General features: G+C 36.6%; 5 protein-coding genes across 5 annotated transcripts; 3 read left to right on the forward strand and 2 right to left on the reverse strand.

The window, feature by feature from the left end:
- Positions 1-33,862: 33,862 nt before the first annotated feature.
- Positions 33,863-35,242, reverse strand: LOC128984540 (uncharacterized). The gene has a single exon (XM_054403873.1). The coding sequence runs from the start codon at positions 35,240-35,242 to the stop codon at positions 33,863-33,865; it is 1,380 nt and encodes a 459-aa protein (XP_054259848.1).
- Positions 35,243-46,348: 11,106 nt separating this feature from the next.
- On the forward strand, positions 46,349-48,945 carry LOC128984541 (piggyBac transposable element-derived protein 3-like). The gene is made up of 2 exons (XM_054403874.1): positions 46,349-46,391; positions 46,709-48,945. The coding sequence occupies exons 1-2, from the start codon at positions 46,349-46,351 to the stop codon at positions 48,745-48,747; spliced, it is 2,082 nt and encodes a 693-aa protein (XP_054259849.1). The 3' UTR covers positions 48,748-48,945.
- A 38,572-nt stretch (positions 48,946-87,517) lies between these two features.
- On the forward strand, positions 87,518-94,077 carry LOC128984542 (uncharacterized). The gene is made up of 3 exons (XM_054403875.1): positions 87,518-87,547; positions 88,826-90,806; positions 93,893-94,077. The coding sequence occupies exons 1-3, from the start codon at positions 87,518-87,520 to the stop codon at positions 94,075-94,077; spliced, it is 2,196 nt and encodes a 731-aa protein (XP_054259850.1).
- Positions 94,078-103,933: 9,856 nt separating this feature from the next.
- On the reverse strand, positions 103,934-150,882 carry LOC128986166 (signal peptidase complex subunit 3-like). The gene is made up of 5 exons (XM_054406349.1): positions 150,525-150,882; positions 113,251-113,326; positions 112,301-112,387; positions 105,869-105,972; positions 103,934-104,450 (listed from the first exon to the last, which is right to left on the reverse strand). Exons 1-5 carry the CDS (start codon positions 150,665-150,667, stop codon positions 104,321-104,323), a joined length of 540 nt encoding a protein of 179 aa, XP_054262324.1. The 5' UTR covers positions 150,668-150,882; the 3' UTR covers positions 103,934-104,320.
- A 5,186-nt stretch (positions 150,883-156,068) lies between these two features.
- Positions 156,069-242,697, forward strand: LOC128984543 (Bardet-Biedl syndrome 7 protein homolog). Its single transcript, XM_054403876.1, has 16 exons — positions 156,069-156,164; positions 157,973-158,096; positions 162,225-162,339; positions 164,469-164,598; positions 164,978-165,174; positions 165,774-165,969; positions 189,889-189,973; positions 190,476-190,593; positions 199,631-199,748; positions 200,681-200,833; positions 201,334-201,536; positions 220,079-220,243; positions 221,142-221,251; positions 237,928-238,007; positions 241,106-241,250; positions 242,432-242,697. Exons 1-16 carry the CDS (start codon positions 156,069-156,071, stop codon positions 242,695-242,697), a joined length of 2,301 nt encoding a protein of 766 aa, XP_054259851.1.
- The last annotated feature ends 16,491 nt before the right edge of the window (positions 242,698-259,188 follow it).

Here is a 259,188-nt window from a genome sequence, read left to right on the forward strand (position 1 = left end):
GGACGCAATAATGCTTGATCAAACTTGTGAAGAGTACAAGCCAAGTGAATGAAAATACAAACTTTTTTCCAACGCTCTGTTCCAGGCCTCGGCCCATTGCAAGTTTATGAAATCACAAAACAAAAATACAATTTATGTTGATATTTTGCATCCTAATGACCAAATTAGTTACATGCATCATATGTGACCTTCTTACTTTTTTCAGATTAATGGAGACTTGGTTCCATTTACTAAAAAGATGGAAATGTTTTTGGAAAATTTTCAAAGTAAAGATGAATGGGGTGGACAAGAAACAATCGTTTCTGTCTGTTCAATCAACGATGTTTCCATACATGTTTACTTCGAAAGAAGTAATGACAACTACAAAATGCAAGCATTTGGAACACCAGGGAAAAAAACGCTTCAAATAGTGCATCGATTATCAAAAGATGAACAAAGTGGATTAAGTGGAAGTCAAAAGAGAAATCATTATGACAGCGTCATAAAAGTTTTCCCTCATTGCTAAAGTTGTGTGGCCCCAATGTACTATTTTATATACTACTTTATACTATGTTATACTATTTTATAAATTATACCATATTATACTACTTTTATATACTACACAAATCATTTGAATAATTTAAAGAATTATTTAGCAATTAATTTTGTTTTTCTTATTTATAGTGCTTGAAAATTTATTTTATGTTTGTCATTAGTTTAATTGTTATTAGAACATTCTTTATCATTCCACGTATCATTTTTTGATTTAGCAATGTACACATTGTGCATATATGTCCATATGCAAGTAAAGGAAGTGAGTTAATATCTATTTCAATCAATTATCAAATATTAAGGGAACGCCACTATGTGCATATTTAAACCCAAATATGAGTGAAGGATGAGTAACGCGATCTTCTTGTTTAGACTAGGGCCGACATATTCCTTAGACACAGCTGTTAATTAATAGCCCAAACTACTAATGGCAACTAAGGGACCTACGGTTTATAATGGAATCCAAACCACATAACCTTGGTATTAACAAATTGATCTAATGAGGATAGAACTGAGGATAATCGTAGTACTCGCTAGTGCGGACATTAATCCACAACAGGGAATATCCCTTACACACTGCATCTCTATAATAATCCACAACTTGTTTTACTACTGCAAAGAAATACCTATTGGCTTGAATCAAAGCACTAAAATATGAGTCATGTAACTTTGAACTAAGTTAAACAGTTTTGCAAATCAGAAATATATAATGGTCATTATACAATGGATTAATAAAAAATAGAAATATATAGCATTGACATACAACTGGCATTTACATATAGCATTGACATTTAAACAGAGAAAAAGTTATTTAAGACCATCTATCTACAAATATTGCAGCTAAGAAATGCCTCTATTCAATGAAATACGTCGAGATTGAGCATGACATCTGACAAGAGTTTTGAACTTTTTGAGGTAACATACCGGTACTCAATTATGTGTAAAGATACCTAAGCCACAAAATAATTGTTATGTAGAAAATCGAACGGTCAATTTAGCCAAAGATAAATCATACTCCTTTAGGTTTTAGCTTGCTATCCAGAGTTAAACCCAACAACTTGACTGATCGACAGCAAAAAGTATAAGTTAGTTTTGTTACTTAAGGTGAAAACTGTTTTAAATGACTTGTTGGAAATAAGAGATTTCCGTCAAACCAGAAGTTTGCACATTTTATCGGTATATTTAGTTTAGTCATGAATGATTTTCGACATCAGAGTCTACAATACATGGTTCATTTACGTAGAAATCATTTACAAAACAACAGGAATTATAAGAAACCTAATACATAACGAACAACAATAAATACAGATTTAGGAAATGCATTTTTTAACTTCACCAATTGTATCCTATTAGATAACTGTAGGCACTATATAAGATTCAATTTTTTGTACTTAGTAGTGTCATAGTAACAGTTCACCGCCAACAGCTGTCAGGGCAGATGTTGTGAATTAATTGAGTTTAAAGGGCATCAGGCGGAAATGGTGGCTTCCGGTGCTACGTCACTTTGTGACGTCATAGGTGATGGAATACGTCATGAGAGGGTGACGTATGTGGTATGACGTAGGATTGGGATTATAAGTCAAAACTGCAGACTTTGAATGTATGCTCAGTCCAGTGCAGAATATGCAAGACCTGTAACATTGGGTTCCCACCTGTTAGCCAGCTGTGCTGTGAAGCTGAACAACGTAAGTGGGGTAGAATTTACATCTAATGCGATGTATGGAAAGACAATGGAACAAGTCAGAAATAGAGACTCGATATAAAACTGTTTTCCAAGTTTTAAAAGAATGGGAAACTACTTTACACTTATAGTGTAGGATAGCTTCTTTCTTTTGTTTATTCTTTATTTATAGAAAACAGAAGAAGGTGAAATATCGGACTATGTATATATTAAGAACTTTAACAAACTCGTTACTAATGGAATAAGTCAGAAATAGAGACTTGAGTGTAAGATTGGAAATAGCTGAAAAATTGATTGCCAAACCAAACTTTATAGATCGGACAGTGTACAATGAGGTCTTGGGAAGGTCATCTTTTCTTTTCTTTACAGAACAACTGGCAGCTGTACATATGAGTAAGACCAAACTTCTATTCAACAAAGCAATCTACATCGAGTTTATTTGATTCACCCACCGTTGGTGTTTATTGTTGTTTATATCTAAAATTTGGTACTTTTAAACAATTTCCAAATTCAAACTATCCCCCTTAACTGACATGTTTACGTACCGTACAGAGAAGTACTTGACCATCTGTCTGTATGATGTACAAACGGTTCTATTCAGTCTGTGTGATAATCAGAAAGAAAACCTGAGCTCACTCACTGTGCAACAAGTCGGTAGAGCAGTACTTGGAAACCATCCAAGTCGGCAATAAAGTACACTACTGTTGAATGCAAAAACTGGAACCCGCATTAATCGTTCTGTTGGTGGACACACACACACCTGCGGGCGGTGTCGAGAAATATTTGCAATCCATAACAAGTCGGGAAAGCAGTACTTAGAATTTGAACTATCCAAGTCGGTAATGTAGTATATGCTAATAATATTGTGCCGGCATCTGTGTGGAGAAATATTTCCAACTCTAAACATCCATGATCACAGTTTAGTATTACTTTTAATTCTGTAGGTTAATTCTGCTCTGTAAGCGGTAGTTGTTTAATACCCGAGATCTGGAAATACAATGACGGAGACAATATTCACTAAAAGAAGCCCCTCGTTGCCCCCCCCCCTCCCTCCCTCCTTGTATCGTAGTGGGAGTAGCGTGAGTCGTTGATCTAAGAGGTTTGCGGGTTCGATCCTTACCAATCACAAAAAATTAAATTTTTTTTATTTTATTTTATACATATCTACTTGCTGTAGTACATAACAAATGCAAAACAAATGATAATTCATGTATCCAATGTTAAAAACAACTGAAAGAAGGCTTAAGTGTAACTTTACCGTTGAGTAAAAAAAAAAATGGCCTTTGTAAAGGCCACCAAAATGTTGGATGTTAAATTTACATTTCATAGATGTTATGTACTCTTGGGATGATGGGTGGTCTGAATTTATGTTTCTTCCTAGTAGTTGGCTGTGTATGAGACTGTGTATGAGCCAGAAGTTCACGGGTTCGATCCTTACCAATCACCAAAACGTTTAATTTACAGTTGGAGTAATATGTTGATTTTTTGTATGATATTGTATCGTAATGGGAGTAGCGTGAGTCGTTGATCTAAGAGGTTTGCGGGTTCGATCCTTACCAATCACAAAAAAAATTATATTTTTTTTCTTTTATTTTATACATATCTACTTGCTGTAGTCCATAACAAATGCAAACAAATGATAATTCGTGTATCCAATGTTAAAAACACATTCGATCGCCAACCTTCGAAGGAGCAACACCTCGGAGCGCAGCACAGATTGGACATCTCTAACTCGTGATGGAAGAAGAGGATACAGGCGGAACTTCAGGGACCCCTCCGGTGACGTTTCTCACTGTGAGCTGCGACCTGCCGCTGCTTTGCCTTCTGGCTCTGCAGCCCTGCCTCGCGCGTCGGGCCCGACTACGACCCTGCAATCGCCCACTGACTCGACTTCGGACACGGACCGACCCCCAGCTTCTGTGTGGAGCTTCGCTTCACAACCACCCACGGACCAGGAAAACGGCCTTAGTCAAGGCCACCAGATGTCTCCAGCCCCCGGCGGAGCCCACCCCGGCCTGGCCGCCGCCCGGCCCTCTAACTCTGTCGCTGCCCGGCCCAGCAACTCCACCCCCCCGGGACTTCCCCTCACGGGGACGGAGACCAGTGCCTGGGGGAAGACCGCTGCTGCGGTGACCCGAGCGGGTGTCGACCAACGGTGCGCCACTGCCACGCCTGGCGGAGGCCCGTTCGTCTTCACTGGCGGCGAGGGGAACAGTTGCCAGGCGAACCCCTGCCCGTCGTCTGGAGAAAACGGCGTTTATCAAGGCCACCAGACTACCAACAAGAGGCGAGCGTCCCCGACTCCTCCTGCCGAGCGGAAGGCCCGCAAAACCGGCCGAGACACCTTCCAGACCGCCGCTGACTCCGACATGGAGGATGATCCGGCCCCGTCGCGGAACGAGCCACGGCCTCCGCCTATCCTCCTGGACATGCCGCGGAGCTGGCCTGCCCACGCCGTCGCCATCGGACAACTCGTTGGTGGCCAATTCGATGCCTCATGCACGGGGAAAAATCTGCGGATCAGGGTGGACACTGTACCCCACTTCCGCGCAGTCCAGCGGTATCTGCAGCAAGAGCGAGTACCGTTCCACACCTTCGCCCTACGCACCGAGCGGCTGCTCAAGGTGGTGGTTAAGGGCCTGCCGCCGACGCTAGCACCAGATGAGATTATGGCGGAATTTCACGATTTCGACATATCCGAAGTGAAAATGATGAAGACTCGCCGAGGAATGCCGACTGGCCTCTGGCTCCTCACGATCCGCAGGACGGAAGGATACTCCCTGCCGTCCACTGTGTATGAAATAAGGCGAGCCTTTTACTGCAAGGTGGAGGTGCGGCAGTACAAGCGGCCCAACGGACCCATTCAATGCCACCGCTGCCAGGGCTTCGGCCACGGATCGGGCCAGTGCCACCGCCAGGTCCGCTGTGTCCGCTGCGGGGACACCCATCCGGCGACCGAGTGCCCCAAGGAGCCAGCAGCCCAGGCGAAGTGCTGCAACTGTGGTGAGGCCCACACTGCCAACTACAGGGGCTGCACTTGCTACAAGACTCTGCAACGGGCTTCGTACGCGGCTGCGGCGAAATCGTCCACGGCACCGTCGGGCCGTCAACCGCGCCGGGTCGACCCGCCTGCTCCGAGACCTGACCCAGTGGACGACGAGGCGCCTGGGGCTCCCGAGGTTGATGACGAGGGTTTCCGGACTCAGCGGAGAAGGCGTCGTCGAGCTCCTCGGAACCCGGACAACCGCGGCAGAGCTTCCGGCCCGAGACCCCGAACACCCACCCCTCCTGTGGAGCGGTCCGCCGCCCCGGCTGAGACCCCGAACCCTCGAGTGAGGCGAACTCCCCGCCCTCGCCTGGAAGTCCCTCCTCGCCAGCCCAGCGGCCCTGCCCGGCAGCCCAGCAGCCCAGCCCCGCAGCCCAGCAGCCCTGCCCCGCAGCCCAGCAGCCCTGCCCCGCAGCCCAGCCGCCCTGCCCAGCCTATCGAGCCGGCCTCAACCCCGGCCCAGTCGTCCAAGAGCCCGTCGCAGCAGTCTGAGCTGGCTCAACTCATCTCCACGCTGAGGAGCATGTTGGTCGTCGTCGAGCGACTTGTTGACCAGTTGACCCAACATCATGCGTAGACTTCGCATCCTCACGTGGAACGCCGACGGGCTTGCCGACAGACGCCATGAGCTGACACAACTCCTCACTGACATGGACGTTGACGTTGCCCTCATCCAGGAGACGCATCTGCGCGGTGGGGACAGGTTCAACGTCCGAAACTACTACACTCACCGGACAGACAGGCCTCTGCAACAACGTGCCAGTGGTGGCTCGGCGATACTGGTTCATCGTCGGGTCACCCACAGACCGATCGTCAGGAACCTCCCGCCTGGCATCGAGGTGACGACCATCGCCCTCCAGCACGACGGTGCAGAGCTGGAAATCTCCTCTGCCTACAACCCCCCAGGGAGACGCATTGATCCCGGACTCCTGGACCAACTGCTGCCCCCCGACACCCCGGCGCTTCTGGCAGGCGACCTCAATGCCAAACACCTGGACTGGGGTTGCAGGAGAGGGAACTTCACTGGAGCTGCTCTCAGGCGCTACCTCACCGCCCACCCTCACATCAACGTGGTTGCCCCGGCCGACCCCACACACTACTCCCGTGCTGGACACCCGCCCGACATCCTGGACATCGGACTGGCTGGCTCGTTCGATGGCCCGATTGAAGTCTTCGTCGTCTCCGACCTCTCTTCTGACCACGTCCCGGTGATCTTCGATCTGCCACAGGGAGGAGTCCCCGACCGCCCTCCGGTCCGCAGGAAGAGGGTGAACTGGGCGAAGTTCGCCAACCTCCTGGCCAACGCCCCTCGACCGCCTCCCCCGCCACCTGAGACGGCAGAGGAGCTCGACCAGCAAGTCCTGGACCTGTCGACGCTGCTGCAGGACACTGTGGTTGCCGCCAGCTCTGACGTTGACCCGAGGGCCCCCCCGCCACTTCCCCAGGGACTGCGGGAGGAGATCACACTGCGACGTCGCCTGAGGAGGGCGTATCAGCAGTCCCGCTGCCCTCGAGCGAAGGCGGACTTCAACCGGCAGGCTAGGAGGTGCTCCCGACTGCTGGCTGAGCATCGGTCTCAGGAATGGGAGGACTTCGTCGAGGGCCAGGCAGACACCAATGACGGCATCTGGAAGATCGCCAAGGCTCTGCGCGGCACGAAGACCCACAACAGGCCGCTGCATGGGGGACGCGGGCTCGTCTACTCGCCCGAAGACCGTGCAGAGACCTTCGCCGACTCGCTGGAAGACCAGTTTTCCCCACACCCGGACGTCTACGACGAAGACTTCTGCGAGGTTGTTGACGACTTCGTAGAGACCTACGAGCCGGACTCCGACGAAGAGGACATCCCCCACGTGACCGTCAGCGAGGTGAAGGGCCACATCGCTCGACTCCGTCCGAAGAAGGCCCCTGGACCGGACTCCCTCGGGACTCCAGCACTGAAGAACCTGCCGGCTTGGGTGGTTGTTGTCATCACCTGCCTCTTCAACTCCTGCGTGAGGCTGGCCCACTTCCCCAACACCTGGAAGCTGGCAAATGTCATACTCATCCCCAAGCCCGGCAAGGACCACATCTTCCCCGAGAACCACAGGCCGATCTCCCTCCTGCCTGTGCTCTCCAAGATGCTGGAGCGAATCGTCCTGGCGAGATTCCCCGAGGAGTTCTTCACTTCGATCAGGACCGAGCAGTACGGCTTCAGGCGGGGCCACTCCACCACCCTCCAGCTGCGGCGGGTCCTCAACACCATCGCTGGAGCGATGGAGCGGAAGCACCACTCGACCTCAGTCCTGATCGACGTGAGCAAAGCCTTCGACCGGGTCTGGCACGAGGGGCTTCTCTACAAGCTGGCGTCCTCCCCTCTACCCGGCTCGATCTACAGGCTCGTCAAGAGCTACCTGACCGCTCGCCGCTTCAAGGTCTCCGTTGGACGGGCGACTTCCACACCACGGCCAGTCTCTTCGGGTGTGCCACAGGGGTCGGTTCTCGGGCCGATACTGTACCTGTGGTACACCAACGACATACCCCTGGCGCCGAGAGTGCAGCTCTCGCTCTATGCAGATGACGCGCTCTTCACTGCCACCTCCGCCAACCTGAGGATGTCCAGGGTGTATGTCCAGCGACAGCTGGACCTGTTGCTGCCGTGGCTGACGAAGTGGCGAGTCAAAGTCAACGCTGACAAGAGTGAGGCCATCTCCTTCACGAGGTCGAGGAGGCAGGACGATGGTCAACACCTCCACCTAGACGGGGCCGACATCCCATGGAAGCGCCGGGTGAAGTACCTCGGCGTCCTGCTGGATCAGCGACTCACCCTGACTCCCCACGTCGAGAGGGTCTGCGACCTCGCCAGGAAAGGTCTTGGCGCCATCCGCCCGCTGCTCAAGTCACGGAAGTTGTCGACGGCTGCAAGAGTCCGACTCTACACGGCCCTGCTTCGACCTGTCCTCACGTACGCAGCCCCTGCATGGTACCACCTCACCTGCAGAACCGCTAGACGGAGGCTGCTCGTCGTCCAGAGCAAGGCTCTCCGGCAGGCGACAGATTCACCCTGGTACGTGAGGAATTCCGTCATCAGGGACTCCACAGCAGTGACAACACTCCGAGACTTCGTCGACGGCCTTCGAGCGAGACTTGAAGAGACGGCGGATGACTCTCCGTGGGAACATATCAGGGACCTGGTCGCTGAAGATGTTCCGCAGCTTCGCCCCCGGATCGACGACTAACTCCCAGAACGACGTTGACGTCTACAGGTAGCTGAGCTACCAGGGCTTGGACCCACAGCAGACCGGAAGTATATGCTCCCAGCGAGCAGGCACTTCCCCCAGACGTGGCGCTAGTCGCCACAGCCATATACACTTGGACTTGGACTTGTTAAAAACAACTGAAAGAAGGCTTAAGTGGAACTTTACAGTTGGATATAAAAAATGGCCTTTGTAAAGGCCACCAATGTTCGATGTTAAATTTACATTTCGTAGGTGTTATGTACTCTTGGGATGATGGGTGGTCTGAATTTATGTTTCTTCCTAGTAGTTGGCTGTGTATGAGACTGTGTATGAGCCAGAAGTTCACGGGTTCGATCCTTACTAATCACCAATCGTTTAATTTACAGTTGGAGTAATATGTTGATTTTTGGTATGATATTGTTATCGTAGTGGGAGTAGCGTGAGTCGTTGATCTAAGAGGTTTGCGGGTTCGATCCTTACCAATCACAAAAAAAATTATATTTTTTTATACATATCTACTTGCTGTAGTCCATAACAAATGCAAAACAAATGATAATTCATGTATCCAATGTTAAAAACAACTGAAAGAAGGCTTAAGTGGAACTTTACCGTCGAGCATAAAAAATGGCCTTTGTAAAGGCCACCAAATGTTGGATGTTAAATTTACATTTCGTAGATGTTATGTACTCTTGGGATGATGACTGGTCTGAATTTATGTTTCTTCCTAGTAGTTGGCTGTGGATGAGACTGTGTATGAGCCAGAAGTTCACGGGTTCGATCCTTACCAATCACCAAAACGTTTAATTTACAGTTGGAGTAATATGTTGATTTTTGGTATGATATTGTTATCGTAGTGGGAGTAGCGTGAGTCTATGATCTAAGAGGTTTGCGGGTTTGATCCTTACCAATCACAAAAAAAAAATTATATTTTTTATTTTATTTTATACATATCTACTTGCTGTAGTCCATAACAAATAATAATTCTTGTATCCAATGTTAAAAACAACCGACGAGAATTATTTAAAGGCATGGCAAATTTTTTTACTAATTTTACTGGTCTAAGTGGTCAGCAAACTGGTTTTTAGTGGACGGTAAACACTAAAACAAATGCATTTCGCTAATGCAAGTGTTTCATACTAGCACAAGATGCTAACCTTGAGTTAATGAGCTTTCATCTCATCCCACCATTCCTAACTGTCCAAATAGTATTAAAAAAAACAGCAGGGCTAATAACTGGTCACTGCTTTTAAAGATGTAGATGGTGTTATGATGCTTAATCGTTAGTATGATTTCAAAACTCCAAGATGGTTTAACTATAGTGAGTATCCAATATGTTGTAAGATTACCTTAAAAATACACTATTGAAACTGTACTATTATAATATTACTAGTACTGATGCCCACCTAGCGGTGTAAGCAAAGAGAAATGTATTGTTTAAGGGCAATGTTGGACCATTGTGGAATATTTAAAATTAAGGTAAGCTGAAATCAGAAACAAAAGTAGATACAGTTGTCAAGTTAATATGCTGCTCCTGTTTGAATCAAAAGTATTTCAACATCATTCCAGCTCATCAATTTCCGGTTCTAGTCTGAAAAACAGAAAGGTTTGTTTGTATTGTGAAAATTTGACACCCATATGAGACAATGCATCTTTGAGCTACCAGATGTTTACGTCGAGGTTCACACAAAGCCACACTCAAATTTCTTCCCTGGAGTGCTCAGAGGGAGCCGAGAAAAAAATCCAGAGGACGATACGAAGTTGCCATGGCTTTGACTGATCAATTTATTAAAATTTAAGCGAAGATTCAGAGCTCTAGAAGCGCTCAGGAAATCCTGCAGACGCTCACCTTCTTCAAAGTGTTTTGGATCATTTTGCCTAACTTTTGAATGGCTCTGTAGGGTCGACTAGTATTCAATCTTAAGTCAATGTGATATGGATACCCGTATTAAACCTTAAAATAATTAACTAAAAGCTCTAGTAGAATTAATAAAAATTCCACGATCGAATGAACAAAATCTAGAATAAAATTCCTACAGAGTTGTCGGGGTCTAATTAATATAATCGAACGGAGAATTTATCGCGATATGGTTTAAAACCAATTTTATATTAATATTCGTAGCTGATTGTTCGAATCAACCTACTCTTAAGACTTGGTTCTTTCACCCGCAAAAAAAAAAAACAAAAAAACAACGGGGTTTAGAACTCAGATGACGAGTCTCGGGGTATTAAAACAACGAATTAACTCAAATAAACGTACGTAACAATTATTCGTTAAGCGAACGGAACAAATGTACTTTCGTAGCTAATTGATCCAAACAAACCGAAATATATCCACCGCTATTTCACTGGCAGGTAGGAACTGGTGGGGATTTATACGAGTCGGCGAAACTAAGTTACTAAAATCTAGATATTGAAAATCTAATTTGGAGCGGGTAACATAAGTGGCAGATGAGTATGCGTAAGTTATAACGGAAAATAAACGTAGCTAACCTTCGTAATAAAATCGTAGCGTTATGTTGCGCGTCGTCGTATACTTCGTGTGAGAGGCTTGTTCGGAGCTAGTCGGCGGTCTGGATGAAAGTATGTGTCAGATTGCTGTTTATTTGAATTTTGTTAACAATATTATTTTTGAGACGGTTAAGGAAGTGGTATTTAACATGTCGCGTGACTAATTGATTATGTTGATTACTTGATTACTTGACTACGCTATTAAAGTTGGGAAAAGCCCTGTGGCCAGATTTTTACTATTACTGATTTATACCTTTCCAATATCTGCGCTTAATTTCGTGCAGATTGCTCCAACCGTTCAAGAGGAGTATTGTAAAACTTTGGATGAAAGTATGTGTCAGATTGCTGTTTATTTGAATTTTGTTAACAATATTATTTTTGAGACGGTTAAGGAAGTGGCATTTAACATGTCGCGTGACTAATTGATTATGTTGATTACTTGATTACTATGATACTTACTTACCGTTACTTTGATTACTATTAAAGTTGGGAAAAGCCCTGTGGCCCGATTTTTACTATTACTGATTTATACCTTTCCAATATCTGCGCTTAATTTCGTGCAAATTGCTCCAACCGTTCAAGAGGAGTATTGTAAAACTAAACCAGAAGTGTAGTATAAGAGCTTTGTTCCGCTCAAAAATAATAAATATACAGGACCACACACCTGGACCTTACAAATATAAACGCCGGCAGCAACAGTGGTTGACCGGGCTATAGTGCTGGAGTTGTGAGGGCCCGTGGGACGGATTCCTGAGAGATTTTTTTATAACACCATATTGACGTTAAATAAAAACACGGGATGCCAACATGGCGTTTTTTAACGCTATGTTGGAACTCACCGATATGGTCTTTACCACCATGCAAAATTTGTAAACGATTGCTTCAGCCGTTTAGGAGGAGTTTGCGTATTACGAAATGCATAAGAGTATAAGAGCTTCGCTTGCTCTGCTCAATAATTTGCTATTGCAACTGAGCTCTAGTTTCAGTTTTGAGGTTGTACCATGTTTTGAGTTTGTTTCATGTGTTTACCTTTGCAGAAATAGGTGGGCAGAGTACACGGCGTTGTAGAGTAGACTTTGGTTTTTACGTACATATTTAACCTGGACTGGACGACATCATGTGCTCGATCAGAACGTTTAAACTAAGCGCCAGTTAAACGAAAAGTGATTTCCGTCAACTGATATTACATGTTGATATTACATGTTCTTACACCATAGAACTCTTAAATTTAGGATATACACCGTGACGTTTCCTCCTAATCTTTGCAAGATTAACAAATTAAGGAGATATCTTTTAAAATAAAGAAAATTGTTATAGAAATCACATTATAAATATAAAAAGTCAAATAATTAAATGTAAATACAGTATTGCATTAATTTTGTGTTTCTTCTTTTCAATAGTACAGGTATAAACAGTAATAATCAGTACAGTATGAATACAAAATAAACATGTGGATTGTTCTTCAAAATCTATATATATAATACGCTAAGCCGATTTTTGTAAACAGAACTCCTCCCTCATTTTTGGACCGATTTTAATTATTAAAGTGTCAAAAAAATTGCCCTGATCTGTAGTTTTGCAAAGTGTTTTTAGTTTGTTGATATCTTTATTAGTTTGAGCAGGATCTTCCATCAAAGTTGGGGTTTCTCCCATAAGATTGACATGGGAAAATCTAAATGTTTAATTGGAAACTTTGTCTCCACTAATTTGAGAGAACGGTTGGGTAGAAACTTGGTAGAGGTGTCCAAAGAAAGGTCTTGGTCTGTAGATGAGCTATCAAAAGAAAAACGAAGTAAATTCGCGTAGGGCTCTGCCCCAGAAGCCTTTAAAGATCCCTTTACAGATTTGTTTACATTTGGCCATGTTGATAATACTTTTTAATGAAACAGCTGTTGATTTTAAAATTGTATTTTAAACAACACACATTTATAGAGATCGATGATTGGGAGTTACTAATATTGTCCAAAAGAAGTATTTGCAATGTTATTTTCTGATTTTAAAATTGGTTTTCTTCTGTATCATGTCATGTTTTGCAATATAACGTGTCTTCTCAACAAACAGATATTTTTTCTCAAATAAGATCATAGATTAATCTTTATTACACTGATGAAATCGTGGAAGTCTTTAACTACAAAAGATCCACCATACGATTTTAATACTATTTAAAGGTTCTTCCAAAAGAAGAGATACCAGTTAACATACTAATAATGACTCCGATGAGGAAATATTTTATTCGTATGGGAAATATTTTATTCATTGTATGACTAAACATATTTGGTAACTAACGCAATTAATATCATTATTGTTTTTAAACTTATTACTCTTTAAACAATGCTAATGCTAAAAAAATGTATAATTTCACTCAATTTATCGCATTTATATGAATTAGCCTAAGCTTTGAAAGTAACCGTCGATTTCGACGGGTTTCACCTAGTATGACAATAAAACATTATCTGACAGTTCTGTAACTTTCTTACCTACGCGCCAAGAGGAAGAAAGTTCGTATGTTCGTTCATACTTCTTTCTTGATTTTTATAGGTAACAGATTTAATGAAACATGTTTTCAGTTTCTACTATTTATGGTCTACCATTATATTCACAATTACTTTCACTGAGTTCATTATTTTTTTAAACATGTTAGGCCCACTTATAATACATCTTTCAGGTTGTGTTCAAACCAAGCGTTGAACGAAAATTAACATAAACTATAAACACGAAATGACAGGTTAAATCGTAGGTATGATAGTCAATCAGCTGATCATAGTATTATTATCTTTAAGTGTTGCCAACCTATTTCAACAGGAATGGTTGTATGAGACTGAATGTGATATTTTCTTTAAGTTTAGGAATTATATTTCTATACTTATATATTTATTAAGTGATACTGGAGTCTGAGTATGATTTACCTATATCAGGCAAGCAGAAGTAGCCAGCAAACTGGTTTTACTGGGCGGCAAACACTAAGCCAAGTTCATTTCGCTAATGCGAGTGTCTCGTCCAGTAGTTTTTGTTGTCAGCACAAGATGCCATCCTTGAGCTAATGAGCTTTCATCTCAACCTACAATTCCTAAGTGTTTAAATAGTGTTAAAACAATAGGGCTAATAACTGGTTAACGCTTATACAGAGGTAGATGGTGTTATGATGTTTAATTGTTAGTGTGATTTCAAAACTCCAAATGAGTTACCTAGGTACAATATCACGATCAATCCAATATGTTGTAAATCAGTATTAACTTAAAAGCTTTATTGAAACTCTATTATTACCATAGTATTACTAGTTCTGATGGAGGCTAGGGCTGTATTTAAAAATTAAAGTGAGTTGCATTACTGCTCCTTTTTAATCACAAGTATTTCAACATTATTATAGTTCATCACAACGCTTAAAACAGTTAATACGGAATAACTGGTGTTATATTGGAAAATGTACCAAAGAATAGCATGATGTATTCCGGTTTGTGAACTACTTTGTCAAAGTATGTAGTATTTCTAACGCTAATGACTCATATCCTAACAGTCCTTAGGTTTTAGGGAAATCCAAGGTTTTTTTGCAAACTGAGTTTTCAAAATTTTAATTTGATATTTGCTGTTGTAGCTGAACATCTTGAGTTTTTTAGAATAAATTATTTTTGGTTGTGATAATTTCATGATAGGAATATGCTCGAAATCACAATGTGTCTGGTTTGCCCGTATCAGGGGAACAGAGGTGGGAAGCAAACTGGTTCCCAAACATTGGCTTGACATTACATCTTACTTGAATACCATTTTTAATGCTAGAACGATTAGGTGTTAACATATAAAATTCTTATACTACTTAGACGATTCAATATTTAGCATGGTGTTCATAATGGTCAATAAGTACAAAGATTATTTAGCTCTACTTTTAAGATGACCAGCTGCACCTTGAATTGAATGATAGTGTTAGTAGTTTAAAAATTATAATGTCATATTTACCATAACATATTAAATCTTTATGAGTGATATATTAAAATTAGTTTTTACTTCAAAACACTGGTAAAAATTTATAGAACTGCCATATGAGACTGGTATTTTTCATGATGTTTATGACTTCTAGAGGTGGTTCACTGTACATAATAAGGTTCCTTTCATCAGATGTCATCCAGCCTACCACAAGACATTTTACACTACTCGAGGTGGAACAGTTGATAAATAACAGGAGGAAATCGTTCTAATTAGCAATAAAAACTGCGTCATTGCAATAAAAACGTCTAGACTTTGACGTTTCAGTGACCGATGATGACGTTCTACTCAGAAGTATGGAGATATAAAAGAAGTTAGCCAACTTTGTGTGAGTTTCCAACATTAAATCGAAAACGTCGTGAATGATGAGTATATTACATCTTTGGGTCATATTTCTCTACATAGCATTTTGTAAAGTCTAAGGCAAAGAGAGTACAAATAGTGGTTGATAGCAACATATATAGGTACTTATTATTTACTTGATCTCACATCTTGTGAATTTTGGACAAAAAATATTCAGTAATAGAAGTAAATAACACACGACTAGAATGAACCAAAATTACAACAAATGATACTATAACTAGGTGGCGTTCGCAGAGGCATCCACAAAATTGAGCGGAGTCATCAGGGTTCCATAAATATATATATTGTTACTGATCTTCATAATTATTTTTACCTACAATAATTGTAGGTAAAAAATAATTATTATTGTTACAAAAGTTATTTTCACATTTGCGTTGATTCAACCGTTTAAACCATAACCTATGTAACCAATATTACACGTTAATAATTTGTATAATCAATCAGAAGGTGATCGAAGACGAAGAAGCCGCCGAGTTTTGGCCAAAAATTGCTTTGCTTCTTAGTCGTCCTTGTTGATCTTGACAAAATCGAACTATGTGCTACGTAGCAGCATTTCGTACACATCATGAAATCCACAATTATTCAAGGAATCTATTGATATGTAAATTTTGTTAATGTGTATGGTTTACATTCAAACTTATGCATCATTTTTTTATAAAAGCTAATATTAAAAATTCTGTTTTTCTCAAGTAAGCTAATCACATAAACAATATCAACAAAGACACTATTATTTTACAAAGCTGTATGTTTTACCATGTAAATAAATAAACTTTGTTCGCATTAAAACACGTGGTTTTGTTATTATAAACCTCACAAAATTCATATATTAACTAAAGAACCCACGCTGCTCTGCAGCGTTAAAATGAATACCATATCTGAGAAATAATTAATTTTATGATTTTTTGATTGAGAAATACAGAATCTTGAACATAGCTAAATCAAACGATCATGAGCTCAAATTAAAGTATTGTTGATTCTTTACCTTGCGTTTGCTTAAAACTTGTGCAAATTGATTAACTAATAGCTTAAATAAAAGCCGTTTTTTCACTGAAGGTTCTTACACAAAAATATATAGGATTGTATAATTTATAATTGGCGAAATACATCTTAATTAAAGTAAGAATTCGAAAATAAATTAAATTTATGTGTTTTGCTCGAGTAATACAGTAGATAAACATCTACCGATACTTGATGTGAAATCTGTGAGTGCATACTTTCAATTTGAGACCTCATTCTAACCATGAAAATCGGTCGGGTAGAAGAGTCAAACAAACTCGGAAAAGAATATCCAAATTGTTTAAATCATAAACTAATTCACAAACCAATTCATCCCTAATATAGGGGTTACTCAAAATATTACATAAGGTTTCTCAAGTAAGCCTAGAACAAGCCTCCAAATACAACTGGTAATTTAGTTCGATGGACTCAAAGCAAAACATGTTTGTTTTATTATTCAAAATGGAACTGTCAATAACGTCCAAACAAGATGTTAAGGCGTTTAGTATACAATTCAGGCTAGTGTCGCAATTTGATTATATTATTTATCATCTTTACCGTTCCTGTTCTAATATCCGTGGAAAAAATTCTATCAGCTATTAAAATTGCTTGATCTACTTTATTCAAAAATCACCAGCTGATCTTATACCTTTGTTTATGTGTCAATAACAATTATAAATAAATAAAAAACATTATTTCTATTTCTTCTCCTTCGTGATGTTCTATGACTTTCCTATGTTTCCATAGTTTGCAAATCGGTTCTTTTCAATGATAACTAAGAAATGCAGCACAGTGATAATTCAGTTTTCTGTTTAGTACATATTACAAATTATAGAGGCTCTTTCTCGCGTTTATTCATTGTAGTATTTACGTCAACCCAAATTCAAAAAGTAAATATTTCATTTCAACCAAGTCGGTAAATGTTTGTAGAAAACTGTTAAAATTAGCATATTTATTGTCTGTTAACAATTAACATATGTTCTTCTTCTCACTTTTAATTTTTGACAACAACTGCAGTTTTATAACAATTTGTGTTTCCCATGTTAATCTTGTGGAAAAGTTTGAAACTTTAAAAGGCTTCCCAGGCCCTCGCTCTCTAGTTATTTTCCTAAAAAGAAGGTTCATGCACAACTTCACGTTAAGACGGTGACACACTATCGATCTTTTCCCCGAACAAGACCTCGAACCGAGCAGTGAGAAGGGAGGTCAAAGGGAGCATGTTCGATAGTGTGTCACCGTCTTAACGTGAAGTTGTGCATGAACCTTCTTTTTAGGAAAATAACTAGAGAGCGAGGGCCTGGGAAGCCTTTTAAAGTTTCAAACTTTTCCACAAGATTAACATGGGAAACACAAATTGTTATAAAACTGCAGTTGTTGTCAAAAATTAAAAGTGAGAAGAAGAACATATGTTAATTGTTAACAGACAATAAATATGCTAATTTTAACAGTTTTCTACAAACATTTACCGACTTGGTTGAAATGAAATATTTACTTTTTGAATTTGGGTTGACGTAAATACTACAATGAATAAACGCGAGAAAGAGCCTCTATAATTTGTAATATGTACTAAACAGAAAACTGAATTATCACTGTGCTGCATTTCTTAGTTATCATTGAAAAGAACCGATTTGCAAACTATGGAAACATAGGAAAGTCATAGAACATCACGAAGGAGAAGAAATAGAAATAATGTTTTTTATTTATTTATAATTGTTATTGACACATAAACAAAGGTATAAGATCAGCTGGTGATTTTTGAATAAAGTAGATCAAGCAATTTTAATAGCTGATAGAATTTTTTCCACGGATATTAGAACAGGAACGGTAAAGATGATAAATAATATAATCAAATTGCGACACTAGCCTGAATTGTATACTAAACGCCTTAACATCTTGTTTGGACGTTATTGACAGTTCCATTTTGAATAATAAAACAAACATGTTTTGCTTTGAGTCCATCGAACTAAATTACCAGTTGTATTTGGAGGCTTGTTCTAGGCTTACTTGAGAAACCTTATGTAATATTTTGAGTAACCCCTATATTAGGGATGAATTGGTTTGTGAATTAGTTTATGATTTAAACAATTTGGATATTCTTTTCCGAGTTTGTTTGACTCTTCTACCCGACCGATTTTCATGGTTAGAATGAGGTCTCAAATTGAAAGTATGCACTCACAGATTTCACATCAAGTATCGGTAGATGTTTATCTACTGTATTACTCGAGCAAAACACATAAATTTAATTTATTTTCGAATTCTTACTTTAATTAAGATGTATTTCGCCAATTATAAATTATACAATCCTATATATTTTTGTGTAAGAACCTTCAGTGAAAAAACGGCTTTTATTTAAGCTATTAGTTAATCAATTTGCACAAGTTTTAAGCAAACGCAAGGTAAAGAATCAACAATACTTTAATTTGAGCTCATGATCGTTTGATTTAGCTATGTTCAAGATTCTGTATTTCTCAATCAAAAAATCATAAAATTAATTATTTCTCAGATATGGTATTCATTTTAACGCTGCAGAGCAGCGTGGGTTCTTTAGTTAATATATGAATTTTGTGAGGTTTATAATAACAAAACCACGTGTTTTAATGCGAACAAAGTTTATTTATTTACATGGTAAAACATACAGCTTTGTAAAATAATAGTGTCTTTGTTGATATTGTTTATGTGATTAGCTTACTTGAGAAAAACAGAATTTTTAATATTAGCTTTTATAAAAAAATGATGCATAAGTTTGAATGTAAACCATACACATTAACAAAATTTACATATCAATAGATTCCTTGAATAATTGTGGATTTCATGATGTGTACGAAATGCTGCTACGTAGCACATAGTTCGATTTTGTCAAGATCAACAAGGACGACTAAGAAGCAAAGCAATTTTTGGCCAAAACTCGGCGGCTTCTTCGTCTTCGATCACCTTCTGATTGATTATACAAATTATTAACGTGTAATATTGGTTACATAGGTTATGGTTTAAACGGTTGAATCAACGCAAATGTGAAAATAACTTTTGTAACAATAATAATTATTTTTTACCTACAATTATTGTAGGTAAAAATAATTATGAAGATCAGTAACAATATATATATTTATGGAACCCTGATGACTCCGCTCAATTTTGTGGATGCCTCTGCGAACGCCACCTAGTTATAGTATCATTTGTTGTAATTTTGGTTCATTCTAGTCGTGTGTTATTTACTTCTATTACTGAATATTTTTTGTCCAAAATTCACAAGATGTGAGATCAAGTAAATAATAAGTACCTATATATGTTGCTATCAACCACTATTTGTACTCTCTTTGCCTTAGACTTTACAAAATGCTATGTAGAGAAATATGACCCAAAGATGTAATATACTCATCATTCACGACGTTTTCGATTTAATGTTGGAAACTCACACAAAGTTGGCTAACTTCTTTTATATCTCCATACTTCTGAGTAGAACGTCATCATCGGTCACTGAAACGTCAAAGTCTAGACGTTTTTATTGCAATGACGCAGTTTTTATTGCTAATTAGAACGATTTCCTCCTGTTATTTATCAACTGTTCCACCTCGAGTAGTGTAAAATGTCTTGTGGTAGGCTGGATGACATCTGATGAAAGGAACCTTATTATGTACAGTGAACCACCTCTAGAAGTCATAAACATCATGAAAAATACCAGTCTCATATGGCAGTTCTATAAATTTTTACCAGTGTTTTGAAGTAAAAACTAATTTTAATATATCACTCATAAAGATTTAATATGTTATGGTAAATATGACATTATAATTTTTAAACTACTAACACTATCATTCAATTCAAGGTGCAGCTGGTCATCTTAAAAGTAGAGCTAAATAATCTTTGTACTTATTGACCATTATGAACACCATGCTAAATATTGAATCGTCTAAGTAGTATAAGAATTTTATATGTTAACACCTAATCGTTCTAGCATTAAAAATGGTATTCAAGTAAGATGTAATGTCAAGCCAATGTTTGGGAACCAGTTTGCTTCCCACCTCTGTTCCCCTGATACGGGCAAACCAGACACATTGTGATTTCGAGCATATTCCTATCATGAAATTATCACAACCAAAAATAATTTATTCTAAAAAACTCAAGATGTTCAGCTACAACAGCAAATATCAAATTAAAATTTTGAAAACTCAGTTTGCAAAAAAACCTTGGATTTCCCTAAAACCTAAGGACTGTTAGGATATGAGTCATTAGCGTTAGAAATACTACATACTTTGACAAAGTAGTTCACAAACCGGAATACATCATGCTATTCTTTGGTACATTTTCCAATATAACACCAGTTATTCCGTATTAACTGTTTTAAGCGTTGTGATGAACTATAATAATGTTGAAATACTTGTGATTAAAAAGGAGCAGTAATGCAACTCACTTTAATTTTTAAATACAGCCCTAGCCTCCATCAGAACTAGTAATACTATGGTAATAATAGAGTTTCAATAAAGCTTTTAAGTTAATACTGATTTACAACATATTGGATTGATCGTGATATTGTACCTAGGTAACTCATTTGGAGTTTTGAAATCACACTAACAATTAAACATCATAACACCATCTACCTCTGTATAAGCGTTAACCAGTTATTAGCCCTATTGTTTTAACACTATTTAAACACTTAGGAATTGTAGGTTGAGATGAAAGCTCATTAGCTCAAGGATGGCATCTTGTGCTGACAACAAAAACTACTGGACGAGACACTCGCATTAGCGAAATGAACTTGGCTTAGTGTTTGCCGCCCAGTAAAACCAGTTTGCTGGCTACTTCTGCTTGCCTGATATAGGTAAATCATACTCAGACTCCAGTATCACTTAATAAATATATAAGTATAGAAATATAATTCCTAAACTTAAAGAAAATATCACATTCAGTCTCATACAACCATTCCTGTTGAAATAGGTTGGCAACACTTAAAGATAATAATACTATGATCAGCTGATTGACTATCATACCTACGATTTAACCTGTCATTTCGTGTTTATAGTTTATGTTAATTTTCGTTCAACGCTTGGTTTGAACACAACCTGAAAGATGTATTATAAGTGGGCCTAACATGTTTAAAAAAATAATGAACTCAGTGAAAGTAATTGTGAATATAATGGTAGACCATAAATAGTAGAAACTGAAAACATGTTTCATTAAATCTGTTACCTATAAAAATCAAGAAAGAAGTATGAACGAACATACGAACTTTCTTCCTCTTGGCGCGTAGGTAAGAAAGTTACAGAACTGTCAGATAATGTTTTATTGTCATACTAGGTGAAACCCGTCGAAATCGACGGTTACTTTCAAAGCTTAGGCTAATTCATATAAATGCGATAAATTGAGTGAAATTATACATTTTTTTAGCATTAGCATTGTTTAAAGAGTAATAAGTTTAAAAACAATAATGATATTAATTGCGTTAGTTACCAAATATGTTTAGTCATACAATGAATAAAATATTTCCCATACGAATAAAATATTTCCTCATCGGAGTCATTATTAGTATGTTAACTGGTATCTCTTCTTTTGGAAGAACCTTTAAATAGTATTAAAATCGTATGGTGGATCTTTTGTAGTTAAAGACTTCCACGATTTCATCAGTGTAATAAAGATTAATCTATGATCTTATTTGAGAAAAAATATCTGTTTGTTGAGAAGACACGTTATATTGCAAAACATGACATGATACAGAAGAAAACCAATTTTAAAATCAGAAAATAACATTGCAAATACTTCTTTTGGACAATATTAGTAACTCCCAATCATCGATCTCTATAAATGTGTGTTGTTTAAAATACAATTTTAAAATCAACAGCTGTTTCATTAAAAAGTATTATCAACATGGCCAAATGTAAACAAATCTGTAAAGGGATCTTTAAAGGCTTCTGGGGCAGAGCCCTACGCGAATTTACTTCGTTTTTCTTTTGATAGCTCATCTACAGACCAAGACCTTTCTTTGGACACCTCTACCAAGTTTCTACCCAACCGTTCTCTCAAATTAGTGGAGACAAAGTTTCCAATTAAACATTTAGATTTTCCCATGTCAATCTTATGTTTATCTTATGTATCTTATGTTAATCTTATGTATCTTATGTTTGGGTTGTTCTTTGCTTGGTTTGTTCATGCATTATTATTGTTCTGTTTTTGCACTCAAATGTTATATCACATAATTTTCTCAAATTAGTAAATCATTATTGTGAATTTCGCCTGTTTGTCAACTTGTATTTATTGTTGCTATTTATTGTTGTTTTTGTTTTTATTGTTGTATTTATTGTTATCTCGTAGCTTGTTACTGTTCTGAATTGTTAACATTTGCTTCTTGTTAGTTCCCAAATTGTATCTCAATCTAATCATCTATGTATTGGCGTCAGCCGTTGAAACGATAAATAAATAAATAAATAAATAAATAAATCTTATGGGAGAAACCCCAACTTTGATGGAAGATCCTGCTCAAACTAATAAAGATATCAACAAACTAAAAACACTTTGCAAAACTACAGATCAGGGCAATTTTTTTGACACTTTAATAATTAAAATCGGTCCAAAAATGAGGGAGGAGTTCTGTTTACAAAAATCGGCTTAGCGTATTATATATATAGATTTTGAAGAACAATCCACATGTTTATTTTGTATTCATACTGTACTGATTATTACTGTTTATACCTGTACTATTGAAAAGAAGAAACACAAAATTAATGCAATACTGTATTTACATTTAATTATTTGACTTTTTATATTTATAATGTGATTTCTATAACAATTTTCTTTATTTTAAAAGATATCTCCTTAATTTGTTAATCTTGCAAAGATTAGGAGGAAACGTCACGGTGTATATCCTAAATTTAAGAGTTCTATGGTGTAAGAACATGTAATATCAACATGTAATATCAGTTGACGGAAATCACTTTTCGTTTAACTGGCGCTTAGTTTAAACGTTCTGATCGAGCACATGATGTCGTCCAGTCCAGGTTAAATATGTACGTAAAAACCAAAGTCTACTCTACAACGCCGTGTACTCTGCCCACCTATTTCTGCAAAGGTAAACACATGAAACAAACTCAAAACATGGTACAACCTCAAAACTGAAACTAGAGCTCAGTTGCAATAGCAAATTATTGAGCAGAGCAAGCGAAGCTCTTATACTCTTATGCATTTCGTAATACGCAAACTCCTCCTAAACGGCTGAAGCAATCGTTTACAAATTTTGCATGGTGGTAAAGACCATATCGGTGAGTTCCAACATAGCGTTAAAAAACGCCATGTTGGCATCCCGTGTTTTTATTTAACGTCAATATGGTGTTATAAAAAAATCTCTCAGGAATCCGTCCCACGGGCCCTCACAACTCCAGCACTATAGCCCGGTCAACCACTGTTGCTGCCGGCGTTTATATTTGTAAGGTCCAGGTGTGTGGTCCTGTATATTTATTATTTTTGAGCGGAACAAAGCTCTTATACTACACTTCTGGTTTAGTTTTACAATACTCCTCTTGAACGGTTGGAGCAATTTGCACGAAATTAAGCGCAGATATTGGAAAGGTATAAATCAGTAATAGTAAAAATCGGGCCACAGGGCTTTTCCCAACTTTAATAGTAATCAAAGTAACGGTAAGTAAGTATCATAGTAATCAAGTAATCAACATAATCAATTAGTCACGCGACATGTTAAATGCCACTTCCTTAACCGTCTCAAAAATAATATTGTTAACAAAATTCAAATAAACAGCAATCTGACACATACTTTCATCCAAAGTTTTACAATACTCCTCTTGAACGGTTGGAGCAATCTGCACGAAATTAAGCGCAGATATTGGAAAGGTATAAATCAGTAATAGTAAAAATCTGGCCACAGGGCTTTTCCCAACTTTAATAGCGTAGTCAAGTAATCAAGTAATCAACATAATCAATTAGTCACGCGACATGTTAAATACCACTTCCTTAACCGTCTCAAAAATAATATTGTTAACAAAATTCAAATAAACAGCAATCTGACACATACTTTCATCCAGACCGCCGACTAGCTCCGAACAAGCCTCTCACACGAAGTATACGACGACGCGCAACATAACGCTACGATTTTATTACGAAGGTTAGCTACGTTTATTTTCCGTTATAACTTACGCATACTCATCTGCCACTTATGTTACCCGCTCCAAATTAGATTTTCAATATCTAGATTTTAGTAACTTAGTTTCGCCGACTCGTATAAATCCCCACCAGTTCCTACCTGCCAGTGAAATAGCGGTGGATATATTTCGGTTTGTTTGGATCAATTAGCTACGAAAGTACATTTGTTCCGTTCGCTTAACGAATAATTGTTACGTACGTTTATTTGAGTTAATTCGTTGTTTTAATACCCCGAGACTCGTCATCTGAGTTCTAAACCCCGTTGTTTTTTTGTTTTTTTTTTTGCGGGTGAAAGAACCAAGTCTTAAGAGTAGGTTGATTCGAACAATCAGCTACGAATATTAATATAAAATTGGTTTTAAACCATATAGCGATAAATTCTCCGTTCGATTATATTAATTAGACCCCGACAACTCTGTAGGAATTTTATTCTAGATTTTGTTCATTCGATCGTGGAATTTTTATTAATTCTACTAGAGCTTTTAGTTAATTATTTTAAGGTTTAATACGGGTATCCATATCACATTGACTTAAGATTGAATACTAGTCGACCCTACAGAGCCATTCAAAAGTTAGGCAAAATGATCCAAAACACTTTGAAGAAGGTGAGCGTCTGCAGGATTTCCTGAGCGCTTCTAGAGCTCTGAATCTTCGCTTAAATTTTAATAAATTGATCAGTCAAAGCCATGGCAACTTCGTATCGTCCTCTGGATTTTTTTCTCGGCTCCCTCTGAGCACTCCAGGGAAGAAATTTGAGTGTGGCCTTGTGTGAACCTCGACGTAAACATCTGGTAGCTCAAAGATGCATTGTCTCATATGGGTGTCAAATTTTCACAATACAAACAAACCTTTCTGTTTTTCAGACTAGAACCGGAAATTGATGAGCTGGAATGATGTTGAAATACTTTTGATTCAAACAGGAGCAGCATATTAACTTGACAACTGTATCTACTTTTGTTTCTGATTTCAGCTTACCTTAATTTTAAATATTCCACAATGGTCCAACATTGCCCTTAAACAATACATTTCTCTTTGCTTACACCGCTAGGTGGGCATCAGTACTAGTAATATTATAATAGTACAGTTTCAATAGTGTATTTTTAAGGTAATCTTACAACATATTGGATACTCACTATAGTTAAACCATCTTGGAGTTTTGAAATCATACTAACGATTAAGCATCATAACACCATCTACATCTTTAAAAGCAGTGACCAGTTATTAGCCCTGCTGTTTTTTTTAATACTATTTGGACAGTTAGGAATGGTGGGATGAGATGAAAGCTCATTAACTCAAGGTTAGCATCTTGTGCTAGTATGAAACACTTGCATTAGCGAAATGCATTTGTTTTAGTGTTTACCGTCCACTAAAAACCAGTTTGCTGACCACTTAGACCAGTAAAATTAGTAAAAAAATTTGCCATGCCTTTAAATAATTCTCGTCGGTTGTTTTTAACATTGGATACAAGAATTATTATTTGTTATGGACTACAGCAAGTAGATATGTATAAAATAAAATAAAAAATATAATTTTTTTTTTGTGATTGGTAAGGATCAAACCCGCAAACCTCTTAGATCATAGACTCACGCTACTCCCACTACGATAACAATATCATACCAAAAATCAACATATTACTCCAACTGTAAATTAAACGTTTTGGTGATTGGTAAGGATCGAACCCGTGAACTTCTGGCTCATACACAGTCTCATCCACAGCCAACTACTAGGAAGAAACATAAATTCAGACCAGTCATCATCCCAAGAGTACATAACATCTACGAAATGTAAATTTAACATCCAACATTTGGTGGCCTTTACAAAGGCCATTTTTTATGCTCGACGGTAAAGTTCCACTTAAGCCTTCTTTCAGTTGTTTTTAACATTGGATACATGAATTATCATTTGTTTTGCATTTGTTATGGACTACAGCAAGTAGATATGTATAAAAAAATATAATTTTTTTTGTGATTGGTAAGGATCGAACCCGCAAACCTCTTAGATCAACGACTCACGCTACTCCCACTACGATAACAATATCATACCAAAAATCAACATATTACTCCAACTGTAAATTAAACGATTGGTGATTAGTAAGGATCGAACCCGTGAACTTCTGGCTCATACACAGTCTCATACACAGTCTCATACACAGCCAACTACTAGGAAGAAACATAAATTCAGACCACCCATCATCCCAAGAGTACATAACACCTACGAAATGTAAATTTAACATCGAACATTGGTGGCCTTTACAAAGGCCATTTTTTATATCCAACTGTAAAGTTCCACTTAAGCCTTCTTTCAGTTGTTTTTAACAAGTCCAAGTCCAAGTGTATATGGCTGTGGCGACTAGCGCCACGTCTGGGGGAAGTGCCTGCTCGCTGGGAGCATATACTTCCGGTCTGCTGTGGGTCCAAGCCCTGGTAGCTCAGCTACCTGTAGACGTCAACGTCGTTCTGGGAGTTAGTCGTCGATCCGGGGGCGAAGCTGCGGAACATCTTCAGCGACCAGGTCCCTGATATGTTCCCACGGAGAGTCATCCGCCGTCTCTTCAAGTCTCGCTCGAAGGCCGTCGACGAAGTCTCGGAGTGTTGTCACTGCTGTGGAGTCCCTGATGACGGAATTCCTCACGTACCAGGGTGAATCTGTCGCCTGCCGGAGAGCCTTGCTCTGGACGACGAGCAGCCTCCGTCTAGCGGTTCTGCAGGTGAGGTGGTACCATGCAGGGGCTGCGTACGTGAGGACAGGTCGAAGCAGGGCCGTGTAGAGTCGGACTCTTGCAGCCGTCGACAACTTCCGTGACTTGAGCAGCGGGCGGATGGCGCCAAGACCTTTCCTGGCGAGGTCGCAGACCCTCTCGACGTGGGGAGTCAGGGTGAGTCGCTGATCCAGCAGGACGCCGAGGTACTTCACCCGGCGCTTCCATGGGATGTCGGCCCCGTCTAGGTGGAGGTGTTGACCATCGTCCTGCCTCCTCGACCTCGTGAAGGAGATGGCCTCACTCTTGTCAGCGTTGACTTTGACTCGCCACTTCGTCAGCCACGGCAGCAACAGGTCCAGCTGTCGCTGGACATACACCCTGGACATCCTCAGGTTGGCGGAGGTGGCAGTGAAGAGCGCGTCATCTGCATAGAGCGAGAGCTGCACTCTCGGCGCCAGGGGTATGTCGTTGGTGTACCACAGGTACAGTATCGGCCCGAGAACCGACCCCTGTGGCACACCCGAAGAGACTGGCCGTGGTGTGGAAGTCGTCCGTCCAACGGAGACCTTGAAGCGGCGAGCGGTCAGGTAGCTCTTGACGAGCCTGTAGATCGAGCCGGGTAGAGGGGAGGACGCCAGCTTGTAGAGAAGCCCCTCGTGCCAGACCCGGTCGAAGGCTTTGCTCACGTCGATCAGGACTGAGGTCGAGTGGTGCTTCCGCTCCATCGCTCCAGCGATGGTGTTGAGGACCCGCCGCAGCTGGAGGGTGGTGGAGTGGCCCCGCCTGAAGCCGTACTGCTCGGTCCTGATCGAAGTGAAGAACTCCTCGGGGAATCTCGCCAGGACGATTCGCTCCAGCATCTTGGAGAGCACAGGCAGGAGGGAGATCGGCCTGTGGTTCTCGGGGAAGATGTGGTCCTTGCCGGGCTTGGGGATGAGTATGACATTTGCCAGCTTCCAGGTGTTGGGGAAGTGGGCCAGCCTCACGCAGGAGTTGAAGAGGCAGGTGATGACAACAACCACCCAAGCCGGCAGGTTCTTCAGTGCTGGAGTCCCGAGGGAGTCCGGTCCAGGGGCCTTCTTCGGTACACATCTACGTTTTGGTGGCCTTTACAAAGGCCATTTTTTATACTCAACGGTAAAGTTACACTTAAGCCTTCTTTCAGTTGTTTTTAACATTGGATACATGAATTATCATTTGTTTTGCATTTGTTATGTACTACAGCAAGTAGATATGTATAAAATAAAATAAAAAAAAATTTAATTTTTTGTGATTGGTAAGGATCGAACCCGCAAACCTCTTAGATCAACGACTCACGCTACTCCCACTACGATACAAGGAGGGAGGGAGGGGGGGGGCAACGAGGGGCTTCTTTTAGTGAATATTGTCTCCGTCATTGTATTTCCAGATCTCGGGTATTAAACAACTACCGCTTACAGAGCAGAATTAACCTACAGAATTAAAAGTAATACTAAACTGTGATCATGGATGTTTAGAGTTGGAAATATTTCTCCACACAGATGCCGGCACAATATTATTAGCATATACTACATTACCGACTTGGATAGTTCAAATTCTAAGTACTGCTTTCCCGACTTGTTATGGATTGCAAATATTTCTCGACACCGCCCGCAGGTGTGTGTGTGTCCACCAACAGAACGATTAATGCGGGTTCCAGTTTTTGCATTCAACAGTAGTGTACTTTATTGCCGACTTGGATGGTTTCCAAGTACTGCTCTACCGACTTGTTGCACAGTGAGTGAGCTCAGGTTTTCTTTCTGATTATCACACAGACTGAATAGAACCGTTTGTACATCATACAGACAGATGGTCAAGTACTTCTCTGTACGGTACGTAAACATGTCAGTTAAGGGGGATAGTTTGAATTTGGAAATTGTTTAAAAGTACCAAATTTTAGATATAAACAACAATAAACACCAACGGTGGGTGAATCAAATAAACTCGATGTAGATTGCTTTGTTGAATAGAAGTTTGGTCTTACTCATATGTACAGCTGCCAGTTGTTCTGTAAAGAAAAGAAAAGATGACCTTCCCAAGACCTCATTGTACACTGTTCGATCTATAAAGTTTGGTTTGGCAATCAATTTTTCAGCTATTTCCAATCTTACACTCAAGTCTCTATTTCTGACTTATTCCATTAGTAACGAGTTTGTTAAAGTTCTTAATATATACATAGTCCGATATTTCACCTTCTTCTGTTTTCTATAAATAAAGAATAAACAAAAGAAAGAAGCTATCCTACACTATAAGTGTAAAGTAGTTTCCCATTCTTTTAAAACTTGGAAAACAGTTTTATATCGAGTCTCTATTTCTGACTTGTTCCATTGTCTTTCCATACATCGCATTAGATGTAAATTCTACCCCACTTACGTTGTTCAGCTTCACAGCACAGCTGGCTAACAGGTGGGAACCCAATGTTACAGGTCTTGCATATTCTGCACTGGACTGAGCATACATTCAAAGTCTGCAGTTTTGACTTATAATCCCAATCCTACGTCATACCACATACGTCACCCTCTCATGACGTATTCCATCACCTATGACGTCACAAAGTGACGTAGCACCGGAAGCCACCATTTCCGCCTGATGCCCTTTAAACTCAATTAATTCACAACATCTGCCCTGACAGCTGTTGGCGGTGAACTGTTACTATGACACTACTGTACTTATACTTATAACATTCCAAATTCTTCCAGAAACGCTAATATTGAATGTGACACTATGTCAAAAGCGTTCTTAAATTTGATTCAATACAAAATATAACTATATTATTATTATTTTTTTTTCTATTTGTTTATTTGTTTTAACTCAACGACGTCCATTGGACTGAAGACTCAAAACTGGCCCGCCTGATGATGGTACAACTTCGTGCCGAAACCTAGGTCGCAATAGCCGACTAATTTGAACTGGTGACTGAAGGTATTTAAACCATTATATTAGTTATATTATTATTTTCAAAAGTTATTTCTACAATAACATCTACAGCGCTCAGTTAGTTCTATTTCTATACAACCCCACTTATATCCTGTTATACTATACCTTTGATTATATACTCAATATTCCTTTGCCAATTTAATCATTTATTATATTTTAAACAAAATTAATACGAACATGCATATTTGATTAATACTCTTATTATAGGTGTCTTTCCCCAATAGCCATTGTCAGTCCTCCTTTGACAACTTGTATTAATTTGAATTAACATAGTGCTTACATGAAATCGTAACTAGGCCTACCTTGAAAGTTAGTCTGTTAGGAAAAATACAATTACAATGCATTTGTCTTCGTTCATTCTCATACGGGACTTTGGAGCGTACTCCTAGTATAAATATAAACGTAGCAGAAACTGAATATATTAGTCCTGAGGATTTAGTAATAGAAGGTGGATCTCAAGAAATTAATAATACTGGCATAGTGAATGAAAATACCCTGAAACGTAAAAGAAAGAAAAGACATCAAGTGACAGAAAACTAATGGGAATGTACAAAAGCAAAACTTTTGCGTGAACAAGGATTGCGATGAATTCTGTAAATTAAGTTGTAGAGTAAGGAAGATGTTTGTAAAAACTATGACTGATATCAGCTTAACTCAAAGATCACAAGATAAAAAAAAAACAGAATTATACTCGTGTAACACCAACCTGGTTGATGAGTCCTGGAAAAGTGTTGATGAGACGTCCTATCAAAAACTCCAAGTTGCTGGAAGGAAACTCTGATTACGCTCATGTACGATTGCCAGATGGGCGAGAAGCAACAGTGTCTAAATGTAACTTAGCTCCCCTTGTGTGAGTCTCTGGGTTCCCTTCATCCACGCATTCAACAAGTTGCCATGGTATCACCCCATTAGAGACTTCTACGCATTACTCATAATCAATAATTGAGCTGTTATCATCAGTTATTGATAACAGAATTTTATTTCTTATTGTAGCTATTAGAGAGTTATAAACAACAAATGTTAGTTGAGAAACAGGTTTTGATGATAATTCAACACCAGAGAACCACACAATAGAACCGAGTAACGGTGGAAACTTAGTAGCCGAAAACCAACATGTATTTCATCCCGATGCAGAAGTGTTAGAAAAATCTACAAATTTAAGAGCCTCTACAAACTGTGTTTCTAAAACCTGTGAAGTAATGCACCATGACATAATCTATAGTATTAAAACGAAACAGTGTTTTTTTATTTCACGATTCTGAATCAACCAATCGACGGATATTTCATGATTTTTGTGTTGAAAGAAAGATAATTTTGAGAACTAGGGAATGTCGAAGCCATAATTTTAGTTTATGGTTCCAGTTTTTTAGAAATTAAGTTTTAATTTTTAAAAAGTCTAGCAGCCGACGCTAAGATTCTAAACTAGCTTTTTGCATAAAATAATTTGCTTAACATAATAACAGCTGTAAACATTCAGCTTTTGTGTCACAAATTCAGCATTTGGATAAAAATGTAAAGACATACTAAGGGTTGACTTATTTATACTATGTGTAATGCTAATCATTGATACGTTCAATTCTTCTGTAAGAGGATGACAGATTAATTAAATATACATAGTAAAATACTAGGATGTTCAAATTATTTTTTAAAGCAATCTTTGTAATCTTCGGTTTGTTTTAGAGCAATGTAATTTGTTTTAACTCACAGCTGGTTAAATATAAACTATGGAACTATGAGGTTATTATGAGGTTATTATAGGAAATAAGTAAGATTAGTAGACCACCGAGAAAAGTAACGCCATCGATGTATACAAGTCAAGGCTCTGTACACGAGTCTTAAAAAAGAATATGCAAATTATTATACTGCTCAACTTTTTTAGGAAAGGGTAGGAAAATCCATTTTTCACGTTTTAATTCATCTTGGTTTGTTTACAAACAATGTTTTTGAATGATTCAACTTTGTCAGGATTAGGCTCGGAAATATTGATGACATAAAGAAAATCAAGAACCCTCAGGAATACAATTTTAAATTACCACCACAACCCAGACGGGTTTTATCCAAAGATATACAGATATGAATGACATAGATTGAGCACAACGTCATCATTGACCTAGGATACTGCAATTAGACTAACCATCCTTTTATGAAATCTAAAAAGTTGTTTGGCGTGTGTTTAGTTGTGGTTACGTTTGGAGGCGCTGAATATTTTATAGTTTAAATTAATGAATATGGGGAATTACGGTGTACATTGATTCAATGAGGGTGATTTAATTATTAAGGATATTAGAACTGATAACGGAATGGATAATAAACATAGACAATTAGTTACGTCACTAGCTTTACTAGCGTGTTTTACGTTTTAAATTCCTTCAACATGTGACCAGTTCTTTTGTTCAAATGAATATTATTTTATTTTTGACTCAGCTGTTTACCAAAACAAACTATATGTTGTTGTTTTTACTTTTCTTTGTTTACACTTATTTATTTAGCAATTGATATGATGGTACCATTAGTTTGTGCTCGTGGTTGTAACAGCTGTCGTGTGGATGCGGGGAGGTGAGGGGGCTCTTTTCTAAAAACATTAGTCAGTTTTGCTGTCACATAAAATCGCTGTCAGTGTTTATTTGTTTGTTATTGTTTACCTTTTTACTTGTAAACAGTTCAATGTTTTGTTTGTGATATTCTTAACCTTTTTTCACGTTTCGTTTTTTCTTTCTTAATTTAATATAGGCTACACACACATTTTTCTAATTTTGTACCTTTCACTATCATTATTAGGTGTACAATTTGAGAATCCTTCTAATTATGTTACAAGATGAACATAATAACATAGCATAACAACAACATAATTTAAACAAAAAATCGAAACCTCAAGTCGCAATTGGAAGGCCAAGTTAATCAAGGTGACTATCTTTCTTAGGGATTAGAAGAATGTCACTGCTCCCACCGAGGGAAAACGTGTGAAAACAAACAAAATACCCATAAAATTGTTGAAAAAGACAAAGATTTCACGTCAGTTCTAAACTACACCACAAAAAGGTATGACTAAAGGGCCTAAATTAGTATTTGACGTTAAAATACTGAAATATGAGAAATGTGAAAGAATGAGAATATGTGAGTTGGATCACTTCATGCTGATCGCTCATTTGCTGAAGTAAAGTGATAAGAAGATCGGGATCTTGGATTAGAGGAGAAAATAAGAACACGAGAACGATTTCTTTATTAACCACGACCATTCATAGGCCTACTGTCTCGTTGATATGTGGAGTTCTATAGCTTATGGGTTACTCGTTGACGAGGACGGTTGTAAAATGAGTGGACTTTCCTAATTTACTAATCCTAAATTTATAACCTTTGTTGTTTGGTTATTTTCACAAGGTCTTAGTATAAATATGTTTGTATACTTAATTAAAGTCTATAATCATCTTATTAACTGGATGCTTTATTAATTAATTTACCCATATTGAAATGTAACTGAAGGATTATTTTTTATTCAGATTTCAAAAATATAAACCACTTTGACAAATTTTGTAAAATTGACGACTACTAAAAGACTTCTTTAAGCTTATGACTGATTTTTATCTAACCGTGGCTGTACCTATTATCATAAGTATACAATATCAAACTGAAAATAAATATAAAACACCAGTAAAAGCAAATGTAGGCCTAAATAGTTGAATGATAAAAGTTGATTAACAATTTTAATTTATTAACTATTTACAAGGTAAGGCCTGTAGGTATATATTTTAAACGAGGTCTTCAATGTCACTCATATCATCGTCTTCTTCGTCACTGCTGTCGCTGTTTCCTACTGATATGACCATTGATTCCACGAGGTCGTCGATCCGCGGCTCAGCTGAAGCGTAATTATTTTCAATAGTTTTTACATGGTCGCACTTGTTTTTCCACTCTGTTGCACCAATGATATCAAATTTTTCCTGTGCCAATGAACGGATGCTCTCGAAGCTACAATTTACGTTTCTGCTAGCTACGTAACCTTTTACTTCAGCCCAAATAAGTTCTATTGGGTTTAGATCTGGGTGGTAGGGGGGGAGACGAAGAATAACATGGTCAGTACCCGTGAGTAGTTCATCAATTTCATATCGAATGAATCTTGGTTTGTTCAGCAGTACAAGCTTATACAACTCGGGAACCAGCATTTCGTTTGAATATTGTATTCCATGTTTGGTTAGCCAGTCCTTCATTTCTTGTTTCCTACTATTTGATGTGGGTGCTTTGTCTAATTGCGCATTGTGATAAGGTGCGTTATCTACAACTATCACGGACTTCGGTGGTATGTTTGGCAGAAGTTTCTCTTTCATCCACTTGATCATGGTTTCCTTCCTGACATTGTCGTGATAATCACCCGTGGTGCTCGAAGCCTTCCACATCGTCAATGCGTTAGGGACAAAACCAGCTTCACTTCCTGCATGAATCATTATTAGGCGTTGTCCTTTAGAAATGGGTACACGCATTCCCTTGGTTGAGTTGTCAGACCACGATAGACTTGAAACATGGCTTGTTAAAATATATGATTCGTCCATGAAAATAATAGTACGACCCTCATTTCTAAAACGTTTGACTGCTCTCAAATAAGAAATTCTCTTTTCCCGGATTTCGTTTGTCTCAATCAACATTTTGCGGTTGTTCTGCGTTTTCCTCCATCTGAATCCAAGCTCCTTCAGAATTCTCCTAAGGCTTGATTTTGATCCTTTGAAATCTATCTGTTTTTTTAGTTCCTCGTGTAGTAAAGAAACTGTTGGTAGTATTTTATGTTGAATGTGGAACTCATACACCAAACGTCTTATCAAAGCCTTATCGAAATCATCCACTCCAGTGACGGGCCTTTTTCTGCTTTCTTTCAACTTACTAGGTGTACAAAAACTTTTGTCGCTATCATTGTCATCATGTATTAGTAGTGCTTTAAGTTCGCTATTAATCTTCGTTATGACTCGCTCCGAGACCCCTGTTGCCACTGCTGTTCGGGCGCGAGCTTTTGCCAAGGGAATGCTTACAGCTTTATCGTCAGCCTCTTTTTTCATAAACTGGTAAACATTGCTTACTATTTCCCGACTCTGTCCGTTCAGCGTCCTACCCTTCAACTTACTTTTCACTCTGTCACACATAATTCTATGTATGCCGAATACGTTAAAACACAGTATTAAACAAAAAACACAGTTAAACTAAACTAATCTTTCCGTTAAACACACTCTGCTATAATAATATTTAGAAAAGAATATAAATATTTACTTTTTTCAATCAGGTGATTCAATTAGAAATTCGATTATTCCAGCTAGAAATTTTATAGACGACTTTTGGTGTGAGTGAGACCATAATGGAGTGAGTGAGCCCAAGTTTTATAGAATGGCTAGTAGTGTCAGATCCGCGCGCACAGACTAATGACACTGTCTTTTTTTTGTACAGTGAAATTGATATTATAAAGGATATGTGTGGACGATTCGTTTAATGATGTCATGACACCAACGTTATAATTATGTGTACTGTGAATTTTATTGGATGTTTTAGTTTTATTTTAGGGAGTTTCTATTCAGACATACTGGAAATTGAGTATAGTATGAGTAATTGTATTGTGTTGAATGGAAGAGGCAGGTATGCGATGGAATTGGAAGGTGATATCGTTGACTAGGCCCATACACATTCTCAATTGATAATTACTCTTTCTACTGTAGGCTGCAATACAATTTGTCTTTATACGTGTAAGCTAGCTGTTCTGATTTATACACAGTTTTAACTGACTACTCCCGTACGTAGGACGGGCTAACACCTCGTCTATATATTAATTTGAAACTGTTTTTCTTTGTCACAGCTAATTTGAGAGAACGGCTGGGCGTAGAAACTCGGTAGAGGTGTCTAAAGAATCTATATATTAATTTGAAACGGGTTTTCTTTGTCACAGCTATTTTGAGAGAACGGCTGGGCGTAGAAACTAGGTAGAGGTCTCTAAAGAAAGGTCTTGGTCTGTAGATGAGCCATCAAAAGAGAAACATGGTGAATTCCCTTGGGGCTCTGCCCCCGTGGCCTTTAAATTCCCATCCCATGTTATTCTTATGGAGGAAAACGGGGTTTTTGTTACAGCTAATTTGAGAGAACGGCTGGGCGTAGAAACTTGGTAGGGGTCTCTAAAGAAAGGTCTTGGTCTGTAGATGAGCCATCAAAAGAGGAAAGAGGTAAATTCCCTTGGGGCTCTGCCCCAGAAGCCTTTAAAGTTGCCTCTTCAGATTTGTTTACATTACGACCATATGCATAATTCTACACTACTTTTAATGCAACAGCTGTTAATATTTAAATTGTGATTTATTGAATTTGTCAAAATAAAGTACAGTATTTGCAATGGATTTTTCTGATTTTAAAATTGATTTTCTTCTGCATCGTGTCATGTTTTGCAATATAATGTTCTATTACCAAATCAGTGGAAAATCCTAATATCACAGTAACTTTTAAAATTATTTCTTATGGAGTTAACTTATATTTATTGTATGGGCTGGTTTCTGCCTTTTTTACCACTTCTTGGATATTGTACGTAGGTGATATTCTTTGGCATGTTGCATCTGTAGATGAAACTTGGGTTGGTGTAATTATTACAATGGAAAAGAGCGAGAAATCCTGGGCAATTTGATATAGGCTAAAAATAAAACTGAATTAACACTGTGCTACATTTCTTGAGCAATCATTGAATTTGCAAACAATGGAAACATAGAAAAAGTCATAGAACACAACCAAGTAAAATAAATAGAAATAATGTTTTTTTTTCACTAAAAACACTAAAACAGCAAGATCAGCTTTTTGAAAAATCGTGAGTATTTCCAAAATCTTTGAGTCGCCTGTAATGCTTCGCAATTGCTCGAATTCGAGCAACAGGTACACTAGTCTATATATTAATTTGAAACTGTTTTTCTTTGTCACAGCTAATTTGAGAGAACGGCTGGGCGTAGAAACTCGGTAGAGGTGTCTAAAGAAAGGTCTTGGTCTGTAGATGAGCCATCAAAAGAGAAACATGGTGAATTCCCTTGGGGCTCTGCCCCAGTGGCCTTTAAATTCCCATCCCATGTTATTCTTATGGAGGAAAACGGGGTTTTTGTCACAGCTAATTTGAGAGAACGGCTGGGCGTAGAAACTTGGTAGGGGTCTCTAAAGAAAGGTCTTGGTCTGTAGATGAGCCATCAGAAGAGGAACGAGGTAAATTACCTTGGGGTTCTGCCCCAGAAGCCTTTAAAGTTGCCCCTTCAGATTTGTTTACATTACGACCATATGCATAGTTCTACACTACTTTTTAATGAAACAGCTGTTATATTTAAATTGTGATTTATTGAATTTGTCAAAATGAAGTACAGTATTTGCAATTGATTTTTCTGATTTTAAAATTGATTCTCTTCTGCATCGTGTCATGCTTTGCAATATATGTTCTATTACCAAATCAGTGGAAAATACTAATATCACAGTAACTCTTAAAATTATTTCTAATAGAATTAACTTATATCTATTGTATGGGTTGGTTTCTGCCTTTTTTACCACTTCTTGGAGATTAATGTCTGTAGGCCTATCCAATAGGTGATATTCTCTGGCATATTGCATCTGTAGACGAAACTTGGGTTGGTGTAATTATTACAATGGAAAAGAGCGAGAAATCCTGGACAATTTGATATAGGCTAAAAATAAAACTGAATTAACACTGTGCTACATTTCTTGAGCAATAATTGAAATAACCGATTTGCAAACAACGGAAACACAGAAAAAGTCATAGAACACAACTAGAAGAAATAGAAATAATGTTTTTTTTTTTCATTTATAATCGTTATTATATACAACCTAATGCGGCTATGAGAGGGAAAAATTTGTAGAAAACACTAAAAAAACAAGATCAGCTTTTTGAAAAAAAGATAAGATATTTACAAAAGATTTTGATTACGGTATATCTAACTGTTGTATAGATCGTGAGTATTTCCATAATCGTTGAGTCGCCTGTAATGCTTCGCAATTGCTCGAATTCGAGCAACAGATACACTAGTGGTGGTTGAATTTATGACTTTTATTGGACTACTTTTACATACCAGTACTATACGATTGAATAGGTTGAATGACTACTGGAAAGACGTCATTTGCTCAATGTGAAAGCTTTCAGTCAGTTCATGTCCCGAGACAGATTCCTTCTCATCATGAGATGCTTGCAGTTTTTTAAACCCCCAACAGCTGAACACTCCGAACTTGCTAACGGTAGAACATATAAAATTAGACTTATGGTTGATTATTTGAATAACAAGATGAGAGACATTTACTACCCTGATCGTGAATTGACAACTGACGAGGAAATGGTACTGTGGCGGGGCCGCTTAGTCTTTAACCAATATATCAAGGGGAAACGCCACAAGTATAGCATACAAATATTTTCTCCCTGAAGGTCTTATGCTACGCTTTCACGTATACGCCACGAAAGACGATCCTTGCGGAGGAAAAGGCCATACTATCAAAGTTGTCATGAAACTCGTGTCCGATTATCTAGGTAAAGGCCACAATACCACAGATTGAACTGGAATATTTTCAGTTATTTTTTACAGACAACCTAATAACTGAAATTATGAATGAAACCAACCGATATGCAAGGGAAAAACACGCCCTTGATGAAAAGGTCGATATGGTGGTCTTGGAAACCTATGAATATTCCAGAAATGAAGGCGTTTTTTGAATGATTAATATGGGAATGAACCCAAAACCAGAAATAAACGATTATTTTTCTAACAACTCTGTACATTCAACCTTTTTTCAAGAGTATTTTGTCGAAACATAGGTTTCTCCAAATCTTTTGGTCCCATCATGTAAATACACCTCACAATGGACGGGCAGGAGGAGTGTTGTCAAGATCTGGTAAAGTACGTAGAGTTGTACTATATTTGGACAGAAAGTTTAGGCAGTACTACGTACCTTTAGATAAAGTAAGTGTAGATGAGAGCACTGTGGGATTTAAGGGGAATTTGTTTAAAGGTTTAAGGATCAAATGGGGTGTAAAGATTTTTGTACCCTATGAATCCACAACTAAGTATATTTGTGGCTTGGAGCCCTCCTTTGGGAAACAAACTACTGATGTTATGGGCCGTCAGGACTTAGGGGTGACGAGCAGGGTAGTTTTACACCTAGTAAAGAAACTACAAGATAACAGATTGAATACTACAAGATAACAGATTGAATACTACAAGATAACTTTCAAAATTTAAAAAACGATTAAAATCTCTTTTGATAAATTTTACCTCTTACAGCGTCTAGGAATTCATAACTCATATCAGCTCTAGGAATGCTATTGTAAATATTGTGTATTATTCCAGCTTCAAGAACGAATTATTAATAAACTAGTTTACCTTGTGGTTGCCAGATTCTTGAAATGTGTAGATATCTTGCTTAAAATGCTTGCTTAAAATCCACAATGACACGTGAAGAATACTCAAAAACAACTGAATACATTAAAACAAGAGTCGTACAGGAGAGAAATAAAAAAGAAAAATCCCAAAAAAAACTTGATAAACTTACTCCCAACAGCGAAAAACAAATCCTACCAAACTCAAACCATGTATTTTACCCGAAATTGATCAACCTAACTGAAATCACCCTAGAAGAGAACGAAACCAAAATATTATAACTTAATCCAAAATTTAATCCTAATACATCTACCCACAATCACAAAAACATAACCAAAGCATTAATTGATACAGAAGTAGCACTACAAATGGTAAAACTTGAAGACAGAGATCAAATAAGATATGGTGTATCTGATATAATTTGTAAAGAAATTAAACACAACCACCTAATCAATAAACCTTTTACCGAAAATAAAACCATCCAGACAATAAAACAAAAACTCATCGCAAACAACGCACAAATCCTACCAGCAGACAAATCCAATTCCACAGTCATTATTAATGAAGATGAACTAAACATCAAAATAAATCAATACTTCCAGAAAAACAAAATCGAAGAAATAAATAACACAACAAAAGTATACAACAAGGAAATAAAAGATTCCCTAAACAAAAACTGTACTATCAATCCAGAACAGAACAGATTTTTATACAACAACAACGCATCACCACCAATCTTTAAGCCCCTAATAAAAACACACAAAGAAGGTAACCCTATCAGACCAGTAATAAACGCCATACCTTTACCATCATACAAACTCGCAAAATACATCAACAACCTCATAAAGAATAATATTCCCAATACTTCGACCGTATCATGTAAAAATACAAAAGATTTCATACAAAGAATACAAAAAGAAACAATTCTCGACAGACACCTCTTAACAACAATAGATGTCGATAACATGTATGGCAACATACCTCGGACAGAAGCTTTAAAAGTACTAGAAGACAGACTCACAAAGTCCGAAAATTTTATACCAGACGAGATCGAAGATATAATCAAAATAGTAAAAATCATTACAGAACAGAGCTGCTTCACATAAAACAACAAAATTTACTATGACCCCCAAGGCCTACCAATGGGCGGCCCTCTATCAGCCACACTCGCAGAACTATATATGCAACACTTCGAAGAAAAACATATCCTATCAGAAAACAATCCATACCATATTAAAATCATATTCTACACCAGATATGTCGACGATGCTTTCCTCGTCCTAAATGGCAATAGCAGACAAGCTCAAATATTCCTTAATCACATCAACAAGACACACAACAATATTAAATTCAAAATGGACCACGAAAACAACAAATCTATAAATTTCCTCGACGTAACAGTAATAAAAAAAAAATAATAAAACAGTAGAAATAGCAATATACAGAAAACCAACCCAAACCGATCTTGTAATCCCTGCCAACTCAAACCACCCTTACAACCAAAAAATGGCAGCCTTCAGATCTCTAGTATATAGGTTACTGAACTACAACCTCAACCAAGCCGAGTACACCAAAGAAAAACAAATAATAGAAAATATAGCAATTAACAATGGATACGACCCTCATATTATCGATAAAATGATTAAAAAAATACTAAAGAAACTAAAACCTAACCCTCCAACAGACATCATAGATGACGAAAAGACAATAGAACGAACTAAATATATACCAATCAACTATACTGATCGAATAACAGAGAAAATTGGAAAAGTCTTCAACAATGCAGGATATAAACCAGCATACAGAGTAAAAACAAATCCCGTCCCAAACTACAGAATAGCTGAGAAAACTGACATCCCAATAGAACAAGAAAGAGGCGTATATAAAATAACATATGCACCACCATGTCAAAAAGAATACATTGGTTATACTAACAGATCTTTTAAACAGCGATTCAAAGAACATAGTGCCAGCCACCACGCCAATCCAGAATCATTAGTCGCCAAACACCTGAAAAGTAATCAGAATCATCACATCTCATTTCCAGAATCATTAACAATCCTCAAACGCACAAATTCTAAGTCAATAGCGAAAGTCCAAGAAAGCTACCACATATACAGGGTTAGTAAAAAGTGTGGAGACCCCCTGTTATTTTTTTAACGGCCCATACTAGAAAAACTAAACTCGGCACACCATTATGGCATGTTATGAAGTACTTTTTGGGCATAACCGCCACTTGGTGTTCATCCCCAAAATGGGGGATTTTGGGGGAAACTAAAAAAATTCAAATACAAAGACCCATCGAGTGACCCCTCATTTTGAAGGTCCTGGTAAAATAAAACCAACAACGCAAACTAGAGGTATTTATCTCAGTTCAGTACAAAATGGCAGCCGATTGAAATTCTCATAAGTTCCCAAACCCAAAATGGGGGATTTTGGGGGAAACTCAAAATTTTTTAATGATAAGCCCCATCGAGTGACCCCTCATTTTGAAGGTCATAATAAAAGAAAAGTAACAACGCAAACTATAGGTCTCTATCTTAACCTAACCTAACCTAACCAGGTTACAGCTTGATATTATTGTTTAGATTTGAATTGTGAATCGTTACTGTTCATTAAAAAAAGAGAAAAAAACAGGATAGCCACAGACTCTAGTGTCATAAATCATAAATTATAGGATATTTTTTTTATTCCTATAAAAGTTTTGCCCGCATATCTAAAAAATGCACACTTCATATGCAAACCAACTGCTGTTCTAAATATAATATTTTTGCAACTCATTATAATATATCATAACTTGTAAAAATAATCAGATCTCATGAAATTTAGCACAAACGCGTAAACCCCAATCAGACTATGGGAATGAAGGTTTCAGGGGGGAGGTTGTATCCCAAAAATGGGTTATTCGTTTTTACCTTGATTTGTTTGATAAAAATTATTTTTTGACTACCTATTGAACTAAGCTTTAAAAGACAAACAATTTAGAACCCGACACTGTTATTCTACCCCTAACCGTTGCCGAGAAATGAAGTGCGGTAAACATAGTACATCGTTTTCGTTGTTATTTTTAAGGAGAATAAGTTTTAATTGCCTTTAATGTGCTTATTTCTAGTAAAGCGTATTCTCAATTTATATTTACACATACTCAAGTGGAAACCTAGCTTCCCACTATAAATCAGTTCAGTTGTTATCTTGTGTTCTTCTGTTACATGTTAACTGTTTGAAAATTGTTGAATATTGTGAATATTGTTTGAAATAAAATATTAGAGGTATTAACTTGAATTAAGCGTAATTTGTCATCTCTACTTATGGTATATAGACATTCCATGCTTAATACTTTGTGCTACCCTACAGCCAGAAAAAGAAACACCACTTCTTCATAGTAATTCAAAGTTGCCAATATGTATATTTGATGACAACCAAAACTACGAATTTCTATTAGGCCTACATATTTAATTTTTTCAGACATTGTAACAAATTGTGGTGACGACCTTTAGGACCAGTAATCATTTCACCGGTTGTATGGACATCAGAGATTCATTTACCAATTATCGACCAACAAGCAATCACCACTTCACCAGTTATATCAACATCAGAGATGCAACTATCGATTATCGACCCAAAAGCAATCACCACTTCACCGGTTATATTGACATCAGAGATGCAACTACCAATTATCGACACAAGCAATCACCACCTCACCGGTTATATCAACATCAGAGATGCAACTACCGATTATCGACCCAAAAGCAATCACCACCTCACCAGTTATATCAACATCAGAGATGCAACTACCGATTATCGACCCAAAAGCAATCACCACCTCACCAGTTATATCAACATCAGAGATGCAACTACCAATTATCGACACAAGCAATCACCACCTCACCAGTTATATCAACATCAGAGATGCAACTACCGATTATCGACCCAAAAGCAATCACCACCTCACCAGTTATATCAACATCAGAGATGCAACTACCGATTATCGACCCAAAAGCAATCACCACCTCACCGGTTATATCAACATCAGAGATGCAACTACCGATTATCGACCCAAAAGCAATCACCACTTGACCGGTTATATCAACATCAGAGATGCAACTACCGATTATCGACCCAAAAGCAATCACCACCTCACCAGTTATATCAACATCAGAGATGCAACTACCAATTATCGACACAAGCAATCACCACCTCACCAGTTATATCAACATCAGAGATGCAACTACCGATTATCGACCCAAAAGCAATCACCACCTCACCAGTTATATCAACATCAGAGATGCAACTACCGATTATCGACCCAAAAGCAATCACCACCTCACCGGTTATATCAACATCAGAGATGCAACTACCGATTATCGACCCAAAAGCAATCACCACTTGACCGGTTATATCAACATCAGAGATGCAACTACCGATTATCGACCCAAAAGCAATCACCACCTCACCAGTTATATCAACATCAGAGATGCAACTACCAATTATCGACACAAGCAATCACCACCTCACCGGTTATATCAACATCAGAGATGCAACTACCGATTATCGACCCAAAAGCAATCACCACCTCACCAGTTATATCAACATCAGAGATGCAACTACCGATTATTGACCAACAAGCAATCACCTCACCCAAGATATCTTCTAGCTTGATGTCAACTTCTTTTTGTGGTGAGGTTACTGTACCCATCTCAATAATTGATAATTGATTGACCACCAGTTGCTCTTGTACAACTTATTACATATCGAGGTAGGCCATTCTCAGTTACTAAATCCTATGTTCAAAAAGATGAAGATGCTTTACATGATTACTCAACCTGGACGGATGATAACTACCATCCAGACGATTTATCAGTATTATCAGATACAGATGATGATTCTAATAGGCCTACAGAAAATTCATCATCAGCAATTGAAGATATATCTGACAAAACAAATTTTTGGTGGGCATTTTAATTTTAAACCAAACCCCCTTCCCTTCTGATTGACTCTTCTATACCGTTTTACAAAACATTGATATTTCTGGGTTTACAGATAACCTCCAAAAAACCAGGGGGAAGGCTAACATTGCGCTCACTTGAGCCGATGTCGACAAAGACTTGGGAAAAAACAGTTATTAAAAAAATTAGAAAATATGTTTTTGAATCAGACTCACAACCCAGCTCAAGTTCAAACGTAGCAAGTGGGGTGGAAACAGTAAGGAAGACACTTTGGCCAAAGACAATGTATTCAGTGGCAAAAAGGACCGAAAGATTCTCCTTTAAAAAACTTCCGAATCTTCCACGGAGATCAACGAGGAAAATTATTGAGATGCCGGTGGTCATTAAACCATCATCGGCCATGGACGATGATAGACCGACAACTACCAGTACCCCTAGAGCAGGGCCATCAACAACTGAAAGTGAGACATCTATATTAAGTTCTTAGAGCAATTTTAAGGTCTAGGATAACATTGTTGTATCAGAGTAAACCATTACATTGAAATTATATAACTGAACGTTTGGTAACTATTCATTGTATAATTTATAATTAAACTTGTTGACTTTCCAATAATTGCCAAATTAAGGTGAGCCAGTAGCAGCTATTTTGTACAGGTGCTATTTGTCCTTGCAAAGAAACTTAAAATCAAACTACAAAAATAGGCAATATTTATTTAATGGTAGTTTTGCATTGGGTTCTTAGGTACAGTCCCAACATAAAGCAAACTGTACACATTGGCTTTGGACCAAATTATACTAGAACTGACACTAAGAACCACCAACTTTTTCAAGGTATATCATTCGGTCCACACTTTAGGTAAATGTAAAGGGGCAATGGAGTTGGCTAGCTCCGGAACTGGTTTACTCTTAATTAAATAACTTACGTCATCAATCCATGAGTTGTTGTGGAGTACGCGTTTCAACCATCAGGTCATCCTCAGCTCCACTGTCTCTAGGTTGAATCTGTTTTTATGTTGCTTCGATTTTGTAGCAACAACGTCGATATGTCGAATAAATAGGCCAAACACATTTTGCATCCATTACACATACACGACACGTACGAAACATTTATATAACCATAAAACTATGATTATACTACCGTGCGCACGGCTGGACGGGCTCAGGTTTGCGGCTACACTCACAAGTGACGAGAGGCTACCGCAGAGTTGGATTAGTCGTGCTGCTGACGACAATTTGAATCTTTTACGTTAGCCTCTACGAAGCCCGGACTTGGCTCCTTGTGACTTTTTTTGTGGGGTTATGTGAACGACAAATTTTTTGTTCCTCCTTTGCCATTGAACCTTATAGAGCTCCGAAATCGCATTACTACTGCAGTATAAAGTGTCAATGAGGCCATTCATGAAAAAGTTTGGGCAGAATTTAGTTTTAGAATAGATGTGTGTAAAATAAGCCGATGATCCCATATTGAGCACTTGTAATATATGGGAAAAACTTGAGAATCTTAGCTTTCTAATGGTTATCTTTTATTAAAGTTGTTCACTTCTTTTTGTGTTCACCCTGTGTTTTTGTTACTTTCAGCATGGATTCACACGCTAATGATGGTGATGTTAAATAATCTGCAGGATCTAACTGATAATTCTTTAAACAAACTGATCCAAAACTTTAAAATATATCACCTAATAGCATCACATCTAGAATATTATACAAATCAGAAAAATTTTCTGATGTTTTATCCTTTAATATATCCTCCTCAGTTCCCACGTAACCTATAGGTTACAATATTTAGCGAAATCTGTACAATGTTCTGTTAGAGTTAGATGACTGCAAGTAGTTCCCGCTGTCTCCGCTAGGTTGCAGCACATACTGGGAATTTTTATATTTCATTATTTCATCATCTTCAGTTCATTTTACAGAATGAAAGATGGCGGATCGCGAGTTTCAGGCTTATCCCAGTTCTACTCAAAGTAAGTAAATTATTATTATTGTTTTTAGTATGTGTAAATCTTTCAACAAAAATTACAATAATCTTAAACATATGGTTGTGAAATAGGAACTGTCAAACAAAGAATAAATATTTATTTAGTCAGCAGTAATGGCCCTGAAAGTTTGTTGTAACCGATTGGTTACGTTGGAACTCTATGTTTCGGGCATCTTTACATGTAATATTATTATTATGGATTTTTGTCATGTGTTATGTCTGATTTTTGTGTGTGTGAGTGTGTGTGTGTGTTTGTTTATGTGTATGCTTTTATCCTATTAGTAATATATTTTTATTTTACAGGGGTTTTAGAGGAGTTTTGCGACAACTACGACTTTAGCGAGCTAACAGACGTCGAAGACCTATCAGACGACGATGATGGAAGATCAATTGAAGTTTCTGCACCTCCGAGAATCGATATCTTACTTGGAATTGAAGAGGACCAAGACCTTCTTGAAGAAGCTGTTGACGAACCTGATGAAGTCATCGTGGAACAACCTCATGTTGACGAAGCTGATGGTTTGACACCAACCGAGGTAACACCAACCAATGAAGGTAACACACCTCTGTGTTTTCAACCGACTCAATCTGTAGGGCCAGTCCCTGGGCCTTCTGGTGAAAATTTGAATAAATCTAAAAGATGCCCAGCACCATCTAGAGTTTCCAGTCGGAAACGGGCTAAGGTAGGCCTACCCACTAAGACAAAAAAACCAAGAGCAGAGCGTCGTAAGTCAATTCGACCAAACCCACGTGAACAAACGTTGAGGGCAATGGAACCGTTGCCAACTAATGGTAAATGGGAGGTAAGCAACAACTTTTACCCTTTGCCACCTGCACCTTATTTTGGAGGCCATAATCCTGAATATAACATGTCGTCGCCATTAGATCTTTTTCAAAAGTACATACCTGATGATATACTATGTCAAATTGCTACAGCAACTAATGAAAATATAATTTCTTCCACTGGTAAAGAAATACAAATCACAACTACAGACATGAAGAAGTTCTTTGGTATCACAATAATGATGTCGTACTTGAAATATCCCAGGATAAAGATGTACTGGGCCTCTCGAACAAGGATTCCGCAAATTAGTGATGCCATGCCGAGAAATAAGTACTTTCTTATAAGAAATCACATAAGGTGTCGTGATTACACTAACGTAAGCGATGAAGAAAAGGCAAGAAACAAGTATTGGAAAGTGTCTCCAGTAATTGACAGTGTCAGAGCTAGCTGTTTGTTGAACCCTCGACCCAACGAGGTATCGATGGATGAGCAAATGGTGCCTTTCTGGGGTCACACACAAATGAGGCAGCACATAAAAGGAAAACCTAACCCCTGTGGCCTAAAAAACTTGGTTGTATGTGCTCCAGACGGGCTGCCACTGGATTTTTTCCTATACGAGGGCAAAGGAGATAGTATTTTGCACGAAACTGAACTGAACTATCCTGGTTTAGATATAGGGGGTAAAATTATTGTAAGGCTGTCAAAGAATCTTCCGCAAGGTACTTCAATTTTTATGGACAGGTATTTTACCTCTATACAACTACTTGATGAACTTCACATCAGGGGTTTTCAAGGTACTGGCACACTTATAAATGACAGAATGCCAGAAAACAGAGAAATGTACTCTGACGCTGAGGTGAGGGGAGGTGGTCGAGGCTATATGTGCCAAATAGTTCGAGATGATGGACAAATAGCCATCGTCAAATGGTTCGACAACAAACCGGTGCTATTGACATCGAGCATACATGGCTGCGAGCCAAAAGATGTTTGTCGACGGTGGTGCAAGAAGGAAAAAAGGTATGTACAAGTCGAAAGACCTTACATAATAAAGAAATACAATGAATGCATGGGTGGCGTCGACCTTCTAGATAGGATGATATCCTATTATAGAATTGCTGCTAGGACGAAAAAATGGACCACTAGGCTAATTAGCCATCTGATTGATTTCTCTCTGGCAGCTGGGTGGATTGAGAGAAGAAGAGCCGATCAACAAGCTGGAACTCCTCGAAGAGACAGGTTTGATTTTTTCGACTTTCGTTTTGATGTGGCTCAACACCTGCTGGCGTCAGAAACTGAAGAACCAGTGGACGATGAGGAGATTGAGGATGATCCACAGCCTCTAACCTCTTCCTCGGGAAGGAAAACTCCTTTGCCAACAGATGCTGTCCGGAAGAGCAAGGTTCAGCATCTACCGGAAATTCCTCCAGATGTGAAGCCTTCTAGATGTCGGTTCCCAGGATGTGACAGTCCTAAATGTCGCATTAAATGCAGCACCTGCAATGTTTTCTTATGTCTAAATTCTAATAGGAACTGTTTTAAACTGTTTCATGAGTTATAATGACCAGGTTCCTAAGTTAAAGATTTACGTGTGTAAAAAAATGAGTTTGGTCGAGTTCCGATGTAACCAATAGGTTACATGCTGTTTTGTACATTTCTAATAAAAAAAAAATTCCAAAAAAATTTTTTCTTGTTTACTTTATTTATTTCCTTTAAATATACACAAAAATTACAAAAATAAAATTCTCAGTTTTCCTATGGGTCTGAGGAGGTTATTCCAAACTTTTAAACAGTGATTAAAATCATCATAACTTATATTTTCATTTAATAAACAGCTATAAAATTGTAATTTATCGAAGATTTTATTTTATTTTAATTTTATAATATCATCTATTAATTCATATGGAAATATGCCTTCGGAAGATAATATTTCAAGTGTTTCATTATCTTTTTCAAGTATATCAATATTCTTTATATATTCATTTAAGGGTTTAAATTCTTTAAGATATTTAGCTTAATTGTCAATCGATGAAGCTATAAATGTAAATGTATCAATAAATATGAATTTTACAAATTGCATAGGTTTGTTATCTTCAAATTCATATCCGTACCTAGAATTAACTAAATAGTTTATATATTTGTCATCGGTGTTTGCTATTAAGTCAATTTTACCATATTTTTTAGCTAATTCTCTAATTAACAAATGTGTATCATAGTTTGAACTATTAAGACAGAATATAGGAATATTTTGTGGAAACTTAAGATTTAAATTACAACATAAATGTACTGCACCTCTATATTTTCCTGTTAAATGACAGTGATCTCTTACTTTTCGTCTTTTGTCATTATCAAAATCTATATTTTAACAAATATGACAATCACTTGCTTTATGATATTCAATTTCTTCATTGTCAAACTCATAGGCTTTTTGTTTTTTTAATTATACTTCTTAGCTATTTACTTTGAAATCTCATCTAAATATTCAAAAAGTTTATTTGGTACATTTTCCAACTCTTCTTTTTTTGCTCTATAACTAATAGGTTTAAACATTATATTAGTCACTCTAGAAACCAAATAAATTGTAAATCCATAAGGTATGTATTTTGTAATTTTATTTGTATATGCGTTGTATGGATTATTTTCACAAGTATCAATCTTTTTCAAAATGCTTCAAAAAGTTTATACAGCACTTTTTTATTAAATTCATTCGGTAACTCAATATATGAACCAGCATTTAGTGAATTATTTTTACTTAATTTTATATTTAATTCTTAACATCTACTTAATGACCAACCACTAAATTCAGATGGTCCATTTAAATTTCCTCATAATATTAACTTTTTTAACTGATCATCAATAAATTCATTAATATTCAATATATCTGAGCTTCTAAGAGCATAATACATTGTACTTGTTTCAATGTCACCACTATCAAATTTTCGTTGATATTAACAAGCTGAAGCAAGTTGTCCTTTTATATTTTTAAATTCTCGTTTTTTACTCAATTTTTTAATTTCACTTCTTTGTGATTCTAAATAATCAGATATATCTAAATCATCTTTTGAATTTGTTAAAATATATTCTTCAAAATAGCCTTTTAATGACGATGCTTCTTGAATATTTATTATATTTTCTTTGGAATTGGTTTATTTTTTAAGATAATCAGTCAATAATTCAATCAATTCTATTTTAGTTTTATTAAAATATTCAATATTATTTTTAACAGCTAAATCTTGAATAAATTCAGATGATTTGTACCTTAAACTGTTTGGATTTTGTTTAATGTGTAGCCTTATGGTGGGAACGGGGGCAGAAACTAGGTTATGAATTCTGTGGTGATGTGATGTACTGATTGTAATTGAGTGAAATATGTAGGTAATTGGCTGTTTTTGGTGCTAGGGACTGGAGGGCCCCAGCATGTTGCAATTAAGAATGTGCTATCATCTACTACCATCTTAAAATGATAATTTAATAGGAAACGTTGTTGGGGAATCAGAGGGCGGAAATCTTTACCCAGACCAGAAGCAGGCCAAGCCAGAATTTGATTACTTATAATTTAACTAGAAACAGAACTATAGCTAACCTCCCAAACTAAACTGCTAAATAGTGTAAAATTAAGATGATGATAAAGTAGGTCAAATCCGTTCCCTAACTCCTTATTGAAAAAATTTGGACTCATAATTTGTACATTGAAGTCGGTTGTATTGTTTACAAAAATAAATTCATTTCAAGATTTTTAGTGACTTTATAATTTGTTATATATTAATTACTTTAGGTTTTTTGATAAGAAAAACTGTTTGAAACAATCAAAAGTGCCACAGAACAATCATTATTTTAAAACTGCTTGAGTCATTTGTTCAGGTTACATAATCAATGGGTATAAAAATAAACATTTTTAGATATTTCTTAAAAAAGAAAGAGTTGTCCATTACATTAGGCCTAATGAAAAACTAAATGTCTTTTCTAGAGACATTGAAATGTCAGTCATCATCGTTTTCTGCAATCGGTGTACTTCTACATTATAAAAAGAAATACAGTAACGTCTCAAGCCTTTTGGAAAAATATGAAAGTTATTCCTCAGCACACAGGAACATCAAGTTTACACTTGAGGTTGAAAACAACAAGTCATGAAATTTTCTCGACTTTAACATTTCAAAATGCTCTGACGAAAACAAACTGAAATTCCAAATTTACCGAAAACCTACGACCACAAACCAGACGATACACAATTCCTCACACCATCCTCAAAATCAGAAATTAGCCGCTTATCATAGTTTCGTTGATAGATTATTGTCAATTCCATTGTCTAAAGAAGATTACAAGGAGGATGTCAACACACTAAAATACATCGCAGTGTCCAATGGGTACAATAGTAATATTATTGACAAACTGATTAAGAAACAAAAAGATAAAAACGTTCACATTGTCAAAAGATCCAACAATCCAATATATATATCCACCGAGTTCGGCACTTACTTAAATAGCACATTGAAGAAAGAAATGTCAAATAACAATGTTATACTATCTTTCAGTACTAACAATAAACTTTCAGGTGTTCTGAGAAATAAAGGGAAAACCCTATTAGGCCCTACCGAAAAAACAGAAGGATCTGGTGTTTATAAACTAAATTGTGACAGCTGCCCTAGTTTTTATATTGGACAAACCGCCCGCTCATTTAAAACGAGATATAAGGAACACTTGCCGAAACCATCCATCCACAAACCCAATTCTGCATTTGCCGATCATCTGATTAATTATAACCACGATGTCTCAAATATTGACAAAAGCATCGATGTGCTACATTTTCACAAAAAAAGAGGCCGCTTTCTCGATACTATAGAAGAATATGAGATTTTCAAGGCCGGCAAAAAATCCCCCCAACACAAAATAAAATTAACGAAAAAAACGTCGTTTGAATCTGACATAATTTATGAAGCAGCCGCAATGATAGAAGGATTATCAGAAGAAAAGACGCTGATAACAATGTGAGGGGAAGGGGGGAGGGAAGGGAAACGGCGACGGTCAGTCTAGACCTACACCCTGAACCCTCGGCCGCGCCGTGAGAATTAGTGTTCTTGTGGCCATACTATATTATTTATTTGTAAATATGTTTGTGCGTGTCTCGTGTATATATTTTCAAGACTTTATGACGACCTCCTATACTCCGCGCGCGATAACTTTTCACTTGGGACTTGCACAACTTGGCAACGCTGCAGGGCTCGCTACCCCATCCTATACCTGTCACATGTGACCGGTAGGACGATGGCTCACAACTAGGCTCCTAGTTAAAATGACACTTTTTCTTAAAAACTGAATGAAATGTTAATTAAGACTATGCATCTTAAAGAGAATTTTCTAGCGATAAATAATATCTAAAAATCTTTGTAATGGGACAATTATTAATGGTCTTGCTTAAGGTGGTAAACTAAATATATTGTGACCGTGATATAAAAATGTTATTATTTAAATGTAAAACAAATAGACTAATTTAATATAAAAGAGCATAACTCAAAATAATTAACTTTCGAAGAATCGTTCATAATATGATGGATTTCAATATATTATTGCAAAAGGTAAAGAGTTGTGTTGTTTCAGATTAGTTGCATGTGGAGAGAGTCGTAATAGATTGTTTTTCTTGGAAGAACGGTGGTTGTATATTTTTGGAAATTCCTGGGAATAGCCTCTCCTCCCTCCACTAAAACTTTTCCGCCCAGCAACCAGTTCACCACCGCGCTCTTGTGTTTGTAGATGTTTACCTGTTTCAGTTCGCGTTGTTGTGTGTGACTTGTGCGATGATGTGCTTGTGACTTGTGATTGTAGCCGACGTTTTTCGTAATGCCGGGCAGTCAAGGGAAGGCACTAAATAGTCAGGCTAGGACGATCGTGCTCAGTGTCGTGCGGTATTTCCAACAGGAGAAAATAAATAATGGGCCGTTAAGGAACGTTAATCAAGTTTTAAAACGGGTTGCGGAAGCTTGTAATATAAGTCAACGAACAGTGGTAAATATTAGGAACCAGGAGAAGCTGAGAAAAACGATGACGGGAGTCCTGTAATGGCAACACCAGGTAAAAAAAGAAATAAGCAAAAACCAGTTACGGATGTAGATAATTTTGACATTGATGCCATAAGGCGACATGTATACTCATACTACAATAGGAAAGAAGTTCCAACTGTTCCCAAACTATTAAAAAGTCTGAATGAATGTGGAATATTTAAGGGTAAACACACCTCCCTTCGTAACATTTTAAAGAAAATTGGATTTAAGTATAAGAAAATTAACAAACGTAAGGAACTAACGGCCCCACCAACGTCTATCATGAGCAACGCACTGGGCAGCGTCACTGTCCCCAGTACCCAGGGCGTTGCTCATCATGAACGTCGGTGGGGCCTTCTTTAGATGCCCTTACCCACTTGTATCCAATTCCATCACTTATAAATGTTCTCGCCATACATCTCACCAATCTGTTGATAAATTTCAATGGCTTTCACACTTTTAGCACTTGAAAATATAATTACAGCGCGCACTTCACAGTCGGCGGCAGTCTCAATTGGTGGCGCCATTTTGAATGCTCGATACCGGATGTAAACATGACCGATTTTTGTCGAATTTCCGGCTAGGGCTTGCCAATAGATGCACATATACAGCGCAAATGTCCAAAATGTGAATCGCAGCGCTGGAACGTAGAAGTTTAAAAGTTTCCTCCGGGTGTGTTTGACGACTTAGGTGTTTCGCCGTTGGATTAATAATTCGTCGTTAAGATTGGCAGATCCAGGTAAATGTTTTAATTATTACATTATACAACTGTAAACGTGGCTTATATTTGTCCAGTTTAAATTATTTTTTGATATTAATTTATCATTAAAGTTTAACCTAACATGTTATGATAAAAAATATTTAAAAAAATTCTCAGATAAAAAAAGTATTTGCAATTTCGAAAGAGCCTTTCTCATGAAGGGCACCTCGAGCCAAAGCGACAAGAAGCGGGCACTCGCCTCGGCGGTGCGACGTTGCCGATACAAAATTCACACGGAACACCAAAAATCCCAAGTGAAAAGTTATCGCGCGCGGACTATAGGAGTGACAACACGTCTTTAAGGCTTGGCAATGACACCATGAGTGTCGAAACCGGTCGCCATCCAGACGAAAGGGGATTACAGTGGCAACAATAAGGTATTTAACCTCTAGAATAATAACATAGTCTGCTGGCGGTGCAATAAAACTGGCCATATACAGCGTTTTTTTTTCGCGTGCGGCCAAACTACCCTGGAAGGACGTCGGGAAACGGGGAAGGGCCCAGTGGTGTCGCCGCAATAAGAACAATAAGTGCCGCAATAAGTGGACCCCGGCAATAAGAACACCCATAAAACCTAGGGTATCACCGGTGACCAGTACACAGTACAGTATGGTAGAAAAGAACGTCAGCCCGAGGTCAGGAACTTGTCGCCATTGGACTATTGAAACTGCTGAGGGCAAGGTATTGGTATCAACATTTTTCAATAGTAACCCTTAAAATAACAAAAAAATCAAATCAGATTGGTCAGTGGGTGAGCCAATACCCGTTTTTGATGTAGTTAACAGTTGGCACTGGGGAAAAGTGTTTAAATTTGTAACAAATCAAATCAAAATAAAATATTTATAAACTTAAAAATATAGTAAAACAAAATTAAAAATAACAATTTTGAAGTTTTAGTACGGTTTTAAGTATCTGCACTAAATATACTAAATTAAATTAACTAACCAGCACCTTAAAAAAATCCTCAAAGTAGTAAATAGCTCTTACAATCAAGAAACTTTTTAATTTATGTTTAACGAAATTTTAAATGTTGTTATTTTCTTTAAATACATTTAAATCGATGCTGATCAGTCTGGATTTTATTCCCACTTCTTGTATTGTAAGAGTGTGTTTGATTATTAAAAGATATTTCTTTAAGGATTAGATTTTACGTAGATGATTTAATAAAAAAAATAGTCCATAAACTGTTAATAATTTTTCTTTAACAGATTTATCTTTTTTTTTCAATTTAAAAATCTTTCTGTTAACTTTTATTGTCATACCCTTACAGTTTCAGTATTACAAGGGCCTGACATTTTTCAACGAGCATGTATCCCTGAATTAATTTAGGAAAGTACTCCTTCTACGTGTTGATCCCAAGTCAGGGTTTCATCGAACTTCAATCCAAGAATATTTGTAGTATTTTTTTCTATCAATAATTTGCCCTAACAGACTAACCGTGGGTAATGCTTGACATTTTTTTATTGATATGGGGTAAAATGGGTGTATAATGCTTTAAAAACTGAAAGATCAATTTTTGATTTCAGGTCATGCCACACACATATTTCTGACAGAAACCCCTACGACGAAAATGCTATCAAGGAGGCAAATCAAGAAATTGTAAAAGGAAGCTCAGTTTATGCTGTAGCTAAAAAGTATAATATTCCGTACAAAACCCTGAGATGATGGTGTGAAATTCTCCCAAATGTGTCTGGTTTCGGGAAGACAACAGTGCTGTCAAAAGAAGAGGAAAAATCTATTGTAGAAGCTCTAGTGTTTTCTGCAAAATGTGGATATCCACTTGACAGAAAAGACATGCAATACATTGTGTGTAGCTATATAAAATCAGTGGATAGAAAGACGACTTTCAGAGAACACAAGCCATGCTACGACTTCATGGTAGGTTTTGAAAAAGGTGGGTAGCAGAACTATAAAGAGAAAATCTGAAATATTGACTAAAGCAAGGGCTGAAGGACTATCTAATTTCGTAGTGGATGATTTTTTTTATTGTATGAGAACGCTCTTAAGGATAATGGTTTTGAAAAGCACCCAGAAAGGATTTTCAACTTGAACGAAACTGGCCTAGGCACAGATCCTACCAAGGGTAGGGGGTTTGTTCCTAAAAGAGCAAAGGTTTCCTATTCTACAGCGGGAGGTGCTGGTAGACTGAAATACAGTGTTAGTAGTGGGGGTAGAGGGTTATCTTCACATCAGCTGATTTGGAGATTTAAAGGTTTAACGGATGTTTGGTGATTTAATGGGGGAAAACATGTGATTGGTGACTTTTGTAAATAATTAGCGTATGTCGTCACACGTGCAGCAGGTGGTACCAGGATGCAGGTGGTAGCAGCAGATGGTAATGGATAGGGGATGAAACAGCTGTCTGTACAGTAGTGTGTGTAAATAGCTAACACTTGTTCGTTTGCAATTGTCTCATACGTCCCAAATACTTCATCTACCACGTCATCAGCACCTGAATATCACCTGCCGTTACTGCTGGTGCCCCCCAAATTTCAGCTCGTTTAAATCGTACAATTAGAAGACGTTTATGCAAGACTTGTAACGTAAACTTTGGTGGGATTGGAATTATTAGCCAAAACTGCAGACTTTGAATGTATGCTTACTCCAGTGCAGTCTAACAACAGTGAATAGGATCAAGTGAAGAAGTCATACACCAAAAAGTATAAAAAAACACGAAGCTATTAGTTTTTCATATTACATTGTACAGCCGAAAAAAGATTATGCAAGACCTGTAACATATACTTTGGTGACGATGTACCCCTGTTTGAAGTTCCGTCCTAATCTAGCCATATCAGTATAGTTTTCCCCTTAAGATTGCCTCCCACCTGTGTGACGGGTAATTTGGTAATTTGATAATATTTAATATAGAAATAAATCGATTAATTTACTTGGCCTACGTAACAAAATGCAGTTTAAGAGTACATGCAATATTCCTGTTGGGACTTGCTTATGGAGATGGCGTCAATGCGATGACGCAAAAATGTCTCGTATATCTTCGGGGAAGTTCAGGAGCCGAGGGTGAGTTCGGCAGCCAATGGGAGAGCTCGACACACACGGGTTAGGTGTGTGAGGTGAGCGGTGAGCAGAGACTAGAACTAGGCTAGGCAAGGCAGTCGAGGTATAGCAGCCTAGATGACTACACGTTTTTGTTTCGGCTCCGCATATAGTAGTGATTAGTACAGTCAGAGTGCAGTTTGAAGGACGACCATTCGTATTGATTCCGTTGGTGTAGTGTTTTGAGGAAGATTGGTGAGAGGCAGCGTGTGGGGGGGGCGATAAAATCACTAATAAGGGACAGACTACGTTTTGATATACCATCGGTAGTCTACATGGTAGCTTGGGCGGAATGCAGTTAGAAGAACGACCATTCGTATCGACTCCGTTGGTGTAGTGTTTTGAAGAAGATTGGTGAGAGGCAACGTGTCTGGGCCCGATAAAATCAATTATAAGTAACAAACACGGTTACTAGAAACTAGTAATCGTGGTAACAAACATAGGGCCTAATCACGAACCGACAACGTGTTGATATACCACCGGTACAACTACAGAGTCGAGACCATCGTCTGGATACAGGCCAACTGCGTGACCGACACGTCAACGAGGGAACTTCAGATCACCACATAATCAGGCCAGATAGAATTCAATTTAATTTACTTACATAGCCATACATATCAATAACTTACATTCATATAGGTAGCCAAAGTTGATTACAATTTTGTAACCGGTCACTAAACTTAAAACAATACGTTCGATTTTGAATTGTGTATTTTATAAATCATTATGTTTAAATAAATGTCCATTTTTGTTCTTAACTTCATGTTTTTATTTTACCTGTTTACCGTACAGCAATAGATCCTGAGTATGAAATAAAAAATGAGGCAGCTTAACTTATTGGAACCCGAATAATTAGAACTAAATTTTAATTTTATTCAAAGATAAATCAAAAGACCATAGCAGAATGGCGCACATCGTAGTGGCTAGTTATTAAAGTTAAACTTTTAATAACTAAAAAGAACACAATATGCTATACAGGTATCAGGAATAATAAACAATCAATTTCATTCAGGAATCATGGACTTATATGATAGTGATATACCTCTGTCACAAATGCTGAACAATACAGAGATTGAACCACTCGGTAAAGTAAACCTAGATAGAGAGATATCAAATTGTGATGAAATGTTAATAGATGCTAACGACATTGATGTTGAAAATCAGAACCAAATAGGTCTAGATGATAGTATAGATAGTGACATGATTAGTAATAATGTGAATACGGGGAAGGGAAATTCCGATAATAAGGCAATAGGTCTAAATGAGTTGTTTGCTTTGATAAATAACATGAATAGCTGCATTAATGCTAAGTTTAATGTTATAGATAGTAAGTTTGATGCTAAGGATGCTAAGATAAACGAAGCAAAACATGAAATGATAAAATGTGTGTCTGACAAAATAAATATTTTGGAAAAGAGTACTGACCAAAAATTAGAGGTACTGTATAGTAAGAACAGAATTTAGGGAATTGAAAGAAGTTGTGTTTGGTAAGGTAGAATGGCTTGAGAAACAGGTTATTAAACGAAATAGAAAAGTAGACAAAGTTAAGCAAGGTATGAAAACTGTAGACGTAAGGTGTGGGAACGTTGGTAAGAAAGTACATAAGATTAGGGATGAGTTAGTACAGTTAATAGGGGAGAATAGGGAACAAATGAATGACTTGTCAGTTGGTCATCGTCAAATTGAGAGAGAATTTAAGTCTTTGTCTTGAAAAAAATAATAACAAGTAAAATTTACACTCATAATATTTTTTTAATAAGTTAAATCAACAGATTTATAAGATAGTGTATTTATTTTGTTTAAATATTCAGTACAAAATAAAAAAATATATATATTAGATATGTTTTATCAAAATAACTGAAATCGACGTGTCACCAGATGTCAAATTCATCTGCAAGCAGTTCAACAAATTGCCGCCAGAAAGTCAGACGACAACAACAAACTCCCATCCAACCCCTACTTTGTGTGATAAACGGCAGAAGTTTAATACTGTGCAAGTTTTAAAATGAATTTTCGCAATATAATTCTGTGAATTAGATAAAATCAAGTAAAATTAGGTGAGTACCTTAATTAAGCATCACTTTAGTTACTTTATTATTTCAGATAATCATCACATTTGTGAATCTAACAAAGCCATAGTTGAAGACACCGATGAAAGTGGACATAACCTCAAAGGTTTTTTGCCGTATTCAATTTAGGTTAGAGCATGTGGAAGCTAAATGCAAAGAACGTCAGTTTCGCCACGATCAGTTTCGTTACGTGATGAAACTGATTTCCCGTTAGTCAGGTTACGTAACGTGACGAAACTGATTAATGTCACGTGACCAAACTGATTAAAACGTAATGAACTGAGGGTTTTGGTTAAATAATAAGTACATTAACAAAACTTGCTTTCAGTAAGTCTGAATTAGTTTAAAATACATCATATAATGTAATATTACAGAAATTAGCTAATTTATCGCAAAATTTCCACAAGAAAAATAGCTATTCAGATGACCAACGTGACATTTTCACAGGATTTTTGGAAGAGGGGGGTTTAGACCATGATGTAAGGATAAAGACAAGGTGTGTGCATAGTTAGCTGATGTTACGTCAGCGAGCTTGTCGCTAGGGCTTCAAACTAAGTAGATGTGTGTTTTTAGGGTTTGGAGTATTAACAATGGGGAAAGCCACTAAAAGAAACGTTAAAACCCAATCTGAAAAGTATGCTAGGCAAAGTAAACTTACTGCTGCACGCCAAAAAAAGTACTGAGATAGAATGACTGATGAAAAAAGAAGAGTATAGAAGAAAAGCAAAAGAAAGATACCACAGTCGAAAGGCAAATAATTAAGTGAGATTGATTAAAGACTTAAGTGTCAAGGAACAAAAAGGAAAGAGGAAACAATGGAAAATGGACTCAAGAAAGTACTGAGAAAAGAAAAAGATGGAGCAACAAGCTGTCGCCAACCCCCACCCCCCAAAATCAGAAGTAGATGAAGTCGAAGAACATTTGACCAGACAGGCTATCCTTGGAAGAAAAAAAGTGGGACGTGACAAGGCAAAGGCCTACAGGGAGTTTAAGGAAAAAAAATGAAAAAATCAAAGAACTTGAAAGAAAATTATCAACAAAAAAAACGTCTTCAAAGAGAAAAAGACAAAAAAAAAAGTATCCCCGGCAGTTAAAAAACGCCTCTTTGTCGGGTTCGCTCTAGAAAAGCAAATAAAAACTCAATTAAAAAGTGTAATCCCGAAGTCTAAAGAAAGCAATATCTTAAGGAAGTCTATTGGAACAAAAATAATAAAAAAATATAGAATCCAAAATCACTTGAAGGCCTTTTTACCGTACACAATTAATAAACATGAAAATAATGCAAGCGACACGGTAAATGTTTCCTACAAAAAATATAAGTACTTAACAGTTAAGTAGTCCAGTCAAGTAAAACATCCGTGTGTGCAAAAGGTCATGTAGTTCTGATTTTTAGTATGTTGTTATGGCCTATACCACAAGTAAGATACCAGGTTTGCAGCTTCGAAAGACCTGTGCTCCCGGCGTAGTAGCCAAAAAACCGTAAATTTGTACACTTTTTCACTTTTTGCTTAATATCTCTTAAAGTATGCCGCTGACAGAAAGTGTTGCCTTATTTTTTTCTTAGACTGGATAAAATTTGCTACATTTTGAGACTATAACGACTCCAGTACCTCTATTATTAGTGAATATACAATATTTTAAAAACTATAGAAATTTTTCCAAAAATTAAAAAGTGTCATCATGGTCAATTATTTTGAGCCACATTGTTAAAAATACACATCTACGAGAAAATAAATACAGGAGTAAATTAAAGATAATTTAATTAGCTCTAATTTGAGCCCCAGCTAGCACTTATAGACCTAACGGTTCTTTAAAAAATGGCAGATAATATAGAACGTGATCAATGGATGTTAAAACCAGTGTGGAAATAATTATCAAAATTATTTACAGTTTATGCTCGTGTTGCTGTTGTTGTTGGCGTTGACCAAAAACACCCTATCAGCTGATCAGAAAAGTTTTGGTCTGGTTATGGTAATATCAGAGGAAGGGTCGACCGAGAGACATGCAATTTTCAACAGTATTTTGGCAAGGTGGTCAATGGGAATACGTTTAATAATAAACATATGTGAGGTATTAGAAAACTTCTGTCGTATCCTTTGTCCCACTGGGGAACAGCATATGGATATGAGGCCTGCTCGTATCATTCGAGATAGCAATGATGTGATAAACTTAGAACCTGGTTAAAACTTCACCGGCCGTTTAAAGTTACTAACAAAAGTTACTGACTGATGTCAGATGATGTCTTTCAGTAGTGGTTTAGTGTGAGCTCCTGAGATAAAATGTCACATGGCCCAACAACTTGGAACAGAAGGAGTGAAGCTAATCGTTGGGAAACCCTTTGACAAAGTAGCTTTCAAACGGAGACACCATGTGGCAACATTGGCTTTACACACAAGATCTATTAAACTGTCCAACAATAATGAAGCTATTGATCCAGTTACAATATTTCAGCAAGTTTTCATAACTTAACAGTCAGAAAATTATTTACAGGAATACTTGAAGTACAAAATGGCCCGTTCCCTTTTTCTTTGTTTACAGAGCATGGGATGCAAAAAGCCTCTCTCTATTCTGCTTTCTCTCCTCTCCCCTACAAACTAATAGATGCAAAACTAAAATATGTCTTTTTAGACGGTGGTTATTGTCTGCACAAAGTGGTCTGGCAGCGGAAAAGTTCAGTAGCATCAGTCGTCTCGGGTTACACCATAGATAAAAGTAGTACACCACCTACGTGAATTATTACTTTGGTAAGAACGTCTCAATTGCTCCTTACGGTTCTCCAAGAAGCACAAAAACAGTGGAGAGACTTCGGCACTATGCTGCTCATTTAACTTATGAGTTAAGATTTGACGTATCCACCACTATAAACTTCCTCAAGCTAAAATGAAAACATAACCTCTCTTGGAGTTTATGTCTAAAGATTGTAAGTCCTTTAGTTGGTAAGGATTTGTACGGATTTAGTAGTATGACTTAAAATATCGTACGCCAATCGTTCAGAATGTGTTTACTGGACTCGTATGTAATCTCGTTCTCGATTTGGTCCCACGGGGACGGGAACGACCACACTCATCCGGTAAACACCTATTTTCAGGACTAATAACGTAATATACTATTACAAATTTCGCAGCATTAGTTCCAAGTGTTAGAATTACAGACGTAAGTAAAATTTTTGATACTGGTAAAAGAAAAAGCTATATTTTGAACCTCGGAAGTAGTAGGGAACTGGGCGTTTAAAAACAGCACGTGCAAATAAAGTATTTTGCAAGCAGTATGATCAGTATGAGGAGTCAAGGAGTCGAGATGTGTAGGTGAGTGTAGAGGTGCATGGCGCGGCGGTCCGGAACGGTAGGTGTGGGTTGGGCGAGGTGTGATAGGTGTGTTGTGTTGTAATGGTAGGTGCATGTGTGGTTATGTAATGGTGTGTTATAGTGTTATGGTGTTTTATTAAAGGTCATTAAAAGTGATAATTAATTTGTTCGGGTAATTATCCTATTAAATATTTTAAAAGAATATTATCAAAAAGCAATTTTACAGTTTTTGTGGATATCCTCAAACTCTCGGCGATGTGGTGTAGTGGTCATCTCTTCAGGCCCCCAAACTGGTGGCCCGGGTTCGATTCCGCAATACATAAAGGTGAGTAAATTAATATAGTTTATTTTTTATCAATATACAATATATTGATCATGATAAAACAATATATGGGTAATAGTAAAAAAAATGTTTAAAAGTATAAAGTATTATTTATTTACTAGTCAAAACCCGTCAAAATCGTCGGTTACTTTTAAGGCTTACGCTAATTCATGTCACTGTTTTGAGCATTCAGCATTGTTTTTTGTTTAAAGAGTAATAAGTGTAAAAACAACAATGATAATTGCATTAGTTACCAAATAAGGTTGATCATTCAATATATATATATATATTTCCCATACCGCACGTCATCGGAGTTATTATTCGTATGTTATCTGGTATCTCTTCCTTTGGAAGAACCTTTAAATAGTATTAAAATTGTATTGGTGGATTTTTTGTAGTGAATATCTGTTTGTTGGGATGACACGTTCTAACTTCAAAGGGAGGTATATCCGTTACAGTGTAAGTTTGATTTATCCTTCGACACGTCGCGTCAGTTCATATTGCACTACCGTACCAATGAATAACCCTTTAGCACAGTTTTGAGAAATTGGTTGTGAAGTTACTATTAAAGCTAGAATTCATTGACATGGAGGATGTCAGTTAGTTGTCTCAGCCTTATCAATGACATAAAGTTGTCAATATAATCTACCTACGGAATGTTAGGTGTAGTGGAATATACTTGAAGTGAAGTTGGCTTTTATTGTTGAACTGTGGCCTCCTCATTTATATAGTCGTGTGGCTTCATTGGCAACAAATAAAGTAAATGACATAGCAATGTGGCATTTCCATAAAGCAAAAACTACTGTAAATTGGCTGTTACGTAAATATTGACGTTTACATGCATTTTTAATCAACGTATCTTATAAAGGATGATGTAATCCAGTTTAAAAGAAGTATGACCTTTCTAACAATGAGAGTAGCTGCTTAAATAGTATTTACTCATTGTGATATTGTTTACAGCCTAAAATGTCGTGTTATTTTCAATAATGTTACCAACTCAGTGGGCCACGGTCCGTAATATAGGCCACTGCAACTAAATTGTCAAGATAGTTACTGTTTTTGGCAAGGTTTCTGTATTTTGATGTTATTAGACACGGTAAGAGCACAATAAGCTTCTTCTGCAGATGAATTATCTTATGGAGAAATATAAGAAGAATTATAAATGTCAAATTGCGGTTTTGAGCATTTTGGAACTATAAGGGTAGAGCACAGAGATTTTTTAGGCTGCTGCTCTGCTCAGTGCACTTTAAGAATATATATTTTTAGAGATAAATTAAATGGTTTTTATTGCTGAGTAGCGCGAGTGAACCTGCACAGCCCTTTTCGTTAGTCTTATAACATTCAAAGGCTCGTTAAAGTTCTTATTTGTATACATATCTATATTATGTTTTAACTAAGCTGAATGAATACATCGAAGTAACCTCTCTGAAAAGTCTGCAGTATATTTAAGTTTTCCAGCTTAATGACTTTCTAAATCGTACACATATTTCTACACAAATATTGTAAAATGTTTGTAACATGTATGACAATAATACTATGAAGACAGAACCACAACCACATGGCACTGCTTTAAAGACACCTTTAACTGAAGACAATGTAAAGAAAATGATGCCGCTTTACGATAGGTTGTCATTAGACAGTTTGTTGTAAAGATGCCTTGCTGGTAAGACGAACAACGCAAATGAAGCTTTGCATAAAATATATGAAGCTTTGCATAAAATATATGAACCAAGTGCCCCAAGACTAATTTTACCTCAAAAGGAAAGATTGACATTAGTGTTTGTGAAGCTATCAGCATCTACAACACAGGCAACTTGAAAACAGCTGTTTGCTTTCAAAATGCTACTGGTATAAGCCCTGGTAGGCACGCGGCCAAAATAGCAAAACAATAGTTCTAGCTTTCTAGCTAGAATTCTAGCTTTAATAGTAACTTCACAACCAATTTCTCAAAACTGTGCTAAAGGGTTATTCATTGGCACGGTAGTGCAATATGAACTGACTACTAATATATTACTATATTATTCTAGAAGTAGTTAGATATTTCTAGTCTAACTTCAACTTCAATACGAATACGTTCGTTCTTTTCTGTTCTGTTTCTGATTCTGTCTCTGTCAGTAAGCCTTTACCATCTTAGCGCCAGCGGAAACGGGAAGAGAAAAACAATAAATAAATAGATTAGTAATACAGTAATAACTTAGGTAAGTACAATATGTTTGTTAGCTGTTGTTTATTATTACTATTATTATTATTATTATTATTAAGTTTGCTCAACATTTTGGTGAAAAGAAATTCGAAAAATACCAAACCGTTCACAAATGGCAACTGGCAGCCTTTCACATTAACATAAGGTAAAAGGTGAGAAGCTCCGGTAAAGATTTAACTTGGCGTATTGTTAACATATAGGTCTACATATAAATGTGTTGTTGGTAGGTTCCCTTTATTCGCCACGACTTTCAAGAAAAGGAATGGGAGGATATTGCTAAGATTTTAAAGAAAGGCTGGGAGGAGGAGAAATACTACCCCATTTTACTGTGCCCATCTTTTATGGAGAATGTAATTTTTGATACAATTTCAAAAAACACCATTCAAGATTTTTTTAATGTCATTAGTGAAGAGAACTCCAAACATTTTGAGAGAATTTCCTACCGTTCAAGAAGAGTATAATAACCTGCTCAATTCCTTTTTTTTTCATTCACTTCGAATTTATTCTCAAAGTACTTAAATTTTTTCTCAAAGTACTTTGAATTTATTCTCGAAGTAGTTCGACTTTATTCTAGAAGTAGTTCGATATTTGTGGACCCTAAAAGCCAAGGGGTCAAAGTGACATTTTGGTCCAAATTGAGTTAAGTGCAATAATGGGTTCTAAAAAATCATATCTTTTGAGTGCAGAAGAGATCCAAGTTCAAATCTCGACAGGTGCTGCTACCTAGCGGAGTTTCCCTTAACCACCTAGACAAAGTAGTTAATCTGTTTCAGCACTAGGGGTCCAAGTAGGCACTTGGATCCCTCTTCCACCAAAAATTCTATTCACATGCTTTACAGCTCCGTGTGGTTGTGTGCTTTTGTTCTGAGTTTTGAAAGAAAACTAATATGTTTTACTGAGTAAAAAATTACTATTGTGATTCAAGAAGGTAATTACAGTGCTCAGAAGTCATTGATAGTATCTGGTGTGGTAATAGTAATTTGTTGATTAAGTTCTAAATCAGTGAAAGTTGAAACCTATTGACCTTAACCTCAAACCTTAGGTAAGTAACATAGGCCTAGTATACTAGTATATCATACTTATTTTAATACACAGTATTAGACTCACTATAGAATCTGAGAAAATACCATTTTGAGTAAATAACACAGGTAAGATGATAAATTTAATTAATGTTTGCAAAGATTAACGGGTTCATACCGTTACGTTGTTTTGGGTCGATAACAAATTTTGACATGATTTGAGTTTTATTGTAGCTTTTTATGGCTACTTAAACTAATTAGTTATTAATAATGATTATTTTTTACAGGTAATAAACTGGAAAATCTATTGGTGTTCCATAAACAACGCAAGGTTTTGAATAATTATGGCAAATAATGAGAGGGATTACGGCTCGACATCAGAATCAGGTAGGCCTATTGTCAAAATGTTTAACATTAGTTCTTTATCTTTGATTTCTATTGTAAAATGCTATTTCCTTTAACTATACAATTGTATTTATACATTGAACTTGGTGGTAAATTTATGTTTTTATTACCTCAACAATTTCCTGATATTAATTGGGTGTTTACTATTGCCACATAAAAATTATCATTATATTATGTAACGGAATCTGATTATTTGTTTGACCAGATAACCCTCTCTTTGGAGATGACACTGATGCTGATTCAAACTACTCTCCTGATGAAAACTATGAAAGCAGTACTTCTTCATCAGGTATTTTCATGATCTCCATTTTAATTTAAGACAGGCTTAAAACCAGTTTACTATGAGTTATTATTTTGCAAATAAAATTGGTTTATTTAAAGATTATTTTAGAATAAGAAACTCTTGTATTATAAACCTCCTTGGTTGTATAGCTATTTCTCAATCTTCTATACTGATACTGCTTTTTATTATCGTCCAGTAATTTGTGTGTGTCTGTGTGTGTGTGGTTTTTTAATTAAGGAATTTCAAATACAGCTTTTGACATTAGCCATTTGTTTTAGATTATGATGAAGATTTGGAAGGACCCGTCCACGATTTACCTGAAAACGCAATTCCACCTCCAAAACAGCTCGGAAAGAAACGTGTAAGGAGGACAGACCTGTGGAAGCGTGAAAAGACCAAAAGATCAGGAACTCAGGCAAGGGTTATCGAGATAGGAAAATGAAAGACCACCCACCTAAGGAGCTTCGTGAGTATAATCACAACTGTCGTTTCAACTGTAACATCAATATTCCGCAAGTGCAGAGGCAAGTTATATTTAACTCATTTTGGAACCTTGCTGATTGGGAACTGCAAACAGCATACATAAATGGGGCTTTAGAGCTGATGCCTGTTAAAAGGAGAAAACCTAATGCTGTTAATAGGAAAGATGTTTCTGTTGCCTACAACCTTGCTGGATATAGAGTTTGTAGGGAATTCTTTTTGAAAACACTTGACGTTTTCCAATAAAAGAGTGAGAAATGTTACATTAAAAAAACAACAGACCCCATCAGGCGTGGCAATGAGAGATAAAAGGGGTAAGAAAGAACCCAAAAACAAAATACCTGAAGAGATAATAGCTATCGTTGAGGAACACATCAGAAGTTTCCCTAAATATACGAGTCACTACAGTAGAGTAAAAACCCCTAACAAAAGGTTTCTAGATCCAACCTTAAACTTGACAATGATGTATAATCTCTATAAAGAGATGTGTCAAGATAAAGGAATCATGCCGGTAAAAGATAGTTTTTACCGCAAAATATTTAATACGAGGTTCAATCTAAGATTTCACAGACCTCAGACAGATACCTGTGTTACATGCGACAGGCTTGATATAAAAATCATGCATGGAACAGAAGAAGAGAAAAACTTGGCAAAGACACAAAAAGAAGTTCATTTGCGGAAGGCTGACACTATGAAAGAATTAAAAAATAAAAGCAGCCAGAATAAGTCAAAGGATACTGTGTCTATATGCTTTGATCTTCAAAAGATGATGCCCTAACGTCAGGAATTCGAACGCGTACTACATGAGGCAACTCTGGACCTACAACCTCAACATCCACACAATCTTCAGGACGGAACAGCAAACATGTACATGTGGCATGAGGGTCAGGCGAACAGAGGTTGCCAGGAAATTACTTCGTGTCTTCTTAAATACATCCAGACTCTACCAAACTGTGTTAAACACATAGAAGCATTCTCAGACAATTGTGTGGGGCAGAATAAAAGCCACCTTACGACAAAATTTTGGTTGTACATTATAAGAAACACCAACATCGAATCAGTCACCCAGCACTATTTCGTACCTGGACACTCATACAACGAGTGTGACCAGGACTTTGGTCTCATTGAAATAAAGAAGAAACATGTTTAAAGAGACTTTTATGTTCCAGAAGATTGGATAGGCACCCCGGGGTGACTTGAACACAAAATCGGGAAAAAGTTTTAAAGTGGTTTTCTGAAGCTAACGTAAGAGATAGAGAGACAGTTCTTGGTTTAAATTATAGGTTATTTATCTATGTATTTAGGGATAAGGTTGAAACTATTTACATCCTTAAAAAAAAAAATAAAAAAAAAACGCAAGTTCCGGTTTTTGAGAAAATTTCTTACCCCAAAACTTTTATCTGGCCTGACCAATTGACATGTTAAAAAATGAATTTTGTGATATCAGACAAATATTTAGTCCTTCCTGATAACAAACTTTCAAATTACACTCTCTTATCATTGCAGATAAGACCACAAAAAATTTTCAAAGTAAAGTCGACATATTTTCATGTTTTTGGGGTGACTTGAACACACACGTTTTTCCCCTGTTTTTGCCTTCTTTTATGCGTTTTTTTTTACATTTTTGCCTTATTTTTACAGTATTCATAATCTTTACCTATTACTTATGTCAACTTTTTGTTCTTTAGGTTTAATAGCTGCACTTAGTCAGTGAAATACTTCATAAAAAATGCCCCGTACATATAAAAGAGTCCTGGGAAGCCGTAAGTATGCTGACTACACGCCAGCAACACTTGCTGTGGCCTTAGAAAGATAAGAAAAAAAGAAATAAGTTACAGAGAGGCTTCCAAATGATATAACATTTCTCTTAGTACTCTCAGAAGAAAGTTAAAGTCCTTAAATACCAAAAGTGTTGGTGGACAGCCTGTGCTTACTTCAAAAGAAGAAGAAGAGTTTAGTGAATATATTGTTAAGTGTTCCGAATATGGATTTCCGTTGGACTCAATAGACCTACGTGTGGTTGTCAAAAACTACCTTGATCGAAAAGGCGTTGAAGTTAAGTCCTTTAAGAATAACTTTCCTGGCCAAGAGTGGTTTAAAGGGTTACTTAAAAGAAACCCATGCTTGACAGAGAGGTTGTCAAATAACATTAAAAAGCAAAGAGCTGGTGTTTCTGTTGAGGTTGTTAATGAATTCTTTTTTAATCTAGAAAAAGAAATTGTGAAAGAGTATGTTACAGAAACCAAAGATGACGGAGAAGAAGTGGTGGAAGCGATCCTCAGTATTTCCCCTGACAATATTTATAACTTCGATGAGACCAATCTCACCGATGACCCGGCCAAAAGAAGATCTTAACCAAACGTGGTATCAAATACCCTGAACGAGTCCTGAACTCTAGTAAGGCAGCCATTTCAATAATGTTGTGTGGCAATGCTGCAGGAAGAGTACTTCCTCCTTACACCGTCTATAAAGCAACAAATATATGGAGAACTTGGGTTGAAGGAGGGCCGCCAGGTAGCCGTTATAACAGGACTTTATCAGGGTGGTTTGATGGTGTCACTTTTGATGATTGGTTTAACACAGTTTTGGTACCTGCAGTTAAAAATCAACAAGGAACAAAAGTTGTCATAGGTGATAACTTATCAAGTCACCTCAACCTCAATGTTATCAAGACATGTGAAAGGCATAACATCAAGTTTATTTGTTTGCCACCCAATTCAACACACTTAACTCAACCCCTTGATATTGCATTTTTTAGACCGATGAAGGTAGCCTGGCGAAAAATTCTGCTTGACTATAAAAGAAAGACTAACAATGCCACACTAGCTAAGTCAGACTTTCCTGGTTTACTGTCCAAACTGATGAATGAATGTCTAAAAGGAACTGGAAAAAGTGAAAGTCTGATTGCAGGGTTTAAAAAAGCAGGAATAGTTCCTTTTAACCCACAACAGGTAATTGCAAGACTCCCAAAACCTATACAGCCTGAACCGATACCGGTAGATGAACCGACTGACATTGCGGACAACAGTAGTACCGGTACTGCTACTAGTCTGATAAGTGACGCTGTTTTGCAGTTTTTAAGTGAAAAGAGATTCCCCTCAACACCAAATCAAAAAAAAAGAAGAAAGAAAGTCGAAGTCACACCCGGAAAAAGTGTCAGCGCTGATGATTTTCCTAATGAAGATGTACTAGCAGTACCAGGGACTTCCAGGGACACCTCCACAACCAGTAACCAGAAACAAAAAAAGAAAACTAAAAAGAAAACCAAAAATGAGTCTGCAAGTAGTAGTTCAGTAGAAGAGGATAGTGATGACTATTCAGTATATAGAATTTGAGTACGAAGACTTTGACAATTTATTTGAAGAGGAAGAAGAAAATGATAAAAGACAGGAAAAAGAGGAAGAGGATCAAGAAGTGAGAAAACAACCTGCTGAGGGAAAATTTAAGAAACATATTGGTAAGACATTAAAAAAAGGGAAGATAGAACAGCAAGAAGGTCATAAACCGAAGCTAAATGATTATGTAGTAGTAGAATATGAAGGAGAATTCTTCCCTGGGACAGTGGAGGAGCTCAGAAGTGACACTGCTACTGGTAATGAGTTTAAAGTAAGCACAATGTGCATGAGAGGTAGTGGGTGGAGATGGCCAGAAAAAAAAGACACCTGCTGGTATTCCGAAAAAGACATAAAAGAAGTGATGGCAAAAGAAGAAAGTTTTATGACACCTTTAAATGCCAGGGGAGTTTACAATGTGCCACTTATAAATAAGTGGCGCAATGTCAAGAAATGAAAAATAGGGTAAAACACCCATCTTAACAGTGTAAATATTGTAAATATATAGTGATAAGTGATTATTATTTAAACTAACGCTAATTTAACAACGGTGAAAAAAGCAACTTTTTGCGTTAAATTTAAAAATAGTTTGTATAATAAAAAAAATATAAGTGATATTAGTATTTGAAGAGGAGTTCATCTACTACATTTTAAGGTAAACAGTTTCTTTATATCATTATTTTTAAATTTTTTATAGATTTATATATAATTACCGGTAAATTTCATGTTGTTCGATCATATTTTTTGCAATAACTCCGATAAAAATTAAGATAAAAATTGTTAAAAAATACTTTTTGAGAGCTGTTTTATGCTGTGTTCATGTCACCCCTATCAGCTGTTGATATCTTGTTACACATTAAAGTCCCATGCTAAAATATATGCTGTATTCAAGTCACCCCAACCCCGGGGTGACTTGGTACACCATATTTTTTTCCCCCAAAATTTTAAAACAAAAATTAAAAATTTAATTGTTCCATTTTTGTGTAGTCTAAGTTAAGACCCTTCAAAAACAATTTTTTTATCCAAATTATCTTAACTACTTTTCTAAATATATATATAAGAGAAGGTCAAGAGTGTGTTCAAGTCACCCCGGTTTACTATACAATTGGTTGCCTCAACCAATAAAAAGTTTATTGTGACGCAGATGAGAGATGAGGACTTCATTCACATCGAACATCTCAACAAAATTTACCCCAAAAAGGTCAAAGGAATCAGAAAAATGCAAATTTTGCGTTTTAAGAAAGGAACACCAAGCATCTTGCACTACAAAAACTTTGCTGGAGACCATGAAGGTTACAGTCAACTGAAGATGAGGAATGAAAATGCTGGAAAACTTCCTACGAAACTTCAATTATCAATCAATTATCAATTATTTAAGATGGGGACGCCACTATGTGCGTATTTTAACCCAAATATGAGTGAAGGATGAGTGTAGGATGAGTGGCGCGATCTTGTAGTCTTGTTAGTGACTAAGGCCGACATGTTCCTTAGACACAGCTGTTAATTAATAGCCCATACAGCTAATGGCAACTAAGGGACCTACAGTTTATAGTGGAATCCGAACCACATTTTTCCTTGTAATTTACGAATTGGTCTAATTATCAAGATAGTACTGCGGATAGTCGTAGTACTCACTAGTGCGGACGTTAATCCACACCAGAGAGCATCGCATCCACAGTGCATCCCTATAAATATCCACAATTCGTGACCTCCTAGTAGCTGGATTACAGGACGACGCCACCCGTCCCAGTCTCCCAGCATTAATACCAACATCTTGCAAACCAAAACTGAAGGAAGATAAAATAAAGGACCTCATGTCACTCTTGCAGTTTGTGCCTCCTGTTTATCACGATTTCTACAGAGGTTTGGAGAATGTACCTGTTAGGCCGGCAGTCCACGAAGAAGCTGATGCAGATGAAGATGATGAGGAACAAGATAACATTTACGATACCGATGCAGATGAGTGATGTTATAAATCGTGTGAAGTAACTTTGAAGTTTAGCTTACATTTTTGTGCACTTTTATAAGTAAAATAAATCATTCTACTACTGAAATTTGTGATTTATTACCTACATTAACAAGTCAAGGGGTCCAAGTGCAGTGGTTCAAGGGATCCAAGTACAGCCTATAAAACCTTGATGTAACTATGGTAATAAAAATACCTTTGAACAAAAAAATAACTTTTTTTGTTAACTTAAAATGCATAGTTAAATACTTCTAAGATGGAAACTAATCTATATAATTAATACACTACATGAAACTTTGTCGGTTGAACTCCTCCGCTATTTCTTAACCGATTTTATCCGTTGATGTCTCATTAAAAAGAGCGTGTCGCGTAGATTTGCAAACTGGCCTTACTTTTTTGAAAAAGTCCCTTGGGCTTTGCCCCAGTGGCTGTTAAAGTTCCCATGTTATCCTTATGAAGAACATAATTGTTTACATTTTGATCAGCTGTATAATTTAATTGCTGTTATTTATTTTTCAATCCTATGAAACGCATTGAGTACATTATTTACTATTTGAGTTTGTGTAAACATAACCCCCAAGACGGATCATGTTAGTATGGTTGTATCTTAAATTTGTGTATTTATCGTTGTTTTGTGTCGCTATGACGGATCGTGTTAGCATGATTGTTACTTGAATTTTTGCATTTATCGTTGTTTTGTGTAGCTATAATTTGTTTATTTGTTGTTTTTTTTTCTTTTATGCCTCCAACGTGACGACAACGAAACATAGACAGGAGGCGCAATCGTGATAACGACCGCAGCTTCAAGAAATATTGTGTGAAATATTGTGGCGCGTAATAGGCTTAAAAGTCAGCACCTGACCCTGGACAATCTCAACTATTAGGTTAAAAATGCGCCGGCCCTAATACTACCCCAAAACGACTTTTCGTTCTCAATTGGCCCTCTATCAATGACCTGTGTTGCCTGTACAGTGAGGCATTTTGAGAAGGAGAAAACCGGCCGGAATGCTTTAGGTTTATCAATAACGAAGATAATTGATAAAGATATTTGAGTTACACCAGGGACATATTTCCGAATAGGCGGACTAGGCGCCCGCCTAGGGCGGCAAATTTTAGGGGCGGCAAAAATTTGAGGGTAAACAAATAAAAAAACGAAGTTTTAATCTAAAAAAAAAATTAGCAAATAATTTTGGGAACGGCAAAATAGCCATTTCAAATATTTTGATTAAGTATACAACTATTTCAGAACGCATCCAAGTCAAACAAACGTCAATAGTTTATTACACAGCTGTGTAGTTGTTGTCCGTGCTGCCCTATTGGTCTGGCAGACACGCTCGCCGCGGGAGCGGGTCGCCGTGCCGGCCGCTATGTCTAGTGACAAACGTAGAAAACACTCCCTTCTGTTTACTTCATACACCACTACGCAGTGGCAGCACTATAGCTGAAAGATTCTTTTGCTAGGTTAAAATCAAGAAGGAAAGTGTGAACTAAATACTTACCACTGTACCAAACTTAACTAATTTAAAATTGTATATTATTCTTTCAGTAAAAGTACGTAATTTTTCTTTGCGATTCATGTGTTTTTTGTAAGAAAAAAATAGTTTAAGAAAACATATTTCTTTCATTTCAAATCAAAGCCAATAGCACGTCTCTCAAGTGGATCTGACTAATAGTGTTTAATGAAAAGCGTTATAAGAACCATTGTATACAGACGATTTTGTGTGCCGTTTAAAGCCGCAAAATGGGATTGTAAAAATACTGATTAGATAAAAAAAATGGTGCATTCCGTGTAGGCCTATCCAAGTCAGAATGTTTAGCAAAAAAACCGCACAAAAAACGTCCGTTAAAAGGGGTCGAAATAGTATATTTCGTACCTAGGGCCGAAAATGAGGTTTCGCCGGCTTGAGATAGTTTTTAGGTTCGAGACGAAGTCAACCTAAAACGATCGAGAGCTGCAAAACCATTTCGGTCCGTGGTACGAACGCCATTTTCCACCACACTATACCTTAATAGCACTATTCACCACAATAATGATGCACACTGATAGTCAACACAACTAGAACTTTAAGGTTATGTGAAGAAATAATTTGAGGAATCAGCAAAAATTAAAATAAATAGTTGCTAGGCAGCGGTGAAAATAAAACAATTCTATTGCAATGCTATGGATACTGATTGTGTATTTAATATGCATTCATGTTTAAAAAATTAAGCGATCAGCTGATTTTGCGGCCCTAGGGATGTAAGAACCTGCTCGGTCCCCAAATGACGATGACAGCTGGCATGGCCAGCAAAACGTAACTTTCAGCCACCAATTAACGCATGTAAAACAGTTAAAAACATCATAGTGTGGTGAAAAGTTATTAAATTTGTTGATGCAGCATGCAATATTACCGATTATTTTTCCACAAAACCAGCTGACAGGGCATGTATTGGCCATTGGGGTGATATTAGTGACGTCGTGAAGTGCGTTGAAAAGTGGGAGCGGGAGGGGCGGCGGCAAACTTTGTTGCCTAGAGGCGGCAGATACTTAAATACGTCCCTGAGTTACACACCGGTGATCTTTGAGTTGACTCTTTTAAACTCATTGTAAATAATTATGACTGTTATTATTTTTGAAATAACTCCTGTAATGCTTTGGAATTGCTCGAATTGCTCGAATTCGAGCAACATGTACACTAGTACTCAAAATTAACAAATATTTTGACCCTACCTAAATATATTTTTTTGAACTTTGACTTCAATTATCTCGAAAAGTGGTTTTTGGTACTTTGATCCCTTGGCTTTTAGGGTCCTCATTTCTAGTCTAACTTCAATACGAATACATTCGTTCTTTTCTGTTCTGTTTCTGATTCTGTCTCTGTCAGTAAGCCTTTACCATCTTAGCGCCAGCGGAAACGAGAAGAGAAAAACATTAAATAAATAGATTAGTAATACAGTAATAACTTAGGTAAGTACAATATGTTTTTAGCTGTTGTTTGTTATTATTATTAAGTTTCCTCAAAACTTTGGTGAAAAGAAATTATAAAAATACCAAACCGTTCACAAATGGCAACTGGCAGCCTTTCACATTCACATAAGGTAAAAGGTGAGAAGCTCCGGTAAAGATTTAACTTGGCGTATTGTTAACATATAGGTCTACATATATATGTGTTGTTGGCAGGTTCCCTGTATTTGCCACGACTTTCAAGAAAAGGAATGGGAGGATATTGCTAAGATTTTAAAGAAAGGTTGGGAGGAGGAGAAATACTACCCCATTTTACTGTGCCCATCTTTTATGGAGAATGTAATTTTTGATACAATTTCAAAAAACGCCATTCAAGGTTTTTAAATGTCATTAGTGAAGAGAACTCCAAACATTTTGGCAGAATTTCCTACCGTTCAAGAAGAGTATAATAACCTGCTCAATATACTTAGACAAGTACTCAACAAAACACGACTCGCACAAGAAGCAATGCTTTCTACAAGGAAGCAATGGTGTTGGATGATGCATCTGACTGGAAGGCTGCTATGGACGATGAAACAAAATCTATTCATGAAAATAAAACTTGGATTTTGGTGGATAAACCAGAAGGAGCTCGTGTCCTTGGATGTCGTTGGGTACTTAGAACAAAACCTAATTCTGATGGTTCTCATGAAAAATACAAAGCTCGATTAGTAGCCAAGGGATATGCACAACGTGAAGGAATTGACTATAATGAACTGTTTAGTCCTGTGGCACGTTATGACACCATTAGATCTGTGCTAAGTATGGCTTCCGTTGAAAATCTGGAATTGCGTCAGTTTGACGTGAAGACTGCCTTTTTATATGGTGATCTTTCAGAGGAAGTTTACATGGAGCAACCTGAAGGTTATTCTGATTGAACTGGACGTGTGTGTAAACTACAAAAGTCATTATATGGTCTGAAACAATCTCCTCGTTGTTGGAGCTTGAAACTTACAAAGTTTCTTGAATCTCAAGGTCTTAAGAGAAGTAAATCGGATCCCTGTCTCTTTTATAAAAATGACCAAGAGAAGAAGCTACTTGTACTTATTTATGTAGATGTTGGGTTAGTAGCTGGGACCGACAATGGCATCATTGATGACTTCATGAAAAGTTTATCCAAAGTTTTTAAAATCAAATCTAATGAACTTGACAGTTCCTTACTAAACCTCTCAATCGAGTAAGGTTTACACATCTATCTATATATAATACGTGAAGCCTTATTTTGTTAACGCAACACCTCCCTTATTTGTGGACCAATTTCAACGTTTAAGGTGTCAAAAGATTCGTCTCAATATGTAGTTTTGCAATAAGGTTTTAACATTTTAAAATTCCCACTCTTAAGGGCGTGAGTCCCTAAAGTAAACATTGGACTTTGTGACATTTAGCTTCAAAATTGTGAAGGGAGTATTGGAACATTGACAATTTTGCTTATGTACTGTTTAAATGTACATTGTCTCAAGATCACATGTTCTACTTTTTATATTAAGCTGTGTTCATGTTTATGTTTGTGTGATATAAATAAAAGTGTAGATTCCTTTCTTTAAGATATTTGTTTCTCATTAATTTAAAAGTTTATTCTTATAAGAAATCAAGAGAAAGATTGCCTTGGACAAATACGTATCAATAAAAACATTCCTACGATCTTAATGAACAAGAAATTACCTTTTAAAGCATTTTTTTAGGCGCGAAAACCACTTTAAATTACAAAAACATACGGAACTATTCTCAAGTCGCGGAGCACATTTCTTGCCGAGGAAAAAATATCGGAGTGATACGGATCGGGTACTACTTTCTCTAGGGCTCCTATTTGTGTTGCCAGTTGAACCTAAAAACGTGTTGTATAGTGTTTGAAAGACTAATTATTTATATGCTTTATAGTGACTGTAGGAAAAATATAATGTGTAACACGAGTGCAAAAGGCCCTTGCTGCACTCGAGATCATTCGTAAACATTGCTCTCGTGTGCAGCAAAGTGCCATTTGCCCACTAGTTACAAAAATAACTATTTTCTAGAAGCCTATAAAGAAGAAAAGTGATAACAGTCTTAGGTAAAATTTGGGTTTTGCCTAGGAGCGGAAGCGGAGAGATGAAAGGGGAGAGCGGACTCCTCTTGTCTTAGGTAATTTAATGTTACTGTTTTCCTAGAAGCGAAGCAGAACGCCATGTTAATCGCTTTTCCGCTCACCGCGCCTAGGAAAACCCAGCTTTAAAGAGAAATTTGGCCAAGATTAGTGAACCAATGATTTGGTTATGATGAAAGAAAGTTATTATTTCTACATAGCCTTTATAAGGGCAGTAATAAATTGAAAATGAACATAACAGATTGAAATGGCAGTATTGGAAAACCATAACTGATTCCAAGCTGCTCAATAATGCCTGTTATATTGCTGTAATAATGCTAATAATGTAATGCTGTGTGAAAATAGCAGCAATAAATGCAAAGCAGCCTGGAATAGCATTAAATATGTACAAATACTGGTAACTCAAACATTGATCCTGATGTTTTTATTGAATACTTTACTAAATGCATTGGTGGCATCAAAGGCAAGCTTAAACATTAATCTTTAACTTCAAGCTCTGTCCCCGTAGATTACATGACAAAATATGTTGGAAAAGTTAATGTCAATTTTACTGAATAATAAATCACACAAACATAGAACTAAGGACATACTCAAGTGAAATAATCAAACCCAGAGGTGTCGTCTTTGTAGAATGCAGGATATTGTGTTTCAAATAAATAGAGGCTGAAATGATAGATATTGTGTTTTTTGATAAACTTTACATAGTGAATTAAAATTTCAATGCAATTTTCCAAAGAGAATGGATTAGAGAGGTAAAACTGGATTGGGCAGATCTTAAAACAGTTCGTAGCAATTATACATCTACTGCACTCAAAGATTTTTTGGATGCATTCAAAGAATTTTTTGAACCAGGAGTAGGACTAATACCTCACAAAAAAACACACTTGCAGCTTGTGGAAGGGACAAGACCTATTTTTGTGCAAGCTCGCCCAGTCCCATATGCACTAACTGAAAAAGTAGAACTCGAGTTGGATCGTCTGGAAGAAGCTGGAATCATTTCCAAAACCGACAAGTCTAATTGAGGTACTTCAATTGTACCTGTAGTAAAGCCTAATGGTAACATATGAATATGCGATGATTACAAGGTTACAGTAAACAAACAAATCAAAGAAGAACATCATCCAAAACCTCGATTCGAAGACATTTTTGCTCAAATGAATAGAGGGCAGTTGTTTTGTACTTTGGATTTAAGTAATGCTTATCTGCACTTGAAAATGTATGCTGAGAGTGCAGAAATTACAACTTTCAGCACTCATTTGGTGTAAAAGTTGCTCCAGGGGTTTGGCAAAAGGTGATGGACGGAATCTTTCCAGACCTTCAAGGTGTTCAGTGCTTCTTCGACAATATAATAATTCAAGGAACATCATAAAAAGAACTACTAGAAAGACTAAAGTGACAAAAGACAAGTGTTTGAGCTTTTAAGAAGTCAAAATTTGAAGTTTAACCGTGATAAGTGCACATTTTTTTCAAAAGAAAATTGAATACCTAGGACATATTATTGACGCCACTGGAATCCACAAAACTAAGGATAAAATCACAGCAATTACAAATGCACGAAGGCCTTATAACATACAAGACATACTATCTTTCCTAAGGCTTGTTAATTACTACAACCGGTTTGTCAAGAATTTGTCCACTGTTTTAAATCCTTTACATAGACTTCTAATAAAAGGACGGTCACTCATATGGGAAAGTAGGTGTGAAGAAGGTTTCCAAAACATCAAGAAAAGAACAACAAGTGACACAGTTCTTTGTCACTTTAACCCAGACCTGCCATTGATCCTTTCCATGTATAGAAATTAGATTTTAGTTATATAGATGTATGACAATCTGTTTTAATTAACTGTATTAATCATATGACAATGCCCATTTCATGTACATGATCAACGGCAAATAAATCATTTCATTTCATTTTCATTTCATTTCATTTTCAGAAAAATGCCTCGAAGTTACAAACCACAACCCGGCACAAGGCAGTATGGGACCAAGTCGGCATACTCTACCCAGCTGTTGCAAACCGTAGTCGAAGAAATAAGAAGCGGAAAAATAGGCCAAAGAGAAGCGTCGAGGAAGTATAAAATCCCTCGCCAAACGTTGGTAAATAAGTTAAATAATAAACATTAGGTTGAAAGTAGGAAAACCCGTAATATTTAGTGAGGAGGAGGAGGACTGCTTTGTTGCCCACACAATTTATGTCAGTAAAATGGGCATTCCAATTGGCATGTATGATTTACGACTAATAATAAAGGGATACCTTGATTTATCCTAAAGGAAGATACCCTGTTTTAAAAACAATATGCCAGGATAAGAGTGGGGGAAATGTTTTCTCAAATGACATAAAATTTCTCTAAAAGAATGTTTTGCAAAAAATATTTCCCAGAAGCGTGCTGCAGTCAATGAAGATATGATTAATAGTTTCTTTGACAACTTTGAGAAAGAAATTGAAAATGTTAACGATTGCAACATTTTTAACATGGACGAAACTGGTTTTCATGACAATCCATCATCAAAGAAATTACTTTTCCCAAGAACGTTGCGACACCCTGAAAAGGTCCTGAACCAAACAAAAAATGCTATACCGGTGTGTTTTGTGGAAGTGCTGATGGGAAACTTCTCCCTCCTTACTTCATAATGAAAGGCAAAAATAAATGGGGTGATTGGCTCCTAAATGCTTCGCCAGGAGCAAGAGTAAACATTACAGACAGCAGGTGGATGGAGCAAGATTTAATGGAAGATTGGATCGGAAACATGTTTACCTACGACCGTTTTTTAAAGTAGCCATTTCAGTCCAGTTCTTAGAATTGAAAAGTTTCACTTAACAGCTGTTTACTTTCATATCAGCATAGTTTCATTTCATATCAGCATAGTTTTTCTCATATCAACACAGGTAACGGACCAATGAGGTTCAAGTATTGAGAGAAAAGAAATAAAATTGTAATGCTTCGAACGTCAACTAATCAGCTGATCAGCTGACCAGTTGACCAATTTAATTGTTGATCTGACTTGTTCCTGTTGATACTCGCGTATTCTTAACTTAAGTTTGTGGAAGTTAAAGGAAGGTAGATTAAACTGATTTAATAATGTCAGTTAGTGAAAGTGAAGTTGACGAGATGGAAATGAGAGAACAAACTGTTTATAATATTCTATAATATTCGATGCTGAGATCTAACTGTGAATTAACTGTTTCACTATAATCATTCAGTTGTCAAAAACAAAATTCAAAATTTTCTTAATTGTACCTGATGCAGTACTTATGGTAAGAATGCTGCTAGCAGAACACATTCCCTGAAAAAGGTAACGTATTTTTTAACGAAGTTTTACAAACACGTAATTACAGGAAATCAGCTGATTATACGATAAGTCGTTGCATCACTTTTCTTTCAGTGGCACTGACAATAAACTAAAACACAACCTCTCTAAGAAGTAATGAGTAGTGATTTTTAGTAATTAAAAACCAGATTGTTAGTAATTAAAAAACTGTCGTAGGTAAAGTAGTGTACGCAACTCGCGTTAATAGTCTTTACGACACTCGTAGAAGTTTTTAAGGCACTCGCCTTAAATTTTCTACTCGTGTCGTAAAGACTAACTTAACGCAATCGTTGCGTAAACTACTATTACCTACGACCGTTTTTTAAAGTAGCCATTTCAGTCCAGTTCTTAGAATTGAAAAGTTTCACTTTACAGCTGTTTACTTTCATATCCGCATAGTTTCATTTCATATCCGCATAGTTTTCTCATATCCACACAGGTAACGGACCAATAAGGTTCAAGTATTGAGAGAAAAGAATTAAAATTGTAATGCTTCGAACGTCAACTAATCAGCTGATCAGCTGATCAGTTGACCAATTTAATTGTTGATCCGACTTGTTCATGTTGATACTCGCGTATTCTTAATTAAGTTGGTGGAAGTCCAAAAATAAATGAAATATTTGCCAAATTGTACCTGATACAATATTATTTATGGTAAGAATGCTGCTAGCAATGTAATATTTAATGAAGTTTAACAAACACGTAATTACAGGAAATCAGCTGATTATACAACAAGTCGTTGCATCACTTTCAGTGGCAATGACAATACACGAAAACATAACCTCTCTAAAAAGTTATCAGTAGTTATTGTTAGTAATTAAATCCAGATTGATAGTAATTAAAAATCGGTCGTAGGTAAAGTAGTGTACGCAACTCGCGTTAATAGTCTTTACGACACTCGTAGAAGTTTTTAAGGCACTCGCCAATTTTCTACTCGTGTCGTAAAGACTCACTTAACGCAATCATTGCGTAAACTACTATTTTACCTTGGCTACACAAGAATGACATAGTGGGAAAAAAGATACTTATTTGTGACAACTTATCTGCGCATATAAGTATTAGGGCTCTAAAGATGTGCACAGAGAATGATATCTCATTTCTGACGTTTCCTGCAAATGCGACACATTTGTTAAAACCATTGGATTTAACTTTTTTTGGGTCTCTTAAATCACAATGGAGATCTGTGTTGACCGAGTGGAGAATTACTCCAGATGGCAAGAAAAAAGTGGCTTTGCCTAAGAGCACTTTTGTTGCCTTAGTTAAGGAAACTCTTGATTTAGGCAGCCACAATGTTCACGAAATCGTGAAAAAAGGGTTTGAGAAGAGCGGGCTTTGCCCACTAAACCGGGATAAAGTAATTGACAGTCTACCTCTATATGCCAGAAATGAAACGAACACTGTAGCAAACGTCAGTGGCGAGTTCCAAAAATACCTGGAACGGAAGTGATAAGAGAGAAGGACTTGGGCTTCAAAACGGTAGACAAATGGAAAATTCCATCTGAATTAGAAAAAATTCCATCTAGAAAAAACAAAGAGAAGAAAGAATGAAGAAAGCTGAGGAAAAAAGAATCAGCGGATTGATAGAGCAAGGTTCGGCCCAAGAACAAGAGGAGGACTTAGATCACGAGGAATAATGAGAAGTTTGATTCAAAATCCAGAAGATTTGACCCTGACTGATGGACCTTCAACTCAAGATGCATCTTTAACTGAAGATGTATCTTCATCTTCATCAGAAGTAGGCCTATTAAATTCTTTAAATGATGTTGACAGCTCAGTAGGCCTACCTATTTCTGGACTTGAAACGGACATCCTTGTCGACAATTTTGTTTTCATGAAATATAACAACAATCTTTTTCCGGGCAAAGTGGGGGGGTTGAAATATGTGTGGATACTCCAGATCTATACAAGGTGAAATGTATGGCAAAAAAAAGGTGTTTATTGGGTGTGGCCTGATAGGGATGACGAACTTTTGTACGAAAGAGAAGATGTGATTATAAAGATTGACTTAAATTGTATCAAATTAATCAATAAGAGGGGAATGTATAAAATTAAAGAAACATTATTATATTCTGAAGAAGAATTTGAACATTACTAAGTTAACAGGCACATAGGGAAAATATAAAAATGTGAATTATTGTCATAGGTGAGGAATTAAGTTTTTCTGCTAAATAGATTGAAACAAAATGGCATACAATAAAAAGCCAGTACAGCAGGGAGCTGGCAAAGGTTATGAGCAGTCGGAAGTCTGGAGTAGGAACAGAAGACATTTACAGTCCTTCCTGGTATGCCTTCAAGAGTTTAATGTTTTTGTCAGGCATCCACCGCCCCCACATAAACCAAAGTACAGATCAAACATCAACTGAGGTAAGTGAAGCTATGATAATTATGATAACTTCAAGGTTATGTTAGAAAAAACTAACATTTTGAGATATAGGGTCAGTGCACCAGTGGTCGTTCATCGGGACAGCTTAACCGATCATTCACCGGTAGACTCACCGTACCTCTTGATTTATAATGAAAGTTTGTATAGTTAAAATATACCTTTTGAGGAGTCAATGCTAAAGCCACAGCTGTACAAAATCATTGTCGTAAACAAGGATAGATTTGTAAGATATCGGTTGGATGAATTATTAAGGGGAAGAGGACAGACCGTTTTACGTCTACCACCGTATTATCCAGATCTTAATCCTATCAAAATGATTTGGGCAGACATTAAAAACTATGTTGCTACACACAACACAACATTCAAACTCCCAGACATACAAAAGCTCTGCGAAGAAAAGTTTTCTACGATTGGCCCAGACCAATGAAAGTGAAAATGCGACCATATTAAGAATGCAGAAAATGAATACTCCCCCAGGGAACCAGCGATAGATGACATAACTGAATCCTTTATCATCCACGTCGGGAGCGACTCTGAGAGCAGCGAAGACGCAGGACCAGACGACTCGGATGTGGAGATATCCGGAATTGAAGAGCTGCACTAGATTTACATAACACCGGAATTTACCGTTAGGAAGGATCACGTGAAACGCCAGCCAAACTTTGGTGAGTTGTAAATTCTTTTTGCAATCATATTTCATGAGTATTGTTTGGTAAACAAATTTTCTATCCGAACACAAGCGTGATTGATTTGTTCAATTATGCAGAAATATATGTAAATCAAACTGGTTTACACTTCACGATTATGTAAAACGTGATAATACTCAAATATTGTTACGATAAAACTACCTACTCTATATAATAATCTATCTCGTGATACATATATTTATTTTGGATATCGAAAACATTTGTATACGCTGAGTTTTAATGCTTCTTTATTGGAAATAAAAATTTTCAAGAAATTCTAACATTATAAAACCAGTTAAAATAATCCGATTTTAATGGGACAAAAACGGAAATTATTGTTCAATAATTTTATAACATAAGCGCAATATAAAATTCCAAATTATTGCATCATTTGTATTATTGTTTTTTTAACTAGGGCCAGGGACGTAACTAGGGGGGGTCACGCGGGGCATGAGCCCCGGGCGCCAGTTGTTGGGGGCGCCAACACAGGCACAGATTTTTTTCAAATAAAAATTGCTCAAAATATTTTTAATCCGTCTTGTATTGCAAAAGAAAATCATTATATTTTTTAATTGTTATACAAGTCTAAGAAAGTACAAAGTGAAATGATGAATGCTATCTGACTGTTATTATACTGTTAACGAATCATGTTAACCGTCCGTATGAACTTGTACAGAGCGAGTATGAGGATGAGCATACTGCGTTGTCTGTCTGTCGTCGATGAGTCACTAGGACGGCGCCGGCGCGGAGTCAGAACACTTCCAGTTGACAACTAACAGTTCATACGGAACTTCATTCTACTAGTAATCAGTGATTCAGGACACGAAATGTGGTTGCGGTGCTGTTTCTTTGCGTGTTACTAGCAATATTATTTTCGTGTTTTGAATAATAGTCATGTCAAAAAAACTGTCAGGTGTGAAAAATCGCAAAAGAGCTAAAGAGAGAAAAAAACACATCAATCCTCGTCTCTTCTATCATCATGGCTAAATGAAACGAAGAGTAAAGTTCAGATAATATACAGTACTTTGTTACTTTGTATTTATTTATTCATACAGATTCATATTAATATCCAGTCTTTCAAACACTTTGTGTTGAGTACCTAACTTTTTGTTGCTGTATATATTTATATGTTTTCAAATTGTTTTTAATTGATTTACATGTTTTTTTTATTAATTTAAGAATTTATTAACAAGAAAAGCCCGAAAAGTGAAACTCTATAAGAACAATTAAATGTTTAAAATAAGTATTTTCAGTTAAATTTTTTATAATTTTATCTAATACATGACCCACTTGTACATAGTTTATTACCTTAAGTGTTTGTTGTAAACCTGAATGATTTTGTTTTCAAATAAACTATTTGTCTTTGAAAATACGTACTGTATTCAATTATTTACCACTTATATCTAGGCCTTAGTACTTTGAACTTGAGTTTAAGCATTTTAAGATCTGAATAGTATTAATGTATTGCACCGATGGACACACCACACATTTTTTAAGAAGATTTGTAAGGAATTAGTTTCAGTCCAATTGAGGGGGGGGGGGGGGGCGCCAAAAGGCGTTTGCCCCGGGTGCTGAACGTCCCTGACTAGGGCGTGCACAGAAGCGTGCTAATAGGATTGTTTGAAGGGTCGGGATGGGCCTATATATATTTAGGGGTCATAAATATACATATAAATACACATTTTGTACCTAGGAGCCAAGTGCCAACTTACAGTATTTTACATGTACAAGGAAAGTGAACAAGAATTGAAATACTATTATTGTTGGCCCTACTGACGATACCTTATGTTGTGATGCAATACATATTGAGAAGGCAACAAATGTAGTTAACGTTAAGTAATGAATGGTTGTTTAGAAACACTTTAATCATGATTTATATTGCTTTTAAGAAGCTAGCTGTTTCACAGTGGGGCAAATACTTGAGAACCCAGTTTTTTGTATCGGAACCTGCCATTCCTCGTACAACAATAGGTGTTTAGACAAAGCGATTTAAGCTGCCTGGCCACATATTTACAACCTCCCTACGGATTCAGGGTATTCCGCCGAATTCCTAGGGACTATCCCTTGTTCGCGGGGTTAATATCCGCATGGGGTGAAGTTGTCTAAACTTTTAAACAATTTATACAATTTTTTTTTTAAAATTTATATAACCTAACCTAGCGGTGGTGTTGAACACGCTGAATCCGTCTAGAGGGTAAGATACGCACCCTGGCCTACCTGAACCTTATCTCTTTTAGTCTGGCATATACTGTTTTTTATTAGCCGCCCAAAACGTGATATTAGTTTTATCAAATATTAATACCGCTTTCCAGTTTTCTTACATATTTCTATTTATTTCAGATCTCCAAAAGTTTTACTTGGCTTCATTTAAGAAATCATGGGACGTACGGCGAAGACATCAGCCAAGACAACCCTTGAGCAACAGAGGGCGAGGAAAAGAGAACAGCAAAGACAAAGACGAAGCAAGTTTACTGAAGAGCAACTAGAACAAGATTTGGAAAGGTATTATAGACTAAATGAAGCAAAGCCAATCAAAGGAATTGCCGACAAGAAACCAAGAGAGAAGAGGAAACTGCGAAAATATTGGAGGAAGAGTTCAAAAAAATACAGAGAAAAGAAGAAGGCTACATAGCATGCTATAAGAAACACGCCCACTGCATCTGATATGGAAGATGAACCAAATGAACAAAAAGAATAGAAAAAAAGAGGATGAAAGCAACTTAGAAGGGACAGAGCGAAGGCCTATAAAAAAATTAAAAACAAGACAACCAATGTTCAGTAAAAGGCCAGCTGACCATATGAGCCTATTAAAATAATCCCCACATGTCAACAACAATACAATAATACAATTTTGAAAATGTAAACATTCCAAGGTAAACATTCTGGTTCAAAAAGTGCAATTTTTCTCTCTCGTAATATCGTTTCTTTGTGTAACATCATTCATTTCTCTCTCCTTTTATTTTGACTTGTTTCATTTACCTTTTCCTTTTGTGTGCATTAAATAAACCCTTTTTAATTTGACTCTAAATTCTGTGTACTGTGAGAACATTTGGACATTCATGAAACATATCTTCTCGACTAGAGACAACATTCGACCAGATCTTCTTTCAAGACTTTAATAACGTCAAAGTGGTAACATAACTATAGTTCAGTGTTAAAAATTAAACCAAAAGTCCATTATTTTCTGTTGTCAAAATTAAATTAATAACCCATGTACAGTCCACTTTATTATTTCTAAAATAACCTTTTGATTACGCTACATCTTTGGTCCTTCGAGCCGGATTGTTGATTAACCAATTGATTGGATTAATTATTTGGACTTTTGGTGAAGATTAAAGACGAACATAACCTCATAAACTCTCAATATTGTCGTTCACGCATATTTTGTACTCCCCCTCTACCTCTATCTCTCTCTCTCTCTCTCTCTCTCGATCACATTAGCCTAATAGGCCTACTCCAATGACTGAAACACTTTGTGACATTATAGTCATTTTGTAAACATTATACCAATCCTTCAGTGTTTATATTTTTTGTTGATTGGTTCCGAGTTAAGGCCCACAAACTGTTTAATTGAACTAGCCTAATTCATTTTGTTTTATGTAACGAAGTGAAATAACTTTTGTGCCTTGTGTATTTTAACTGTATTTGTGTTCAATGATGGCTCCTGTGAACCTAGCCCCGATTAAGGTTTGTACTTATAAAAGACTAACCAAACAATTCAAAGTTAGGCTTGGAAAAATTCAAGAAAATATAGATTATATTAATGAAAGTGCTAAAGCAAACAACCTATCCTCTGTGCAAATAAAATCACTTCATAACTATTTAGATAAAATCAGGAAAAAGCGAGACGACTTTGAACTAAATTTCAGGCGCGTTTTAGAACATTGTTCTGACGAAGAACTCGATGGCATTATTCTAAATGATGATGAAAACACTATTGGTGAATTATGTATACATCTTTGTAGTACTATAGAGTCACTAATCCCTATTGACGAACCTCAATCTCCTCCTCAAGAAATGGTGAATAATTCCAACTGTACTGATTTCATGCAACCTGTTCGCCTACCGCAACTTGACTTGAAAACCTTCTCGGGAAACTCAGCCGAGTGGATTAATTTCATCAATCTTTTTGATAGCGCTGTACACCTCAACACATCTCTGTCTCCAGTATCAAAATTTCAATACCTACTAAGCTGTCTAACTGAAGAACCTCTAAATTTAATTAAAAACTTAAACATCAGTGCATCTAACTACGAAATCGCATACAATTTGTTGCGCGATCGATACCACAATCACAGACGCTTAACTTCTTTACATTTAAATGCTATATTGGATCTTCCCATTGCCACATCTGAAAATACAAAATCAATACGTGAATTTCTAAATCATTTTCTGGAACATACACAATCACTTATTGCTTTAGAAAGTGACATCACTACAAATGACAATCCTTTGCTGTCAGCTCATTTGCTCCGTAGACTTGATAGAAATTTACGGCAAAAACTTGAACATTACCGCTCATTCAAATCATGTGAAACTCATTCGTTACCATCTGTGGACGAAATCATTAAATTTCTCAATGAAGAATGCTCAAACAGTGAAGATGCCAACCTACACTCTTCAACTTTTTGTCACAAGGCTAATTCAAAGCCTGCCCTCACATCTAGTAAAAATTACTCCAAACCAAGCACCCGCTATACTGCACTTGTAAGCTCAGATGATCACTCCACTTCTGTAAAGACATTTCCATCATGCTTTGCCTGTCAACAAACCGATCACAAAATCTACATGTGTAAGGTTTTTGCTAAGAAATCTCCAAACGAGCGTTACAAACTTGTAAAGGAGCAAAATAAATGTATTTCATGTCTTGGCAATCACACACTCAAAGATTGTCGCTCAACAGGCACATGTCTTAAATGTAAACAAAAACACCACACCTTGTTACACTTCGAAAATGTTGTAAAGTCTCCTCCTGTAGCCAAACCCTCAAAACCTTCAACTGCTACACCTTCTGTAGTCGCTTCTGCTCAACCAGAAATGTCGCTCTCGATTTCTCAGCCTGCAACTACGGTACTGCTAGGCACCGCTCTCATTAAAATTACCGCTAATAGTAATAATGGAATCTCTCATGTCTTTCGATGTCTGCTCGACAGTGGAAGTCAACTCAACTTCATGACGGAGAAGGCAGCACAGCTATTAAACGTCTCTCGTCACCGCTCTACTCACACAATCGTGGGAATCTCTGCATCGCAATCCTCGACAAAGGGACATGCACTCCTAGAACTATCCACACTAGGCAGTGAAGTAATTGCTTCAAATCAACCTTTCCATATTCTAGATAGAATTTCCGCTCCTTTGCCTCGTACTCAACTCTCTTTTGAGGTTTACGAACTGGTAAAACCTTTTCTCCTCGCAGATCCGACCTTTCATATTCCTCAGAATATTGACATTCTCATAGGAGGTGCTTTGTTTCCAGAACTTCTTACTCATCAATCCTACCCATTGGGCTCAAACCTTCCATTCGTTATTGGAACACGATTGGGATTTGTGTTAATGGGCAATGCACCAACTTTGTCTAACTCTTCTCCCACCTCATGCCATTCATCTCTACTCTCCACTACGGACGAGCTACATAATACTCTACTTCGCTTTTGGCAACAAGAAGAGGTACCGCAGTGCAATCTTATCTCTGAAGACGATCGCATCGCTGAAGATCACTTCAAATCAACTCACTCCCGCTCTCCAGATGGAACATATGTGGTTCGACTCCCTTTCAAGGACCAACATCAACCACTGGGCACTTCAAAATCTGCTGCTGAACATAGACTTCACTCAATTGAACGAAAGTTTGAATCCAACTCTAATTTCAAGGAATTGTATACACAGTTTATGGCTGAATATGAACATCTCGGACACATGGTCAAAGCATCCCCTTCCGATCTTTCGCAGCCACACTACTATTTGCCTCATCACGGTGTACTGAAGGAAACCAGTAGTACAACCAAACTTCGCACAGTTTTTGATGGTAGTTGCAAAACCAGTACCGGTGTCTCACTAAATGATATTCTTTTAACCGGTCGCAAACTTCAAATTGACATTTGTGACATTTTGTTGAATTTTCGTTCACATAATTATGTGTTCAGTTGCGATATAAGGAAAATGTATCGTTGCATTCAAGTTCATCCTGACGACCAGAAGTATCAGTTAATTCTATGGCGTGATCCAAAGACTCAAGAAATCTCCACATACAAATTAACGACAGTTACATACGGTCTTAGCAGTTCACCTTTCCATGCCATCAGAACGTTACATCAACTTGCTGACGACGAAGGAGGGTCCTTCCCAGCAGCAGCCAAAGTTCTACGGGATAATACGTATGTGGATGACGTCATCTGTGGAGCTCATACACTCAACGAAGCTAAACAACTACGAGATCAGTTGATCGAACTTCTTGCACGTGGTGGTTTCGAGCTAAGAAAATGGACATCCAATTGCCCAGAACTACTCCAAGATTTGCCTCAAGATCATCTAGAAACACCAGTCTTTTTGGAAACCATTAATCACCCTAATTTCGCCATTCTTGGACTACATTGGTCACCCATTTCAGATTGTTTCACTTACAACTTAAGTCTCCCTGATGGTCCTCCTACAAAACGATCAGTGCTGAGCATTATAGCACGCATTTTCGACCCTACCGGATTTTTGTCACCCGAGACCATGTGGGCAAAAACCCTCATGCAAATACTCTGGTCACAGGGTATCCAATGGGATGACACTCTTCCAAATGAACTCGCCGAAAAATGGCACATTTTCGTTGATGAAACCTCTCTCCTTTCAAGTATTAAGATCCCTTGCTCGTTCCATTTCACTACCACATGTTCCTTACAACTCCATGGATTTTCAGATGCCTCCGAAGTAGGATACTCAGCAGTTTTATACTTCCGCTGTGAGTTTTCAACTGGAGAAATCATCACTCGTCAGATTCTCGCAAAAACACGTGTAGCTCCTTTGAAACGTGTTACTCTACCCCGCTTGGAACTATGTGGTGCACACTTACTTGCAAAACTCGCAACCTACTGTTGTACAGTTTTCAAAGAAAAGATTGACCTTTCTCAAACTACATTGTGGTGTGATTCATCAGTAACCCTCACTTGGTTACACACCCCATCATATCGACTAAAAACGTATGTTGCCAACAGAGTTGCTCAAGTCCAAGAATTGATCCCCTCTCACTCCTGGCGCTACGTTCCCTCAACGGACAACCCCGCTGATTGTGCGTCACGTGGTTTGCTTCCCGCTCAACTCATTGATCATCCTCTATGGTGGAATGGCCCTCCATGGTTAACTCTTTCAGATGATCATTGGCCATCTAATCGCTTCGTTCCCATAAACTTGCAAGACACTCAAGAATGTAAAACTACTCCTCTAAATGTCCTAGTTTCAACCCAACCTCCAGAATTGGATCTTTTCTCCAAGTACTCATCGTGGTCTAAACTACTTAGAGTAACAAGCTATAGCTTGCGGTTTATCCACAATACACGTAGCTCTGACCGAAGACATGGGCATCTCACCGTCTCTGAACTTAAGAACTCAGAGCGTACGATCATCAAGTGTGTACAAGCTACATGTTTTACGAATGAATTGACTCTACTACTCAAAAACACACCCAGTACCTCTAATCTTCAACCCTTAGACCCTTTTCTGGATGCTTCCGGCATAATTCGTGTGGGAGCCCGGTTAAGAAGCTAACACGTAAATTCAAAGACAAACCTCCTGTAAATAGTTGTAAATAACATTCAGAATATTCTTCAGTGCTCCGTTTTTTGTACAATTTTGTGTTCATTGTTATAAAACTATCGTTTTATGGAGGCCGGTATGTTCAGTAAAAGGCCAGCTGACCATATGAGCCTATTAAAATAATCCCCACATGTCAACAACAATACAATAATACAATTTTGAAAATGTAAACATTCCAAGGTAAACATTCTGGTTCAAAAAGTGCAATTTTTCTCTCTCGTAATATCGTTTCTTTGTGTAACATCATTCATTTCTCTCTCCTTTTATTTTGACTTGTTTCATTTACCTTTTCCTTTTGTGTGCATTAAATAAACCCTTTTTAATTTGACTCTAAATTCTGTGTACTGTGAGAACATTTGGACATTCATGAAACATATCTTCTCGACTAGAGACAACATTCGACCAGATCTTCTTTCAAGACCTTAATAACGTCAAAGTGGTAACATAACTATAGTTCAGTGTTAAAAATTAAACCAAAAGTCCATTATTTTCTGTTGTCAAAATTAAATTAATAACCTATATACAGTCCACTTTATTATTTCTAAGATAACCTTTTGATTATGCTACAACGAAATAAAAAAATATATAATTAAAAGTAGAAAAGTATAAAAAGCGATACCAGAGAAAAAAAAAAACTAAAACCAAATGTTTCACCATTTCCAGGAAAAAAGGAACTGTTAGGGAAAGAGAAAGTTTTGCCAAATGTAAGGAAACAATTGTTTTTAGCCTTTCAAAACAAGTTGAGAGCCAGATCGAAGAAGCAAAAGGTGGAAGGAAGAAAAAATAAGTTGCCCGAAAAGTACTTTGAAACAAGGTGTTAAACAAATATAGAGTCCAAAAGTATTTCAAACATTTGGTGCCTTACAGGGTGAACGCAAAACTTAACACATTCACTGCGGGCGTATCCGATCGGATACGGGCCGAGCGCTGTTCAGACGCTGCCGTAACCGATCGGATACGCTCGGCAATGCCTTTCGTATATCATCGTTTTTGCTCAAGCGTCGGTCGAAGGCAGACCTATTCCACGTTAGCGTGTAGTGGGTGACTTGCTTTTTGTTGTGTTGTAGGTTGGTAGTAAAATTTCCCCATAAAATCCCCGTCTGGCAAACTTAAAAATCAACTTGTTGTCCCGTCTTTCTCCCTCCAATTGGCAATACGATGGGACCGGCTACGTTCCAAGCAGTGCTGCTATATGTGAGTGTTTAGCGAACTACGTCGACTCTTGTTATAAAACAGGACATCACTGCACGTTATTTGCTATTCGTCATACCGAAATATGAGAGCCAATCACCCGGCAATCGGGTTTGTTCGACGCTGCGGGCTGCGCCGCGCTGAGGCTACGCCTGCTGTTTGATGGCCCGCAGCGAACGTGTTAAAGAACAAAATTTTGAATACATCAGAAAAACAAGACAATGCGTTCAACAAAAAGAAAAATGAAAGTTGATTGACTTTTTTGAAGATGACACGACAAGTAGAATGTGCCCAGAGAAAAATATTTTGTGGTAAGAGCCAAGGTAAAAAAACGTCGCAGAATCTTGTTGGACTCCATTACAAACTTTTACAAACGTTTTGTCGGTAAAACCAACACAAAAATATCTTTTTCAATGTTTTGCAGATCACGTCCATTCTGGGTTACGTTTCCTAAGAGGTCTGACAGAGATACCTGTGTTTGTATTAAACACTGCAGAAGAACATGGGACTCATGCTGGAAGCCTTAAAGAAAGATAATGTCACTCCAGAACACTATCACAGAGATGATACAAAAAGTGGTTTGTTCAACTAAATCTGAACAATGCATGAAAGGAAAATGTGCTCTTTGTAAATATTCTTATATATGTTCTTATATATATTCTTATATATATATTCTTATATATTTTCTTAAATCAAATTCACTTATGAAGAAGATTTTAGAAATAAGTACTTTGCATGGAAGACAATCAAAGAAGAGAGGACCATAAGGGGGAAGAAGAAAGTTATAACAAAAACAGTAAAATCTAAAGAAATCGTCACAGCCTCTAAAATAGAAGAGGTTTTTAATGCCAAACTGACTGACTTCAAGGAAAATTTTTATGTCTACTACCAAGCAAAACAGCTGAGAGACAAGATTAAAAATTTGGGTCATGAAGAACTTTTATCCCAAACAGATTTTTCAGAAAAAAATATTGCTAAACATAATAAGGAAGATCAATCCGCCCACTTTAGGGCATCAAAAAACAGAGTTGCCAAATACTGCAGTCAGAACTCGACAAAGTAGTGGTAGAGGGCAAGGTAGAGGGGTAGAGGGCAAGGTAGGGGTAGAGGGCAAGGAAGGGGTAGAGGAGGAAGACAAGAAACAAATGAGCAAGCTGGAGGAAAGAAAAAAAGGAAAAGAAAGAAATGGGCTGACGCTTGGATATGGGCGGATGAAGACAACGTTGTAAAAGAATTTCCATATGTTGATGAGTCCGGTTTGAACCCTTTCTCAGCTAGAAAGCTAGGAGATAACCCCTCGGCTTTTCAGTGCTTTTGGGAGATGAGTTTTTTCAGATGGTTTGTCGTGAAACGAATGATTATGCTGCAAGGCAATTAGTAAATCCAAATAGGCGCAGACTAAAAGATGATGACAAGTGGCAGGACCTGACGGTACCTGAGCTGAAGGCATACTTTGCTCTTTACATACTAATGGGCCAAGTGAGGAAACCAACAATTAAAATGTATTGGACGGCTAGAAAAATCTTAGAAACTCCAATATATGCACAGGTTATGTCTTACTGTCGGTTCAAGCTAATTTCTAGATTTATGCATTTTGCTGATGAGGAATTCACTGATCGAAATGATAAGCTTAAAAAACTAAGGCCCGTGATTTCTTACTTGCAAACAAAGTATATGCACGTCTATACAATGAAAAGGGATTTAGCCATTGATGAAAGCCTTGTCAAACTTCGAGCTAGGCTGTCTTACGTCCAATTTAATCCTAAAAAAAGGGCGCGATTTGGAATAAAAATCTATAAGCTGTGTGAAAGCTCCAGTGGGTATTGTGGAGACTTTAAGATTTATACCGGCGATGACAAGACCCCAAACGTCCCTGCTAGCGAAGCCGTAGTCATGCAATTGGCCGAATCGGTCTTAGATTTAGGCCATGTGTTGTTTATAGACAACTGGTATAACTCCCCTGGTCTATGTCAACGTTTACTTCAACGCAGCACACATTGTGTAGGAACAGTAAATCTTGAATGAATCAATATGCCTGAAGATTTTGACAATGCCTGCCTGGAAGTTGGAGAGGCCATGAGGCGGAGTAAGGATGGTATCCTTGCGGTAAAATGGAAAGACCGTAAGGATGTTCATGTTCTGTCAACTACTCATGCTAGCATAGAAATGACTGTAGACAAGGAGATAGAGAGGAGGGGAGAAGTCAGGCAAGTATTGAAACCCAAAAGCGTTATTGATTACAATAAAGGTATGCTGGGCGTAGACGTTCAAGACCAGATGTTAGCCAGCCACCCAATTATGCGAAGAACTGTCAAGTCATATAAGAAATTGTTTTTTTACCTAATGGACATGACAATTTTTAATTCATTTTGTATATGGAAGATGATCCATGGGAAAAAATTCACTATAGAGACTATAGGATTGCCCTGGTGGAACAAATCCTCGAAAACATCAGCTTACCAAATTGTCTGAGTCCAGGTCGACCAGCCAAAGACAACCCGATGAGACTGCAAAGTAAAGCATGGGGCATTTCCCAATGCAAATCCCCCCCACCGAAAAAAAAACAAAAACCTACTAGGAATTGTAGAGTATGTTATAAAAACAAAATTCGATCTGAAGTAAGATGGCTTTGCAACAAGTGCTTGGTGCCTCTCCACCTCGAAAAATGTTTTGAAGAATATCACACAAAGATTAATTATTAGAAAGACAGCTATCAACAAACTTGTAAATTTTGTGTAAATATTATTTAGGTCATATTTTAGTTTTTATTATGAAGCTTAAGAACATTGTATCATGGACATTTTCATAAGTGTGTCGGTGAACAATTGTAGCCTGTAGATTTTGTGTGCTTCTTCAAACGAGTCTCGGTCGCAAAGAAAATCCACTTATGGTGAGTTTTTTTTATTTTTTTAATGTTTTGCTAATAATATGTATAATTTTTACCAAAATAATTATTAAAATGGATTACAACAAGAAAACTTAGAGTCCTGTTTTAAAAATTATATTGTTTTATTGAGAAATCGCAATATTTTGAAATTTGTAATGATTTACAAAAATAAATATATAAAAAAAGTATAAATCCTACAGAGATAATCTTGACATTTCCACGTAAGGAATTAAATTTTGCACACATATATATATCAATTGTAAGACTCATGGGCTCAAAAAATGCATTTTATTTATGTTTGCTTTTGAAAAAATAAAAATATTTTTTTTATTTATTTCTTAAAAAAAAAAAATTTTAAGTAAAAACCACATTACATAAAAGAAAATTTTTTTAGATAAAGAAAAACATAATTTTTATGTATTTAGGTAAAAGAATAAATTTTTACAGATTTTTTAGTAAACCTTTGCAAATTGGCCCATTTTAATAGGGTTTTTAGCTATCGTCAGTGAATAAAATACTCGGTCTCCAATGGGTTAAAACTAACTTTATTTTCTTTACAAGCGTTTCAAATGATTTCCAATAACATGATTTCAAAGTCCTCATGTCATATATTCATGGTATTGTTTGTTAAATAAATGTCCTATCAAATCACAGATTGTTTTATTTTACTAGATACCATATTTATTTCTTACGATAAAACCCTTCAAAGTTTATTTTGATCACGGTTGCGTAATTTACTTCGCTACCACGTCATTTTGGTCGGCGATAATTTAGTGGAAATATACCCTTCAATATTAAAATATCCAGTTTAATAATTGAATAAGTATTTTAATATTTTGTGTAAAATGTTCTTTTTAAGTTGTTTTTTTTTAACAGACTTTTTCAGTCTTTGGTTGTTGTAAGACTTCAATTTTTAATGTTTGGCCCAAATTGATGAAATTAAAGTCAATTAAAGTGGTTTAAATACCTGTAATGTCGATAATCCAATCGGTTGTGAAACAACTAGTTTCGGCTCACAAAGGAGCCTTCTTCAGGTTTTCCCAAGGACATTTGTTCAAGACTTTTCCCCCTTGATCTGCATTTAACATGTGTATATTTATTTATCATATGTTATTATTTCTTTCTGTTTACTTTTTCATTACATTGTTTTTATTGCTCAAGTCAACATGGTTTCTTTTTTATAATCTTAATTTTACCATTTTCCAATCCAACAACATTGTCACTTCTTCTGAAGGTCATCAAAGATCACAATATTTACAAAACACAAAAAACAAAATTTATAAGGCAGTCAAATTGGACAAACAAAACGTGCTAAACGACAAGCTTTCATTCGCATCTAATTTCATTTACAACACTACAATAGAAATAATGGAAAGGGAGAGGGAGAAGAATGATACCCACAAACAACCTGTTACTGATAAGACGCACCGACCATAGTGCCCGGCAGTCTAGACGTAAACTCCCGCCGGTCACATCGTTAAAGCTAGGCCTAGGCATGCATGTAATGTGTTTTAAATGTTTTTTGTGTTTTGTAAATATTGTGATCTTTGACGACCTTCAGAAGAAGTGACAATGTCCTTGGGAAAACCTGAAGAATGCTCCTTTGTGAGCCGAAACTAGTTGTTTCACAACCGATTGGATTATGAAATGAAATGAAATGAAAAATCCTTTATTTTTTCAGGCAAAGTTAGGGCCACATGGCCCTTTCTTACACTTAACCTGACATTAAAAATATAACAAAAATAAAGTGACATAGGGATAACTTAATCTAATTAAACATAAAATATTTAACAATTCAAGTACAGTACCTACATATCTAAAAAAAAACATAAAAATTTAACAAATAGAAAAACACATTCACACACTCTCGCATACACGCATCAGCAAACGCGCAAGGCAACAGCAGCCCTAGGGCACGCCAGCCGAGACCATCTTCTCAAAATAGAGCTTTTTCAGTGCCGCCACAAACTGGGAACGTTTTTCAAGGGTCTTAATGTGTAGGGGTAGGCCGTTCCACAGACGACAAGCGGTAACAACAAAAGCCCTGCCATAAGCTGTGGTCACATGATGAGGTATACGCAATGTGATCGAAGAATAACGAGACATTCATGAACTACCCTGAGACACAAATTTAAAATCGGATTTGAAATATTTTGGGGAGCCTGTTTTCAAAATTGAAAAAACCAATGACAAAATTTTAATGAATCTTTGATCATTTAATTTCAGGATGTGTGCCTCAAGGTAGTATGGCGTGATATGCTCCATACGTCGCAGACCATAGACAAATCTCAAACAATAATTCTGTGACCGCTGGAGCATACCCGCCTGAGTCGCAGTCAAGTCATTGATCAATGAGTTGCAGTAACTGAAGTGGGGTAGTACAAGTGATTTGATCAAATGTAGTTTAGTGTGTTGTGGTAAAAAAATCTGTAATCTTTTCAATGAATGTATGGAGGCAAAAACCTTTTTTCGTGTGTCCATAACAGCTATGTCCCAAGTAAGTGAAGAGTTGAAAGATATACCAAGATTCTTGACATTGTCGTAGTATGGAAGTGCTTTGCCATTAACTGTGATTGGGTTTATGGAGTCTAAGTCAATTGAAGGTCGAAGTCGAGAATGGCTAATGACAATCGGTTTCGTCTTTTCGTGATTTAGTCTCAGTCCATGATTCTCAGTCCAAGTAACAATTCGGTTGACATCTTCATTGATCCTTCTGACACAGTCGTTTTCGTTGTTTGCAGTAAAATGGTCATAGATTTGTAAGTCGTCAGCGTACATATGGTGTTTACAGTTGACCAAGGTCAAGTTTATGTCATTGACGTACAGTACGAAGAGCAGAGGCCCAAGGATTGACCCTTGAGGCACACCACATGTAACTGTCGCCCATCTCGTGTCACCAATCTCCACACATTGCTGCCTATCTGACAGATAAGATCTCAGCCATTTAAGAGAATTATCGACATTACAGGTATTTAAACAACTTTAATTGTATCTTGATAATCCGGAGGCTACCCATTCGAAAAAATGAAATTAAAGTCATTTTACTATTTTAATTCAATAATCCATTATATTAAATAAGGCCCTCAATAGATTCCAAATACGTTTTTATGGTTAACACGTTCGCTACTGAGCGTCGCATATATGCGACGCCGGGGTCATTGCCACAGACCGAGGTATACAATTGAATCTTACACATAGACCAGCTGTCACTTGGTTAACAGTACACACAGACCATGAGCGAAAACCTGTAAAACAGTGATCATTTACATTGTAATACGCTGCAATCGTGTTTCTTTCTTTTTGAAGTTCTTTTTTTTTAGTTGGAAGGGGTGGCCAGAAAAGTGTTTTAAATTCCAAGGGGGAATGAAATTGTATTCACAAAACAGGCTAGATCTACTCCTAGAACCAGCCACATTCAAATTTCTTCCCCAGAGTGCTCAGAAGGAGCTAATAAAATCCAGGGGTCGATACGAAAGCTGTTCTACGGTTTTAACTGATTACTTTAATTTAATTGAAGGTTCAGAGCTCTAGAAGCGCTCAGGAAAATCTGCAAACGCTCAGGTGGAGCTATATTATCATCACCTTCATTAAAGTGGCTTAAAAAATGTTGCCTACCTTTTAGAATGGCTCTGTAGGTCTGACTTGTCAATTCAAAACTACTTGTCTTACTAAATGATTTAACAAATGGCTATGATAAAAGAATGTAGAGAGATAGTTTACTAGAAAAAAATATAATACAATAATTCCTACAAGTCTTCGGGGACCTAATTTGGAAATCTACATGAAGAATTTACTGTGATATGGTTGAAATAAACTTTGTATTGTTTACAAGAAATTCAAGAATATTTTACACGTCAGTCACATTAACTATATTTTATACCTTTTTTTGTAGTAATTGGAGAAGGCTGACTAACAGGAGTACTTGCTAATAAATAGATTAAAATAACATTAAAGATATGTTTTGTGTGTCGGTATTACCTTTAAAACTCTTATTTTTTTATAACTTAAATGAAATGATCATTCTCTAAATACATTTTTAAAAATCTACAAAAGTCATTTATCATTCCTAATTAAGGATTTACACAAATGAATCAACTTATCACTCTGAAACAGATCTACATGGAAAACATAACCTCAAATTTGATGTTTGAGTTTGACATCTAAGTTCGATTTTTGTTTCCTGCACCCAAAACTGCAACCAAAATGGTTTGTTAAGTTTATTGGATTGAAACAATACTCATTCAAGTTTTGTAAATTTATAAATAATATATTTCGTACCTAGGGCCGATGAGGTTTTGCCGGATCAAAAAAATTTTGGTCCGTGGTACGAACGTTTTTTTTTTGCCACACTATACCCTATTACCACAATAATAATGCACACTGATAGTTAACACAACTACAACTTTAAGGTTATGTGAAGAAATAATTTTAGGAATCAGCAAAAATAATCTTACTAATATTATAAATCTGAAAGTTTGTGAGTTTGTGTGTTGCTCAATCACGCATAAACTACTGGACGGATTGGGCTGAAATTTGGCATGATGATAGCTCACATTCCCGATTAACATTTAGGCACATTATTATCTCAAAAATCCTTTCGGGCTTCGCCCCAGTGGCTCTGTAGTTCCCCATGTTAACCTTATCTATAATATTAAAACGAAACAGTGTTTTTTTATTTCACGATTCTGAATCAACCACTCGACGGATTTTCATGATTTTTGTGTTGAAAGAAAGATAATTTTGAGAACTAGGGAATGTCGAAGCCATAATTTTAGTTTAGGGTCCCAGTTTTTTAGAAATTAAGTTTTAATTTTTAAAAAGTCTAGCAGCCGACGCTAAGATTCTAAACTAGCTTTTGGAATAAAATAATTTTCTTAACATAACAGCTGTAAACATTCAGCTTTTGTGTCACAAATTCAGTATTTGGATATAAATGTAATGACATACTTAGGGTTGACTTATTTATACTATGTGTAATGCTAATCATTGATACGTTCAATTCTTCTGTAAGAGGATGACAGATTAATTAAATACCACCTCATGGTAAAATACTAGAATGTTCAAATTATTTTTTAAAGCAATCTTTGTAATCTTCGATTTGTTTTAGAGCAATATAATTTGTTTTAACTAACAGCTGGTTAGTTATAAAAATGCCCTATAGAACTATGAGGTTATTTACTCTGATGTTGTCATTGATTATAGGAAATAAGTAAGATTAGTAGACCACCGAGATAAGTAACACCATCGATGTGTACAAGTCGAGGCTCTGTACACGAGTTAAATAAAAAAGATATGCAAATTATTATACTGCTCAACTTTTTTGGAAAGTGTAGGAAAATCACAATTTTTACATGTTTTAATTCATCTTGGCAGCTTTTTGTTTACAATCAATGTTTTTGAATGCTTGAACTTTGTTTGGATCAGGCCCGGAAATATTGATGTCATAAAAATGGAGATCAAGAATCCTCAGGAATACGATTTTAAATTACCACCACAACCTCAGACGGGTGTTATCCAAAGATATACAGATGAATGACATAGATTGGACACAACGTCATCATTGACCCTAGGATACTGCAATTAGACTAACCACCCTTTTATGAAACCTAAAAAAGTTGTTTGGCGTGTGTTTAGTTGTGGTTACGTTTGGAGGCCCTGAATATTTTATAGTTTTAATAAATGAAATGGGGAATTACGATGTACATTGATTCATTGAGGGTGGTTTAATTATCAAGGATATTGGAACTGATAACGGAATGGATGATAAACATAGACAATTAATTACGTTACTAGCTTTACTAGCGTTTTTACTTTTTAAATTCCTTCAACATGTGACCAGTTCTTTTGTTCAAATGAATATTATTTTTGACTCAGCTGTTTACAAAACAAACTAATATGTTGTTGTGTTTACTTTTCTTTGTTTACACTTATTTATTTAGCAATTGATGCAGTGAAATTGACATAAAGGATGTGTGTGGACGATTCGTTTGGTGATGTCAGGACACCAACGTTATAATTATGTGTACTGTGAATTTTATTGGATGTTTTCGTTTTATTTTAGGGAGTTTAAATTCAGACCTACTGGAAATTGTGTATAGTATGAGTAATTGTATTGTGGTGATATTGATTATGGAAGAGGTAGGTATGTGATGGAAGGTGATATCATTGACTAGGCCTATACACTTTTCAATTGATAATTACTCTTTCTACTGTAGGCTGCAATAAAATTTGTCTTTATACGTGTAAACTAGCTGTTCTGAATTAGGCCTACACCGTTTTAATTGACTACTCCCGTACGTAGGACGGGCTAACAACTCGTAAGTACTTATATTTAAATGGAATTAAAGAATCTTAACAGCTGGTTCAACTAAACAATTTGATTCTGTGATGTTCATAGCATTAAAAAGTTAATAGGTTTACTAACAGGGTGCAACACTATTATTTATTTTAAATTTATAAAAACAGCTATTTGCAACCAAAAGGTGAGTGAGCATAGCAAACGAACTTCAACCTGGAGGCGAGTTAGCGTAGCGAACGAGCTAAACCTGAAGGCAGGTGAGCGCACCGAAGAAGCTACAACCTAAGGTGAGTAAGTGTAGTAAACAAACTTCAACCAGGACGTGTTGAGCGATGCGAACGAGCTCATCTTGAAAATAAACGAGCATTTGACTAGTGATGTTGGCCGGGCAAATGCCCAGTGGGCAGGTCGTTTATAAATGGGCATTTGTCCGGGCATTTGCCCAAAGCGATTTTAAGCGCCCAAAAACTGGGCGTTTATAAAAAGTTCAGTTTAAGGCGTAATACAATAAAACCTGTAATATTTTCAGTGTGGTATTTTAAATAAATAATTTTCTAAATTGTTAAATAAAATCTTATATACTGATTAAGCAGGTTTCTACTCTGTAATTCATAAATATGTGCATAAGATAAATATATGATGTCTAATTAATTAAATTTAAAGTTAAGTATTAAGGTTTTGTTAGTAAAACAAGTTCTAAATTAATTCTATTACATTAGCCAGATATTGTTATTTTTATTATTATTTTTTATTATTATTTTTTATTATTATTTTAATTTGAAATAAAAATAAACCTATGAAGTTATTTTTGGTCTAAATTATTTCCTCTTGTCGACAAAAGAAAAGTGTTGACTCTCTAGTACTGACTTCCTACCAATATAATTAAAATTATACAAGTAGGCCTAATTATTTTTTTTTTATATAGGCTATTATGTAAATATCTAATGTTAGAGGTTTAAAAAGTTGACTAGAAGAGTAGTGTTCAATTTAATTTCCATTAATTAGGTTTATTAGCCTTTAACTGGATAAACGCCCGGCGCTTATGGATTTTGGGCTGTTATATGGGCAAATACCCTGGGCATTTGCCCCGAGATTTAAACGCCAGGGCGTTTTACATCACTACATTTGACACAAAACCACATTAGGACGTCTTTTGGGCCAAAAAGTTGTGGTACACAATGAGAACTTTACTTTTTTCTATGGTTTAGGTGCAGTGGTAGAACATTATGGCAATGGTAGATGTGTGCTACACTATAGGATACCTTCTAAATTAAAAGGGCAAATTTTCTTAAACTGTGTCCCCTCCCATAACTGTAATATGCATTTTATACTTATATGCTAACCCCGTACAAAGGACGGGTACTATGCTAGTATTAATTAATTAGTTGCTAGGCAGCGGTGACAATAAAAAAATTCTATTTAAATGCTATGGATACTGATTGGTCATTTAATATGCATTCATGTTTTAAGAAAGTAAGCGGGCAGCTGATTTTGCAGCCCGCCAAGGGATGTAAAAACCTGCTTGGTTCTCAATGACGATGACAGCTGGCATGGCCAGCCAAACGTAACTTTCAGCCACCAATTAATGTATGTTAAAAAAGCTAAAAACATCATAGTGTTGTGAAAATTGTATTATTTGAGTGTGACTGCAGTATAGAATAATAATTCATACACTTTTTAAATAGTACAAAATTGATTTCTTAAAATAACAAATAGATGGGAAATCTATGTTAAGCAGTTGGGAAAATTTAGGCTTCTCCCCCCCTGGAATTTTACCAAGCAACACCACTGTGTTTTTTTTTTCATTTCCAGTTTTTTATCAAACAGAAAATTATTCTACCATATATTATAATCAACATCTCTTTGGGAAAGAATGGATTTTAGATAAATCTCTGACAACTTTAGTGAAAATGTCTTTATTTAACCCTAACAAATATACAATAATTTAAACATGGGAAGATCTTTCACATGACCCAACAAAACGCTAACAGATGAGAAATTCATTCTTAGCTTAGACTAAGAAATCCAAACATTTTTGTTATTATGAGATGATTGCTATGTTTCCAAAGCTTAGTAAGTATTTAACACTATTTTTTTACAATTTTAAAACATTTTTATAACCTTTTCACATTTTGAAGTGTCATGACAAAAAAGACCACATTAAACCAACTAAGTGAAAGTACTTCAATAAACACAACCATTCTAAGTGTAAAAAAAACTTGACCGACACAGGTGCAGATAACACAAGTCCTCAGGAATACTGTTACAGCTGTTACTGTTGGTGAGCTCACAGCCTCGAAGTGGTGTATTCGTTGGGGAACTTGAACGAGTGGTGGCCGAGCGCGAAGATGCTGGGCAGCAGTCCGGCGTTGGGGATGATGTTCCAGGTCAGAGTCAATGTGACATTTGGGTTACTTCTGTAACAACAAATCAAAGATAATATAATGAGTACCAACCCTTATTTGACACACACTCCCTTATCGATTTGCCATCCTAATGGATCAGCTCAAGATCGCACTACTGACTCACCGCATTGCTGCTAGACAATGCACTCTTACTCCTGGACTCTGAGGATCTTGCAGGTAAGGACATTAGAGTGATCTTCTTACCCCCTCGTGTGACTTTCCCAATTCAGCCAATTAACCAAGGGGCTCTAATGAAAAGTTTAAAAGAAACTAGAAAAAAATGTTGACTTTATACATTAAACAGTTAAATTAAGGGAATACTGTGCCGGCAACTCAGAGGGAAATACAGTAGACACTTAACTGACCCTATCGGGACTGGACCTAGGTCAAATAACTCTAAAGGTCAGTTAACCCAAGCAATCCCTAAAAAATTAAAATATCCTTTTTCAGCTAATTTCCCTATAGGGAAGTAGCTATGTCCGTAAACACGATAACTTGAGTAATTATTGTGCGATTTTGAGTAATTTAGCTTGAAAGCGGGATAAACTTGAAGGAGTTAATAATAAGGATAAACCAGCATATCAAACCAAGGAAACGGGGATTTACGGGGTAAAAAAGAGGTTCTCTAATTTTTGAAATACAAAATTTTCCAATTTCTCTCTAGACCATTTTGAAGAGCTTAAAATAGCTTATTCCCTATATGGGAAATTCGTTAAAAACAAATATGCCTAATTTAGTTTATTAAAGTGTTTTTGTAAAATTATTAGTTACGGAAAAAATAAAAAAAAACAATGTAAATTTAAAATTTCCATGTTATTTTTATGGAGAATATTGTGATCTGATGTAATTTGCTTGTTTATAAGTATATTTTTATCAAACTTTGCAATCTTTTTTAGTTTATACTAAGCCATTGATATTTTACAAAAAACACACTTTATTAGCCTCCCTGAAGCAGTAGTAAACCTAGATACTCGTTAAACCTAATATTATTTAAATAAATAGATTTAATAATTGAAAATCATATCAGGCAAATTAAAATTCGATTGGTCTGCAGGTTTGCTTCGGCGGGGGTATTTTTCTTTAGAAAAGTCACAAATAAACCCAAAACACAGGTTAAAAACTTTCAGTGGAATAAATTATTTTTGTAGGCAAGAGTCAATAAAAATTCTTATTTTTTTAATACATTTTGATGTAGGCCTATACAAGTTCATTTTGGTTCCATTTAGCCTACCGTTAAATGAGTGGAACTCTACTGTATTTTTTGAAAGACTTTGTTGCATTTTCAACATGGTTTAACAAAAAATGTACTACCTAACTTAATTAAGAAATAGGCTTTTTATTTTCTTTAGATAAGCCTAGAAAACCTAAGAAAATCCTAAACACAGATACATATTTGATCAAAAAGTAAAAATTGCTTGGTTGTAACTTACTTTAAACCGTTTCCATCATCCCAGAAGTAATATTTAGTGTTCATATTTTTAAAATCCAGCACTGCATTTTCACCTCTTAATATGATTTTGTCCCATAAGACAACCTGAAATAGACATCATAACATTAGTGATGTGATCTGTACTTAAGGTTCCAATACCTGGTAATGGTAAAACTCCAAGTGATTGTTTTGATTTTACTTTTGATGTGGTATTCATTTGAAAATTCTCTAATATGCTATGGCACTTTCAAGTGTTGACACCGTTGTTGAGCTGACACACTTCTTATGCTTACAGCTCCACACAGGAAGCGCAAGACTAAATCGTTTGTATAACATTGCACAACTCACCGCCTTTATCAGTAATTATTTGTGTCGCAACAGAGGAACACCCAGAACCAAGGATAGGTTCTACAAAATAGCACTAATTGTAGATTACTAAAATCTTAAGATAGAAGAAGAGAAAATTTTGTCATCACCCAGTAGGTACGACGAAGAAAAGCGCCACAATTCACAAATAAGGTGTCAGGATATAGTCAATGAAGGAACTGGAGGGGCTGCATTTTGGTTTTCATGTTAATTAGGGGAAAATTGAATCCATGTTCTAGCAAAGGGTAGGCCTCTACAATAAAAAGGTCGTTTGGGGGAAGGCATTAGCTACTTATGGACAACTTTTACAACAGCTACACCTTGTCATAAAACTAGGGTTCTGCAGGTCCCCAACTTTTTGGGTCAGGTCGGGCCAGCAGAAGGCCTGAGAGATTGGGTTGAGTCAGTGATTTGTTGCCTACAACTCAATGATACTTTCGATAACTAAGTGTACCATTAAATAAATCAGACTGATACAGAGGTAGCAATAATCAAACATATCGCTAGGGCTAATGGTTATGTTGACAATTTAGTGAACAGACTCATCACCAAACAGAAGAACAAATGTAAAACTAAAATTGAAACTAGTCAACTGAACAATGAAAATATATTCAATATATTCATTAATATTCCAAGGACCCCTCGAGGGAGGGGAAAACCTATTTGAGTTACCTCGTTTGACACCTAGAAGCATCGGTCCACCCAAATCGGTACCAGGGTGTAATAAGGCCAAATATGTATGTATTACATACAGTCACACTATCCAACAAACTTTGAAAAGTCTATGAAGCATAATAGCTTCAATCTAGTATTCAAAACAAAAATAAAACAATAAAAAACCTACTTTAGGAGAAAAAACCATGGAAAGACAACAACATTCGTGTATGCAGAAAAACCTTATGTGCAATTTTTAATGTCACGCCACGCCGTGTCCAGATACTTGTGGTTAAATCAAATTTGACAGAACTTTGTCTGATGGGCGAGGTTTACATCGGAACCACCCTCATTAAGTAACGGAATAGACTAAAGACCTAATTAGGCAACACATTTAGTCTTTTCCATTGCAGGAAAACCATTACTCTCGCTCCCAGAGTAAAGAAATTGCTTAAACCCTAACCTTAAAATAAGAAGAATGTGGAAGCTCTTTGTTATCAATCATCCTGAGACGCAAGTAACTCTTCAAATGTATAGAGATGTTTTTAATTCAGATTTTAATTTAAGGTTTGGCATGCCAAGGTCTGATACTTGCATCTATTGCGACCGGCTCTATATCAAATTAATAGCAGCTAACGATGAGAACAAAAGAATAACAGTCGAAAGAGAAAGTCAATTTCACCACTCAAAGGTAGATCTTGCCTATTAGTCATTGGCAGAAGACACAACTTTTGCTAATGCTAACCCAAACACAGTTGTGCTATGTGTTGATATTCAACAGGTTCTTTTTTGTCTAAACCTTACGAACAACAATGTATTTTATCAAAGACAGCTTTCATGTTAAAATTTAGCCTTACACAATGCAGGTATGAATTAGGCCATGATGTGTTTTTGGGATAAAACTGTTGGGAAAAGAGGTTCAGCCAAAGTTGCTTCATGTGTTTTGAAATAGATAACTCTACATTTTTCTTAACTCGCGGAAGGTGAAATACGCAACTTGTTTATCTGGTCCGATAGATTCGTTGGCCAGAATAATAACTTGCGCATTATTGCTTTGCTACAACATCTCCTTGTAAAAGAATATTTTTGTCTGTGGACTGTGGAACAACATTTTTTGACCACAGGCCACAGTTTCCTTCCTTGTGACCGAGACTTTACGATGATCGATAAAGCAAAAAAGGGGGAAAAGTGTACATCCCCTTTTATTTTGTCAAAATCATCGTAAACACCAAGGATTATTCCCGACCATTTGTAGTAAATGTGATGGATGGCGAGGACTTCAAAAAAATTGATATAGTCTTAAATTCATTGTGTACAACTAAGTTCAACATAACAGACCACGGATGGTACCAAATCACCAGACGACCCAATTACACTACGTGCAAGACCATCACGTAATGTCTTGCAACCATGGAGGTCACACTGTTTGGCAAAGAAAATCAAAAACACCAAAAGGTTCTACCCCCCTATAAAAGTAGCAGCGTTCCCTAACTTTATACCAGTTCCTTAAGAATAAAGCCTGCAAAGAATTTAGATTATTTGTCCCGATATATGCCAGAAGAGTTTAAAGCTTTCTATGACAGTATAATATAAAAAGAAGAAAAAAAAAACTGCACTGGCCTTAGCCTTGAACAACACGCCACCAGATTCGCCAGGCATAGATGAACCAGCTGAGATTCAGGTAAATGAATCCAGCCAAAAGAAAAGGGGAAGGAAGGCTGTTTAAGAAAAGACAGAAGTGCTGCTTATAGAGAAAAAACAAACAGCAGAAGCAAATAGAAGATCTTGAGCAAAGACTGAAAAAGTATAAAAAACTACTAGAAAGACAAAAAAAGAAGTCAGTAACACAAACTTCATCTCCATCACCAAGAAAAAAGGTTGCAAACCTTGTTGGAAAGACATTTGTCTCGCCTGAGATTAAAAAAGCAGCTATTTGTAGGATATGCATTACAAAAGCAAATAGAGGGAAAATTTAAAGAGATAAAGGGGCATAAGAAGAAGGTCCAGCACTTAAGAAAAGAAGTGGGATGCGATGTAATAAAAAAGTATAGAGTACAAACGCATCTAAAAAAAAATAATACCTTACAAATGTGCTAAGGGAAAGAAGAAATGCTTAGTGAGGAGTTCTTTGGCCAAAGAATTGATAACTTTCTTCGAAAATGATTCTGTCAGCAGAATTTGCCCTGGGAGATGAAGAGGGATGTCATAAAACGTAACAAAATCACAAAACAGAGGTGTGTTTTGCTGGATACACTAAAAAATCTCCATGTAAGATTTCAGGAAGAAAAAAAGAAAAATATTTCATTAACATCCTTCACTAGATCTAGACCATTTTGGGTCACATTTCCAAAAAGATGCGATAGAGAGACCTGTGGATGTATCAAACACAAAAACTTTGGTCTGATAATTCAATCATTGAGAGCAGTGAAAGTTATAGAAAAAAAAACACCACAGAAGTAATTAGTTCACTTGTTTGCTCGGTAAAAAACAAAACATGTATGCTTGGTGAATGCCAAAAATGCAGAAACAAAGAGTTGGCATTTTTTTATAATAGTAACTTCAGCATAAAGTATTACCAATGGACAAATGTCAAGGAAGAAAGGATGATAAAAAACAAAAAGAAGGTTGTGAAAAGAACTGCGAAAGTGAATAAGGTCACACAAGTAACGCAATTGATCAAACTTTTCAAAAAAGAAGTGGCCGGATTTAAAAAACACCTATATTATTCCTTTCACCAAAACAGCAAATTGAATGAAAAGTTAAAAAACCTAAAACATAAAGAGCTTCTTTTCAGGATTGATTTTGCTGAAAATTATGTTGCAAAATATGCTAAAGAGGTACAGTCGGTTCACTTTAGAGCCTCCAAAAGGCAATTGTCCCTACACACTGGTGTTAGATATTCTAACTATGAAGGCCAGCCGCAAACAGCATGTTTCACTACAGTAAGTAATACTCTTGATCATCAGTCACATGCTATTTGGGCCCATCTTGAACCCATTCTAAAACGATCTGCAATCCAATACCCTAATGTTGAAGCAATTCATTTTTTTCCGACTCTCCGTCCACTCAATATAGAAACCGCAATAACATATATCTATTTAAAACCATCATTCCAACTATTTTCCCTAAGTTGAAGGCTATGACATGGAATTTTACGGAGTCCGGCCATGGTAAAGGAGCAATGGATGGCGTGGGCGGGACCCTAAAAAGAGAAGCTGACCGTGCTGTGTTACATGGCAAGGACATTACTGATGCAGGTTGCTTCATAAAGGCCCTGTCAGGTGTGGACATCCATTTGATTGAGATAGGTTCAAAGAACATCACAGATCAGAAAAAACAATTAAGTTGGAACGTTATTCCACCAATTGAGGGTATAACTCAAATAACTTTTGTTAAAGGAGGGAAAATGTATGGAAACATGCTGTCATGTTTCACATGTCCCATGGCCAGCCCGTGCAAGCACTACAGACTTTTTGAGGTCTTTCCTGAACTACCCGTGTTAAAACGCAAGCTGAAGGTTGAAAACGTCTGGTCTTCTGACAGTGACGACTGCTACATGCCTGAAGTTGAAGAAACGTCCTTCTACGTTCTTATATGAAGAACATGGACGTGCCTGAATATGGGGTTGACGTTTTTGATAATGGCGTTGACTTTCTTGAAGATGACAATGGCGTTCTTAAAGATGACGTTGACGTTTTTGAACCAGTGAATCCAGGTAATTAAATAACTCATTTATTAAACCAAAGTAAAAATACATATACACATTTTGGTTTACAGTAATAATAAAAAAGCTAAAATCATAAGTTCTTTACAATTTATTTCATTGTTCACAGAGAAGATTAATACTAGCCATCAGTCAGGAAGTCATGGACGCTGAATTCATGTAATAGAAATTATTTTTAATTCCTTTTAAATTTTAGATGGTTTACTATGTTTTTCAGTCAGATGGTTTTACTTTCAGGTGAAGAAAACGTCGACTTACCACATGCAATGGGGATCACAATAGGAACTTTTCTCTTAATCAGGATCAGCCATGCGGGACCAAGCACTTAGAGAGGCCAGGACTTTGTGGCAATTGACCAAACTGAAGTTATAAATGAAGAATTTGAAGTCATGTTTATGAAGTCATGTGAGAAATACGCCGCGGTTGATTTTTTCCCTGATGAAAGTGATGTTTCTTTTGTGAGCTCTAGCCAAGTTGTGAAAGTGCTGCCAATGCCAACAATGATATTACGAGGGAATCGTATTATTTATAAGTTTTCTGAGGCTCCTTTGGACAATGCGTAAAAATGTAAAAATGGACAATGTATTAAAGTGTTGTTATGCCTTTCAACTAAAATTGCTAACTTTTTTGTAATAAATAAATGTTTTGTACTGTAATTGACAGGCCTACAAACATTGAACTTAGTACAAATGTTTTGTGTATTTTGAGGACGACTATGTGTTCAACAAAGTTTAAGAAGACAGCTTGAAAATGTAGCTATGACATTCCCAAACTAATCGCTTGATGCCATTTTAGGATTGATGACCAATGAAGTAACCTATTTTCAAATTTTCAAAAAAATAATCGTGGAAGCAGTAATAAACACATAAAAACTTTCATTGTTTCATGTATTCTTTCTCAGTCATTATCCCCAATTATACAATATTGATTGTCTTAAAAAAAAATGGAGAATTGAATGTGAAAATAAATCAACGCTGCTGGCCACTTCAATCCGGTCACGGCCATTTCAGTCCGGTCACAGCTGCTCCATTCCGGTCACAGTAATGAAATATATTTTATTTCACTCTTATATTTCCAAAGTGTATACCATTTTGATTTTAGATTATCAACTTAAGTTGTTGCTTGGTGTTTGTGAATTTTGATTACAATTATTTATTTTTACTAACCTTATCACAACTTGTTGTGGTATTGATTACACAAATTTCAAAATACAACATTTCTTTTTAAGGTTATTAACGTCAATTGTACAGTTTAAGGATAAATAATACATTTATTTATACATTGACAATATGTCTATTCAATACAACCATGGCTTTAATTTTACAATTGCTCATCTAAATTCTTTATTTTTTGTATGTTTAAAAGGTGTGACCGGATGGTAAAATTTCGGTTGCATCACTCATTAAAAACACCCGTAAAATGAAAAATAAAAAAAATAGCTCTGCTGCTAACTTGGATGCATATATTATGAAACAATTTATTGTATTTTACTATAAATATAATTTTTTTAATTAGTAAAAAATAAAAAATAAATGTTTCTTAAAATTATTATATTTCGTGATTTTGACCCCTGATCATAACAAAAGCCTAAACTTGCACCACTTTAATAACATAATAGGTTATAGATGTGAAATATTTTAAAGTCTGTAATTAATGTATAAGTAAGCACATGTGAACGTACAAACTTACCTGATTGAGAACATTGTTGGAAGTTGTATATTCTGCTGTCAGATACAAGAACAGCTGCTTCACATTCCAGTTGAAAAGATGAGTGAGATGTACACAGATGTTAAGGAAACTATAGGCGTAATGGAATCATCTTGCAATAAAATACCTATATATATTTTTTCAAAAACTCATTCTAAATTTGATTAATTTTATACAAAAACAATTAACATTACTTAGTAAATAAATACTTAAATACCCCACCATTGGTGAAGTTCGCTCTACGATCAGATCTGTGTTGGAGAGAAATTGCAAGCCAATTAAAATTTATCACCAGATTTGTGATTTTTACTTCAAAGGAAAAGGAGTGATGGGAATTCCTTGATCAATGCTCGTTACATAAATGTATCAATGTTTCAACGGTTCCCTTTACAAAAAATGTAAGAATATGATAATGGCAGGACTCTTAATAAAAATTAAAAATAAATGCACTAACAATAGCTATCTAAATTTATATGTTTTGAACTACTCTTAATGCAAAAAAGGCCTGAGGCTGTGCTTGAAAAGTGTTGTGAGCAGGTGACCAAGAACGAGGGTGTTAGGTTTAGTACTGGAACTGTTCAAACGGTTGACCATTGGCCATAAAGAGTTCAGACATATTGAACAGTTCATAATTTTTATATGTTTGTCAGTTCTGTGCTTTTTTCATTAAATTCACACACAAAATAATTGTTGGCTTATAATTTTCTGTGACATGGAATTTGGAACAAGTCTTTTTAAAAGAAACTAGACCTACTTGGCTTGGATGGAATGTGATGAGATGGGTGGGCTCTTTGCAAGTCAAATCAATATTCAGCTATTTCCAACTGTTTACCAATTATTATATATGTCTTTGAACAATGTGGCAAATTTTGAAAAAATATTTATAAACTACTAAAACCAATATTTTTAGTCAAGAAGTCTCAGAAAAGGATATCAGTCTTCAAGTTGAATGTCAGGTAGCCTAGGTCGTTCTTCTCTCTTGACGCACTGTAATCAGGTACATTTTTCCTAAAACATAATACAAACCATACTAAACAAAAAAGGATGCATGTAAAGCATGATGTATTTATGTAATTAATTAACCTATATAGGCCTACTACAAACTAAGGAGAAGTAGGAAGGTGAGAAAAAGATTTAGAAGCTCTTGCAAGCCCATCTCACATTTCTAGAACAAAGATGAGACAAGTATATGTTTGCCCCAAAACAGGAAAAGTGATTGTGGCTAAAGGCTTTTAAACCATATAAAGTTAACCAAAGTCTATAACAGATAATGTTGACTACTAAACGTGTGTCACCTTAGCCACAAATGTGTAGACTAGACTCTCTCAAGAAAATATGATTAAAATATAAAGTGATGGCCATGTACCTGGGATTGGATGTTAACCTTTTTAAGGCCGGCGGCCGTAATAGACCCCCGCAGTAAAACATGCTCGTGGCCGGTGGAAAATACATAATAGGTACATACAAAATACATAACAGCCGGCCATCTCGTTTTTGTCAATTTACTGGCTTCTCACAAATCCAAATGCCTTAATTCTTTGTTTAGGAGTAGTTTAGACACTATAAGGCTTCATGGTAACACTCATTGATGGCCTTTCTGACAGTTGTCAGCTGGCTTTTTTATCTTCTTCAGTCCTACCAGTGTTTTTGTTTACATTGGCTATGTAGTATAACGTGTGTTATTCTCTGTTGGTTAGATTTGAGATTCATACTAAGCGATTGTTTTGTAGTGAATGATGTTTTTAATGGTTATTTTAATTATATCTTGACATAAATATGAGAAGAAAAAAAAACTTTAAACGTCCCCTACAAGTGAAAGTACCTTTATACAAAATGTAGTTTCAAGTGGTGTTAGATTTTGTGATGATGCCGGACTTTCTGAAAGTGTGCTAGAAGAAATTATTGAAAATGAATCTGAGGACGATTTAGAAGACATATTAGTGACTTGTTTAAAAGGACACTGATGACGATCCCGATTTTGACCCTGCCCAATGCTAACCTGAAGATTTATCAGATGAAGAGCAACCCTTAACATAAACAGGCAGGACTAGAGGCAGACCACCCAGATCTAGGACCAATGATTCAAATAGTAGGCCTAACATAGATGAAAATGCACATCAGGTTAGAACAGTACAAAACAAAACCATGACCAGAATGAAGTTTTTGATGTTCAATGGGCAGTTGGTGAAGCGGATGCAAATGATGACTGGAGCATTATTTCTCATAAACCATAGAACATGAACTTTTTGAGGTTCGAGGGCCAAAACATTGCCCTCCAAATGACTCAAAGTCTATGACCTACTTTTTATTGTTCTTCACAATTTTTTTACTTGAGACATTCGTACGTATCCAGACTAATCTTTACACTGCTCAATACTTTGAAAAATTTCCTAGATCCAATCTGAAATGCAGCCTATTACTTTAGTTGAAATGAAGGCTTTCCTGGCTGTCATTCTTAATATGTGTTTAAATATAAGACCCACAATCGATAGCTATTGGCGTACCTACTAATAATGAGAGTCAGAATTTACCATGGTTCAATAATATGTTTAGCCAAAACCGGTTTGAATCGATATTGTGATTTTTTTATATTACTGACAGTCGCACCCTTGCTAAGCCAGGTGAACCGCAGTATGACCCATGTGGATGATTTTCAATGTTAGTCAACCATGCGAATAGAGTATTTCGGCAATGTTAAACCCCCCGTAGAGAGCAAAGATGAGAGTTTGGTAGGGATGAAGAGTCACAAAGCGACGACGCTGTATCTCCTCAATAAACACCACCAAAGATGGGGTATTAAATTGTGGATGATGGTTGACTCCGTTTCTAATTATTGTCTCGTTCCCTTATTGTTTTTGTTATTGTCTTGTTTCCCTTTTGCTATAAGGGGAAAAATATCACTGGCAACCTTTAAATAAAGACAAAGACCATGGGAGCCTAGCATGTAGTGTGGTTGTAAAGTTACTTCAAATGGGTCAGTATCTAAATAAAGGGTACCACGTATTTTTGGTAACTTTTTGTATGTCTGTTCCTCTATCTCAGCATTTATTTGCTAAAGAAACTTACTTAACAGGAACAATGAGGAAAAATATAAGAGAAATCCCATTTAAAATTAAGGGGAAATTAGGGGTTGGCCATCAGCGCTATAAGGTAATCCACCAAATGTTGTCCACTAAAAAAAACCGGGCATTTAATCGGCGACTCCGGCCGAGCCCGACCAAATGTGTGCATGCGCCGCGACGGTTGATCGAATAAATGTTACGTGTATTCAGTGTTTTGTATTTTAAGTTTATGACAAACCTGAGAAGAGGATAACCTGATGATGTGGCAGTTGCCACGAAACATGTAGTTTGTTTACCAACACCAAAGAACAAGGATATTGTAAGGTAACAATATAATTTTATTAATACAAAGCAATATCCGAAGAAAGTAGAACGATGAATTCTGTAATAAATAGATGATTTTGGTTCCTAAAGTAACGTGTTCTACCCTTGGCTAATAGCGAACAATGTGCCACTGCCAATTATACTGTTCATTGATGGGCACGTTAGCCACATTACAAAACATCTGAGTGACTTGTCTAAGAAAAAGTCCATCGAGCTTATCGCGCTGTACCCAAATGCCACCCACGTCCTCCAGCCGATGGACGTGGCCGTATTCCATCCTCTTAAGACGGCATGGAAAAATTAATTGGATGAGTGGAGAACTGAAAACGGGGGAAGAAAAATTAAGAAGGAGGAGTTTGCCACGATCCTTGAAGAAGTCCTCGACAAAAGCTTCAAACCTGAAACAATAAGTAGTTGGCTAAACAATAAGTAGTATGGTTTCAAGGCAACCGGGGTCCTAAACTTGGATCCAAAAGATGTTTCATTTTTTAAGGGAGCGAAAAAGGTTCCACTGAACCAAACAAAGAATCATCTGATTGAGCTATAATCTCACCTCAGCTTCCTTGAAAACAGGATAGAGCTGGGGAAAGTTGTAATATTTGAAAAGAAAGAAATCCCCAGACGTGACGAGTCACTCTATGACAGTGTTTCCCAACCGGTGTGCCGCGAAATTTTAAGTAGTTAAAATTTTTTTGATCTCATAATACACGTGTTTTAAGTGCGGTTGCGCATTCATGACAGCACGTTCTTTTGCGTACAATTACTTGTCAGTGTTGAATCTATGAAGTCACGCCCCAACTTCCACTCCTTACCATTCACTACGTTCCGCTTCTAACATTAACTAATAGTTTGAATCTTTCCCGGTAGAATTCGGTAGCGCACGGCATATCTGCCTTCCAATAGTTCACTAATCATCCACTAGTAAGCGCTAGGCGTAGAGAAGCGATAGCATAGCAACAGAACAGAATACTCATTGACAGTTGTTAACCTGTCAGTGCTAGTGTTGTTTTGTACTTTGTTAGTATTGATTTTGTGTGACATGGATCGTTATTTAACAAAGAAAAATGATGTTAGTACCTGTTCTAACTCAAGTGAACAGACTAGTAGTGCTGACGTTAGTGGAAACAAAACAGTTATGGCAAGTAGGCCTACAAAACGAAAACATAACGAACGTAACGATGGTGGATCGGTTAAGTTTCGTCAGTACCATGACAGCTACTTGTCATTCGGGTTTACGTCGTCTGGTGGAGAAGAGCCAAAACCCCGTTGTCTAATTTGTAGTGACCAGCTGTCAAATGAAGCTATGGTACCAAGTAAGTTGAAGAGACATTTAGTTACGAAGCATGCTTTTGCTGCTGAAAAACCGGTTGAATATTTTAAAAGACTTTTGTTAAATCAATCCGCACAGGCTTCAACATTTACAAAACTCTCTCCTGTATCAGAAAAAGCACAGGAGGCCAGTTACGTTGTAGCTGAATTAGTTGCTAAAAAAATGAAATCACACACAACAGCTGAATCAATAATTTTACCAGCTTGCTGTGAAATTGTTAAAATTATGTTTGGTGAGGAATGTGAAAAAGAAATTAGGAAAATCCCATTGTCTGACAATGCAATAAGTAGGCGCATTGAAGACATGTCCAAAGACGTTGAAGCTCAAGTTATTAAAAACTCTTAAAACAGTAGATTTTTTTGCTCTACAGTTGGACGAGTCCACAGATATAACCGAGAAACCTCAGGTTCTAACATTTGTTAGATTTATTTGTGAAAGTGAGTTAATTGAACAGTTTTTATTTTGCAAAGACCTTCCTGGAAATACAACTGGACTAGATATTTTTCTGCTAGTGAACAATTATTTTTCCGCTAATAGTTTGTCATGGCAGAATTGTTTGAGCGTTTGCACAGACGGTTGTCCTGCAATGGTTGGCCATATAACAGGTTTTCTGGCCTTGGTTAGGAAAGAAAATCCTGATATTATTTTTACACATTGTTTTCTTCACAGGGAAGCTCTAGTTGCCAAGTCTTGGTACCTGAGCTGAATGATGTTTTGCAAATTGTTATAAAAATGGTTAACTTCATCAAGAGTAGGCCTTTGAAGTCCAGATTTTTTGACAGTTTGTGTTCTGCTATGGATGCTGAGTACACCCAGCTATTACTACACACAGAACTGAGATGGTTATCAAGAGGACGTGTCCTTCAAAGATTTTATGAACTTAGAGATGAGTTATTGATATTTTCTACTTGTGAAGAATCTGAGTATGCTGATTTTCTCAGTAATGAAAACTGGTGTGCGAAAGTAGCTTTTTTGGCTGACATACTTGGGAAATTGTATTTTTTGAACAAAGGCATGCAAGGAAAGCAAGAAAACATTCTCACTTCCACTGACAAAATAAGTTCTTTGCAGCAGAGGCTTTCGATGTGGAGAACTAAAATTGAAAAACATGGAACCTTGGGCATGTTTGAACTGACAAAAGATTGTGACATTAACTAAACTTTTTCCAGGCTAATTTTGAAAAGTCTGCGTCTGTTTGAAGGAAATACAAAAAAGTACTTCTCATCCCAAGATATTTTCTCAATGGACTGGGTGAGAAATCCTTTCATTGAAGCTGCTTACAAAACTGCATTGTTTTTCGACTGATGAAGAGAGTGAGCTGATCGAGTTGAAAAATTACCGTGGTTTAAATCTACAGTACTCCAAATTAGTTGAAGATGCGGAAGCAGAATCAAAACTGAAGAAAACCAAAGTTAATATTGATATTTCATCTTTTTAGATTCCTTTGCTAAAGGAGTATCCGTTAATTTCAAAGAAGGCCATGAAAGCAATATTGCCCTTTTCTACTTCGTACATTTGTGAAGCTGCATTCTCATCAATGAACGCAATCAAGACCAAAACCCGTTCTCAACTAAAGTCTTTGGAAGAAGATATGAGAGTCTGCTTGTCAACCATTCGTCCAAGAAAGAAACTTTTAATGAACAAACGTCAAGCACAAGTTTCCCACTTTTGAAGAATACACGGAAGTATTCATGTATTTTGAAGAATACAGTTTCAAAAACACTAGCTGCGGGGCTTAGGGTACGGGCAATTGTGTGTGATCAGGGAGCACCAAATAGAAAAGCGTTATCTCTTCTAAAAGTAACAACAGACGACCCTAAATTAATAATTGATGGACAAAAGATCTATGCCGTTTATGACGCTCCTCATCTCATCAAAAGCTTTAGAAACAGATTATTGGAAGCTGTTACTTATGTTATTAGATTCACAGATGTTCAGAATTATTTATTATTATGTTTGATTAATTCAATGTTGTTGTTTAGTTCAATGCTAACATTATGAAATGATTAAATTGAGTTTTATACAATTCTTGTTCTAATAATTGTATTTAATAATTGGCGACGAGGACAATTAATTATTTCTACGTTTCTATTTTACACTTATTACATTTACTAGTACAAATAATTGATTATGGCCTCCTTACAAGGAAATGAAACATTGAGTGAACTGAAGAAAGCAAGGGCTGTTGTTAAAGGTCAGTTGACTAGAGCTGAAAGAATGCTGGAAGAATTGTCTGGTATTAAAGTTGATAGTATCAGAACAAGACTCTCAGTGATACATGCTTATTGGGAACGATTCGAGCAAATCCAGCACAACATTGAAGTAAAAACAGATGAAAAAGAACTTGACACTGAAATCACATACAGGACCGACATGGAGGATATGTATTTCAAAATAGTTGATGTATTACAACTCCGATTAAGTGAATTGGAAAGAGTCAACGAAACAGAAGAACTACAGCAGATCAGACCATACAGTGTTGATACTCAGAAATTGCGACCGCTTACATCAACAATTTCGTTCACACCCTTTCAAGATGACGAGACATTCAAGAATTTCATAAGACGTCTGGAAGTCTTCATTCACTTACATGGACAAGGAATGCATCCTACAGACAAGGTATACACATTACTTCATTCTTTAACCCCTAGCCTACATCAGAAGGTTTATGATTTATGTGCTCCAGAAGTACCTCTGGATAAGTCATATACAGAATTGGTGAGAATGTTGACAGATTATGTTGATCCACAGCCAAGTACTTGGGCTTTACAGCACAAATTCATGTCTAGAGTACAGGAGCCCAATGAAACAGTTAAGATTTATTCAGTTGAATTGCAAAAACTTACATCTAATTGTGAGTTTAACTGTGAGTCTTGCCAGAAATCAATCGCTAATACACTTTTGCGAATGCAGTTCATAAGGGGGTTAGTTAATAAAGATATTAGAGCCAAATTGCTTCAGGATAATTCATTTGTATCGTTTCAAGATGTTGTCAAAGCAGCGACAGCGATGGAAATTGCAAACCACGAGAGTGATCTATCTGAATACTATGCAACTAAAACTAATAGGCCTAGTACAGTACATCAGATTGAGGATAAATACAAAAATGCATCAACTAAATCGCACATGACGTCAAACCAGAAAAAGCCTTCACCTCTTTTTGAGAGTCTTAAAGGAAAATGTTACAGATGTGGTTCTCAAAACCATAGGGCCAATAACTGTGAGTTTGCCTCAAAGATATGTAATAAATGCAAGAAACAGGGACACTTAGCCAGAGTATGTTTAGGATCTACAAGAACAAAAATTCACCAAGCCGAAGAAGAAGACTGTCAAGATGAACAACACGAGATTTTCAAAATAGATAGAAGAAATGGAGATAAAATTATGCTTGACTTATCAGTTGAAGGTAAACCAGTTCAAATGGAACTTGATACCGGTTCTGCTATAAGTACTCTGCCTTACTCTACATTCAAGAAACTTGAGATTAATAGGAAAATTTTTCATACACAAGTGCAGCTACGAACATACACTCGAGAAGTTTTCAAACCAAAAGGAGTTGTTTTTGTGCATTGTACATACAAGGATCAGAAATTTACAGGCAAACTTTACATCGTGGATGACAACCTTGACGCAATATTTGGTCGCGATTGGTTGCGAGAAGTACAGTTAGACTGGGCTGAACTAAAGGCAGTACAACAATACCCAAAAGTAGGTGGTCTTGACAATCTTTTAGAGAAGTTCAAGGATGTGTTTAAGCCAGGTATCGGTAAGATTCCAGATCAACTTGGACACTTACAACTTGTCGATGGGGCTCGTCCAGTATTTATGAAGGCTAGGCCTGTGCCATACGCATTAAAACTGAAAGTCGAACAAGAACTTGACCGCTTGGAAGAAGCAGGAATAATTTCGAAAACTCAAGAATCTGAGTGGGGAACACCAATCGTTCCAGTAGTCAAGCCTAACGGAGATGTGAGAATATGCGCGGATTACAAAGTGACAGTAAACAAGCAGATCCAAGATGAACATCACCCTATTCCCAAAATTGAAGACATATTTGTCAACATGAATGGTGGAAAATTATTTTGTACACTAGATTTAAGAAATGCTTACCTTCATTTGGAAATGGACAGTGATAGTGCAAATATCCAAACCTTAAGCACGCATAAAGGACAGTACAGGGTACATAGATTAATGTTTGGTATTAAAGTTGCTCCTGGAATTCGGCAGAAAACAATGGACAAGACGTTGGCAGGCCTAGAGGGGATACAGTGCTTCTTTGACGATATAGTCATTCAGGGAAATTCAGAAGAGGAACTACTTCTGCGTTTGGAAAGTGTCTTAGGAAAACTAAGAGAAAAAGGTTTAAGACTCAATCGTGACAAATGCAAGTTTCTCCAGAGAAGAATACATTATTTGGGCCACGTCATTGATGAAAAAGGTATACATAAATGTATGGACAAAGTAGCTGCCCTAACTAAGGCAAGAAAATCTGAGAATGTAAGCGAACTACGGACATTTTTAGGTTTGGTAAACTATTACAACCGATTCATAAAAGACCTTGCTACTCTACTGAAACCATTACATAAACTTTTACAGAAAGGGAACAAATACGTTTGGAATGAACAATGTGAACAGAGCTTTGAACAAATCAAGAAAGTTATCTCCAGTGATACTGTTCTTTGTCACTACAGTCCAGAACTACCACTAGTATTAGCTACAGACGCATCTCCTGTTGGGTTAGGCGCTGTTATATCACACCGTTTTCCTGATGGGACCGAGAAACCAATTGCTTTTGCCTCTCGAACGTTGACGAAGCCCGAAGAAAAATATAGTCAGATAGACAAGGAAGCAACTGGCATTATTTGGGGCCTTAAAAAGTTCTTTACTTACTGTTACGGTCGCAAATTCACCCTCGTAACCGACCACAAACCACTAGTCACAATCTTCAACCCAGAAAAAAATCTTCCATCCATGTCTGCAACTCGTTTGTTCAATTATTCTCATTATTTATCAGGCTTTGATTACAGCATTGAGTTCAGAAGATCAAATGAACATGGAAACGCAGATTTTCTCTCTAGATTTCCTACTGAGACACAAAATAGTACCTGCATTGACCAAATTGATGTTTTCCTAACAAGTCAGATCAATCAAATGAGTTTGGATCATAAGTTGGTAGCAAAAGAAACTTCCCATGACACGGAAATGAATAAGATAGTACACGCTTTACAAAATGGTCAGTCTGTTGAAAAACTTGGATTTCACGATGGTGAACTGAGTCTTCATGAAGGTTGTATCCTCAAGGGATGGAGGGTTATGATTCCGAAGTCTCTTACTAAAACTGTTTTGAATGAATTACACTTTGGACACATGGGTGTATTGAAAACGAAAGCATTAGCCAGAAGTTTTTGTTATTGGAAAGGACAAGACAAAGATATCGAGGAGTTGATTGCATCATGCAGAGCGTGTCGAGAAAAACAAAATGCACCACAAAAAGAAGTGAACCATCCTTGGATACCAGCTACTAGACCTTGGGAAAGGATTCACATTGATTTTGCGGGCCCTACAAATGGACTTTACTTCCTGTTAGTCATTGACGCATTTACCAAATGGGTAGAAGTATTGCCTACGAAATGTACTACAGCTACTTGGACAGTAAAGGAGTTGCGAAAAATGTTTTCTACTTTTGGATTACCAGATCTTCTTGTGTCAGACAATGGACGACAGTTTACTTCCTTAGAGTTTACTAGCTTCCTTGAACAGTGTGGAATTACACATAAAACAACTGCACCATATCACCCTTCATCTAATGGGCAGGCTGAACGTTTTGTTCAAACTGTAAAGAAATCACTTAAATGTATGGAAAATGAACCTGGGACTATCGATGAAAAATTACATAGATTTCTAATGCAGATCCGTCAAGCTCCTAATTCAACGGGAACCTCTTCATATTTCCTCATGTTTAATAGAAAGATTCGCACTTATCTAAGTCTACTAAAGCCTCGGGGAAAACACAAACCTACCTGTCCAAAAGGTATAATGCGAAGATTCAATCCTGGGGACCGCGTACAAGTCAGAAATTATTCAGGAAGAGACAAGTGGGCCTTGGGAACAGTTGAAATGAAAGATGGTAATCTTCATTATTACGTTAGAATGGATGATGGTCAAACTTGGAGACGACACGTGGACCAGATACTACGCACAAAACTTTAAGGGGGGGACCACTGTTACATATGTTATTAGATTCACAGATGTTCAGAATTATTTATTATTATGTTTGATTAAGAAAAGCGTTATCTCTTCTAAAAGTAACAACAGACGACCCTAAATTAATAATTGATGGACAAAAGATCTATGCCGTTTATGACGCTCCTCATCTCATCAAAAGCTTTAGAAACAGATTATTGGAAGCCAAATCAATTAAGTTTAAAGACATTGTCGGTGAATGGAAACACATACAACAACTATTTACACTTGACCAAAAGGCAGGAAAATAACATAGTAAAAGCACGCCTTAACGTGAAGTTGAGTGAAAAACACGTCAATCCAACCTCAAGGGAAAAAATGAACGTGAGGGTGGCTGTCCAGGTTTTCAGCCATACGACACGAGCGTCATTATTAAGGGCAGCTCAAATGCCCGAATTCGGCGGTGCGGCCGAACAGACAGCTCGATTTATTGGGACCGTCAACGACATATTTGACGCGTTAAATAGCAAAACAGTGGCAATAAATTAAGTTGTGCACTAAACATGAGAGATGACACCACAGCAAGATTTATTTGTGGTATTAGATCATGGTGCGATCAACTGAGAGTTATAACCAAGAATGAAAAACAAAAGATTGTGCCATGTTTCTTGGGCTTAAAAATGAGCATCACCAGCATTCTCCAGCTATGGGATGATCTGAAAAAAAATCTCATTCCTACTAATGGCTCGGTTGAACCAAGATCCTCTCGAGAACGAGTTCTCTATCATCCGTCAGCGAGGTGGTTGGAACCTGGACCAGACTCCAGCTCAGTTTTCAAGGTTATATAATTTGTTCTATTTTTTATACTAAACAAACTTTACCACACAAAATCTAATTTTGAAAATTAAATTTCAAAAAAATTCTGACGTCTTAAATGAAAAAACATAAATAATATATTTATCATCACATTACATTATTTTAAAAAATGTTACGCAAATAATCTAAGTGCAAAATATTACATTTTTTCCCCTAAAAACACAAAATTTCACAATTTCTTTCCAAACCATTTTGTAGAGCTTAAAAAAAATAATTTGAACTGATTTTGCGCTTGAAAAAAAAAATTTTATGGTTAGACTACAGTTGTACAGTAAACCTTCAAAAACTGGACACTCCTTTAAAGTTCAACGCTATTTTTTTTACATGAAACCTGAAAGATTTCGGAAATGGCAAGAGAAAAGAAAAAACGTAAAGCAGATAACTCTGATAAAGATGAGACAAGTGCGAAGAAAAAAAACTAGATGTTGAAAACCTTGCAAAATATGTGCGGCAAAAGAAGCTTGCAGCTGAAGATTTAAAGAAAGAATGTCTAAAGAACAGCTCCAGAAAAAAAAGGGAATGAGATAGGGAACACTGTCGACAACTAAGGGAGAAGAAAATAATAAAACCTATAGGAGAGATGAAGGCACGTGACCAAAAAAAAACAAAGACAGGAATGGAGAAAATACTCAGCAACTTACAGGGAAAAACATATTTAAAGGATGCCATGCATTACACTCCTCCACATTCTGAGTTAAAAGTTGACGAACCAGCCCCTCTTTCAGCACAGCAAGAGGCAGAAAACAAGTTCGCCGTAATCGAGCAAAAGCCTACAGGACGATCACCTAATAAGCCGAGGAGATTAAGAACTTAGAAAGAAATGTAGCCAAATACAAAAAAACGGCTTCAGCGAGAAAAAGGAAAATGAAAAACCTAAGTTCACCTTCTCCTTCAAAACAAGTCAGGGACTTAGTTGGGCATGAAAGAGTCTCTCCAAAAATTAAGAAAAGGCTTTTTGTAGGATTTGCTTTACAGAAGCAGCTCGAAACTCAAATAAAAAGCTCTACTCCAAAAGGGAAAGAAAGACGATTGGTGTCTAAAGCAATTGGACAAGATTTTGAAAAAGTATAGGATACAGCATTATTCGAAAAAAGTTGTATATCATAAATATAAAAGTTCTAAAAGTGAATGATAGTGGAAACATTGATTTAAAGTATTCAAGGAAGCAATATAAGACACTTAAGGTGAAGGAGGCTGACACAAAAAATTTTTTTTAAGATGATTCGGTTTCCAAGATGTGTCCTGGGAAACATGACTTTGTTCGCAAAGGGAAGCAGAAAATGCAGAGAAGGATTCTTTTAAATTTAAATGAAGAACTTGTACAAAAAATGTATTGATGAAACCCAATTGAAGATCAGCTATGCAACCTTTACCAGATCAAGACCATTTTGGGTGACTGTTCCCAAAATCCAAGGACAGGGAAACATGCGCTTGTGTTAAGCATGAAAATTTTGAATCCCTAATTTCAGCACTAAATAAAAGCAAACGTCATTGAGCAAAAGAACAGCCACGAAGTGTTAAAGGAACTGGTATGTTCAGTAGACAGTGATGCGTGCATGTCAAAAAAGTACAATAAATGTAAATACAACATGATCCAGAAAGTGATGAAGAGTTAAAATATTTCAAGTGGGAGAAAATAGTTGAGGAGCGCATGATTAAAGGGCAATCAAAGCAGATACGAAGAGTAGTAAAAAAAGGAATGTCATGCTCTTGCTTCACAGATTATTGAGCAATTAATGTCCATGTTTGCCCTTATTTAAAACACATGTATATAATGTTATACACCAATCACGTCAACTAAAAGCCCTGAAAAGCAAACTCAAAAAAGGAGAGGTGTTGTTTCATATCGACTTTTCCCAAAACTATGTTTATAAATTGAGTACTGAAATCCAGTTGATGCATTTCGGTGCTTCAAAGAAAAAAATATCACTCCACACCATAATAAGATACCACATGGAAGAAGACGAAACCAAGTCTCAGTCATTTTGCACAGCATCAGACAACCTAGACCACCACTGTCACGGTGTTTGGGCCCATTTGCAGCCAGTTTTTGAAGAAACGGCAAAGGAATTCCCAGACATTCACACTGTGCATGTATTCTCGGATGGACCAACGTCCAACGTCGAAGAGACAAAAATCAAGAATGTATCAAGATCGGTCTTCTATCGCTCTAGACCCTGGTGGGTGCAGCGACCCAAAAAGAAAGACCGCGAGACCTGCGCTTGTATAAAGCACGAAAATATTGAATTCATAGTGGCAGCATTGAAACGTGCTAAAGTTATTAGTTATACAGATGTCCATGATTTGTTACGAACCACAGTATGCTCAGTCAGGAACGAAAAATGTATGATGGGCCTTTGTTCTGATTGCGGGAACGAATCAGTTGAGTATTGTTTAGGAGAAGATAAAGAAATTTATTACAACAAATGGGAAACCATTACTGAAAATAAAATAATCAAGGGAGTTACAAAACCAATAAAACTTGTCGAAAAGACTTTGAAATCAGAGAAAAAGTCAGAATTAGTAAAACTACTTAATGCTGACTTAACTCCTTTTAAAAAACATGTTTTTAACATGATGCATCAGGCACAGATGTTGAAAAGGTTGACGAAATTTCCAAAGGAAAATGAAATATGTTTTCAAATTGATTTCTCACAAAACTATATTGCCAAACTTTCCACAGAAATACAGAGTGTCCATTTTGGTGCATCTCAGAGGCAAATTTCTCTACACACTGGAGCCATGACCACAAAAGAAAATAATAAGGCCAAATGCACCACATTTTGCACCGTCTCTGATGACTTGGATCACCATGCACATGGAGTATGGAGTCACATGAAACCCATTTTAATTGACGCCACAGAGCAAAGAATAATAATAGAGCGGTCGCTCAGTGGTGTGGCGTTGAAGCCCGAACACCCCACAAGATGGCGCCTCCCCTCCACTTCCCGGCACTAGTGCTTCCGCGGCCCGAGCGTCGTCTCGTCCCGCATTGCGCATTCGCATCTATTCGCATCCACCCTTGCCATCGTATTCGTGTATTATGGCAAGCATAGCCTATGTTATTTTATTACGATTGTTGACTTTGTTTCCAAAATGCCGCACTGTGTTTGTTTTGGTTGTAGCAACAGCACCAAGAAGAAAAAGGAAGGTTTAACATTTCACAGGTAGGCTAAACCATTCTTTATTCCTTGTTAACCTTTTGACTCCCACGGGCGCGTATACGCGTCCGCGCAGTAGCCCCGCCGGTAGCCCACGGGCGCGTATACGCGTCCGAGTGTAGTTTAAACTTCCCGCGCTAACTACGATCGCTAGGAGAAGAAGAATATTGCCTTGTTTGGTATTGATCTGTTCGGGAAAGAATGCCGTTTCTTGTGGTATTTTTCGTTTTGCGCTCGCGTTAGCTGCATCACTGCTACGATTGCTGAAACACAGATGTTTATTTCGTTGCGAACTAACCTGTAACACCTGTTGTGCAACTGCGTTATTTCAATGGTTTATTTGTAAACAATGTCGAATCGTGCGGGACCCTTTCGTTCACTCGCTGATAATGAAATTTCAGAATATTTAGATGATGATAGGTTTAGTGATGTGTCCGTAGACGATATTTGTGACGATTCGGATAATTCTCAAGTTAGTGATGTCATCTTTACCGTGGACGATATTTTTGAGACGTCTACCCCGAATTCACCAACTGAGCCTAGTGAAGATGTTTGTGTTGAGATGTGTAGTGTGGATTTATGTGAAGATGTATTGGTTTTAGAAGATTCACAGATTTTGGTAAGCAATACAGAGCCTAATTTTGAAGGTGTTAGTGCTGTAAACATTTCAGAAACCAATGTAAACACTGCCCCTTCCCAGTTGTTGTCAAGCAATACAGAGCTTACTTTTGGAGGTGTTAGTGCTGAAAACTATTCAGAAACCAATGTAAATATTGCCCCTTCTTTTGTTACTAATGTAAATATTCCTTCCACTTCTCAAACTACTGTATCCATTGCTCCTGGGCCCTTTGGTGATAACCAAAATATTTTGGGCCATGAAAATACTAATCTTGGGCCTACAAAAAGAAGGAAAGTAGCTTCAAAAAACAAAGGTATTGTGAAGCCTAGGCCTAGCCAAAGGAGAGAAAATACTTCTGAAAGGCATAAAAGTATTGCTCCAGGGCCCTCTGGTGATAACCAAAATATTGTAGACTATGTAAACTCTAATCCTAGGCCTACAAAAAAAAGGAATGTAAGTTTAGCTTCAAAAAATAAAGTAAGAAAAAATGTCCCTGGTCCCTCTGTAGATGATGAGAATATTGTTGAAAACCAAAGTACTGGTCCTAGGCCTAAAAAAAGGAAGAACAAAACACCGGAAATTACCTTTCCCTGGGTGAACAATAAAGACTTTGTCCCTAATCTTTTCGAATTCGATGCCACCAATTGTGGCATAAATAATGGTTTGGATGTAACCTCCTCTAATTTGGACTATTTTTTGGAGATATTTGGGATGGACCTAATAAATCATATTGTAAATCAAACAAACTTGTACTTCACTGAAGTTGTTTCAAAACTCCCTAATGCATCTAAAAATGAATTAAAAAATTGGAAAGAGACTAATGCTAGTGAAATACTCTGTTTTTTAGCTTTATGCACCCTTATGTCACATATTAGGAAGAATGAGATGCGGGATTATTGGTCAAAGGACAGTCTAATTGAAACAAAGATATTTGGAGAAATCATGAGCAGAAATAGATTTCAGGCTATTCTTAGGATGCTCCATTTTAACAACTCAATGGTTACTAACTCCAAGTCACTTGGTAGGTTACACAAAATAAATCCTGTATTGTGTACCTTAAATAAGAGCTTTTCCGACAATTTTACGCCCTCTGAGAAGTTAGCGATTGACGAGACCTTGTTCTTGTACAAGGGAAAACTATCGTTCCGGCAATATATTCCCAAAAAGAGGGCGCGGTTTGGGATAAAGTTATTTGTATTGTCTGACTGTGCTACTGGGTACGTTATGCATATTTTGCCATATGTTGGGGCAGAGACTAACTTGGAATTCCCTGACATATTAGGGGTCGGCATTACAGGAAGAGTTGTGCTTACACTTCTTGAACCCTACTTTGGTCTGGGACATAAAGTGTACCTCGACAACTGGTACGTTAGTCCATCCCTTGCAATGCAGCTTTATAAGCACAATACCAACATGTGTGGAACGGTTCTCCCAGATCGACAAGGTTTGCCAAAAAAACTACCAAAACTGGAAGTTGGCCAAGTGGATGTGCACCATACAGACGTAATGTCCTATGAACGGTGGCAGGATAAAAGAGAGGTACGAGTGCTTTCCACCATGCACAATGTGAGATGCTTCCGACGGGTAAAACTAACTGGGAAACAGGACAAATGATACTCAAACCCAAAAGCGTTTTGGATTACAATTTGAATATGGGCGCAGTAGACATCGGAGACATGGAACTTTCTTTTAACGTCACTGCTAGGAAGTCCATCAAATGGTACAAGAAATTGTTTTTTCATTTTTTCGATGTAGCAATAAGAAATGCTCATATCTTGAAGAAAGTGACGACTGGCACTACTTCGCATTTGTCAGAGTTTAGGAAGGAATTGGTTAGGGAGATCCTTGAACTACACAACCCAACACGTGCGAAACCTCAAGGAGGTCGACCTTCCCCAGGCGAAACACCCCTTCGTCTTACCCAGAGGCATTTCCCAGAGCCTATTCCTCCCACAGACAAGAACCCTCGACCGAGAAGAAAATGTCATGTATGCAAACACACAACAAGACAGCCTCCTAAACGACAAGACACCTACTACATGTGCAGACCCTGCGGTGAAGTCCCTCTCTGTGTACATCCATGTATGAAGGACTTTCATACCCTCCGCCATTTCTAATCTGTAAGTGCAATTTATTACTAGGCCTAAAGTGTTGTTTTCTTTTTTAAATACTTTTTCATCATATGTATATTTATGTAGGGAAATAAACTATCTGGTACAAATATGTAATAGGCCTAATAAATAACTTAAAAAAATTTTTTGAAACTTTTTTAAAATTTTATAAAAAAAAATTATTTTTCAGCAAAACAATCCAACTATTTTTTACCTTTTTTTGTATTTCTATATTCCTTTGTTCTTTCTGAACAAGAAAAATACATATTATGTATGTTCACTTCATTTTTAGATTGTGTACAAATTTATCACTCAAAGTCTGCAAAATTACAACAAAAACCCTTTTGCGTTATTTTACATTTTTTATCATAACTTTGAGTTGATATGAGATTTTCTATGCATTATATATATTTTTATGTAGGGAAATAAATTCTCTACCAATATGTAACAACAAATATTTACAAAAACATAAAACTAATGTATTTGAATCACTTTATTTCCAATTTTTATGTGAAAAAAATTTTTTTTTCTGAAATATGATCCTACTTAATTTTTTTTTTATGTTTAGGACCAAGTTTTTGGTATTTCTATATTCCCTTGTTCTTTCCGAACAAAAAAAATATATATATATGTATGTTTACTTCATTTATAGAATTTTTACGAATTTATTACTAAAAGTCTGCAAAACTACAGAAAAAACCCGGGCTGGGGGAAATACACAGCTAATTGAATAGCCGGGAGTCAAGGGGTTAAGAGTTTCTTTAAAACGTATAATTTGTCATAACCTATTTCCATTTCAATTTAATTTAAAATCAATGTATTTTACTAAAATTTTAAATAACTGTGGTACTTTGTGTAAGAATATAACTACTGTGATCTCATATTTGAATAATTTCTAGGATTGTTTAAAAAACTATTGATACCTATTTAAATTAGCGTATACTAAAGTTTTTAGTGAGGGGACATTGCATCGAAATTCAGTAGATTTACTAAAGTACAAAAACAGTTTAAACGGCTGTAGTTCCCATTAATATTTGTCCCCGCCTAAAAATGTTTGCACAATTGTTTTCAGCTAAAATTCTAGTTTCTGGTGCTGTATAAATATATAGGTTCTCATGGTCACTCATTCCCAATGATTATTTTATTTTTATTTTAAAATTGTGACATGGCCTTATTTTTCAGATTTCCAAAGGAACCTGTTCTACGTCAAAAATGGACAGCTGCTGTAAGACGTAAAGATTGGAAACCTTCAGGTGAGTCCCGTGTATATTCTGACCACTTTACTGAAGCAGACTTTGACAGAACATCACTGTGTTACGTCAGGCTGAGGTAAGGTGTTATTCCGAGTGTGTTTCCGAGTATTCCTAACTCTAAGGCAACTTCTACCCGTAAGCTTCCAGCAAAAAGACTCTTCAATGAGACAATAACTAATGAAACTACCAAAGAAACTGAGCAATGCTCAATCATCAGTACCAATGAAACTGAGCAACACACAACAATTAGTGATCCTGAATGCTTCAGACAACCACCTAAAAAAAAGTTTAAAAAATCTGTTACTAATAAACTTAATGATTCGCCAAGAAAGCAGGCTTTGAAAAAAGAATTGAGTTTAACTAAAAATTAACTTTTCCAGGCAAGAAAAAAAGTTAAAACCTTAAGACAGTCCAATAGAAGGTTGAAGAAAAAAATTGTTAACATTGAAAGCATCTGTAAAGATTTAAAAGAAAAACTAAACTTTCAAGAAGAAGATTGTACAATTGTACATTACTTAGTTCAATATCACAAAATGCTGACTGTTTAATTAGACGTGCTATAGACAAAACAACAAATCCACAGTTGAAGAAATGTTATGAAGAACACTTGAGAGCATTCGCTGTCACACTTCATTTCTTGTCGCCAAAGGCATATACTTATGTTCACAAAACATTTAATACTGCTTTGCCTCATACCCAAACATTGCGGAGATGGTACAGTAGTGTACAGTGCGAACCAGGGTTCTCCACAGAGGTAACAAGAGCCTCAACAGAATACGCTGCTAAGAGTAAGCACCCTTCAATATGCTCACTACAAATAGACTGTATGGCCATCCGCAAGCATTTGGAATGGGATGGGAAAAAATTTCATGGCCCTGTCAAAGTTGGAGTACCAGTTTCAGACGATTCGTCAACTTTGGCATCTGAGGTACTTGTTTTCCACCTTGTTTTTTTCAATTCTGCGTGGAAAATACCTCTTGGATATTTTTTCGTGTCTAGCACAACAAGTGAACCGCTTTCTGGCCTGGTTACACAAGGTTTGTCACTAGCACATGACACTGGGGTAACTGTTGTGTCACTGACCTGCGATGGAACATCTTGCAATGTAGCAATGGCATATAAACTGGGTTGCTCAATATTGACAAAAAAACTTAAAAACTTTTTCCCTCACCCTTGTACGGGAAATCCAGTGTTTTTATTTTTAGATCCTTCACACATGCTGAAACTGGTACGAAATACACTAGGAGATTACGGAATACTAGTGCATGGGAATCAAAGAATAGAGTGGAAGTATATCAAGTTATTGCATGAAGTCCAAAACGAACAAGAATTACATTTAGGCAACAAACTCACTAAAGATCATGTACAGTATTGGAAACAGAAAATGAAAGTGAAGTTGGCTGCACAGGTTTTCAGTAACTCTGTTGCCGGTTCACTTAAGTATTTGCTAGATAACAATGTAAAAGGATTTGAAGATTGTCAAGCAACGATTGGTTTTATAAGACAATTTGTTTGATGTATTGAACAGTCAGAGTATAAGAAGTAGTGGTAAAAAAAAGGCACTTTGTGCTTCAAACATAATTCAGCAATCAAAATGTTTAAATGAGACGTATGATTACATTTGCAGCTTAAAGACTAGTAATGGTGAGGACATTCTCCAGAGCAAAAGAAAAAGCTAGTTGGCAAGCCAGATCCACCATTAAAATACCTAACTCTGTACAAGGTTAGCCAGGACCACCTTGAAAGGTTGTTTGGGTACATACGTTCCCGAGGAGGTTCAAATAATAATCCTACCTGTAGGCAGTTTACTGCAACTTTTAAAAGGCTCTTACTGCATAGTGAACTTCATGAAAGCAACACTGGCAATACCTTTGCTTTGGACAGGTCAATAATGTTCAAAATCAGGCAAAAGAGCGAACTTCAAGAGATAAATACCTCCATTCCCTTCTGGAGAACGATGACAGATGACGAACAAAATATATATTGTAATGTTGACGAAACAGAAAGTGACTTTTTAAATTGCGTAGCAAATGACAACATGTCTTCAGATATCGCAACTGATATTGTTGAATACATCGCCGGATACGTATCCAAATCAACAGCTGCTAGTATTATATGCGAACAATGCATATCACTACTTACAACTACTGACAAGAGCAACAAGACCAACTTAATATCGTGTAAAAATAGGGGTGGTCTTATTCAACCTTCAGTAGGAGTAACAACAGTGTGTAGGCTGAGTGAGAAAGTTCTTCGTACTGAAATAAAAACTGGCAATGTGTTTAAAAATAACATTTTGGAAAAAATGACAATGGATGTAGTAAACAGTTGTGTTGGAATGAGAAATCTTTTTATCACTGACCATATGATGTACGAAACAGATCCAGAACAGTGCCACTTTATACTACTCATACGAGCACTCTGCAAAAAGTATTTCAAAATAAGGTTGAATTATTAGCTACTCAAAGAAAGTGAATGAAAAAACTCACCTCAATAGGGTTAGGAATGACTTATGTAAAAAGGTTTTGTTTTTGGGTCAATGAAGTAGTAAAATGTAAAACAATGACTAACAATTTTCATACCGGTATATATGTTTTATAAACCTATAATACACAAATTTGTACTTTTAACATAAACCTAATTTGATGTAAACCACCATAATGTAACAAAATAATAAAATGATTGTTTTTGCCACTTGTCAACATGTAGATTTGTAGTATTAATCACGTTACAAGCATCTAGACATTTTAGTTTTGCTGCATGATTATGTAGTCATGTTAGTTGCCTTCTTGTTCTTTTTATTACATCATGCATAGCTCATCTGTTTTTTTCTTTTGATTTGGATCCATTTTCATCTTAATGTGCCAAAACCATACTTTAAGAGAATGCCAAGGATTTTCTGGGTCATTGCATCGACTTGAGACCCTCAAAATTCACATAGACACATTAAGGGCTTTCAAACAACATATTAAACGTGAAAATTGAGCCAGTCGTTTTGCCGTAATCTTGGTGACAAAAATCACCTCACTCTTTTAATAAGTAAGATGATAATGATTATGTATAACTTTGCATTTCATTGTCTGATAAAACATACTGAAATCCTATTTAAGACCTAACTTTACAACTATCTTTAAAGCTCTAATAATTTGCAGTATATTTTGCTTACAACCTATCAAATTATGACATTGGTTATTGCAATAACCAATGTCATTGTAATTGTACTTTAGTATAATTACAATTTTAGAACAATCTATCTATATATATAATACGTGAAGCCGTTTTTTGTTAACGCAACTCCTCCCTTATTTGTGGACCAATTTCAACGTTTAAGGTGTCAAAAGATTCGTCTCAATAGCCTATGTAGTTTTGCAATAAGGTTTTAGAATTTTGAAATCCCCACTCTTAAGGGCGTGAGACCCTCTCAAAGGTTGGGTTTTCCCCATAAGAAATACATAGAACAAATTTAAAAACAAAAAACAGCTGTTTATAAAAAGAAACTCCTTAGCTTTTTGGGAGTAAACATTAATGTTTGTAATATTGAGTAGGTTAAGACCAAGTTAAACCGGTAATAAACTTTGTAGGAAGAACAGAAAATGCCTCAAGTTCAAAGAAGAAATATTTAAAACGTGAGTAGGAGACAATTAATAATAAGATATCTTATGCGTATGAGGAGAGTAGAAATAGAGAGGCCTGGTCTAAGAGACACCCATCCAGATACACGATAGACATTTACTCGGTGATATGAATAATATTTGCCAGTTCTGCTATACATCGATGGTTCTGCTATGCAACTCACTGACTGACAGACAACACGTTAAAATACGTTAACCAACTTTCAATGGTGTTGTTGCTTTAGCCTATTCAAAGCAGATTATGACAGTCAGTTGGCAACCCAGAGTTTATGGGTAAAAAATGGAGCACATGAAATTGTTGATATCACCTCACTATTTAGGGTTCTCCACGAAGAAAATTTGTTTGATTAGGGGGATGTCTCAAATCAAAGAAATAAAATGACCCAACTTAAATTACTAAACACAGGTTATCAGTAGGCCTAAGGCAACAGTTTTCTTCAATTCTCAATGCTGGAAAAACTTTGTTGCAACATGTTAACTCGAATTGAAGCAGATCGTTAAGCATTCATTAGAAGTTATCAATTAAAACTGAGAGCAGAAATAATGTAGGTGAACCTTGACGACGCAAACAGATATATTTGAAATTAGTTTCTAACAAGTGTGTTTAAACAACTCTAAGATGTAGTTACAATTACTCGAATTTAAGAATAAAGTTTTCCTCGGCGTTAAGTTTCATACTATGCGGCTCATTGAGCTGCACGGGTTCTCTAGTTATTATTAATTTCATAACGTTATACGATTTATCACTTGAAAAAATATTTGCATTACATTTACTACATTTCTAAGAGTTATAAAAGAATTGTAGAACGTTAGTTGCTGCTGTTTATACAGAAAAACACTGCACAGCTATGGTCGGGTGTGGCGCGGCAGCCGGCAGCGGTCTGCGCAAAAGACAGTTTTGTCGCTTTCTTTCACCTCAATTTATGACGAAACCAAACACTTGAGGAAAAAAAGGTTTGAATAAAATTAAAATTCGTTCATTTATCTACAACTTTCCCGCTGACAAAATTTCTCTGACCAAAAAATTAAAAAATTTCCTCGCAATGTACTTTTTTTATGTCAATAAATCCTCGAATTAAAAAATAATGTTAAAAAACCTTAATTTGCAAAAAAAGTAGTCATTGAAAAATTATAAAAACACTTCTATAAGCAGCAATAGCTCTTTCTTTAACTGATATACAAATTTGAAAATTCTTGGCCATCGTTTTCTTATTTAAAATGCAGTTTTAGTTTAGCGCGGCGAATTAAAATCGAGAGCGCCCTAGGCCTTGGTTTGGCTAGTAGGAAGTGAAACCCAAGGAGTTCGCAATGTTTAAGTCCCTAATTCCATAAAACCTCGAACCAGTTGTAGGAATCATGAATATCAAACAAATTACACGGTCTATAAAACTAAAACAATGAAATTCAGAAAACTCTCTTGTTTTGAATGTGAACTGGATTAAGAACGTGTACATCATAATTTGTTTTCAATCGGACCAGATGGCAAGCTAAAGATAACAAAAAGTAGGCCTACCACGAATTGGAAAATGATGAAGAAATACAACAAACAAGAGACAAAGAAAAACCTATTTTAAAAATCTCTGACATTTATACTTCTGATTAAGACGATGAAGACGTTCTACCTTATAATGTTGTGGGTCAACCAAATTTTAGGGGTCTCTAAGATAAACAGAAAAATCAAATATTTGAAACCGGAGTCACAACAGTGCAAATGTGTCCTCGTGTGATTGCCCCGACGAAATTAAGACAAGTAGGGCACGTAACTTCAGCAGAACGGGGACAGACTGTCACTGTCTGCAATGGTATCAATGCCATTGGCAATAGCATACCTCCATTTTTTGTTTTTCCTAGGGTCAAAACCAATCCAGCGTTCCTATTCGGAGCTCCACCTGGATCTGATGCAGCAGCAAATTTATCCGGATGGATGACGGAAGATATATTTGTTCTTTACCAAAAACACTTCATTAAATATACCAAGTGCAGCAAAGAAAATAAAGTCTTACTCCTTTTGGATAATCACGAGAGCCATATTTCTTTGGATGTGATTAACTTGGCCCGAGATAGTGGCATAGTAATGCTCACCTTCCCCCCCCCCCCCCCACTGCTCTCATCGACTCCAGCCTTTGATGTGTCTGTTTACTCCCCATTCAAAACCTATTATAACAACCACTGTTTTCAAACAAACTCACCATTGAGAATCCAGGTGTACCGTTAACAATTTATAATGTTGCAGAACTTGTAGGGAGAGCTTTCCCCCCGGCATTTACACCAGTAAATATCATGAAAGGATTTAAGGCAACAGGGATTTGGCCTTACAATCGTAACATATTCACTGAGGCAGATTTTCTGGCTGCCTCAGTGACTAATCGTCCTCTTGAAGACCAAACACTTGAAACCTCAAAACCACCTTCTACATCCAGTTTAACTGGCTCTAATCTTTGTGAACTTGATCAGAATTGTGAGGATTCAACCCCTTCAACTTCCAAAGGTCCAGAAGATCTTAATGCGGTACCGGGCAACTCCTCTAGCATGTGGCAAATCACCGGCTGAACTTTACCTCCGCAGGAAGGAATATATTTTTCAAAACGTACAAAAACCTTCAACTAGAAATGCTCCTTCTGCACGTTCATTCAATGAGGGGGAGAGAGTTCAGGTTAGTCTCTTCATGAACAACAAGAACGTTTGGGAGTTTGGAGAGGTAAATAAAAAGTTGGGAACTCGACACTAGCCTATCTAGTTTCCCTTGATACGTCAAGCCGACTTATAAAACGACACATTGATCAATTGCGGTCTACTTTGATGCCAAAACCAAAGGTTGTTAGGGCTGGACCAATCCACATATTTGATGTTCCACGGGCTTCTAAATACAGCACCAAAGGAAACACTACGGCTGCTACTCCTTATAATCAATTAGCTAATCCTGAAAGACCATCAACTGCCGTAAGAACATCAAATGCCGGAGGACCGTCAACTCCCGAAGGATGATCAATTCCCGAAAAACCGCCAACTTCCAAAGCAAACAATTCAGAGGTTCCAGAAGTTCAGGTAACAGAAACAAACAATGGCCATATTCCTGAGAATCAAAAGAGATCAAGGCGACAAAGGCAAATGCCGGGCCGATACAAGGACTTTGTGCTTTCATAATAATACACTGAAAGTTCAAAATAGTGGGGGGGACTGTTATGTCTTCTCTTAGACTGTTAATAATTCATTTATAGGCCTACATATTTTACTATCATATCTATCTACATATCTAATTCTGTAAGCCCAAAATTTTACAATGAAATTGTGAGCGAACTGGAGGCCGTAGAAAGCTGGGAGAGGTCTCATTTTAAAGGTCTGGGTATGAAATTTTGGGGAAAAATATTCATTTTTCTTAATTATGCACCAAAAGGTTATTACAGAATAAAATAATTCACATTTAAATAGCATGGGAATCTAGGTCATGTCTGCTTTGTTTACTTTAAAACATGTGGTTTAACTTTATTTAAAGCATATGGTAATATCACTGACTATTGGCTACAGAAGTTGTATTAATAGTCAAAGGTACTGCATATGTAACTATAGTACATTTGAAGGTAAACATGCGTGCAAATGAAAATGAAACAGAATTTTGTGATTGGCTTCTACGCTTAGGTAATGGAACCTTAGAGAGCAATAGGGCAACACCGGCAATTGACATTCCAGATAACTTTGTTCTCTCTGATTGTGCAATTGTACAACATGTTTATGGCAACTCAATAAATCCAGAAAATATTCAAAACTACTCCAATCAAATAATTGTATGTCCTTTAAATGAACAATGTGATTATTTAAATGAAGAAGTATTAAAAATAATCTAAGGAGACTATAAGGAATACTACAGTAATGATGAAGTAGTTTCAGAAGACCCTACAGAGAGGTTGAACATACCAATTGAGTTTATAAATTCAATTACCATCTGGAATGCCACCACACAAATTAGTTGTAAAAGTTGGTTCAATAGTGATGCTCATAAGAAATATGAACCTAGGGTCTGGATTAGTTAATGGAGTACGATTGGTTGTGTTAGGTATGTCTGAAAAAAGTGTAAAGTTAGAAGTAATTACTGGAGTAGGCAAAGGGAACATATTTTTCATGCCAAAAATAAAACTAATATCTACAGATCCTAATATGCCCTTTAAATTTACAAGGATTCAATTCCCATTGCGATTAGCTTTCGCTATTACTATAAGTAAAGCGCAAGGCCAAACCTTCTCAAAAGTTGGCATTTATTTGAAGAAAAAAAACAGTGTTTACCCATGGTCAACTTTATGTTGCATTTAGCCGGGTAAAGCGGCCAGATGACGTTAAAATAGTAATAGAACCAAATAATGACCAAGGAATGGACCAAAATAGATATTATACAACAAATGTTGTTTTCAGAGAGATTTTGTTACATAATTAGTATTTTACAATTTGGAAGATGACATTATCTCTATGTGTTGTGTTTTTTCTAAGTGAATGTGTCTATATTCAAAGAAATTGTGATTGGTGTACATAATGCACCACGTAGGTATATCACTAGGCCTACTTTTCATTTTTAACACTAAAACAATGATAAACGTAATAACACACATTTATGTATAGCCTATATATTTAATTAATAGTCAATAAGATTATTATTGAAAATGTTCTTTTGTTGTATTATGATTAGAAATTTTTTTTATAAACACACCACATGAAGAGTCCTTTCGAATTTTTATCCTAAACAGAGTAGACATAAAAATGAATTATGCAGGTACGTGAAAACTATTATACATTATTATAATATACAAAAAATTTAAACGATAATTCAAGGTAGGGTACGGTAACCCATGAGACAAATAATTTGTACAAAATAATTATTAGAATATATTACATATATATAGGGGCTATTGCCCCTACAAGCCACTAGTGTTTTTCTATTGTTTTCGTTTTGTAAACATTCATGAATTAAATTTTGTGTTGAGTTAATATGCGTGCATTTATTAATTATTTTGTAATTAATAAGTCATTTTTTTATATGAAAGACTGAGATACGAGTTCCTTTTGTTAATTAATCTAAAATTCAAACCAAAAAAAATTTAAAATGAAAAATTACAAACTGGGTCAAGTCTCCCAACCTCCCCCTATACAAATAAAAAGTTGAATGAAAACACAAACCTATCGGCTACAGCTAGGATGAGAAAGTGGGTGAACTCCACCATCTCAGAGATCAAAAATGGTTCTCCCTATTTATAAACATGGGGATTTTGAGGACCAAAAATGCAATGCTTTACATTACTGGGATACATAGGAATCACAGAACGTTCCTTTTATTAGTAAGGTTATGTCTTGTAACCGCTTCCTTCTTATAATGTCAAACCTACAACTGATATCAAGCAATCTATTTCACGGCTTGAAATCATCGGTCCATATTTCTTCGAAGAAGAAGGCGTTGCAGTTACTGTGAACTCACACAGGTATACTAACATGATTCAGAATTTTTTTGAACCAGCATTGCAAGAGAGGGATTTTGAACATGTATGGTTTCAGCAGGATGGTGCCACATCTCATACTGCTCGGTTAACAATGACCGTTTTGCAGCAGATGTTTCCTGGCAAATTAATTTCGCGGGAAGGGGACATCACGTGGCCAGCGCAATCCCCAGATCTCGCTCCATGTAGGCTAATTTTTTTTATGGGATTACGATTACTCTAAGGCCAAGGTGTTCAAAAGTCGCCTCAGGAATCTGCCAGACCTGAAAGAGGCAATACGCCAGGAAAAACTGTGAATAGGCCTACCTCAAGCCATGCTTGTGAGAGTCCACGACAGCTTGAGAGTTCGTCTGCAGCAGTGTATAAACAGCCATGGTCACCACTTAACAGACAGTAATCTGCCTAGTGTTTGGTAACCACCCAATGATTGGTAATCCCCTTTTATTTAGCCTACTTACAGCTAGTGTCACATACCATAGAACAATTATTTTTATACCATATGATAGAGCACATTTTTCTCTACAAACTGGTTGTTTTTTTGTTATTGTGATTGTCTACTCAGTTTTGGAAGGAAGTTGACCAAAGTTTTGCCTCAAAATATTCTTCATTTTTGTTGAAAAAGTTAAGAGATAAGTAAATTGATATCCATCATAATCCTTAGTATTAGTATAGATAACCTTAAACTTCTTAAATAGGTTTATTCTGCTAAAAATTCTCTTTAATAACTGATGTATCTTTATATATATATATTACATATGGTTAATCTATGGCCTAGGCCTCAATGGAACTTTACTGTACAAGCCTTTGGATTGTGATGTAGAAAACGGAAGTTGTCTCTTGTTGGTCATTAATAAAGATGTCGTTTGTCGTTGTACAATGTGGTCTTGTCTTTGTCATTTTTAATCCTAACTCATCTCGCTGTCCAATACATCATTGGCGACGAGCAAAATAGTGTAATATTAATTACTTAAATGTCTATTTTTTTAACTGGTGAAAGATGTCTAAAGCACCATCGTTTGATCCGGGACTTGAAGACTTTAGTCAGTACGTCGAAAGGTTAGAATTCTTCTTCAGCATTGAGAAGATAGTCGATGATGGTTTGAAGAAAAGTCATTTGTGTGTCAACCTAAGTCCAACTATTTATTCAGACTTAAAGTGTCTCCTTGCTCCAGTTGAATTTTCAAAAGCTACTTATAAACAGTGTGTGGATTCTCTGAAGTCGAAGTATGCTAAGGTTAAGAAGACTATAGCGGAGAGGTATGCTTTTCATAATCGAAAGCAGCATGTTGGTGAGTCCATATCTGATTATATTACCGAGATAAAAACTTTAGCCAATCATTGTAAGTTCGGCTCGTTCTTCGATCAAGCTTTACGAGATCGTCTAGTGTCTGGCTTGTCAAATACGTCAATGGTTAGTAGGCTTCTGGCAGAAGAAGATAAGTTAACTTTTGAGGAAGCATGCACTATAATTCAGAACATGGAAGCTGTTGAACAGTCAGCTAATATTATAGCTGGCAATGTTAATAATGATTTAAGCCTATTAGTGACAAAATCCAATAGGCCTACCGGTTACAAGGACAGTACAAATTTTAGGCCAAGTCGTCCACGTTCAAAGTCAGTGACTTCTGTCAGTTCTAGGAGTAGTTATCGCAGTGGTTCGGTTAGCAGTGAGCGGAAGAAAAACAATAACTTTTCTAAGACTAAGAAAAGGTGTTAACATTGTTTCAAAAAACATCAGCCAAGTAATTGTCCTGCCAAAGATTGGGTGTGCCATAATTGTGGTAAAGTGGGGCATACGTCCAAGTTTTGTTATTCCGTCAAAAGTGTAGGCTATATGAATACTTGTAATACTATGTCTGTCTCCAAACCTTTAACAGTAAGTCTTAATGTTAACGGTTATTCTATTGACTGGTTAATCGATACAGGTAGTGCAGTGAGTCTAATGAGTAAGTCGACTGCATCGAAACTTCAGTTATGTGGTAAGCTAAATCCATACATAGGACAAGTTAGGGGAGTGAACGGTCAAAACTTAAATATATTAGGTACATGTGAAGTCGTGGTCAGTGACTCAAGTGTCGGTAGTTCACATTATTTACCTGTCATTGTCGCAGATAGTCTAGTAAGCTGGAATGCAATTTTAGGCCGTGACTGGCTTGATATCCTGTCACCTAACTGGTCTGTAAATATTATGCCTAAGTTTATTAATTGTTGTAACATTGATACCCAAGTGGAACCTAATACTGGAAAACTTTGTAAGCTAGAGCACTCAAACGAATGTTTAAAGATCTGGGACGTGAATAATTGTAAGCCTAATGTTAACTCTGTTCCTGATAACTCGAAAGCTCATATTGTCAAGAAATTGTCGCAGGTTTTTCCAAGAGTATTTGCACTTAAAGATAATGATAAACCCATTGAAAGTTTTAAAGTAAATGTCAATCTAAAAGATGGTTCCAATCCTATTTTTCATAAGGCCTATAATGTACCCTATGCTTTGCGAGATGAGGTCTCTGTTGAATTGAGTAGGCTGGAAAAAGAGGGCATCATTACTAAAGTCACACATTCTAACTGGGCGAGTCCTATTGTAATCGTTCCCAAGTCAAATGGTAATCTCCGGCTTTGTGTTGATTTTAAGACAACTTTGAATAAGTGCTTAAGAGTTGACCAGCATCCTTTACCAATACCTGAAGATATTTTTAATAAGTTTACTAGCTGTACTGTCTTTACTAGGTTAGACTTATCGCAGGCCTATCTCCAACTAGAGGTAAATGAAAATAGTAAAGATCTGTTGGTAATTAACACTATCAAAGGATTGTATCGTTACAATCGCCTACCCTTTGGTTTAGCGTCGGCATGTGCCATTTTTCAATCTGTGATTGAGTCTATACTAACAAATCTGAGTCATACAGCACCTTATCTAGATGACATTTTAGTAGGTGGAACTGATCTTAAACATTGTCAAGAAAATTTGAACAAAGTGTTATCTCAGCTTGAAAAGTATAATGTAAAACTTAACGTAGAAAAGTCAGAGTTTTTTGTATCTTCATTAGTATTTTTGGGGTTTGAACTGTCAGCAAAAGGTAAAGCGCCTTCGGCTTCTAAAGTACAACAAATTTTGTCGATGCCAACTCCTACAAATCTGTCTCAGTTGAAATCATTTGTGTCTATGTTCAACTACTATAGAAACTTTGTTCATATGTGTCCGGACCTATTAGAGCCTTTGCATAAGTTAATGAGAAAAGATGAACAGTGGAATTGGTCGTCTGAATGCGCTTTAGCGTTTGCAAAATGTAAAACAGCTTTAAGTGAGGCTACTATGTTAACTTTGTATGATCCTAACAAAGAACTAATTTTATCAGTTGACTCCAGTTCTTTTGGAGTAGGGGCCGTCCTTAGTCAAATAATTAATGGAAAAGAATGTCCAATTGCCTTTGAGTCAGCTACCCTTAATCAAGCACAAAGGAATTATTCCCAACTTGAAAAGGAAGCTTTGAGTGTAATTTTTGGTCTTCGCAAGTTTCATAAATACTTATGGGGGAGAAAATTCACCATTTACAGTGATCATTTACCACTTAAGAGTCTATTTGGTGAAACAAAAAGAATTCCGTTACTAGCTTCAAGTAAATTAATACGTTGGGCAACCATTTTGTCAGCCTATCAGTACAACATTGTACACAAAAGGGGTACTTTAATTCCTAATGCAGATGCGTTATCGAGGCTACCTAGTGCTGTTAGTTCTGTAGAAGATCAAGTAGATAGCCTATTCACTTACTTGTCAACACCATTGATTTCCTTTGAAGAAGTTAGCCTTGAGACACTCAAAGATCAAGCATTATGCAAAGTAGTTAAATATGTACTTGAGGGTTTTCCTCGTTCTGTTGAAAAGGAATTGCAAGTGTACGCACAAAACAAGCATAACTTAAGTGTACACAATGGTTGTTTATTTTTTGGTAGTCGTACTGTAATACCAGTTAGCCTAAGAGATAAGGCTCTTGAGTTAGTTCATTTTAGTCATGCGGGCATAACCAGATGTAAGCTGTTTGCTAGATCGTATGTTTGGTGGCCATCCCTAGATAATGATATTTATAAGAAAGTAGTTTCTTGTACTGTTTGTCAAGCCACGCAAAACAAACGCAACAACAAGTTCCGTGTCTCATGGCCTAAACCAAAAAAGGCCTGGGAACGGGTTCATCTTGATTTATTTGATTTCAATGGATGTAAATATTTGATTCTTTGTGATGCATATTCAAAATGGATTGAATGTTTTTTATTGAAAGGTAAACATGATTACAATATCATCATGTCCAAACTTGCTGAAGTGTTTGCTAGATTTTCTTTCCCTAATGTAATTGTTACGGATAATGGTCCTCCTTTTTGTTCAGTAGAGTTAAAACAGTTTTGCTACAGGAAGAATATCAAACTATTTTACATTCCTCCATATTCACCTCAGTCAAATGGGCAGGCCGAACGGGCAGTACAAACTTTCAAAGTTTTGCTATCTAAGTTGACATTATCCCAATGCAAAAACTTAACACCAGAGCAGTCATTGTCTGAATCTCTGTTTGCATACAGAGCTACCCCCACTTCTGTCACTGGAAAATCTCCAATGGCTATGTTATTGAGTTTTGTACCTAGGACACCTTTGACTGTAACAAAAAAGGAAGTAAATTTTAATTTGAAGGATACTAAGATAATTAAGCCAAACCAGTCAAAAACTAACATAGGCCTACCTAAAAAATTTCAATGTTATGAAGTCAATCAACTTGTGTGGGTGAATCTTAACAAACCTGTATCCAAAGGTATAAAAGTTAAGTATCAGATAGGAAGAGTAGTTAAAAGAATAAGCCCTACAGTGTACATTATCAAGGTATCAGCTGGGACCGTACATAAAGTCCATGTAAATCAGTTGAAAGTGTGTTTTTCTACTGGTAGTGTCCTGAAAGGACTAGTTCTTAGTGCACCTAAACCTGTTACTAGAAATCCAAGCACTCCGCCAAGACCTATCCCTCCTGGAGGTTCCCCTGTTGCTACTCAATCTGAATCCAACCAAACATCACCCTGGTCTCCACCTAGGCCTAGCTTTAACATGAGAGACACTCCATTGCCTAATGTCTCAAGTAAAGGGAGAGTCATTAAGCCACCTAAAAGATTTACCTTCTCAGAATATGACTGAAAGGTTGTGTTAATGTTGTTATATTACAAAATGTAGGCCTAACCTAATAATTAATTTTTGTTATTTAAAGTGGAGGGCAATGATGTATCTTTATATATATATATTACATATGGTTAATCTATGGCCTAGGCCTCAATGGAACTTTACTGTACAAGCCTTTGGATTGTGATGTAGAAAACGGAAGTTGTCTCTTGTTGGTCATTAATAAAGATGTCGTTTGTCGTTGTACAATGTGGTCTTGTCTTTGTCATTTTTAATCCTAACTCATCTCGCTGTCCAATACATCAATAACATGTGCAAAACAACAACATAACCTAACCTTAAAGAAGGAATTAATGCTTACCAAAGAGGGTCTGACTTAGGGGAGGTACGAATGAGGCATTAGTTCAAAATTCCTCCGTGAACAGCGCTGTAGTAGAGAGCACTTTGGCAATGAAGGTTTACTAATACCATAGACAAAAGAAATACCAATGGTCTATTGTCTGTGCTAAATCGCAAAAATCGTTCTGTTCATAAAATAAAATTATAAATGCCTCAAATTCAATTTTATAATTTTTTAAATATAAAATTAATCTATCATAACCTAACCGAACTAACCAAACTTGCTGATAATTAAATAATTATAACAAATGTTTAGTAATGAAAAAATAATTCTGTTTATTAAATAAAACTAGAAATTGCTAAATTAAAATTTTATAATGACTTATAATAAAATTAAACTGTCATAACCGAACCAAACCAACCAAACTTGCTGATAATGAAAATATCTTGGACAAAAAGTTAGAGCTACCAGCGGGATTCGAACCCGGGACCTTCAGCATATCAGCCCGGCACGCTGACCACTAGACCATCGAGGCCGATGGCCACTGGCCGTATTGTTTCGGTAATGGCGTTCCTTCAGCTAATAAAAAGTCCACAGCTGTCATCGTAGCCTCTTCTGTACCTCCCCTGAGTAAATACCTACCAAAGACTGGTTAGGCAAGACATCGATTTTCCTAGTGTTTGGTACCTGTTACCATACACTGGATATAGGGATTTCTAGTGATTGGTAAGTCAAAATTGAACCACTTGTTCTTGCTAAAGTAGAACCTTACAATGGTTAGACAACTTAAATAAAATTACAAATGAAAATAAATCATGCCCAAAAATATTCTTCATCATAATAGGCCCTAACTTACTAAACAAATACTATTTTTTTCCATTACGGTATATAATGTTTGCCGATATCTACCTAAGTTTGCTTTCAGGCTACCATAACTTACTGTGGCATATCCAATACCACTTTTTATGAGGCTTTTTATAGTACAGTATAATATATAGTAAACATTTTAAACTAGGCCTATCCTTCCATCCAAATTATGTGCAACACATTTCAAACTATTTATCTCTTTAGAGATAGGCCTAGGATAGACACTAAAAGGTTGTTTTTTTTTTTTTCAGATGGCGCCTAAGAAAAAGCCCAAATTCTCTTACAGTCAAGAGGATCTTTTGAAAGCGTTGGACGCTGTTCAAAAAGGTCAATCTGTAAATGCAGCGAGCAAATAATTTGGGATTCCCCAATCTACTTTGGCTTTAAAAGTGTCAGGTAAAACCCCATTAGAAAGAAAAATGGGCCCTCAGCCTATTTTAGGGACTGATAATGAATTCATGTTGGTCAATTGGATTAAGGGACTTGCTGAGAGGGGGTTTCCAGTGACAAAGGCAGACATTATCTTATCTGTGAACAAAATGATCAAAGCAGATACGAACCTTGCTGACAAAACCCAAAATGGCCAGCTTGGGGAGAAATGGTTTTCACTCTTTATGAAAAGACATAGCGATCTTTCAGTTCGTAAACCTGAACAGCTAACTAAAGTCAGAGCTGATGTGAAGGAAGAAGTCGTAAGGAAGTGGTTCACAGAAATAACCACTTAACTAGAAAATAACAACACCACCGATGTTCTGAAGGATCCCAAAAGAATTTTTAATCTTGACGAGACTTGTTTTTGGTTGTGTCCAAAAACAGGCAAAGTTATCTGTGCCAAAGGAAAAAGAATGTCTATGAAGTTCAGGGAGGGATGATAAAGAAAATATAACAGTTTTGGCAAACGTCAATGCAGAGGGTGGTGTTGTGCTGCCACTAGTTGTTTACCCTGGCCAAAGATTCCCGGCATCCAACCGCCTTAAGTTCCCTGATGAGTGGAGCATTACAACATCAGAAAGCGGTTCGATGAACGGTGAAATTTTCTTCGAGTATATGGCCAACTATTTCATGAAATGGTTGAAAACTCAAGTGGGAATTAAATTCCCTATTGTTGTGTTTTTAGATGGGCACAGGTCCCATTTAACGTATCACCTGAGTGTCTTTTGCTCTCAGAATGAAATCATTTTGATCGCTCTGCCACCAAACACCACCCACTTTATGCAAGTGCTAGATGTGGCAATATTTCATCCACTTAAACAGGGGTGGGCACTGAAGGTTCATGAATGGCGGATGTCGAAATTGTTGGAAGAAAATGAGCCTCTTACCAAGTTCAACTTTGCTCCCCTTCTAAAAACTGTGCTAGATCAATCAATGAAGAAAGAAACCATTTTCAATGGATTTAGATCATGCGGCATTTACCCTTTCACTCCTGAAAATCTAGATTGTTCCAAACTTAACGTTTTAAAAGGACCTGATCAGCAATTGTTAAAAAAAGGCCCCTCAACAAGTGGACAAATCGCACAGAAAAACCCTGACCATTGTTGTTTAAAGTTCATGGAACAGTTTAACAAGGATACACTATAAGAGTTCCATGAAACATATGTCAAATTCACTCCTGTGTGGTTAGGTGACGAAAAGTCACAAAACCTTTATATGTCACTTGGAAGAGAGCAAAGAACTCAATAATTGAGAGTCAAACTCGATCAACCGGCGGACAAATGACTCCTGAAAAACCACCTGAAAAACTGTTGCCCACTCCTGAGCAGCAATTGTGGAAAAAGGCTAAAGATTTTGTCGATGTGGAAAAGAAAAATTGGACGACCTGGGCCTTCCGGATGTTGGTGAGACTCCATCTACCTCTCAAGGAACTTCAGCAGCTCGGCCTACAGCTCAGCGAGACACTTCAGCTACGCCATCCTCATCTCGAGAAACTTTAGCCAAAGTTTTATCACCAACTACAAATGGTGAAGGGGTACCTTCACCATTTAAGAAGCACCTTTTCTGGCCTGGAACTCCAACAAAAAATAAAAATAAAAGAGCACCTAAAGTAAAGCTTCCTTCTGTAGTCTCATCCCAGGAATGGCAGTCTTATGAAGAGAAGAGGCGGCAAGATAAGAAAGAGATTGAAGACAAAAAGATGGAGAGGAAAAAATTAAGGGAAGAAAAAAATAAAGGAAAGCAGACTACAGAAAAGAAGGGACTGGAGACAAAGACTACCACAAAAAAAAAATAGTTTTCGATGAGGAAGAAGACTGGACCTGCAAGATTTGCATGAAGAGATACTCAGCTGAACTTATTTTGCAGATAAGGCGGAGATGGATTGAGTGCGATTCTTGTAAGGGCACCTATCATTATAAGTGTTTACCTAAAAAACACTTGGACATCTTTGGGCTGGAAGAGAGCGACGAGGATGATGACGAAGTTCATTTTATTTGTCATCTTTGTTCGAAGGATTGTGATTCGGACAATGAACCCTTTGTTTTAAGTGAGAGTGAATCAGATTAAATAGCCTAAGTAACCTTTCAATTTTTGACTGTTCACAAGATCTGGTCTGTTAATCACATTGCATTAATTAAAGATGTAGGCCTATGTTTGTCACTCGTTCATAATATGATTTGTTGTCCTGACAGGTTAAGCGTTAAATATAACATTATTTACATTGGAATCCTAACCTTATATTTATGTTCACCTCACCTCCTTGTACCAAAACATTAAAATGTGAATTTGTAGGATAAATGTAGTTACTTAAAGTGTATAATTAAGTGGTAAAAAAAAAAAAAAAAAAAAACAACTATGTTATCAATCACTGGGTACTAGGTTACCAATCACTAGAAATTGTTATCAAACACTAGGTAAAGTGTGCAAATTTAAGAAAAAAATGTTTTGACTTAATTTTCACTTCTATAGAGTTCAATTTCATATCAAAAGAAACGGAATTAACTGAGGATCAATCTGGTATTTTTTTACTCAGTTGTGATAAAAAATAAGAATTCTATGGCCTGATGAAATCAAAAAATTATTAAATTACCAAACACTAGGCAGATTACCCCATTCTTTTTAAAACTAACTTAAGTAAAAGTAAACTTCACTTGTTAGAGAATAAGTAAAAAAATAAAAACCTGTTTTTTTTAATTACGTTTAAAAATAGGGAGGTTATTTTGCCGCACCCTGTACAATTTGAAGTAGGCTAAGTTAGTAAGCACAGTTTACAGAGTACCGTACCTACTATTCCTATTCCATTGTCTGAGTTTGTAATGGATAAAGATCCTAAGCGTTGTCCTGTCTCCTGTCCTAGGAGGAATAAACTTTATGTTTTAACACAACGTTCAATCCTCCTAGCTTCTGTCCTAACGTCATTATCAGTGTAGTATATTTCCCCCGTCCCCCTGCATAAGTCCATTAGTCTTTAAATTTGGTTAGGCCTAATTAGTAAATATTCTATAATGGTAAGTAGCCTAACTTAGAACCTTCTTAAAGGCTAACAAGACTAACAACTGTTAGTCTTGCCTTAGAAATAGAAAAAAATAATTGATTCGATACTGTACTCATTCAATTAACTTACTTAAGGTTAAACTTACTTAATCGATACTTTTGTCGCAATATTCTCGTGGTATCGATACCAAGTAGCCTAATGGAAGATTTGGGGTGAAATCGGAATGTCCCTACTTAAATCTCCCCACCTAAAACCCCGAATGGCACTGTGTCCCCAACTAAGTTGGAGCTGGAAGGTTTTGTTTGTTTATGTGTCAGACACAAAGAATTAGGCTAGGTACCAATAGTCCAAGGATACCCAAAACTAACTAGGCTAGGCTACAAAATACTTACACAACAACCACCACTGTTTCAATCTTAGATGTAGTTCTGTAGTCGATAAAGAGTGTCGAAATAAAACATACGAATGTAAGAAAGGCCAAAACAGTTAATGTGTAAGCTAATATTGCATTTGCTCTACTTAAAAATGAATGCATCGTATTCGTAACCTCTAATTTACAAGAAAACTCAACAATTGATATTGAAAATGTTATATCCTAACATTCGTTGATGGAGTTGGTTCGATAAATTATTTTCCCTAGTGAAACCTGAAACATAGATCCCGGTCGGTAAATTCTACCTTTCAACAGTTTCAACCCTAATAATAAGCCGAAATGCCGAAACCCGAGCTCCAATTTCGTGTCAATAAGAAAGAATAAAGAATGGCGGTAGGTAGGGTAGACGTAAACAACGACGTGTACAATCCCAAATGGTGTGGAATGAAATAGAAAAAAATGTTATTCGACGATTGAAATGCATAGAGTAACAACTTAACTGGAAAATATGTTGTACCGGTACTGTTGATGACATTTGGTACAAACGTGTAAACCTACGTTTATTCAATCAAACGAGTTCCCGATCCAGCATGATCGGACCCGATCGGACCATGGGAACGGGTGTTTACGGGGGGTTTTATGGGGTAAAAATATGTTTTTCCCATTTTTGACCCAAAAAACATAAAATTTAGCAAACCATTTTGTAGAGCTTAAAAAACAAATAATTTAGTATATTGAAGCGTTATTATGCGCCTAATGGTTACGGAGAAAATTCCCAAAATTGTAAATTTAAAATTCCCATGTTATTCTTATGGAGAATAAGTAAACTGTTGTAGTTTGCTTGTTTATGAACATATTTTGATCAAATTTGAAAAATGTTTTTATTTCTTACTAACTATTGACATTTTACAAAAAAAAACAGTTTTACCCTCCCTGATGTAGCAAACCTAAGTACTTGTTAAACTAATTCTATTTAAATCGGGAATAAATGTCATATTTTTAAGTAGATATTTCAGTGTAAATCCAATCAGTCAAATGGAAATTCGCTTAGTCTGCAGGTTTGATGCGGCGGGGGTATTTTGTTATTTATGACACATTAGTTGAATTTTGAATTGTTACTCTTGTTCGATTTATCCGATTTATCTATATATTAATTTGAAACTGTTTTTCTTTGTGACAGCTATTTTGAGAGAACGGCTGGGCGTAGAAACTCGGTAGAGGTGTCTAAAGAAAGGTCCTGGTCTGTAGATGAGCAATCAAAAGAGAAACGTGGAGAATTCCCTCAGGGCTCTGCCCCAGTGGCCTTTAAATTCCCATCCCATGTTATTCTTATAGAGGAAAACGAGGTTTTTGTCACAGCTAATTTGAGAGAACGGCTGGGCGTAGAAACTTGCTAGGGGTGTCTAAAGAAAGGTATTGGTCTGTAGGTGAGCCCTCAAAAGAGAAACTAGGTAAATTTCCTTGGGGCTCTGCCCCAGAGGCCTTTAAAGTTCACTCTGCAATGTTGTTTACATTTCGACCATATGGATAATTTTACACTACTTTTAATGAACCGAACCAGCTGTTAATATTAAAATTGTATTCAAAGGTCTACTGAAACTGTCAAAATTAAATGTTTACATTATTATTTATAATTTTTAATGGATTCTCCACCGCATGGCAAGTTTTTTATAGGTTCAACAAAATGTTGAATTTATGATACGTTTTAAATGTTTTGTTCAAAAATTTATGCTTTAGAAAATATTGCTCTTAGAAAATTTTAAACTATGAAATAAGTGTGACATATCAATTTCAAAGGAACATATAACTATTCCTTATCGGGTTAGCTTATATATATTGTAAGGTTGGCACTTGCCTTTTTTTCCTACTTTCAATCACCATTAATTTTTAAATTCAAGAAAGAACACCTGAGATTAATTTATTAGTATGAAAGTTTTTGATAATCGGGTTGAAAATTGTGTCATAGATGAGTACGTTGAGGATGAGAGCTGTGTTTAAGTTTAGGAATAGACTAACTACGGAGTCTATGGTTTTGGTAAAGTAGGTGAACTAATGTCAGTTCAGGTATTTAAAAAAATGTGTACACAGTTTTAACTTTGATGTACACATGTAGCTAGGTCGAACAACGCATCTAAACCTCACTACATACAAAACATTCGGAAACACAACAGTGTCATCACATCTCATCGCATTTGCATAATTTGTTACCAAGGCTGGACTAGGTTATGGATTTGGTTCCGCAAATGTTCAACATTTGTGATAAAATTTCCTACAATTATGGTTCATTCCAATCCACGAAATACATGCACAGCTTTATGTGATCTATATGGCCAAGGCAAAACTATCCCATAAGTTAATGAATTATCAAGTGAGAACAGGAGGATTAAATACATGGGTCGATGTGGCAAGAGAAGGAATTAAAATTGCTGATTTCGAAGTAAGAATGTTAATGCTTTCTGGAGAATCTGAAATTTTTATCAAACAAAAAAACAGATTTAATATGCTGATAGAATTCTGTATCTTTATGACCAAAGATGAAGATTACTTATAAATCCGGATACAATCTGAATGATATTCCTAAAGCAGATAGAATTAGTGGTTAGTAATAAATATTGACTCTTTCCGTAACGTGATAGACTAATTATATGAACGCATTCTATCCCATATAATAGTGAAAGTGGCTTTGGTATGAAACAAACTCATGAACAAACAATTATTATAAGGCTCCTAATAAACCCTTTGGGCAACCTAAAGCCGATTAAAAGGTAGGAAATATTGTGTTAAACGAATTCATCACTCACGTTTTTTAGGGAACACAATCGTCATACTTTATTATTGCTTATTCTCCCTTCATTTAACTAAGATTTTAATGACTTCACTCTATCCATCGCAGTTAGCTGAATTTACATAACACCTCAAGATTAACCGTCGATTTCGACGGGGTTCCACTAGTCTATAGAAAATCAATCAATGTCATCTCAACTATTGGATAGTTATTGATATTTACAAAATTTTGGTAGAAATTTAAAAAAATAAAGCAATCCAAAATTATTGGTCAACATTTTTGTGGAAATTCGACGAATGTTTTATTATGTTCCACTGCAATTGTGGTTCCAAGGGGGGCTACAGGGGCTAAAGTCCCCCTTGGACCCTGGAAAAATAAATTTAAACGTCCTTAAAACACGCAATTTGTCATAAAACAGACATCAATTAATGTAGTTTTTATTATATTTAATTAAGCGATGGCAGGAGTAGTATTAAGTTCCACGTATGTTTTATCTATGGTTCCACAAAGATAAACTTTGTGGACAATAGCACAACGAATAAATCAATATTACGCTATGGAAAGTTGTACGCATTATGCAAAATACAATTTCTACAGCAGTCAGCTGTTGATACCCAAGTAGCATACATCGTTGGCCCAACGTTGGGAAATGGTCGGCACGGTTGGGAAATGGTTGGCAGAAATTTTAACGATTTGCCAACGTTGGCCCAACGGAAACTGGTATTCGTTGGCCCTACAAATAAAAGAATCGTTGGGCCTTCGTTGGGTTTAAGAATAAAACATTCTAAAAAGCATTTTAACGAATTGATTTATTTAAAAGTACATAAATGTTATGGCAGCAGAATATAAGGCAAATATTGTAAAAATTTGGATCTATAATAAATGTAGTCATATGATGTTGTGATACTAGTGGGGAACACCTGCTTAACATATAATAATAATAATTCCTCTTTTTTAGAATATTTTTAACTTATTTGAGCTAATTTTTAATAGTTATAAGGGAAAGATTAATTAATTATATAACAATTAATTATAACAGTAGCCTACTAATCTAATGGTAGTTAAAAAATATATATTTAAATACTAGTATCCTCTCCAACTACCAGAAAAACAATTCAACTACTTGCGGCCTAAACAGATTAACAGAATCATTTTATACTGTAGCATCCAAAATTTAAGTATTGTGACCATTGCACCTGTCGGCTACTCTTTGATGACTTAAAAACAAACTAATCAACAATCACAGTTAGCTCAGAGGAAATTCATGAATGCAAGTTCGTCATAGTTTGATTAATTTATAAAATGTCTACTTGCTCATGACAAAAACAAGTAATCGGTGAAATAGGAGGTTTTTGGACAGTTGGACACAGGTATAGACATTAATAATGGCTTTAGAAAGTCAGTAAACAGCTTTTAGGAGGATGTGGCTATAGCCCATGATACGTTTTGAGATTTATGAATGTAATCGTCATAGTTAATTTTAAAAATGTCTACTAATTCATGACAAATAAATGGGGAAATGGAAGGTATTACACATAGTTCTAGACGTTAAAACTGGCTGTAGAAAGTCGCCCAACGGCTTTTAGGAGGATGTGGCCGTAGTCTATTGTGTGTTTTGAAATTCATGAATGCAGTCGTCATAAGTTTAATTTTTTAAATGTCTATTTGCTCATGACAAACAAAATGTCAAATGGGAGTTTATGGACATTGGGCACGGTTTTAGGTATTAAAAATGGCTTTAGAAAGTCACCAAAAAGCTCTGAAAATTCCAAATTTTCTCGGGAAGGACCCATGGACCCCCTACTTTATTCCCCGGTACGAAGGACCCCGGCGGTAGCCCCCCCCCCTTGAAAAGGTCATAGAACCGCCACTAAAAGTCCCAGCAAAGGGAGATCACCGGGACCGGTAGTGGGGGATTTTTGCATTTATTTTGAAGGATTTACTGTCACCCAAGCAATTAGTTAACCCCGGTTCGCTTTGTGATAACTGTGTAGCACTCTTTGAGTAGGGATTATGTGTTTGAATTATGTACTATCATTTTCTGTACTAATTACATCTGTCTGATACCTCTGATCATAAAGACAGATCTCTAATGGCTTTAAGACATAAAGATAGGATTGTCAAAAGACCATATTTTTACAAATATTTTAATGTGGCCCTATTTTGCCTATTTACATTTAGGGATTTAATATAATACCCTTGATTTAAAATTAGATAACATGTTTGTTAAGAGAAAAAAAAAACATTATTTACATTCTCTTTTGCTCTTTACTACAATAATTAATCACAGTGAGTATATCCCAAACAGTGAAACAGTAAGGAAGGGAGGGCCTTTATTTAAGTTATTCTTAGCTGTGGGAGTGTGTTCCGTTGTTAACTTATACTAAAATTTTAGATGTTTTATCTATGCTTTAAGTAATAATCGATCATTTAACTTTTACTTCCATCCACTTTTAGAAGAGGCGAATAATTCAGTTAGCATTGACTGTGATAAATTAGTTGTTACCATGGCAACACACCAGCTGGTTTTTGTTGTGTGGTTGGTTGGTGCTTGGTGTTGGTGTTGGTGTAGTTTTAAGCTGGTTTTAAGTCGTTCGTTACTGAGATACTTGAGTTGTCTAAATAAATGTCGTACAACAGCACAAGACAAGTCACTTACTTGCAAACAGTTTTCATTGTAATAAGCTGTAAAGCCTAGCCTCTCTATCAATCTAGTTTCGTCTCTTTCAGAGTGTAAAATTATTGAACAATCTAACTTATATAGGCTATATTTATAAAATGGAACTAACCAGGGTTGATTATACACTTCTTGGATTAACTTCACCACATTGTATGAAACTATTGCCTAATAATATACAGAAAATGGCTCAAAAGGTAAATATTTCTTATTAAGGATGTCCCGGAATTAACGTCTTTCAACTTACAGTATAAGTAACTTAGCATTTGCAAACCACACAGTAATTTGGGTAATTTCAAACCCATGAGGTTTGCTAATCAAATATGACATAAATTACCTAGGGTGGACTTCCGTATCTGTTGTCAAAAACAACCGAATGAAAATGTCGATTGTTCGATTGTTTCATTCGATTTATATCATTTGGTTAGTTTAAGTTAGGTTAACCTAACTAACCAAATGATAGGTATATTGAATAATCGATATATCGATCAATATTTTCATTCGGTTGTTTTTGACAACAGACACGGAAGTCTACCCATTACCTAATTTATAATTAAAAATAAATGCAGTCCAGAGAGGAATCTTATGATATTTCAAAGTTTTACAATACATTTTGATACATACACCGTATTTCAAAGTTCAAACAGGGGTTAAGTTAGGCCGATTTGGAGGATGAAGTAACTTGAAGTTTCGTCGGCAGAACTCTCTATTATTCAAAGAGACTGAGGTGAATTTATAAACTTGTTCTTGCCATAAACGTTGACTGCTGAAAACCTTTACTATGTCACTCCCTAAACTGCGGGCAGAGCCCCGGCGCGACTGAATCAGCGATTGCTATTGTCATTGAAATATCTCAGTAAGACAAATCACAAAAGAGCAGTGGTGATTGTTCTGCGTTACCCTGAAAGTGGACGTAGTTCACTGAGACACCCAAAGTTAGCAGCACTGCCTCAGGGATCAATAACCGGAGTCTATGTAATATGGCTCGAACAGAGAAAATCCCCAAAAACGGGACAAAAGCATTGCCAGACGGGATTTTACGTGAATTTTTAATACCAACCTACACTAAAATAAAGCTCGTATTCCTGGCAACAATCACATTGTCACCGGCCGAGTGCTGGGTTTAGACAGACACAATATTTGCCGGGTGAGCACACTACTGATATTGCAATAGGGTAGGCCACGAGCAGTGCCAGTTTCGCGCTACTGATACAGCAGTAGGCCGCAACGTGTTAAAAACTATAAAATTGACATCCCGTTTGACACAGTACTGTACTTACACGTAACTTTGGTGTTTAGTTGGATCAGTGATCGTCTGATGGTTTGTAGTGTTATCTTGCACAACTATTTAAGCTCTTTAATATTTAATATTTTTTTCTTTAATATTTTTAGCTCTTTAGTATTTGTAATTTGTTTTTGTTGAAGCTGTGTTTTTGCTGTGTGTTGGCTGAAGCTAATTGGCGTGCTGAATTATCTAATCGAACTGAGAGTTATGAGCGAGCCTCATAACATTTTTAACATTGATTAGGCCTAGGTCTAAGCCGGCATTTTCTTACATTCTTGGCGGACAAATCATTTGCTTTCAAAGACAAGAAACTCGATGGTTGGAAACACATTAAAGAAATATTACCAGTAACGCATTATTTGAATGAGAATATGAATGAATTAGAAAAGTTAAAACCTCTTTCTCATTTGAAAAGCCGTACGTAAAGCCTAGGTCTTTTAAAAGCATCCAGTCATTCTCTGAGGGTTGGTAGCTTATCTGCCAAATATAAAGCCATGGATGGCAAGACTGATTTGTTCAATAATAATTCAAAACTCTGAAAAATAATTCAAGATGATAAGTTTTTTTTTTTATACCGTAGGTGAAACCCCATTATAAAAGTACTTATCAAATAGATACAGATTATATAGACTTACTACTAACATTCAGGCCTTAATTACACTCAGAATTATTTATTCAAGAGATTTATTCAATTTGATTCCACAAATTGTTTGATTTTAGGTAGCAGTTGGTGACCATGATGGAGTGGTTCAGTTATTTTCCTTAAAACGCGGAGAAATTCAACTTGGCTTCAAGACTTTACCTGGAGATAAAATAACAAGATTACTTTTAGGAGGAGCCTTAGGTTTGTACACCTCGTACGCTCGTAGGTTGAGTTAAGGTTTTATCCTACATTTTGCCACCTAAGCTATATAAGACTACTCGGCCTACAACAATTAATTGATCTTGATAGTTTTTCTGAATCCACCACCCTCTGGCACTTTCAATCACCTCTCATTTTTCAATATTATTTCAATGGTGATAATAAAATACCCCCGCTACAGCAAACCTTCTGGCTAAGCCAAATACCATTTGTCTGATTTGATTTTCACTTAAATTTATTCAAATAATATCAGGTTTGACAAGTACCTCGGTTTGCTGCTTCAGGGGGGTCAAAAAGTGTGTTTTAGTAAAATGTTATTAGCTTAGAATAAAATAAATAAATATGCCAAGTGTTATGAAAATATCTACCATAAACAAGCAAACAACAACAGTTGTTTTTTCACCATAAGAATAACATGGGAATTTAAAATTTAATATTTTTATAATTTTCTCCGTAACCAATAACCGTACAAAAACACTAGGTATACTAAATTATTTGTTTTTTAGCGCTTCAAAATTGTTTAGAGAGAAATTAGAGATTTTATAAGGGTAAAAAATGGAAAAAAACCTATTTTTACCCCATGAAACCCCCCATAAGCCCCGTTCCCATGGTCCGATCATGCTGATTCGCGATCTTGTTTGAATAAACGTAGGTTTAAGTTACACATTTGCACCAAATTTCATCAAAGTAGGATGATTTTTGCTTGAGTTATCGTGCTAACGGATAAATATATATATATCCGTAAAAATAATAAATATAATCCGTATAAATAAATATATAAATATGTATACAGTAGACTCTCGCTCATCCGGATCAGCCTTGTTCGGACTCCCACTAGTCCGGATCGGCAATCGTGATTTATTTTTAGTGGCACAGTACGTATTATCAAATAAAAACGTAGCTAACTTTATGTTTCAACGCCTTCATTTATTGTGCAAGCAAGCCCGCATCACATTAATGGCAAAAATTTTGCGTCTTCAGGCGTTCAAAATCAATAATCATAGTGACGATGACACAAGGCCATTTTGGGAGAGGAAGAGGGCATGTCATTAATATAACCTCTGTCAGACAGTCGGCTACCTGTCAGCCTGACTGTTTCGTCGCACGCGTAAGCTTTTGTGTTCTGTATGTGAGTTCTGTATTGTGATTAAATGAGTTGTGATGAACCTCAAAAGTTGTTTGTGACAGTTGAAGAGAAACTCAACTACGTCCTATCAAGCGTATTGATGCTGGTAAGGTGAGGAAAACAATGCGTGCAGGTAAACTTAACTAAGTTGAAGACACATTATTTTTGTGGTACTGACACTTGTTAAAGGTGTTTCGGTTAATGGTCCCATGCTCCAAGAGAAAGCTAAGTTTTCTAACATGAAATTGAGGGGGATGATGAAAAATTCGCTGCCATTAAAATGAGTTAGATCGCTGGAAAAAGCTATATGGGGTTCGGCAACTGTCAGTAAGTGGAGAAGCTTTATCAGGGAACAAAGACGCTGTCCCAGAATTTAAGACTTTCCTTCACAATCCCCATCGACAATTGCTTGAACAATCTAGCTAAGATCTAGCTTGAAGAAGGAATTGCCAGCGATCAGCTGTACAACTGCGATGAAACAGGCTTAAATTATAAATTGTTACCCACTAAAACGCTTGCCTCAAAAAAAGAAGCCACTGCACCAGGGTAAAAAAAACCTAGGAAAGGGTTACGATGTTACCTTGCTGCAATGTTACTGGCAATCTCAGGTTAACTTTAATCGGAAAATCAAAGAAACCTAGAGCATTCAAGAATTTAATGAAAGAAAAAGTGTTGCCATTATGGTACACTAATCAGCAAAAGGCTTGGATGAATTCGGCCATTTTTAAGGTACTTGGTTTTTACTGAATTTGTTCCAAGTGTTGAAAAATATCTAGCAGCTAACAACTTGCCAAGAAAAGTGATTCTGTTGTTGGATAATGTGTTGACGCAACCCATTGCTAATGAGTTAAAGGACGAGGACGTTAAAGCTGTTTATTTATTTATTTTTTTTTTGCCGCCAAATGTCACTGCCCTTTGTCAGCCAATGGACCAAGTGGTACTTCAGGCACTAAAGTTAAAATACTGCCACCAACTTCTTTCCCATATCGGAAATAGACATTGATGAAGATTACATCACTTCATTGAAGAAAATTGACGTCTTAGATGTAATTAGGTGGGTGGCTGAAGGATGGGAAGAAATCCCGCCCATGACGATCGTTTCATCGAGGAAGACTATGTTGGACCACGAGAGTAACAAATTCAAAGAGATCGACGGTGATGGAATTTAAACATGATGAGAACAAAACAGAAAATGTCTCACTGTTGGAGAAAATACTAGTATGTGACGAAGTGAACGAAAGTGACGTATTGGAGTGGATGAAAAGTGACGACGAAGATGAAATTACAGACGACGACTTAAGAATGGTGTCAAATGACGATGAAGCGGAGTACGAAGAGGAACTATCCGAACCCAAGCCTTCCATTCCACACTTCGAAGGGTCCAAGATGCTGGACGGAGCCCTGGAGTACATCAGTCGTCTGAAAGGTGTGTCTGCTGCCGACATAATGTGCTTACATAAGCTGAGAGACATGGCGGCAAAACACGAGCCAAGACGGTAAAGCAGGCCACGATCAAAGATTTGTTAAAAAAATTAGTCGTACTAAACTGTAAGTTGCGTCAGTTTTAGAATACGTTACAGTACAGTTTTTATTTTTTATTTAACTTATATAGAGTAATAACTGTCTAAAGTTAGGTACTATATTTGTTATTTACGTTCAGTTTGTAACGTTTAAATTTACCAAATGGAACTTCCTGAAAGTATGTAACTCAAGTTTTCTTTTTTGGCCTTTACTTTATTTAAAATAAATTTCTTATATAGTTGTACTGTATTGTACTAAGTTTAGTACTGTACAGTTTATTTTGTTGTTGCAATAAAAAAATGGTATGTTCATCTCGTGAACTTAGTTATTTTACTCCTGTCATGTTTATTCATTGCTGTACTGTACTGTAAATAATTTATATTTACAGTATAGTAAATTGCTTTATTTTTTACAGTTCCTGCAATAGGCTACATTATTATCAATACAGTACAGTAGTGCTAGTGTAAAATACAGTACAGTAGCTGACTGTAATTTATTACGATGAGTTTTAACTTGTTTAAGACGCTCCCGTTTAAGGTGATGGACTATGTCACCTGTTTCACCAGCATTGCTGAAAACGCTTGAAATGTATCTGTGACAATCTATCTATACTTATTTAATACGCAAGCAGGATTTTTGTGACAATTACTCCTCTGAAACTACTGAACCGATTGACATGTTTTTGGTGTCATTGGAAAGAGCGTAACGTGAAGTTGTGGAAACAAAAATTGTTATGAAACTCCAGCTGTTGTCAGAAATAAAAAGTGAAAAGAAGAACATATAATTGTAAACAGTGAATAAGTTTGCTAAATATATTTGCTGACTTGGTTGAAATTTGTTTTATAATTGCCTGTGATACAAAAAAAGTACTTATCAATTGCTCGATTTCGAGCAACAGGGACACTAGTAAAGGAATATTTCATTTCATTTCCCGTTTGTATTAGTGCGTGTTTTGATGTAACCGCTTGCCGAAACAGTAAAGTTTTACAAATGTTTGCTCGACTCTTGATAGTCCGGATTTTTTGTCATCTTTACTGGACGTCCGTCACATTAGTCCAGATGAGCGAGAGTATACTATATATATGAAATTTGAACAGACGGTGCTTATGACCTCTGGGGGACATCAAAATGAAAAGTAAATCGGTCCCGGGTCCAAGTCTGACCATGAGATTCATGGTAATAGCTTATTCCCTGTATGATAAATTTGCTAAAAAGGAAAGATTCATTGATTCCAATCAATAATATTTTAGTTTTCTCATGATAGATGCACTGACACACCAGACAGTCATCCATAGGACCAATTGAGATTGATTCAAGATGCTGGCCATTGGAATGAACAGTTAGACCATTTTGTTTTAAATGCTTTAACGTTTGTCAGAGTACAGTTTGTGAAATTGAGAGTGCATGGTTTAATTTAATTGGTAATGCAATAGCTACACTAATCAAATAACAACATTTTGCAGGAACTCCTCAAGATAAAATCTTTGTTTCCTCAAAAAATGAGGTTCGTGGCTACACAAAAAAAGGCAAATTATTCTTAGGATTTGAGACAAATCTAACAGAGACCATTCAATCGATGTAAGTTTTGATTGTTACTGTAGTAAGAGTAATTTATTGTACACATTAATGATAATAGTAATATTGATTGGTTGTTAAATCTGTATACTTAATGAAATTTTGAGACAAACGTTAATTATTTATTTAGAAGGTTGTCATTGATGATAATATACACATGAAACGCACATTGATAGTCAAACGTTAAACATGAAAACAACTGACTACTCAAGGACACAAGACAGGTAAGACGCAACTGAGCGGAAGTTGTAGTTCGAACTGACAACATTAATGTGCGTGTTCGTATGTGTATTATGTCCTTTTATCATCAATGACGACCTTCATATACTGGAGGTAAATAACCTGAACGACACCTTGTATGGCCTGAAGATGGTTTCTTAGCAGAACCAAAACTAAAGTTGCGACAAACAACAATTTGGATGACTGAATGCTGGTACTTAAACCATTATAAATATTCAAACGTAATCCGGAGGCTAATAACTCTTCAATAATTAATTTACAATAGTCAATCAATTGTTTGGAATCATTATTGATTCACAACTAAATTGGCAAAAACACATTAAAAGCCTGCCACAAAGGCTACGCTTAGCAAACATTTGTTCTTAGGATAGTTCCGGATACTACTAATCTAGAAACTGTAATATCAGTATGAGACATATTTTTCATTGACATGAATCATGGAATTACTGTAGGAGGCTCGTCAAACCTGGCCAAAAAATTGTATTCCTCAAAAGAGAGCTGTATGATTAATGACCAGAGTCTCCCACAGAACATTGTGAAGATTTATTTATTCCGTTTAATATCTTAACCTTGTATAGCTCTTGCTATTTACAATTGGCATTAGTAGTTAAACATGATTTTGACATATTCACGGATAATCAACAATGTCATGCACATAAAACATGATTCAAAAATACCAAAAAAACCCAAGCCTGGAATGCTTTTTTCAAAGGTTTTTGTTTTTTATGTTATAAAAAATTTAAATAAGTAAACCAGGCAAAGATAGTTTTGTAATATTTTCACCATATGATACTCAATTCTATGAACAAGAAACTAAAATACTGTAAAACCATATGAAACTTAGTTTTTTGTAATATTTTATTATTATCACTTTGTTATATTAACACGTTCGCTACTGAGCGTCGCATATATGCGACGCCGCGGTCATTGCCACAGACCGAGGTATACGTTTGAATCTTACACATAGATCAGCTGTCACTTGGATAACAGTACACACAGACTACGGGCGAAAACCTGTAAAACAGTGATCATTTACATTGTAATAGGCTATAATTGTGTTTGTAAATCATTTATTCTTGTTTTTTTGTATTTTTTATTACCTTTTGTAATGTCGCATATTTGCAACGCCCGGTCTACAGCGAAGACAATAGTGAAAATTATCATAGTATTCTTGAAATAGACTAAACGTCGCATATATGCGACAGTTCATTTTTTTTGTGTTTTGAAGTGAAAGTAAGTAAAAAAAAAAACAGATTATTTAAGAACAGTTAATAACTGAACAAATATAAAAGCTACATAGAATAATGCTGCTTACATACTGCATACATACATACAGTGATGCAGAAAAGTAAAGACCAGTTTTTCCAACTATTATATGACGTCACCAATCATCATATCCACAGACCAAGCGATGCAGTTGTGCGTCAAGACATCTCTGTAGACCACTGCAAGGAATTTAGTGCCTTCAAATAGACCACTACGAAGATATAAGCATTTTAATAACATTAGAACCCCGACGCAAATATGCGACGGCAGTCTATTTTAATGTAACTAGCCGACACATATATGCGACGGCAGTCTATTTTAATGTAACTAGCCGACGCATATATGCGACAGCAGTCTATGGGTGGAAACCGGCCGTCGCATATGTGCGTCGCTGGTCCATGTGAATGGAAAATTTTGTACTATTGCAGTAGCGAACGTGTCAATAGTAATCTTAACTTAAATTATTGCTTTTTTTCAAAATGTTGTTTATGGTATTTTTTGGAAGAGAAATTGTTTGGTAGAACTATGTATTGTAACTGTGTGTATTGGTAACTTGTATTTACTTCACAGTAATGTTTAACGTTATGAAAGTTCATGTATAAAGATAGCTGATATTGTGATTGCAGGGCAGTGAGTGCCAGTGACCTGATGGTGTGTGGCAGCCAGATCTACAACCACTATAGAGACTGTAAGGATGCAGACTCTTACCTCTCAGCTGATCATATCAACGATGTCATTGCACTTTCAGCTGAGAAGGTAAGTTTATAAAACATTTCAGCTTTTTCTTTATTTTGGAAATTCTATCTCTTAAAAAAAAAATATTATACCTTTTATGCACAGTAAATATTCTTAACACGTTCATTGTGCATGACAAGCAATCTCCTCACCGCTAGAGGAACCTAACCTCGTATTTGTGCTTGACCGCTTTTTTGCGGTATTTTTTATGGTGTATCAAAAAATGGTAGGTACTTCACCCCAGCTATTTCCCTCCATTTGACAATACTGAGGGCCGGCTAGCAGTATTGTTTAGTGCTGCTATCTGTTGAATTTTTGTAAAACTACGTCCACAACGACTAGGAGCAGTATGCCTCTCGTTTGGATGAAATAAAAGGTTTTGATTGTGATTTTGTTGCAGCTCCACCGCTTGACCCCGGTGTTGGCTTGTGAGGACAGAATGCTCAGAGTGCTGGATCACTCTACTCTAGTACACAGCTTCCCTCTGGCAGGTGTACCAACTGTGCTGCACCTGTACAACAATGATGGCAGCAGCACCGGGGACCAACTCTTGTATGGTACAGACGACGGCTCCATTGGCTTGGTGCAGATTACCAAGTGAGGCAACCTGCAGTTCAAATAGGGTTTTGGAGTTACAATCTAGTTTTATTCAGAGGAATTCGCAAACCAGCATCATTGGACTATGGGAACGGGGGTTTAAGGGAGGTTTTAATGGTTGAAAAGTAGTTTTTCCCATCTTTGACTCTCAAAAAAATAATCTTTTGCAATTTCCCTCTAAACCATTTTGTAGAGATAAAAAAAATTAATATTTGAAACATTGACTGCGTTGTTGTACGCTAAATAGCTATGGAGAAAAGTTTAAAAAACTGTAAATTTAGCATTCCTATGTAATTCTTATGGAAAATAAGGAAACCAACTGTTGTATTTTGATGACATATTTGGCAATTTTTAATTGTTTACTTAACTATTGACATGTTACTAAAAACACACTCTATTCAATTCCATGTAGCAGCAAGCCTAAGTACTAGTTAAACTAATACTTTTCAAGTAGGGAATAAAAATTCCATTTTTAAGGATATATTTAAGTGAAAATCCAATCAGGCAAATGGAAACCCTCTAATTCTGCAGATTTGGTGTGGTAGTGGTTTTTATATTATTTATACTGTGATTGTGTTTTCTAGATTTGTTGTTTACAGGGCAGGGGTGTCAGCCAAGTGGCGTATAGAGCCAGGCAAGCATCGTGGAGGTGTTCAGTGCCTCTACTGTTATGACATGACGGGTGACGGAGTGCCAGACTTGCTTGTAGGACGGTCTGATGGGACAGTGCAGATCTATTCTATTCCTGTTGATGATGCTGATGACTTAAACCAACCTTCAGAGAGGTTTTCACATGTATGTAGCCTATATTGTTTTTATAGAATATTTTATTTTAGATTTAAAGGTATCTTATGTGTTTAAAACCATGAAAATAAGACCAAGCAGCAACTAAGGTCATGTTTAAGAATATTGTAAACCTAAGCTATTGTAACCAAAAGATAAGACCTATAATCTGATATTCGAAGACTAAATTTCTTTGTATGTATAAAATGGAAAAATAATTATCTTTAGATGATAAAATGCTAGCACGTTTAAGTATAATGTGATTGTGATTTACTACAGCTTAGTCATAAGAAAAAAGCTCGATTTGGAGTGGAAATTTACAAGGTATTTTGAGTCATTATCTGAAAATTATTCTGGTGTTTTCGAAATATGTGTTGGATCTGATAAAATGAAGGACGTAGTGGCAAGTGAATCAGTGTACAAAGTGTTACATGATCTAATCGAACCTTTTCTTCACAAAGGATATATTGTCTATTTTAATAAAAGGGAAATTTCTGATACAACCATAAATTTTGTGTGACTGTGGAAAATGTTAACGGAATTATCACAACAACAGTACACTCAAAAGCTAATAACCACCAACACTTTGATATCTGCCACCAGAACAACACAAGACTTTCACTCCCCTACAGCTTAGAATAGCTCTAAATCTGGTTGGCACTAATGCGGCAGATTGTTGTCTTGAAAGCTCTGCATTCTTTTTGCTTCTACAGGAATTGTATACTTTTTTCACAATTCCACATGGTGATGGGAAGTTCTACAAATGTCAAAGACAACCAACCAAGAAGCAGAAGCACAGTCACAAAAAGACTCTTCAAAAGTCAAAGGTCTGAGTACCACAAGATGGTCTGCAAGAGATGATGCTTTGTGACGCATAGCGACACGCTATTTTATATATTGTGTGCATTTTGCGAAGCCGGGCTGCATGACCAACTTGTTGCCTGCCGCGACTGCAATAACGCTCTCTCCCCACCTCCCTACACTCTTGTCCTCCTTCTTCATCAACCGCCCTGACAGGAACAGCTGATTACACAATGCTGAACAACTGATAGGAACAGCAAATTGTGACCTTCTCTACCGATGCAATGGATAAGTTATTCTAATTATATCTATGTAGGAATTAATTAGTAATTATCTTGGGCTAAGTAAGGAAAGAAGCATCGAGCCCTTCTGGCTCACCCAACTATTGAAATGAAGGAAATTACAACTTAGGCGGGTTGGTTGCCTTCTGCAGCCAACCTTCTAAAACCTGAAAACTCAATCACATGTTCCCAGAATGTAACTTAATAGTTATCTATCAAATTCATACACATTTCACATTCAGTATTCAATTTACATATTATTTCATTCACTCATCAATATTAGTAAGTAATTATCCATGTTCAGTTCCTAGTTGGAAGGATAGATCTACAGTTAGATAGTTAGTTAAATTAGTGTAAATCAAAGCTGGCTAGGCAGGTGTTCTGATCTGGGTAAAAGGTCCCTCTGGTCCCCAGCATTGGTAGCAGATTCAGCACGCTAAAACTAAGTTTGGTCCAGACACAGCTATTCCTAACCTATTAGCAAATTACCCTGTTTATTCCCTCCTGATTCCCCGAATTCCCACCAATATCTCACACCATATCATACCATTAACTTAACAACCCCATCACTTTAATTTAATCAATCCCCCCCCCCCGGCTACAGCTTGCCAAGGACTTCTGAAACATTGGGATAAAATCTTAAGTGCCCTTAGAACAATCGGTGAAGATATTTCACAAAAACCACTGACCCGTGCAGAGGCCAATGGTCTATTTAAGAAAATTAATACCCTGGAGACAGCAATTCTAGTACGAGGGTCGTCTCAAAAGTAAGTTACACATTTGTTTTAAATCACAGCGTCGAGTGCTAGAAAGCTGGGAGTCACGGGGAATTTTCGTCTGGATGTAGTGGCAACACTGTAAACGTCGCGGCTGCCTACGGCACTCGCCCCTCCAGTATCGCTCCGGCCATCATGGAGACACCACTTGTTCCCACCGTCGATTGTGAAATCCGTGCAGTAATTAGATTTTTGACTGCAAAGAATAAAAATGTAAATGAAATTCATCGAGAATTGTGCAGTGTTTATGGTGAAAATGTGATGTCTAGGCCAATGGTTTCCCGCTGGCGTCAATCGTTTATTGATGGACGAAAATCGTTACACGATGAACAACGAAGTGGCCGCCCGTTCACTTCCCGCGCTTTAACTGTTGTTGAAGATGTCCGCAAGGTCATTGACACCGACCGGCGGTTGACATTGGATGAAATCATTACACAGCTTCCTCCAAATGTTGAAATTAGTCGTGCATCGCTTCACAGAATCATTTAGGACGATCTCAGTTTGTCAAAAGTCTGTGCAAGATGGGTGCCACGCCTTCTTTCAGAAAGGCATAAGGAGCAGAGGGTTGATGCTGCTCTCCAGTTCCAACAATTTTTTGATGATGAGGGAGATGGCCTATTCAACAGGATAGTAACCGGGGACGAGACTTGGGTGCACATTTGGACGCCCGAAAGCAAGCGGCAGAGCATGGTGTGGAAGGGAAAGGACGAGCCTACTCCAAAAAAGGCAAAAGTCGTTGAATCAGCTGGCAAGGTCATGGCAACGATCTTTTGGGACTCTACGGAAGTATTGTTGATTGATTACCTGCCAAGGGGGGAAACAGTTACAGCTGAACGTTTTTGTGAAGTGCTACGTAAGCTGGGAAGGGCGATACAGAACAAAAGGAGGGGAAAGTTGACCAAAACAGTGTTTTTGTTTCACGACAATGCTCGCCCACACACCGCCCGTCAAACACAGGACCTTCTGGAATCCTTCCGATGGGATGTTTTCGGCCATCCACCTTACTCTCCTGACTTGGCGCCGAGTGATTTTCATCTCTTAACGCAGTTGATGCGGGATTTAGGCGGGAAGCGCTTCGAAAACAAAGACGAACTGAAACGGGAGGTGGAACAATGGCTAACCAAAATGGCGGCAGAGTGGTATGATGCTGGACTAAAAAAACTGTTGCCACGTTATCAAAAATGCCTTGAAAAAGATGGCGACTACATAGAAAAATAGTCTATGTATGTATCTTTTAAAATATACCCTTTTCAAATCAAATTTGGTTTTTTTATTTATTTTGGAAATAGGTGTAACTTACTTTTGAGACGACCCTCGTACAATCCTAGGGATTCATACTCCATCGGTTGAATGCAACGAATAAGAAATTACAATCAGCACAGCACAATTAGAAGCAGTCGAAACAGATTTAAAAACTGTTGTATGCCTCTATGAATCTCTTGTTGATCTTATTACAAAGACACAAAATGAGTTTGAACTTTTTGAAAGAAAGGCTAAAGAACTCTCTAAGATGAATAGCTACCAGGCCGATTTGAAAAGAACCAAGTGCTTAACTGGCATATGTAATATGGACATAAGTGATAAGTGATAACTCGTGATCGATTTCACCACTTATACTGTTCAGATTGTGATGATGTGGAGTAGTATGAGTGTAAATGAAGATACCTGGGCCCTATATATCTTCCTCTAACCACTGCCAAATCACGCACATTTCCTGTCGTAACCCAACTCTATTGCAAGAATTAATCTAACTCGTCAAAGTGCACAATATTACCTTAGCTGCCTATCACAGCCAGCTTTTATGTTCATAATGTATCTAATTATAATATAATGAACAGAGAAATATATATATATGGTCTTATTCTAATTCGTGAAAAAGGTTACTAGACTTAGCAAATGTGAATTCAAAATTAGTGATAATAATTGCCAGACCACGACCTTTCGAGAACCTAATAAATTACATAATTGAATTACTATCTACCCTAACCTACACCCTTCCCCAACCCCTACTTCTATTAGCTAGACATCTTAGGCTACAGTTACTTATCCGGTTTAGATGTACAGCTCCAGGCGCTCGACACTACACTACTGGTCTCTTGGCTCGCTGCGCGTGCCTACCCGGGCCGACTGCGCGCGCATCCGCGTCACGTGACTTGCGCTATTGTAGCGACTCGCTACATCCTCCCCCCGGTGGGGTTGTTTTTTTCTCTTTTCTTTTCTTGTTTTGGGGTGATTTTGGGTTTTGGGAAAGATGAAGGACGAAGAATTTTTTTTTTTTTTTTTTTTTTTTTTTATTGTGCTCGCTGTGAGATTGTGTCGTTGTGACATCGGTGTCGGTGTGGAAATGTTCCAACCGTTTTCTGCACTCCTTTTGGTTTGGCTCATTTGAGGTTATAATGTGTGTCGGTTTTGCTTATAAACTATTAACTATTTTTTTTCTAAACTAAAGGTAACTATGGTTTTGAATGAATTTCTTATAACTATGTTTGGTGGGATTGCTTAATCTAACCCTGCTAAAAAATGTGGGCGGGCGTATATCAGTGATAGATTTAATTAAGTTCGGTTGAGAAAGGTCTGTTTGCTGATGAAACTGGATATATGGCTGATGATGATGAATTTGGGAATGTTGTCGAAATACTGAAGGTTGATGAAATTCGATGGATGTATTGAAGTTTGGTAATTGCTGGTAAATATGGAAGGTTGCTGAAGTTTGATGAGTTTCTTGAAGTTGAGTAGTTGGAAGAATGAAGCTGTGTAATTGAAGAATGAAGCTGGAGCAATGTTCTGAAGTTCTTGAAGGTAAACTGTTGTGGTGTGCTGCTACGTAGTTTCGGAATTAGCTCTTGAGCCCTTACTAAGTTCAGGGCGCTAATTATATCGCTGGTCGTCTCTTAATGTTGAATGACATGCGTTGGGTTTTGAAGTTGATATGCGGTTGATGATACGTTGACTCAGATGTGAATTTGGAGATTGTTTGTTTGATGTTTAATTATTTTGGTCTTTGTTATCACTGATATATTCCCTGGATATTCGGTAAAAATTCATCGCGACTACTCTACTTAAGTTTACTATTGATACTTATGATCTAAATGAATTTACTAACAATAAGAAATTGTTCTACCTAATAAAAAAGAAATTTAATTTACTGAGGATAAAAAGGAAAAAATCTAATGTTTATCTACTTAAATGCTATGGATTTGATTGACTGGGAGATATATTACTAAATTTCTGTTGATTTACTAATAATTAATTAATTAACTAGTGTGACACACATTATACACTCTTTCAGTTTGGATGCTATTCGTGGTTGAATGGAGTTTCGAAAGTCTGTTGGTTGATGTAAGGAATGATAGTGTTATTGTAAGTGTACATTCATTCGAAGCTCCTCTAGTGCCAATTGTCAACAATTATGCACAGAGGTATTAAATAATAATTATTTATTCCACCGACGGCTTAGCACAACTTAATTTTTTAAACAAATATTGTTTTAATATGTTCCTTCAATGTGAAGGATTGATCGGTGCTTGGTTTGATTATTTATATAGGGCGGAAGTAGAGGTATGAATGGAACAGATGTTTGTACTGATAACGACGGTGTTATCTCGTGTCTGGTGCTTGCTATTGTCTGTTCCCTACTAGTCCATTTCTTCTCTGTCACTCAGCAACATAAATATATTTATATATTTTTTGTATTTTATTTTAACGCATGCAAAAGTGTATAACACATAATAAACATTTAAATTACCCTTTACAAATATAGTACACAAACTCTTCTTCTACGCTCAGAATTCTGCTTGTTATTTACAAACATATGGATTGTAGTGTGCGCTGTTATCTACTTTGATAACGATTGTATTACGCCTAAATACCATATATCTTATTTTAATATACATGGATGACTTTGCTTACTTAATACTTTTTATGCTATCTCGTATTTATCTTTGTGACTCAATTGTTTACATTAACACTGAAATACTTAATTTTACTTAATTCTACTTAGTTCTACTTAGTTCCACTTAGTCCCACTTAGCCTAATTACCATAGTTTAAAGTCTAGCTTGGTCTGTAGTCAGTTGTCTCGTTCATGTGCTGTCATTTTTCAGTCCAGTACTGTTAGTGAGTGTTTGTTGTCATAAGTAAGCTGTCGGCTGCACTATTCATATGACAGTTGCAATCTGTCATAAGAATGTGTTATGGCGAACGATTCCCGTCATAGCCAATTTGAGCAAATTAAAAATAAAAAAATACTTAAAAAAAAAATTAGTCGTTTGCTCAGATTGTAGGTTTTAAGGGAATTGAAAAGGTTGTTGATTACGGGGGTCTTGAAATGCATACATTAAGTACAAACACTATGACGTGTTTCGCTGCCAACTTGCCATGTGTTGTCGCTTCCGGCTTTCCGGCCAAGCGGTGCGTCGAGAGGTGTAGCCGCACCCTCTGTGAAAGTACGGCTTAGACTCAACTCCCAACACCCTATCAAGATTCAAGATTCAAGATTCAAAATAACTTTATTCATTTTTCATACATGTGTACATAGAATAGCGTCAATTTAAACATTTTTCTAACTTACTACATTATACAAAAATATTAGATGTTAATGATTTCACTGCAATATACATGAAATAGACCTAGAGATGAGTTTATATCATTACATTAATAAAAAAAACTCATCTAGAGAGTACAACGGTTTGGATAGCATTACATTTTTCAGTTTTTTCTTAAAAACATTAAAATCTTCTGTGGATTTTAAATCCACCGGAAGAGCATTATAGAATCTAATACCTGCATAGGAAGGTTTCTTTTCATATAATTTAAGATTGTGGCTTGTATAAGCAAATACTCTATTGTTTCTAGTATTATAACTATGGTTTTGTCCTAACGTTTCTATTCTATGAGAATTCTTTTTTATAAACAAAATAAGTTCAAAAATGTATAGACTATATACAGTCAAAAATTCCAATTCAGTAAATAGGTGTTTAACAGAATCATCCCAATTTAGCTTTAAAATTATTCTTATTGCTTGTTTTTGAAGGATAAGAAGTTCATCTAAATTTTCATTTGAGGTATTACCATATAAAACAATACCAAAAGCGATATGAGACTGTACAAGGGCATGATAAAGGGTTTTCATTGTAACCAAAGTGCTAAATTTAGAAACCTTCCTTAATGCAAATAAACCAGAAGCTAACTTTTTAGAAATTGATAAAACATGATTATTCCAATTTAAGTTTTTGTCAATTATTAGGCCCAAGAATCTAGAATTATCCACCTCTTCCAACACATGATCATTAAGAAATATTGTCAACTCAGGTGCAGGTCTAATTCTAGAGCAAGCTGTAAAAGTGATGAACTTAGTTTTATTAGGATTCAGTAGCAAGCATTTTTCGTTAAGAGCCTGTTCTAAGGTTGAAATCTGGTTAAAAGCGGAAACTTCGATTTCATCAAGAGTTTTACGTGATATCAGCAAATTTATATCATCTGCATACATTGTGATATTATCAAAAGGTGTGATGCTAGGTAAACCCTTAAGATAGCATAGAAAAAGTAATGGACCCAGAATAGAGCCTTGAGGGACTCCGAACTTAATATCTTTAATATTCGAATTACGGTGTATTAACTGATTGAAATGATTAATATGTTTAATTTCAACAAACTGTTTTCTGTTTTTTAAATAAGAGTCAAACCATGAAAAAGCCCTATTTTTTATTCCCAGTTTTTGAAGAATTACAAGTAGGCTTGAATGTGATACACTGTCAAAAGCTTTACTAAGATCCATAAAAATACCAATTGTTTTATTACCCTTATCCAAAGAATTTAAAGCTGACTCAATAAAATCAATGCTGGCAGTTATTACTGATTTCCCGGCCCTAAAACCATGCTGTTCTTTGTCTAACAGTTTGTTACACTCCAAAAATTCTGTTAACTGAATAGCCATAACTCGTTCATAAATTTTGGAAAAAACAGGAAGTAATGACAGTGGGCGATAATTTGAAACTTCTTTACAGTCATCTGCCTTAAATAGAGGTTTTACTTTAGAAATTTTTAACTTGTCCGGAAAAATACCTGATATAAAAGATGAATTTATTAAATGACACAACGGTAGTAACAGATAGGTTCTGGCATGTTTTATGATTGTTATAGGAATATCATCATAACCGGTTGAAAACTTATTATTGAAGGACATGATTACTTTTTCCAGCTGATGAGGCTCTATACTAGTTGGAACAAAAACTTTATCAGTATAATTAGGCAACGAAATGTTGGAAGAAGCTGCAACTTGATTCAACTTAGGAATTACATTTGTCTCAACTAGATTAATATAATGATCATTAAACATATTGCTAACTAAACAAGGATCTTTTATTTCTGATCCACCAGAGTTCAGTGCTATATTTGTTTCAATGTGCTTATTTTTAATATTAATTTCTTCTCCAATAATTTTCCAAGTAGTTTTACTAACATTTGAAGATTCTCTAATTTGTTTTTCGTAATGTTTAACTTTACTGTCAAAAATCTTTTTTTTATACTCCTTTTTCTTCTCCTTGACACTCCTACCCAAATTAGGATCATGAGATGACCTGCTTAGTTCAGTTAAATTTTTTAGCTCTGATTGCAACTCATACAAATCATAATTTATCCATTTGTTCTTATTTTTACAGGGTTTCCTACATTTTACTTTTGGAAAACATATATTAAAATAATATAAAAAAATATCTAGAAATACATCAAACTTAATTTCAACTGGGGCACAATATACATTTAACCAATTTTCTACAGACAACATGTTTGAAAACTTTGCTATATTTTGTTCTGTAAAACTTCTTTTATGCATCGTTATATACTCATTATCATTTCTAAAAGAATTTGCTAAATTTACTTCAATCATTTGTGCATCATGATCAGATAAACTAGAAATTAAACCTTCAGTTTTTATTACATTTGTGGGAATATTTGACATAAAATTATCAATACAAGTGGCAGTTGTAGAAGTTACTCTAGTTGGAAATTTTACAAGATACTTCATACCATAACTCTTTAATACATTCTTAAGTTCTAAGTGCTCCCTTGAATCCACCAAAACATTGATATTTATGTCCCCACCAATTATAATAAATTTACATCTTTTAATCAAAATGTTAATTAATGCATTTAGGCGTTTCAAAAATTCAAATGGATCTGATGAGGGTGAGCGATACAGACCAACTACAATAATTTTACAACCATTTAACTTATAACTAACAGCACAGAATTCAAAAATTTTATCTTCACCCAAACATGTATCAGATGTTGGCAAGACCACCGGCCTACCAGAGATACCCTCCTCGGAGAGAATCATTACACCCCCCTTTACCGTAGATTTTCTATTATAACAAGCACTTACAACATAATTATTAATTTTAAGGTATTTTAATTCATCTTCTTTGATATTATGTTCGGTGAGAATTATTATTCTAGGATTTATTTCATCTAATATAATTTGCAAAGGTTCAATGCGACTTATTAAATTTTCAATATTTTGATGAAAAACAGTGAAAGGTAAGTTATTTTTTGAGGTGGATTGAATAGTATTAGTTATTTTTTTTGGAAAACTAGCTACCTTGTTCAAATAGGGTTTTTCCGATGTAACGCCGAGGAGTTTAAATCGGAGACCAGTGGTTTATTAGCAAAAGCAACACACCCAACAGCTTTTTGTACAATTTCACTCGGACTTTCTGAACAGATGACTTCACTTTTATCACAAACATTTGCACTTGAAAATGACGGTGTAGGTAGAGAAGGGAAGTCTGATGTGTGTTGTAGCCATCTGTTGTTGGTGTCTGGAGTCTGTGCCATAGGAGTAGACCATCCTTTCCAGTAAGAGGTTGATGAAGGGGTTGGTGGGTTCACTGTAGAAGGAGAATCAGTATCCAATTTAGGAGAGTTAGAAGTCGAGACTTGCGAACTGCTGGAGTTTGGGTCAGTGTGGATCAAGCTTTCAGTAGAGATGAGCTGTTGTAAGCGTTTGATGAATTCCAAATGAGGATACCCTTGAAATAGAACCCTTTTGGCCGAAGGCTGCTCGTATGTAACTATCTTTACCTGAGCATTTGTGTTCCTCTGGAATTTGACAATTCTCTTGGCAAACAGTTCTAGCTTGATGTTGTCACGAACACAGCCCATGGGGGAGCATATTAATTCTTTCAGTTTTTTTTTCTTGAAATCTTCCTCCATCTGCGTGAATGCTGTAAGGTAATCTTCATCCGTTGGCTTTAGATTGTACTGAGCCTTAGTCACTAGACCATAAACAACAGCAGAATCAGCAGGCATTTGACATGTAAGGTGGTGGCTGAGAAAATCTGATGGAGAAGGTCTTTTGAATTGCTTCCGAAAAACAACGGCAACTCCTGCCGACATATTTCTATGACTGTTTACATCTGCAGATATACAGTGTGCAAATGCAACATGTTTGTCACTTTTGTATTTCTTGATTTCCTCATCCATGTTTTGATTCAAGATCGTGATACTATCGTTGTGAGGTATAGCATACTGATGTTTTGCAATGCCCTGAGATGGTGTAGACACAAGTATGTTGATTTTTTGGCTCAAAAACTGTTTTCCAAGAAAGTTCAGATGAATACCAGATGGTTCATAACAGCGGGCAGGCAAACCAGTAAGATCCAAGAATTTAACACCAGGTAAAGTCTGTGAAAGTTCATGAATGTAAAGGTTAACTTCCATAATGTCTTCATTAATTTGGTGATTGAGAGCCAAGTCACGTCTGAATGGTATACTGCCGATCAAGACATTGCAAGGTTTTAGGGATAAAATTGCGGGTTTCAAATGATTGAGAACTACTTGTTTCTGTCCATTGTAAGTATCATTCGCTCCAGCAATGAGTACCACATAATCAGATTTATTTTTTGCTATTGTTTTAGATTTACTCATTACTACATCCAAATGTGCACCTGGCATTACGTTACTGCAAACTTGAAGAAACGAGTTTTTTTTCTTTATGAGATGATCCAAGTGTCTACCTTGACTGTCACTTAGAACTGTCAGAGTTGGAGAATGTTGTTTAGTAGGGATTGGACCATTTCCAAATCCTTCTGGAGATGTGGCTTGTTGTATGTCCTCTTCAAGCGGTTTGAATTTGTTAGATGTAGGTAAGACAAATTTATTTGAATGATTTGGGCTTAGAACTGATCTTCTTTTTGGGGAATGTTGATTTGTAGGCTTTTGTATGTTCTTTGATTGTTTATTAAAAGAGTTGTTGGTTTGGCAGTTATTTCTTTCAAGCTTAGCTAAAAGATCTGTATTTACTTTTTCCAACATTTTACATTTTTCAGTCAACAGTTTGCAATTTGTTTCATTCTTTTTGCTAAACATCAAGCCGCAAACCAGGCTTTTGTCAAAATGTATGTGTTGGTTTTTGTGTAAAAGTAGCGCTAGTTGGGCTCTTTTTGTTATAATATCCTCAGGTGCAACATGAGGTATTATATTTTGAAAAAAATCAATACTGAATGAAGTGTTGCAGTTTGTCTCTACAAGATTCTTAGATAAAACATCTGTGGTCAAAAGCATGTGGATCCCACATGTCACATGGGTGCGGAGTATCAGCCGGGGCCGGAGTTGTATTGTGTACAGTATTGTTGTGAAGTATTGTTGTAGTCAGTCAAGTTACTCGAGATTTCTTGCTAGATGTTTTACTTATAACTAATTAAACTAGGCTAAGGTTCTATTGTGCACTTTGACGACGTTTTTTTTTAATAAATTGGCTGAAAAAATCGTTTCAATTGTGAAATGTGGGCTTTTGTCACAATCTTACCTGTTGAGGGATTTACTAGCTTTACTGACACTGGTGATGAGAAACTGTCAATCACGCACGGTTTTGACCAGGCGTATTGGAGTTTATAATTGACGTTGTCTATTGCTTTGGACTGTGGGTGCATTTTATACATTACCCAATCGCCTACTTTGTAAGGATAGGGTTGACGACCGCTGTTATAGTATTGTGTGCATTTTTCTCTTGCCTTCCGTAGGTTATCAAGTGCATGTTGCCAGCGATTGTCTGTGGTTGGTTGAGATTCTTCCCCAATTAATTTATTTAAATCCCAGGCTAATTGTAGTGGATGGTTAATTTCTCTCCCCAAAAATAAGCTTGCAGGTGTCGAACCGGTGCTTTCATGTTGAGCGGAGTTAAATGCTATTTGAAACCAATGAATGTTTTGATCCCATGTTTGGTTGTCAGAATTGTGATATATCCTCATAGCAACTTTAAGATTTTTATTGACTCTCTCTACGTTGTTTGCGCTTGGGTTGTACGGTGACGTAAATATGTGTTTGATTCCGAAGTTTAAACACATTTCCTTCATTTGTTTCGATTTGAAAGATGGTGCGTTGTCTGATACTAAGTATTGCGGGAAACCGTAGTGTGAGAATATGTGTTTTGTGAGAAGTGTAGTTGTGGTGGCAGCTGTCGCGTTTCTAGCTGGTAAAAGAATTACAAACTTTGAAAATGCGTCTACCACAGATAGTAGGTATGAGTTGCCTGACTTTGACCTAGGAAGTTTGCCTACGTAGTCAATGTAAACTTTTTGGAATGGTTTGGTTGCTAGATCGGATGATAATTCGCCTACCCTGGTGTTCGGAGCTTGTTTGGATCTTTGGCAAGAGATACATGTTCTGACTTTGTCGGCTATTATTTTGTTTAAATTTGGTGACCAAAATAATTGATTTATTTTATGTATAGTTTTCTTGATTCCTAGGTGTGCTGATGTAGGTGCTAAATGGTAGTATGTAAAAATCATGTCAATTAGTTTCGTGGGGAGTACTATTCGTGGTGTCTTTTGGCCGGGTGCTAAATGCATTAACACTCCGTCCTTTACTGTATATGCCTGGTTTCTATGTGGGTCCCTAATAATTTTGATCAACGCGGGGTCGTCTCTTTGATGTTCGTCGATGTTTTTGAAAGCCTCTGGGATTCTCATCAAAATGTTTACTGAATGTGTGTTAGTGTCTTCGTTTAGTGTTACTACTGTTAGTTGTGTGTCGGCGTCCTCGTATAGCCTAGATAGACAGTCGGCGACTGGATTATCACTGCCTTTTATGTGCTCTGAGTGAAATTGGAAAGAGTTAATGAATGTTATCCATCGCGCAATTTTACCTACTTGTCGTGGATGATTTAGAAGCCAAGTTAATGCTGAACAATCTGTTTGAAGTGTAAACTCCCTGTGTTCGAGGTATTGTTGGAATTTTGTCAATCCGAACACGACTGCTAGGCATTCTAATTCGACTGTGGATTTGTTTACTTCGTGTTTGCTCAGTGGTCTCGACGCGTAGGCTATTGGTAATAAACTACCTTCGTGTTCCTGTGCTAATTGCGCTCCTAGTCCTGTGCCTGAACCATCTGTTTGTAGGATGAATTTTTTATTGAAATCTGGGAGTCTCAAAACTGGTTGTGACGTTAGAGCCTTTTTAATACTTTGCAATGCGGCTTCCTGTTCAGAGCCCCATTCAAATGGTGTATCTTTGCGTTTGAGTTTGTTTAATGGTGCCGAAATGTGTGAAAAATTTGGTATGAATCTCGCGTAATACGCTGTCATCCCGATTAGCCTAGAAATCTGTTTGACATTTTTGGAGGTTGGGAAGTTAAGAATTGGTTTAATTTTTTGTGTGTCAAATGTAACTGTGCCGTTGCGAAAAATGTGGCCTAGGAATTCGATGTGATTAGATGCTACAGTCATTTTTTCTGGGTTGATCGTGAGACCTGCGTTTTGTAATCTAGTTATTACTTCCTTTATTTGATTGAGATGGTCTGAAAATGACCCATTTGAATAAATTACCAAGTCGTCGAAAAAATTGAAAATGTATTTGTATTTTATGTCTCCAAATATTTTATCTATTAACCTTGTCAAAACCTGTGATCCTGTGGCTAATCCAAATGGTACCACGTTGAACTCAAATTCCCCAAATGGGACGACGAATGCTGTGTATTTTTTGCTTTGTTCTGTCAACGGTATTTGCATGTATGCGCTGTTCAAATCCAATAATGTATACCACTTCGCTTGACCTAGATACTGAAATGCTGATTCGACGGTTGGCATTGGCGTAGACTCTAAGTTAATCAAGTCGTTGAGCTTTTTGTAATTGACTACAAATCGCGTTTTGTTTCCTTTTTTTGGGACTACAAATCCTGGACTACTGTATTCGGAGGATGATGGTCTTATCACGCCCTTTTGTAATAGGTCGTCGATTTGTTTTCGTAATGCTTCGAGCTTTGGCGGTGCGAATTGGTACGGCCTACTCCTTACAACCTGCTGAGATTTTAATTTTATGTCGTAGTGTATCAATTTTGTTTGCCCTAATCTTTTCGATACTGTGTTTGGAAATGACTGTAATAATTTGTATTTGTTGTATCTGGTTTGGTGTCAAATTATCGCCCAAGGTGTAAGTTTTGTCTTCTTGTAGATTACTATCGTGTTGGTCTGTGTGTAATATGGCCATGACCGGTCTTGTACCGTATGGAAATGTTACATTGTGATTCGCCACGTCTATGATTGCTTTTGTTTTTGTGAGGAAATCTAACCCTAATACAATGTTTATTGGCAGTTTAGGTGCTATTAGGAAATTGAATGTCCAAGAGAAGTGTCTAATTTTAAAGTGTAGCTTTGCCATGTGTGAGAACATTACCTTGTCGCCTGAGGCTGAAATAGCGAATTGATTGATTGGAGTGATTGATTTTGTAATTAAGTGATTATTTTTGATTCTATCAAAAAAGGATCGTGAGCAAATTGACGTCGTAGAACCTGTATCTATGAGTGCATTTGTTTCAATGTCGCCGAAAAAAATTGGTATTGTACATGTTTTTAATTTAGGAAATTTTGGAGCATTTTTGTTTTTATGGCTATGTGTGTGTGTGTTTTGGTTGATTGGTGTGTGTGAATAGGCGCTGTGAGGTGTCAGAGGTGCGAGAGCGCCAATTATCGGCCTCCTCTGGAGTTTAACTGTGTATTGTGTGTAGGTGTGTGTTGGTCTGTAGGGTTGGTGGGCGGACGGTAGTGTCTGGGGTCATTGACCTGCCTCGGTGTGCCGTGATATGCACTGTTATGCACTGGTGTCCTATAGTATGTATTTGGCTGCATATGTGGTCGATGTGGAAATCTTGGTTGCCCATGTGGCTGTTGCATGTATCGTGGTGTGTATTGCTTATGTTGAGGTGTAAATTGCCTATTTTGAGGTGTGAATTGCCTATTTTGAGGTGTGAATTGCCTATTTTGAGGTGTGAATTGCCTATTATTTTCTGCTCTGGTTTCCCATCGGCGTGATTGCGAGTTGCTACCCTCTTCTAACTGTCTCACAACTTCTAATTTTGGGATAAGCGCTATTAAATCATCAAGTTTGGTCGGCGGCGGGAACCCTGCAAGATGTGCCCTATTTGTCGCGTTTATACCTGTCAATATTACCTCCAGTAAGTCGTATTCTGTTGGTATTAGGATTTCTGCTGACTCTTTCACCTGGATAATGAAATCTGAAAGTGACTCGAATTGACCCTGCACCCTATAAACTGTTTGCGTCAGGAGCTGTTGCTTTGCCCTTTCTGGCAGAAAGGTACTAATTATAGTAGGAATTGTTTTACCTTTGACTTCCCAGCTCTCCTGCAATGCCATGGTCCAAATATCCCTTAATTGCCCTGCTGTTTTGTGTAACAATGCTATTGTGATTGATTTGTCGTTGGCTAACTTTAATTTCTCAATTTGAATGGCCGTTTTCAAGAAGGCTAACAATTTGCTTGTGTCAGTGCCGTCGCAATTGGGAGCTTTCGACGCTAGATCGTCAACTAATCTCGGGTTTGTGTGGGTGTGTGTTGATTGTGTTACAGGTTTGTTTTGTGATAAGGCTTGAGCGATTGAATTGCCTATGGCTTGGGCTGTGATTCTAATCATTTCCGCCGTCTGATCCGCTAAGATGGGTGTGTTTTGTTCTGTGGGTTTTGGTGTGTCTGGTACACTTGGCACCTGTGTTGTCACCGCGTTCTTTAAAATGACCCTATTCTCTTCCAGTGTCTTGGCTGGGGTTAAGCCCCACTTCTCGCACTGTAGAATTGCGCTTTGCGCATCAAATTCTCGTATCCATGATACCCCCGTGGGTTTTGTTTCCCACTCGTAAATCTTGGAAATCTTGCCTTGATCTACTCTTATTTGAATAGTAAACAAAAATTCAATCCTTAACAACTTCTTTAATATCAACTATTTTACCAAACAGGTGGGAAGAGTTTGGGCTGGGCAAATTGTAATTTAATAAGAAAAAGAGAGAAATTATTTAAAAAATGGTGTGAATTTGGACTTATGATTGTATTTTACTGTAATTGGTGTGTCAAATGTTTGACTAAGATCTGATTCCCTATATTGTTCAAATGTATGTCATCCCTACGATTTGAATGCCTATATATGTGTAAATAATATTTATTTGAATTTAAAACATGTGTTAGAAAAATTGGTTGGGTATTTTGATTTGACAATGTGTGTAAAAATGTGTTGAATTGAGTAATTTTATCTATTGTGTGTGGTGTATATTCTGACCTAGGGAAATATGGTAATCCTAACAGTATCAACCTGGTGCCTAGATAACGCTTCCTGATTACCCTGAGCAATGATACATATTGCTGTGTCATCATTGTTATTGATGTATTGCTGAATATGTCATTGGTTCCTATCCATAACAATAATGGTATTTCACTGTTGAAATATGGATTTGTGATTTTGATTTGTTTCTTTAATTGTCCAATTGTTGCGCCTGAAATTCCCATACTGTATTCTAATTTTAATTTACTACCTTCTCGGTTAACAAAATATTCCAGACGTTTAGTCAGCGAATCGCCGAGTATTTGAATTTGTATCATATTACGGTATCAAGGTGGTCGAAAGAGTGTAGCAGGGTAATGGCATGTCGGTATGTCGGAATTCTTTTGTTTGGTTGTAGTGTCGGACCTGCATGTTCAAGGTCGCTGCGAGTGAATGAAATTTTGTGAACTGTAAAATATAAAACTGTAATGCATTTTATGTCTGACATCTATTGCTGTACTGATTGTTGTGTTATTGTTGTACGAAATTACATGAAATTTTATGTAAGATAATAATTCGTTGATGTGAACAATGAATTGACCTTGTGATTTTGGCTTGATTCAGAAGGAATCAACATTGTCAATTAACGGCCTAAATTAACTGAAATGTTGTGAAGTGACAATTTACTCAAGCAAATGTTGTACACAGGCTCTTGGCTTTCTTTTAATTATGTAGTACATTTTTTTTTACATTTATTATTATTATATATTTTTTTTTACGTTTTAAATGTTTTTCTGTTTTTATATTTATTTTATATATTTATTTGTATTTTTGTTTAAGATGAGCCTGTAATAACTGTGTGTAATGTATATTTAAATCGTGTATGTTTGCTTGGAAATAACAAATCTGGCCTTAAATCGTCGCTTTATCTTTGAACTTCTGTTATCTAACATTCCAGTTATCTTCTAAGTCTGTCTGGCCTACTAATGACATGGACTCTCAACTTTCACTAGCCACCTCAAATATCAAAACTTTGCTGGACAACTTAAATTCTAAACACAACTTAAATTAAGGTGATGAGTTACAACTAAAATATGTCAGACTACGTTTTAAAATACTACTTTAATTACTAATTAATTCACTGCAGTACCCTTTTGGCTGTAAAAATTATGAAATAAAAATTTTTTGGGGATATTTATGACCTTTTGGGGTTGGGGAGGTGACATACAGATGAATTTAAAATCCCCCCAATTTTGAAATTTTGATTTGTTGGTCGTGGCCTGTCAACTATACCGATGTGCACTTTGACTCCTAATATTTTGCTTTCCGTAATAAAAATATTCATCAAACACTCATTCGGCCTGTCGTCGAGGTATATTTAGTTCAATTACTGCCTTTCAGACTTGATGTCGAACTCGTGAGTGATTACATAAATGCATTTAAATATATTCATCAACTTGGTTTGGTAAAATATTAATCAAAAATATCCAAGTTCTCCTAATTCTACTTTGAAATTAAAAAATTCACATTAAAATTGATTTTTAAATTTCCTTTGAAAATAAAATAAACTGAATGATATTGATTCACATTTCATGACGTGCCTAGCTATGCATGCTCGTGCGTTCCAGGCCGCCACGTGGTGCCGACCTGTAGCCTGTCGATTTCCTGTCTGAACAAAGCACTTGGCTGGTCTGAGACATGTTTTAATCTATTCTATTTCTGTTAAAATTGCATTTTTGGCCGGATCTTGACGCTCTGCTACCAATATGTGATGATGTGGAGTAGTATGAGTGTAAATGAAGATACCTGGGCCCTATATATCTTCCTCTAACCACTGCCAAATCACGCACATTTCCTGTCGTAACCCAACTCTATTGCAAGAATTAATCTAACTCGTCAAAGTGCACAATATTACCTTAGCTGCCTATCACAGCCAGCTTTTATGTTCATAATGTATCTAATTATAATATAATGAACAGAGAAATATATATATATGGTCTTATTCTAATTCGTGAAAAAGGTTACTAGACTTAGCAAATGTGAATTCAAAATTAGTGATAATAATTGCCAGACCACGACCTTTCGAGAACCTAATAAATTACATAATTGAATTACTATCTACCCTAACCTACACCCTTCCCCAACCCCTACTTCTATTAGCTAGACATCTTAGGCTACAGTTACTTATCCGGTTTAGATGTACAGCTCCAGGCGCTCGACACTACACTACTGGTCTCTTGGCTCGCTGCGCGTGCCTACCCGGGCCGACTGCGCGCGCATCCGCGTCACGTGACTTGCGCTATTGTAGCGACTCGCTACAAGATGTTGAAGATAACTTCTCTGATGAATTTGTACACTTTAAATCTTATATTGAAAGTGTCAAGTGAAAACTTGTAAAAGAGGAGAAACCCCCAGCAAAGATTAGAAGCAAAACTGACATTGAACTTGAGGCCAAATGTCCAGATGAAACAAAAACCCCTCAAAAAATCATTCCGCTAAGACTTTTAAATGAAATTAGAGACAAAGATCTACAGTCAGTGTTTCAAAATGTAGAGATAGCATTACGGATCTATGCAAGCACAGCTATTTTAAACTGTTCAGCTGAAAGATCGTTTTCTTGCCTTAAAAGAGTAAAAAATTATTTAAGAAACAGATCTTTATAAGAAAGACTTTGTTCTCTAGCAGTCTTAAATATTGAAGGAGAACTGCTGAACGCCCTGGACTTGACTTCTGTTATTGATTCTTTTGCTAGGTTAACAATCAAGAAGGAAAGTGTGAACAAAATACTTACTACTGTACCAAGCTTAACTAATTTAAAATTGTATATTATTCTTTCAGTAAAAGTACGTAATTTTTTCTTTTCGATTCATGTGTTTTTTGTAAATAAAAATATTGTATAAGTAAACATATTTCTTTCATTTCAAATCAAAGCCAATAGCACGTGTCTCAAGTGGATCTGACTAAAAGTGATCAATGAAAAGCGTTATAAGAACCATTGTATACAGACGATGTTGTGTGCCATTTTACGCCGCAAAATGGGATTGTAAAAATATTGATTAGATAAAAAAAGTGGCATTCCTTGTCTATCCAAGTCAGAATGTTTTGCATAAAAACGACGCAAAAAACGCCCGTTGAAAAGGGGTCAAAAAAGTTATTAAATTTGTTGATGCAGCATGCAATATTACCGATTATTTTTATTTTCTACAAAATCAGCTGACAGGGCATTTAGGTCTATTGGCCATTGGGGTGATATTAGTGAGGTCGGGGAGTGTGCTGAAAAGTGGGAGGGGGGAGCGGCGACAAACTTTGTTGCCTAGAGGCGGCAGAATCTTAAATACGTCCCTGCATTGGGCTAATGATACACATGGGGACCGTAAGTATCAATAGGTTCAACGATTACTGGAATAAGTCCAGATATTTTGACTTCCAATTTGTACTAGAGCAAATGTCCAGAGACCGATTTTTGATCCTATTACGATGCCTGCATTTCAGTTAGAAGATGCTGTAAATTGCCAGAGAGATCGTTTACATAAGATAAGACTCCTGATTGATGAGTTCAACACCAGAATGGATACTGTATATTACCTTGGGAAAGAACTGTCTTTGGATGAAGGGACTATCCTATGGCAAGGATGACTGCAATTCAGGCAGTACATCAAAGAGAAAAGACAAATTCTGGCAAAGGAGGGGAGTTGGGAAAGGGCATGCTGCCAAAGTAGTGAAGCTTCTTATGCGACATAAACTAAATGCTGGCCATTCCATATATATGGACAACTATTATATGAGTTTCCCACTCACGTCCTTTCTGCTCACAATCAGGACCAAATGCACAGATACTGTACAATAGACTCGTAAACACTCTCTACTAGGTGACATCTACTAAGCTCAAACAAGGTGAGCATATCGTGCTTTATGCTGAAGGGATCGTATTCGCAAAGTGGCATGACAAACGCTCAGTTCTCAACATGTCGACTGAATTTGAAAAAACTAAATTGTGAAAACCACAAACGAACGGAAGGTGCAGCAACAGTACAATGCCCACATGAAGGGAGTTGACAGGAATGATCAACTCATCTCATACTATCCTTGTGACCACAAGAGCTTGAGGTGGTACAAGAAAGTTTTTCTGCTCGTCATCCAGAGGCTAATCATTAACTCTTACAAACTTTATCAGTGTGCCAATCCGGATTCCAAGAAGTCCCTCTACCACTTCAGACTGGACATCCTGGATCTATCACTCGCTCCAAAGACTGGACCATCACCGAAACGACCGAAAAAGATTACCAACGTCATTCACGTACTGTCAAAATCTGACAAGCGAACATCTGATGGATCAAGATTTCTACGACGAAGACGCCAGGTGTGTTCAAAGGAGGGAAGATTTACCCGCACAGTGTACTTTTGTGCTCAGTGCCAAACATTAGGGACCTCACTATTAAGCCCCTGAATAAGTCCCGACAAAATATCCCAAATACGAGATACATGGACCTCAAGTCTTTGTGTGAAGGAAACACTCCTGTCATACGAATTGATGACCACAAGAAGTTCTTCACTCAATTAATAACCGAATAAATAACAATCACTAATGAACAAAATCAGCCTTTCCTCCTAGTTGTAATGTATTTATTATAGTAACAAAAACTGTACAATGTAATCAATGGCTTACTGTAATCTATATCGCAAAATAAATGTGATTGGCCAACAGCCTATCCCCACTCCTACCCAGGGTCCTGAGCAGCCAGTCCATCATACTCTATCCTGACTCTTTTTTCCGGTATCTCATCTCGTTCATCGGGACTCCTTCCTTGACCATGTTGGACCGTCATAAGTCTAATAATAACCGTGTTGTTATTTCTACCTAGGTTACCCCAAAGATTAGCAAGGCGACGAGGTACAACATAAAGTTGTGCAGCAAGTTTAGCGCAGAAAGTATTTCGCTAGTAGCGCGATATTGTGTGCAGATCTACATATACGGATCACCAACATGAAGACGACGGTACGAGTGACGCCTCGCCATTTTGGACCACGTTGACGCTGAGACCAGAATCTAATATGTCTGGCATAATAGGAAGTTTAGGGGAGTTTGACTCTAGTTGTGAGACTTGGGAGGCGTATATTGAGAGATTCAAACTATTTTAAACGTGTAATAACATTGAGGATAAAAAAGTGTGTACATTGTTGACAGTAGTGGGTGTAAAAACGTTCAACTTACTAAGGGATTTGTGTACGCCCGAAAAACCATAGACGAAGACTTACGACAACCTTGTGAAATTGATTGGTGACCACATGTATAATACAAAATGTATGATACAAAAGATCCTTCAAATTTTCACCCTATAGCTTTACTGCCGGTAGTCTCCAAAATTTTTGAAAAAGTTGTCTATAATCAGCTTGTGGAATATTTGGAAAACTACGATCTCATAGATAGTGTTCAACATGGCTTTCGTGCCAACAAATCAGTTACTACTGCTGCTGTGGATTTTATTGAATCTATTATTGAATCAGCTGATAAAGGAGAAGTTTGTGTAGGAATTTTCATGGATTTGTCAAAAGCATTTGACACTGTTCATCACCCTACACTCTTGCATAAGCTTAAGTCACTTGGTGTGCATAGAACTGCAGTGAAGTGGTTTGAGTCATACCTGTCAGGAAGATTTCAATACGTTGAATTAAGTCATACGGAGTATAAAGTTTCAAAAGAAAAGTCAAATTTAAAATTAGTAACACATGGTGTCCCCCAGGGATCTGTGTTAGGCCCACCCCTCTTTATCTGCTATGTACAAAATATTGCACAAACACCCAAAAAAATACCACAAGACAACTTGGTGATGTATGCTTATGATTCAAATCTGAAAGTGTCAGCGCAAACTGCCGAAGATGTTGAAATCCTATCTTGCCTAGAGTTGGCTAATTTAACAGACTTCTTTAACAATCATAAATTAAAATAATTTTGTTTCCTTTAAGACTGCTCAGTGCAGGAGAAAGTTTGAACCCACAATTGCAATTGACTCTAAGCTAATAGAAATTGAAAGTCTACTAGATTTTTGGGGTTGGAAATGGATGAGAATTTGAACTGGAATCGTCATGTGGAAAAAAATCCTTCCTAAAATTAACTCAGGAATATTTGCCTTACGCAGAATGTCATATTTATGCACTGATGTAAGTGTGTTAAAAATGATATATCATGCGCATATTCATTCCCATATTTCATTTGTCTTGGCTGTGTATATGGGTCAACAAAAAAAGAAAACTTGAAGAATTTTGAAGAAACAAAAGGAAGCTGTCAGAATAATTCTCAATTTGAATCCTGAAGAATCAGCAAAAGAGTATTTCAAAAGTTAAAAAATATTAACTGTATATGGACAATATATTTACGACACGGTCTTAATAGCAATTCATAATCCATTAAAACAGAACATTGTGCAGTCTCACCGATATAACACGCGGGAAAAAATACCGTCATACCCACTTATCACAGATTAGCATTTTATGAAAAAAACCTTCATATATTGGAGCAAAATACTTACATAGACTTTCTATCGCGTTAAAAACTGAAAATAACATCAATAAATTTAAGAAGATGTTGAAAAATTACCTTTTTCACAAACCACTGCACTCGTTTGAGGATTTTTTAAACTTTTAGTCATAGTCGTAGTATTAAGTTTTGATTTGACACTATTCTCATGTACTATGTGTGCATATTGTGAATAAAGATGATTTGACTTTGACTTTGTATCCAAAACCTAATGCAATTGCCGAGCGCTATAAGTTTAGTTTAGTTTTAGCGGAATTAGCAAGAAGGATAGACTATAGCTCAGTATGTTTTAGATATAAGTTTTTAAATCATTTAAGATCAAGGTTCCTGTTATTTATTCTATGACTATGTTCAATATGCTTTAATGATAAGATACCATTTGACAATGTCAATTGCTTTTGTAGAGCTGAATGACAATAAAGAGATTTGATTTGATATGTAGCAAGTTTAAAAAACTTTCATCTCATTGCGATTTCGGTAACAATCTAAACGAGTACCTAAGAGACAGAGTGGTAGGCGGAATTCATAATGAACATACAAAACAGCGGTTGTTAGCAGAGACCGGCCTGACCTTCGAAAAGGCAGTATCGATGATAGCTTCAGTGGAGACATCAGAGAAAGACGCAGCATCACTTTATACCAATGCAGACATCAGCGGTAAGCTACAGAAAATGACAGTCCGACCAAAGGGAGCAGCAGCATCAGCGCCAAGGGATGGAGAGCAGCATGGAATAAACAAGCAGGCAGCACAGACATTCCATCAGACACAGTTTAATCGTGGGATCAACAACAGAAGTGATAAGAAGTGTAACTGTTGTGGTTATGTAGGACACTATAGTCGTGAGTGTAAATATTATGGTGCAGTTTGTCATTTCTGTAAGAAGAAAAACCATTCAGCAAAAGTTTGTAGATCTCGATTGGGTAATATAGATAATACTAAGGTATAGTATATAGATAGTATAGTATAGATGATACTAAGGTATTTATCGTATTTTGTAGGTTTCCACTGAAAGCGTAACAGCCATCCAAGGAGGCGTGGTGGGAAATAACGGATTTGATGAAGTTCTAGTCACAACATATACTGGTGAGTGCAGTTCTGGGCAGAACCAACAAAGATGTCTGTTTAAAATGTATGATTCAGGAATTATCATCGTTGAAGAATCTTTGGAAAAAGTGAAAGATATAGAGTATTTTACAATCGTATCAATGTAAGTGTATACTCTCTGTGGTCTGGTATTTAATACTAAACACAATTTCTTTTAAACAACTGAAGAGTATTTTCCCTGTTTCTATTTTTTTTATCAACTCATACTACATATTTGAATAGGAATCAAAACGTTAATCTCTTTACCAAATGTTATTCACTACCACAATACTAAAGACTGGTTCAACATTATTATACAGAATAATTGTATATTAGATGTAAAAAAAGTACAGTGTTAAGATATTGTAATTGTATGAGTTTATTTTTATGTATATTTCATCTTTGAAATTCTTGACTTATCTCACACCACCATGTGGTCAATTAAAACGAGGGAGAAGTAAGGAGTAAGACAGTTTGTAACTAATGTATTATTTATTTCAAGGTTGGTTTTTTGGATTGACAACAGAAGTAATTGACAAACAAATGAGTGGAGAGGGTGGAGACTTGAACACCAAAGTGAAGATTTCAAATGACGACAAGCTAAAAATTGTTCGGCTAAGGTATCAACAGTTAACATACCACACATTAACATACATTACGCACTGTGAATTGTTTTCTGTGGTTGCACTGACAATAGAGAATCATTGCACTGGAGAATTGGTAATAGTAGTAGGGAATCATTGCAATTGCTCACCAAGAAATGATGTCAAAGATATAAGGAATCTAGGTATTTAAAGACACTTAGGGTTACCGTAGTGATGTATTTAAAGCTGACATAGCCTAAGTGACGTCATTTGATGACATGACCTGATTACACGGGAGAATATGACAATCACAAACGACCTTAAGTGGAGACTTATTCACTTAAATAAGTCCTCTAGATCTTTTGATGCAGTTGGTTTTTTGTTTTTGAGACCTGGAGGTTTAGCAGAACAAGTGATGTGGAAAATATTGATGGGGAAAACTACAAGCTGAAGATAACCTTTGCAGAAATACATAACGGCATTAAAATAATTTTGATGGACTTGCCTATCGTCACTTAACGAACAATACCGGCTGGCTATCTGCAAATTTTGCCAAATCCGGATTTTGAATCCAACACATTCTATGGGCAACTCCGCCATGGAACTACTTGGGTTAGTTTTCAGTTTTAAATCAATAGATGGTGCAGTCATATTGTTTCCAGCAATACCGGTAAACTGGTTTCTTCCAGAAATACCACCCATCTGTTAGGTGACTGTTGGACTCTCTGCTAACTAGCGTCTAGACTGCCAGTGCAAGTCTGAGGATCGGAGGATCGTGGATCAGATCAGTACTCAGTAGATCACCCCCAACCATCGCACCATGTCGTACGCTTCCGAATCATACCGGCGCATCAGCATAGCTTATCTAACTGTTCGCGGAAAATTGTTATCTGTATCACTGTCGCTGTCAAAACGTATAATTTGTAGATTAAATATGAATTAAATATAATTAAACTATCATAACCTAACCAATCTTGCTGATAATGATAAACTCGAATGAAGGTTTACTAATCGAAAAATAGCTAAAAATAAAATTATAAATGTCTCAAATTCAATTTTTCAATCTTTTAATTATAAAATTAAACTGTCATAACCTAACCAAACCAACCAAACTTGCTGATATGAAAAAAAATTGTAGACAAAAATTAGTGCTCCCGGTGGGATTCGAACCCGGCATCTTCAGTTTATCAGCCCGACACGCTATCCACTACACCACAAAGGCTCATGACTCAGTTCCGTATCGTTGCAGTGATGGTTGACGTCACGCCATCGGCACTAAGCGGTGGTGGGGGGTTTTTCGATCTGATCCACGATCCTACCGATCCTAGGAGTTGCACTGGCAGTCTAGATGCTTATTCTCTGCTAAGCAACAGGTAAGCTCTGATTATCACTTTCTTTATCACATTTAAATGCATTGTTACTTATGTACTTGCAGTTATACCATTCATGGAATAGTCACGTGACTTATTTTGTTTAAGTTATTGTATTTTTAAATTAGAAAATACTAAAACTGGCCATAATTAAATGTGTATGTAGATAAAGTAGACTCCCTCTAGTTCGGCCTCGGTTGGATCGGCCGTCGGATGGTTCAGCCGGTCTGAGAAATGAGTGAAACTCCCTCTTGTTGGCCGCGGTTGGATCGGGCGCCGGATAGTTCGGCTATTATCAGAAGCGTGGGAGTCATGTCAGCTACATCGTCGCGCCACTAGTGACTAGTGACTAAACTTCGACAGGATTCAACGCGAAAAGTTTAGTTTCCGCCCCATTGTCATTTAAGGAAACATCGTTACTGTAGTATGAGTTACAAGTTGTTCATGTACCTGTAGTGTGTTAAGTGTGTTCGAGAAAATTTTTTTCTAAAATGTCTGAAAAACTAAAACATACTTTTGTTGTAAAACATACTGTAGAGCGCCTGGATAAGGGCGAATCTGTCCACAGCATTTGTAGAGAATTTAATGTCGGTGAGATAAGCAGTCCAATTTTAAAGGAGAAGGCAATAATTCTTCATGGAAAACTGGAAGGAAAAGACACTTTCACAGCAAGTGATGGCTAGTGGTGATCATTTGTCCCTGTTGGAACAAAGCAAAAACTTGAGCCAATTGCATGCTTGTGGCATGAGGGAATATCTGGGAGAAAGAAAGAGGATATTTCGAGTAAGACTTCCTTGAATTAAACGTAGATGCAAAAAAATTGTTACCTGGCTTGACAAATGCTCTAGCCAGAACAAAATTTGGGCCCTGTTTTCCCACCCTGTAGGAGCAGTAAACTCCAATGAAATTCAAGCAACTTCAATTGAGCTCAGTTACCTAGAGCCTGGTCACACCTTCATGTCTGCAGACCACTTCCACCACAAAGTCACTCAACCGGTATGAACGTCTACTTTCATAGATACCTTTCTAGGCTAATTAATTAAGCATGTAAAAAGTAAATTTTCATTTTAAATTTTTTATACAAGCATAAATATTTATTGCACTAGTGTTGATATTAATTTAAATATATATGTTTCAATTAACACAAACTTTTTTTACAGGTAAAAAACAAAGGAAAGTTTATGACTTCGCAGAGTTTGAAGAGGGTGTGCAAAAATCGTGTTCTAGGAAGATTAAAGTTAAAAGTCTGCAAACAACTGATTCTTTCTTTCCTTTCGTCCTTATATAAAATCATGGAGTAATATCCCCGGCCTTACCTGAGTGATTTGGTTCAGGTAGTTTTTATGAGAGGCAGTTTGGATCTCTGCTTCAAAAAGAGGTCTGCAGAAGAAAGTATTGAAGTGTCAATTCTAAAATCGGGATACTTGAAAAGAAATCAGTCCCTAAACCAGAAATAAGGGAAAGCAAAAGGGAGATTAACCAGCTCAAAAAAGCAGATATAATCTCTAAACTGGTTCCCCTTATGCCCCGAAACTGGCATGAGTTAAGGCTGAACCTTCAAACAAGAGATGAACCTGACCTTGTGACAGAAATTGATGACTGAACTATGAAGAAAGTGTTTATATGCTGCTGTGATTTTACTTTGTTGAATTTATGCAAACAAATGGACAACCCTTAGACGTAAATTTCAGACATATAGCCAACATTAATTTATAATACCAGTGAACTATGAACCAGTGAATTTACGAGTTACCAGTGAATTTATGCAGATGAACAATCCTTTACACAAGGATTATTCCTGACATAGTCCACCTTATGTTATATCAAATATTTTTATGTTATGTTACGTAACTACTGAATGAACAACTGATTTTTAAGCCAAAAAACAGTATCTGCAGATTTTAAGCCAGAAAACTACATTGTGGATACTGTAAGCTTAGAGAACTGTTACGGTTTTCTTGCTTAGAAGACACTAAAATGACTTACAGTAACTACAAGTATTTAAATAAAATACATATCCTGAGGTTAAAAATAAAGTGATATTTAGATTCTAAAGAAAACATATATATGAATGATCATCAAAAAACACTAAACCAGCTGTATCTCAAAATCACCCAGACTGCAGTTACGGTTTTCTTCCTTATCAGGACAGATCTGGAAAGAAGAGTTCCTACAAGGTGATTTTACTGGTACAGCTGTTTAAGGAGGTCAGACAAACTTTTCAAGTAATTTTGACCGTGCAAGGTGAAGGAAAAAAGGTCAGATCTGAATCACTTGGTTTAAGTGTGCAAATTCAACAAAACAGTTTTATGTTCTATCTTCATGCAATGGAAAACATTTTAGGAACCACGTATATTTTGTCCAACAACTTCAATAAAAAGATTTGGACTTGTCAGCTGCAGTGGCCCTAATTAAAGCCACTCGTAAAAGATTTGTTGATACAAGAACTGACAAGGCAGTCAACAAGATTATTGTCAAAGCAAAATCTTCAAGCGTAAAGTGTGGGATAGAGTGGTCTCAAGAAAGGAAAAAGAAACGAAAACAACTATCCCTATGAAGTTACAAAGTGATGTGGTATATTCCAGCTTGGGACAAAACCAAAGAGACACTCCAACTAGTGAAGAAGACCAACCTGAAATCAAACGGGTATATTTTGAAATCATCGACCAAATTATCCCAGAGCTTGACCATTAGTTACTTTGTCCCTTTGGCAGCGAAATGCTTTAAAAAGGATAGTGAATCATGTCTAGAATATAATAAACTCGAGCCTTTCTTGGACTACTACGTAGGGCCGTCGCGTGGGTGGGGCGACCGGGGCGCCGCGTAAGTGGTGGCTTGGAGGGCACCACTGCCAGGGGAGCGCCGCGACAAAAGTGATACAACAAAATTGAAAAAAAATTAATTTAGATGTACATAACGTAATTTGAAAAGTTATGTATGACTGAATTTTTAATATTACGTTGTATACATTTTTTTAACAAATACAAATTATTTGATACCGATAACTTTATATATTTTCAAAGTTTTCCCAGATAAACATTATATAAAAATGAAGTAGCTAGATTTGCTTGTTTACTACTTAGTTTGGTAATAACAGCCTAATAATGAACTCAACTGTGGAGTTGAAGGCCCTAGCCCAAATTCATTATCTTAATATAAATCAATATTGCAAAGTCGCAGTGTCGCTCTGTCCGTCTGAAGGCCTTTCACACGAGTAGACTACTAGCCTAGCTGCCGTGTTCTATTTTTATTTCACCCGACTACCCTCCCCCACTTCCGTCTCTGACGTCGTGACGATGACTCACGGTAGAGACAATGACCTCAACTATGTACGTGATGACGGGATGCCCATCCCCCACCACCGCCACTACCCCACCACTCCTTTACGGCAGTCTTCGCTCGGCTGTCAGCTTAGTTTGTGAGGTTATGTGAATATTGTTGTGTCCAATATGTCCAAAAAGTTAACGGGTGCACAGCGGAGAAAATTGAATAAAGAAAGTGAATTAGCCCGGGAAGTGTTACTGTCCAAAGTGCCGAAACTAACAAGTTATTTTAATACTTAATCTGCAATCCCAGCGGCAAAACCCAATACCGTCTGTGACCTGCCACTGTCAGTAGGCCTACCAAGTACGAGTTCTCAAGAAGCAAGCACTAGCGGAGAAGTGTCTACCCTTCCTACAGACATTGACTTTGAAACTGAAATCCCAGATAATAACCAAGATGAAGAGGTAAATTTAGAGCCTAAGACTGACAATGACAGCAGAATTAGCAAACATATTGATTGCTTGGCTTTGTCTGGAGATCCAGCGACATGGCCAGATTGCATTCTAAATGAACAGCGTAATGACCTAATTTTAAAATATCCTGCTGAAATTTCCATGGAAGATTATCAGTATCCAAAAAAATTACGATAAAAGACATTTTTCAAATGGCTTTCGATTTCGTTTAGCTGAAAACGGCGAAAAAGTTCTTAGACGTTGGTTGGTTTATTCAGAAAAAAATGATTCGGCTTACTGTTTTTGCTGCAGGATTTTTGACCCATCCTCAAAATCACAGTTTGGGCAAAAAATGGGTTTTAATAATTGGAAACACATGACTGAGAGGTTGAAATCTCACAAAATGTCTCAGGATCACTTTAAATACATGGTCCAGTGGTGCACGGCTGAAAATAGACTCAAAGGGGGTACTTCAATTAACCAGGAAATTATTAATCAAATCAACACTGAAGCACAGCGCTCAGAGGAGGTGTTGCGACGGATAGTCGAAATTACTTTGTATTTAGCAGAGCATACCATAGCGTTTCGAGGCTCGTCTTCCAAGTTATTTACAAAAGACAATGGCAATTTTCACGGTCTTGTACAACTATTAGGGAAGTTTGATGCAGTTTTAATGGAACATTTACGCAGAATATCCAACCGAGAAAGTAACTTTCACTTGTTAAGTGTATCGAGTCAAAATGAGATTATTAATATGTTAGGCAATGCAGTTAAGGAAAGCATCATAAACAAAATAAAGAAAGCCAAGTATTTTTCTGTAATTTTCGACTGCACTCCGGATATTAGCCGCAGAGAGCAAACATCTCTAATGATCCGCTATGTTAATGAAGAAAATGATGAAATTAACATAGAGGAGAGTTTTATAGCGTATCGAGTAGCTGAAGAAACCTCCGGTAAAGCTCTCACTGACCTTATGTTTAACGAAATTGCCAAATGTGGACTAAACATGAAAGACTGTCAGGGCCAGGGGTACGATAATGGTGCCAATATGGCAGGTATCCACAAAGGAGTTCAAGCTCGTGTACTAGCAGATTTCCCTCTGGCTTTATTATGCCTTGTGGATGCCTTAGTCTGAACCTGGTAATTGCTGATGGAGCAAAATCCTCGGTCAAATCTACATCTCTATTTGGAACACTCCAGCGTATTTGCAGGCTCTACAAAGCGTTGGTGTGTGATAAGTGAACACGTTAAGGATCTCACGCTAAAACAAGTATGTGAAACACGATGGGAAGCCCGCAAATCTTCGGTGCAAGCGGTTCGCCATCAGTACGTTGAAGTGCGGGATGCGTTGATAGAACTGAATGAGAAAACGGACGACCCTAAGACAGCGAGTGAGGCTCATTCCTTAGTCAACCAGATGGAAGACTTTTCTTTCATAGTATGTTTACTACTATGGCATTATTTGCTTTTTGAAATAAATATCATAAGTAAAAGTCTTCAAGGGAAATCCAAAGGCGTCAGTGATGCTGTCAGTAAGTTCAATAATTGCTTGGACTTCTTAGACAAATTTAGAGAAGATGGATTCACAAATGCAGTAATTTCCGCAAAGGAAATTGCTGAAGAACTCTAAATAGAACCAGTCTTCCCTGAAACCAGAATTCGCAAGAAGGAACGTCTCTTTTTGTACGAAAGTGCGAACAACGAAGTGCAAACATCTGCAGAAGACACATTCAAGAGGGAAGTATTTTATTCATTGGTTGATACAGTTATAACTTCAGTTAAATGTAGGTCCACTGCACTTTATAATCATAACTCGCAGTGGGGTTTTTTGTATAACTTGGCTAATCTTCCACCAAAAGATGATTTGAAACAAAGTTGTTCGCAATTAGAAACTCTCTTAAGAAATACTGAGGGAGTATCAGATATCAACGGGAATGAACTTTTTTGTGAACTATAACACGTGAACTCCATCTTGGATATCAATGAACGGGAACGCCAACTTCAGCAAGTTCGACCAATTGACGTGTTGCGAGCAATCAAGAAAACGGACAGCAAATATTTATTTATAAATCTCTGGATTGCACTGAGAGTTTTGCTAACCACACCAGTGTCAGTTGCGAGTGCTGAGCGTAGCTTCAGTAAGCTGAAACTTATCAAGACATATCTAAGATCATCCATGTCACAGGAGAGACTGAACTCTCTTGCCATCATGTCAATTGAAAACGATGAAGCTAGGAAAATAGACTTCAAAGACATTCTCAAGACATTTACTCGTGCAAAATCCAGGCGAATGCCATTTAATGTTTAGGTTAGGGACTAGGGTCTTATTTCAGATTTCTAAATGTAATAACGTGGTTTTATTTTATTCTGTCTTTCTGTAAATTCTATTCAGAATAGGTCTGGTTTGAGGTTTTGTTTACCATTGTATTGATTTCTATTGGCACTGTATTAATTAATAACATGTATAGTAATTTTTAAGGCCTTAATATTTTCTTACATTAATTGTATGGATTTCATTATCATCTATTAAAGGTTTTTCTTATAAAATGTAAGTAGTTTAATCCATGATTCCTGACTCTAGTATTTTTAAAAGGTTATTCAACCCGCCACGTAACTTTGTATAACGATCATCACTCATCGTGTGTTTGAGGAGGGGGCGCCTGACAACCTCTCGCCCCGGGCGCCAATAAACCACGCGACGGCCCTGCTACTACGGTCAATTTATTGACTTGGGTGTAATCAAACTACAGTTGCCACTTGCCAAAGACACACATATCATTTTCTTTTAGGATTGTGTTCTTTCATTTTTGAATACTCTGAAGGTTCTGCCAGTGACTCTGAAGTTATCAAAGTTCTGCTATCGTTCGCTCTTTACCCATCACAACTGCTGAAAATGAAAAGTTCTTCTCCGTCATGAAACACTTCCTAAAAACAACAACAACCAGTGATGTTGATGACAGTGAAAAGAGAAGAAGTAAAAAAAAATTAACCTGAATCAACTGGTGAACGATATTTTTAATACAATTCAAATTTCAATACGATAACATGCGTAGAATTTGAATTATATCCAATAAAGTGAACGACTGCAATTACCAGGTTTGGAGGCAGTCTGGAAAAGCTCAGGGAGGGATAATTGGGAACTTTTCCAAAATACACTTCTTAATTGGTTCTATCACATGTAAAAAATCCAGCTTTTCACTATTTAGTTACAAAAAAAGTCAGTTTGTGCATTTATTGCAGTGGCTAGATGCGACAACGAGAGGTGTTCAACTAGCCTGCACACGCTATCTTTGCCGACGCCCAGCTCTTCATCAGTTCACCTAGATGACCAATAATTTATTTGAATAACTTGAAGAACATACTAAAACTTTTGTTTGAACCATATTTGTGTATTATTTCTATTTAAAAGTATATAGAGAGAACAACTAAATTGTGTACTCTGAAACAGAAGTTTTAACAAAGTTTAAATTTTATATCTCCCTAAATACTGGTTTTAGAAGAAAATGTTAAGATACCAAAGTTGTAGGAAAACTAATCAGAAATAAATCAAAACAAATTGCAACACGAAAGTGTATATCATATTTGACTTATGATCAATTGAGTACACCCCGCAATTTCTAGGTTTGGTGGGAGGTGGGGGGAAAAGCTCAAGGGGTAGAAGTGAGTACTTTTGGGAAAATACACCTCTCATGTGGTTCCATCACATGTAAAAAATCTAGCTTTCCAACATTTAGTTGCGAAAAAGGGTGTTTATTGTTTTCATTGACTGGGCTATAATTAAGTGCCAAAACAGAACTGCCCTGAAATCTGTGACTCTAAATAATTGATTGCTTTGAAATTATACTTATTAGTGATGTGATACAAATTTAGAATGTGCTACAACAATCTTTTAACACAAATTTATGTATTCTTAGCATGCGATTGTGTATTAGATTGTGTAACATACAAGTACAATTCAAGCTGCTAACCAATACCTTCCTTCTCCAGAACCGAGATAGAAGAACTGGAACAGAGGCTTGTGAAGGAGAGAGAGCGTTACAACATAGCTTCTCTGGAAGATGGAATCGGAATTTCTACAATCCCATTTTTCAATGTCACTGATAAAGTAAGCAAAGCAATATTCTCCTTTAATTTGGGTTGTTGGGGGAATCGTATTTAGTTACTTACAAACTATTTTACAACTATACGGCATAACCTTTTGATTTAAAAGGCATGCCACAAATCAACTTAAACCAAAAAGAATTGATGCTATCATATCAAGCCACAGGTGGTGTACTGATGCCAGTTGTGTTTTGCTCATAGAATTTTAATACTTTCTTATTAAATGGCGACCATACAAAGTAGGTATTTTAATCCAAGTATGAACAGAGATGAGTGTAGGATGAGTGGCGTGATCTTGTAGTCTTTTTAGTGATTAAGGCCGACATTCCTTAGACACAGCTTCTAATTAATAGCCCATACAGCTAATGGCAGCTAAGAGACCTACAGTTTATATTGGAATCCAAACCACATTTTTGCCTTGGTATATACGAATGGTCTAATTACGGATAGTCGTAGTACTCACTCTTGCGGACGTTAATCCACACCAGGGAGTATCGCAGCCACAGTGTATGCCTATAAATATCCACAATTCGTGACCTCCTAGTAGCTGGATTACAGGACGACGCCGCCTGTCCCAGTCACACTACACACAGTTTTACCAGTCAGAAATTGCCAAGTCTTGAAAGTAATCAGGTAATGCTTAATAAAAGAGGACATAATTAAAAGAGCACTGTAAATTTGAAAAAAAAATATTTTGACCAAGTTATGGAACCTTAACGGCAACAGCCAATTCCCCTACTGAATTCTCACCACACCAACTTTGAAAGCCTATCTTTGAGGATGATTATTAAGAAGTTTCGCTCCTTGGAAAATTCAAAATATCAAAGGACAAACTAGCAGGGGTGTCGTTATAAAGGGTTATGAAATGCTAGAACTCATTTATGGGTCGTAATTACAAAGTAAAAACATCTCGTGTTTGGATTTTTAAAATTACAGATGACTCTAGTGAAGGATACAGCTGTGTATCAGCTGATGATAGAAGTGGAGACAGCAATAGACAACATTCTGCTGCAAAGTGATGTCCCACTGGACCTGCTGGATGTTGATAAGAACTCTGCCGTGCTTAGTCGAAGTGCATGTGCTCCTGGTGTAAGTACAGTACAACTGTCTAGCAAACACCTACACACTTTTGTTGTAAGGAATTTTACAATTTGTTATAGTAGATTTTACCAAGTAATAAAATTGTTGGTAAATACAATCTCGTTTTAGAGATAAGAAGATAATTCTGTCATTGCATGCAAAAGAAGATTATTACCAACTTGGAACTAATGAGGTAGCTATGATATTAGAAAAAAGAGCTAAGTTTATGTGTTTTACACAAATTCCATATGTCATCGTCACAGTGAAACAATGGTTATATCTGAATTATCGGTAACTGGTAACATAAGTCTTCAAAACATTCATCCAGATGCCTATAGACGTTTTAAACAAAGCAAACTCAGCTTAAACATCTAGTAGTAATGCTCTTACTGCAAAGTGCAAACTAAACTAATGCTGCATACCAAAGTCATTTATGCAGCTTCTCTCAAACCCAGAATGCAATCTTTATTTTTCAGTAGGATGACACTGTATCTACGTTTGTTTGACAGTCGGACAACCAGTTACTGGCGACATACCGGTGTCAGATGAACACCACGAGACTGGAGCTGTGTTTGCGTACGACTGAGGGTGTCGCTGGCACTCTGTGTGTCTACATCACTGCGGTACTTCAGCCCAAGTGTTGCCAACTGCGCAGACACCAGATCAAGCCACTCTCCCTGCATACCCGCTGCCACCAGCTGGATGTCTCTAGGTACTCATGTGACATTTAATAAGTTTACTCCTGTAAAATAACTTGTTATGTTTATGTGTGTTTTGAGTTGTTGCGTGTCAGTGGCGTAATGTCAGTGCGTATCAGTGCGACTGGAGAACTACTTCCACCCTACGTCTGCTACAAAGCAGAACGTCTGTGGGACTCGTGGGTCGTTGGGGGTCCAAATGGGACCAGATACAACCGGTTGAAGAGTGGGTGGATAGATGAGACCACATTCACCGATTGGTTTAAGCCCATCGTTTTGCCTTGGTCCCGATCCAAAGAGGGCACCAAGGTTATGATCGGTGACAACCTGTCCACCCATTTTTCACCAGAGGTAATAAACCTTTGCAGTGAAAACAACGTGTTGTTTGTTTGTCTTCCTCCTAACGCAACACATCTGTTACAACCGCTGGACGTTGCCTTTTTTAGGCCCCTGAAACATGCCTGGAGGGACATCCTTTGCAAATGGAAGCTAAATACGGATCGTCGGCTCTCCAACCTGCCAAAAAACCATTTTCCAACCCTCCTGAATGAACTGATGTGTGCTATCTCCTCAAACGCTGCGAAAAACCTTCAAGCGGGATTTAAGGCATGTGGAATTGTACCCTTAGACGCCCAAGTGGTTTTAAACAAACTTCCAACCACCACACAACCAGAAACTCCGACTAAAAAAGCCAAAAATTTGGTTGGAGAAGGGGTCATCGAATTACTCTCAAAGCTCAGATATTAAGCACCAGGCGCAGGCAGAAGAAAGGTAAAAAAAAGACTCAATGTCACACCAGGGAAAAGTGTATCCCAAGATGACGTGATTGAGAACTCAAACCCTACAACTTCTACTGACCTACCATCTGACTTGTCTCCACCCAGAAAGAGGAAGCGGAAACAGATCGAAGACGAATCGGACTTGAGCTCCAACCCTGATGACGATCTTCTTTCGCTGAAGGAATTTTCAGACGAATTTAATGAAGATCCGCCAGAGGACGACGAACATTTAGTCTTCAAAGACCCCGAAGTCGGCGATTGGCTATTAGTTAAGTTCCCCGGGAAGAAATCAGTAAAGTTTTATGTGGCCCTTGTAGAGGGTAAAGCCATGGAACTATTTGTAAGATGTGCCCGAAATGTGGGGAAAGCCAGTTTCAAGTGGCCAGATCCAGAAGACAGGTGTTTCATAGACTATGACCAGATCGAAAGAAGGCTCGAACCACCGAAATTCAACTACAAAAATGACAGGCTTGTCTCTTTTTCCTTTAAGAACTCGTTTTCTGGATATAACGTTTGTTAAAGACTTAACGTAACAACGGCTTCTACGCCATTTTGTAGGCCTAGTGTCAATTTTTCAAATGTTTGTAACAACGGCTTCTACGCCATTTTGTAGGCCTAGTGTCAATTTTTCAAATGTTTGTTTAAACTTTAAAACCATATACTGTACCCGTAATAAATAATTAATTGTTTGTTTGAACTGTTTTGTTTAATTTAATCTGTTGTCATTGACTATTACAACTCCACACGTATTTATTAATGCTTTTGGTTCCTATTTTATCTTAATCTATGCTTAAAATATCGAACCCCTAAAATGTGATGTTATTTTAGAGTTCCTTGACTAACTTACCTTACTAACAACATTTTAAACGTCATTGATATGTTAAAAGACATCAGACGACTCAAAGCACTGTCCAAAACCGGACAGGAGAGGTTAGTTTGCAGGATTTTAGCATTATTAAATACGTGTCCGACTTAACCCCGATTGGGTGGGTTGACCCGGACACTTTATTTTATTTTATATTTAATTAATGTTAACATCTAAAGAAAGATCTGGGTTAAGGAAATAATAAATGAAAGACGCTCTTCAAGATGGTAATATTTTTATTGTCGATATTCAAAACACAAAGTCACTATAACCTAAAAATAACAAAAAAGTGTCCGGGTCAAGCCTGATTTACGGTAACAGATTTGTTTGGAAAGCGTATGGTAAGTGAGAATACTGAAAGTGATGACAGTTCCATGGGTGCCGTGAACAACGAGCGCGCACCGTCAACATCGGCGCCGGTGCCGGGGGAAGTACAGATTGTCACCACCACCCAGTCACCGAGTAGGCCTACCTCCTTCACACCAACCCCCGGTACTTCGCTCATCCAGGTACCTGTTCAACCATTAGAAATTGGTGGTAAACCTTTTCCATGTCATCCTAACGGTATTGGACTGTATATAAGTAAAACACTTGGAGTTGTAGAAAAATATGAAATTTCACCAAATGTTTGGCAACCTCCTTCAATCTATACTTTCCCTATTATAGAAAAGATTTCTACAAGGAAAATTATTTTTCAATGGAAATGGATTGCAGAATTTCCGTGGCTTGCTTACTCTGAGGTGCAACAGGGGGTGTTTTGTAAATATTGTTGTTTGTTTCTAAGCACGGCGTGGAGATTAATCACCAGGAAGTAGGTGATTTTGTTAAAAAAAAATGACAACTGGAAAAAGGATAAAGAAGCATTCAAAAGCCATGAATATGCTCAATATCATAGAAGTCTTTAATGGACATTAAAAGCTTCGAAAAAGTAAAAGAAAAAGAAATCGAACCTATTAGTAACCAAATTGACCAAGCACGCAAAGACGCGGTTGCTAAAAACAGATCAAACCTGAAGGCAATCATTGACGCTGTAATTCTATGCGGTCAACAGGAACTAGCATTGCGAGGGCACCGGGACTCAGGACGTATAGATGTTGAAAATGAGTGCAGTGAATCTAATGAGGGAAACTTTAGAGCCATATTAAAGTACCGCAGTCAGGGGGACCAGGAGCTACGTCAAGAAATAGATAGTCCTGGTAAGATTAAGTATCTTTCACCTAAAGTCCAAAATGAAATAATTACATAATGAAACACAATAATGTTAAGAAAAATTGTAGATACAATAAATGATGCAACATGTATATATATATATAATGTATATATATATATAAAAAAAAAAAAAAAAAAAATGTTTTTGTAAATGAAGTTCAAAGTGTATAAATTATTGTTTTTTCTTTTATATTACTGTAAAGTGGGAATTGTTTTTGTTTTTTTTTTTTTTTTTGTTAAGGAGAAGGTATATATGCTGCCAACCAAACAGACGGTCAACATTGACCATTGTTTAGTAAGTGTTAGTTTCTTATTTTTAGCAGTACCTTATGTATTTTATTTTATGTGCAAGTTAGAGTTGTATATGTTGTACATATATGGAGGTAGACTATTATGTAATTTGTACAATAAAGCACTTTTTCATTTCATTTCATTTCATTTCAAATGATGCAACATGTTTTTCAATTTTAGCGGATGAAACCACAGAAATTTCAAATATTGAACAGCTGACGCTTTGTGTATATCATGTACAGGTAGTTAACGGAAGTCACTTAAAGAAGACTTTTTACAATTTGAATCAGTCATGTCAATGACAGGTGAGGGTCACTAATTTTGTGACTGAATTTTGCCCTTGCCAAACAAATCATTAAATGCTTACAGAGATATGGAATTGACCTACATTTTTTAAGAGGGCAAGGTTACGACGGAGCGGCCAATATGGTGACATACAATTGTGTACATAAAATAATCCAAAACGACCACCCGGCTGCATTGGACGTGTATTGTGCAGCTTACGCCCTCAATCTGGCAGTCACTAAAGCCTGTGAGGTACAGAGTATTAGAAACTGCCTTGGAACAGTGGAAAAAGTTCATACTTTCTTTAACATAAAAGGCAAGCGGTTTTATTGAACTGCATTGAAGAGTCTGGTTTGAATCCTCGAGTCAAAAGTGTAAAAAGAATATAAACGACCGGATGGACTTCTAAGTACAATTCGGTTCAAGATTTGTAGCACATTTTAGATTTTGTGATCGAGGCATTGGCCTTGTCATTGCAACTTGAACGTCAGAGCGTGCCAAGAATATTGCACAGCCTGCACTTTTATCCTTACAAGCTTCAAAATGTTCAAGCTCTAAAACCAAATGACAGTGAGATACACTTAGCTTTTTGTCAACAGCTACTGACTAAAATCAATGACGACACCAACTTCCTTGAAAACGTTTGGATGTATGACGAGGCCCACTTTCATTTAAATGAACATGTCAACAAGCAGAACATGCGTTACTGGGCTCAACAAAATCCCGCTGGACTTCATCAACACAGCCTCCAAGTTACTGCATGGTGTGCAGTGTCTTGTCGTGGTGTGATTGGACCTTACTTTTTTGAGGATGAAAATGGTTCCACTGTAACTGAATCATCTCGGCGTTACATTCAATGCTGAAGACATTTTCTGCTCCACGGCTTCATGCTTTTCCAGATATTGAAATTCAGCAAATCTGGTTTCAACAGGAGGGAGCCACCTCACACACTGCCAATCTGTCAATGGCTGCATTGAGACGTTTGTTTGGGGAGCGCATAATTTCAAGGAACGCTAACGTCGCTTAGCCCCTACGGTCCCCAGACCTCTCAGTATGCGACTTCTTTCTATGGGGACATCTAAGAAGCATTGTGTACCAGACTAGGCCAATAAATCTTATTGAGCTCAAGACTCAAGATCGAAGAACACGTCGCCAACATCCTAGAGGACACATTCCGTAACACAATGCTTAGTCTTAAAAATCGATTGAACAAATGTGTTAGGCGCAATGGACAGCACTTCTCTGATGTGATTTTTAACTTTATTCTTATTTCCAACATTTCTCATGTATTTTTCCACTCATGACCAACACATTTTCAGCATAAACATTTTTTGTATGATTTTCTTGGTTTATCATTTTTATTTATAAATTCCCCGTTTCTCTGCGCTATCCTGTAATTAGCTAGCTGTGATCGCAGTGTTTTTTTATATAATTGAGAAGAAAAAGAATCTGTTCCTTCCGTTTTTGAGTGTGAGCGAGTTGAATTCATCAGACCCTGTATGTCGACTGTGATTTCAGGTAAGAGACTTACTGTATTTCACTGAAAACAAGTTTTGCGTTAGAGATTAAGTTTGAAAACATGTGGGTTGACAGTTGTTTTAATGTTTACGTAGGCATTTATCTGTTTAAATCTGATATCCAAGTATTGAAATCTAAGCTGTTTGTCCTTCATTTTAATAAAGTAGGTATTTGAAGCCAAATTTTGTAATCTCGTCAAATCCAACGTGGCACTGTTGGTATTAATTCCCATATGGTTGTACGCAAAACAATACCGACACTTGTTTGAAAAAAGGACAAACTGTTATCATTCTTTAATAATAATTACATTATAATTTATTAATAATAATAAATATAAATCTTAATTTTTTATACCGGACTAGCCTTTTCAATGCCAGAAGTTGTTGAAGTAATTATTGAACTTATTTATTTTCTTAAGTCTGTGGTAAAGAAATGCCAACAACTGTAACTTACATGGTAAAGTTGATAATTTTAACAAAAATGTTTATCTATATAAACACCAATGCTGTGTTTTAATTCTAGTTTTTTTTTCTCTTCAGAATGCCTGTTAAGAAACGCCCCGACCAAAGAAACGCTAGCAGTATGCTAATGAAGAAATGAAAAGTGCCATTCTGGCAGTTAGGAGTACCAAAACTGTGTCATCTGCAGCAAAGCAGTTTGATGTTCCAAGGGTAACGCCATATGACAAAGTGTCTGAACGTTACGATGAAAATTGAAAATTAGACAGGAAGCCTAGTTCTGAAGATGAAGAAGAGGTTCTAGTGTAATGGATTTTGGCCTGTAAAATTAGGGGTTTTCCCATAACAAAAGAACAGGTGATATATTAGTGCTTGGCGGATGCTCACTAGTACGGTTAGGCCAAACCCATTTGCGAATGAGAAACCAGGACGACGGTGGTACCGTCATGGGCCGCCACACAAACCTTGCTGCCTGGGATTGCCAGACACTAACAACTTCATGTGCTGCTATCAACGAAGAAAGGGTCGCTGAGGTGAAAAACTACACGGAAGAAATGCAGCTGATGCTTGTATTCAGGGATCCACGGCCAGTGTTCAATTGCGACGAAACAGCCTTCTTCTTAGGTCCTAAAACAGGGAAGGTTATTGCGTTAAGAGGAGACAAAAGAGTATATAACGTTGCAGGTAATACAGACAAAGAAAATGTGACCCTTCTTATGAATATTAGAGCGGATGGTGGCGTTGCACCGCCAATGCTGTTGTACGCGTATGAACGGATCCTGGTATAAGTAGGGATGGCTGTTCCAGATGGGTGGGCATTAGGCAAAAGCGAGGCAGGATGGATGACATGCTAGTCATTTTTTGAGTATATAGCAAACACATTCAAGCCATACCTGACCACAACGGTTGATTATATTTTTGGACATGTGTCACACATGTCCCTCAAACTTAACAAATTATGTGCGTCCAAGAAAACTAAGGCCGTGGCTCTTTTGTCTAATGCCGTATCTTGCCATTAGATGATGCAGTTTTCCAACTGTTAAAAACGGTGTGAATAAAAGCTGTTGGATAGTGGCGATTAGAACACTCTTCTCAGGAACTGAGAAAAGATATCCCGAGCATTTTGCTAGTCGTAATTGGTTCAACTTCAAAGCCGGAAACAAATAAAAATGGCTTTAAAACTTGCGGGTTGCTGAGATTGAATGTCAAAGACATAGATTTGACAAAAATAGTTAGTTTTGTAGCTCGGAACCTGCCAGACCCAAAATTCAGGAAAGAGGTTGAGGGGCTCCTTTTGGCAAACGCCTTGTACAGGGGTAAGAATTCATTGAGTGCGGCCGTTCCCGACCAGACACGGGTGCCCGGCGCCTGTAGGGTGCGTCCGTACCCAATGGGGAACGCTCGGCAATGCCTTTCTTATGTCTTTGTTTTTGCTCTAGCGTCAGTCGAAAGCGAACCTATTATACCATGTTAGCGTGTAGTGTGTGACTTGCTTTTTGTTGTGGTGTAGGTTGGTAGTAGTAAATTTCCCTGTAAAATCCCCGTCTGGCAAGCTTAAAAAACAACTGGTTGTCCCGTCTTTCTCCTTCCATTTAGCAAAACAATCACAATGGGAACGGCTACGTTCCAAGCAGTGCTGCTATCTGTGGGTGTTTTACTGAACTACATCGACTCTCATCGTAAAGTAGGACATCCCCGCACGTTACTTGCTATTCGTCAGACTGAAATTTTAAAGCCAATCACACACGGCAATCGGGTATGTCCGACGCTGCAGGCTGCCCCGCACTGGGAATACACCTGTTAAGTTATTTGATTGTGCCACAGCGAACGTGTTAATCGAAAAGAAGAATATGTAAGTAGATTTATTAATTTTTAAACCGAGTGATGTGTGCTGATTTGTTTCTATGCATGGAGAGTTTCAGGAAATTGTTTTATATTGGTAAGAAACCTTGTATACTTTTTCTTATTTTAGTTGACGTTTTCCAGTAATTTAACCCTTGCATTTTGTAGAAATAAAAAAATCTTGATTCTCTGTAATGCCTAATGCCTTTGAGATAAGCTAAACAGCTATCCTATTTATCCTACCATTCAAAATCCTGAGCTAGCCTTTCAAATTCCTGACATTGAGCATTTCCTTCGACAAAACCAACCATTCATAAGTTGTAGGCCTATTTAAAATACTGGTAAAAATCGGCATGTGTATGTTTTTAAAGTAGACCTAACAGATTTTCAGTAGATTTTTAAATAGAGAAAGCATGAACAGCATTCAAAAGCTTGAGGACAAAGCTTACAAATTTTTTGTCGTGGACTTCCACAATGGTTTTCAACTGGTGCCGAGGAACTGGATAGTAGAAGAAACTTTCCAGTGCTATTGGGCAGACGTCTCCAATCCTAGGAGCTATGACCGACAAGTGGAAAGTATGGAACCACCAAAAGATACTTGGCCACTGTTCAACATCAAGAAGATAATTGCAAGAGCAAGTAAGTCTGTCAATTTACTCAATACTTTATATATACTATGGGCCTATAGATCAAAGTTTCTCAAACATTTTTGCTCGATGCCGACCTAATATAAAATAACCTGGTTTATTTTTCCTTTAAGTTCTATTTTTATCTTTGTTTTATATCTTTGTTTTTTGCCTACTCCTCTGATTTTATATCTCCTCTGATCCCTTTTTGCATCTAGCTGGCTTTGCAACACATAGTTTAAGAAACGCTGATATAGGCTACAAGCTTAATTTGTAACAATTATGCCTAGTAAGCTGGATTTTGTGTCAAAGTACACTATTTTAAAATTATAGGTACTTATATGATTTATAAATTTGGTAATAATAGATTAACGGGGTCCAGGCTACTTACAGACATTTATAATCCTAAGTCATGGTCTTTTTGTTTTAGCGAATTTCCCTATAGGGAAGTAGCTATTTTGAAATGATAGGCTTACCTATTATGATTTATAAATTTGCTAACCTTAATAATAGGTTAACGGTGTACTTACAGATATGCATGATTTAAAGTTATCCGTTAGGCTATGGTATGTTAAGTTAGGTTCCATTAAAAAAGTCTGACTAACATTTTTTTGTTCCTTTTACTTGTTTGTCTTGGATAAACCCTAGTTTACTTTCAATAACTTAGCATCATAAACTTGGAGGAAATGTAACCAAGTTAGGGCAGGATCAGACGGTTTTGACATTAGCGCAAATTTAATAACAGCGAGTAAATTAGTGTTTTATGAATCATAAATTAGCAGCTAGTAAACTAAACAGTAAACTTGCTCTCTATTGGTTATCTGCTCAATAATATTACTAGTGTCTAAGAAGGCTAGTCAGAAACTGATGAGAACGTCTTCTGCGAAAGAGTGGGGGATTGTGGGAGAGCCCCTCATGTCGATTTAAGAAAAACTATAAAATTAATTTTATAATTTTATAGTTATAAAATTACACTGTCATAACCTAACCTAACTAACCAAACTTGCTGATAATAGAAAGATATTAGATTAAAATCTTAAGATGGTTTACTAATCAAAAAATAGTTCTGTTCATGGGTTAAAATTATGCTTAAAATTGTAACTAAAGATGTACAAATTAATCTCATGCTAAGAAAATCATTGATTGTGCCACCGCTGGGATTCAATCTGGCTACCTCATGGACATCAGCCGAGCTCTCTATCCACAACACCACAAACACCGATGGCTACCCTCCATATCGTTGGGCTAATATTGTTTCCTCAACAGAAGAGAGTGACGTCACGCCCCCCCACTCCTTCGCAAAAGAGTTTCACATCGGTTTCTGACCAGCCCCCTGAGACGCTAGTCTATTAAATTAACTATACTAATATTAGCAGCTAGTAAATTAGCCATGTCTGGTTCAGCCTTTAGAGCCAAAGGACTCATTCACAGGTTCTAGTTGAAATACTTCAGTCTAGCTATAAAAGTTGTGTGTTCAGGCACGTGTTGAGCCACGAGTATTAGCTTATTCTACAATTTTAGTTTGCTCACAGACCTGGATACATGTAGACAATAAAGTATTGCCAAAACATTTTCTTTTCTTCTTTTTTCAGAATCATTCCAAAGAGGAAAAGAAAAACTCAGAGATGCTGGAAGCCGATCAGACCTTGAAAGAAAAAAAAAATTAAGGCACTCAAGGGCAACAAAAAAGGTTCCACTCCCCCTCATCTTCTTCCCAACAAAGTGACGATGATTACAATCCCCTTTCCAAAACCGCCATCAACATTTGAGGCCCAAACAAAACGAACAAAAGGAGGAGTTACAATTGAAACCTGTACTGGTACCCAATGTGTCAGCAGTGGTCAATCTCTCCCTACACAACAAGACCTGAGAACATCACCACCACCTAAAACGAAGCAGAACGAAATGAGGTCTTCTAACATTACCAGCATTAAAGGTTTGTTTGTTGTGTTTTATTAAAAATAGTGTCTTTCATAAATTTAAAAACATTTGTTTAAAAATTAGCACTGGCTTTGAAATTTCTTCTTTCATTTTGGTTTCTTGCTGAATTATCTGTCAGGGAGATTAAAGTATAAGTTAATATCAGGATTTTAGATCATTAAACATTTAGGACCAGTTCTTTATGATCTTGTAAAGACCTACAAACCAAGACTGAAAACATATAAAATTGGTAGCAGAGCTTCTGCACTTGGTTTTAAAATCCTACGTCTACCTCCTGATTACTTTTTTTTGTTCTAAGACGCTAGGCACGAGCCTTATTACTGCCAGTATAACGCAATCGAAATGGTTTGGTCAGCGTAAAAAGGCTTTGTCAAAAAAAGGAATAGTACTTTCAAGTTGAAAGACATCGAAAAACTGTTCATGGAAATAATCAGCACTGTGACACCTGAAAAATGGGCAAATTATGTTAGCCATATAAGGTTGTTGATAACAACTGGAGAAATGAGTCCCTGAATGAACGCAGCTTCCAAGAAATTATTTAATCTGTACCCCGGCGACAGCGACAAAGACCCTGACTCCGACGAGGAAGACATGGGTTGAAACCTTTTGGATTGAAAGGTAAATGCACAATACATCATAACATACTAAATATTGTATTTTTAGATTTAAAATGGAAAATATGATGGATTGGCGTTCATTTATGGCAATATCGTTTGCTAAGCTCCCTTTTTAGCGAATTTCCCCTATAACGGTAATAAGCTACCGTAGTACTCATGGTAAGACCTGGACCCGGGACCGATTTACTTTTTCGTTTTGAGGTCCCTAGAGACCAAAAACACCATCCGTTCAAATTCATATATATATATATATTTATATATGTGTCCGTTAGCGCGATAACTAGAGCAAAAATCATCCGATTTTGATGAAATTTTGTACAAACGTGTAAACCTACGTTTATTTAAACGAGTTCGCGAACCAGCATGACCGGACTATGGGAACAGGGGTTTATGGGGGGTTTTATGGGGCAAAAATTGGGTTTTCCCATTTTTGACCCTAAAAACTTAAAATTAAGCATTTTCTTTCCAAACCATTTTGTAGAGCTTAAAAAAACAAATAAATTATTATATTAAAGCGTTACTATGCGCCTAATGGTTACGGAGAAAATTCCAAAAAACTGTAAATTTAAAATTCCCATGTTATTCTTATGGAGAATAAGTAAACTGTTGTAGTTTGCTTGTTTATGATCATATTTTGATCAAATTTAGAAAATGCATTCATTTCATACTAAACTATTAACATTTTACAAAAAAACACCTTTTTACCCTCCCTGTTGCAGCAAACCTAAGTACACGTTAAACTAATGTTATTTAAATAGGGAATAAATGTGATATTTTTAAGGAGACCTTTTAGTGTAAATCCAATCAGGCAAATGGAAATTCGCTTAGTCTGCAGGTTTGCTGCGGCGGGGGTATTTTTACTTGGAATGAAAATTCACTTTTAATTGGTTATCAATAAATATTTGTTATAATGCAATATTAAGCACAACAAATGAATAACATATTTATTTGTTTGTTTATTTTTATCAATATTTTGATTTAGAAACAGAACGTTTACCGGTACTTAAAAAGTTATTTTTTCAGGGATATAAGTTATCGCCTTTAGCATCGTAGGAGCACATTTTGTAAAAGAAGGTTTTACAAATATATGTTGTTTGTAATTAACTGTTAAAAGCTCTTACTGTAAATATTTTTGTAAATACATGTAATTTTTAGGTAACTTTTAATATGTATTCATCATTTTTTAAATTGACTGTTATTCATCATTATTTCCTTCTATAAACCAAATAATATACAATATCACAGTTACATAGTGTTTAGATTTAATTTTCTTGTAATTCTATTTAGACTAAAAATATGAGGTTACTTTTATAATATTTGACTAATTAACAAAGCTGTATCAATTGCACTTTTAACCCATGGGATGACTAATGACCAAGGCCTGAAGCGGTCGAGCACGGTCTAATTGGGAGTAGGATCACCGACCCGGGCGTCCTAATCCCTCAGCTGCCACCAGCTTTTGCGCAGAGATTATTCTGACTGAGGAGCTATTTAAAGACTTGGGCCTCGTTCCAAACACGGTTGTACAGTTAGATTTGAGTGACTGTGACTGTTATTTCAGAACCACTGAAATTGCAAAGGGTGAAGATGTCCCAGACTTTGAAACGTTAGTATCTAAGCTACAAGGATCTGGTTCTTCCATCAACATAATTCCCATTGAAGCAAAAAGGATTTCAGAATTAAATAAAGAATTTGAAAATATCAAACAATCTGAAACATTCAAGGGCACCCTTAGGCTTCATCAAGTTACTTGGACCAAAGGGAAAAAGGTCATGCAAGCTAAGAAGATTGCAATTTTGAAAAAAATGTGTTCACTACAACATTGGCGAGATTCCTTTACTTCAGCCTGTTTCTCCAAACTGTATCCTTTTTTATGTCTGTTGCTGTTTAGTTTATGTCTCAAAATGCCTACTTTGTATGCAAACAGATTTACATTAAACTATTGTATTTTATTGGACCATTTGAAGTAACCGCAATTAACATTTCAAAAGTGCTGCTTATTTGGTTTTTTTTTTTTCAGAACAAAACCTATTTTAAACTTTCTTTCCAACTTGAAAGTTCTGAAAAGAATTTGTTAATAACTTTCATTTTATTAATTGTATTCATACATTTATTGTCTGTAGCTAATGCTTAGAATTTTATTGTTGCTTCAGTAGTTTTTTATGTTTTTTCCGATGTATCATGTACGATTTATCCCACCAATTAATTACCTATGGACTAAAAAATTCTTGATTTATAAAAATAGGCACTTTGCATTAGTGTTGATTTTATGTTTATATCCAAGTATTTTTCTTAATATAATTTCTAGCTCACGAAAGGAAACCATCACAACCAAAAACCAAGCTGAAAGTGTCAGAGGTATATACAGACTCTGAAGAAGAGCCGGATCTACTTCCAGATGATCAGTCCTTGAGGGATTGACAAGAAGATCCCAGCAGTAAATGACTTCATAATTGTGTCCCTTAAGGGGACGAAAGCTGTCAAACACTATATCGCTAATGTTGTGCAAGACATTGGCGATGACTTTTTTGAAATAAAGTTCATGTCACGCTGCAGTGAAACAAAAGACATTTTTGTTTTTTCTAACGAGCTCATCTCTATCATTGAAAAAAATTAAATTGTTTCTCTGGTGCCTCTGCTTATTAATAAACGAGGACAGTACTTGTTTGAAATCAACAAAAAAGACATTCAAATCAACTAGAGCCTAGAGTTCAAGCTAGAGTTAGTTTCAATGATTTTTTTTTCAATTTTTAAATATTTCTATGTTAATATTGTGACTATTAAATACACTTTTATAAATTAAAGTGTTTTTATTTCATTTACTTTACATAATTTTATTATTTTTTATATATAATTGCTATAAAAATTGAGAGAATATGGTTCAAATATCAACTCCGTGGTCCATATGCAATCAACTCCTTGGACGAGGAAATTATTCAAAATACAATAAATCTTTGAAAATGAGTCTACGATCTCAGCCACTATGTTGGTTATGTCTCTGAAGGTATAAAGAAACATTTAAACTGGTTTTTTATTTTTTTTTCATGAATAAAAACTTTTTTGTCAAGAAATTCTTATTTGTACGTTAATTTGAAAATGACCCTAGTATTTACTATTTTTTCAGACTTTTAAAAAGTTAGCGACTTGATGTTGTTTTTGAAGTCGATAAGACAAATATTTGTAAAAAAATATAAAAACATACATTTAAGCTCAGCTAAGGTTGGTGATGTATATTTTAACAGTTTTGTTAATCATTTGGTCAATAAATTATGTACTTTACCAAAATAACATTTTTATTTTTTTTTGTTTTCATTTTCCCTCTCAATTTGATATTCACCTATAAAATCAACAAACCCAGTTGAAATATTTCACAGTATTTTTTATGATGTTCTGTTGAAGAAAATGGTAAAATGGACTGATAAACAAGCAACAGGTGTTTTTTGTATTCCACAACCAAAGCGTAGCCACTCTAAGTTGCGGACGCCAGTTACTGAAAACAAAATGAAACAATTTTTAGGCATATGCCTATTGATGGGGAATTTGAATATAAACAAGTCATGACAAATAGCCCAGTCAATAAAGGGATTGTGTCGGAAGTAATTAGTGAAAGGCTGATTTTTGGCCCATCGACTATTACCATTTAGACAAGTGTTCAGCCAAAAGTCCCCGCCCCTACCCCTCTTGCTTCCCCCCCCTGTGCCCCCCTAAACATATTAAGTGTAAGGGTTTCATAAATCACGTTTTTCTCGATTGTTAAACGACATATTGAATTGCAATTAGTTTTATTGTCTTTCTTATAAAATTTCCTACAATAATGTTCAGTTAACTTTCGTCGTAGCTGTTACCTTTTGTTCATTATTTGTATACAAAAGTAAAAATTTATATATTTTTGAACATATAATTTTATTTCTGTTGCCTTAACTTTTTCCGCTGACGTTTTATGGAAATATGCTTAAGACAAAAGTTGTAGCTGCTTTCATTAGCTTTAAAATGATGTATAATAGTACTTACTTTAATAAAAATCCTGCAAGGTTCAGCCGGTGTAATGGAGTATGCGTACTCAATCAGTGAGCTAAGTTGGGCTGGCGCGGCGCGGCGTTGCAATACTATCATTGTTGTAATATGGAGAGTGTTTTTTTTTTTTTTTTTTTTTTTTTTTACTTAAGGTATACTAATGCATTATCTCCATTCCCTACCGCAGCAAACCTGCGACTAAGCAAATTTTCATTTACCTGGCTGGATATTTACTCAAACATTCCCTTAAAATCGTCAGAATTATTTCCTGATCAGATTATTTTCATGAATACTGTACTTAGGTTTGCTGCTACAGCCAAGGTATTGAAGAGTGTTCTTTTATCGATATGTTTATAGCTTTTTATGAAATAAATAAATCTAATTAAATATATCTATAAACAAGCAGACTACAACAGTTTTTTTATCGTCCAAAAGAATAAAATGGGAATTTTAAAACTTAATTTTTATGAATTATCTCCGTAATCGTTAGGCGTTTAACGTTGCTCCAATATACAAAATTATTTATTTTTTTAAGCTCTACAAAATGGTTTGGAAAGAAATTGTAATATTTTGTGGTTTTAGGGGGGAAATGGGAATAACCAACGTTTAACACATAAAAACCCTAATTAACCCCTATTCCCATAGTCTGATCATGCTGGTTCACAAACTCGTTCGAATGAACGTAAATTGATATATTTGTACCAAATTTCATCAAATCAGATCATTTTTGTTTGAGTTATCACGCTAACTGACTCGTGTATATATATATAAAGTGATTTATATATATATATATGGATATATGATTTTAAGTTTTAAATTTTAATTATGAATTTTAACGGCGGAGGGTGTTTTCGGCCTCTGAGGACTTCAAAATGGAAAACTAAATCGGGCCCGGGTCTTGGTCTTACCATGAGACCTACGGTAATAGTTTATTCCCTATGATGAATTTGCCAAAAGAACAACCGAAACAAAACCCATGTACAGTTAATAGAATTTATTTCTATCCTTTGTAATTTAAAAGCATAAAATCATTTTATATGTACGTAATAATTTTATAGGATGTTATTTTTGAACAAAATATTTGCATTATCATGATTTGAAGTTAAGAATTACTCATACATCGAATTCAAAATTTCCCCTTAAAACTTCTTTCCCCCCATATCTTATATTTTCAACACTAGGGTAAGACGACTCCTCATACGCTCAGTTTTTAATTTCTTGTCTTATCAAAGCCGCAGCTATAGAAACAATTATCTTATAATCTTATCACCGTTATGCCTTTTTTTAAGGAGTACCAAGTTTCAGAGAAAATATTGTCCACCCTATCTCTTAAACAAACTATGGAGGATTTATTTTTATGTTTGTAGTCTAAAAGAAGTCTTTCACCAAGTGATTAAGTAATAATTTTTTGAAGTACTTCGTTTCATAAACCTGGTCTCTGCCTGATATATTTTTCATCAATTGCAAAAGGTTAGGAATACTATGCTGGCAATCATAATTTTCCTCAATGAAATCGCAAACTTTCACCTACACACGTATCGGTGTGAATGTGTTGTTTCAAAAACCTAGCATAACAAGGTAAACAAATCCTTCAAGCCTAGACCTAACCTAATCAGCCCAATCATTTTTCTTATTTTCAATGCATTTACTTATAGTTTGTTTAGTAGTTAAATTACAGTATGAACTCAACCGACTGCTTTCCTATTGTTTTTTTGTGTCTTAAAATTTAAAAAAATCGAGAGAATACAATAATGGGTAGAAACGTCTTGCACGAGTGCGGTAACGGATCAGCTATGGAGCGCCACATAAAAATAGTACACACGGTCTCTTCACGGTTAATATCTGGTATTACATAACCATAAAGTACACGTTTCAATATATCATTTTAAAGCTGATAGCAGCTACAATTTTGTTTGAAAAATACTTTCATAAAATGACGGTGTTAAACGTTTTGCAAAACAATAAAATTACGAGTAAATAACTATTTATCTTTACATTATTCTACGGATAACAAACAAACGGTAACAAGTACGACAAGATTTAACTGGACATGATTGTAGGAAATGTTATTACAAAGGGAATAAAACAATTGCAATTCGATGTATGTTACATTTTTAACTTGCAGATCTTTTTTTAAAGATAACATCCTTTAAAAATAATATATACCTAAAAAAATAGTTACATGTTTTTTAAATGATAAACTAAATAAAATTTTTAAATGAATAAAAAAATAACTTTAAATGTTATTAACTTTACATGGGGGTTTCGATTGTTTTTTTCTAGGATAATACAATAGTGTATCTTAATTTAAAAACAAATTCTCCACATTACAACAATGATAGTATTTCGCGCCAGCCCCACCTAGACCAAACCCACTGATTGAGTACACATACTGCATTACACTGGCAGAATCTTGCAAAATTTTCATTAAAGTAAGTAGTGTTATACTTATACATAATATTGATGCTAATGAAAGCAGCTACAACTTTGTCTACAACATATTTTCATGAAACGTCAGCGAAAAAAGTTGAGGTGACAAAAGTTAAATTATATGTTCAAAATATATAAATCTTTACATTTTTATACAAATAACGAACAAAAGGTAACAGCTACAACGACAGTTAACTGAACAGGATTGTAGAAAATTTTATAACAAAGACAATAAAACTAATTGCAATTCAATATGTCGTTTAACAATCGAAAAAACGTGATTTACGTAACCGTTACACTTTATATGTTTAGGAGGGCACAGGGGGGGAAGCAAGGGGGTAGGGGCGGGGACTTTTGTCTAAACTCTTGTCTAAATGGTAGTAGTCGATGGGCAAAAAATCAGCTTTTTACTAATTTCCCCTCCCTAAAAACACAGGTTGACTTGACTAACTATACTCGCGGATCCGCGCCGCGAGCGCTCTTGCGCCCGACGCCGCCTCCCGTTTTCGGACTGATTCTGTCAACTGGCTGCAATTTAAATACGTAAAACCTATATCATTTTAAAGATTGAGAAAAACGCTAACTTTTTATATAAAACACTTTTCTCTATCTCGTCTCATTCCAATACAAATCAACTTAACACACGAAGGTTGAAATTTAAAATTGAAAAAATTTACATTCAAACTTAAATTACAAGAAAACTACTGAATATATCGATTACACTCTTATAACGTTTTTTGTAGAGAATATTTCAAGGATTAAAATGGCGAAACAAAATTTATTCTATTGCTGTTTGTTTTTGAGATATTGGTAAATTGATCAAAGATTACACAAATAGACTTAAAAGGGTGTAGGGGGGAAAGCAAGAGGGGGACTTTTTAGAAAATGTTCCTTATATGATCTACTAACATCCATGAAAAAATCAGCCTTTCACTAATTACTTCCGACAAAGCACTATTTTGACCCTTTATTGACTGGGCTAAAAGGTAACTTTTACTGTTGCATGGTAGTATGACAACAGTTAGACCGGAGTCTGCCACCTTAGCTGTTTAAATTCAAGTATCCGTTGCTGATAATAGTAGTTGCCCAAGTGAGCTACAACCAATCTTGGGCATTGATTAACGTTTAGGTTTCTGATCAACTTGATAATATAGTTGGGTAGTAATATGTTACTTTGTTTTCATCATTATTGGCTGGTCTAGCTGCGCTATTTATTTTTATTTTTTCCTTTGAAGGATCTTGTATATATATCTCGCTTTTATATACATTCACCACGGCAATCTGCGTGTTTTATTGAATTTTTATGGTAGTTTTCTGGACTTAGTGGAACAGTTGAAGACCACTACTAATTTAACTTGATTTTGAGTTTACATCCATAAATTAAACATTTCTATATCTCCAAAACCGTCAATTGAACCCCCCAGATTGCCTTAAGTCTAAGATAGCCAAGTGGATGACTGGGAAATGGATAATTAGCCCATACCAGCAGAACAAAAACCGATGAAAACTTGGAAAAGACAGCAAAATAATGTTATATAATCTTAATATTTATATATTAATTGGCTCCTGCAATGTCACTTTTATAATCAAGATGAGCGTTTAGAACTTTGGATGATTTTTCCAAAGATCCTCTACATATTCAAACTTGACTCTGCCTGCTGACTATTCAGTGTTTTTACAGGTCCTTTAACAGTTTGGGTCTGAAAGGCAACTTCAGTTTAGCTGAGATGCACAGTTGGGTGAGTCATTGTCTGCCAGAAGTGCCAGAGAAACCCCCCTTGGAGGATAAAGTCTCTTACATCTTTACTTCTACTCTGATGCATTCCATGCTACATTGCACATACAGGTCTGCAAGTGTAATTTGCTACATGATATATCAAATTTCAGTCACATGCCCTTAGTTCAAAGTATCACAGTATTAATTAAATAAATTTTTATGTAGTTCACGATAAAACTAAGACACATATAATGCCCAATTTTAACATAGCCGGATCACTAGTGGTTTTTAAAAATAAAGCCTAATAATTAAAACAATGATTAGAATGTAAGGCTACATGCAAATTTCAGTTGTTCACTGGTGATTTTGAACTACTTTGACTTCGGAAGACATATTTAAAGGGGGTTATTGGGAAATGGAACAATCTCCTTCTCTAAATAACTTTTCCCTTGCGATTTTAGTTAATATTAAAGTTTGTTCACATTTGAATGATTTGGACCATTCTGTATTTTACTATGCATTAGGCCTATCTTTATCTACAGCCTGTAGACAGAAGTTGATCATGAACTTGTGTTTAATTACCAGAGTTAACAATGTCTAATAAATTCCATGTTGATGGCCCCTGGATTACTATGAATGACTATTGTGGTATAATTACCTCGTCAAGTAATCCAAATGTTTATGATGTGAGATTAAAAATCTACATGTTTCACTGTTAATACGGCATCGTCAGGGTACAAACACATAAAAGACATTACTGTCACACGCACACAATAAATAAATAACACGATGCCTTATTAACAGTGAAACATGTAGGTTTTTAACCTCACATCATCAACATTTGGATTACTTGACGAGGTAATTATACCACAATATTATAAGTTAACAATGTCTGCTATAGATCAACCCAGTGTGTTTTCACTTTACAAAACGAGATAATACATACATGTTTTCTATAACTTAACGTAAATATTTATATTTAGCAAAAGGCACAATTTTTAAACACTAACTGAATATTTTTATACAGCAAAGGAGAGGCAGAATTTCGCTCTGACAATGTCTCGACAATCTGCATTCTGAAAGATTTTATCACCAAAGAAGCGACCAAGAAAAAAATCAAGCTTGAGATATCTATTGGTAAGAAAAGTCCCTAATTAAAACTTTCTAAAAACAACCTTTTTATAAAGTCGTGATGATCTTTAATAACTTTGGTGGTTATAATGTATGGTTTATAGTTTATTTAGCCACAATAAGTACATTAAATTTGGCTAAGGTCTTACTGGGAGTGGGAAGCAATTTACTCATTTAACTATCAATAAATTATATTAATCTAAAGTTTATACTCGAGAACTCTAAAAATTAAAACAAAAAAGGCATTGAGTCTCTAAAGTTCATTTTATTAATGTTCTATCTGATTACACTTGTTGTCTGCTACCATGGCCTCCTCTAATCAATGCCACAGAACCTCCCTATTGAAACAGCTGTTGCACTATTTCATAATGGAGGGTGTGTGCAATGTTTATATTTTTACACTTTCTCTTTTGATGTAATCAAGGAAATCTTTGCTAAAGATATTTAGTTGCCTAGATGTGTAAACTTCTCTTCACAGAAATACAGCAGCGTTGTCAAATCAGGAATCAAAAATTTTAAGAGAACTAACTCCTTATAAAAAAGAAATATTATACAATAGAAGAGTATTTAAATGACTGTTTTTTTAAAAAGTGACTAGTTTAATTTTAATCCTTAGTTTTAATTTTTATTTTTGTTAGCTAAGAAATGTCAATGTTTCACCAGCTTTGCTGGAAATGTGAAATGTTTTATGACAGTAAAGTGATATTATTATTATTATTAACTACATTGCTGTTATCAGTGCCTAGTTAAAAGAAGTTTTGTAATTTACATGTTCAGGGAGTTACATGAGAAAAATTCAATTTTCAAATTCATTCTGTGAATTAATATCCAAGACCAACAAGTATGCAAAAAAAAGTACCCTAGTCTAAAAAAAATTTTAAGAGTGAAAGAGCGAACACAAAAAAGTATAATACCGTTAGTGTTCATGGGATATTATAAACAGGATAGGCCTAGTTAATTATAAAAATGAAAGTCTGAAAATAAGTTCTTCTATAGAGCTTATACATATATATATCTATTTAGGTGTTTATATTGTGATTCATTAACTAATTTAACTTTTGTACAGTAAAACCCCTCTCGTCCGCCGCTCCGGTTAATACGACCGGGCTCAAGCTTGCATACTTGTCCAGACGCGTCAGTGACTCATTTCCTGTCGCGCGCCACTTGCTGTTTTGCATCTGATTCCATGCTTCGTCATCTCTCTTATAGTTTCTGCCGATCACTGTACTGTAGTGTATTTTGTGGTGTACTGTGCAGTTTTTTGTTTACCGTGTACTGTACTGTGTGTTATTTTTCCGACAGTATTCTTCTGTAAGCCTACATATTTTTATTTTACTTTGTATGTGTTTTCAACATGACAGGAGGTAAAAGACTAGATAAAGGTGAATCGTTCCAAAAAATTGCCAAGGAACTCAATATAGGCGTTACGACAATAAAAGACTGGCGTAAAAATCAGAAACATAATGAATTACCATTCATTATGTTTCCAATTTTTACGCCAGTATTTTATTGTCGTAACGCCTATAAACACGTCGTAACGCCTGGTTTATTGTCGTAAACCGGGGCTACTTGGGTCAAGGGGGCTACTTGGGCCAATAATGTAGGGAATTTAAAAATTGAGTGTGTGGTACCCCTGCTTAGAGTTTTCACAGTTCTTACAGATGTTACAAGATGCATGCTGAGATGTACTGCAGTTTTTTTTACGAGCCTTGCTGGAGTGAAGACAATGGTTTATGGTTTGTTTACATCCTACTATCCTCCTTTATTTACTTCGATGACTTAAACGCACTGCCAGTCTATATTCTTTGTTCGCTGGTATTACCACACGTACCCGAGATTTCGTAGTAGCTAGGTTCATCTTAAGATTACGTGAATCTTAGTATGTCAAGCAAATCATGGATTATTCTATTTTTTTATACATATTCATAGAACATTTTACAATTTAATTTTTTCCACGATTTAATTTAATTTTTCATAGAATTTATTGAGGTAGTATTTTTCAGGTTTTTAAAACAAAGGTGAAAAAAGTTTCATACCAGGCATTATGGGAAAATGATTTTTCATGGGTGAAAGAAAGTCGTATAAAGGGTTATACAACATGCTTGATCTGCAAGAAGGACAACATTTTCTTTGGGTCCATGGGCATGCCATGCGTTAAAAAGCCACGAACAAGGAAAAAAGCACAAGGAACTAGAAAAAACTATTAATTAACTATGCCTATCATAACTTGGCTTTCTTCAAGTTAGTCCACTACTGGATTAAATTTAGCAACTACTACAAACCAGCAACAAACTCCCTCTCAACCTTCTACTTTGGGTTCCTCATCCATGACAGTCTCCGCATGGACTTCAACAACTACACCTCAACAACAAACATTCTCTCAACCTAATACTTCGTCAATTGTATCACCTACAACTTACAGCTTGTCGGCAACACCCCTACCTTCATCACATTCTAAAGCATCTGAATTTTAAAAAAATTGTGGCTAGCTAAAGACATTGTAACAAAGGTAGAGATCTTGTAGTGTGCTCACACTTGCCTTAGTCGCCAATCTCTAAGAAATGCAGAGGCTGGGGTTAACTTATTCAAAGTTATGTTTCCTAACAGCAACACTGCTTTGGATATGAAACTTGGTGAAGACAAAATATCATACTCTATTGTCTACGGTCTTGTCCCCTTTTTTAGAAATCATCTTTTGAAAAACATCAACAATTCTGACTATTACGTAATTGATTTTGATGAATCGCTGAACAAATATTCTCAGAATCAACAACTAGACATAGTCATTCGATTTTGGAATGGAAACACTGATGAAGTTTCAATATCTTTCATCTGTTCAGGCGAAATCAACTGATTTATTGACTGTCATAAAAGAAGGGCTCTCAGGACTTGATTGGAAGATTGTTCAAGTTTCACAATGGACGGTCCCAATGTCAATATCAAACTTCTTCGGTTGCTGAAGAAGGAAATTGAAGACAGTAGTAGTGACAACCACAACTTGTTGGACATTGGTAGTTGTTAGCTCCATGTTTTAAATGTTGCTTTTAAGACAGGAATCCAGAAGACTGGATGGAACGTGATTGAATTTTTAAGAGCATGTTACTATTTGTTTAAGGACTGCCCTAGTCGTCGAGGGTTGTACATTAAAGTGACAAGTGACAATTTAAATCTGGAATATTCCCCTTGAAGTTCTGCAGCATAAGGTGGCTGGAGAACTCAGCTGTTACTAAGCTAGCACTCGATGTTCTGGACAGTTTGAGGAAATATGTGGAATATGTTGAGAAAGACAACACCCAAAAAGCAACTCAATCCTCCAAGAGTTTCAAAACGTTGAAGAGGTGTCTGGAAGACAAACTCTTTAGAGCTAAGCTAGCCTTCTTCCTCTTGCTAGCTGAGGATGTAGAGCCGTTTCTCAAACAGTTTCAGCAGACTCTCCTATGGCTCCCTTTATCTATGGCGATTTGTTGGCCTTATTTATTTATTTATTTATTTATTAAACATCATCACATTACATCAATTCTCTTGACAGGTGATTTGTCACAAAGTCTAATACTAATACTATACTACATTTTAAAATAAAATAGCTTACAAAAGAAATAAAGCATATAATAAGCTACAAACCTATGGGAGAAGCAATATCTTTCAAATATACTCATTTTCCAGATATTCCTCTAACGAGTAAAATGCCCTCTCCAAAAGGAAATTTTTTAAAGATAGTTTAAATTTAGAGAATGAGGCAATGTTTTTAATCCCAGCGGGTAATTTATTGTAAATTTTTGGTCCCATATACTGAGGGGATAAATGAAAGATTTTAAGCCTATGTTGAACTGGTTTTATAATATTTTTGAATCTTGTGTTATGTGGATGAGATTGTTGACAGTCCATGAATGTGTCGAAATCACTTTTAACCATTAATGCCAATTTGTAAATATAAGAGCTAAAAAAAGTTAAAATTTTAAAATTAATAAATAAATCTTTACAATGTGTTCTACGGGAGACTCTGGCCATTAATCTTACAGCTCTTTTTTGGAGAATAAATATTTTTTTGGCCTGGCTTGATGAGCCCCATACAGTAATTCCATAATTCATAATCGATGAAAAATATGCGTGATATACTACTATTTGTGTTTCTAGATTAGTAGTATCCCGAATTATTGTGAGAACAAATGTTGCTGAGCGTAGTCTTTTTGATAGGTTTTTAATGTGTTTTTGCCAATTTAGTTGTGAATCAATTTCTATTCCCAAATAATTTATTGACTGTTGTGAATGAATTGTAGTTAAGTTTGTATTTACAATTATTTCTTGGTTAATATTGGATGCAGAAAACTGAATGCCTTACTCACAAGTTTGATGGGAAAGGTACTCAAAAAAGAAGTTATGAATAGCCAAGCAGTAGAGTCAATAGACATCTCAAAACCAGAAAAGACTGTGGCATCTTCATCCTATGGTTTGCTGAGCTGCTTGCCAGAAAGCAACCCATCCCGCACGCTCCCTTGGAGTTGGATACAAAGTGGTGGCGTACCCACATAGAGGAAACCCTGACAAAGCAACATTTGGGGAGAGTGAGTCTACAAGGAGAAGTACCTATAGACCTGTCCGGTTGGGAATGGATGGATGAGGCAGCCAAAGTCAGCGCACCTTCTCTCTCACCGGCCACGGACTTTGACACCCTGCTGGAGGCCCTGGGCAAAGCCTGCAACACCTCCATCGACCCGAAGCACGCATTGCAGTCTGGGGAAGAGGATTGGGAGAAGGTAATCGAGGACGCCCTAGTCGACGTAGTTGAGGGGGATCCACTGCCTCCACCAGTCGTTGTTACTTTACCTGCCTCCCCGTGCTTGTCAGTCCAGGCGTCAGAAGCGCTTCTGGAAGACGTGAACTGTACAGCCACCCCGGAGCAGGATGAGGCTACGACCAGCATTGTCCCGGACGGACCCCACATGGTCACTCCAAGGGAGGAGCCGTCGACGTTCCGGCCCAGAAGGTGGCGGCGGAGGAACAAGAAGCGAACCATTTACCTGCCCAACGGCACCAAACTGCGAGTGCCCAGAAATCTTTTGCTAGGATGTCATTTTTGTTTTTAGGTAATCTTTCTCGTTTTTGAACAATGTTTATTTTTACTTAAGTCTTTCTGGTTTTGTTAACAAGGAGTATTAAATGGTGTTACATATTTGCATATGGTAGTGTAAGATCCAAGAAGTTGTAGAAGTGAATAAGTCCCAGAGCTGTGATTTTTTTGTTCCTTTATTTTAAAGGTGATTTTTTTTAGTTCCTTTCCTGTTTTTGCACAATGTATATTTTTATTGAAATCTTTCCACAAGGAGTATTCAAGGAGTATTGTTACATATTTGTCTAGAGTAGTCTAAGTTCCAAGAAGTGTAAGGCTACAAGGAATGTATTTGGTTTACTTTGTAAAAAAGAGCTACATTATTTCCATTTCCGATACTATACCATACATTATACCTTATATACTATACCCTCTGAGGGAAGCATCCTACCTTTCCAGTGGGCCCACATCTATCCTTCCCTACTCCCGAGATAGTTTTAGTCCTTTTTTTAAAGGGATTTTTTTATATGAGTTGAGAGGAAAATGTAACATATATTTTTTAACCTATGTTACAAAAGTGTATTTCATTAAATACGAAATAGCCTGAATACAAGAATAAGATTACACCTCAGCTTTAAGATAAATATTTTAAATATTTCATTTAGTTATCAGAAACAACCCTCCCACTGAAATAGTCTGAAAACCTCGGTTGCTGGTAATTGGGAATTAGTACAGGTTTAGAGCGTTTGAAAAGCCCGCCAGTCCAGTTGACATTGTCTAAACGTGTATGCCACCGACCATGTGCCTTAGACTCTTTTGGCCGGACCGGCGTGTCGATTCCTGCACACCACCAGACATGCGCACAAGCGGCTATCCTTCTCAGCGGCCGCCTGAGAGTGACCACTTATATTGGGACTGCCCGGCACCGAAGATAGTACGCTGTTTCAATTGTGAAAAACCTGGACATGCTTATAAGGAATGCCGCTTACCCAAGAAACTAAGATGTGTCCATTGTAAAACCGAGGGGATTCGTACCATAGATTGTCGATGTCTATCGGGAAATGTGTGTCGAGGCCGGAACAGCAGAGGCAACCCGAGTCTCGAGAGGGAGAAACCTCAGAACTAGCCAGCTGGAGGAAATGGTTAGAATTCATAAAGGATTTCAGTGTAAATAATTTTTCAGAACACGAATCTGTGGACACTCGGCCCTTCATCACGGTTAACATCAGCGGTAAAGTCTTTCAAACACTGTTGGACACGGGCTCGATAGCTACTATTGTAGGAGAAAATGTAGCTCAACATTTGATTACAAGTGGATATCAACCAAAAATACAAGAGATCAAAAATCTTGCTAAGCCTGGCTGATAATTCTCGTGATAATTCCCATCACGTGAGTCACACGGCAGGTCTCTGGTCCGTCCTAATCCCTTGCGTGTGAGAGTGAGAGAGGCCTGCGTGTGTGTGAGTAGGGTCGACCCTTCAGCCAGCCGCGTTCCCTGAACAGTCTTAGCACCTCTCCTCTCCATACAGATACAGCCACTGTTAGTGACCAAGTTACTGATCCTGGCCCTTCTACTCAATCCACTGCCTTGCCCCAGACCTTGCCCCACAGTACACCAGAAGATCAGCTAGCTCGAAGAAATGCTCCTGCCCTAAAACATTTCTTATTCTCAGAATCCGTTACAAAATCCGAGATATTTTGGTCAATGCAGATAGTTCTCAATCATATATCTTTCAGAACTGTAGCCAAACTAGCCGCTGGGTTTAGTAAGCAATTTCCAGATAGCGAAATAGCTGGGAAAATAAAGCTCCAGACAACTAAAATAGGGTACACTATTTTGTTTGGACTTGCACCGTACCACAGAAAGCATACTACTATAACCCAGAATGCCAACCGCATGGTAAAAAACGTTAAGTACTTTGAGAGAGCTTTGCCTGTCAATTCGTAGGCAGCGCCACCAGCGTATGCTAAATGCATTGCAACGCTGGTGGCGCTGCCTACGAACTGACAGGCAAAGCTCTCTCAAAGTACTTAACGCTTTTTACCATGCGGTTGGCATTCTGGGTTATAGTAGTATGTTTTCCGTGACCGTACTTTGGGTGAGAGCTGGAGTCGTCATTGAAAGATGCGTCATACATTGTTGTTTGTTTTGATGAAGCGCTAAATAAAGTGTAAAAAAAAAAAAAACAATGCACATACTACACCTTAGATTTTCCAAAAATTCCCAGATTGAACCCACTACTTTTCCTCTGTTTTCTTAGCAAATTCTAAAGCATCTGACTTGTTGGATGCCTTGACTGGCATATTACCAATAGATTATCTAAAAAAAGTCATCCAAGTATCAATGGATGGTCCTAACTTAAATTTAAAAATGCTAACAGAATTAGATACCTATCTAAAAGAAATACCGGACAGTCACTTATTGCAAAACATAGGAACTTTTGGCCTTCACTCATTGCACAATGCATTTAAAGTTGTGATAAATAGTACAGGATGGGAAATAATTACTTTTTTAAGAGCTTTGTATAATTTGTAACGAGTTATTTTTCCTAGGGGGGTATATTTTCGCTATTTGGCCGCGTACCGATTGTAGAGGTAAGCAAGCGGCGGCAGCGAACCTAGCTAGCGCCCTTTGACCCGGCTTATCAGTTCGGATAAGCCTGGGATATCCTGGAACTTCAGCACAGTCTAGGACAGGGACATTCGAGTCGTGGCCTACGGTGATTGAACAGCTGGTTCGTGATTGTCGAGTGAGACGTGTAGTGCTTTGGTGACATCGGTGTGATATTGGTGCTCAAGGCGTGTTGGTGTCAAGTTGGGTAGTAAGTCAGTGACCCACTTGAGGTGAGTGGACGACTTGATATTATTAGTGTGATAATATTAATATCTGATTTATTTGCGAGGGTTAGAGTTGTAACCGTGCTGGTCAAAGCCTGACGGTAGTTAGGATTTATATTAGTCAGGAATAATATTAAAGTGTATTCCTGACGGTTCTGGGCAGGTGCTAGAGCGCAAATAATATAATTTAATTGACTGTAGTAGATATTATTTTGTGTTGTACCTAGAGTTAGTTATATTACTAATAACTCTGAGGCCCGACAAACCTAGGCTGCACGATTTAGCGTGCGTAGTTGGAAGCACGAGGCCAGTAGGCTAGTAGCTAGTTTTATTAGCCTATTAACAGAAGCCCGGCTAAGCAATAACGTTGATATAGTAGCAGTAGTGGTAGTAGCAGTAGGGTTGGTATTGATTAATCATTTAATTATTTTAATTTAACCTGAACAGCTTGTTTAGTAATCCAACACGTTATCTTGGATAGCTTGGATAGCGGAGTACCGGCTATCAGATAATATGTTTATCTAGTGTTTGGATCGTATTTAGTATTTATTTATCTGTTACTAAGTAGCTCAATAATTTAATAGTAGTGCAATTGCCATTTAGCTTTGCTTGTTTGGCTTGGTATTTATTGAGACCAGCTACTAGTGGTGTAGTCACTCTACCTATAGTGCACTTGTATTGTTATCTGGTATTATTATTGAGTGAACTGTTTGATTGTTAGCTTGGGCAATAGAGTTGTGTATTGGATTATAGTGGCCTAGTAGACCCCGCCTGGTGATAACTCGCGTGGTGGTTTTTATTGGCAAGTCGTCGTGTAACTCACCGTGTTTTAGACACTCTGGGCTTAACTATTGGATAGTTAGGACGAAGCCCGAGTTGCGTAGTCAGCAACGACCCCCTAGGAGTGTGGAGAATCGGCGTAGGCCTGGTAGTGATTATTGCACGTTTGTTTTGGTGACTTGTTTTTGACTTGTTCACAGTGCCCGTGTATGAGCCAGTCCTATACCGGTTAGACCCGGCTTTTGGCCTAGTGGTTTCCCTGACCTTATCGCAGACCCTGGAACTTTACCCAGCCATAGTAGGCTGAACTATCCCCGGCAAACGGTTGCGACTGCACTTTTAATATTTTTTTCTCCAGTGCAGAAAATCTCGTTGCAAATTTATTTAAAAAATCACCTGCTAGAAGGTCTGAATATGTACGGCTATCAGGATCTAAATTGTTTCCTCTGCAATTTTGCATGTTAAGATGGGTCAAAAGTGGACCTGTAGCAGAAAGGGCATTGAAAATAAATTCACTAGTCTTCTTGTTTATGGAAAGAATTGTAAAGCAAGATGTTTTGAAAAATGCTAAAAACAGAGCAGAAAAAATCCAACTCACTAATGACAATCTGAAACCTGCCAAAACAATAGATATAGGTCTTGCTACACGTGATGCCCTCAGAAGCTCAGGTGAAAAAACACAATTGGTTGTACTAACCTTCCGAAATGAATGTAGAACGGCTATTGTAGCCATGACGAAGAAACTCATGGAAATATCTCCACTTCATTACAGTTTGACAAAATACATTTCTTGTTTGGATCCAGGAACAATTGGTTTCGATAGAGCACTTGCTGAGGTTAGATTGACAAACTGCTTAGAAAAAATCTAATTTCTGTAATAAAAGCCGACCGTATTAAGAAGCAATATAGAGTAATATTCCTCTCTGAAGAAACTATGCAACTGTGCAAGAAGTACAAAAGAAACCAGGTCCGACTGGACAAGTTTTTGTTTGAGATTATTTCTAATAACGGAGGGACAGAACAGTACAAATATCTGTCTGAATTTTGTTCAATTATTTGGACACTGTCTTATGGTAACTCTACCGTGGAGCGAGGTTTTTCTAACAACTCTGAATACATTGTAGAAAACCTGAAGGAGGAGAGTTTGGTCGCTTTGCACCAAGTATATGATGGGATAAACTCAGTTGGTGTCCCAGTAGAGCAGTTCGAAATAACTAAGGAGCTCGTGCATTGTGCAAGAAACGCTCACTCACTTTATACAGAACATTTAAGAAAAAAAGAAGAAGTCAGTGAAGAGGAAAAAGCAAAAAAACTTAAAAGGAAAGCTGAACTGGAAAAAAAGAACTGGAAGAGAAGAAAGCAAGAACCATAGAAGATGCAAGAAAACAGGCAGCTTTACTAGACGAAAAAATTGCCATAAATTTAGGATTGTATATTTTGTAGATTCTATATTGTGTACATTTTAAGTTTTTTGAAATCGTGTTCTAATTACGCTACTGTTGGAGAAATGAGTAAATCATTGACAGCTTACATTTTTAATGTTGCCTATATTTTTCAATTTAGTGTGATTTAAGTGTTTTTATAAACTATTTAAAAGTCTTAAACATCTTTTCCTCTGCCACAAACGTGGAATCAACTACATCCTACTAGTAAGTATAATTTGTATGTTCATTTTGCATGTTTTTTTTTAATACTGGTACATTCATTGTTTTTTTTAGAACTATTAATAACTCACTAATTAACAGTTATTATTTTATATTTTAGTATTTTTATTTTCCGTTCATGTTAGATAATGTCTTAAATTATTAACTATCATAACATACATACATTATTCATTTACTATCGTATGTATATTAACACTTCAGTATTCATTTCAATATTTATTTGCAAGAATTGTTACGGGGTAGGAGCTATTTGACAGACGGAACATTCTTACTACGTTTAACTCAGATAATTGGGGTCGGTGCTCGATGGGGCGCGAGGAGGGAGGGTGATTGACCTTGACAGTCGGCAATACCTGGGCGGGTGGGCGTCGGGCGATACGATCAGAAACTGTACAATGTACAACATAACCACTATGTTCGTGTCAGTTCCGTGCTCTTTTTTATTTCAGCTCTTATTAAAATGCGTCTTTACGAAATTAGTAAATTTAGCAGTATATTTTCATCTGTTGGTATGAAAATAGCACTTCAATACGCCCTGGAATTCCTTGAAAAATACCTGGGAACTCCGGGAAAAAGCGGGAATTAAAAAATCTGTTTTGAGTGGCCACCCTGAAAGACAATACTGACAAAATAAACATAAAGTTTTTAAGAAAGTCTGCAAAATCTGCCTCAAATGTTTATGTTTTTCCTAATGTAGAAGACGAAATGGACTTAGATTTAGCCAAAATTGTATGTTCTGTGAAACCAACTAAGATTTACAGAGGAAGTTACACATTTCCGTATGTAGCGAACGAACTTCAACCAGGACGTGATTGAGCCATGCGAACGAGATCATCTTGAAAATTAAGAAGTTAAACGGGGCAAAGCCCGCGGGTTACAGCTAGTTAGTTCTTAAAATGCTAGTGTCTTCTATTTATCAATAAAATTAATATGCTGTCCCAAGTAGCCCCCTGTGAGGGTGTAACTTGGGACACCATGTTTTTAGCATATTTGTCATAGTATATATGTATAAAATAAACAATGATGAATATTTAAAGATAAAGTCCTCATCCAAGTTGTCTGTAAAGATCCATTAGAGTAAAATTCATTATTTATGAAATATTATCTATTTAATATCAAAACTGGGTAATAATTATCGATGGTGAAAGTGCTCTTAAGAATCACAAAACATTGGAAAAGCCTAAACTTGAACTGCTTGAAAACACATTGTGGATGTGGTTCTTTAAAAAAAGAAGGAAAGGGACCCCGATATCTGGGCTCATTATAAAATAGAAGGCAATCATTTTGCACAAAAAACTATAAGCAGGAAGTGAATTTGCAGCTAGTGAAGTCTGGATTGATCACTGGATAGATGAAAACCCGTCATGGTGTTCGGTTTGTTTAAATTTCTGGTGAAAAACTATCTGCTAATGATGAGGCGGCTATGGAATTTTCAAGAAATTGTGGATGAAAATAAAACGCTACCTTGCCAAGTCTACAACATGGACTAGACAGGCCTTAACTTTAAAATGCTGCCAACCAAGACACTCGCAGCATCAAATGAATCCGAGGCCGGAACCAAACTTATTAAATATAAGCTAACCTTTGCTCTTTGCAGTAATGGAACACACTTCTCTGTTCATTATTGGCAAATCTAAAAAGCCCAGAGGTTTCAAAAATCTACACTTGTCTTCTTTGCCGGGTTATTATCGCAATGAAAAATCTGCATGGATGGACTGCAATCTTTTTAAATCTGAAAGAGCATCCTTCCCACAATATAAGTTTTGATAAATCGCTAAATGTGCTTAAAGCCTGTGATAACGCTCAAAGGTCAAAAATATGGGAGGAGTATTTTATTTTCAAAAAGGTCACTTCAACGGGTAAAGATAGCTTATTAAATGTTAAAGAAGACTTTTCTGATAAAGTTACCTATCGTCTGTACAGTAGACTAGAGGGGGAAGAGGTTACCACGGATAACACAACAAAACTTAAACGTTGTTGGCATCTACAGAACCAAAGGAAACCTAGACTCATCCTTGGATATCATTGAAACCCTAGAAAAAACACAAACATGGAAAAATCAAGTTATTCTCATAGGTGATATCAATATAGACTGCTTGGAGCCAAACCTTCAAATGACAAAACTTAACGAAGTTCTTCTTAGCCACAATATGATACGGCTCCCCCTGCCTCCTACAAGAATAACACCTACTACAATAAGCTCAATTGACTGTGTCTGCACAAACCTAGGCAATGATGATATTCAGGTTGACGTTCTCAATGCCGGACTCTCAGACCACACAGCACAGCTCTGCAAAATTAATACCTCTGCCCCAGAAGCTCAGAATCAAACCTTCTATTCTAGGAAATTCAACCAAAGGAATGTCATGAGCTTAAAAACTATTCTTGCCCAAGAAACCTGGGAAAGTGTCTTCAATGAACATCAACCAGAGGATGCCTATCGTAACTTCAGCAAGATTATTGCAGGAGCTATTAACCAAACCTGCCCAATGGTAAAGTCAAGGAAAAAAAACAGAAAACGTCCTATAGCAAACCATGAAGCTGAGGTACTAAAGCAAGAATTTCTGCAGGCTCTGAACAAATACCTACTGAGTGGAACAGAAGAGGACAAAATTACAATGTCAAACAAGAAAAAAGATTATGACCTGAAACTGAAGACACTAAGACGACAGGCCACAGCAGTCCAAATACAGCAAGCTGATGATAAAACCAAAGCACTCTGGAGGGTCATCAACAGAGAAAGAAAGCCGACTCGAGACACATCAGAACAATCAATCACACTAGAAATAAATGGCCTCAAAACCAACAATCCTCAAAATGTTGCCAATCATCTTAATGAGTTCTTCGTTAACATAGCCAATGACACCCTTGCACAAAATCCCCAAAACCAAAATCAGCCAGCTGAAATCACAGAGGTACACTGTCAGACACCTGAGATGTCTCTTCAGTTAACAAACGAGCAGGAACTGACTCAAGTGATCAACACCCTAAAAAATAAAACATCTGCTGGAGTAGATGATATATCCGCCAGTCTACTAAAAAAATGTAAAGAAGAACTTGCTGGACCGTTAACGTACATCATCAACCGTTCTTTCCAAGAAGGAATCTTCCCAAGTGGGCTTAAAATTGCAAAGGTATACCCAAAATTCAAGAAAGGAAACCATCTGGACTCAAAGAACTACCGCCCAATTTCATTAATTTCCACATTCTCCAAAGTATTTGAAAAAATAGTACTAAACAGACTTCTTCAACACCTATCATCCAATGAACTGCTCACACCACATCAACATGGATTTGTACAGGGAAAATCAACCACATCTGCCATAATAGCGCTAACTGAATATGTAATAGATAATCTAGAAGAAGGAAACATACCAACCGCAATTTTACTTGATTTCAGCAAAGCATTTGACTGCTTAGATCATACACAACTGTGTAACAAGTTGCGAAAATTGGAATTGGTGGGAAAACTGCAGAATGGTTCAAGAGCTATTTAACTGGAAGAAGTCAGATGGTTGAACTCAAATACACTGAAAAGGGATCTACACAAACAGTAAGATCAAAGTTATTACCTGTAGTAAGGGGTGTTCCACAGGGTTCTGTGCTGGGCCCCATCCTTTTCATCTTGTTTACAAATGATCTCCCTCACTATTTGGAAGACTACAGCAAGACTCTGATGTATGCAGATGATACCGTACTCCTCATTGGGGGGAAAAACCCTGAAGCCCTTGAAATCAGCTCGTTTGTTTCCATAAACATGGCAATACAATATTGCCAAAACAACAGCTTAGTAGTTAATGAAGAGAAAACACAACAACTGGTCTTTGGCAGGAGAAATAGTGGGGTATGCAGGATCCCAGACATCGAAGGCCCAGAAGAAGCAAAGTATTTAGGTTTAATAATAGACCAGAAACTGACATGGACCCCCCATATTGACAGCCTGTGTAGTAAGCTGAATAGCAGTGTCTACGTGATAAGAAGGATAAAAACCATAAGTGACACCAACATAGCCAAGATTGCTTACCACTCACTGTTTGAATCACATCTTCGATATGGCCTTGAAGTATGGGGAAACTCATCGGCAACCAACCTCCAACGTGTGCTTATCCACCAGAAAAAAGCAGTAAGAATATTAGCAGACATGGACAAGAGAGAAAGTCACAGACCGAAATTCCGTGAGCTAAAAATCCTAACGATTACAAGCCTGTACATCCTAGCTGTGGCTACACACGCAAGCAGGCTACAGATCCAACGAGGTACGGATAGGCACAGCCATAACACCCGACAGGCTATGAATTACACACTTCCAGTCCATCATCTAACTCTTTTTGAAGAAAAGCCTTCCTACATGGGAGCGAAGTTCCTGAACCTGCTCCCAGAGACAATAAAAGGCCCCAGCATAAGCAGCTTATCGGCTTGGCTTGTGGAGAGACCGTTCTACACAGTTGAGGAGTTCATGAACTGGAGAACTTCACCGATGTTCCAGTGAGGATTAAACAATCCTCTCAATCTCTGTAATGACGCCTATTCTGTACTCTATGTTCAAGAATAAAGTATTCTGATTTCTGATTTCTGATTTCTGAACAGCTGATTAAGACAAGATAAGGGAGGATTGACCAGTAGGCCTACAACCTTGTGCGGTATCGCATGTCTTCTCACGATCGCTTGTTGTACAGTACGTGTGTGACCATGGTCGTAAAACTGTATATACAATGTGTTTCGTAAACTGTGTTAAATGTTTTGTAAATTGTGACAACCACTTCTGTGGGCAATGTTGAGACCTGTGACAGCGACTGAAGATGCATTGTAATTAATGCGAAATGCGTCTCGCAGGAGATAAGAATTTTTGACACCTTAGGCTACCAAAAAGGTAAAAATATTGATTTAAATCTTAGTTTTACGAGTTTGCTCCATCAGTTGAAAATTATTTGATTGAAAAAAGCTTCCTGTTAGTGCTTTACTGCTGTTGGACAATGCACTATAACATCCATCTGAAGAGGAATTAGTGAAAGGGGACATTAAAGCTATCTTCCTGCCTCCAAATTTTACATCCCTGATCGATCCAATGGATCAGGGAGTGATTGAATGGTTAAAAAGGCGCTATCGCAGAAGGTTCACCAGCTCAATTTTGGAAAAGTCTGAAGAAGGTGCTAACTTATTCGAGGCTATGAAAGCCCTTAATATCAAAGATGCTATCCATACGATTGCTGAGTCATGGGAAGAACTGAAGTCTGACACTCGGCGAAAATCATTGCGTAAGCTTTGGCCGGATGTTATGTACGAAAGTGATCAGATCAAAGAGGAGCAAAACAAGGACACAAAGGAAATCGTAAAAGATCTCCAAACTCTAGAGGCAAATGCCCCTGTCAGTGAAGTTGAGTTGAAGATTGGATTGCCCAATGTGACAAAGACTGTGAAACCAGGGAAGAGAGCTCAATGACGACCAGATTATTGCGGCTGTTTTTGATAACGATCGGGAAGAAAATGTGAATGAGGACTCGGATGGTGACACCCCCTACCCGGATTTCACACATGGATATTTTGTGGATCAAGAAATGGCGGAACACTGCAGCTAAGTCTGGAATTTCACCAGCTAAACAAAAATCTATAACTGACTTTTATTTCCAAGTAATTGTGTACTTAAGTAATATGAAATGAAATGAAATGAAATGAAAAAGTGCTTTATTGCTGCTTTTATTTACATTTCCAGATACCACGCAGGGCATCTGCCAAATTAACACTTTAGGCATTGGCCGGAAGGGCCGTCGGCCAGGTTGGCAACACAGCAAAGTTACAATAACACTTATCAGTACAAGTTACAATATGTACTTAAGTAATACAGTAGGCTAATTTATTTCAGTTCAGTACAGTCTTACACTATTTTTTTAATCAATAATAATAACAACTTTTGTGTGATTCATTGCAATGTTTGTAACATATAAACAACATATGTTCAATACTGTACATAATTCTAAAATTTTTATTTCTCTGTTAATACGTTTTATTAAATGACTTTTATTAAATATTGCCTTTTATCTAATAATCCGACCTTTTTTGTATTCCGACCATTCCCCCGGTCACAGAGGCGATTGTTATTTTTTTCTACTAGGACACCAGGCACGAGCCCGGGATTGTTTCTCACATTAGTACAGGTTAGACCTAGGGGTTGCGGCATTATCAGTTAGATAAAATACATTGGTGATTTGGTGGGATTTGAACCCGGAACCTCAGGGACCGAAGTCCCGCGCTCTAACCACTAGACCAGCTATCTCTCAAGAGGCGACAGATTAGAGGGGTTCTACTGTATACCTTAATTATACTTCATGGGATCATTTATATTGTTTTTTGCCAGACATCAACGATGACAGTGCAGCAAGCTTGTTGCGACGTCTCGACTCTCGGCTGAGCTCAGAAGTTGTCCTGGCTCGACAGGTTTGTGAAACATCTCACTACTACATTGTAACTTGACAATATAGAATGTATTCAAATATGTTAAGGGCCTTTGTACACTAGGCGACCATGACAGCGCTACATTGGGAGCGTTAGGTGGTGAGTACCCTTGATTGGTGAGCCACTTAATTAGCCACATCAGTTACTTTAGTATTGGAGGAAAGAACACCGCTCTGGCTCTGTACCCGAAAACGTTATAGTAAATGAATCCATTTTTATAAAAATTTTTTTTTTATTAACGATAAACATAAATTCCACAAATGGCACTATTTAAATCTTGTATTTAATGAGTTGTATAGTAGATTTTGTGGCCCACAACATATTTAATTACTTCTTTTGGAGGTTGGATTCCAAATGGGTTAAAATAAATTACAATGTCTTTATTTTTACGATATGCTGTCCAGTGTGTGCCAGATGAGCTATCTAAATTAACTATTCCGCACTCTTTTACTTTGGGTGTCAGATTTTTTAGCTCGTTTTTTAGGTACACCCCTCGGAAGTGAGGCACGTCATTTGCGGCCTCTAACAGCTGGTAGTTGTCCATATTTTTAATTAAATTTTAATCCCATTCCCAATTTTGCTTTTGCTTTCATCAAATTTCTCACGGCATAAGCTGCTGCTTTTTCAGCGAGATTTGCCTTTTTGGCAGTAACTCTAGTCCAAGCTAAGTCTGCTAATCTCATGTCTGCTTTGTTCTGATCAGCAGTATCGGGATTATTTATATAGAATATGTAAATATGACTCTCTTTGCAATAAGAGTCTAGCTTATTTTTTGGAGGTACATTTTTGGCAAATTATTCACGTTTCTTAGTTCCAGGACCACAATAGGAATATGAAGTGATGTGGAGGGGGAATGGAAGGAAACAACCCTCGGCCCCTAAAGAGTTTTAAGAATAAACCTTTGCCCTTTTTACATGTTTTCTTACCCATTTTCACTAAACAAAAATTTTCTGTTATAAAAAAAATTAAAATAGTACATAAGGAAAATATACCAAAGAAGTTGGGTCTATTTCCTACCAATATTCAATGTGTTATTTGTAGCCCAAGCGGAAGTGGAAAGACGGTTGTCATTTATATTTTAATTGTAAGAAAGGAAGCACCAAATGATGTCGAATCACAGTCGGTTGTTTTATTTGATGACATAAATAACCCAAATATTATACAATTAACTATTTTTACTTGTGCCAATCTTACAGCAAAGTACACAAATATTTACGTGATAATGTAAATTTCCTAATATTATTCAAACAAGACGATTTAAATTTAAAACATGTATATCACAATCATCTACACAATCAAGTACCCATGAACTTTTGAGAAAACTACAAGTCATACCCCCATAAACCATATACTTAAAATGTTCGTCATGACGAGAAACCTTGCTCTAAACTATCCATTTTTTCATAAATTGCCATTTAGGGTCATAATTGCTTTCCAAAGGGAACTTTCCATATACTTAATGCTAAAAATACCTCAGCTGTTCTTATTTGTATGTTATTCTTTCAATGTACTACCTAAACTGTTGTGATTATTTGTTTGAAATGCTGTAATCTGTTTTGTTTATTTCAGCCTAACTTGACCAATCAATAATTTTATTAATACTTATGAATTCAAACGGGTTGAAGCCCGGGGATAACAGCTAGTGTTGGTAATCACTTTTCATTTGACCAATTTTATTTACGATTAAACTTTCCCAAGTGTTGCATTATTAAATGTCCAACATAATCTTTCAAGTTATGAAAGAATATTGGAATTTTCTTTGTTACTTAATAGTTTAAACTTTAAATTACAATCATTGTGGGCAGCTCCACGGAATCGGCCTGTGACAATGATCTCGCACCCTATCAAAATATAGGGGCTTTTCGCAAATATGACAATGTGTTGAGTTTTGGAAAGATGCCTCTTGCTCTTGAGTCATTACAGGGGGAATATATTTCGCCATGAAGACATAAGTCTGAAATATTTTTTTGAAAAATACGTCCATAACATTTGCACCACTGTATAACTCTTCAGAAATAATTTTAAACATTCAAAAACCACATAAATCCCAAATAGGGCTTTAGTTGATATTTATAATTTATAATTTGTAATGTATTTTGTTTAGACATTTCCACTCGTTGGCATCAAAGTTCTTACAACATGTTGTGCGACGTTTTAATTTATCATTAGTGTAAAAATGTTGTAAACAGAACTTGGAAAAATACTTCTTATGATCATCTTTTGTAGACCGCAGCATTAACCTATCAAAATCACGAATTAAACAGTAATGCGATTTACGACCTTGTTGTAATAATATTAGGTCTATGTGAGTATTACTATTCATCTTAGTTATTCTTAATTGATATACTCATATCTATCATCTTCAATCTCAAATACATTAACACTTATATTATTTTGTCTTTCAAATTTATCTATATCAGATATATACGGGATATTTTATATTTGTCATATTAAACTGAATATATGAAATATATTATGAATGAGGAAATATATGATTGAAAGATAATGATACACTCTCAAAAAAACCCAATACAGTATTTTAAATATTGGGTATTAAACAGATATTAAGTGTGGTGGTTATTCCTGTGTTCTGATACATCATCCAACCTTTGTTGTGTGTAATGCATTCCTCAGTCTAAAGTCTCACATTTTGTAAGACACATTCTCCTTTTCGACTAGTTGTTATTTGTCAGATGGTAAATTGTTTACGTCGTGGTCAGTCCATAGACGGGAAAAAGATTAAAGCTACGGAAAGTTCGAAACGTTGAGATATGGATTAATCAATTTATCTCGATGAAACATGGCTCAACGAGAACAAAGTGGAGGAGCAGTAAAAAGAACCATAAATTCACCTTTTGGAAAAATAAAAGAATAACTGTCTGCCACGCTGGTATTGCTAAAGGATAGATCAATGCACCTCTTCTGACTTTTCAAAGACTATTCTCGAGTTACCATATGCTAAGCTCAAAACATATTTGGAATGTACAATGCGTAAGAGGTAGGATTGTTGGAGGAAAACTATAAAGACTTTTTTCTTGAGTTATACTCACATAGAGATTTACAATGTACAATGCGTATAGGTAGGCTTGTTGGAGGCTCTCAGAGAACTGGAGACTGTGGAAGGCAGAGACCTGCTCAGCCCCGAGTACCAGCAGATCCTTGACAACCAGAAACAGCTGTTGGAGCGATACAACAGCCAGCCTGGCTATCTCGCCCGCTTCACTGGTGATTTTAATGCCTTACTAAAATATAATAATTGCTTTAGTTGTCGTGATGACATGTTTTGATAGCTATTTTATTTGTTGAAATGATCACATAACTATTTGTTTCACATTGAAATACATGTTTTACCTAAAAAAGTATCAAATACGTCTTTATGACAATTTTTTAAACGATTTCTTGCTATTAATTTATAAAATAAACATTTTCATGTGTGTCTGTGACTTCTGGGTTATAAGTAAAATTGATTGTATTACGACAAATATTATTAAAAAATGTATTAGAAATTACAGGATTACTGATAAAATTGATACTTTAACGAATGACTGAATTTTTCAAGACTACGAGTATTCTTTAATAAGCATCTGCCTTAAACTACCTTTATAATATGATTAATTCCTCATCAGTCATATTGGTAAAATATTTACTGTATTATTAATTTACTTATAAAGCTACCTTGATTGCCTGGCTTACAAATTTTAGATTTGCACAATACATAAAATATTATGGTCTCATTTGCGTGGAATTTCTTGTTATATTATTTATAAATGACGCTATGAGATATGAACATGTATTGATTAAATTAATTATTTTCAGATACTATAGCTGAGATGTACATTGACTGGCACAAGATAAAAGGAGTTAATGTGAAAGTGAAGATTCCCGTTTTGATGGAGACATTACAAAATTATAACTTGGAAGAACTTCTTTTACATTTTAAATAAAAGCAATTCAAGTATCTATATCGATGATCAGTCATTTATCATTGGGACGCTTATTGCAGAGGGGGATAATTTTTTAGTAACAAAAATTCCTTATTTCAAATATATTGTTTCTACATAATATTGCCAAACGGCTAAATCATTATCCAAAATAAATTTATCACACACTTTTTTTAAAGTTATATATTTCGGCATTAGCCTTCTTCAGGAACGAACAAACAATAACAAATAGAAGTGTTTACCACTCTGTATCAGATGGTTTTAGCAAACAATTAGTTATTGTTTGTTTGTTCCTGAAGAAGGCTAATGCCTAAATATAGATTTTTTTTAAGTGTGATAAGTTTATTTATTTCAAATATACTTAGATTACGGATTTCATTGATGAAGAAGATTTATTGCCTAAATTCCAATCTGGGTTTATAAAAAATCATAGCACAAACACTGCATTGATAAACCTGTTTGCAGACTTGTTTGCGGCGAGAGACAGCGGCCGGTGTAGCTCTTTGATCATGCTTGATTACTCGCAGGCCCTTGACTCCATCAGCCATGGTTTGCTACTCAGCAAATTGAGACACTTTGGATTTGGGGATGTGGCAATTAGCTGGCTAAGGTCGTATTTGGGAAACAGATCCCAGGTAACCAGGATGGGTGTAGACACCTCGCCTCCCCTTAAAAAGCTTAGGGGAGTCCCGCAGGGTAGTTGTCTGGGACCCATCTTGTTTACACTCTAGACAGCCGACCTTACCACGTGTGTACGTCACTGTAATCTGCATGCATATGCAGATGACTGCCAGTTGCATTTTTCCCACCCAATCAGCTCATTCAACAGCGCCTTTGAGAATGCAAACATGGATCTTGAGAGAATAAGTGAGTGGTCAAGGAAGCACGGCCTTAAGTTGAATGTTGAAAGACGCACAGTGATCCACATTGGATCACCACCCATCGTAATCAAAAAAATCTGCGACGGTAAAGTGCATATTCAACTTGACAATGAAAAGCTTGGGGTTTGTGACACTGTCAGGACTTTGGGCGTGGTTCTTGACAGTGGTCTTACCTTCTCCAACCACATCACTTACGTTTCTCAAATTGTTTTGGGAAGGCTGCGAGGACTGTGCAGATTCCGTTCGATTCTTCCAGAGACTGCAAAATTGAAGTTGGTTCAGTCTCTGGTGTTGTCAGTGATGTACTACTGCATTTCTGCATACGGTAACAGTATTTCCCGGGAGGATATGAAGCTACTTAATAGGCTGCAAAACACCGCAGTTCGTTTTGTCTATGGACTTCATAAGCGGGAACACATATCCTCTTTCCAGGATTCTGCTGGTCTGTTACTAGCCGATTCTGTATGCAGAGTGCAAACTTGTTGTCTCATCCATCGGGTATTATCTCACAGAGAACCAAAATACCTTGTGGAGAGACTTGTGACACGTGGAGCAATTGCTCGATAGGGCACTAGGCAGGACACCCTCCTCCCCTTTCTAAAAGTTAATTTGGAAATAGGGAGGAGGGGGTTCTCCTATTTTGGCCCAACCCTTTACAATGACCTCCCCTATCAGTTCAAAAGCCTTTCGGCATTAGCTTTATAAAATAAGTTTAAAATGCATTGCAAAGCAGGCGTATAATTTTTGTTGAGGTAAATATTTTGTTTATATATTTGACTTGTAATGTTTAGTTTTAGTGACGTGAGTTATTCTGTAAACCGGTATTGTATTGAGGAGCGCTCAAGAATAAAGGCATTTTGATTTGATTTGATGATTAGGCTAGCTACAATAACGTGATATTTGATTTGAAGACCTTTTGTAGCCAATATGTTGGACGCCATTAAAAGAAAACAACGCGTATTTGTTTTGTTATGGTGTAGTAGCCCACTTATTCTGGCCTATGTTTTAAACAATATTTTCACTACCCAATTGGCTAACTGCACGTAAATTGTGGTGTTATACAAAATGAGTAACGGTAGTGCCTTTGGAATTTGGTTAGGACTAATTAATTATGATTACAAGGATTCCCTATACAGGTTTGTACCTTTACTATTCTTTATATTTATTGGATTAATCTAGGCATATTAGAAAATTATATTTACATAAATTAAAAATCTTAAGGATTCAAATTATCAAGTATTCTGTTACAATACAAGTTTATTAATCATGTACTTAAGAAATAGGGTATTACAATAATTGAGGTTTCATAATTCAAATGAATAAATATAGGGTCGTCATCTTAGGTTTAGCTCAGTAGAACATAACAATGAGTTTATAATCTTAATACAATAATTCGATTACAAATATTCTGAGGGAGAGGAACTCGTCTGACTCATCAGATCTTAAACATTTGTTAATACTCAATAACATATGCCAATTATTAAAAGTAAAATGGGGATAATTAGTTGATAGTGCAAACTCAAGACGTATGCACAGAGCACTAAATAGGACGTTGGGGGTGAACAGAGGGAAGCGATAATTCCCGCCCTCTCTCAAGGTCAGCCCGCCTGATCTTGTTACTACCGCTACAGCCATGCTCGCATCTATCCTTTTGCACGTGAGGGGTGAGCGCTATTAGTTCTAGTGCTGCGATCTAAGCGAGGCATTTGTAACTCTCAAAAAGTAATCCAAGTTTCTAGTCTAATTTTATTGAATTTGATGGCGAGTGCTTTGTAGTATTATATCAAATGAAGCGTGGGAGGCCTCGAAAAGTAACTGCTGAGGAGGTAAGCACAATTATTTTACGCTACAAAACAAGCGCTTTTATTGTGGGGAAGGTTGTGGCACCGTCAAACCCTATTTATAACGAATTGTCTAGTCTTTTAAATGATCAGATGACTCCAAAGGCGATTTATCTATTGATAAAAAATAATAAAACTGCACAGATGAAGCACAATGAGTGATGACTAGATGATAACGAAGAAGAAGATCAGCAGATTACGGACCAGTATCAATATCTCGTGAAATTGCTAAAAGGATGAGAGCATGCAAGCTTTGTTGCCTAAGCTAGCCCGCTCAAAACAAAAAAAAAACTCCTAAATCTTTATTTTTTTTTAATTATATTTGGTGTTACTCCTGGCTAGGGCAGGGTTATGAAGCTTAAAGTACATGATATTATATTTTTTATATATTGTTATATTTTGTTGAATAAATTTATATTTGCGTCCAGCCATGTCTTCTGTGGTTATTGTTTGGTCATCCCAGACTCCCGCATCGATTTTGCGCGTCCGCTAACAACGCGCAACAATTTTGTGCGTCTAAGGGATTCACCTATTAATCAATGCAGTTGGGTATCCGGTTACAACTAGTGGGATCAACTTGAAAACGATATTATTGGAAACATTGGAGGAAGGTTTAAATGAAGGACCTAAAGCATATTTTTGGACAAAGCATGGATTGAGCTTCTAATATGAGAGGTTCTGCAATTGGGTTGAAAACTCTTATTAAAAAAGAAAAAAATAGCGTTTTACATGTGGTGCACATTACACATGTTCGCTTTAGTTATTGAGCAATCAATCAGCAAATGCCCCCAGATGGAAAAACTGTTTTAAATTCTTGAAGAACTTTGCCGGATGTTTAAGATTAAGATTTAAGATGACTTTAAGACTTCAGGACACAAAAGACATGATGTTCTAGTGAACAGTATATCCAAATGGGTTTTCTTTGTTTAGAAAAGAAAATGAGACTAAGGAGGGTCCAAACAACCAGATGGAAGAATAAGGCAAAATCTATCAAAGTTGTTTTGGCATGTTACGAGGAGGTAAAATCATATTTGGAAAGTTACAATATTTTCAAATCAGCTACTCTGAGGCTACTCTTTCAAAGGACATTTTAGTTAAGCTTAACATAAGGGAAATAGTGATTGCTCTCCATTTTGCTCAAGCTGTATTCAACGTAATGCACCCAGTTACCATTGGTCTGCAAGGTATCGTTTTGGACAATGGAGGTGTTCAATCCATAATTAAAATTACCGAAACTATGAATTGATTAAGAATGGGGTAAAGTTGTGAAAAAGGCAGAAGATTTGTGGTGCAAAAGAGAGCAAGAAAAAGGAAACGCTTTGCTGATTACCTAGGATTAGGAGAGCCCATTGTTGACGTTCATAAGAAGCCACAAATTGATCTTTATTTCAAGCTTCTAGTATCGTTACATTTTCAATTGGAAGACCACTCCCTTGCCATGGTAAGTGAGGTGACTTACTTCACTCATACTGGTTTAGTCGAAGTGTCAAAAAGCAGTATTTACTAGAAAATTTAAAAACTCTGTGTGAGTACTACGGCTGGGATAGCAACGGTATAAGCGAAGATCTCACCTCTTATGTTAATTTGTATACTGTTGCTCATCCTATTGTCCCTCTTGACGACTTGATTTCTCCACCCCCCCCCCCCCCCCAAAAAATGTCATTGACTCAAGAAGAAGCAAAGATTAACCGGACGAAGGGGAAGAATATGATACAGAGTGGGAGTAAAAGTGGAGATTTTTCGGAGCAAGTAGATATTTTATGGATAGCTAAAGGATTGAAACCCTACAGATGTTAAATGAACTTTTGTGGCTTTTATGCTCTGAAAGTAGTTTATACAACTTAGCTCTATCTAGCAGTAACTAGTTGTACATCGGAGAGAGCAACTCACGGTCGTCTAACCTCGGTGCGGAAATGTGCGTTACTCAACAATCCTGTTTTTAAAACACATTTTTACCATGTATGTGTTTCGTGTGACAATTTTCATGTTTTTAGCGAATTTCCCTATAGGGAAGTAGCTATTACCGTAGGTCTCATGGTAAAACCTAGGCCCAGGACCGATTTACTTTTTCATTTTGATGTCCCCAGAGGCCAAAAACACCATTCGTTCAAATTTTTATACAGGGTGGAACGAAGTTAGTGTTAAAAAGTTGTATGTGTTAAACTACTAAGTATTGGTGACAAAATGGCACCAATTTAAGTTTCCAATACAGGTAGGGAATAACGGACAATTTAAGATTTTTTCCAAATATTTTTATTTGCTTACATAAAATGGCCATAAGTGCACTAAACATTGTTTTTATTCCAAATTCATTGTCATTTTTAGAATCCTCGTTAAATTTCCAATATTAATGTTACAAATTCATTGATATGAAACATCTGCATAAGCCCTTATTTGGCATTGGAAGTTTGAATTTGTGATTTTTTAGAAAAAAGTAATAACTTTTTCCAAATATTTTCCATACTACACTGGACTCTAGAGAGTGTCAAATATTACTAAAAACTTCTGCAGTTAATAACCTTTAAAATGATGTATAAACATCTACTGTTCGTTTGATTTGTCGCTCTCAAATTTAAGGATTTCTCTTGAAAACAAGGAACAAATAATGTTTAATTTCCTGTGAAAAACATGTATTGGCTTCAATGATATGGCAGCAGCTGCTTTAAAAATCATGTTTAAATGGGTATTATTGCAATTTTCAGAATCCTTGTAAAATTCCTAATATATTGAGGAATTGTTAGGATTAACACTTTATGAACCTATGTTTTATGATGTATCTTTATTTAGGGTTTTTTTCTTATTTATTGGCATAGCTTGAATATCGTTTACGGTGTTAGTTCTATGGTACATTCCACCGATGTGCGAGATTGACTTAATGAAAAATACACAACTTAAATGATAACAATGATAAAGAAGAGTCATATGGCGTGGCTTGTTGGCATGCCAGGTCGCCAGACCTTAAGTCCACTAGACTTGTTTTGTGTGGCTATGTGGAGTACTTGGTCTCCTCATTTTTAGTGGAAGATAATAAGGAAATTTACAACTGGATAATGAATGCAGATCTGCTAGTCAGAGGAACGTTGTATTTTAATGTTACTGTTGGTGCCACTTGCAAAAAAACTTGGCTGTATATCAGGGAAAATAAAGGAGATTTAAAAAAAAACACAAGTAGTTGGCATCAAATAGAAGGCAACTATTAAAACATTAAGGAAGTAAGGAACCGTTATTTAAGTTTCGAATATTGTGTGTTTTAGAATTAACTTTTATATTTTGTGTAAATAAGTTAAACTACGTATTTCTGAGGTTTTAACAATTATTTTAGTAAAGAAATATATCACTTGGCTTAGTTATTTCCATTAGCATGTGTCTAAGAACTACAATCAATTAATTGCTATACTTTACTTAGGCTAATTTTGGGTTTTCAGTGAACATATTGACAACATTGTAAAGTGTAGTATCTACATAATTTTAGAGGTTACTCCATTGGAAGTATTCGTTTATGCTTAGAACAAAATCTTAAGTTAAATGTACCATGTGTAACTTTAAACAATATTCAATGTATTCAAAATATAAAAATTAAACTAAAGTTCGGCCGCTTAGAAAGCGACCTCCTCCAGCATTGGTTTAGCATTGGCGCGCAGGTCGTTTTCTAAGTGGCCGAACTTTAGTTTAACATGATTTCACAAAACATAAGTTTTTATGGATGTTAATCCTAAAACCTCACAAGGATTCTAAAAATTACAATAAACCCTATTCAAATATAATTTATTGCCATATTATTTAAGCAAATACATGTGTTATTTTAAAGGGAGGCGATTTTGGCCATTCCGTGTTTTTAAAGAGAAACTCTTACATTTGAGAACGACAAATCAAACGAACAGTAGATGTTTATACATCATTTTAAAGGTTATTAACTGCAGAAGTTTTTAGTAATATTTGACACTCTCTAGAGTCCAGTGTAGTATAGAAAAACTTTGGAAAAGTTATTACTTTTTTCTAAAAAATCACAAATTCAAACTTCCAATGCCAAATAAGGGCTTATGCAGATGTTTCATATCAATGAATTTGTAACATTAATATTGGAAATTTAACGAGGCTTCTAAAAATGAAAATGAATTCGGAATAAAAACAATGTTTAGTGCACTTATGGCCATTTTATGTAAGCAAATACAAATATTTTGAAAAAATCTTAAATTGTCCGTTATTCCCTACCTGTGAGGGTATGGAAACTTAAATTGGTGACATTTTGTCACCAATAATTATTAGTTTAACACATAAAACTTTTTAACACTAACTTCGTTCCACCCTGTATATATATATATATATATATATACACAATATCTAATCTAACTAATATTATAAATGTGAAAGTTTGTTTGTTTGTTTGTTTGTTTGAAGTTCAATCACGCATAAACCATTGGACGGATTGGGCTGAAATTTGGCATGATGATGGCTCACATTCCCGATTGACATATAGGCATATTCTTATCTCAAAAATCCTTTAGTTATGTTTGTTTTTAATGTCATGAATAATTTATGATTTTTTGTGAATTCGTAATATTTTCTTTTTCTTTATTGTTTAGGTGAAGTGGTAGAACAATTTTGCTATAGTTGATGTGTAATACCATTAGTATACCGTCAATTTATAGAAGCAAATTTGATCAAACTTTGTCCTCCCCCATTGCAAACACAAAGCTTGAGTATAACTGCAATAGGAATTTTAAACTTATATGAAAACCCCGTACGAAGGACGGGAACTCTGCTAGTATATATATATGTCCATCCGCATGATAACTTGAGTAATTTTTGTCCGATTTTGATAAAATTTGGTTTGAAGGTGTAAGGCGGGATAAACTTGAACGAGTTTGCGAACCAGCATGATCGGACTATGGGAACGGGGGTTTACGGGGGTTTTATGGGGTAAAAATAGGTTTTTCCCATTTTTGACCCAAAAAACATAAAATTTTGCAAAACTTTTTCAAACCATTTTGTAGAGCTTAAAAAAACAAATAATTTAGTATATAGAAGTGTTACTGTGCGCCTAATAGTTACGGAGAAAATTCCAATAAAATGTAAATTTTAAATTCCCATGTTATTCTTATAGAAAATAAGTAAACTGTTGTAGTTTGCTTGTTTATGAACATATTTTGATCAAATTTGGAAAATGTTTTTATTTCTTACTAACTATTAACATTTTACAAAAAAATGCAGTTTTACCCTCCTTGATGCAGCAAACCTAAGTACCTGTTAAACTAATTCTATTTTTAGGAAATAAATGTTAAATTTTTAAGTAGACATTTTAGTGTAAATCCAATCAGACATATGGAAATTCGCTTAGTCTGCAGGTTTGCTGCGGCGGGGGTATTTTTTGTTATCGACACCTTGTAGATGAACGTCTGATGATGGCACAGTGATGCCGAAACGGCCTTAACCGTTACACTTCAGGAGCTGGATGAAAAAAACATCAATTTTATTGTATCTATTATTGTATGTATTGTATGTGTTTGTATATTGTATGTATTGTTGTTCGAACTGTTTAACGAAACTAACACTCGTCTCTTATGGCGGGAAGATGGTCGTTAGCTTCCATGTACTCCATCGGAGAATGGGGTCCAATACAAAACCACACTTTATCGCCGATGCCTTGTCACGGATGTATCATGACGCGCCCACTCATGCAGAATCCCCAGGTGTGGTGATGTTAAAGTTTCCTCTGGCTTTAGGAGACATTGTTCAGCACCAGCGTTCTGGTCCTGAACGTGGTCCAGTCATGCAAGGAATCAAATATGGCACCACAGACCCCCTTACCCCCTCTCCAAGGGGGTAGTCTCTTGCCATCCTAGGAATAAAGGTGACACCCGCATTGTTCTCCCTTGTCGCAAGGGCCTTGCACATTGGTTCCTATGGTATTCGCCTAACTCCATTCTTCCCCTGTATGCGGGTACCTGGGCATCCACAAAAAATGTAAAAATCCACAAGGAGTTCATTTGGGAGAGAATTGACAGATATATTGCTGAAAGGGTGAGAGCTTGCAAGCTTTGTTGCCTAAGCCAGCCCACTCAAAACATCAAACCTAAATTTATATTATGTTTTTCTTAAAATTGTAATTGGTGTTCCTCTTAGCTAGGACAGGGCTCTGCAGCTTAAAATAGATTATTTTTATATTTTTAATACATTGTTGTATTTTGTTGAATAGATTTATATTTGTGTCCAGCCAGCTCGTGTGTTGTTCATATTTGGTCCTTTCACACTCAGCATATTGTGCCGGACTCCCACGTAGATTTTACGCTTCCATGGGCTCCACCCTTTAATCAATGTAGTTGGGGTTCCATTTACAACTAGTGGGATCAACTTGAAAACGATATTAATTAAAAAAATTAAAGAAACTTGGTCTATACCTGAAACATATTATTGGACAAAGCATGGATTGAGCTGCGAATATGAGAGGTTCTGCAGTTGGGTTGAAAACTCTTATTAAAAAAGAAGAAAAATAGCGTTTGACATGTGTTGGGCACATTACACATGTTCGCATTTTTTTAAGCAATACATCAGCATCTGCCACCGGTTGAAGGAACTGTTTTCAATTCTTAAAGCACTGTACCGACGGTTTTCTTCAGGGCACACATGACATGATGTTCTAGTAAACAGTATGCATAAAATAGTTCCTTTGTTCATAAAAGAAAATGAGACTGAGGAGGGTCCAAACAACAACTAGGAGGCAGAAGTTGTTTTGGCATGTTACGAGGGGGTGAAATCGTATTTGGGAAGCTAAACAATTTTCAAATTACCTACTCTGAGGCTACTACTCTTTCAAAGGGCATTTTAGTTCAGCTTAAAATAAGTGAAACAGTGATTGCTCTCCATGTTGATCAAGCTGTATTCAACGTAATGCACCCAGTTGCCATTAGTCTGACAGGTATCGTTTTGGACTATGGAGGTGTCGAATCCATAACTAAAAGTACCAAAACTAAGATTGCAAATTAAGAAAAGACAAGAGGTTCTACCCGCGAATTCACGGGTGTGCAGAAGCCACCATTAAATTAATTTACCAAATTTGACTTTATATTTCATTTAAAGGGCCCAAGTTCGAGAAATTGTCATCTGAAAGGAAGTTAAAAGCAGTGGAACCTTCATACCTTGCGTCCTAAGGTGGCCGAGGTGGGTACGGTTGTACCTGAACTCACCGCTCTCTTTCACAACGTCTTTAATACTTTTCAATGAAATGGCGACCTGTTAAAGATTGGTGACAACCTCTTGGAACGAACAACATACATGGTTTGTTAATCTCATATTCATCGTGTTTCGAACACCTTTAATCACTCACTTGTATCAAACAGTTAGAAATAGCTTCACTGACCATTCACGGCACCTTTTTTAAGAACATAAAAATAAATAATAAAATAAGAAAACAAACATGTAAACAAACCAACTATATTGTCAATTGCATTGGTCAGCTGTTGTTCACTTAATTAATCGAATAACGTTAACTTCCAAAACATGCAAGGCGTAGCCCTTTGGAAATCAGCCCGTGGGGCAGAGCCCTTAGGGAATTCGTCCATATCAATACTTTTCGGCAAATCAACACACTCTCAGCTTCATTTTGATATGCCATATGCCTATATTTTTATTTGGTAAATGGCCTTAACCATTTATATAAAATTTGATTGTATCACTTTAATAATATAATAGATTAAGAATGGGGAAAAGTTGTGAAAAAAGCAGAAGAGTTTACAAAAAAATTATATTCCTGAAGCGGTGCAAAAGAGAGCAAGAAAATGGAAACTGCTGATTACCTAGGATTAGGAGAGCCCATTGTTGACGTTCATAAGAAGCAAAACCCCTATATTTCAAACTCTAGATTCTTTACATTTTCAATTAGAAGACCGCTCCCTTGCCATGTAAGTGCCAAGTAAGTGAGGTCACTTACTTAACTCTTACTGGTTTAGTCGAAGGTTCAAAAAGCAGTATTTACCATGGTATATTTTAGGAAAGCATTAGGGTGAAATTTTCCAAACATTCGAAGTAACTTCAAGTAATATGCCAGAATGTGTTCAAAAGAAACCATAGAAAGCGAAGTAACAGTAAACCATACAGCATCATGACCGAATAAGAACGATGTCTCAAACAAAATCTCATGCCTAATCTAATTGCCCAAGAGGAATTTGTGGACGATGTTCAACCAGTAGAAGACCCATTTATGGATCAAAATAAGGACATCCCTGAAGCGGAAAACGTAATTAGTAGGGAAGGTTTGACATATCTTACTGGCTACATTGCTTTTTTATTTAGATATAAATACCCAGACCTTCGGGAAAACTAAGAATTTTCAATTAAAATCAAAATCCAAACTGGATTAATTTTATTACCAGAAGCCGGTTAATGTCACCATGAAAAAAAAACGCTTTTCTGTTATAGAGAAAGCTGAAAATTGTTTTTTTCCTAATTGCATAGACCCTACTCTATTATGACAACGACGTAATAATAGAACATGCCCCACCTGCACCATCCTTACCCGGATCACACCTGTCTTACCTCCACCGTGGGTAGAAGGATTGTAAAAATCAGCGACATCATAAGTCAAATGAAAATCTTGGGCCCCAACAGGCCTTTGGGCTGCAGTATAACAAACATGGATCTAGTGCGAGAGAAGAGAGAAGGGCACAGATCAGCATTCATGTTCAAATGCAACTTTTGTCACCTGGAGCAGTCTGTTTAGTCGGAGTTTAGAAGACAGTCAGTGATGGATGTAAACACTTGTGCCATGAGAGGCCCATCAATACCGGTGATGGACACAGTCAGCTGGAGGAAGTCATGTCGACCATGGACATTTCCACCCCCCAAAAACAAGATCTTAATAAAATGTGAAATTGGTGTTGGGGATTTTTTTATATGTGCGGCTGATGATGAAATGAAGAAGGCTGCTGCAGAAGAGGAAAACAAGCCAGAGAAATGGGAGATGTGGACACAGATAGGAAATTTGATTACAGTGGTGGCTGACGGATGCTGGGACCAAATAACTCTTCATTGTTAGGAGTGGTGAGTAAAATTCCGTTTATGCAATTAATTTTAGTAAATTATTTAAATTGAAAAGTTATTAAACTACATTTTATTATTTCTTAAAAGTAGGAGTAATCTTCGAACAAGAAGACCAAAAATTACACCTACATTAATAAAATACGAAAACTATTGAAAATAATTATATTTCTATTCATTTAGTTCCATACAACTTTCGTCCAGTGATAAAACCCGAACCTAGCACAAACTTAAGATATCATCTTCAGTGTATCTGCTGTTAACAGTATATTTAGAGAGCCACATTATTCTGTTATGTATTATCACTCTGCAGCGAATCACAGACAGAGCAACTAGTATTTTGACAGTTAATTTGATTCCGTATTATTTGTGATTGAATCACAATTGATCCGTAATATTAATGTGATGTTTGATGATTTGTTACAGTCTGCTTTAGTGGGCCATCAGACAAAGTGCAATAAATGGGGGTGAAAACTAAATATTGTACTCTCTGTGTCCTAGGAGAAGCCAAGGATGTCGAGCCGAAACCCCACACTTGCTATAAGACCTGGAGGATGAGGCAAAGCTCGTCGAGTATGGAGCCAGCTCTCGTCGCAGAGGGATTCGCTTGCAGTGAGGAGATGCACGGGGTGCGATACGCGCCTCTTCACAGACGGGGACAGCAGCGTGTACAAAAAGCACTTGACAGACTCGACCTTATAAAAGTACAACCGTAGAGAAAATTGAGTGTAAAAATCATTGTTAAGAAGCTTTTGTAATAACCTGCGGGAAATCCTAATAACGGTGATAAAAGCACAGTTCAGCTTCGCATGAAAGTTGGTGAGGAAATTATTAACTTAAAAACGGCGGCATCGAAGGCAGGGGACTATAGAAGAAAGCAGGACGGATTGATGGATGATAGGGTGAAAAACCTCAGATGGACCTAATGAACATCCAAACCAAGAAGTCGGGGAGCTTGCACATTGTTTGGACAGAGGCGCTGCTGAGCCTGGATCTGATCCTGCGGCCCCATGCCTTGTTCCTGCACTGACCACTTCGGGACTGTACACATCATTGACCGAGGTAGAATAACCTTAGATTAATTATTCTTGACCATTGACGTACTCTTAAAACATAAGATTTTGCAATTTCTTTTAAAAATATTTTGTGCTGCTTAAATTTCAAAATAATTAGTTCATTCAATCATTGGTTCATGGCAACGGAGAAAATTCCCTCAAAAAATTAAATTTAAAATTAACTAACATGTTATATGTATGAGGAATAGTTCCGCTTTTAGTTTGCTTGTTTCTGGACATGCTTTGATCAGATTTGCCAAATTAATTTCTTTCATACTAAGCTATTAAAATCTTTACAAAATAACAAACTATTATCTTCCCTGTTTCAGCAAACCTAAGAACATACTCATAAAACCTAATTTTTAAGGTTTGTACTTAACCGTCAGAATGAATTATTACATATGTCTAAACTAATCCGAAACTCCATTCGTATTTTGTTACATTTACTGCTTGTATTGTTATTGTTAGAAGTAAATCCATATTGTTCTTTATTCAGATGGTGAAAGACCTAAGCCGACACAGTCGCAGCCTAATCGCCAACTTGACTAGCAACCCCCTCCAGAGTCGCCAAGTATATATGCTTCAACTTCGCGCTTCGAGGTTCATACCAGGGCCGTTGTTCTGGCGCAGTTCTCCAGTAAAACCTCTGGTAAGAGTATCCGAGTGGGACGAACATGACACTGCAACTACTGCACATACCCTTCACGTATCACTTATCGATTCATATTTCATTGTAACAATCGTTTGCTTAACTAACATTATGTCTATAACTTTGCCTTTAAGTAGATTATGCCAGAAGAAAACTGTTGACGTCAGCTTTGCAAGAAGTGCTACAAAGGATACTATCTCATAACTAGAAGAAAAAAGAAAAGACAGTGAACTAGTGTCATGGTTAGTTTGTTGAGACTGGAAAGCTAGCGTCATCTTTAAATACAACCATAACAGTTCCAAGATTAGCACCTAAACAGACAGAAATAGATAATTACAAAGCTCTGGTCTAAGAAGTGGAAAACCCTAAAAGAACAAAATCTAAAAATACCAGAAAGTGCTCTAGATGCGCTTAAGGAATGTAATGAAGAAGTACATCCAAACATCAATGGGTTACTACGTATATTGTGTTCTTTGCCAGTTAGTGTTGCAACAACAGAGAGTTCAGCACATTACGCCTGGTGAAAGACTGGATTAGGAGTACAATGACTGAATCGCGGTTTACTGGACTTGCTCTTATGTATGTTCACAGGAACATTGTTAGGAATCTGAATCATAACAAAATTGTTGATAGATTTCCCAAGAAGAACAAAAGAAGGTTAAACTTAATCTTATGAAGTAAGTATACAACATTTGAGTTTATGTGTTGTTTTTTATTTTGTTGTACTCCATTACTAGAATTGTACTTAATTGAGTTATATTTTAAAACGATATGGTTAGTCATTTCTAAGTTAAAAACTTAATGTTTTGGCAATAGTATGATTAGTAAATGAAAATGAAAATAAAAGATATGTCCCTCCCAAATTTACTTTAATGTGTTATTTTCAATGAAACTTATAGGAATTTCTTATAATTTTATAGAACACTAAATGGTGAGATTAAAAAATGTATGTTAAGGCCTCTACAGTGCTTTTAAATATTTTTGACACACGTATACTATTGAAACTGAAGTCCATAGGTTATTTAATAAATTTAATAAAACATGGTATTTAATAATGACTCTTTAGTTCTCCTCTGTATCATCTATCTATCTATATATATAATACGCTAAGCCAATTTTTGTGAACAGAACTCCTCCCTCATTTTTGGACCGATTTTAATGATTAAAGAGTAAAAAAAAATTGACCTGATCTGTAGTTTTGCAAAGTGTTTTTCGTTTTTTTAAATCTTCTTTAGTTTGGGCAGGATCCTCCATCAAAGTTGAGTTTTCTCCCATAATATTAACAGGGGGGGGGGGGTCTAAATATTTAATTGGAAACTTTGTCTCCACTAATTTGAGAAAACGGCTGGGCATAGAAACTTGGTAGGGGTATCCAAAGAAAGGTCTTGGTCTGAAGATGATTTATCAAAAGAAAAACTAAGTATATTCCCTTAGGGCTCTGCCCCAGAAGCCTTTGAAGATCCCTCCACAGATTTGTTTACATTTTGGCCATGTGGATAATACTTTTTCCTACAGTCATTCGACAAAGTTGGCTTCCTTGTACTGTTTATAGTACAGAAAGCTGCTAATTGCTGCATATTTATACTTTGCCGTACGGTTTATACTTTGTCGTACGGTTTATACTTTGCCGCACATCAGGATTCCAACGAAACAACACAAAACAGCGTGGTTCTATTATGCACGTAATCCGTGTACGCTTGGAAATAGGTTGGCAACACTTAAAGATAATAATACTATGAGCAGCTGATTGACTATTATAACTACGATTTAACCTGTCATTTCGTGTTTATAGTTTCGGTATTTCTGAACTTTCTGGACCTTTCTTTTAAACGTTTTTAAAACATTCCTACGATCTTAATAAACAAGAAAATACCTTTAAAGCATTTTTTTAGGCACGGAAACCACTTCAAATTACAAAAACATACGGAACTATATTCTCAAAACGCGGAGCAAATTTCTTGCCGAGGAAAAATAGCGGAGTGATACGGACCACGGGTACTACTTTCTCTAGGGCACCATTTGTGTTGCCAGCTGAACCTAAAAACGTGTTGTATAGTGTTTGAAAGACTAATTATTTATATGCTTTATAGTGACTGCAGAAAAAATATAATGTGTGACACGAGTGAAAAAGGCCTTTGCTGCACTCGAGATCATTCAACTCGTAAACATTGCTCTCGTGTGCAGCAAAGTGCCACTTTCACCACTAGTTACACAAATAACTATTTAATGAAACAGCTGTTGTACCGATAAATTCAAATCAAAAAGAACGCGCGCGAAAACAAGGAAACAACAACGGCCAATCACGTGATCGCGAAGTGATATGAACTTGAACTTGAAAAGTTTTCCAACGGTCGCTTACTTGGGGACCAGACCTCTATCGACGATGTTCGGAAATTTTTAATACTCATCTCAATTCGCAAAAAACTCACTTTCGGATAATCATAACGTGTATATCGGCGACGAGAAACAATTGTTTGATCTCCGGGGTGCATAGAAAACCGAGTCGCGAAACAACGAGTGCTAAATTATACGAATTGAATTAATTATTGAGTCTTATCGTCCGACATCGATCGGCAAACTTCGTCAAAATTGACCGTTTTACGTAGTCTCCCCCAAGTGCAGTTTTCGTAATTATATGTTTAAGTGTCGTCAAATTGTCTTCAATGTAGTAAATGTACTGTGTAAATTGTATTTATATTAAGTAGTAGGAGCCGATCCGTCCACATTGCATATTTAATCATATTTCTTGCAGCTTTCATGTTTTAGTACGTAAACTAGTCACATGTTTCAAAGTTAGTGTCATTCATTTATTTTAAATAAAAACTGTAAAGCAATTGTAGATTTCACTAGATCAAGAATTTGGGAAAAGTTTCATATCAATCGAATTTGTAATGTAGTTTTTATATTTAACTCCATTTTTAGTATTATCAGTTTACCTTGTAAAGCTGTTACAAACTTTGTTCTTTCGTAAAATATTTAACCTGAGATCACTTCCTAAGTATATAGAGATATCTGAGAGTATTTGATTGTGTATCAAATTCAGTCTTCGAATCAGAGCATAGTCCCGGTTGAAGGATAAGGTTGCAGTAAAGGCTATGAGGATAGGCTTCCATTAACGCCATAAACTACATTTTATTAACACAAATTAAATAATCGACTCAGTAGTCGATTTGGCCCAGTTTGCCATTGAGCAATAAGGTGTGTATCATACACAGAACTACGAAATAGCCCCTTTTGCATAGTTTAATCAGCTGGCCAGTTGTTGATAAAATATAATTTTGGGAAACCTGGTAGCCTAAAAATAAATTAAATAAAGTAAACCTAGGTTCCCGAGGCTCTGCAATCAATATTGAAAGGTCAAAAATCACAATCAATCCTCTCCTTTGTTTGTTTGGAAGTGTTTAGGAGAACAAACCCGCATTGTATAAATACTTGAATTTAATTAATACATGAAGTTTATTTTCCAACAATTTTATTAATTTTCCTGTGTTGGCCGAGACAACTAACTGACATCCCCCATGTCAAGGAATTCCAGCTTTAACAGTAATCCCACAACCAATTTGTCAAACCTATGATAGAGGGTTATTCATTGGCACAGAAGTACGATATGAACTGACGCGACGTGACGAAGGAAAAATCAAACTTACACTGTAACGGATATACCTCCCTTTGAAGTTAGAACGTGTCTTCCCAACAATGCTAAATGCTCAAAATATGTATAATTTCACTCAATTTATCGCAGTTAGTAGTATAATCCTGGGTG

Source organism: Macrosteles quadrilineatus, unplaced genomic scaffold, assembly GCF_028750875.1.
Source record: "Macrosteles quadrilineatus isolate MER2022 unplaced genomic scaffold, UCM_ALF_1.0 Scaffold_2__2_contigs__length_208266976, whole genome shotgun sequence".
NCBI classification, from domain to species: domain Eukaryota; kingdom Metazoa; phylum Arthropoda; class Insecta; order Hemiptera; family Cicadellidae; genus Macrosteles; species Macrosteles quadrilineatus.

Excerpts from the sequence above, each read along its gene's own strand:
- LOC128984540 (XM_054403873.1), bottom strand. The coding sequence starts at position 35,242 with ATGTGTGACAGAGTGAAAAGTAAGTTGAAGGGTAGGACGCTGAACGGA.
- LOC128984541 (XM_054403874.1), top strand. The coding sequence starts at position 46,349 with ATGGCGGATCGCGAGTTTCAGGCTTATCCCAGTTCTACTCAAA. Across the intron at positions 46,392-46,708 it reads TTATCCCAGTTCTACTCAAA|GGGTTTTAGAGGAGTTTTGC; the intron begins GTAAGTAAATTA and ends TTTATTTTACAG.
- LOC128984542 (XM_054403875.1), top strand. The coding sequence starts at position 87,518 with ATGGCTCCTGTGAACCTAGCCCCGATTAAG. Across the intron at positions 87,548-88,825 it reads TGAACCTAGCCCCGATTAAG|TCTCCTCCTGTAGCCAAACC; the intron begins GTTTGTACTTAT and ends AATGTTGTAAAG. Across the intron at positions 90,807-93,892 it reads AGCAGTTTTATACTTCCGCT|TCAGAACTCGACAAAGTAGT; the intron begins GTGAGTTTTCAA and ends CAAATACTGCAG.
- LOC128986166 (XM_054406349.1), bottom strand. The coding sequence starts at position 150,667 with ATGCATTCATTTTTAAGTAGAGCAAATGCAATATTAGCTTACACATTA. Across the intron at positions 105,973-112,300 it reads CCAACAATGTTCTCAATCAG|GTTGTCTTATGGGACAAAAT; the intron begins GTAAGTTTGTAC and ends TGTCTATTTCAG. Across the intron at positions 104,451-105,868 it reads GATGATGGAAACGGTTTAAA|AAGTAACCCAAATGTCACAT; the intron begins GTAAGTTACAAC and ends TTGTTGTTACAG.
- LOC128984543 (XM_054403876.1), top strand. The coding sequence starts at position 156,069 with ATGGAACTAACCAGGGTTGATTATACACTTCTTGGATTAACTTCACCA. Across the intron at positions 162,340-164,468 it reads ACAGAGACCATTCAATCGAT|GGCAGTGAGTGCCAGTGACC; the intron begins GTAAGTTTTGAT and ends TTGTGATTGCAG. Across the intron at positions 220,244-221,141 it reads ATGCTACATTGCACATACAG|CAAAGGAGAGGCAGAATTTC; the intron begins GTCTGCAAGTGT and ends ATTTTTATACAG.